We start from the raw sequence: 288,358 nt of genomic DNA on the forward strand, positions 1-288,358 counted from the left end.
CTCCTTAGCAGTCTCATCCGCAAACGCATTACCACGACCAACATCATCCGTCACCTTACGATGCGCACTGCACTTAACAATTGCCACTTGTTTAGGCAACGTAAGTGCATCCAAAAGATCATTCACGAGCTGTCCGTGCTGGATCTTCGTACCATGCGACGTCAAGAAACCTCTCTCTCTCCACAACCGTCCAAAGCTATGCGCGACGCCAAAAGCATATTGGCTGTCAGTAAACACATTCACTCGTTTCCCTTTTGCTAACACACACGCTCTAGTAAGAGCGATCAGCTCTGCAGCTTGGGCAGAGTTCTGATTCAATCTCGCAGTCTCAACAACAGTAGTTAATGTTACAACAGCATAAGCAGTAGTCACATCGCCATTCGGCAACTTAAAACATGACCCATCCACATACAACGTTCCATCTGGGTCTTCCAATGGAGTGTTTTTGAGGTCCACTCGACCTTTTGTTTCCTCCTCAGTCCTTAAGTAGCAATCATGTTCTGCTACTTCATCTGACTCTGTACTAATGGGTAACAAAGTTGCTGGATTCAGGACATTACAACGTTTTATCTGGATGTGGCTTGCCAACAGCGTCAACTCATACCCAGACAACCTCGCACTCGTCAAATGCTGAGTTTTCGTACGATTCAAAAGGGTATCAACTGCATGCGGAACCATCACCGTAAGCGTATTATCCATGACCAATCCTGCTGATTGTCGGATCGAGACCGCGGCTGCCGCTGTTGCTCGTAAACAACTCGGCAATGCTCTAGCTACCGGGTCCAAGGTCGAGGAAAAATACGCGCATGGACGCTGCTTTCCACCAAAAGGTTGCGTCAGAACACTCAACGCGCAACCTTCTCTCTCGTGAACATATAACGTGAACGGCTTGCTGTAGTCAGGAGTACCTAACACAGGAGCCGAACACAATGAATCACGAAGCTCAGAAAAACTTTTCTGACATTCTTCCGTCCATGGTAAAGGAGTCGAAACATCCTTGCACGTAAGAGCCACTAATGGTTTCGCCAGCAATGAAAAATTAGGGATCCATTGCCTGCAGTACGATGTAATACCTAAAAAGGCACGCACATCTCTCTGGGTTGTTGGCACAGCCATTCGCGCAATTGCTGCAATTCTCTCTGGGGTCAACCGTCTTCCCTCCTTTGACAATAAGTGACCTAGGTAGGTTACTTCTTGACAACAATATTGGAGTTTAGAAGGTGACACCTTGTGATTTAACTCACAAAGATGTTGTAGCAACGACACCGTAGCAATTTTGCAAATGTCCTGAGTATCTGCAGCCACCAATAAGTCGTCGACATATTGGATTAAAGCCGCACCAGCCGGCAACGTGAACGCATCCAGCTGACTTTTCAAGGCTTGACTGTAAATCGATGGACTTTCACAGTAGCCCTGAGGAGCGCGTTTAAACCGGAAGCTACGTCCACCGAGAGAGAAACCGAAAAGGTCTCTACTCTCCTCAGCAATCGGGATGCTGAAGAACGCATTCTTCAGGTCAATCACCGAAAACCATGATGCAGAGGCTGGAATCAGAGTCAGTAGCGCCGTGATGTCGGGCACAACAGGAAATTGAGGAACCACAATTTTATTCACCTCCCGTAAATCGATAACCAAACGATAAACAGGTGGTTTCGAAGGATCAGTACGTTTTAAAATGGGCAGTACGGGACTGTTGCACACGTTTCCCCGAGTCTCTTCAATGACATCTTTCTCGATCAAATCATAGATGATCGCCAACAATGCTCGTTCGCCATCAAGAGAAATACGATACTGGGGAATACGTGGCAACCGCACATTAGATTTCAACTGAACAATGTAAGGTGAGATATTAAGCAGGCCCACGTCATTGGGACCTGTTGCCCACAAAGACACAGGAAGAGAACTCAATTCCGGTGGAAGCTTATCGAGAGACAAATACATGGGAGAGACAACTCTCTCTCCCAGCGTAAGCTTTACACCCGCAGGAGAACAATACAGTGTTGCATACAAACGTTTAAGCAAATCCAGGCCCAAGAGATTCTCACCACAACCCGTGGTTAAAATCAGCGGAGCTTCAAGCTCACGAGGCCCAATTGTAAGGGGCAAGGGGCGTGAAACTGGATTGCTAACAGGGGCGCCAGAGAATCCAACGGAAACATTTGTTAAGCCAGACAAAGGTGCGCCAGGGAGTTTCGAATGCTTTATGGAACTTTTCGCTGCACCAGTGTCCAACAGAAAAGGCTCAACGACGCCCGATGTAGCAACTGCGACGTAAGGCCCTCTCTGATCAACCGGAACTGATACCACTCCCTCTCCTTGTCTTCGGCTATCCTAGTAATTACTGTCATCAGTCTCGTGATCGACGTAATAATCGTCCACATTGTACTGCGCAGATCGTCCTTGCGACGATCCACGTTGATCAAAACAATTATCAGAATTCGATGAGTTGTCTGAGCGCTCATTCTAAGTATTACGACCTCTACCGCGCGACGCCTGCTGTGAACCACCACGACCTCTTCTAGATGAATTACCATTATAACGTTCATTTAGGACAGGACAATTGAATTTGATATGTCCCTCCTGTCTACAATAAGCACATTGATTATACCCCAACGAAGATCTTTGGGAAGAGGAGTCATTACGAGGTTGTGATCTGTTCGATTGCTGCTGTGATCTATCCTGCTGCGAAGAATTTTGATTCGAACGGGGAGGAAAAGCCTGTTGTAACAAAATCTTAGTTTTAAGCTCTTTCGTCTTTTTATCAGCACGGTCGGACTCTTCTTTCTCTCTGTTCTCATAGTATTGTGCCGTAGCCAATATCTGAGCAGAGGTAGAAACAGCCCATGCACTTTCCGAATTCTTTAATTTATTGCTTAATTCGGGCAATAAGTTCGAAACAAATTTATCCACAAACAACCTTTGACCACCCTCGGTGCTCATGTCCTGGCCACTATGATCAATGAAAGCCTCCTCGAACCTCGTAAAGAAGTCGGAGACACTCTCATCCTTTTTCTGCTTACAAGCGGACAGTTTGTCCCAATTTACCCTCATAGCTGGCATAAGAGTTTTCATCAACGTTATTATTCGCTGAGGGAGATCAGTAATCACCTGTTCAGGTTTAGCCCCGCCAATTTGTCGCGCATCGGCCGCAGCAAGAGCAGCCCAACCGCCACCTAATTCATTTGCATGATCTTCCTGCCGAATCTTAGCCCATACCGGTTGCGGTACCACATTACCGAACAACATGTCGATATCGGCAAGATTCATTATCGTAGCGTCTACAAGCTGCGATAACTCCTTATAATACCCTGCAGGATTTTTGCGAGGGTCAGGCAAAGATTGCTTTACCTGCAAAACTTCCGAACGTTTCCACGGGAGATGAATCCATACTCTCTGGAAATGCGGCAAGATGATAGGAACAGCATTAGGATTACCTGGCATCCATACTGGTGGAACTTCACGCATAGGATATTGACCAGACCCATCTGGCTGTCCTTCCACATCCTCTACAAACAAAGCGTGAGGTATAGGAGCGGAACGAAGGGACAACAACCGTTCAACAGCACGTCGAACATTGGATTCCACTATCAGTCCTGTTGAGAACTGAAGCTGTAGATCAGACAAAGCGGTCAGCACCTCGTCAGGTGCGTCGGCCGTTAACTGATCACGAAGAACCTTACACATTTCCTCGAACACATATCTTTGGGTTGGTGTACTAAATTGGCAAAACGTCTCGAGTACGACACGTGGTGGATTTCTAAGCGGATTCGTCATCCAACCCATTGCCATATTATAGAGCGCAACGCGTTCCCTGTTACCAGGAAGCTGACTACGTCTTTGAGGACCATCAGAACCAGCGGACCCAAAAACAGGTCCGAGCGAATGGAAGAAGCTAGCCGCAAGAGGAGAATTACAACCACGAGTAGAAGGAGAAGTATAGGACACAGGACTAACAAGCGAAGGAGTAGACACAGAAGCAACAACAGGAGTTAACAGAGCGGGAACAGTAGTAGCAGGAGCAGGAGTATGTGGAAGTGGAGGAGCAGTAGGGATAGAAACAGACGAAGGAGCAGGAACAGGTGGAAGAACGGATGCAGGTTGAGGAACAGGCAAAAGAGGAATAGGTGCAGGAACAGGCACAGGGGGAATCACAGGAGCCACGGTACCCTGTACATACGGAGGTGGCGACTTCATAAGATAGGACATTAAAGGATCCTCAACTGCCTCTTCCTTCTTTTCCGACTCCGTAGGCAAAAAGGGATAACATTTATCTATGCTCATACGCTGTAGTCTATCAAACACTTCCTTTTCCCTAATCTCCTTATCCTGCTGAAATTGCTCTGCTTTCTTCACGATAGTAGCAACATTATCTTTGTGATTTCGTTTAGTCTGTCTGATTTCTTTCTGTCGGGCTTCTTTACGCCACAACCGAAAGGCATCAAACATGGCCGGCCTTGACTTTTTCTCGAACAATTTAACCTCAAGGTTATCTAAAATCGTCGTCTCAAAACTACCATGAGGTGGCCAACTAAGGGCACCGTCTTTTCTAGTGTAACGGATCCAGTAATCATTAAAGGTAATTGGGCCTAGCCCGTGTTTGCTGTACAGCTCATAAATTGGAGTTCCAACCGGAGGTATCGGACACGAGTCCTCCAGTCGGGAATCCATACCACAAGGTCTGAAACAACTGAACAAAGTACTGCGACCAGGCATCTTGCACACTAGCCGAGTTTCACAAACTTCAAGGGTTACGGGATTTACCAAGTCCCAGCAAAAGCAAAAACCCTCGGTTTTTGGCGACTGCAATCGTCAAATAATACAACAAAGTACGCTGGCAAAGTGTCACCGACAAAAACACTCACACAGCATCAACAACAAAAACACTCGCAAGAGTGTCAACAACTAAGGACTCTGGGAGCGACCCACAAATACTTAACTCAAAGATCGATGGCGTCACCAGGAAGGCCCGTCAATCGTCTCGCTATACCAAGGTCTACGCCAGGCGCCAAAAACAGGTCTACAGTCAGGGCAGCAGTCCGTCGCAGCCGTCAGGAGGCGGGAATCTTCGCGGGAAAAGTCTTCGGGCCACTTGTTTCGACAACAGGATCGATGAAGCGGAGTGCACCTTCCCTCGGAGATTTCACACGAAGTTCCTCACGATCGTCGGGCTTGGACCAGTACCACTGATGCAGCCCCACGTTGGGCGCCAACTGAAGGACTGGGTTCTTTAAGACCCAGCGGTGCCAGGGATAACACCTGAAACCTTCGTGGGTTACCTGCTCCGGCGTACGAATGACAGAGACACGGGACACTTCCTTCGGCGTCAAAGATTCAAGGTTTATTTACTGCAGGGAACACAGAAGTCACGACAAGTACAACACGTGCAACTTGGGGAGACTGCTTCAAATTGGTTCTGTAGGTCGCTCCTTTTATACACAATTTACCCATAGGACAACATTATACACAAAGGTTTACAACCCGGTTCCCATAATTATCCCCCAGAGGGGTCGTTTTGGTCGCTTTGATAAGCACAAGGTCCGGAACATAAGTGCGGAAACATTTGGCGGTTCCCAACTGTAAAAGCCCATCTTCCCAACATTAGCGCATTCCGATCGGTAGTAAAACAGATCGAAATAGGAACGAAGACAGGTGCAGAGGAAAATGGAGACAGTGGGGAGATTGGAAAGGGTGTAAAAAGGGGGGTATCGGGAAACACGAGATACAGGCATCAAAGGGACGTGCCTAATGAGATGCACGGCTGAGACAATAAGTCCGTGCAGCAAGATGAGCCTCGAGCGGCGCCATCTGCTTTACAGTAGCATCCCCCTCATCATAAAGACACTTACGAAGAACATGTGTCTTCCGCGAATATCGTGGGAGTCCCAGGGTCGCGAAGCGGACAGCGTCCGTTCGCTGGCTACTTGAGGGCAAGAGACAAAATGGATGCCATATCTAAGATGGAACCCGTGGGTACAGATGAAAAACCCACATAACAAACGAACGGTTTAGGATAGCACATCGAAACTGCGCACACTTACTAAACTCGTCATTTGCGGTTCATAGATATCAGACTCGACCATATTCGTGCGAGTCGAAAACATCACTTACAATTGTCACGGAACCTCAGCCCCCCTCCCCACCCTTCGTCCAGTGCACAGACCTTATCCAAAAAAGACACCAAAGCCACCTCCTACAGGGAAAGCGAGTCTCTCATCAATTCACGGGGCTGGCGCTGCTGGGCTCGTGAGCCGCAGTAGGCGGAGGTATTTGGGACAGGTGAGTTCTTTAAAATCTGTAAGCAGTAAGGAATGAAATGGTTGCCAAAGCTCATTAAACTGCGCTATATCTCCCGCTGCTGTGAGCGACAATTTCTCCATGCCCAACACGTGCCACAATCTTTGGAGCCAGCCCGTGCTAGAGGGTGTTGTGGTAGTACGCCAATGTATCAGGATGTTTTGGACTGCTGAACCTAGTGCGATGGCTATCTGCCTACCTTTACGGGATCTGAGTGGGTACATCAGTCCATTCGGGAGTCCCAGCAGGGTGTAAGCTGGAAAGCGTGGTAGTTCAATGCTAAAATTGGAATCAATTTCATCCAGCCCTTCTTTCCAATAGGTTTCCAGGAGTGGGCAGTCCCATAGAATGTGCGTAAGTGTTCCCCGGTGCCCGCACCCTCGCCAACATGTGTCTTCCTTGCTACGGTCAAATTTGTGAACCCGCTCCGGTGTATAGTACCAATAGGTGGAGACCTTAATCAGTGTGTCAGTGAGACCCATGTGGTATTGAGGAAATAGAAATTTTACATGCCAATGTGTCCCCTGCGTGTACCCCAACGTTTAGTGTATATGCATGTTACCCATGCATTTTCCCTTTCATGTCTGTAATAATGATGCCTCTGCATTTACGTCCCACATTAGGATGTCAGTTACAAAGTCTCCCATGAAAGAAACGTTAATTCTGCACTGAGGCCTATGTTACCCATGTGTTTGCATGTGTTTGCATTGTGCACGTTTAATATATCGAGATTAACCCATTTTGTGGCTCAGCCTGAGCCAGGACCCGAATTAAGGTTTCATGCCTCCAGACACTCTGAGGGCTGCAGCTACGTATCCCTGACCTTTCGCATACTTTTGGCTAAGCCGAGAGGGGCCCAGCCCGGGGTGCCAAGACAGTATTTTGCAAAACAGTTATCTACTTGCTCTACAGAATCACATTCCTGCCTGGTGAAGAAGGTAAACAGAACCCGTCTGCAGAGATAGGGCCTAGCTTTTCTGTCTCCATTTAAGTGATTTGCAGAGCTCACATCCTTAGAAAGCCCACGGCCCCCACACAATGAACGAAGAAATATATGAAATATATGCCCACACCGGCTCTTGGTGATGAGCAACCTTTGCTTGAGCGACCTTTGCTTCAGATAATACATCCCCGGACCTAAGATATCAGATAATACCAGACGTGCAGGTCGTCCTGACACTGAAGGCTTCTCTACTAGACCGAAAGTCAGCTTCCTCCAGTTACACGTCAATTACACGTCATGACCAAGTCACACACACAAGTAGGGTAAAGGTTCCAGCTGGCCATGCAATCCCCCTCCATGCATCCACCCACCCATGACTCATCTATGACTCCTCAAGTGAACGCCCACATGTACGCCCTCATACACGCCCACATGCTCTTATCTCTCTCTTTCTCTTGCTCTGCCTGAAGCGTTCCTCCCTATGTACAAGATGGAATGTATAAATATTGTACTCTGTGAATAAAGTTCAGAAGACCCTTCCTGAACCTTAGTGGTGATGGAACCGATTCTCCCCTAACTCGAGTTATTGAAATAAAGCCCTTTTGAATCGGACACCACGGACTCTGCCTCTCATTTATTGACCCTTTGTTTAAGTATAGAAATTATGACAGGGTAATACTTTATTTACCACATAAATCTGGCGCCCGAATAGGGACAAATCCCCTTCCCCACGCGCCGGAGATGTAGGTCCAGCCCTTGCCCCCTTCTACAGCCGTGACGGACTTCAAAGTGTACACGCCAGTGGGATTTCCTGCTTACTCCCTCAGGCCTACGGAGGAGACGGACTGCGACCAGGCATCCACACGAGGCGGTGAGGATCGTGGATCATCCCAACCAGAGCCCAACCCGTGAGAGAGCAAGGTCCGAGGTTTCCGAAGGCCCACCTGTTCCATGGCGCATGCGCAGTATCAAGTTTCCGAGGCCTTCAAGTTCTGCTTCCCGGTGAGTACCACTATGGGGAACGCATAAAGTTCAAGACGGGTTCATTTGCGTGAGCTCGGTAAAGACGTGTCTCTTCATGAGACCGGTAAAGATGTGTCTCTTCACGAGACCGGTAAAGACGTGTCTCTTCACGAGACCAGTAAAGACGGGTCCATTTCGGTGGGCACGGTAAAGACGGGTTCATTTCGGTGGGCACGGTAAAGACGTGTCTCTTTAAGAGACCGGTATGGTTGTACTGTATTCCAGTGCATAAAGTTAACTGTTTTCAAGTACATGTATCTAGTCAAACTGTATCTGTTTTAGTGTTTTAGCGTTGTAGTGTGAATGATTGTTTCAGTCAGAGTATTTTTGTGTGTATTGTGTTTTCATTAAGTTGGTTTCAACATGCCACTGTTTTCGAAATTACGTCAGATAGGGACTAGGAAAGGCATACTAGAAGAGTCAGTTAACATCCCGCCTAGAGACACACCTGGTCATTTCATGTATAATAAACACGGGCTAGACGCCGTATTGTTTTTAGACTTATGGGTAGATTACACGAAGGATCTAGAGGAGAAGTACAGATGGCCTATCTCGGGAACGTGGGATTCTGAATGCATTATGAAAGTAGAGGAAGCGCTATGGAAAAAGAAAGCAAGACCCTCTCAGAAAGATGCCATTGAATTGTGGCGCAAAGAGTCACATAGGAGAACAGAGAAAGAATTCCACCAAGCAGAGAGAAGTAAACAAGCAGCGGAAAAAGCCAAAGAAAAAGAACTGCGGGAGGAGGGGGAACGGGTCAAGGCAGAACAGGCGGATAGAGAAAGAAATGCCGTAGTTACTGGTATTTATCCCGTCCTCTCAGAAGAACTAGCTAGAGTGACCCCCTCAGAAACACCCCGTAGGTCACGAACGCCACCACCTGTACCCTTTAGAGTACGTAGAATAAAGCCAACAGCATCCAAAGCTTTTATTTCCTCCTATCTAGAGGAGCCCGCACCGGACTATGTAAATGCAGATTTCCCTCCGCCCCCATCAGCAGATCAGCTCCAGCAGCTCGTGAAAGACTACGTCGGACAAGGGGCTGTAGGGGGAGGGGGGCCAGTGCTAACGCCAGGGCCAACGCCAACGCTAAGGCCAATGCCAACGTCAACGCCATATAAGTTTACTGTAGATGTAGCAATCCCTCGCTGTATTTACGATCCAGTACCAGGAAAGGGCTCAATGCTCGTGATTTCACTAAGATTAAGACAAGCTGTCGACTATTTGGTCACACTACCAGACATAAAAGAACACCTAGATAAAATATACCGTTTCATCAGGACGGGGCAGGGTCCCGAGAGTATAGAACAGGCCATGGAACACAGAAAGGTGGGGGTTAAGAACTACATCCTACGTTTTATGATTAACTGCCTGATCAGGGAACAAGACCAAGGAGACGGAGATGTAAAGCATGGTTTGATAGAATGGAGTGATAACATAGATGCCGGTCGGCATGATAAACAGGGACAGACAGATAGCATGTACAAGAAAATACGAAAGGAAATAGTAGCGATACACAGAGCAGGGTCTGACGAGAAGAGTGAGTCATCATCGGAAGAGTTAGAAAATGAGGCAAAGGACAAAATGAATTATGTAGGCAAGGCGCGACAGTTTGCCAGGCCCAAGTGCCTCGACTACCGTAAACAGGGGCCTGCCATTAAAGAAAGATATTCCCTTGAAAATCTATTCCAGGCTACTGAAAAAGCACTGAAACGACAGATAGAGAGCGAACGTTCTCACACCCCACACGAAAAGGAATTGGCCCGGTCAGCCACCCAATGGGTGTCCAATTCTAATATATATAGCAATGATATAGTGGCTCAGACTTTCTTGAGCCTTCCGCCGAACGAACAGCGTTTGGCCGGTATTTACATGGTCCAACATTTAATAACGTTGTATGAAAGTCAATATTCTGATCCCGGTCACTTGTATAAATTACTGGACGACATACTTCTAGAAAGATGGACAGGTCTGGGTACTGACTTAATTAATGTAATCCTAGATCAACGACATAAGTACTTAAATTCTCTGACCACATGTATGCTCCCCACCCCACACCACGACAGAAAGCACCTATACATAGACAGACAGAACCCCCTACGAGAGGTACATCCCGTTAAAAATGAAACAGGTGAACTTCAACGAGTGTATGTTTACACCCCCTTAACGAAATTAGAAATACTGGAAATGAAAAAGATGTTGCCCTGCCATGATAAAGACCCGGGGGGGTTTCACCGAGAATTAAAGGACATTCTCCGCATCGGAGATTATACATATACTGACATTCTGAAACTATTAAAAGTACTGTTGCCTGCAGGTATTTATGAAAAACTTAAGGAAAAAGACTGGGAGGTGGGAGAGAAAAAGTTAAGTTGGACAGAATTGGAAACAGAAGATAAAGCCAGGCTTCCGGGGGTTGGTCTTGGGGACAAAGCTAGAGAACTACCTGAACTCCTAATACAGGTTTTGCCGAGACTATTGATTACTAAAAAGGAAGACTGGGATGCTATCTCAGCCTGTAAACAGAAACCAGACGAGGACACAAGTGATTTCTATTCAAGATTCGAGAAATGCTTTGCCATTAATAGTGGCCTCAAGCCCAGTAGTGAGTCATATCCACATCTTTTCGTGAGCAAATTAGTAGAGAATTCCCTACCCCAGATCAAGAATAGAGTACTGAAGGTTGAGAGTACTTGGCAAGCAAACAGCCCTTCGCAAATGCTACAAATGCTACAATATCACCAGAACAGGATTAGAGAAGAGCAGGATCAGGAAAAGAGACGCATGAAAGAGACAAAAATGAAGGTGCTGGTTGCCCAAACAGTGCCGACAAACATGAAAAAAATGGCAAAAATGCCACGACACCTGTCAAAGGGAATTGTAATTATTGCAAGCAACCAGGTCACTATGTAAATGAATGTGCTGTCCTGAAACACAACATAGCTACAGGCAAGACAAAAGAACGACCACACGTTCCCAGGCAAAATAGCACCCCACAGAGCACACAACAGACAGTAGCGAATTTTGCACCCCCACCACCGCCCGTTCATGCCACACAGCAAATGTATCAGTACACACAGTCAGACTATCCAGAATATCAAGCATACTCATGAAACAGCCTTGAGAGGGAAGTTGGCTTGCCCCTTATTGAGGTTCCTGTAGATCAAGAGGGTCCTTATGTACATAGTCGTGTATTGGGACAAGACAGAAAATTTCTGATTGACACAGGGGCGAGCAGAACTACCATCAGCCATGACGAGGTTCCAGGGGCACCCCTCTCGGGCTCACAGAATGTTTCCCTGGGATTTTCAGGAAAGCCTATTGTTAATGAAGTATCGAAACCAGTCTCCCTAGGAGTTGGTCCATTGTCACGTACCACAGACTTGCTACTTACTAAATCATGTCCAGAAAAATTACTTGGTATAAAGACATTAAAAGAACTAGGAGCAGTTATATGTTGTTCGCCGGAAGGAGTGCGCCTGTTCTTACGTGATTTTAAAGGACATTATGTGTTGACAGATTTTGACCACAGACTCAAGAATGTACCACAGCACCTATGGGCACAAGGTCCGACTGATGTAGGTTACATGAACATAACACCACACCGTGTCACTCTCAAAGCAGGAGTAGTACTACCACGTATACGACAAAACAAGTTACCACATGATGCCGTAGTGGCCTTATTGAAAATTGTTGACGAACTCATTGCACAAGGGGTGGTAGTGGAGACTGACTCGAATGTATGTAATTCACCTGTCATTCCTATCCTTAAACGAACAGACTCTAATGCACCACCAGTTTACAGACTAGTTGTTGACCTTCGAGAATTGAATAAATGTGTAGTTCCACAGTACCCAGTAGTCCCAGACATTTCTTCATTACTGACTGCTATTGATTCTGAAGCAACGTTCTTTACAGTCATTGACTTGAAGAATGCTTTCTTTAGCGTTCCAATTCATCCAGACAGCCAGTATCTCTTCGGATTCAGTTTAAATGGACGCAGCTTTAAATTTACGAGAGCACCACAAGGTTTTACAGAGAGTCCTAGCATTTACAGTCAAGCATTGAAAAGACAGCTGGACAGTATTAATATGCCTACCAACACTGCACTGCTCCAGTACGTAGACGACATCCTAATTACAGCACGATCAGAACCAGACTGCGAAAATGCATCACTGACAGTTTTACACTTTCTGGCAGACAAGGGGCACAAAGTGTCCCCTTCAAAGTTACAATTCTGTGCACAGCAAGTGGTGTACCTTGGACACTTGCTGTCCAAGTGGGGTAGACAGCTGACACAAGAACGTATTCAGTTAATTGCTAACCTTTCACAGCCCAAGACACAAAAGGAAGTACGGGCCTTCATTGGCCTCACTTCATACTGCAGACAATGGATTCCCCAGTATGCCTATCTAGCCAAACCACTCATATAGTTGACAACACAGGAGGCAGCGTCTTCGACTGTCCTCCCTTGGACACAAGAACATACCTTGGCATTTGAAGAATTAAAAAGAGCCTTATGTCAAGCACCAGTTTTAGCGACTCCTTGTTACAGCAAACCCTTTATGCTTTTCGTAACTGAACGAGATGGAACAGCATTATCTGTTCTCACACAAGATCAAGCAGGAAAGCACAAGCCTTGTGCTTATTTTTCTAGTACACTTGACCCAGTGGCACAGGCTCTGCCTGCGTGCCCGAAATCAGTTGCAGCAACAGCCCTAGCCATAAGACAAAGTGATTCTATCGTGCTGGGTCACCCCCTGACAGTCCAGGTACCACATGCAGTGGAAGTTCTCTTGAACAGGACACAGACACAACACTTGACTGTAGCGAGATTGACAGGATATGAACTGACGTTATTTCAGCCACACATAGAAATCAGACAATGTAACATTCTGAACCCTGCTACACTTTTGCCCTCAAGTACAGTAGACACCGCACCACATGACTGTGTGGAAGTAATGAATATAGTGACGAAACCAAGACAAGACCTGACAGATATTACACTGACAGACCCTGACCTGACACTTTATGTAGATGGTTCATGCATGAGAACGAGTGCAGGAGAGTTAGTAGCAGCATATGCCGTGACCACTGCTACTGAAGTCATAGAGACACAAAGAATAGACATACTGTCAGCACAAGCAGCAGAGCTCGTCGCTCTGACACAAGCCTGCATAAGAGCTAAGCACTTGAAAGTGAACATTTATACAGATTCACAATATGCATTCGGTGTAGTTCATGATTTCGGAGTACTGTGGAGGGAGAGAGGTTTCTTGACCGCCCATGGGGCCAAAATTCAGCACGGCCCGCCTATTCAGGCTCTGTTAGAAGCAATACATTTACCTACAGCTATAGCTATCCTGAAATGCAAAGCACACACGAAAGTTACAGATACCATTTCCCAGGGTAATGACCTGGCAGACCTAACTGCTAAACTTACAGCCCAGACACCAACAGACACGACAAAGACAGAGGTACCATTATTGACAAAAAGTATGACAGTCAGGGATCCTTCTCAAGATGTACTCGACATACAGACACATGCCACTTCAGACGAAATAAAGAAATGGACTGAACAAGGAGGGGTCCAGACTGACCAAGGTTGGATGACTAAGGGAAAAGCTACATGGTTTCTTCCTGATGCCATGGTACAAGTGATCATAAACACAGCACATAGTCCAGCACACTTGGGAGAGAAAGCAATGTTAGACAGCTTACAGAATATCTGGTTTAACAAGCACCTGCGTGCAACAGCTAAACAAAAAGTGCGAACTTGCATGATCTGTTGCCAGTTCAATCCAGGTAAAGGCATTCCGGTGGAACAAGGCGGATTTCATCCTCCTGACCATCCTTTTGAGGTCCTCCAGATGGATTATATCCAAATGGACAGATGTAGAGGTTACAAGTATGTCCTGGTAGTTGTGTGTGCACTAACTAGATGGACAGAAGTGTACCCAGTCCCAGATTATACTGCTGTGACAACCGCCAGGAAATTGGTGCGCGAGTTCTTCCCCAGATACGGATTGCCCCGTGTTGTGTACTCAGACAATGGTCAGACTTTTTCTTCTGAATTAATGAAACAAGTGTCACTTCTGTTAGGATATACCTGGAAGTTTCATTGTGTACGGCACCCTGAAGCAGCAGGCCTTGTAGAAAGGCACAATCAGACAATAAAGACGAAACTAGCAAAGATCTGTGCAGAAAAAGACGTGGATTGGATGGTAGCATTGCCGGTTGCTCTCTTTTACATGCGTATGGTAGCCCATTCCAGAACAGGCCTATCTCCGTATGAAGTGGTTTTCGGTAGACCGCCAAATATGTGGGGTACGCCTATGCCTAAGAAAATAACTGATGTTGACAGTAACATGCTGACAGATTACCTGGCTTCCTTGATGTCTGCACTACTCTCTTGTCGTTCACAGGTTGCCGCCGCCTTCTCTGACAACACCCTGGTCAAGGAACATGCCATAGTACCAGGTGATTTTGTCTTCGTGAGGAATTTTGATCGATCAAGCCCCCTTGAGTCGCGTTGGAAGACGCCGAAATTAGTGCTACACACCACGAGGACAGCCATCAAGATCGAAGGAAGAAAAGGATGGCTCCATGCCCACCATTGTAAAAAGTACTTTGGAGATTCTGGAACTTTGATAAAGACAAAAGACATTACAGACTTTAAGCCCCCTTTGCTAGAAAAGACTCCACAGCAAGAGTACAAGTCCAAATTACGATCTAGAAAGTCAGACAGCGTTTAATTGTTTAAGTCCACTAGGTGGTGAATCGGTTAGACAGGTTCCTGACATGTATAAGATCGTAGACCATAACAGCCATAACAGTAAAAAGAGCAAAATGCAAGAAAAATACTGCAAGATATTACGCAGTAGATGTATAGTAACTCTGATTTTTCTATCTTTTTTGTGCATCACTATAATCTGTATCAGCTTAATACTACATGTTTTCTTTCCTCCTATTGCCTCACATATACACTTTTCCATTAATGACACTGTAGAGCATACATTTAGTGATCTGCCACCCCATGAACTGTCATATCGACTAGCACTGCGCAACAATACTTTCATTCGAATGTTGCACCGTTCTCATCAGACCAGCAATGCAACAGATTGCTGGGTATGTGGCCAACTGCCACCTTATCAAAAGACGAAGGGAGTTCTGCCCTTCTTCCCTTTTCCGTTCTCCCACAATGGTTCGTGCGGAGCATGGTTTGCTTTAATGTCATCACTAGACAGAAAGTACACAGTTTACAAGGGTGACTGGATATGGGGAAACTTGAATAATGTAATGAACGAGGCATGTTTTCCAGACGAAGACGGTCTTCCCCAAAGGAAGGGGACCGATCTAGAAAATGAAGAGTACGAGCAAGGAAATGCTTCCCTCAGCTTTATGATTCTGAATGTTCAGCCCATGCAAAATGCGAGTCCACCGTTTATTTCAGTCCTACCAGTAAAAGGTGATTTGTGGGTTAGAAAGAAAGGATCAGTACATATGGGACACAGCGAGTGTAATGCTGTAGTAGAGTTTAATGATAAAGGAAAGTCTTCTTTCAAAGCATCCCGCCATACCTATTTCATTTGCGGTCAGACAGCCTATGTACATCTGCCCTTAGATTGGAGTGGGACGTGTTATATAGCGTTCCTGCTGCCACCCGTCTTTCTGGCCCCATCCCATTATCATCGAGATTCACGACTAGAGCATGTTAGACACAGAAGGGAGACCGATTCCCCAGTGATTGATCAGACTGAGACAGTTTGGGAGCAATATACAGATTTCAATAGAGGATTCTTTTTCTTCATAGGTCCCGTCCAAAACAGTAAACTCATACGCAGGTTGACAAGAACTCTAGAAGCAGTAGTGAATGAGACTGCATGTGCTCTGGCGAACTTGACCCAGGAGCAGTCTGCCATGAGACTTGTTGTTCTTCAGAACCGCCTTGTTCTTGACGTCATCCTGGCAGATAGGGGCGGGGCTTGTAGAGTGATTGGCTCCAGTTGTTGCGTTTTCATTCCGAATAACGCACCATCCGTGTACGCAGCAATAACAAGGCTCCACAAAATTGCTCATGATATACATCAAGACATAGGCACATGGACTTGGTCCAGTTGGCTCTGGAGTGTAATAGCGGCATGGGGATGGAAAGTGTTGTCGTTCCTAGGAATGATACTGCTTATGATATTCGGCTGCTGTCTCTGTCTGCAGTGTGGCCCGGCGATTTGCGGCCTGTGCGCCACTGCCTGTGTTCCCCATCCACGTATACAAAAGATCCAAGATGAACAAATGATGCTGTATGATCAGATATACGGTATCATGAACATAGATGTATCCTGAAGGTACAGTAGGGGACAAGGAGGGAATGAGGAAATAGAAATTTTACATGCCAATGTGTCCCCTGCGTGTACCCCAACGTTTAGTGTATATGCATGTTACCCATGCATTTTCCCTTTCATGTCTGTAATATTGATGCCTCTGCATTTACGTCCCACATTAGATGTCAGTTACAAAGTCTCCCATGAAAGAAACGTTAATTCTGCACTGAGGCCTATGTTACCCATGTGTTTGCATTGTGCACGTTTAATATATCGAGATGAACCCATTTTGTGGCTCAGCCTGAGCCAGGACCCGAATTAAGGTTTCATGCCTCCAGACACTCTGAGGGCTGCAGCTACGTATCCCTGACCTTTCGCATACTTTTGGCTAAGCCGAGAGGGGCCCAGCCCGGGGTGCCAAGACAGTATTTTGCAAAACAGTTATCTACTTGCTCTACAGAATCACATTCCTGCCTGGTGAAGAAGGTAAACAGAACCCGTCTGCAGAGATAGGGCCTAGCTTTTCTGTCTCCGTTTAAGTGATTTGCAGAGCTCACATCCTTAGAAAGCCCACGGCCCCCACACAATGAACGAAGAAATATATGAAATATATGCCCACACCGGCTCTTGGTGATGAGCAACCTTTGCTTGAGCGACCTTTGCTTCAGATAATACATCCCCGGACCTAAGATATCAGATAATACCAGACGTGCAGGTCGTCCTGACACTGAAGGCTTCTCTACTAGACCGAAAGTCAGCTTCCCCCAGTTACACGTCAATTACACGTCATGACCAAGTCAAACACACAAGTAGGGTAAAGGTTCCAGCTGTCCATGCAATCCCCCTCCATGCATCCACCCACCCATGACTCATCTATGACTCCTCAAGTGAACGCCCACATGTACGCCCTCATACACGCCCACATGCTCTTATCTCTCTCTTTCTCTTGCTCTGCCTGAAGCGTTCCTCCCTATGTACAAGATGGAATGTATAAATATTGTACTCTGTGAATAAAGTTCAGAAGACCCTTCCTGAACCTTAGTGGTGATGGAACCGATTCTCCCCTAACTCGAGTTATTCCCCTTGGTATAGTGACAAATTAAGGGCACAAAAACAAATAAATCGCAATAAGGAACGACAATGGAGAAAGAATTATGATATCGACAGTAAAAACACCTACAAAGAAGCATTGGCGCTTTATAAAGCCATGATAACAAAAGCAAAGAAGGACTACTATAGCGACCAAATCAAGAACGCTAAAAACTCCAGTAGGCAACTGTTTCAAATTACCAAGGTACTGTCAGGTAACTCCCCTGATCTTACTCCCCCTCCTTCGCAATCATTGTGTGATGCTCTTGCCTCGTTTTTCTACACCAAAGTAGATGATATTTACCAGGCTTTTGCTTCTAATCCACCCTCGCGCACAGGCAGTCTCCCTATCCCGCCCCCTGCAAACACATTCTCTAGCTTTCAACCAGTTACCCCAGATCACATAAAAGCCATACTGTCCTCTATCAAATCAGGATCTTCCCTGGATCCCTGCCCAATTTCAGTACTCCGGCCGGTACTGGAGGATATCATTCCAGTGGTCACCCAGGTCTGCAACACCATTCTTCTATCAGGCAATTATCCAGACCCCCTCAAAAATACCTTACTGAAACCCTTGTTGAAAAAATCTTCCCTTGATAAAAGTGAGTTAAAAAATTACCGTCCCATTGCAAGCCTCCCTTTCATGGCGAAAGTGCTTGAAAAAGCAATGAATTCCCAGATTTCCGAGTTTATAGAAAAACATCAGCTCTTAGACAATACCCAGTTCGGATTTAGGAAATTCCATGGGACAGAGACAGCCCTGATTAAAGCGGCCGACGATATCAGGGTAATCAGGGATCAGGGGGGCACAGCCATTCTGGTCTTGTTAGACCTATCCGCAGCCTTCGACACGGTCGACCACACCATCTTGGTCGACCGGGTCGAGGGTTTTGGAATCTGTCACACTGCCAAAAATCTTATCGCGTCCTTTCTTGCCAAAAGAACGCAGGCAGTCCTCCTAGGACCCTTTCAATCGGCCCAACTCTCAGCCCCATGCGGTGTCCCTCAAGGCTCATCCCTGAGTCCGACACTATTTAATATCTACGTGTCGGACCTTGCTAAAACCATCAAAACACATGGGATGAGCCTAACCTCTTACGCCGACGATACCCAACTAGTGTTGGCAATCAAAGGGGACGGAGATCAAGTGGCCGAACAATTCAAGAAAGGACTCCTAGATATAGGAGATTGGATGTCAACCAACTGTTTAAAGTTGAACTCTGACAAAACAGAGGTACTCATTTTTGGAACCCTTCTGCCAGCATGGCCTTCGAGTTGGTGGCCTGACACCTTTGGTATGCCTCCTATCCCCGTTACCAAAGTCAGGAACCTTGGCATCATCTTCGATGATGCCTTAAATTTTATGGACCATGCCAATAAAACGGTGTCTTCGGCACATCTAAAGCTTAAGATGATCAGGAAAATACACCCTTTTCTACCTGAATCAGCCATAAAGACACTGGTCACATCTCTTGTTTTGTCCTCCCTGGACTACTGTAATGGTCTCTTTCTAAATGCTCAAGCCAGAGTCATTACCAAATTGCAGACCATTCAAAACGCCGCAGCACGCTTGCTTGCTGGCAAAACCAAATTCGAATCCATCTCCAATAGCATTAAAGACCTTCACTGGCTCACGGTGCAGAAAAGAATCCAATTCAAAGCTTTATGCATTGTGTTCAAGGCACTTAACAACCAAGGCCCCCAGTTTTTAAGAGACCAACTTCAATTGCACAAACCTTCCAGAGCCTTAAGGTCAGCCACCCTAAACCAATTAGTTACCCCCCGTACCAAAACTGTCACCTGGGGCGATCGCCGCTTTCTGGTGGCCGCCCCCAGGCTCTGGAACACTTTGCCTCTTAACATCAAGCGAAGTCCCACCCTCCTTCAATTCCGTAAGCTTGTGAAAACCTGGTTGTTTACTCAATAGTCAATCAGCTCAGAGGCAGTTACAAATAATTGGTTTACAGCGCCAAGACACCCACGGGTATAAGCTGCGCTTTAGAAATGTTAAAAATAAATAAATAAATAAATAAATAAATAGAGCCCTTTTGAATCGGACACCACGGACTCTGCCTCTCATTTAATAACCCTTTGTTTAAGTATAGAAATTATGACAGGGTAATACTTTATTTACCACAGTATGCCGAATGCCTCGCTCTATAGGATATGTGCTCCCATTCTTTAGGGCTCAATGTCCTTCCCAGCTCCCGCTCCCAGCGTTCTCTCCCCGGGTTATAGAGGTGTGTTGAAGGCAGTTGTAGCAATCTATAGAGATCCGTAATCAATTTCGAATCTGATGTACGCGACAGTAGCCATTTTTCATACGGCAGGAGGTGTCTATCGGCCGTCTCTCGCACCTGTGGTTGAAGAGCCCAGTGGCGAGCTTGCATATAGCGGTGCCTCTCGGTCTCAGGGAGTGAAAACTCCTGGCGGAACTGCGGGAAGGGGACAACCCCCTCTGGGCCATACATGTGACACAGGGCTCTACACCCCGCCTGCCTCCAGTGTGTGAATGCTCCCTTCTCCATTCCTGGGGTAAAGTCCGGATTGTCCACCAACGGTGTGAGTGGCGACGGGAACGAGGTGAGGCCATACACAATGCTAGTGGCATCCCAGACTAGCAAGGGCACTCTTGTAACAAAGGAGGCGTACAAGTTTTTGGGTCGGTGAGCCCGGCGTAAAAATGGGATTTCCTGCAGGGGTCTGCCTGCCACCGCCTGGTCCAGGAAGAGCCAGTGCTTGTCGGATTCCCACTTACTCAATTCCACGAGATAACGCAACTGCGCTGCTTGGAAATATTTACAGAAGTCAGGTATTCCCAAACATCCCACCTCAGGGGCCAACAGTGAGAGGGCTCTGCGCATCCTGGGCTTTTTCCCCTGCCATATAAAGCGCAAGACATCCCTCTGTAGTTGCGGGATCCACCCGACCGGTGGTTGGAGCGGTAGGGCCCGGAACAAATAAAGCACCTGAGGCAGAACCGTCATTTTAACGGCGGCTATCCTGCCCAACCAGGAGAGGGTGCCGCCGTTCCATCGGCCTAATTCCTCCCTGATCTTTGCACCCAGGGCTATGTAGTTGGCTGATACCATGGCAGGTAAAGTGGGAGCTATCTGGATCCCCAGATAGGGTACCGCCTCTGATGACCAAAGCATAGGGAATTGGTTCTGTAGGTGGGTCCTAGTGGCCGGTTCAAGGGAGATATCTAGAGCCACCGACTTTCCCATGTTCATTTTAAACCCCGCGACCGCGCCAAAGGAGGCCAGCTCTTCGATGCAGGCCGGCAGGGCCGTTCTAGGCTCGTCAAGCGACAAGATGACATCGTCAGCATAGAGGCTTATAGCGTGTGTGAAACCTCCCATCCGCACCCCTGTCACCGCCGGATTGTCTAAGACCCGTTGGGCGAATGGCTCCATATAAAGCGTGAAGAGTAAGGGCAAGAGCGGGCATCCCTGCCTAGTGCCTCTTTCGATGTTTAAGTCCCTAGAGCTATACCCATTCACGCGAACCACAGCAGTCGGCTGTCTGTAGCAGTTAAGGATCATGGAGCGGAACTTATCCCCTATGCCCGCCTTCACCAGAACTCGTTCCAGGTAAGGCCAGTGCACCCGGTCGAACGCCTTCTCCGCGTCCACCGGCAACATCATTCTTTCCCCCGGAATCCGGGAGGCTTTCTCTAGCAGGTGGACGATCCGTTTCGTGTTGTCAACTGTTTGCCTCCCCGTGACAAAACCAGCCTGATCAGGATCTATGAGACCGGGTAAGTGAGGGGCTAGTCGGACAGCCAGGATTCCTGTGTATAATTTTAAATCGACATTCAGAAGAGATATCGGTCTATAAGATCCACAGTGCTTCGGGTCCTTCCCAGGTTTGGGGATAAATGTAATGGAGGCCCGCAGAAGATCAGGCGGGATGGCCCCCGGTTCAGCAAACGAGTTGAAAAGACGAGTAAGAATAGAGGCCAGCGACGTGCAGAATGTTTTGTAAAAGAGCCGGGTGTATCCATCCGGGCAATGGCCCTTTGCCATGTTTCAGCCTGGCGATGGCAGAAATCACCTCCTCTATCCTGATATCCCGATTTAAGTGCTCTGCCTGCAAGGGGTCAAGGAAGGGCAAGGAGACCGAATCCAAATAAGCGGCCATGGCCGTCTCATCCGGCGGCTCACTAGTGGAGAGATCCGTGTAAAACCTGCGGAATACGGCTGCAATGTCAGCGTCTTCCGTCTCCACCATCCCCGTAGGGTCAGAGATCTCCTTCACCAGCTGACTCTGGTGCGCTACTCGAAGCCTGTTGGCTAGAAATTTGCCACAACGGTCCCCCCCTGTGTAAAAGGTATGGCGCAACCGGAGTGCAGCGTACTCCGCTCGGTCCAGGTCCAGGGCCGCCAGGAGCTTTCTCGCCTCCTTGAGCTGCCGCCAAATTCTGGGGGCCCCTGTCCTTCAATGTATCTGTTCGAGCTCGCGGACTCTATCGGTGAGTTCTTCCCTCTTGGCCTGTCGCTCTTTATTTTCGGCAGAGGAGATCGCCAAAAATTCCCCCCGGAGGACTGCTTTTAAGGCTGCCCACTGTGTGGCCCGGGCGGTGTCAGAGTTGTCGTTGTGAGTTAGATATTCCTGGATCGCGTCCTCAATGCGGTCCACCACCACCTTCCTGTGCAACAGGGTGTCGCGGAGGCGCCATGTTCTGGGAGGGCGAGCAGTCGGAGGCAGACACAACGTAGCATCAACCGGGGCGTGATCCGACAGAGACAGCACGCCCATATCCGACCCCGAGACCAGCGCTTGCACCGGAGACGTGACTAAAAGGTGGTCTAGCCTCGCATACGTCTTGTGTGCGTGGGAATAATACGAATAATCCCTATCCGTGGGGTGCATGTGTCGCCAAAGATCAAGGAGGTCTACCTCCGCCAGCCGCGCCCTACAGCCGGCGGAGAACTCCCCGACCTGCGGGGAGCGCTGCGCCGACCTGTCCGTAGCGGAATCAAAGACCATGTTAAGATCTCCCCCGAGAATGATATGTCTATCTTGCGAGGCAGTAATATCCTCAACCGCCGATTGTAGGAAACGTTCCTGCCGTTCATTAGGGCTGTACAAGGACCCGATCGTAAAAGTAGGACCCCCAATCCTAAACCGGTATGCCAACAGCCTGCCTTTCTGTTCGTTGAACTTGTGGAGGATCTCCCCTTTAAAGTGTCTAGCCACCAGTATCGCCACCCCCGCTGTCTTAGTGGTACAGGAAGAGAAGAATTGTGACGGGAACTTATGGGAGCGCAGTCCGTGTGTATCCTGTGGCAGCAGGTGCGTCTCCTGAAGGAGACATATGTCCGCACGTGTATTCTCCAAGAGAGAGAGCACTGCCCGCCGCTTGACAGGATTATTCAAACCCCTGACGTTCAGGGTCACAACCTTAAAAGTGTCAGGAGGCATCGGGAAAGATGTGAAAGAAGGCGTGAGAACCCCGCTCAGATAAGGCGGAGTGTATGAGCGCCCCTAACGGTACCAGAAGCTGCAAGGCAAAGAAGAAAGTGTAGGTGTTTGCGCAGCTTCCCCGTCCGGGCAGACTAAGGTGTATGAAAATCGCCAGAGTATCTAGTAGCTGCACAGTGCACTGGACGACCCTCCCCCCCCTTCCCAACTTCCAGATCCCTTCCCCATCCCAATCCCCTCCAACTCCCCAGGAACATCCCCCAAACTACCCACCCTGCCCCCTTCCTTCCCCACTCCACCTTCCCCTCCTCCCTCCACCCCAACTCCCCAACTGTCCCCAACCCCGACCCGCATCTGGAACCACCCCAACAACCCCTCCCCCTCCCCCCCTGCTCCCCCAACTGTTCCCAAGATTCCATTGTTCCAGTCCGTTCCTCAGGGGACAAGTCTGCGGAAAGTTACTCAAGTGGACGTCCAGCCACGGCCCGCCCCCCCGCCACTCCCCCACCCCGAACCCCCAAACCTGCATTGTCTGAATGGCTATGTCGATCTCCCACCGGAGAATATTCAGCCCGTCAGAGCGACTTCAGTAGGCGCTGTGTCTCTAGCCACTTCTTGAACTGCATTGGCCATGTCCGCACGGATAGTGGATGAGTGTGGACGGGCAGAAGAAGTAGAAGACCTGCGTGCTGGGATCGATTGCCAACCGTCTCTGGTAGCACGCCGTCGACGAGGAGTGGGAGCCGCATCGTCTGTCGCGGTAATTCCAAGTACCCCGCAGGTGTCCTGGAGGGAGCGAAGCTGATGCAGAGTCCCGTTCCATCGGAAAATCAAACGGAAGGGATGGCCCCATGAGTACTGCGTATTGTGATCCCTCAGGAAGTCCGTAGCAATTTTGAACCCCTTACGCTTCTGGAGAGTTATTATCGAAAGGTCCTGATAGAGAGCAACCTGGTGCCCCCGGAAGCGCAGGGACTGCTGCTGACGTGCTTCACGAATAATCTACTCCTTCAGGGGAAAGTCCGGTAGGAAAGCCAAGATGTCAGGAGGAGGTGCAGAGGCCTTGCGAGCCAGGCCCACCCTGTGAGCCCTGTCTATTCTGAGGACAAAATCATCCGGCTCTCCCAGTATCTCTCTGAAGAGTTCCCTGAGATACCCAGCAACGTCCTTGCCCTCGTCTCTGGATGGAATTCCCCGGACCCGTATGTTGTTGCAATGGGACCGGTTCTCGAGGTCTTCGTTATGCGATTGGTGGTCGAGTTGCTGATCCCGTAGGCGCAGCACCTCCTGCTGCAGCTGTGTAATCTCCTTGTCCCGGGAGTGACCCACTTCTTCCATAGTGGCCACCCGCTCGCCAAGACCATCGACCTCTCTTCGCACCTCGCGGACCTCCCCTGCGACTTCCTGCTTTAGCATTTGGAAATCTTCCCTGAGCGAGCTGAAGAGGGATTCGAGGAAGGATCTAGTCACAGGGGGTTCCCCCCCCTCGCTGCCCCTTGGGAGCTGCTCGAGTGGCCCGGTGATTGTTGCCCCCTTTCTTGTCTCACTGGGCCTCTGTTCAACATTTCAGGCAGTGCCCGGTCCCCCTTCCTGTTACCTCTGTTGCCAGCCATATCGCCGGTGGGGGAGCGCACTGTCACCTTCCGAGCTCCGTAGGTAGCCTTACTCCGGGTACCGGGTGTCTCAAGCCTGGCCCGCTGCAGGTTCCGCTGATCAAACCGGTGGCCGGGTGGAGAACCCTTGCGTCGGAGGAGCCCCGGATCAGGCCCGATAGCACGTGTGGGCTGCTCCAGCGTTCCGAGCCAAAGTCCGTCGAGTCCAAACGGCAGACACACGTACCCCCAACCCATTGTGGAGCCTGCTCTGTTCCTCTGATGGGCCGTCGACGCTGGAGGGGCCGCTGCAATGGTGATCTCCGGTAGGCCTCACCTCCGACCTCTCGTAGCGATCTGCGCCAACACTCCCGGGCCAAGTCTCTTACCCCCAGGTCCTGGCCAGTCGCACTTCCCAAGTCGGCACGGCAGTCAGCCGCTAAAGTTCCGACTCCAGTCTATCGACCAGCTGCCGCCGTCGGGAGGAATCTGCCTCAAAGGAGCCAGCCGCTAGGCCCAAGCCCTGGTCCTGCGTCAGCACTCCGGGTCCCATTTGCACACCTCCGGGCATCCGCACTCAGCCGCTCAGAGCCGTGGCCAGCCACAGGGACTCCAACTCCTTACCCCCAACACGCCTCCGCCACCAGTGAAACTTCACTTCAGGAGAGGTTGCCGCTGGGCCTCATCCCCGGTCTCGCGTGAAGATCCGACACGGGGCCTCGGTTAACAGCCTATCGCCACCAAGCACTGGATATATACACCTCCCCGTGCGGTACTGGGATCCGCCGAGGCGAGTCCTGCTTCAATACTCCAGCCAGCCGTTCCACCGCCAGACGTCCCCGGGCCGATTCGTGACTCGTGGCCACGGCCCGCAATCTTCTCGCTGAGCCGGCTCAACCTCCGCGGACACTCCTCAGACTCTCAGGCAGCGGTCTGAGGGCTACCGGCACCGCTAATGTCCTTGCAGGAAGATCACGCAATCCCTTAACAGATCCCCGGCTTTTTGGGGGGAGATCTGCAAATAAAGGCGGTAAAGGGGCTCGGGTTCACGGGAGCTCGCAGAGGATGCGACCGCTCACTCCGCCATCTTGGCCACGCCCCCGCCTATATTTATTTAGCCAAAAATGATTTAATTTTTAAACTTGGGATAGGACTCCCCGCTACCTGATTCCAACTCTGATACTCCAGCTAAAATAACAACATAAGGAGTAGAAACTGGAGGTAGATCGATACGTGGCGGGGAAGATTTTGTTGCCCTTGGGTTAGGTTGGCGTGCATTCCCATTGTCTCCTTTGCGATCACTAGATAAATTATGATCCACTAACGGACCTATGGTTGTTAGCATATTCCTCGAGCCGTGGGCAATTTCCCCAGCTTGTATTGTCCCCTCTTGAAAGACATCTGGGGCTACAACTTAATGGTTGACAGGAATAGGCCTAGTTGACGGGTTTGAAACAAGTGGTGTAGTAGTGACCGGTGGGACCCCATTTGTGTGTTGATGAACAGGGGCTTGATCCATCAGTTTGTTAATTTCAAAATTATTCAGGACAGTATCTAATTTGCTCCCCCACATATTTACCAACAAGGTCAGTTTCTCTAAATGACTCGTTATGGCTTGTAGCTCAGATTTTATAAGCCTTTCAGAGTGTGATTCCGCTGACCACCTTTCCTGTTTGCCCCTGTGTTAATTTTACTTGAATTTTCGGAAGTTGCATTTTCTTGGGCAAACATTAGGTCAAGGGTGATTGAAAGATTTACTATTTGGGAAGAATCAAAAACTCCTGTTTCAAAGGTTGGTGTAATTCTTGGGATCGTTGGTGTTAGTGAGAGACATCTCTCAGTACGTTCAATCTCACCAGAAACAGCCCCAATTACGTGCCGTAACATTTTATCAATAGCTGAAGGTTTCACAATGGGGGAACGCACAGGCGCCTTCTGTCTAGTATTTGGCCTTGTAAACAGAGTGATACTCTCCCCCATGGTTATGTAACAGCTGGGTCAATTGGGTAGGGCTGACAGACTCCCTAGAGTACTTCAAGGAGTATAATCCAAAATCTTTACTTTGTACAGCCCCCAGATACTCTCCCATGTTCAACAAGTATTGTCAAGTATCCAGTCATTCAACCTTATAACTCACGTTTCGCTAATTTTTAGGGGAGTGGCCCAGCCCAGCCCAGCCTCAGTCAGTCTCAGACGAGCCAGCCATTGGCCCGGGCTTCACCCAGGCTCGCCCGTGCGCGTCCCCCGCTGCAGAAGGGGCGCGCTGGTTATGAGGGTTTCTGGCGCCCTCCGATGGAGTTGGTCGCCTGTGCCGCGCAGGGCCTCCTGGGTGTGGTAGTCCGCCGCCTGGCCGGTCCCCTTACGGCGGTGCGGCAGTGCAGCAGTGCAGCTGGCCCAAGCAAAGCAGAGTATGGGCAGTGTGGAAGGTAGGTGTTGGCCGTTCCCCTCACGGCAGGCTCTGGCAAAATCAGCGGGTCCCGCGCGGCGGAAGGGACGCGCTGGTTATAATGGCTTCTGGTGCCCTCCGATGACGTTGGTCGCCTGCGCCGCGCAGGGCCTCCTGGAGTGGTAGTCCGCCGCCTGGCCTTTCCCCTCACAGCGGTGGGGCAGTGCGGCGGTGCAGCTGGCCCACGCAAAGCAGAGTATGGGCAGTGTGGTAGGTAGGTGCTGGCCGTTACCCTCACGGCATGCTCTGGCAAAATCAGCGGGTCCCCCAAATGAGTATCAAATACTAACGGCTGTCACAGTTATTAATTCAATTTTATCAAAAAACAATGAGTGACCGTGGTGAATATAGTGACATATAGTGAATAAGTGATATAAACAGTACACTTTATACAAAACAAATACATGTGGAATGAATGGGGGGGGGAACAGTCACATGGTTAGGCTTTGCCTTTACACTGTGTTAAGTTAGCATGAGCTTATTAGAAGTTTAAACACCATTTTCCTCTCTGCTGCTTTTGCACACGGCACACTTATTATAGTTGTTTAGAGTATCGCAGAATATTTTGCTTCACACAAGAATAATATGTTTTCAGCTTTGCTCTGTAAGCTATGTCTGAACAGTGAGTGCCGAGGCCTTCAAGGTTATTTCAACACAGTGGTTGTTGTTGTTGGGTCTGATCAGCGCACATTTTAGACATAACACATAGGCAGCTGTGACCAACTCTGGCTTTTGGCGCGTTTTAATAATGCACTGCGTAGAGCATGCAGACACACTTGATGATATTCGCATGCAGAGAGTTGGTGTGGAAGATGATGTGATCCCCTTCTACTAATTCCAGAGGTATGGGGCCGCCCGTCTAAAACCAAAGAGACCTTCTGTAGATATAATAAAATATACTAGCAAGGGGGGGTCAGATTGAATTATCATTCAGTTTTCTTCCTTTTAGCATTTTAACATGCTTTCTCCCTTTGTATTTTATGGAATTGGAACTATGCTGAACGGCGCACGTTTTAGACATAACACATAGGCAGCTGTGACCAACTCTGGCTTTTGGCGCGTTTTAATAATGCACTGCGTAGAGCATGCAGACACACTTGATGATATTCGCATGCAGAGAGTTGGTGCGGAAGATGATGTGATCCCCTTCTACTAATTCCAGAGGTATGGGGCCGCCTGTCTAAACCCAAAGAGACCTTCTGTAGATACAAAATAATATACTAGCAAGGGAGGGTCAGATTGCATTATGATTTAGCTTTCTTCCTTTTCGCATTTTAACATGTTTTCTCCCTTTTATGGAATTGTAACTATGCTGATAGCCTTGTTGCTAATAATATGTTTGCTTGATACTTGCTAAGATACTGCGCTTGAGAACACTGCATTAGAAATAAATATTTCAAAATTGCACGTGTCCTCATTTACTCCTTGTTTTGGATTGTAATGATAGTATAACGAAAGAGTGTTCATGTGTTCCACGTTACCTGAGGTGTTATAAGTACATGATCTGGGTTGTCTAATCATTGGGGGACGGTAGAACCAATGAGACACTGATTGCTAGTCTGGTAGGGGATTTTGGATACTAAGGTGAGTTTTTGGCACACCCTAATTCACTGAGGTTCCAAGTCTCTATGCACAGTTCTGTATAGGAGCAGAAATCCCTGCGACAAAACTATGGAGACGGTTTTGTCCTGTTCCTGCATGCACACTCCAGCAGATACACCACATGTGTGATCTTGCATGTGATCCTCTCTTTGATGGTTTTTTTAAAACCTTGGACAGTTATTATTTCCACCATATTCCACCCATAATTTTAGGCTTTGCACTTATGGTATTTGACAAACCCCTTGTGAGATAACCAGGTGCTTATTTGGGCATTTTTGTTGGTGAAGGAAAATGCTACTTACCAGTATGCATCTGTTCTTGGCATGTAGAGCTGCAGAGTTACACACTAAGCATAGTCTTTGGAAGTCACGAGATAGGTGACTCCTGTGGACCACAGTGTGCATGGGCATCGGCTCCATCTTCAGATTATTTTTTCGCCAGTTAAAGGAAATGATGGAGTTTTGTGAGAAACAGAAAAGATGCCTATGTATGGTGTATCTAAATAAGAGAGTACTGAAACAGATATAGGTAGCCAGGGAGGCGGGTGGGCGTGTGTAACAAGAACAGATGCATACTGGTAAGTAGCAGTTTCCGTTCGAGGCATATGAGCTGCAGATTACACACTATACATAGGTTGTATAGCAGTACTCCACGCTAGCGTCAACCGCCAGTATCTGTTGCAGTTGTTTGAAATAATGTTTTGACTACAGCCTGGCCCACACTAGCTTGTTGCTTTGCTTGCACATCTACACAATAATGTTTTCTGAATGTGTGTGGTGTAGACCATGTAGCTGCTTTGCAGATATCATCTAAGGGAATGTTCCCTAAAAAAGCCATGGAAGCCCCTATTTTTATTGTAGAGTGGGCTTTAGGTGGAATAGTTAAGGTATGTTTTGCTTTTTGATAGCAAATTTGAATACATTTTACTATCCACCTTGCAATTCCAGATTTTGATATAGGATTTCCTTTATGTGGTGGAGAAAAGGATTGGTCAATATAATACAGGAGTGCTCTTTTGACATCCAGGGTGTGAAGAGCTCTTTCTGCAACTGTTTGTGGTTGCGAGAAAAATATTGGCAATTCTAAGGACTGGTTGAGATGAAAAGGAGAAAAGACTTTTGGTAGAAATGTTGGGTTTGTCCTAAGAACCACTTTGTTATGATGTATTTGTAAAAATGGTTCTTGAATGGTAAGTGCTTGAAGCTCACTAACTCTTTTAAGAGAAGTGATGGCTACTAGGAAAGCAACCTTCCATGTATGGAATTGTAATTCACATTTGTGCTTTGGTTCGAACGGAGGACCCATGAGTCTTATGCGGACAATATTTAAGTTCCACACGGGTGAGGGTGGTACTCTGGGTGGAATAATTCTTTTGAGTCCTTCCATGAAGGCTTTGATGGCAGGTACTCTAAGTAATGACAAGTGTTGTTTATTTTGCAAGTAAGCTACTATAGCAGCAAGGTATAAACTAATAGATGTGTATTCTAGGTTAGACCTTTGTAGATGTAGTAGGTAACATATGATGTGTTGGATTGACACATCTAAAGGATTGATGTTGTTATTGTTACAATATATAACCAATCTTTTCCACTTGGCTGCAAAGCACGCTCTAGTGGTTGGGCGTCCAGCTTCTTTGATAATTTTCCTGCAATCAGGAGGAAGGTTAGGTAACCAAACTCTGAGATTTCAGGAGCCAGATCGCTAGGTTGAGTTGTGCTGGATCTGGATCTCTGATCTCTCCTTGGCTCTGGGTTAAGAGGTGTAGTTTTTGATGGGGGACTACTGAGAGTTCCAGTAAAGTGGTGTACCACGGTTGTCTGGCCCATGTTGGAGCAACTAGGATGAGCATCAGTGAGTGTTGCTGTAGCTTGCGCACTACCAATAGAATGAGTGGGAGAGGCGGACAAATGTACGCAAATCTGCCTGACCAATTCATCCATATAGCATTGCCTTTGGACAATGGGGTGGATACCTGGCGAAGGTTGGGCATTTGGCGTTTTCGTGGGTTGCGAAGAGATCTATCTCTGGGTACCCCCACAGTTGGAAGAATGGTTGAAGAAGTTGCTGATGCAGTTCCCATTTGTGAGTCTGTTTTGTTTGATGACTCAGCAGGTCTGCAATGCAGTTTTGCACCCCTGGAACGTGTTGGGCTAGGAGAAAGATGTTTTGAGGAATGGCCCATCTCCATATGCTCTGTGCTAGGTGGGAGAGTAGGAGAGAGTGTGTCCCGCCTTGTTTTCGTATGTAGTATACTGCTTTCATATTGTCTGTGCGAACTAGGACAGCTTTGGCTAGAATGGGTTTCTGGAATGCTTTTAATGCTAAAAAAAAGGCCAGCAATTCCAGATGTTTGATCTGGAGCAACCTTTGTTGAGGTGTCCACGTGCCCTGTATGGTATGATGCAACGGATGAGCTCCCCAGCCGGAGAGCTGTGTCTGCTGTTAGCACTATCTGTGGAACTGGCTCAATGAATGGTTGCCTTTGGAAAGGTTTTTTGTGCTTCCACCACTGCAGAGAGCGATGAGTGTGACCGTCCACCAACACCAGTTCTGGCTTTAAGCCTGGTTCCACTGACGTGCTAGACATTCCTGTAGGGGACGCATCTGGAGTCTTGCGTGAGGGACTATGAAAATGCAAGATGCCATCATCCCTATGAGTTGAATGAACACTCGAGCTGGGAGAGAGTGTTGTGGTTGAAACTTTGTGAGAAGGCTTTGTATGTTTGATATCCTGGCTGGATTTGGATATGCAAGTGCCTTTTGTCAGGTCCTGATACAGTACGCGCCTCCCTAGAATCGGCAACTACCTAATAAAAGTATTCTCTGTGAAAAATAAAATGTTAGAAAAGAGGGTTGGCGCTAGAACGCAGCCCTGCCTCACCCCTTTCTCCACAGGGAAGGGAGCTGTCAGTTCTTCTTTCTTGCCAAATCTTACCCTCGCATAGGTGCCTTCATGTAGGCGCTTCAACAGCTGGCCTAAGTAAACAGGGGCTCCCATGTCGTGAAGCAAGCCCCAAAGCTGATTGCGCTGCACCATATCGAATGCGAACTTAAGACCCACAAAAGTTAGGTAGAGGCTACCACCCTCCAAGGTTACAGTTTTCCGGTGGATCAATTGCAATCTAAATATCTGATCGATGGTCGAGATTTTGGCCCTAAATCCTGCTTGTAAAGGAGTTAAGACATTCATCTTGTCCATCCATGATTGCTAGGACCACCTAGGACCGGCAACTGCCTAATAAAAGTATTCTCTGTGAGAGATAAAATGTTAGATGGACAATAGCCCCAGAGTTCAGCTCCATATAATGAAGCCCCCCTAGCTTTGGTTTAATACATTTCTGCTGGAGGGCCAACCACTTTTTGGGTCCAGCTTTTATGAACTTTCAAGATACCACCTATTGACTGCGCTAATTTTAGGTTGGCTTTCTTTATTTGGGCCCCCTACTCCATCTTATCGTTAAGTGTATTACCCAAATAATCAAAAGTGGACACTCTCTCTAGGGACCTACCCTCCATTTGTGGGTGCGGGCAATTGGTAGTGTTGGCATGAAAAGTCCATATATTGGGTTTTTGGATATTGATTTCCAGATTCCTCTCCCTGAAGAAAGTTTCTCAGAAGGCTGTCCTTCGGGGAAGGCAGTTTACTATTTAGCAACGTTTGACGCAGGACGCTTCATACGTGATTGTGTAGATTCAGGAAGTACCGTAGCGAAGCGGCTGCTCGCTACTCGCTGGATCAGGGAAGCCGGTTACTGAAAGCGCTTCTGTTGCTGTGCCTCCGCCTGAGACACGGATTTCTTGCCTGCAAGTGGGGGCCTGATTCACTCCTGCTGGAAGGTGTGTGTGCTCAGCTGAGCATTTGGATATTCGGACGGTGTTTCTACCACCCGCAGATACAACGGGAGGAATCTGCCCACACCCCCACATTGTCGAGAGTTAGCAAGAATGAGCGCTAACTTCTCTGTGCTGAACTTCATTTCTCGAGCGGCGGCTAGAGGATATTTTTCCTACGGTTACTCCGCAGTCTTTGGAATAGGTTGTTGCGAAGGGTTCCCTAGCAGGTTTGACATGCCTGCGGATCTACAGGGAAATACCTTTGTTCACTCCTGGATACATGCAAACTCACTTCCATGACTGTCTGTGAAAAGTGAGGTACTATTTTCTGTTGGGATTCTGTGACTTTGGAAATCCTCTGGGTATTCAGGAGGATTGTTCTTTTTTGTTCTTCTACTGTTCTATATATTCTTGCTGGATATCAGGTGGTGAAGTTTTCTTCTGTGATTACAACAGGATTGTGCTTCAAGAGTTTTTACATTCTAACCACAAACTATTTTTTACCCAGTGGAAGGGGCTATCATTTTTTCTGCTAATTGAGTGCATGACATAGGGTATGTCCGAGTATGAGTATTTTCTTATAGTTTACCTAGACTTAAAGTAACTGTGGGTTGATGTGCATGTGCTTGATTTCTAGGTGCCTGTCCACATTATTCTAAGGTGCGAGAGAGGCATCTTGCCACAGTGTAACTTCCATTCAGTCAGTAGAGAGTTATATGAGGTATGAGAATACTTATAGCGAGATAATAATGAGTAGTCAGGATGGCAAACATGAATTAATTCTATGTTTATTTTGTTACAGGTATCCCTACTCCCACGCTGCACCTTTCCGTTCCCTATCCCTCTCTTGATCGCCTCAATACTCTGGATATGTTTGTCAGAGTTTAAGATGTCGGGCGTTGGACCCCTTTGAGCAACGCCCAGATCCTGAGGAGTTCTTGTGGTCGCGACACCTTTAAGGTATTTAATGTTGCCCCTAGGTATTGCTGTGTGTGGGATGGTTGCAGGTGAGACTTTGGATGGTTTATGGTAAACTCCAAGTGGTGAAGCAGTTGGATTGTAGCGCGAGTGTGTTGTATGCACTGGTTGTACGAGTTGGCTTTTATGAGCCACTTGTCTAGGTAGAGGTACACATGAATGTGTTGTCTCCTAAGATGAGCTGCAACTACTGCTAGACACTTGGTGAAAACTCTGGGTGCTGTGGTGACTCCAAATGGGAGTACCTTGAACTGGTAGTGCTGACCTTCCACTACAAACCTGAGATACTTTCTGTGAGAGGTGTGAATGGGAATATGAAAGTAGGCGTTCTTGAGATCTAGAGTAGCAAGGAAATCGCCTAGTGCCAGTAATGGGAGAACCTGTTGAAGCGTGACCATGTGAAAGTGGTCCGAATGTATGTATAGGTTTAGGGTTCTGAGGTCTAGGATGGGTCTTAGAGAACCGTCCTTTTTTGGAATGAGGATGTACAGGCAGTACAGCCCTGTGTTTTTTGTTGATGCAGTGGTACTGGTTCTGTTGCACGTTTTTGTAGACGGGAGATGGCTCTTGTTTGAGCAGTGATAAATGATCCACTGACATTTGACGCTGCCTGGGTGGTATGTTTGGGGGGGGTGGAGGTGAGTTCTAGACTGTAGCCTGATTGAATGATTTGTCTCACCCACCTGTCTGTGGTGATGTTGTTCCAGACAGGAAGGAATTGTTGTATTCTGCCCCCGACAGGATTGGAATGTTCCGAGGGGTCTGAGGAAAGTCGTTGGGTAGGGGTGGAGGCAGACCTTGTGTTATTGGTTTTGCCTCTTCCCTTATTGTTATTGCCTCTGTAACCACCTCTTTTGTAGCCTTTGGTAAAGGTAGACTTGGTGGGAGTTTTGTAAGAAGTGGTAGACTTGTCAGAGGAATAGCCTCTGGATGTGCCTCTGTAAAATGAGCGATGAAATGAACGTCTGGGAGCTTGCAATTGCAAGGCTCCCATAGATTTTGCTGTGTCTGTATCTTTCTTCATTTTCTCTAATGAAGAATCCACATTAGCGCCAAACAAATGCTCTTTGTCGAAAAGCTGATTTAAAATCTAATTTTGGACTTCTCGTTTGAATCCTGAGATGCGTAGCCACGCATGCCTACGGGATGAGGGCACTTTAAGGGCCGCTTTGAAGCTGGAAATTTTTTGTAAAATTAAAAGAGAAATCAGCTTTTTTTAGATCATTTGCCCATGCAAACCATTTATTTGGGCTCAATTTAAATTGTGACTCACCCATGCCAAAGCCTGTACTGAAGTATTTTTTAAAGAAGTCTGTAAGCACGATTAGTACAGCAAGAGATATAGCTCTAAGCCATCCTAAAGTTCGTAACGAGGTGATCCGTGTGAGTGCGACGGGGTTCGGACCCCAGCCCTATCTCTCATGTAATGTTCCACATGGCATCAGAAGGTTAATACTTCATTTAAGAACTAACCTGTTGCCCTTGAGAGACGTAACGGGCATTTGGGGAAAAACTCCTAGAGAGGAGAGAATTTGTGAACTGTGCCGCTCCCAAATACAGGATCTCAATCATGTGCTATTTATGTGTCCAGAACTTTTAAGGGCAAGGCGTTTGTTTTTGAGACCCTCTTTTATTAAATTTAATATTCGTTCCGCTGAGGAGGCCTGATCTTTTGTGTTGTCACCTCCTAATGAAATGATCTGCCATAGAATATTTCAATTTTTTAAGACATTTCTGGCTATTTATTAGAATTTCTGATTTTTAGATTCAGTTGGTATGTGAAATGTTTTGCTGATTGCTTAAGGTAGACTTTTGTATTTGTTATAAAGCATGTTTCTTTTATTGTATTGGTGCATTTTTGTGGACCTCCGTTGGAGTTCCGTAACAAATAAATTAATTGACTTGACGCATGCCTACGCAAGAGTACACTTGTATTTACTGCTCTAGAGGCAGTATTGGATACATCCAGAGAGCAACGAATGGAGGGGATAGTAATTAGTTTACCCTCCTGTATGAGGTCATTGGCCCTGTTTTTATATTTATCTGGTAGGTGTTGCAATAGGGACTCTAGTTTGTCATAATGTGCCCTATCATACATGGCCAACAAAGCTTGAGTGTTGGCGATACGCCAAATATTAGCTGCTTTTGATGCTGCTCTTTTGCCTGAGGTAACTAGGAGCTTGGATTCCTTATCAGGGGATGGAGCTTCACCTGATGTTTGGGAGTTTGCTCTTTTTCTGGCATTAGACACTATGGGGCCGATTAGGATGGAGGATTTTCCGCCTCCTCCGGGCCGGCGGAAGCCACCTCCGGCCCGGAGGAGGCGGAAAATCCTCTGCGGACTCACCAAAGACCCACCGCCGCATTACGATGGCTGGTGGGTCTTGGTTTCTGTCCGCTGCTTTTCCGCCGCGGTCGGATTACAACCGCGGTGGAAAAGCTCTCATTTGGCTGGCAGTGTCTATCAGACACCGCCGGCCAAATTAGGAAGCATTTGAAAACATGCTTTTCCGCGGCGGTTTTTCCGCCGTGGAAAAGCATGTGTACTTTTGATTTTGGGGGCCCGTTGCGGGCCCCCAGGGTGTTGGCGGGTGGGGGGTGCACATGGGGGGTACCTATGGTACCCCCCAGCATTTACATGCACAATGCGGCAGGCACCGCGCGGTGCCTGCCGCTTTGTGCATGTAAATGTTACACATGCACTTTTAACATTGCGGCCGGTGCTGCTTGAAGCAGCACCCGCCGCAATGTTAAATATCCAGGATGTGACCGCCAGGGTGGCGGTCACATCCTAATCGCACATGAGGGAACGCCGCAGCCCATGCGGACGTTCCCTCATACTCTGGGGTCGCGGACGGACTCAAGTCCGTCCGCGATCCTAATCGACCCCTATGAGTGAGTCTAATGGGACAGGGCCTTTAATATAGGCAGGGTCTCCAGGTGCAGCTTTATATTTTTTTCGATCCTGGGGTAAATAACTCTAGCCCGCACAGGATCTTAGAATATTTCTGGTGCATGCTTAATTACCACTTTTAGCATTGGTAAAATGGAAGTGGACCCTTGTGAGGTGACAAAAGTGTTCATAAGGAAATCCTCTTCTACAGGGTCTGTGTGTAAGGTAGAGTAACCAAAAATGGAGAGCAAGGGTTTGAAGGGGCGAGTCCTTACCCCTGAGGCATAATCAAATAAACACCGAGGACTAGCCCACTGGGTTGAAGAGATGGGATCTGGTTAGTGTCCCATGTCACCTGTAAATGTGGCTATGTCAGCTAGGCACAAACAGTCTTTGTTTAGAAACCCCTCGCACACCAACCTGGTTGGTGTCATATTTCATCATCGGGGTCCAACCAGGCAGCAAAGTGCCGCCTGGTTGTGCTTCAACGTCTGACTACAGCGGAGCAGGTGTTGTGCAATAGTGTGAAGTGGGTGAAAGTGAATGTTAAAATACACCTCTGGGGATCCTTGCCTGATTATTTATTGGTGGCGGCCCAGGGTGTGGATAAAAAACTATGTGTTGCAGATAGTAGTAAAAAAATTATGATTACTCAGTTGTCTTTTGGTCGCGGTCTACATGTTTCAGTCCCTGTAGGATCTGGACGGGACTTTCTTCAGGACCAGAATAAGTGAGTGGCAAAAAGGAAGGCCACGTGTTTTGATATCCAACACACGCGCTAAGGTGTGTGGAAAAAGGTAGTAGGCGCGACTGCCAATTACAGGCGCCTTAGTTGAAGCGAAAACATCATCGCTAGATATGAAGATCCAGAGAATCGGGGCACAGGGGGGAGTCACTCCTGTCACTATTTGTGTCTAGAGAATGCTCCGCTAGAATCCTATATCGTGTCCCTCCGTGGCCCGGCTGGTGCCACGGAGGGATATCTGGACCTCACATCCAACACATACATGGGACCAATGACATCCAACGCTAATTTGATCCAAGGTTTGTCAGGAACAGGAATAGCTTCAACTGGACTGGGAAAAGTCACCTGAGTATTATCACTGGTGGCGCATGAGATGCAATCCCCTACAAAATACTCTACAGAACGGTCCAAACCAGGCCACCAAAATACCTCTCTAAATCTCCTTTTCATTGCTCTCATACCAATATGGCCTTCGTGAGCAATCTCCAAAATTTTACTCTGAAGAGAAAATGGAACAACTAATAAATCTAGTCTCTTGAGTACAACACGCTCAAAATTCAATTCAGGAAAAACATGTTTGAAAGCATCAGTCTCCTCACGTTTGGATGCCCAACCTTTACTCAGCATTGAAATAATTTCTTTAAACACCACATCCTGATCAACTGCCAACTTCCACTCTTCCGAGATACATGCAAAATCCGAATCCACTAAGGAGGCTACAATACAAACTTCTTCCTCTTCTAACTCATTAGAGTGTTCTGTGGCTAAAGGGAGTCTAGACAGACAATCAGCAAAAATGTTCTTTGCCCCAGGAATATATTCTAATTGAAAATGAAATTCCATTAGTCTATAATGCCACTTAGCTATGCGTGGAGTTGCTTTCCCAGCACCTTTGGTCGAAAACAGATTGACAAGAGGTTTGTGGTCCATTCGTAAGGTAAATTCAGAACCCCATAAATACTGTCTCAAATGATTAACACCCCACCAGCTTCTCGCTCTACAACTGAATAAGTTGATTCAGCACCCCTCAAAGTGTGTGAGGTGAAAGCTACAACCTCTTCTTTACCATCTCTTTTTTGGAGTAATACCGCACCTAGACCCTATTGGCTAGCATCAGTGATAACAATAGAATGGCGTTGTGTGTTGAAATGCTGTAAAGGAATGGCATTACTTAACTCCAGTTTTATAGATTTGACTTCATTCTCAAGATCACACAAAATTTTGATTTTTTTTCATGATTGACCTTAAACCATGAGTTTTACTGCTACAATTAGGTATAACTATGGCATAAAACTCTTACATACCAAAAAATGAGCGAACCAGCTCTGACGCCAACCTCGCCAACTCCGAACACATTCACTTCCAGATCCACATCGACCCCAAGACCACACTCAGAGGCACCCTCCTCTACAGACCACCAGGACCCCGCGCAAAATTCAGTGAAGACATCACGGACTTCATCACTCCACACGCGCTCCCCTCCAAAGATTACATCCTTCTGGGAGACCTCAACTTTCACCTTGAAAAGATCAACGACCGCAACACCGCCACCCTCGTGGACAACCTCGCCAACCTCGGACTTAAACAACTAGTCACTTCCCCCACCCACATCGCAGGTCACACACTCGACCCCATCTTCACCTCCAGCAACCACGTCTCCTTCAGCCACACCACGGACCTCCTCTGGACTGACCACAGCTGCGTTCACTTCACCTACAACAAACCAAAACCCAACATCCACCTCCAACCCACCCTGCAAAGGAACTGGAACAAAATCACCACGGACCAAATCTCCGCATCGCTCCTTCTAAACACCCCAGCCCTCTCTTCTAACGCTAACGAAGCCGCCGCCAACCTCACCCTATGGCTATCCAACACCGCTGACACCTTGGCACCACTGAAAAAACGTCAAAACAAACCTGGCAGCAAGAAGGCCTCATGGTTCAACGATGATCTCAAGAAGTCCAAGAAACTCTGCCGCTCCCTTGAAAAGGCCTGGAAAAAAGACCCAACCACCAGCACCAAGGACGCCTTCAAAAACGCCACCCGCACTCACCACCAACTAATCCGAAAAGCCAAGAAAACAGCATTCAAGGATCGACTTGACGACAACGCTCACAACAGCAAGGAACTTTTCAACATCGTCAAGGAATTTTCCAATCCCTCGGCCAACTCCAACGACATCACCCCCTCTCAAACCCTCTGCGACTCCCTAGCCTCATTTTTCCACAACAAGATTGCAGACATCCACAACAGCTTTGACAACCAACCCGGAAACCAACCCACCCAACCACTTGCTGATCATCTTCCCCCCGTGAACACCCTTAACGACTGGAACCCAATCTCCACTGAGGACACCATCCGCTTGATGAATTCCATCCACTCAGGATCCCCCACAGACCCATGTCCTCACTACATCTTCAACAAAGCAGACTCCGTCATAGCACCGCACCTCCGAGACGTCATCAACTGCTCCTTCAACTCCGCCACCTTCCCGGAAGACTGGAAACACGCTGAACTCACCGCCCTTCTGAAAAAACCCACAGCGGACCCCACCGAACTCAAAAATTACCGCCCCATCTCGCTTCTTCCATTCACGGCCAAAGTCATCGAGAAAGCTGTCAACAACCAGCTCGCCGCCTTCCTCGAAACCAACAAATCCCTCGACCCCTCACAATCTGGCTTCCGAGCAAAACACAGCACTGAGACCGCCCTCATCGCAGCAACGGACGACATTCGAACTCTACTGGACAACGGAGACACAGTCGCCCTCATCCTCCTCGACCTCTCTGCAGCATTCGACACAGTCTGCCACAGCACCCTTTTACAACGCCTCAATAACATCGGAATCCAAGGAAAAGCACTTGAATGGATCACCTCGTTCCTCACCGGAAGAACCCAGAGAGTCCGCCTTCCACCATTCAAATCCGAGGCCTCTGAAGTCATCTGCGGCGTACCACAAGGATCCTCACTCAGTCCCACCCTCTTCAACGTATACATGAGCCCCCTCGCGGCCATAGCACGCCAACACAACCTCAACATCATCTCGTACGCGGATGACACTCAACTGATCCTTTCCCTCACCAATGACCCCAGCACCGCCAAAACTAACCTACACGAAGGAATGAAAGAAGTTGCCGAATGGATGAAACAAAGCCGTCTGAAACTGAACTCAGACAAAACAGAAGTCCTCATCTTAGGTACATCCCCCTCTGCATGGGACGACTCCTGGTGGCCGGAAGCCCTCGGAAAAGCACCCATCCCGACAGACCACGCACGGAACCTAGGCATCATCCTGGATTCTTCACTCTCAATGAACAGACAAGTCAGCGCCGTATCCTCCTCCTGCTTCAACATTCTTCGCATGCTCAGAAAAACATTTCGCTGGATCCCCACCGAAACTAGGAAAACAGTCACCCACGCTCTGGTCACGAGCCGACTCGACTACGGAAACACCCTCTACGCAGGTACCACCGCAAAACTCCAGAAGAAACTCCAACGAATCCAAAACGCCTCAGCAAGACTCATATTAGACATCCCACGCAACGAACACATCTCTGGTCACCTTAAAGACCTCCACTGGCTACCCGTCAATAAGAGGATCACTTTCCGACTGCTTACCCACGCACACAAATCACTTTACGACATCGGTCCAGAATGCCTCAACTCACGACTGTCCTTCTACACCCCCTCCCGCCAACTACGTTCTTCCAGCCAAGCCCTCGCCACTGTACCTCGCATCAACAAGACCACCATGGGAGGCAGATCCTTTTCATACCTGGCTGCTAAAACATGGAACTCACTCCCCGCTAACCTTCGCCTTACCCAGAACCACCTAGCATTCAGAAAGCAACTTAAAACGTGGATATTTGACAAGTAATCCTCCTCCCCCTTACTAAGCGCCTTGAAACCCTCCGGGTACGTAGTGCGCTATATAAATTCTTTGACTTGACTTGACTTGACTTGTTCTGAGGACTAGGAAAACACTTTATGGCAGAAACCAGATCCTCCTTGGGTTCTATCACTTTTACTGATAATTTGTAACCCAATAATTTACTTCCTGAACTGCAAATTTGCACTTCTCAGCTTTTAAAGTTGCACCACGATCTGCTAAAATGGATAGTACATTGGCTAGAGTTTTATCATGTGATTCCATATCTTTACCATAAATTAGCATATCATCCTGAAAACATTTAATATTAGGTACATTGGCAAACAAAGACTCCATAACCCTCTGAAACACCGCTGCACTGGCTACCTATTTCGAGTAGAATTAGGTTCAAAATCCTCACATTGGCATTTAAAGCCCTTCATTCTATTGGCCCCGGCTACATTAGGAAGCGCATTGCTCCCTATGTTCCGCGGAGGATGTTGCGGTCTGCCGATTTGGCAAAAATGGTAGTTCCGGCTGTGAAACGCGTCCGGATGGGAGGCCGGTCCTTCCAATATGTGGCGGCTCGTTTTTGGAATGAGCTCCCCCTCTTCCTCCGCAAAGCCAATAATCTTCTGGCTTTCAGGAAGGAGCTGAAGACCGTGCTTTTCTCTTCATGATCTCCGTGACTGCTGTGTCTCTGCCTTGTGTTTCTGAGTTTTTCAGGCCTCTTTGCTAAAGCGCCGGGACACCCCTTGGGGTAGCTGTGCGCTCTAAAAGTACGGCTATAACATAACATAACAAGGGCATTGTCTTAAAGCGATAAGCACCAGAAGGAGTTACTATGGAGGTAAGCTGACAACTGTCTTTTTTAAGAGAAATTTGGTGATATGCAGATGACATATCTAATGTGGTAAAAACCTTTGCATCCTCGAGAGAGCTTAACATTTCTGTGATGTTCGGAAGGGGATGTCTGTCAACCCAAATTCTATCATTAAGATCTCTCAAATCAATGCACATTCTCAGTGTTCCATTCGGTTTTCTGGCTAAAACAACTGGAGAAAGCCATTCTGAGCTTTCTAAAGGTTCAATTATCTTCTGATTGCACAGGGAATCTAGCTCTAGGGCTAATTCTTTTCTCATGGCTAAAGGAACCATTCTGGATGTGTGTACCACTGGTTGAGCATCATGTTTAAGGATAATTTGATGAGAAAAACCTTTGATCTTACCCAGTGTGTCAGAAAATACACTAGGAAAAGCCGATATCCAATCGTGAGAATTTATGGTGCAAACAGGTGTAACCTGATCTCTGAGAAGAACTTTATTCCTCACTATTAGAATCAAGAATTATACCTACATTTTTCTGTTCTAATCAACCCAGAAGTGAAGAATTATCATCGGCAACATAAACTGTAGTTGGGACAGAACGTTTTTTGGAAGTTAAGGTACAGTCGAACTCACCTAAAACTTCAATTGGTTTACCACCATAAGCTACAGGTTTGATGATCGACTTCCTTAAAGAAACACAGGATGATTTTAATTTCAGCCACTCTTCAGGACCAATTAACGTGAAAAAAGAACCTGAATCGGCCATCATACCAATTTGTTTACCATGAATTTCCACTTGACAGTGAGGACGTTTAATGTTTGACAATTGTACTTTTAGGATCTGTGAAACACTTTCCTCACAAGTGGACGTAGATGGAATGTTCTGAAACTTAGTAACACAAATATTAGACAACATCATAATCTCATTTCCATCATCACTGTCTGAAGTTGAATTAGACTCAGGTTTGTCCTCAATAGCCAGAATTTTCTTAGAAGAAGGTTTAGAATTCGACTTGGAAGTAGTATACATTGGTTTAGATTTACAAAACTTCGGAAAATGACCCTTCTTCTTACACTTTGCACAAAACTTGTCTATGGCAGGACAAAAACGAGCATTGCCCAAATGATTCCTGCTTCCACATCTGTAACATTCAAAAACTCTTTTTGGTTTATCATGCTTAGCTTTTTTTTTTTTAACAGGAGATTTGTCTACAGCTAGAGTAGGTGTCTTAGTGTCCAAAGCCATTTGATCCATATACTCAGCAGTTGACTCAATATTTTTAGCTATTTCAAGTGATTTATCTAAAGTGAGATCTTGAGTAATTAGCAACTTTTCTTGTATTTTTTTGCTTTTATTTTTTTCAACAATTTAATCTATTAACATTTCATCATGAAATGTTTTGTAGTCGCATGTAGCAGCTAAAACCCTCAAATCACTTACAAATGTTTCAATAGATTCACCAGGTAACTGTTTCCTCATATAAAATGAATGCCTCTCCATAATAATGTAACGCTTCTTTTTAAATCTAAGATCTAAAACTTTTAGGGCAGAGGCGTATTCATCAATGACATCACCTTCACCCATGACGACAGCAGGAGGAAGATGTTTTAAAACTTTCCTTCCTTCTGTGCCTAAAGAGTGACGTAATAGTGCAAATTTCTTCTTTTGTGTGAAAACATCCGCTTCTATGGCTTCTAGCTAAGCCTCAAAACCTTCGAACCATAACTGCCACTCAAGAGGAGGATTACCGGGGGTGGAGAGAAATGGAGGAGGTGGTAGAATAGATTGTTGCATTGTAACAATTATTTGTAAATAATATAATAAAGACAAACATATAAGAATTAACTTGAGGAGAATTAAAAATCTAGTTCCTGTAGAATAAAAATAAAGTTATTGCAATTTATAGCAAAGTAAGCATGTGGTTATAAACTGTAATTATGCAAAACAAATATATATATTCATTTTTAAATGAATGTGGCATAATAATACATTTCTTCAAATATGAACAATAAAATTTTTTCACACAAAATGAAGTGTGAACATCACCAAAATGCACATATAACCTCAAGTAAATGCTATAAATGGTTAATGCAGTGGTAAAAATGTTGTAAAGAAAGGAAATTCCGTAAATGCGGCTTAAAACTAAAATGTATTAAAACATTTCTATAGCTGAAGTATGAATTTGAGATGTAAGTCCTTATAAGGCTTGAAACTCGTGGAAATACCAGTGATTAAAACAGTCAAAATGTGGCTTGAAACATGTGGAAACAGCGAATGACAGTTCAACATAAATCAGCCAATTATCGTTGCTCAGTCAAACAATGACATGAGGATGCTATGCTTTATTGGATGATTCACTTTAAGCTGTGATGACGTTTTGTTTGCCTCCAAATACCAACGCGAATCACTGCGTGAAACAGAGAAGCAAGCGCGCTGAAAACTCAAGTTGTTTATTTTCCAATTACCGGGACGAGTCTCTTCACGCTTGGCAGAGAAGCACACGCGCTGAACACACATGATGTTTATTTTTCAATTAGCAGCGCGAGTCCCTTCACGCTTGGCAGGACACAGAAAAAACACATGCGCTGAAAACGAACGTTGAAACACCAGAGAATAAGGTATTTACTTTCCGAAATGCGTGTACACTTCAAGGGGTCGGAGTAGAGTAGATTCCAATTTAATAAAGCATTCCACTCTGCGGTTCGCTCTGCACTTGGTCGCACACAAGCAGTTAATTTTAAAGCTGACAGCTAATTTCCTTCGCGCTTGCTCGAGTTTTGATAATAAAGCATTCCACTTCGCGCTTGGCTGCAGACAGGCTATTTATTTTAAGATTAACAGAAAGCTTTCCATGCGCTTGTTAAAACTTCGGCACAACACAGATTCTTTGTAGATAAAAGGAAATGTCACAGTTACAGTTTATAAGACACAGAGTCACACGAGGAACGTAGATTGCTGAATAATTTAAAATTTGCTAACATTCGTGCCAAGAATTTTCAATTTTATTAAGGACAGGAAGCGAGGATTGTGCTTTCTCATTTCTTTACTGAAATACAGCAGCCAATAAGAACACAGTAAAGAAATAAAACACTACATTTCCCATGAGTACCTAGTGACCATAGAGAGTAGACAGTATAAAAGGTACCATAGAGGACAACACTTCCTCTTTCTTTGTGCAGAACAGTTCAACAATAAATTAAAGTGCCAAGAATCCAAACGATAGATGAAGGAAAACACGAAGCACAGGCCATCGAGATGCAGGACGATGAAACAGAAGTGGAAGATCGGCTGCGCAGAGCAACAATTCCTGGCATGTGGAACACAAGATCAGCAACTCATTTAGGGTCTGAACCTGAAAGGTAAAACAGAGCCGTAATAACCAAAACCCACTTACATAGGAATCATAGTAGACAAAAGGGGTGGGAAAAAAAACAAGGCAAAGAACAGCAGTATGCATAGAAAATTTACATGTACAGTCAATCAGTGAGAAAAACACTATAATAATCCTCGCCTCCTGTCATTAATAGAATTGAAAATTCTTGGCACGAATGTTAGCAAATTTTATATTCTATGGCAGGACGGAGGCTCCGATTATGCTTGTTCAAAGCTTAGCCACCACAACAGAAGCAACATCTACCATAGGTTTGAAATAAAACGTTTTAAATACTGATTCCGAAGAGCAATCAGCGGCCTTCAAGATATCCTGGAGGCCGACCCCCAAGGAAAAAGTCTTAGAAGCCATCGCTCCCCGAGCAGAGTGAGCCCCAAAGACGGAGACGTCAATGCCCGCCTTCAACATGAGCCAGCGCACCCAACGTGCCAAGGTAGCGGGAGTGACAGGCTTAAAAGGCTTCTGTAAAGCTATAAGCAGTTGACCCTGTGAATCATGCCGAAAAGGTGCAGTACTCGCCTCATAATACTTGATGCATTGAACCACACAAAGCTTTGGATTGTGTGGAAAAGAAGGATAAGACACAGAAGACGTGTTACACTTAGTACGGCGAGAAATGGCAAACAAAACACCCTCCGGAGAGAACGTGCGCCCAGCAAGATCCATAGCACGAACATTCGAGACGCGCTTGCAGGACAGCAGGCAGAGCAACATAGTCAACTTGGCAGACAATTGCTTGCGAGAGAGCAAAGTATTAGAAGGCCAAGAATTCAAGAAACGCAAAACCACTGAGACATCCCATAAGGCGACATACTTAGGAGAAGGAGGTTTTACCATCCGAATGCCTCGGAGTAATTTGGAAACCAAAGGATGCTCCCCAATAGGTTTATTATACACAGGAACATGGCCAGCTGAAATTGCAGAACGAAAGTTATTAACCGTTCTGTATGCCAAACCAGAAGAAGCAAGAAATGCAAGAAAATTCAGAACTAAAGGGACATCTGCAAAAGAGGGATCCATTGACCGTTGTGTACACCAATCACACCATCGTTTCCAAGCTGACGCATAACGTTTGTGTGTTGGGGCCCAAGCTTCACCGATAAATCGGGCAGCGTCTGAAGAAAGGCCTGAGATTTGCCAACGTCCCCTGAAATCCGCCACGCCACAAGACGGAGATGACCCGAAAGAATGAGGGGGTGAGGTTCCAGCAGAGGGTCCAGCAACAGGTTCCACCTGCTGGGGAGAAGGAGCGGCGGGGAGCAACTCATCTCCAGAAGAACTGGAAACCACGCCTGAGCTCTCCAAAGAGGAGTGATGAGAACGAGCTCCGAAAGAAAGTGCCTCGTAAGGGCCAGAACTCTGGGAATCATCATGAAGGGAGGAAATGCATAGCACAGGAGAGGAGGCCAAGATTGGAGTAACGCATCCGTGGCCAGAGCCTCCGGATCCGGACGCCAACTGTAAAACAGGGGAAGCTGTTTGTTCAGGCGAGAGCCAAAAAGGTCCATGTGACACTGTCCCCAAATCCGGGACAAAGTCCGAAACACCCGAGGGTGAAGCCGCCAATCGCTGTAATCCCGCAGATGGCGAGAGTTCCAATCCGCTATTCGATTGTCGCGGCCAGGAAGGTATTCAGCAATAACTGTGATCTGACGACAAAGATGCCAAAAGTCCTTCGCAATCTCCGCCAGGAGTTTGGACTTGGTGCCCCCGAGCTTGTTGACATACCTCACTGCTGAGATATTGTCCATGCGGAGGAGAATGCAACAGTTCGACGCCTGAGGTGAAAGACAATGGATCACGAGAGAGCCCGCAAGGAGCTCCAAGCAATTGATGTGAAGGGATAACTCCTCCTGGGACCAACGTCCCCACCAGGTCAGGGAACCGCGCCGGGCTCCCCAACCCCAAAGACTCGCATCCGACTCAATTACCACATCCGGAGTCTTCCCGAACAGCGCTCGACTCCATGTGGTCCAGCCACCACAACATCTCCCAGCGAGCATCCTCCGAAAGAGGAATGAGGTCGGAGTAATGAAGGCCCTTCTGAAGATGCCTGATCTTGAGGCACTGAAGAGCGCGATAGTGTAAGGGACCCGGGAAAATGGCTTGGATTGAAGAGGACAACAGACCCACAATCCGAGCCACCGACCGCAACGAGACCATTTGTTTGAACAACACCATGCGCAACTCCCGTTTGATCGCTCTGATCTTCTGACCGGGAAGAAGGAGCTGGCAGGCCACCGAATCGATGCGGAACCCGAGAAATTCCATCGTCTGCGAGGGCTGAAAGTCTGATTTCAGAGGATTCACAAGAAATCCCAGAGACTGTAAGAGTTCTATAGATCACTGTAAATGAATTTGCAAAAGAAGAGGGCATTGAGTCATCAAAAGAATGTTGTTGAGGTAGATAATCAAGCGGACCCCACTGGCTCGCAAAGATTCCACCACCGGATGCAGCAGCTTCGTGAAGCACCACAGAGCGGAGGAGAGACCGAAAGGGAGGACAGTGTACTCGAACCACTTCCCCAGCCAATGAAACTGGAGGAAGCGACGATGAGAAGCATAGATCGGAACAGACAGGTAAGTGTCCTGCAGGTTGAGACAGACCATTCAGTCCCCCTCCTGAAGCAGATCCCGAAGAAGATGGAAACCCTCCATCTTGAAATGATGGTACACCACTCCGCCGTTGAAGTCCTTCAGATTGAGGACCAGACGGGAACCTCCTCCCTTTTTCTCCACCAGAAAAACGTTGCTGACGAAGCCGTCGGGATGACGGGAAGAAGGAATGATGGCCCCTTTTGCCAGTAGAGATATGATTTCCTCTGAGATGAATGCCTGATCTTGTTGGAAAAAAACATGGGGAAGCGGAAGTCGGTGTTGGAGAGGGCTCTCGTGAAACTCAAGTTTGTAGCTTTGTACCATCTCCAACACCCAAGCATCGCTTGAGATTAGCTGCCAATTGAGGAGAAAATACTTCAATCTGCCCCCCAAAACAACCTCGGAAGCCAGAAGCAAGCTCACCTGAGTTGGAGGAATCCTGACGTCCTCCTTGGGCACCTCCATAACCGCCCTTGTTGTACTGGCCTCTCCCTTTGCGCGAGGGGTAAAACTTGGATTTGCCAGAACCGTAGCTGTCTTGTCCGCCGCCTCTTTGGGACTGACCACCACGTTGGTTAGGTTGATTGCCTCCCCAGCCGGACGAACGTCCCCTTCGTCCGGCCCGTCCGAAAACTGGGCGGAAGGCGCTACGCAGATTGGACTGCGCTCTATCCAGGCCACTGAAAGTAGCTACAAAGTTAGTAAGTTCTTTGAGAAATAGATGTCCAAAAAGTAAACCCTGCGCCATGGAACCTGATTCAGAAGGGGCGAGATCCGTCAATTTTGGATCTAACTTCATGAGAATGGAGCGACGGCGTTCACATAACAGGGCACAATTGGCATTGCCCAGCATGCAGATGGCCCTCTGAGACCATCCCACCAGTTCTTCAGGGTCTATAAGAGCGTCAGAATCCTTTGCACGATATGCCAGGTCCACAATCTTGGTCAGGGGACCCAAAAGGTCCAACATCTTGTTCTGACAGGACCTCCAGGACCTGTCCAGACCCTTTTTCGGGTCTTTGGAATATTTCCTCATGTAGGTCACCATAGTCGGGTCCACCTCGGGCGTATCCGCCAGTTTGTCAGCAAGATCTGGTCGGGGACACTCCGATCGTAAGCGAGCACGAATAGGGCTACGAATGTGCATCTGCACATAACCAGCCACCTCAGGGGAGGGAAGCTAGGCAGAAGAATTTGGATGTACGATATCTGCAGGGTCAAAGGTCAACACCTGGGGATTGGAAGGGGCATCCACGAAGTGCTCCTTGCGAGCCTTCTTCTTGGGTGGCAGAGCCACAGGGTCAGAAGAGGAATCAGTGGCGGAAGAATCATCAGTCGAGGGAGAATCCTGTGGCGTCAGCACAGGCGTGGAAGATTTCTTAGAAGCCCGGGAAGAGGACAGAGTCTTTGTCAATTTGCCAAAATCCGCCATGTGAGGATTTTTGGGAGACTTTTTCGAACGTCCCGACTTAGGCAACCAGCCTTGTTGAGTGGCATACTCAGACAAATGCCTTTTCAGAGGGGAAATAGCATGGAATAATGCTTGACCTACATATTCAGCATCCACAGAGCCTGCGGGTTCTTCCTCGTCATAATAATAATCTTCGTCCTCTTAATAGTCACCCATTGTTTCCTTTAAAAAGGTAATATACCCACTGGAGAAATATATATTGACAACCCAAAGGGCAATGCAGGGGGAGTGTACACCCCAAGGCAAGCCAAGTAATGCAGGAACAAGCCTGTCAAAAATTAAGTGTGGCGGGAGGGCTTGCTAACACACTCTAGGCAAAGCCTATGCAAACATTGTCTTTTTATAAACAGGGGCGTGAGGGGCTGAGACCTGGCAAGTGGGCGTAGGCTGAAAAGCCGTTTCAAAATCACCTCAGAAGAATGCTTGCAATGCGCTTCGGAAGGCTGCCGCCGGAAGAATGTAAACAAGGACAACGCGCATGCGCGGTGACAAGCGTGCCGGTCTTTGAAAGAGAGACGCGCGGCTGGACGCGCGCCTCTCTATGCCCCCGTCTCCCGCTCCACGAAAGGCACAGCAGGCGCGGAGAGCGTGAACCGAGAACCGGGGGGTGAAAGCACACGCCCCCGCAGCAACGCCGCAGAGAGTGCGGCGAATTCCGAACAACCACAAAGGTAGGCGTCAAAAGTGAAACGCGCAGGGAAGTGAAATGAGCAATAAAGCCAAGAAACATACAGGAAGCGCGCCAACCACAAGAGCAACAGCGTTAATTGAAATATCAATAATGCAAGCACAATGGAGAAGTGTGGCTCACTGGTTAGAGCAGGCAGACCCTGAAGCAGAGGTCAGACCCGGGACCAGGGTTCAATTCCCGACGCGGCAGGGTCTTGAGCTCAAATGTCCATGGACTCGATAATTCTCGCTTCGGTGCCTGACCTAATCATGGGTTCACACTCTGCAACTCTGGGCATTAAGCTTGCTTAATCTCCACAACGGCCCCCCGCGGCGGGATGCCTGGCTTTCACCTTGGGGATGCCCTGTAGGGGCTATCTCACAGGGAAAAGCCAGGACGGGTTCCCAAGGCAAGCGCGGAGATACCCCTTCGGGAGTCGATTCTGGCGCTATATAAGAAACATAATAATAATAATAATGACATAGCTATAAGAAAAGTGCACTTAACTGGCTGCGAAGCAGCAAAGAAAGAGGGAGTGTTGTCCTCTATGGTACCTTTTATACTGTCTACTCTCTATGGTCACTAGGCACTCATGGGAAATGTAGTGTTTTATTTCTTTACTGTGTTCTTATTGGCTGCTGTATTTCAGTAAAGAAATGAGAAAGCATAATCGGAGCCTCCGTCCTGCCATAGAATTCCTTTTTAAAGCAATGAAAATATCCTGGAAGCTTGCACGGGAGAAAGTTAATTACACATATGGAAAGAATAAAGTTCTTACCTAAATTCGAGTTTAAATAAACTCTGGAGAAGTAAATGCTGTCCAAACCTTTTAAATAGTTCTCTGCCGGTCCAGGGTTTGCCTAATTGTCGCCAGTGAAAAAGAAGATGTGCAATCCAATTGAATTAAATTCCTTTATTGAAGAAAAATCAGTATCCAATATATCGACCGGCCAGAGAGACAGCAAGATACAACTGCCTTTAACCTCTCCACATCCCACCATTCCAGGATGGAACAGAGGTCATGGTGGCATGTGCTACCTTCATAGGTAAACACATTGTAATTAAAGGAACATGAGACCCAACACTTGGGTGGCATTTTCGCTTTATAAAACACCAAAAATAAAATTAAAAAAACGAAATAGAGAGTTTTCATAGTTGCTGCCAGCAACGGCTCACTCTTGACCTGTAACTTCAGCAGCAGCGCCTGCGCGCAGCTGGGGTAGATAGACTGTTGGACACTTTTGGAGGACTGTGTAATTATCAATACAGCCCATGCTCCATTCACCCATTCATGCACTCAAACATTCATCTAGCCACCCATCTAACCATGACGTCACTGTTAAACTAATGCACTCAGTCACTCACCCATTCACTCTCTTTCTTCCAGTCTGTCCCCTGTGCTTCAGACTTACTCCCCAAAGCATGCCCCTGCAAACTTCCCCTGGCTCTTAAGTCATACATGCAATCACCCATTCATCATGTGAGCTACCCAACTACACAAGCACTCAACAAAGAAGCACTTTGCCTTATAAACCTGACCTATTGGCTTTGCCAATGCTTGTTTGCATTTGCAAGTTACATTTATGACCCTGCTCCCTCCCTCCCCTCCTCTCCTGGCCCTCCCACCACCTCTCCCTCCCCTTATACTGTTCAGTTTACTCTCAGCCTCTTCCCACCCACCCTCTGCTCTCATGTTTTGTACAATCCCTTTCTGTTGACATCTGATCACTTTCTCATGTCACCCTTGTACTTATATGCAACGCTCCTCCTGTTTCACTCAAATTGTTTCCAGTGAGCTACAGATGTTTAATAGCCACTCCTGTTCCCTTCCCTGTATTTAGGACAGTTTATTGCTTAAGGAAATAAAAAGTATTGTCTATATCATAATAACAAATTCAACTGGGTCACTATTGGAAATTGTGACAAAATATCTGAGCATTGCTGGTGATTAGACAGGTGTGAACAAGCAATAAAGAAACCAACCAAAAACAACAGGAGAGAAAGGGCATAAAGGTTCACTCTTATACCCCTAATTCTAGTAACCTGGATCAACAAAAGAGTCAATCAAAAAGACGTATGTAGGAACCTCGTGCTAGAAGTCCGAGATACAAAAGAAAAACATGGGGGGGGGGGGGGGGGGGGGGGACGCAACCAAGTGATTTTTAAGAAGAGGGTTCTTAAAAATCACTTGGTTGCGTCCCACCCCCCCCCCATGTTTTTCTTTTGTATCTCGGACTTCTAGCACGAGGTTCCTACATACGTCTTTTTGATTCACTCTTTTGTTGATCCAAGCAATAAAGAAGACAAATCACAGTTACATGTCAGATACAATAACCTGCAGATTACAATTATATGTCAGATACAATTACATGCCAGATACAATTACATGTCCCATACAGTTTCATGTCAGATTAGAATTACATGCCAGATACAATTACTTCACTGAGAAAAGATGACCCAGGATAGTAGAAGCAAAACTGATAAAGACAACCAGTCGAGAGATTCATGCTTCACACCCAAACTTTTAAGGGCCGAGCAAAACATTAGAAATATCGGTCTGCAACAAGATGTTTTCACCTGGCTTTCCTACCCTGCTCCCTTTTCTTTCCAGATCCTGCATCCCCTCCTTTTCTCTGCATTCCAGATGTCCTTAATGTATCAAGCCAAGGCCTCAATACCGCATGTTGATGTCTTAGAAGCAGGAATCAATAATAAGTGTTCTGTATCCTGGACATATCTTATCTGAAGCTAGACTAACACCCATTCTGTGAAGCCTTTCCTCCAGCGTAAGTAATTACTTCACAGCTGTGACAATAGGCTTTAAAATAAGCAATAAGAAAATTGACAGATTATTAATATCTATGCTGGAAAATACACCATTTATGACTCTTCCTTTATAAAACCTGCTGGGGAGAATTACTTTGGATTAAAAATCTTTCACTACCTTAAACCAGAATTCTTTATTTAGGACTCATCCAACTTGTAATATTGTGAAAGAAACCCCTCCTGGTGTTTTTCTCAGAGCTCGATGGCGCCCGGCCTCTTGGCATTAGTTTCTCTCCCGCAGAGAGTTTGGTAATCAGCTCAGCCCGCTCCCTCACGGCCATCAGTGATTGGATGCGCTCCATGTAGCCCGGGTTGGCTTCCTCTTTCTCTGACTGGATCAGCAGGTCAATGTACTCCGGCGTTGAGAGCGGGTTTGGCTTCAGGGCGATCTCTTCCAGTCTCCGGAGACACCGAGACAACTCGTCAATGAGCTCTGCAACTCTTTCTTCAACGCTTTCAAGCTCCTCGTTCAGCTGCTGAAATATCCCTCCAGTTGTCATCAATTTACCACGTGCCTTCTCATAGTTCTCCTTTAAATTGTGGTAAGTTCTTTTCTCAGTCTTGGTTACATAAATCCATTTGTATTTCTGATTCAAATGCATTTTCCAGCTACAGCGCCCTGGACACACTTTGCACTTTTTATTTGTATCCATTGCAGAACAGTTATGCTTCTCACCATCATCAGCAATCAGACATGGATAGTGACAGGTGTAGTGACACTTCATACAATTAGTTATGATATCAGTTACATCTATTTTCTCTGGTACAATTACAGACATTTTATACTCAAAGTTCTGATTGGCTTTCATCTTGTCCCTGTTCTGCTCCAAGATGGCCTTGGTTTTCCTGATCTCTTCCTGCTTTGCCAGACCAGCATTTATCTGGGGTTGCAGACCTTCAAAGACAACCTCAAGCTGCCTGCGCTCCTTAAGAACTTCCTTGGTTAATTGCAAGCTTTTGGTTTCCAGCTTGTTTAGTGATGTAAAAAACCTCTGGAGGTTGTTCACACCCATCTTCCAGAACATCTTATCAAAGTTTTCATCCTCTTCTGCGTCCTCTGTGAATTCATCGCATCCATTGGAAGCAAACATGGCAGAATTGTTAAATTTGAAATGGACAGGGGCACCGTTGACCATCGGACAAGGGATCTCTGCCACTCTAATTGCTTCAAGCACTGGAGGTTTTTGACCATCGGCGAAGGTGATCAGTACTAGTATGTTATCAGCCACATCCTTCCCAAAAATAGAGAGCATGGAATCAAAGATATATCTCTGTGAATGGGTGAGACGAGCCAATGAGGACTGGACTACAAAGCATACTGCGTCTAGATGAGCAACACCACTGGATGTAGAAAATAATTCTCTGATCTGTTCAACAAGGAACCTGTCTCTGTCGATGCCTCTAGTGTCGCCGAATCCCGGTGTGTCTATGATAGTGAGGCTGTATGGCACCTGGAAACCCTCTTGGCGAATGAGGCGATACGAAGTTATTGAAGAGGTCTGGCTTTCTGCTTGTGATCGACTGGTCTCTTCATTAATTAGTTTAAATCGGAAATCATCCTCCCACTTAACTCCTAAGATGTAGTTAACCATCCCATTGATTAAAGTGGTTTTTCCTGCCCCTGTTGCTCCAAGTAGCATGATCACCTTGTCATCATATGTAGGTTTCTGTGGTCCAAATGTGCACTTCTGAAGATGTCCATCCGCGTCAATCTTCTGTCTGTGAAGCTGAAGTTGGTGAATGGACGGCTTGCTCTTTTCTTTCTCAATCTGAAAGCTTTCAATTAGAAAGTTCTTTGCTGAATGGAGATTACGAGCTGTTGAGAGAAAAGTGTACACACTTTTACATATTTGTTTAAATAATTAAATAATGCCCAGCAGATTATTATGCAGTGTGAATTATCAAAATAATTATTCAGCAAGTGGTTTCCTGCATGCTTCTTCTTATGCTAATAGATTCATTAGGGGTGGTTTCATCTCTGTTTGTTTCTGCATTGGGCACAATTCACAATATTTTTTAGCACCTTAGTTAAATGTAGGGGCACAAAATATGGCATCTGAGGACATAACCCGAATGGTCCTAATTCAGGATTTGCAGCTATTACATCCACTGAACTCACTGCCAAAAAACATGCGTCAATCTGGCTGAATTTGCGTTCTTTATTTTGAAATGGGGTAGGGAGACCATTAGAAAGATATGTAGCATCTACAGAGAGTGGTAATTCATTGGACATTATTCTATTTGTAATCCCAATAGGGTAGGAGGGAGGGCACACATTGGGCATAATTCCACAAAACCATGAAAATATACTCAGTTGTCGAAGGACAGCAATTAAGGGTAGGTTTTTAGACTTTGGCAGACTGCTGAGGTCACTTTTAACTTGAGAGTTCATGGTGCTATCTATCTATCTATCTATCTATCTATCTATCTATCCATCCATCCATCTACCCACCCATCCACTCATCAGAGGTTTTGCTGTGGTTATTACACAAGATGCAGTAGTATAAAAATACACATATAACAAGGAACCACAAAATAAAGATTTCATCACCATAACAACAAACTCCAAATCACCCTTCAGAGCCTTAACACTCCCAGAGCTACTAGGATTGTGTGTCATGGAGGACCAAATTATATTCAAGGTTATCCAATAATGCAGCAAAAAATGCAAAGTATGTGGCACATTTTCTGGCAGTAATATTTTCATCCATTCAGTTAGAAACAATATATATGAAATCTGCAAAATATGTAGCATAAGCAGAATATCTGTAATCGTTCAGCAATCCTGCACCCAAAGGATCACACAAATACACTGACTCGCTTTTGCCCATATTTTCCCAGCAATTTGTTAAAGAACAGTAAAAAAAAACTATAAACATTTTACGTCCAATTGTAGGAAGCTGGCTCTGTATATACTATACCAAATTAAGGTATAGTGTGCACTAAGTCTAGGGAATCCCCCAGAGGTAGGCAGAGGCCAAATTTTGTAAGTACTAACAGCTCTCTTTGCGATAGTTTGGGAGAGGCTTATGGAGAGGGTGTGTTAAGCATTTATTGTATTCACTCAATTAAGACTGACGGCACTGACTCAGAAACTGAATCCAGACCAATTAGATAACTATAAAAAAGGTATACATATGTTTTATTTTTAGAACCAAGCAGGGCTTGGCACAGGCAAGTAAAATATACTCTCAAATGCAAGACTGTACAAGGAAATGCAGTTGTCGTTGAATTTACAATCATTACAGGTTGATATTGGTTCAAAAAACAGTTTAAATTACAGTAATTATGTTGGAATACTTTTGGGTTACATCAAATACACGGGGTGGTATGCCTAAATACCATGGCAGGGATCTCACAATACACGGTAAGTAAGACTTTTCAAGTTTTGCAGTGTAGTTTCTTTTTCTGCGTACAAAACATGAGTTCAATACCTAAAACATTTTAGGAACAAAAACACATAACATTGGTTCTCATGAGAGAAAAATGTGTATTGGTTTCACGGGTAAGAACTAGACTCACGAGTGGGAGTTTTGGGGGCTAGGACCAAGGTTCCCCAAGGTCTAGGTTGGCTCTCAAGTTGCACCACCAAAAGGGGCAGCTGTGTGCAGAGTGCAGGGGCCCAATGTTAGCCAATAGGGCTAAGGGGGCCTTCGGTCAGGGGCTGCTTACGAGCAGACCACAGAGTTGTAGGAGCAAAGCTCCTTGGGTTAAGAGCAGCACTGCAGGGGCCAACAATCATCCCAGGAGCTGCACCACCAGCGACACTGGGTCGGCTGGGTGCAGTGTGCCAAGGTGACGTCGGGGACCCACTGGATATCAAAGGAGATCTTCAGTTCAGTAAGGACACTGCAGACTGGGGCAGGGAGAATTCCTGGAGGAAACCACTGGCTGGAGAGGTAAGGTGGGATGTTGGGGGATGCCTGGACTCTGTTGGTTGGGTCACCCAAGGCCGTGGGCATTTGGTGCAAGGGTGTCTTTTGGCATCAGGCTTTTCTTACCAGCTCGGGTCGCAGTCCGGTTTGACCTGTCCGGTTGAGCTTGCAGGCGTCGTCTTGGAGCTTGAGGGCGGTCAGGGATCATCAGGTCAGGACAAAGTCTGTTAGATGACTGCAGGCAAGTTCTCCCGGCTCTGGGGGTTATTAGCTGCTGGACTCGCCGGGGTTCTCACTGTAGGCAGGTTGAAGTCGGGACAGGCCAGTAGAGCTGAGGTCCAACCAGTAGGCATCCTCTTCTTCCTGGGACAGCATGGCTTTTCGGTCCTTCTTTCTATCTTGAATCTGAGGAGGCAAGTTCAGGGTCGCCCCTAAATACTAAATGTAGGGGCTTTACAGGGGCGTGTAGGTCGAGACCAATAGTTCCCTTCATTGGGGTGAGTACACCCCCTATTATGCCACCGTCCAGTAGGAGAGGGGCATGAGATTCTTCCTAATTGATTGGGTCCCTCATCTCCAAGATGGACGGGACTGAGATGTGTGCTTCACTGAGTGTTGGGGTTGGTAAAGGTGGGCACACCTCTCCTCCTAGCTCAGTTTTTCCACCGATTATTCTGCCCAAAGTGGGGTTCAGAACCGGTGGGAGCCAGATGAAGGGGCAGCAAAAGGCAGGGCCTTTGAAGCTTCCCTTTTCGTGGACCCAACTCATCCTGGGGGGGAGGAATGACACCTCTGCCCAGGATGGGCTTTGTCTCTGGACCCACAGAGCGAAGGCTCTCTACCCAGGTGTCCAGAGACCAGTCTGGTGGTGGCAAATCACATCATTCATGAACCACACCAAGGCTGTCGTTTTTCAGGCATTATCTCTAAGATGCCCTCTGCGTGCATTGTACATTAAATCCCACACTGGCATGGCATCAGTGTGGGTTTAATGTGCTGAGAGGTTTACTACCAAACTTCCCAGATTTTAGTAAAGCCATTTAGGAGCTGTGGAGTTCATAATGACCAACTCCCAGACCATATACTCTTTATGGCTTTACTACACTAACAATGTCTAAGAATGGACTTCGATACTGTAGGGGTACAGGGCTCATGCAACTGTACCCTCAGCTGGGGCTAGTGCACCCTGCTAGAGGGATGACTTATCTGGCCCTGTAGAGTAGTCTCAATAGTACTCTGTCATGCAGGACCTACGACGTTTACGGATAACATATACCATGGGTCTGGTGGCGGATGGACTCCGTACACCCCGCGCATGTTAGCCTATGGTTTGCATTAGCTAGCACACAGTGCCACTAGAATCTCCTATTATCAGAGAGATTCATTTTTAGCAACCTTAGAACACAATAACCTCAGACTCGTGGAAACAATATATTACTTTTCACCCAGACACTAGTGCTTGCATGTTTTGCTCTCAAAGAGATACAGAGAAGAAACAGTCGAACGTGTTTACAATATGAGTTTATTGTTCAGTAGTTCTCATGTAGAATAAGTGCGATGTTACTACTGTAACACAGTAGCAGAGATATAGAACCAGCAGTACAGTGAATAAGAAGGAAAAGTATTGTTCTACCATTTTGCAACAGTCATGAACATATACATGAATATAAAATGCATTTATAAAATAAAGTGCGTATTCCTACGATGCCTGTCTAGATGTACCTAAGTGTACCTAGCATGTGAGTAGGTGCAAAAGAGCCTAAGCCTAAGAGCCCAAAAGCCAAGAATCCCACTAGGCTTTAGTCAAACCCCCATACCTGAATAGTGAGAGTGTGGGGCTTCGTCCTGGACTTGAGCAGGATACGCGCAAGGGATCGTTCGACCACTGTCAGCTGGAGCAATGGCATACCGGAGCTGCAGCGTCTCTGGTCAGTGTGTCGGCCTTGAAGTCTCGGTTCCCTCCTGTATTCTGATAGGAAGAAGTGCTGTATTTATACAGGCTATGTACGTGTGTTACCCATTGTTCAGTACAAGGATGACGTTGGGGATTAAACCTTGTGCATCGATGGGAGAGGTGAAGTGTCCCCCTGGAGAGTGCACTCATCAATTATTCATATTTGATAAGAATGTCGTCTTAGCAATATTGATTGGGAAAAACCCACCCTCTGCATGGAACTGGGTTAAAGGTTTAGTCCATAAAAGTTTGCAGTCCTAATAAGGAGTGATGTCCATATAAGGCATTCTGTCCTTATTTGTAGTTATGTCCTTATAAGGCTCGTTCATACGAAATAACGGAAGCTGAAGTACGGAAAGTGTATGATGTTCCCTGGACCAATATTAGGGTACCGATATGAAATATAATACCCACTCCACATTATACTTACACAGTTTAAAAAACAAGAAAAAAATTATTTGGTAATGTTTGATATTGTAATAAAGTTCCGCAAATCACAGTTCTAAATGAGTTTGTTTACACAAGTTGAACTACTGTAAGCGTACTCAGAAGACCATGCTTTGGGATGGAGAGTGTCAATTTGCAAAAAGTTATTTTAAAAATAGATAGGGAAGGAAAAAGTTCCAAATTCGTTCCCAGCACAAGGTGAGCCAGATTCAGATTACAAGTCCTGGCTGGGAGACATAACATTATCGCTGCCTGCTACAGTAGGGGACAAACATTGCAGTACCTCGTATAGCATGTCAAGTGTGCATAGATGTAACTCCTTGTTGCCAACAGCTGGTAGGCTTCTCTTGCTGAATTCGGAACGTCTGTGTCAATGCTGGAGCTGAAAAGGTAATTCAGTCGTAAATGGCACCCTGGCTCCTCAAGGAAGGCATGCATCAACATGGGAATAGGCTGGGGACAGAGTCGTGCATGGGACCACAATGGTTCCAACCTGGAGTCTAAGTCTGCTGGTGTCTCCATCAGAGGTGTCAGACAGATGTCCAACTCGCATTCGCTTCCGCAGAACAGGCATCAGAAGACAGGTATGATGCAGTCCTCAAAGACTGGTCTGAATAATAAGAACCAAGAAGCACTTAGTTCGCGTAGGCGAGGGGCACCGAAATGCTGTATCATGCGCTCACTGTAATGTCTTTCCACTAGGATGTTTTTTATGACTACATCACTGGTATCCATTCCAAGACCGGCACTATATGGTCGGACGGAATGTTTTAGCAATCCCCGCATGACGTATACTCCACCATGAAGGGTGGTCTGATGGGAATTGCTTAGGTTTTTGTTTAACAATTTCTGTTAAATGTGTTATCAATTATATGTTGACAATAACCTTCACATGCACTATATGTTATCGCAGCAACTGGTATAACCACACAATGTCTCCAGACCTGGTCTGCTCCTTTGTGTATAGTATATTGATATAAGGGGTATGAGCAGACAGGTCGGTAAAGATTCCCCTGGACCCTCCACTAACCTGTTATGTTTTTTCCAGGAGAGCTTTCACAATCTTGCTGGCGGATGGTCCGTCTATTGCGCAGCAGGTAGACGATAATCGGGACTCCAGCTACAGCGAGCAGTATCAGAGGTAGACCCATGAAAATGCTTCCAAACATGGAGTGTATGACGTTAGGAATAACTCTGAGGACTGTCTGCAATGTGCGAAGGAATCCGGACCCTATGGTCTTAAATAGGTGAATAATGTCACTCGCATCATACATGTTAAAGATATGACCCACCATTTCAACGAAATGTAGGGGGCAATTTGTTTGAATTAATGCCTGTATCTCTGTCGAGGTCCTTGCAAACTGAAGTTCAAAGGTTTCTTGAGCCGGAGGTCAGTGGCATGGTTTGCTTTAAAAGCATGGCTTTCATTCTGCTAAAAGTAACAAACTTTATCAACGAATTATTCAGTGAAGGCCATACTAGCGCCTCCCTGACTGTATTTGTAGGAGGAAACAATATTTGCATACAGCAAGTAACCTTGGTATTCACGGTGACCAGATATGCAATGCCTGGAGGCATGCCACAACAACCTTGATCGTCCAGCATCAAGTAACTCCCATTCAAAAGTAACTTGAACACTGGCGATATCACAGCAGCTGGTGTTCCTTTCATGTGGCAAGACAGATTTGAAACTGAACCATTACAGGCTCCATGCAAAACAATATCTTGGCATATGAGAGAACTGCTTGAAGCGTCCTTGCAGTTGGTACCACTAAGAAACACTTCTCGAACCCCACTCCGGCATTGAAACTTATATGGTAAATCTCAGGATTTCTTAATGTATTCTTTACATAATTTTTCATATGTGCCTGCCTGCCGTTGCTCAAGGCAATAGTGAAACTGAACTGTAGTGACCGGGAGAGTGATTTGGCCGTGGATTAGCCACTCAGTTGATGGTAATTCAGCCACTGTAAATGGTAGCCTGTCCAGTTCTTCAATTTGCAGCATTGTATATTTAGCTCCCCTTTCTGCCATTTTTATCTGTGTATCAGTTAGATTGTATTCTGAAGACAGAGACATACCATTTATAAAACGCCAGGGCACAAGGCCTGCATGCAAAGATTGCAGCATCCAGCTCAATAACATGATAGGCCGTGTTGTAATATGGCTAAATCTTGATCCAGTATGCCAATATCAGAAGATACAATGTTGCCCAACGAATATACTCTGGAGGTCAAAGTTGTTAACCCATTGTCCACCACAGCAAAAGGTTTTTCTAAGTTTATACGGTCTATTTCCCGTATTCTCTATGTGGCTTCTTGTTGGAGGAATCTCCTAGATTTCATTATAAGTAGCATAAATGCCTGTAGATACGAAATGTTTTTGACGTTGTTTCCTAGGTCTAGTAAAAAGTCCCTCAGATCCATGTCTTGTGAGAGTAAAGATAAGTGTTTCATTTCTGCAAGTGTTGAGGTCTTTAGCCATTATAGGCACAACTTCTCAACACTATAGGATGTCACTACACCTGGATGTTCTCTATGTACATAACGTGGGTCTGGCCTATGCATACCCACGGTGATGTGCAGGAACTGTTTATGACATGTGTTTGTGTCTAAGGGCCAAACTGCCCTCTCCTTCCAATTGGGGTCTGTTCTGTTGTAATTTAATATGTCATCTACTGTTGCCCCTTCATTTGTAGGAGAATTCTGCCACCCCTGTGTTGGTGTTGGAAACTTAGGAGTGTTTAGGTCCTTTATCTTAGCTATTCCAAGACAGGATGTCTGTTGCACTGTATCATTTAAAAAGATCTGCTGTGGAATAAGGCATGCTCTAAATAGTGCCTCTGTACCCTGGACTTGCCAGTTCCTTGAACCCCAAATCGATGTTGTGTCAATTTTGTCTTGCCATAGGTTAAAACCCTGTTCAGACAATTTGGCCAAAAAGGAAGCAGAGTAAATCTGTTTAGTGATTGTCAACATAATTTTCTGCGCTGAAGTTGGTGCAACCTTATAATAAAATAAGGCTGGATCTGTGGTGTTAAACCCTGAAAAGTATGCACACTTTTGTCCAAATGTTTGTGAACTACTTCTTGGTGGTGTTGGGCAATGTTCCCAATGATTGTATTCAAATACATTCTTAGGTGAAATAGATCTGTGCAGAAAATGATGACCATATTGTTGGTAACAGTGCAGTTTGTCAAAATCTGATGAACCATCTAACATTTTATTATTAGAAAATGCAGCAGTTTTCTCCAAATCAAATATGTTATGAACTGTTTCAGTGTCCCAATCATCGGAAAATGTACTGGAGGTAATAAAATCACTTAATGAGATTTTAAATACATGATTAATTTTTTAAAGTTCAGTTGGTCTGAATAGGTTGAAATCAACCTTGTCCCATACTATTCCATCAGGTATAGGAACAGCTGTGATGTTCACTGATGACAAGTCTCTTTGTTCACAATGTGACGATGTATGTGGCTTCAGGAGGATGTTGATCTTTCGGGCTGTGGAATCTTGTTGAAGATAGTGTCCATTCATTAGCATACTAAAAGTCAATACTAAACCTAGCCATAAAAGAAAAAACATTACCCAAGAAATTACCCAGAGTTCAGTCCAAGGTGATACGAGGTATGTGTTTTGAAGAAAGATAAGAAAGTTCTTTAATTCTTGCTTAAATTGTGTTTTGGCTGGTGTCGTTTCCGGCTTGCTTGGATCCAGTGAAAACGTCTCAAAGTTAATGAAATAGCCAGAAGCTGTTCGATCAATTGTTTGAATTGCAGCGGGATTAGAAGAAAAGTTATTTTCCTCTCGACGAGGCATGTTGATTTAAACATCTGTATTAGGTCTAATTGCAAGTTGTGAATTATTCAGATTTTCATTTTGTATTTGAATGTTTGGCTCAAGTGGAACAAGTTCCATAGCATTGTTACTTAGTCCTTCATTCCTTGCAGGTGGCTCTTCAAACGTGATGAGTCTTTCTGTTTGAACTTCTTAAATTGTAGCTAGAGGAGGACGTCTGCTGCATCGGAGTCTACTGGGCCTACTGTTTAGTACTGGCCACATAGTGTGGTTTGATTAAGTCAATTGAGACAAATCTTTTCCCCTTGTTACCGGCAAGAGGCGGGAACAGCACAGTTCTTGTCCCGTGTACTGTAAGGACTGGGACAGGTTTTCTGCAAGAGTGTCCAAATTCCTTTTTCTCCGCAATTTTCTCTTTGACCAGATCCCCAACTTTTGGGATCAAGGCAGGTCTTGCTGTGACAACCTTGACTTCTTCAGTGGTGGTCTGCTTTAGATGGACATTGCTTTCTTTTGTCCTGGATTCTTTTAGATCCTGTAAAACAGCCAAACAATCTTGGATATCAAATGGTTTTTCATCCACCACTGCGCCTTGACAATCAAGATCAGGTACCCACTTTCGTGTCCCAAAGAGGAACTCATATAGAGTGAATCTCCCTAGAGAGTTTCTTGGCTGGTTATTTAATGCCCGCTGAACCCCATACAGGTGTGTGACCCAACTACCGCCCTTGCCTAATATCCTAGCTGTTAAAGATTGCTTTAAGTCATGTTTTTTTCTCTCCACAACAGAATTTCCTTCAGGATGATACGAAGATGACAACCGCAATGTTACGCCCATTCCTTCCATGGCCTCTTTGTAATCCCGCGAGCTAAATGCAGGGCCGCGGTCAAAGTGTAATGTGCTAACTGCATATGTACAGATGAAGTCGCAAATCTTTTATAACAGTTTGAGCGTCAGCAGAACGCTGAGGCCAAACCCATAGGAATCTCGAGCATGAATCCACTGCTACCATGATATACCTGTAAGCCCTGTCCCTTTGTAAGGGGCCGCAGTGGTCCAAGTATAAATATGTGAGAGGTTTGTCAGGAGTACAGTGGAGTCTTTCATCTGCTGACAGATGTCGCATTTCAAGACATAGTCCTTAGTTTGCTTAGTTAACCCTGGCTACCAATAGCGCTGTTTCAGTAAAGAAATAGTCGCATTTACGCCTGTGTGCGCAGAGCCCCAACCCTCATGTGCAGCTAGTATTAAACCTTGCCTACAATCCATATTTGGTATTACTCTATCCCCCACTCCAGGAATCTGAGAATATGGAATGTTTTGTGCATCTAACTTGTAGGAGTATTTGAGTGGAAATGTTTTAGGTACTGCTGTGCTGCCTTTGCGTGATGAAATGACAGCTACCATTATATTATTTTTTTAATTAATTAATACATTTTTGAGCTTGTAAAGCGCACTGCTACCCGTAGGTTTCCTGGCGCTGTATAACGCTGGGGAACCCGTCCTGGCTTTCCCTGTGGAATGGTCCCTGCTGGGAGTCCCCAAGGTGGAGCCAGGCATCCCCGGCGTTGATGGGGCCGTTGTGGAGATAAGGCAAGCTAATGCCAAGAGCTGCCGAGTGATACCCCTGATTAGAGTAGGCACCGAAGCGAGAATTATCGAGTCCGCTGACCCAAATCTCCATCTATTTTCGTTTTTTAATGAGTCAGCGCAGATACGGAAGCTATGCGTACAGCCCCTTTTGTGGCTTCATCAGCCAATGAATTCCCTTTAGCGTGCACGCCATCACGTTGATGACTCCGTGTATGGATCACGTGAGTCCTTGGTAGTTTGGATTTCAATTCCGCTACCTGTTCCCATAGCATTTTGTGCTTTATTGTGCCACCTTTTGCATCGTTAAACACGTTCTGCTCCTAATGTTGTAAGTATTCATTGTACAACTGTACACAATAAAAAATATCACACATGATTAGTGTGGGGAATTTGTGATCCGTATTTTTAAGTGCAAGTATTAGTGCTTTTAATTCTGCCAACTGAGCCGTGCAATCTCCGAGAGTTTGTGTTTTTATGTAACTAGGATGGAACTTGCCATCATGCATACAACCTTTAATAGCACACGCTGAAAAATATTGCTGCTTTCTTCTTATGGCCGGTTGCGCATATCCGTCAGTGTATATAATATATTCATACTGTTCAAGAGGCAAGATTTCAATTGGTAGAGGATGTTATTGTTCATATTGCAGGAATGCCTGAGTTTTTAAACTGGGATCAAATCTGTATTCAACGTCTGTTGCAGTAAGAGAATTATCCCATTGTATCTACCTGGGATGTAGTGCTTTCACATTTGGGATGCTGGCCTTTGTAACAGCTTCTAAAGCTGGTACTGGAGTCACGACAATGATACATTTCCCCCGAGCCAGTGCTCTTTCTCTTGCTACCCCTGTCTGAACGGCTGTCAGGATTTTCTCTGCTGAAGTGCATTCTGCATTTGTGTACAGGTGTGATTTGTAGGCGATTGGTACAGTTTCTCCCTCATTAAAGGTCAAATATGTGTACCCGCATTGACCCGCTATTATTCGGATCATTAAGTGGCGTACGTTTACACGTGTCTGTAAGTGTTTGGAAGCAATCATGTCTTCTTGGAGTAAACAAAGAATATTAGTATGTTCTTGTGTCCAATCTCTGACGGAAAAGTCAGGTTTAATTAATTCATAGAAAGGTTTTACCCTTTGTGCGTATTCTAAAATGTATGTCCTGCCTAGTATTCATTGTAAATTTTTCAATGATTTTGGAGGCTGGAGCAGCGCACACTTTTCTAAAAAATAAATTGCTGCCAGGACTTTTTCCCTCACTTGATAGCTCATATCCCAAGACTAGGACATTGAGGTGGGCGATTTATGACTTTTTAAAGTTTAACTTGTAGCCCTCTGTGGCAAATCCCATAATATTGGTGCTTAACCTGGTAAAGTGCCTCATCAAGTCGTCGTCTGTCAGATATATATCATCCACATAGGACAACGCTTCTTCATCAAATTTTTGAAGTAACTCTGTTACTCTTGCTGAAAATAAACCTGGGCTGTTTTTATACCCTTGTGCTAGATGACAACATTGTTGCTGGGACCCTAACGCACTGAAGGCGGTCAAATACTTCCTTTCAGGTGCTATATTTTAGCAGAAATATTCATTTGAGATATCAAGTGTGGTTTTGTAATTTTTGCGCACAATGTTATTCAATAATGCGGCACTATGTGCATTTTGGACAGCAAATGTCTTTGTGCATATGTTAAAATGTCTGTAATATAAAAATTAGACAATCGGAATTGTCAAGTTTAGAGACGGGAAACAAAGCATTGTTCATTGGAGAGGTACATTTTTCAATGACCTCCTGGTATTGAAGTTGATCTAAGATCTCCCAGACCTGTTCTTTAGCTTCTTGCTTTATTGAATATGGTCTCTGAGCACTAGGTGAAACTTTTAACGGTATCACGTGGTAGGTTGAGTTCTCATCCCACCCTGCATGATTTTTGAACAATGCTGGAGCTTGGGCTACTGGCCACTCCTGTGCATATGCATGTTTTGAGTAATCGCGAACGTAGTTTGAAAATGCAGGAAAAATCATACTTTCTCCCCTTGGGCACTCAATAACAAATGCAGGCGGCCAATCTTGTTCTGCTAACAGGATGCCATAACCAGATGATAAGTTCTTCCAAAAAAGAGCTTTTGCTTTCGTGGGATTGTCCCCCTCCAGCCGGAGTGTTACCTCATGTAACCTATGTGGGACTCTCACCCTGGTGTCTGGTGTTTCCACCGTGATGTAATCATTCAACTCCGCTGTCACCAGAAATTCCTTCAGGTTCAGGCGAGCTCCTGTTACTTCTGCTGCGCTGTCTAGCATCGTCAGAGCCCATTCCTCGTTCAGAAGTTGTGTCCTCAGAATTCTGGGCATGTCTGATTTTCATATCAGCAACTTTCTTTTAGTTAAACTGAGGTTTTGGATTTTGCTTCTCTTCTTTTTTAGAAGTAAAGTTTTGAGCACGCTGCTTGTCTCTAGACTGTGTGCGCTCCTCGCTGTGTTCTCTCCGTCCTTCTCTTTCGGAGCATTTCTTTGAGCCCTGAAAGGAACGAGAGGAACATGTATCAGTATCCTGATACCTGTCAGGTTTTCTAATATTATCCCTATTCCTAAGGTTGAACCTCTTTTCAGAGGGCCCCTGTTGTGGAGACCTACCTCGGGATTGAGATCTTTTGTCATTAGAGTTTTCTTTTTTGTTATCCCACTTCTTTTCAGTAGAAGTAGGTGTCTGTTTAAAACTGTCCTTTTCAGGACTGCCCTGTGGTTGAGGTTTTAAAGCTTTTCCCCCCCCAAACTATTCCTGCCTAATTCTGCGAATGAAGTTTTAATTATTTTGGGTAGTTCATTCTCCTGTTTTAGTGGAGAGAACTCCCGTAGGCATTGGCAGATTGCCACCGATGCTGCTTCCTCTTTAATGTTAGCTAGTATTATCGCTGAAACCTGGTCGTTGTTATTTAATAACTTCATCCCTACGTTTAGGGCAGGTTCTGCACCTTAGTCGTTTTGAATTTGTCTTAATGCATCTGGTATTACTGCTAATGAAGGAATACCATGAGTTCTGGTATATATGGCAGCAAAGACTGTACCCCAAGAGGTGCAATCCTCCAACTGTGGTGTTATCCCCATGGCGAAACAGATTGTTAACATTCTGTGTTTTTCAAATGGTGTTGTATTTGGGAATACTGCTTCTAACTGGGCTATTTTTTGAGCTATCCAGAAAGGAACTTGTTCACGTTTTGTGGGCACTTTGCTCATTACCGCGTGTAATGTTTGTGGAGTAATTTTAGTACCTGAGCTCTGTGTAGGAGCTGCAGTAGTTGTAATTACTGTAGGTTGGACTGCAAGGGCCCGATTCACAGGACTAACTGAAGACAAAATCCTAAACTTACTACCATTTTGGTATTCACAGAAGGCACTTACTCATTTCGGTATTCACAGAAGTTAGGAGTCCTAACTTTAGGACTCCTAAATGCCTTCTGTGAATACCGAAGGTCTTAAAGTTAGGATTATTCTCAGTTTAAGAGTAGTAAAGATAGGACTCCTAACTTTAGGACTCCTAAATGCCTTCTGTGAATAACAAAAGTCTTAAAGGTAGGATTTTTCTCAGTTTAGGAGTCCTAAAGTTAGGACTTTTTGTGATTGAGATGTAGGGGGCCTATATTTTACAGAATCTGTAAATTTACCGATTCTGTAAATTTACCGATTCTGTAAATTTACCGATTCTGTAAAATACTGAATCGGTATATTTACCGAATGGGTCAATCTATATGTAGGTGGCACTGGAAACAGTGCCACAGGCCCCTAAGAATTCGTTATTTACCATGTAATACTATTGCATGGTAAATAACGAAGTTTTGTGTACATGCACATCTATGCATGTACACCTGTGTCATGTGTCACACATACATGCCCTGGGGGCATGTATGTGTATCACATGGCACACAAGCCTGAATCAGGGGTGCAACAGGGTGTCAAAGTGACACCCTGTCCCCCTTGTAAATTCGGTAATTTTACCAAATCGGTATTTACAGATTCGGTAATTGACATTGGTTCCTATGGGCCTCATGGCCCATAGGAATCAATGGCAATTACCGAATAGGTAAATACCGATTCGGTAATTACCGAATGTTACAGATTCGGTTAAAAATTCGGTAAATATACCTACATTGCATTTACCAATTTGTAAATACCGAATCGGTAAAATTCGGTATTTACGAATCGGTAAATGCCATTTACCTACATCGGGCCCCAAGTCTTGTTCTTGTTATTATGTGGGGTAGGGCGATATTAAACCAGAAAATATGTTCCTGGAAAGCAAGCAGAATCTCAGTCTCCTCGAAAGGAGTGTAGACCGCTGGAATGTCATCATGTATGTAATAATGAAAAGTTGTTGTTACACCATCTGCTGCTGGGAATATAACCCATGAGTAGAATACCTTTGTTCTGAAATCTTTGTGTGCCTCTATCATGAATATTACTACACTTCCTCTGGGTGGGAACCCATGTTTGAGCAGTTTAACTGTTAAAGTATGTCTTACTTTGGCTGCAATTTGTATTGCATTTGCATCTTCCTCACCAGACTGATTAAGTCCTTGGTTTAAGGCTCTCTTCTCGTCAGACATCGTGTTTAAGACACAGAATAACTGTCCAAGGAAATTATGAAAAAGATTTTATGCAAAGGTTGTATGCACAATTTTGGGAATTTATCATTCAAGCTTGATTAACCAACTGCCAAAACATATGATATCTCGCCTACTCAGCAGTAGCGGAATTTTTCCCACCTACTCCAGATATCTCTGGGTTTTGAAAGTAGGGTCTCTGAGAATAAGAATAAGCACGACTGAGCTACTCAGTTTCTACTGTTGAGTAAGTGCGCCTTCAATATACCACGTTGGGCAATATTAGACCACGTTGGGCGCCATGTAGTGTAGTCCCAATAGTACCCTGTTATGCAGGACCTACGACATTTACAGATAACATGTACTGTGGGTCTGGTGGCAGAATGACTCCGTACACCTCCTTCCTCTTATGTTAGCCTATGGTTTGCATTAGCTAGCTCGCAGTGCCACTAGAATCTCCTATTATCAGAGACGGAAAATGCTACTTACCAGTATGCATCTGTTCTTGGCATGTAGAGCTGCAGAGTTACACACTGTGATTAGTTCTCCACCTAGTGTTGGGCTCGTATGTTTCCAGTTTGTTTTTGTCCTGAAAAGTCTTTGGAAGGCACAGGATAGGTGACTCCTCCTTTGGATCATATTGCGCATGGTTATCGGCTCCATCCTTAAATTGTTTTTCGCCATTAGGGAAATGATGGAGCTTTGCAAGAAAAAGGAAGGATGTCCATGTAAGCTGTATGTTATTAAGATAATACTGGAACAGATAAAGGTAGCCGGGGAGGCGGGTGGGTGTGTGTAACTCTGCAGCTCTACATGCAAAGAACAGATGCATACTGGTAAGTAGCATTTTCCATACGAGGCATATGAGTTGCAGAATACACACTGTGCATAGATTGTATAGCAGTACCCACTCTTAGCGGCGACCACCCGTATCTGTTGCAGTAGTTTGAAATAGTGTTTTGAGAACAGCCTGGCTAACATTAGCTTGTTGTTTAGTTTGCACATCTACACAATAGTGTTTTGTGAATGTGTGCGGTGTAGACAATGTAGCTGCTTTGCAGAGGTCATCTAAGGGAATGTTCCCTAAAAATGCCATTGAAGCCCCTATTTTCCTTGTAGAGTGGGCTTTAGGAGGAACAGATAACGTATGTTTTGCTTTATCGTAGCAAATCTGTATGCATTTGACAATCCATCTAGCTAACCCAGATTTTGATATAGGGTTGCCTTTGTGTGGTGGTGAGAAAGACACAAAAAGTTGTTTGGTCCTATGAAAGGGTTGTGTTCTTTCAATGTAGTATAACAATGCTCTTTTGACATCTAATGTATGAAGAGCCCTTTCTGCTACTGTCTGTGGCTGCGAGAAGAAACCGGGCAGTTCCACAGATTGATTGAGGTGGAATGGAGAAATGACTTTCGGAAGGAATTTAGGATTAGTTCGGAGAACGACCTTATTTGATGCATTTGCAGGAAAGGTTCTTGAATGGTTAGTGCTTGTAGTTCACTAACTCTCCGTAGAGAAGTAATAGCTACTAGGAACGCAACCTTCCATGTTAAAAATTGTAGTTCACATGTATGTAATGGTTCGAAGGGAGGTCACATTAGCCTTCTGAGAACAATGTTCAAATTCCACACTGGTGAAGGTGGTACTCTGGGAGGAATTATTCTCTCAAGGCCTTCAATAAAGGCTTTATTAGCAGGCACTCAGAACAGAGATAGATGCTCTCTAATAGACGTGTAGGCTAAGTTACATCTTTGGAGGTGTAATAAGTATTGTATGATGTGTTGAATAGACACATCGAGAGGATAAAAATTGTTGTTTTGACAATATATTACATAGCGTTTCCACTTAGCTGCATAGCATTCTCTAGTGGTTGGACTTCTAGCTTCTTTTATGACGTTCATGCAGTCAGGAGGAAGGTTAAGATATCCGAATTCTAAGATGTCAGGAGCCAGATCAGAGGGTTGAGCTGAGCTGGGTCCGGTTGTCTGATCTCTCCACGTTTCTGGGTTAAAAGACGTGGAGATAGGTATCGTTTTTTGGTGTGGTACTACAGACAGTTGTAGCAGGGTGGTGTACCATGGCCGTCTGAACCATGTTGGAGCAACTAGGATGAGGGTTAGGGAATGCTGCTGTAGTTTGCGTACTACTAGTGGCATGAGTTGTAGAGGCGGAAAAGCGTACGCATATCTGCCTGACCAGTTCATCCATATCACATTGCCTTTGGACCATGGGTGTGGATATCTGGTGGCGAAGCTTGGTCATTTGGCGTTTTTGTGGGTAGCAAAGAGGTCTATCTGAGGTTGTCCCCACATCTGAAAGAATAGTTGAAGAACTTGCGGATGAAGTTCCCACTCATGGATTTGCTGTGTCTGACGAGTTAACAGATCTGCTGTGGTGTTTTGTACTCCCGGACATGCGGAATATGTTTTGACGTATAGCCCACCGCCATATGTCCTGTGCTAGCTGAGAGAGTTGCCGGGAGTGTGCTCTGCCCTGTTTCTGTATGTAATACATGGCTGTCATGTTGTCTGTGCGCACTAACTAACAGCTTTGTTTGATATTTGCTTTTGGAATGCTTTTAATGCTAGAAATACTGCTAGTAACTATAGGTGGTTGATATGGAGTAACTTTTGTTGTAGTGTCCACCTGCCTTGCGTGGTGTTTTGCAGTAGGTGGGCTCCCTAGCTGGAGAGCGATGCGTCCGTTGTCAAGACTATCTGAGGAACTGGCTCTAGAAACGGTCGCCCTTTGGAAAGGTTTTTGGTGTTCCACCACTGCAGAGAGCGGTGAGTCCGACCGTCCACAAACACTAGGTCTGTCAATTGACCTTGAGCCTGGTTCCATTGGCGTGCTAAGCACTCTTGGAGAGGACGCATTTGTAGTCTTGCATGGGGAACAATGAAAATGCAAGAGGACATCATTCCTATGAGCTGATTGAACACTCATGCTGGAAGGGGGTGTTGTGGCTGAAACTTTGTGAGAAGAGCTTGCATGCTTGCTATTCTTTGCGGGGAGGGATAAGCTAGCGCTGTTGAGGTGTTTATTGTGGCACCGAGGTATTGTTGTACTTTGGACGGCTGCAGATGGGACTTGGTGTGGTTTACTGTGAACCCCAAGTCGTAAAGCAGTTGTATAGTGGCATGAGTGTGCTGTACACACTGGTTGTAGGAGCTGGCTTTTATGAGCCAGTCGTCTAGGTATGGGAAGACGTGAATGTGTGGTCTTCTTAAGTGTGCTGCGACTACTGCTAGGCACTTGGTGAATACCCTTGGTGCTGTTGTGACTCCGAATGGGAGTACCTGTAATTGATAGTGCTGACCATCTATTACAAATCGGAGATGCTTCCTGTGAGTCTTGTGAATGGGAATGTGGAAGTATGCGTCCTTGAGATCTAGAGTAGCAAGGAAGTTGTTTTGTAAAAGAAGAGGAAAGACCTGTTGGACTGTGACCATGTGAAAATTGTCTGACTGTTTGTATATGTTTAGGGATCTGGGGTCTAGAATAGGCCTTAGAGAGCCGTCCTTCTTTGGGATAAGAAAGTATGGGGAGTAAACTCCCTTGTTTTGTTTGTGCAGAGGAACTGGTTTTATCAAACTTTTTTCTAGTAGGGATATTACTTCTTGATTTAGCAGTAATAGATGCTCTTGTTACATTCAACGCTGTTTGGGTGGTATGTTTGGGGGGGGTAGATGTTAGTTCTAGACAGTAACCTGGTTGAATACTTTGTCGCACCCACCTGTCTGATGTGATGTTGGTCCATACAGGAAAGAATTGTTGTAGTCTTCCCCCAACGGGAGTGGAATGTGATGGGGGAAGTGGAGGGAAGTCATTGGGCAGGGGTGGAGGCAGGGCGGGAGTTGTTAGTTTTGCCTCTGCCTTTATTGTTGTTGCCCCTGTAACCTCCTCTTTGGTAGCCCCTACTGTAGGTGGATTGGGTAGTGGCTTTGTAAGAAGTAGAGAGAGTGTCTGAGGAGTAGCCTCTATTGGTGCCTCTTTATGATGAGCGTCAAAAAGATCGTCTGGGAGCTTGTGAGTGCAAGGCTCCCATACATTTTGCTGAGTCCGTATCCTTTTTCATTTTTTCAAGGGATATGTCCACATTAGGTCCAAATAAATGTTGCTCATCGAAGGGTTGATTGAGTATGGCACTTTGTACTTCAGGTTAGAAATCTGAAATACGTAGTCAGGCAGGTAAACGCAAAAGTACACTGGTATTAATGGCCCTTGAAGCGGTATCTGCTGCATCTAGGGCACAGCGAATAGAGGTATTTGTGATGGTTTTACCCTCTTGTATAAGTTCATTGGCCCTATTTTGTACTGGTTAGGAAGGTGCTGCATTATGGATTCTAACTCGTCATAATGTGCCCCGTCGTATCTTGCTAATAGTGCTTGAGTATTAGCAGTACGCCAAACGTTTGCCGCCTGTGTCGCTGTTAGTTTACCTGAGGCGTCCAGGAGTTTAGACTCTTAATATGGTGGGGGAGCCTCGCCTGATGTTTGGGAATTGGCCCTTTTACGTGCGTTAGAGACTACAAGGGAGTCTAGTGGTGCAGGCCCTTTAATGTAAACTAGGTCCGAGGGGGCAGCTTTGTATTTTTTTCAATTCGGGGGTTGATGATTCGAGCCCTAACCAGATCTTTGAAGATCTCTGGTGCATGCGTAATGACCCCTTTAAGCATGGGTAAAATTGAACCAGCCCTTTGTGTGGTATCATAGGTATCCATGAGGAAATCCTCCTCTATTGGGTCGGTATGTCGGTCAACCCCATGCTCTATGGACAAGTTGGTAAAGCCCATAGTGTCCTCTGGTGGGGAAGGCCTTGATGGGTATATGTTATCTTGTGGTATGTTAGGGACGTCTGGGGTGCTATAGTCATCCCAAGGGTCAGGTGATCCATGATGAGTAGGATTATCCAGTGGTTCCTTATCTGGGTTACCTCCTGTATCATAAGAACTGTTATCCCCGTTATCATCATCATCTAATGGAATAGGAGATGGTGTAGGGGAGTGATGTGGCAGGGGAGAAGGAGGTAGTGGAGGAGGAGGAGGAAGAGGAGAAGGTATCCTTAGAGGAGAGGTCGCAATATCCTTCTTCTTAGGATGAGGAGCCAGTGTAGGCGTCTCTAATGGTAGTTTTTTAGAAAAGAGTCAATCGACCAGTCTTTTGTGTAGGATCTGGATGGAACAGTTCTTCTGTGGGAGGTAGATCCTTCAGTGCTGAGGCTTTTGGTTCTGTAGGTTTTTTTCGGCACCGAACCGGTAGCATCTTTTGGCTTAGAAACATGTTCTTTTAAAGTGTTTTTGTCTGATGGAACATGTGTTTTTTTCAGCTCCAAAGCTTTTTTCGGTTCCAGTGTTTTTTCTGGCTCTAAAGCATGGGAGTCGGGTTCTTTGGGCAGCAATTTCTTGCTTGGCTCCGAGTGTGGTTTTGGTGCTGAGGAGCCGGTGCCAGTCTTTGGTGCCGAGTGTTTAGATGTGGAAGCAGCTGGCGTGGAGGAGGAAGATCCCTTCTTTTTCAGTGCAGGTGGGTGTGTGCCGTACCGGGGGTAGCCTGACTCGAGCCCGAGTCACCAAAAGGCTTATTAGGCTTCTTTGCAGAGTTCGAAAGCAGTGCAAGGGAAGCAGTCTCTCGTGGGCACCTGGGCCTGAAGGCGAGGGTGTGACCGAAGCCTTTTTGGAGGGTGTCAAGGAAGGGTCGGAGTCGACGTCTGTACTTACGACCCTCTGTGCCGGAGTGATGTCCTCGACGTCTGAGTCGTTGGCCTCGGAGTTGCTGTCAACGCCATGTTCTCGCTGCTGCTCTGGCATGTCGACACCCTTTTGGAAAATGTCGTCCGGGATCGAAGATGACAAGTCAGCCATGGTTCTTCGAGCTCGTCGGTCCCGAAGTCTTTTTGGAGCAGAAGGAGGCACAAGCGGAACAGTCTCTGCCTCTCACCGGAGCCAGAGGTCAAAGGTTGCGCACCTCATGTAGATCGGTGTGGGGACACTATGACCCACATTGAGGACACTTTTTAAATGGTGTCCTTTCCATAAGCTGGAAGATGAGGCCTAGGTAGGCCTGAAGACCTGCGTCAACGACCGGAATTGAAGACTTTTAAATCGTGAAGAGTCGCGTCGATGGGAAGCACGATTGAGACAATACCGTCGAACTGGGTGAGGATTGCGCACCAAAGGAAAAATCGGTTCCAAACCGGAGCGCAGGAAACACATCCGAGCTCGATAGCGGAAAAAAACAATCGAAGAATGGAGGTGATGCCCATGCGCAATATGATCCAAAGGAGGACTCACTTATCCTGTGACTTCCAACGACTTTTCAGGACAAAAACAAACTGCACACATCCGGGCCCAACACTAGGTGGCGATCTATGCACAGTGTGTAATCTACAGCTCATTTGCCTCGAACATTAGGTTTTGATAACCTCAGAACGCAATAACCTCAGACTCGTGAAAACAAAATATTACTTTTCACCTAGTCACTCGTGCTTGCTTGATTTGCTCTCAGAGAGATACAGAGAAGAAACAGTCGAACGTGTTTACAATAAGAATTTATTGTACAGTAGTTTTTCTCATGTAGAATAAGTGCGATGTTACGACTGTAACACAGTAGCAGAGATATAGAACCAGCAGTACAGTGAATAAGAAGGAATACTATTGTTCTACCATTTTGCAACAGTCATGAACCTATACAGGAATATAAATGCATATATAAAATAAGGTGTGTACTCCTAAGATGCCTGTCTAGATGTACCTAAGTGTACCTAGCATGTGAGTAAGTGCTATATAGCCTAAGCTTAAGAGCCCATAAACCAAGACTCCCACTAGGCTTTAGTCAAACCCCCTTAACTGAATAGTGAGAGTGTGGGACGTTGTCCTGGACTTGAGTTGGATACCCTTGTTAGACCACTGTCAGCTGGAGTGCTGGCATGTTGGAGCTGCAGCATCTCTGGTCAGGGTGTTGGCCTTGAAGTCTCGATTCACTCCTGCCTTCTGATAGCACGAGGTGCTGTATGTATACAGTCTATGTATGTGTGTTACCCATTGCTCAGTATGAGGATGAAATTAGGGATTAAACCTTGTGTGTCGATGGAAGAGGTGAAGTGTACTCCCTGGAGAGTGTACTCATCAATTATTCATATGTGCTAAGGATGATGTCTTAGTAATATTGATTGGGAAAAACCCACTCTCGGCATGGAACTAAGCGAAAGGTTTATTCTATAAAAGGTTGCAGTCCTTATAAGGCGTGATGTCCTTAGAAGGCATTCTGTCCTTATTTGGATTTATGTCCTCATAAGGCTCGTTCATATCAAATAACGGGAGTTGATGTAGGGAAAGTGTACGATGTTCCCTGGACCTATATTAGGGTACCGATATGAAATAACAGCGCCCAGACAGTAGTTGCAGACATGGCACACAGGGATGTGTACGATGTCGACTCTTCACTTTTCTCTGCACTAAATCACACAGCTTGCAATGGTAGTGTGTGAGTGTTAAGGTACAGGGCCTCCATGGAGGTGCTGCAGCCCCTAGAGGCCTTCCCCGGTCCCTTGGTAGCCATTGTACCTTTTACATGGGGCTTACCTTTGACCAGAGATGTGCCAATTGTGGGTACACAGGTACAGCTTTGGAAAAGAACACAGGCAGTCGGAACCTGATTGACAGGGACCCAGGGTACACCAAGTCAAATTGTGTATCATGTGTCAGGCAAAAAGTCTGGAGTAACCTTCAAAAAGGGACACTTTCCTACACAACCCCCTCCCAAAAGAAAGAGGATAAGACTAACCTAAAAGATGAGACTAACCAAGAGAGGCTTCATTATCTAAGTGGAAAAATCTGGTACAGACATCTGCAGTGGCATTGGTAGTCTCAGATCTATGTTCCACCTGTGAAGTCCATTCCCTATAGGGAGATGGACCACCTCAAAAGTATTGGATCTTCCCCTTTCATCTGCATTAGCCATTTGAGAGGTCTGTGGTCAGTTTGAACCAGGAAGTGAGTACCAAACACATGCTCAGTTTATTCAGAGCCCAAACCACAGCAAAGGCCTCCCTCTCAATGGCACTCCAACGCTGTTCCCTGGGAGTAGCCGTCTACTTATGAAAGAAACGGGTTGGCCTTGTCCATCATCATTGGTCTGGGATGGGACTACTCCTATCCCTAGCTCAGAGGCATCAGTCTGCAAGGTGTACCAAGTGTACAACTGTTTGTGCCCTAGCTGGCCTTTGGATGCCTTAATAGTTAGACCTGCAGCTTGCAAGACCAGTAAAACCTTCCCTACCTGGAGCAGGTGATCCTGCAAGCAAGAGCTAAACACATCAATATCATCAAGGTAAGCTGCACTTAAGCCTTCCAACCCAGCAAGGATTTGATGTACCAACCTTTGAGAGGTGGCCGGGGCATTGCATTCTTTAGACCAAGGGGCATCACAGTAAACTGGAAGTGCCCACCAGGTGTGGAGAATGCTGTATTTCCTTTTGCTCCAGGGGCCATGCCAATCTGCCAGTACCCTGCAGTTAAGTCAAAAGTACTTAAGTATAGCTCTGAGGGTGGGTGAGCATCTGTCTTAGTGACAGCATTGAGGCCCTTGTAGTCCACACAAAACCTAATTTCTCTCTTTTCACCCAGTGGATGGGGTTTGGGGACTAGGACCACCGAGCTAACCTGGGGACTCAGAGGGCTCAATAACCCGCACCTCCAGCATCTTGCTGACCTCATCTTTGATGCTTTCCTTAATTTTATCAGACTGGTGATAGATCTTGGTTTTGACAGGCAAGTTGTCTCCAGTGTCCACGTCATGGGTACACCAGGGAGGCTGCCCAGGGGTAAGGAAAAGAGCTGTGTATAATTTTGAAGAACCATTCTTCAATCAGCCTGTTGTTGGGTAAAGAGGGTGTCTGTGTAGAGAACTCCATTTATGAACCCAACTTGGGGGCTGTAAGACAGGTCAGGGAGAGGTACATTCTCTGTCTCCTGATCCTCATAACTAACCATCAGCATGGTTACATCAGCCCTGTCACAATGGAGTTTTAGGTGGTTAACATGTATCCCCCTTTTGGGGACATGCTAGGGCCAAGGTCTACCAAGTAGGTGACCTCACTCTTTCTTTAGGCTAGGGTACGGGTCACTCCATTTGTCCTGGACCTTTGGTGCTACTGGCTCCACAACCCACACCTGTTGCTCTGGTTGGAATTCTACCAGTGCAGAATTTTGCTCATACCAGAGGTTCTGGAGCTCCTGGCCGGCCTCAAGATTCTTGGTTGCTTTCTGCATGTAATCTGTCTGTCATCCTGGAACAAAGGCCTTGTACATAGTCCACCACATCTTGTTTTGGAATATGATGGGGTTTCTCCCATCCTTCCCTCACAAGTGCGAGTGTTCCCCTTACAGGGTGGCCAAGCAAAAGTTCAGAGGGTGAAAACCTACTCCCGTCTGTGGCACCTCTCTGTAGGCAAAATCAGGCTGGGCAATAGAAGATCCCATCTCCTTTTGAGCTTTTTAAGGGGTCCCATTATCATGCCTTTCAATGTCTTGCCTTAAACAAGACCATTGGTTTGTGGATGGTAAGGTGTTGTGAACTTGTAGATCACTCCACACTCATCCCACACGTGTTTTAAGCATGCAAACATGACGTTGGAACCTCTTTTTGATACTACCTCCTTAGGAAACCCTATCTTGGTGAAGACACCAATAGGGCCTTGGCTACCACAGGGCCTGTAGTAGTCCTTAGGGGAATGGCTTTAGGATACCTAGTAGCATGATGCACTACTACTAGTATGAACTTGTTTTCTGAGACTGTGGGAGGTTCAAGTTTGCCCACTATATCCACACCTACCCTTACAAAGGGGACCCCAAACACTGGTAGTGGAATTAAGGGGGCCTTTGGGTGTCCTCATGTCTTGCTACTGGCTTGACAGGTAACACAGGAGCTTACAACCCCCTCCACGTAAGTGGGAGACCAATATTTCCCATGTTTTGGCATGGCCCAGGTATGCTGTCAGGGGGATGTCATGGGCTAGAGAGTAAAAAATCTCTATGCAACTGGTGCACTACCACTCTCCTAGTGGAACCAGGCTTGAGGTCTCTGCTCTCAGTGTACTGAAGTGTTTCCTCCCGATGGACTCAATGGGAGCCACTGACATCTCCCTGCTCCTGTGCATTAGCTTGCTGCCTCAGGCCTTCAAGAGAAGGGCAGACCTGCTACCCAAGGCATTCCCTAGAGGGTCCCTCTGAGCCCAAATTCTCCACCTCGTAAAGTTCAAGCTCCATGGGCTCAGTTCCCTCTGGGGCTGAAAAGTGGTCCTGATCTTTTTGCTGTGGGGAAGCTGTTTCACCAGTCTTCCTACCTTTTCTCTTGGGAGGTTAGGCCATCATTTCAGGCTCCAACTCTCCTTTTTCACTCCGGGCTAGGCACCGTGCTCTTGTTTTCACGCACACTATCTCAGGGATTTGCAGCATGGCTGCATATGTCTTTCTTTCTACCTCAGCCCATGCTGAGGTTTCCATATACTTTCCAAGCAGACAGGCGGCTGTGAGCTTTGGACAGACCACTACCTGCTTCAGGCCAGCAACCATCCTCCCCAGTCTAATGCCACCTTAGCCATGGCATGGTTAGTGGTAATATTGACAGCATTGGTAACTGGATACATTTTTTCATAAAGTATTGCTCTGGGCAAACCAGAGTAACCACTTTCATTTGGTCACCCCCAATGGTTGTCTTGGTCAGGCTTGTCTTGACCCTGTGGTCCACCTTCTTTCCCAATTCTTGGGGAGAAATTGAACCTAAATCTACCAGATACTGCAGTTACTTAAAATGTGTTCCTTTCTAAATAAATTATAAAGTCCATCATAATTCTGCACTTTACTACCAGTCAACCAGCAACCTGGTGTCTTTACTGAGTAGTCTACAAACTCCACCCAGGACTTACTCTCGTATGTCTGAGCCCCCTGAATTTAATTCTGTACTTCTCAGTCGTAAATCCAAGTCCCTCCATCAAGATACCCTTCATGAGTTCATCGGACTTTGCTTCTGCCCCAGTAAGGGCTAGTTCACTTCCCCTGGTATACATTATGAATGTGAGGACATTTTGGGACCCTACAGACAGTCAATTATCCTACACTCTTCACACCAGCACTGCACACTCACCTAACATCGTAGCTAGTTCTCATGGATTCATAACCAGTTGGTGATATCATCACCATCCTCATATTTAGAAGCAATCCCTTTAGGGATTTTGAGATCATAGGATCATTCTCTTTCTCGGTTTTTAGGTCGAACATTAGTGCACATGCACTGTCTGCAAGACCTGCTGTTATCACTCATACGGAGTGTAATCCTTCCTGCTGTTACAATTGGTTTACTCTTGTGTACCTTTCATTTCTTGGCTTCGTATGTGATTGCACTCCGATACATCATTTCCAGTTTTATGCGTGGAGCACTGGTAAATTACAGTTTCCCTACACTGATAAGTGTTGTTTGTTCTTTGAGGACTACTTCTCTATTTAATTTCATGCTTCTGTGTGGCACGGCACACTTTCACTTTAAGCATGGTAGCTGCCTCTTGCTTTTGTTTATGCATGGCGCGATTTCAAGTATGGCTTCACATGTTCGTTTTGCTGCTTCTGTTCATATGTTTTTATCACTACCCCAAAAGAAATGTTTTATATTTTTTTCTTTCTGTTATTTTTTGATCGGATACCGATTCCAAGTGCACCGTGACATGCTCTCATGCATTGAGGATCTTTTAATGTATTATCAGAACTGAGGACTTACTACACCTTTACATGCTCTGGCAACTTTATATCCCCTTTTCTTTGCGTGGTTTTACCCAACCAATTGCTCCAGTTTATACATTTATCCCAAATCCCCATTCATAATATATTTTAATTTCTTTATCCATTAAGTTTAGATCGGCCACGAGATCTTGGTCCAATTTTGATGAAACCCGGGATCTTACTGCACCATAACATGCTTTTATGGTTCCACAAGTGCAAAGTCCTTTCATTTATCTGTAAGGTGGGTCTCCATGCCTAGAATGGCCATAGGGTATAAGTAGTTTTGATAAAACCCGGGGACTTACTGCACCATTACACTCTCTTATACATCCCCAAGCGAGTGCAATGTTTTAGTTTGTGTTTATGGTGGGTCTCCATGTCCAACTGTATCATGACACGCTCTCCCGCTTCCATGACATTAAAGGATTTTACTTTATAATTGCCATGACTTTTACAGCAACCTATTTTTATGAAGATAATGGAGACTTTTTTTAGGTGTGTCTGTGCTATACATTTCACCCACACAGGGATGTTAGTGCACCATGACAGCTATATCTATCAGATATACAATGTGATCAAATATATTGCTAATGCAGGTAAAATATATTTGCTCTACAACAGCGGTCACTTTTATATTTCTTGTGGCTTTGCTGCCACTGGGGAGCAACACACTTTCCCGAACCATCTCTTACTGACACGCTGTCCTGTTTCTTTTTACGACCGAATAGGAATGTGTTTTATATTTTCTGTAAATTTACAGCAACCTAGTTAGATGAACATAATTGTTATAATCATTTTAGGGGGGTGTGTGTGTGTGTGATACATTTTTCACCCTCACCTGGACGTTAGTGCAGCATGACATGCTATATGTCTAGGATTTAGAATGGATAAAATATATTGGCAATACAGGTAAAATACATGTGCTCTATTGTAAGACTCCTTTTCTATTTTTGTGGTTTTGCAACTATAACAGAAAAATACTCCCCCAAACTAAAAGTAATTTTTAAAGTCAGATTTGCTTTTCATTCTGAGTTCAAAAAGGCCACTTTTAGAAAGTGGGTATTATTTTGCTCGGCCATCCTGTGTGCCTCTGCTGGAATGAGGATTGCCTGTCTGGGTTTTGGATGACGGAAGGCTCCAGATAGTTTAGGTAGGTCAGGAAGGGGCGGAGTAAACCTGGGCTGCGATGAGGAAGGAGGGAGGAGACTTCCTTACACCTCAAACGGCGTAGTCTGCCTCTGACAATGGCATCTCCACCTCCTGCCAGGAATCACACCTGAGTAGGCCAGACTGGTTCTGGCCAGACACGGGCCCCCTCTGCCTGAAAGATCAAAAGATCTGTGTACAAATACTGGGTCCCAGGCCCCGGAACTTTAGACCTCATCTGGATCAAGAAGACTGCCAAGAAGAAGAGCCGGAGAAGCTGCGAAAAGGAACGACTGCTTTGCTGGGTACTTTGCTGGGCTGACCTGCAGTGGCTGCTTCTGTCTTTGGCAGTCAAAGCCCTGGACTGGACTTTCTGCGACCTGAATTATGAGTCTCTCCAAGGACTTGAGGTAGAGTTTGTCCCCTGTTCACGAAGTCTCAAGAACAAACAAAGACTTCAAGTTCTTATGCCCGCTGCACTGGGGACTGTGTGTTTTGTGCTGCAAACAGAGGAAAAGCAACTCAACGACTTCTATGATGCCACTGCCGATTCCGTGTCCTGAAGGCACCGGAGAGGGCACCGCCGTAATGCCGCACCGCAATCTTGGTCTCACAGACAATGCCTGTTGATGCAGCCACAGAGCCGCTGCTTGCACCGTGACCTGTGGGCACCGCACTCCGCAACGCCTTGCTTCACGCCAATGCTTTGGCCCCGCAGAGAGCACCGCGGCAATGCTGCACCATGACCTTGGTCTCACAGACGACGCCTGTTGACGCCGCCGCTCACACTGCGACCTGTGAGCACAGCACTTTGCACTGCCTGGCTTCACAAGGATGCCTTGGCCTCCCTGATGCCACCGCCCCATGCTGAAGTCTACACCGCTGCATGCAACATGGTTCAAGGGCACCGCTCGTAAATCACACAACGCACTGCTCTCATCCTGCACCGCAGCGTTGGCCTACCGACGCCTGTAGAAAACAAAAATGGGGGTTGGAGGGTCTAAGGGAAGTTTATAGACAAACCCAGGTTGTTATCCCCTATTATACAATATATTAATACACAAGAACCTGGGTGTCTGATACGAAACAAAGATGTTTCAAAAGCCATATATTATGAGTCAACAGGATTGTCTGACTATGTAACCAGAAAGAATCTAAATATAATTATGGCAATCCAACGCATGTGGCCACCAGGAAAAGTAGGCGAGATCCAAGTTCCAGAGATGGATTACCATCAAAATCGTGTTGGTGATCTGATTTTTCTCATCTGGTCATCCACAGGGCTAGGTTGGTGTGTCTCCAGATCAGCAAGACTACTCTCAGACCCGCCTGGTAGGACTAGGGTCAAACCCACAATCGCCCGTTTGACCATGCGTGGAATCACCAAATGGAACATAGAGCAGTGCAAAAAAGTGAAAGTGTAAAAAGAATAAGGTTAAAAAGGAATAGAAATCTCACAGCAATGGAAACTTTAATAACCGTGAGTTTCTTTCTATTTAAAAACCAGAACAGCGCAAAATCGCAGTATACACAAATAACTGCTTAGGGGCCAACATGTTTCTGCCGTACAGGGGAAAACTCCCTAGGCTTTCATCAGGGCCTCTGTTCTTAAAGGACTATTGCTACTGCTAGTGAAATTCACACTTTTGAAAAAATAATAACAGGGACTACTTCAAAGGATATAACTCTTATTCCTCCTAGTCAGCTGGTGTATATATCACCTACAAAAAGAAAAGGTGGTGTAAATACGTTGGATATTAACAGTAATGAATAATGTGGAAGGGAACATAATAGTTCCTTACTCACCCATCTTGACAGGGGAGAATACCTCACCTCACCTGGACCAAACTCAGAGTAAGGGAGGCCACGCTCTAGGAATAAGAAAAGGAAGCCCAAATCAAGAAACATCTAGAATGCTAGACTTTATTGCTTATCTGGAAAACCTATCAATATCTTGTCCAGAGCTATATTGTCTTTCAACCAACCGGTAGTTAAGCTCACTCGAATAGGTCCCTAAGCTGCATCAGCTGGATAGGCAACCAACAAAGGTGGTGTATATAGGGGCTCTCAAAATTACATAGCTACATAGCTATATTGTCTTGCAACCCAAATGTAGTTAAGCTCACTCGAATAGGTCCCTAAAGTGCATCAGCTGAATAGGCAACCAACAATGGTGATATATATTAGGGCTCTCAAAATTTCATAGCTAATGATCACAAGTCACTCTCACCTCTCCGTCGTTGCCCCGAGTAAAATCTGAGGTTGGGGGAGGCAGTGAGTGGAAAGGGTGTGATTGTTTTATAGGAACGTCTTTGCTGAGTATGCACCTATCGCATGCTGCTCTCTAAAGCCACCCCTAATTAGCAAAATCGCTGTGCGCGCGCTAGCAAGCTGTCATGGTTAATTTATTTTAAACAGACTCACATGATCTTGGAAGAGTCCTCGGTGATCTATAGCGGCCATGATCGGGCTTTGTTGATGGTAGCTCCGCACCGGAACGTGTTATCGCGAGATTCCAAAGGAACTACAGAAACAGGGAATTGTAGTTTCCAAAAGATCTCGCGAGAGAAAGAGGCGCCTTTGTAGTTTGTGTGTGTGCGTGCCTAGCTATTGGGCACAATGCTACGGGGTGAAGGGAGTTGTAGTTTCGTATGGAATGTTGTCAGCATCTTAAAGTACTTTGTATGGCTTCCAAGTGCTGAACAATAAACTCTACGTGCATTAAGCGGTAAAATCGATAAGGCCAAAAGGAAATGAACTCCAAAGTGGAGAGAGTTCTAGTCCAGGGTGGAGTCTATTTAAACAGCCAAAGGTGCAATGTTTGCATGTTGTGCATTAGGACATCAATAACTGTATGCCTTGTAATATACTACCGACGCCTGTGCCATTGACTCCTGTTAGTCAGCCGACGACAGCGCTTCAGCAATGACGACGCTGCTGCTTGCACCGCGACCTGCTAGCACCATGACTAGCACTGCCTACATCTCGCACCACGACCCTGGTCTCACCGACAGTGCCATCTGATGCTGCCACTGAGCCGCTGTTCGCACTGTGACTTGAGGGCACCGCATGCCGCACCGCTACATTTCGCACTGCAGCACCCAATGCCTGTCTGTCAGCGCCAGCACTCCTGATTCCATCAGAGAGGAGCCCGACCTGCAACGCGAGTGACTTCAAGGGCCTCAACACCCTGCATTTCTCACAGGTACTGGTGCGGGTCTTCCTGACACCGTAACTGGCCTGCGACCCCATGACCAGCAAGTACTGTTGGATTTGTGTTTCACAACTCCGTGATAGCCCCGGACCGAGCTATCGTCCTCAAGGAACTATGTTTGAAACTTATTTTGATAACTGCCGATTTTTAAATATACTATTGTGGATTTTTATCTTATTTGGTCTTGTCTTAAGGTATATAAAAATATTGGCTATTCTTCTAAACTGGTTTGGTGTCCTATTGGAGTACGTTCGCTGTATTACTGTTGGTTATGTGCAAATGCTTTACACACTGCCTCTAGGATAAGCCTAGCTGCTCGTCCCAAGCTACCAAGGGGGTTAGCAGGGGTTATTTTAGGAGTGTAACTCTCTTATCCTGACTAGAGTGGGGGTTTCTGCCTCGCTTTGGCGCGTCTCAGCTAGCCAGGAATCCCATTTCTAACAGCAACATACCACCTCCCCCACTCCCCCCTCGCAATATCCACCTTACTAAGCAAAACAAGAAGCCCCAGCGCTCTTGGCAGCACCACTATAGCCATTCAACAGGTGTCTGCCGGGGCACTCATCAGCAAAAGGTATTAAAACATGCAAATGTGCGGGTAAAACATATACTATGCCACAGGGCAGTTCATAAATGGGCCCACTGGCACTACACCACCTTTGGTAGCTACATATTTGCATGTTACTAAACACCGTGTTTTAATCAGCAACACACCCACCTCCCCGATCCCCACCCCCTGTACCCTTACACCAGTCCCAGGATTCTTGTTTCCAGTCCAGGGAGGGCCTGGCCTGGCCTGGCAGTTCGGTCTGGACTGTTCCAATGGGGCACAGGGTCAAGACTGATTTGGCTGGGTCCATACTGGGGTGGCGCAGTGGGCAAAAAAACGATGGATTTAACCCAGATCATTTGACTGGGGGACAATGTTTGCATTGTCAGCATTCCGTCCATCATTTGTAGTAACACTTTATGCCCTATTTGGTATGGGTATGCCCAGACGTGGGTCCCTTGCTCACTGTGCCACTGGATTCAAGCTAGCCTGGCTGAAGAAGGGTGACATACCCTGAAACCGGTCCCAGGATGCTTATTTCCTGGCCTGGCAGTTCGGTCTGGACTGATCCCATGGGGCATGGGGTCCTCCAAGGTGAGGTAGGCAAAGGTAAGCTCACCACTCCTCTTAGCTCTGATTTACCACCGATTCTACCACCCAAAGTGGGGGTCAGAACCAGTGGGACACCGTTTCTGGGGGCAACAAAAGGCTGGGACAGCGTACAAAAGAGGCAGGCCTTTGAAGCTTCCCCTTTTGTGGAACTAACCCATCCTGGGGGAAGAGGAATGACACGTCTTCCCAGGATGGGCCTGGTCTCCTGGCTTATGGCGGTAAATGGCGGGTAGTCATTCAGGAACCACACCAGGGCAGGTTGTTTTTCAGGGGGCATCTCTAAGATGTCCTCTGTGTGCATTGTACTTTAAATATAACACTGTCATCAGTGTGGGTGTAATGTGCTGAGAAGATTGCTACCAGGTTTTAGTAAAGCTATTATGGAGCTGTGGGGTTCGTAATGACATACTCGCAGACCATACACTCTTTATGGCTTTACAACACTTACAATGTTTAAGAATGGATGTAGACACTGTAGGGGTACAGGGTTCGTGTCACTGTACCCTCACCCGGGGCAAATTCACCCTGCTAGAGGGGTATCTTACATAGGCCTCAGACAGTGGGTTGCATGCATGCCACATAGGAATGTGTGCCATGTCGACTCTTTACTTTTCTCTGAACCAAAACACGCAGCCTGCAGTAGCAGTACATGGGTATTAAGGTACAGAGCCTCTAAGGGTGGCACAATAGGTGCTGCAGCTCTTAGAGGCCTTCCCTGGTCACAGTGCCCTTAGTTTCCAGAGTACCTTTTACAAGGGGCTTACCTGTGGCCAGAGAGGTGCCAATTGTGGGCACAAAGGTACAACTTTGGGAAAGAACACAGGCCCCGGGAACTTGATTGGCAGGGACCCAGGGCAGACCAAGTCAAAGGTGCATCATGCGTCAGGCATAAAGTGGGGTGGGGTTTAACCGTGCAAAAAGAGGCACTTTCCTACACCAATCGAACATCCATAGTTTCTGTACTTTGAAGAAATGTTTTTTTCAAGCTAACTACCCCAAATAGAACATTTAGGAGCAGATTTATCAACACTTTGAGCCAGTGCAGTCACCCAAAATGATGTGAACTTGAGCTTGAGCTTTCCAGCACAAAACGTTTTGCGCTGGAAAGCTCAAAGTATTGCCTGGTACATTTGCACTACTATGCATTACTTTGCCTCCAGGTGGCGTCTCTTGGGTCGTACATGTGAGCCACACAAACAACCATGGTTTCTGATACAAAGGCCTACGCATTAATATTTGTAGGCATGGTTTTCTGTTCCATGAGGCAAGTATTAACTTGGAAAAATGTATTTATTTGTCTAACATTTCAAACTTTGCACATGTGTGGTGCAGTGTACAGCGCACATACAATGTGCGAAACGTTTTACAGTCTTGACACAGTGGGGCACATTTACAAAACAGTGATGGGGTGCGGCATTAGCCTTCTTGGCTTAACCCCGCACTCCACCACTTTCGAAACGCAAGGCTGCGCCGTATTTACAACAATACGGTGCAGCCCTGTGTTTCCTACTGCTCTGGCACTAATTTCAGCTGCCTAGCGCCAATGAAGGCTCCCTTGCACATTAGTGCAAGGGTGTATGCGTTGGAGGGAATGATTCTTTATGTGCAGAAAGGTGTCCCTTCCTGCACATAAACAATAATAAATGGTGATTTGTAACTTCTATATGTGCTGCTTAGTGCAAAACACACAGAAGTTGCAACTCATCATTTTTAAAATGATGTTTTATGTGCAGGAAGGGACACCTTCCTGCACATAAACAATCATTCATGGCAATGTTGCTCTTTCTATGTATGCTGCACAATGCAGCATACTAGAAACTGCAAAAACGAAGAGCAATTAAGCGTTTCTCCTCGTTGCGCCATTCTAACTCCTACTATTGCATAGCGTTTGTTTTTGGCAGAGCCTCAGATTTACACACGCTTTTAACTTGAGACAGCGTCAAAAAGCAATGGGTATTGCATGCCCCTTTGATGCAGAAAACTGCTTAAAGGATAGCATATTTACAAAGCGGTGTTAAGCCACTTTGTAAATATGGGGAAGGGTATAGTGCCACCAGAACATCGCTAAAAGTGACATTCTAGTGTTGCTATCCCTTTGTAAATATACCCCTTAGCATGATAAATGTGTCCAAGATTTCATATGGATTCCTCAAATGATGACACAGTTTTTAGGATGTTAGCAGTTTTTGCCCTCTTTTAAATGTTTCTTCTTGACAAACTTGTACAAATCTTAAAATAGCAACAGTAAGCTAAATTTCTACGCATATATCCAATATTGTGTACTAATGGAAGTTGAAAAGTGAAATGCCACTTTTTTGATTCTCTCCCTTTTTTTGACCTCCACTTGAAAAACCTTTGCATGCCAAACTCAAGTGGATGAACTTTTGTATTGGGAAGTTTTGGGAAGAAGATACGGTTGATGGACCAGCAGTGGGAGAGTATTGGTTCCTGGTTGATCCTGTGCATTCAGCATTGGACAGCTGTTTTGAATTTGGACAGCTACACCCTGAACATATATAGATGCCACAAAAGGCAACCCCTCTCCTGTGTATTAATTACAGTTTGCGACAAAATGAGAGAAGGGCTTGTTTCACATCCTGATGAGACCCTTCAAATTGTCCCTTCTTGCACATAAACGACGTGCAGCACATTTAGAAGTAACAAATCTCCATTATTGATTGTTTATGTGCAGGAAGGGACACCTTCCTGGACATAAACAATCATTCCCTGCAATGCAGGCACCCTTGCACTTTGGTGTAAGGGAGCTTGCGTTGGTGCAAGGCAGTTCATTTTAGCACCAGTGATAGGGAAAACATAGGGGCACACCATATTGCTGTAAATACGGCACATTCCTGCATTTGGAAATGTTGGAGCAAAGTGCTGCCAAATTTTCTGCAGTTCCGAGTTTCCACATTTCCTGGTGAATATGCCCCTTAGTCTTCTATTGGAATGGCAGACTCATTTTAAGAGGGGCGAAGTTATACAAGTGGTACAACGAGTCCTATAATCTGATAATCTATTGGGTAGTAGTGGTCACTTAGGGCTAGATGTCGGTAATTGAAATTTACAGATTCTAAAATACCGAATTTTACCGATTCGGTATGTTAGAAATCGGTAAATGCAATGTAGGAAAAAAATCGGTAAAAATTACCGAATCGTTAAGACTCGGTATTTACCGAATCAGTATTTACCGATTCGGTAATTGCCATTCATTAATATGGGCCTGGAGGCCCATAGGAATGAATGGCAATTACCGAATCGGTAAATACCAATTCGGTAAAAGGGGGAAAACATTGAAGGGTGGCAGGGTGTCACTTTGACACCCTGTTGCACCCCTCAATTTTGTATGGGTGCACATGTGGCAGACATACATGCCATTAGGGCATGTATGTGTGCCACAAGGCACTGGTGTAAATGCACAGATTTGCATTTACAGAGGTATTCGTTATTTACCACCAACTAATAGCTGGTGGTAAATAACGAATCCTTAAAGCACAGAAGCACTCTTCAAAGTGCTTCCTTCATGTCATTTACTGATTCGGTAAATACCGAATCGGTAAATGATGATTCAGTAAATACCGAATCGGTAAATACCGATTTGGTATTTACCGAATCTCCCCTACATGTCAAATGGCTCAATACCGGTCGGTAAACCCGAAATTCAGTAAATTTTTACCGAATTCGGGTTTACCGACCGGTAATGGGCCACCTACATCTGGCCCTTAATGGTCTATTTAAAAGGGCATAGTTTACCGTTTCAACTTCTATAGGAATCTTTGCTTTCCACTCAGAAAAAAATGCTGACCAGAAATTCACCAAACTTGGCATGAAAGTAGATCTTTACTAAAGAAAGTACCTTTGCTGATTAGGTGCATACACACATAGTTTTTTGAGAAATTACCATCAAGGAGTTAATTTATAGAGCGTTATCTGGATGATTAATCTGAGAAGGTCCACAGATTGAGGTTTGTAGACCATGACGGCAAAATGTTTAAAGAAAACCGGAATTGATTGGGTAACTGAGCTTTTTCTCCTGTTGGTCAATTCAATGTCTTAGAAATGTCTAGCTGCCGCACCGGCTGCACATCGGGTTCCCCCTACAGACATACTGACCCAGGAGAAAGCGATCCAGCTCCTCAAATGGTAAGTGTTTGATTCTGACCGAAGATCCAGCAGCAGATCATGCTTGTAAGGAGACAGGAGGCAGAGTCTATGTTCAGGCCTGGTCGCCCCCACGCTCCTCTGCTGCTCTTTGCCTCCTGCTGCCGCTTCCTGATCCAGATTCCTGCTCGGGCGACCCAGCCGCCGCTGAGCCGCCCGCCCGCACCAGCTTCTTCCCGCCGCTGCCTCCCTGCGGCCCCGCCAGCCCATTCGCCGCCCGCTCCCGCCAACCAGCTGATCCGCCCACCCGGCTCCTTACTTATGATGCCCTCGCGTACGCGCAGCGTTGACGCGCAGCGTTGATGCGCAGCGGGTGCACCGATTGTGCGCCGAAGGCGCGCCAAAGGCAAGCCAGTCTGCGCCCATCTGCGCCTGGACCGCGCCCAGCACCCGGACCCCTGGCCCCCGAGAACGCCAGCCTACACGACGGACTTACGACCCCACAACCCTCTACGCACTCAACGCTGGCCGGAACCCCGCCTCCTACCGAGCCACCCCGAGACGCACCCACGGACCCTTCGCCTGCCAAGCCTGCCAATTCACCTGCCTACGGACCTGCACCACCCCCGCCAAGTCCAGCACCAGCAGCAACCACCTGAAGTGCATCCTGCTCAACACCCGCTCCGTCCACAGGCACGCCATGGAACTCTGGGACCTGCTCGACGGGACAGCACCGGACGTCGCCTTCCTCACCGAAACCTGGATGAACGCCTCCTCAGCGCCTGACATCACCATAGCCATCCCGGACATTTACAAGATCACCCGGAAGGACCGCGTCAACCAGACGGGAGGACGCATCGCCATCGTACACAAGAACACCATCCGCATCTCGACTAACTCCGACGAAACCTTCACCGCCGCCGAACACCTCCACTTCCAGATACACACCGACCCCAAGACCACCCTCCGAGGCACCCTCATCTACAGACCCCCGGGACCACGCACACAATTCAGCGAAGACATCGCAGACTTCATCAGCCCGCACGCCCTTCCCTCCGCCGACTACATCCTCCTAGGGGACCTCAACTTCCACCTGGAGAACAACAATGACAGAAACACCACCGCACTGCTGGACAACCTTACCAACCTCGGACTCAAGCAACTGGTGAACACCCCCACCCACTACGCCGGCCACACGCTTGACCCCGTCTTCTCATCCAGCAAGCACATCTCCTTCAGCCACTCCACCGGACTCCACTGGACCGACCACAGCTGCGTCCACTTCAGCTTCAGAAGAACCACGATCCACCACCACCCGCAACAGGTTCCCCGCCAGAGCTGGAGCAAGATCACCGCCGAGCAGCTCACCACCTCCCTCAGCCAGAACGCTCCCACCAGCACAACGGACCCCAACGTAGCAGCCAGCAATCTCACCAAGTGGCTGACCGCCTGCGCCGATGACCTTGCACCACTAAAGAACCCCCCAGCAGACCCGGCAGCAAGAAAACACCATGGTTCACCGACGAACTCAAGGAATCCAAGAAGAACTGCCGCACCCTCGAGAAAGCCTGGCGGCTCGACCAGACGACAGTCAACAGGACCGCTCTCAAGCACGCCACCCGCAAACACCATCAGCTGATCCGCGCCACCAAGAAGACGGCACTCAAAGAACGACTGGACAACAACGCCCACGACAGCAAGGAACTCTTCAGCATCGTCAAAGAGTTCTCCAACCCCAGCGCCGGAAACAACGACATCACTCCCTTTCAAGACCTCTGCAACTCACTCGCCTCGTTCTTCCACCGCAAGATCGCCGACATACACAACAGCTTCGACGCACAGACCACGCACCCTACCACCAAACCAACGCCCGCCACCACCACCCTCTGCAACTGGACCCCGATCAGCACCGAAGACACCAACCACACGATGAACTCCATCCACTCCAGATCACCAACCGACCCCTGCCCACACCACGTCTTCAACAAAGCCGACGCCATCATCGCACCCCATCTCCGAGACATCATCAACTCCTCCTTCCACACCGCCACCTTCCCGGAGAGCTAGAAGCACGCCGAGCTTACCGCCCTCCTGAAGAAACCAACGGCGGACCCCACCGACCTCAAGAACTACCGTCCCATCTCGCTACTTCCTTTTCCGGCCTAAGTCATTGAGAAGACCGTCAACAGACAGCTCGCCGCCTTCCTCGAGACGAACAGATCCCTCGACTCCTCGCAGTACGGGTTTCGGGCCAACCACAGCACCAAGACCGCCCTAATCGCAGCCACTGATGACATCAGAACCCTGATCGACAACGGAGAAACAGCGGCCCTCATCCTCCTGGACCTCTCTGCGGCGTTCGACACTGTCTGCCACCGCACCCTAGTGAAGCGCCTCAGCAACATCGGAATCCGAGAGAAAGCACTTGAGTGGATCATCTCGTTCCTCGCCGGAAGAACCTAGAGAGTCCGCCTCCCCCCGGTCAGATCCGAGGCCACCGAAGTCATCTGCGGCATACCACAAGGATCTTCACTCAGCCCAACCCTCTTCAACGTCTACATGAGCCCCTTCGCAGCCATCGCACGCCAACACAACCTCAGCATCATCTCCTACGCCGACGACACCCAGCTGATCCTCTCCCTCACCAACGACCCCACCACCGACAGAGCCAGCCTACACGAAGGGATGAAAGACTTCGCCGACTGGATGAAGAACAGCCGCCTTAAACTGAACTCAGACAAGACGGAAGTCCTCATCCTGGGATCATCACCCTCCGCCTGGGATGACTTCTGGTGGACCCCGGCTCTGGGCACTGCTCCCAAACCAACGGACCACGCACGCAACCTGGGCTTCATCCTGGACTCCTCCCTGTCGATGACCAGACAAGTCAACGCTGTCTCATCTTCGTGCTTCAACACCCTGCGCATGCTCCGCAAGATCTTCAGATGGATCCCCACCGAGACCAGGAAGACCGTCACCCAGGCACTCGTCACCAGCCGACTGGACTATGGGAACACCCTCTACGCCGGAACCACAGCCAAACTTAAAAAAAGACTCCAACGCATCCAGAACGCCTCCGCACGACTCATCCTGGACATCCCCCGACACAGCCACATCACCGGACACCTGAGAGACCTGCATTGGCTCCCCGTCAGCAAGAGGATCACGTTCAGACTCCTCACCCACGCACACAAGGCTCTCCACGACCTGGGCCTCAAGTACCTCAACGACCGCATGACCTTCCACACGCCCACCCGCCAGCTACGATCGACCAGCCACGCCCTCGCCACCGTACCACGCATCCGCAGAGCCACCGCCGGAGGAAGATCCTTCTCCTACCTGGTAACCAAGACTTGGAACTCCCTCCCCACCCACCTTCGGCGAACCCAAGACCATCTCTCCTTCAGGAAGCAGCTCAAGACCTGGCTGTTCGAGCAGTAACATACCCCTCCCCCCCAGCGCCTTGAGACCCTCCCGGGTGAGTAGCGCGCTTTACAAATGCTGTGATTGATTGATTGATTGATTGACAGTCCAGATGATATGAAAGCTGTGAGGTAGAAGAACAGCAGGAGAATATCTAGCAACGTGAATGACAAAGCATTCAGTGCTCCAGGAAATAAAGTTTAAAACTACCTGGAGCATAAGTCCCCTGTACACTGTGCTGATGTATATAGCAAGGACACTGTGACCCCTTTTCTATCTCCCTATTAGTACAAAATATGGCAATGATATCACCCACAGAAAAATGAAGATTGTGAGGAATTGTGTGCCGAAGACTGGAGTTTGTTTTATTTTACTTGTCCATTAATTTGCTTCAAGGGCTTATTACGTTTTGAGGTATTATGTGAATGTGGTGAAGTAGGTTTCATTTAACTTCTATGTTTTTGGCTGCAAAGATTGGTGATAGGAAATGATTTGTCAGTATAACTTGAAAATATGCACCATTCAGGGAGCAGATGCTTAGTTAACTGTGTACTTTGGAACTATATCTGCATTGTGAAGGGCATAGTATCTAATGTTTACTGTAGTGCAGGAGGATGTGTAAGTGATGCTTGCTGTGGAAACCATCTCAAGATAGCTAACACTTAATCAACTGTATGGTTTGGAGATGTTTCTGCGCATGATGTTGGTAGGAGTCGTGTCTAATGTGTACTGATGCTGTAGGGTGATGTGTAAATATAGTTTCATCTTGATGTGCTATTGACCAATCAAACATTGAGACCACTGGATGGCTTGTAGCGGATTTATTTGCACAATTGCCCAGAAACTGGGTCTCTTTACCCACTGGCAATGAAGTGGCCGTAAAACAGGAATCTACAATAGTTTTCACCAGCCTGTCACCACTAGACATGTTTCTGACCTCATAGGTTGAGAGCCAGCACTCTCAAAGGACAAGGACAAAACCCTGTTCTGGACGGAGGTGCTTCACACGTCCTCCAGAACAAGATGGCCAACCTGGGCAAGAAGCTTCAAAGGCAATGCGGCCTTTGAAATCCAACCAAGGAAACGCCGGATAGTGGGGAGACCAAGCCCCCTTTCCTAGTCCACTTTTTGTGGGAGGAAAGGCAGGAAAATTATTTAGATTAGGAGGAGGGTCCCCACTTAGTCTGCACCACCTCTAGAGCAGGGCAGGGGATGTGAGCCCCTCTATTGAAATTCTGCCATCTATGAATGGTGAAAAGCCAACCTATCAGGGCTAGGCGGGTGTTCCTTCCCACAGGATTTGGTCACTAGAAGATGTAGACACCCTAAAGATAAAAAGCCCATTGGCAACCCTCCTGTGGTACTTTTAGAAGACTGGGTTGGAGGTAAAGGCGAGGAGGCTCACCCAGTTCCACAATGATGCCTTTTATTCAAATAGGTTTGATAGTTTAATAGACAGGAATTGTAATCAATATAAGATTTCCACGAGTAATGTTTTTTCATTCCTTTCTTCTCTTTTTAGGATGTCCGGCGTGGCTGGTGTTCCCCCAGGATGTTCTCATTATGGAGAGAAACTGAGTGGCGAGTATGGGTTTAAAGGTCCTGTCTATAAATATCAGCCACCAGCACCGGTTTGTGGGAGAAAAAGACAGATTAACTCGGTGAAAGTATATTCCGAGGTACGGAGTTGGTCTTCTTTTTAAGATGTGAAAGGGAAAATTCAATATGTGTGCCCCTTTTTCCTTACATTCTTCCACACATCCTTCCTCTCCAATAGATATAAAGCAATTGTCACAGAAAATACAAAATATAGATATCTATATATCTCTATATAGGGGTTTTCAATTTAAAGCGATTTGGTCCCAAAATCTCCAATATTTGTATTGCCAGCTTCACAAACATTGCATTATGGGACTTGTAGTCCATTGTGTTTGTTTTGTAATGAGGGTAGAGGAAAAGAACAAACTCAGGCGTCCCTCTACCACTGTGACCTGGGTTTCTTCCCCCACCGTCCTCCTTCAACCCTTTCCCCAGTGACGCCCCCTGGCCACGGTTCCTTATGCGCTCAGCCGCAACTCTCCTGAGTTGGGGCAGCTAGACTGCAAGCTCCCGGCCCATCAACCACTCACTTGGTCCCAATTCAGTGTCCTCCATCTCCCGGCAGGGAGTCTCCCACTGTTTCAGGACATAGGCTCTTGTAGTGGCTTCGTTGCCAGGACACATCTTCTCCAGGGGCGTGGTCCACGTCCATCTGCTCCTGGGCACAGGTTCCCATCGCTCCTCCTGGGATCTCCCGATCTCGGTCCTTCTTCCTCTCTTGTCCAGGGTCAGAGCTTCTTTTTTCTCTCTCCCGCAGTGATCTCCCATTGGCCAATCTCACAGGCCCGTTTAAAGAGATAGTCCCTTGTTTTGGTTTTGAATGTATGAGTCACCTTGTTTTCTTTATTCTAGGTACGACTGCCTCAAGGGAAACCACCGGGCTGCCAATCAGAAGCAGGACTGATAGGAGAGGACCCCAGGTAAGTGAGTTATCACAGTCCCTAAATTCAATATTTAGGTGGCACCCTGAGATCTGAACATCAGATTCAAAGGACTAAAGAAATTCAGGACAAAGAAGACCAGCTGCATGAGAACTGAAGCCCTGTTGCTATAAAAAAAAAAAAGAAAAAAGGTGCCAGACCATGCCTGCTCCCTGTAGAACTCGACAGTTACTGGCTGTTGTGCCATCCTGAACGTGAAAGTACTCCAAGAACCCCGGAACATCTCTTACCTTTGTGAAATTACCATGAAGCTCCGTTGGTACCACTGCCTTGCACAACACAGGCACCAATTCTGTGAAGTTTGGTTTGTCGACATGATGGACTATTACTGGCAGTGAAGCGCGTATGCCTCCACTCAGCTTTTTCCCAGATGGAAGGGACTGTGTTCACTGGTCACCTTGCACACCAGACTCTGGTCCTTTTTGTCTTGGACATTTTTGAATAACCATTGATGTTTTATATAATGGTCTATGAATACCAAAGTAACACCCACCCTTTACACCAAGATGTCACACTAGGAGCTGTAGTATCAAGTTTTCTTGAGTACCCTGACTAAGCAGAAATAAATAATTACTTTGATTATTGGGGAAGCTTTGTGCCTTTGGTTGACATAGTATTGCAAGATATATATTCTGTAAACTAACTGGACCTTCTACCATTCTTCAGGAGTAAACTTTTTCCTTCCGACATCTCTACATAGTGAACGTCAAAGTCTTAGGAAAAGGTAGTTGGCAATTCAGTGAGCTTGCAGGAGTATATGTGCAACACAAGGTGCAGGTGCAGTATTTGGTGAAAGGTTTGTTAGTGGCCCTAGAGTACCTGAAGTCCACTTTATCATGAGTCAGAGCAACTTCACGTGTTGCCAATCTTAGCAACATGATTCCTTGTGCGATGCAAACTCATACCCAGTGGAATGATGAGGAGATTACAATTACACATGTGACTGGGATAGAAGTGTGTGACCTACACAGGCTCCCACTACCCCTCTTACCTGCACGACTAATGTGTCCGCTTTCATGATGGTTGCATGCCTGCCCATTGCTCTTTCCATGGTTTGCATTCATTTCATCTTTTGTATTAATTCCATATTTTGTATTCAGTTCATCATTTGTATTCAGTTCATCATTTGTATTCAGTTCATCATTTGTATTCAGTTCATCATTTGTATTCAGTCCATCATTTTCATCCAGTCCATCTTTTGCATTCATTGCTTCTTTTGTATTTATTCCATCTTTTGTACTCTGTCAAGCGTAGAAATTAAGTACAATAATATTTATTAAAAAAATATACAATTGTTCTTTATAACGTAAATTCATAAACACTCTTAAAAAATGATTAAAAACCTAATTATTATACAATATATACTCAAACTATCCACTTGTACGAGTTGGGTGAAAGAAAAGCCCCGTAAGCAAACATCAATGCACCTAGTATTTCGAGAGAGAAGACAGTATACTTTGTCATTTAATCGAACACATTCGTAAGGAAAGAAATGTTGACTAGAACTCCATACGTCCACTCCCATTCGGTATCTATGGTTCCAGTCAAACAAACTAATTGCGTAGAAAAAGCGTCAAAGTTCTCCTCTTGACAGTTATTTGTGTTTACTGCTTGGGCTATATTGTTTATTGCTTTCAATCTTGACATAGTATTGTAAGATATATATTCTGTAAACTAACTGGACCTTCTAGCATTCTACAGGAGTTAAATGTTATGGGTTATGTGTAAACTAAGCTTAGATAATTGTGTAGAAATCAAAGGATAAATTTACTTCTAACCTATTTTATACATACCTGGTCTGTGTTCTTCTACAATGACTGCTTCAGTCCGACCCCTTCGAGGGCAACAGGATAAACAGGGTTTGTTTACTGGGTCTCTTCCAAGGTGGACTTTACCAGTGGTGTCCTGGGGCCTGGCCCACTCTTCTCGCTCTCTGTCTCATCTTTCTCCTTTTCCCTCTTTCGGTCTCCCACTCTCTATCTCTCACCCTATGTCTTTCTTTTCCTATCTGCCTCTCGCTAATTTTCTCTCTCTGTCCTCAGTATGTTGGCCCGGTTCTTTCTGGCTTCACTTTTTCCTCTCTCTTTGGTTTCTTAGTTTCTCCCTTTATCACTCTCTTTTGCCTGGCCCTTCTCACCTTCTTTCACTCGTTCTTCCCTTTCCCCTGCAACTTCTCTCCTATCTTCTGTTTTGCCCCTTTGTTCCTGCAGTCTGCCCTGTGCTCCCAGTTTCAATGGGAATGTCTCCAGACAGTGTCCTCTATCTACATATGGCTTGTAGCCCTTCTTTATGCCTCCCTTGCTTACTTTCAGGGCCAGTGCCACAGGCTTTTTGAATTTTGATTGTAAAAAATGGAAGTAGCCAGTCCCCTCTCTGCTGCACACAGAGAGGTGTGTAGAGTGATGTGATAGTCAATGAACAGCTGCAGGGCGGGAAGGCGCTCTGGTGTCTTGACATCTGTGGCACGCCCACCTCAATATTGACCTCCCTTTTCTCCCACCCATGTCTGTCCTTGTCTGCTTTTGTGCCATTTCCATCTTTGCTCTCATTGTATTCCTCTCACCTGCTAATTCTTTGATATTTTCTGTTTTACTCAATAACTCAACTCTCTCCTTCATCCTCTGTATATCATTTTCTTTTCTGATCGTATTTTTAGGTTTCGCTTGAGCTGTGCTTGTGAAATCTATTGTAATTAATATATCTTAAAAGGGAGCTCTAATCAGTTCCCGTTAACAAAGTACCGTGTTCATTCACTTTTGTGTGGAACTTTTGTTTATGTATTTCAAGAAATCTTCCCATGGCTCCCGGCAGGGCTACATTCTTATTATTTCATCACACATAACCCCCGTCCAGCCTTTTATGATTCAGTGTCACTTGGAGTCAAGGCACCTGCGTGACCAAGAACCCCGCTGGTGCTAGAATGTGGCCACACTGTAGTGTTCTTGGTCTGCAGCGTCAGCAGTCCCCTGACGGCTCATTTGAGCTCAGTAAACTGGAAGAGCTTATTCTACAATGATCATCGCAAAATAACCTTGTCCACAACATGGCAGTACATACAAGGGAATGGATTTAGCAGCCCATAGTAACCTCATTCTTTCACATTTTGGGTCGAGCATAGAACAAGCGCACATGCGCTGCACTGCGAGGCTTATTGGATAGGAGTAGGTAAATAGAAGCTCTGCCCGTATTTGCGATTGGCTTGTGTCATTGTTTGTCCTAAATGCTGGCTTCTGATGTGTCGATAGGCTTGTTAGTCCCTCGTTAGTACCGCCTCCTCTTCATTTGTCACCTCCCTTGGCGACTGACCCCTTTACTTCGAGTGCTACACGGTACTGTTATTTAGACTGGGAGCACTATTTTCATTAATGAGGTTCTCCTACGGCAGGCACGACGTGCTTTGGTGCCTTCTTCCCCCCGACCGCCCTCCCTCACGTTGTACGGGCCTTCTCCCCCTGTATTGTCCGTTCCTGATCACCCCACCCCACCCCACCTCCACCCTTCGTTTGTCCGTGCCTTCAAAATACCCCCACCTATCTCCCTCCCTCCCTCCCCGTTGTCTGTGCCTTCTACCACCCCCCACCCGCCCTCCCGCCCTCCCATTGTCTTGATGCCAATTATTTGCAATGCCATAGGTCTCGGGTAAATGTGAGATCTATTGCATTGCAAATGCTTGTTCTTTCTACTTTCTCCTCGATTTTTTTGTTTGTTTCCTGCTTGTGTTTGAGGTACGACCCTACAATTGAATTCATGTTACAGTCTCTCATGAGCACCCTTAACAAATAGCTCATCTTTTCACTCTTAGTTTAATTGAGGCTATAAGGTAAAAACAAATATGTTTGAGTGCTCTTGAAGTGGTTACGATTTATGTGTTACACATGATTTCACTGCTGTCATGGGAGGGGAGCTATTCTCTCCTCGTCACCATGTCTACTGTCTACTGTTTGGGTGGGTCGGTGGGTTTGGGGTTGGGGTGGGGTCCTTAATGTGTTTTTTTGTCTTTGTTATTCTTATGTTTTATTGCCTGAATTTATCCCTACGGTTTTGCTCGATGTGCTTTACGAACAAACTTCAACTGATATTACTAGTTCTGTGTGTTACTCTAGAAAGTCTCAATTTCACACATGTTCACTTGGGAATGCCTTGAAATTCAACTTTATGCTGGGTCACACATCCAGGGGGAGCGTGTTTTGTTACCCAATACACTATATCCCAGTTTTGTCTCCTTACTGTAACAGAAGCATTTTCTGCTTACACACAGTGTTCCCTGACCACCATTAATTTCTCCTGACACCATGTTACAGTAAAATTATAACCTAGAAATTGTCTCCCTAAATGTAAAAGGCATTAACCATCCGGTTAAAAGGAGGAAGATACTTGATTATCTTTATAAACAGAAAGGAGACATAATCTTACTCCAAGAAACAAAAATTGACTACTCACAATTCAATTCATTCAAGAACAGGACTTACAGCAACGTTGTGGGTTCTGACGCATTAGGGAAAAAGAATGAGTTTCTGCTCTTAGCCAAAAAGTCTAATATCGGCATACTAAGCAGCTCCTCCGACACTAAGGGAAGATAGATTTCCACCAGGCGATCAAAAGACAATGAAGAATTTTATGTCACTAACTTATATACCCCTAACAAAGATGACCCGGTTTTTTGGAAGGAGCTGTCTGATCATATCTATACGATCCCAGGTACTGCGACACACATAATGGCCGGCGATTTCAACCTGCCTATGGACCCAACACTAGATAGAGACTCCCGCTGCCCTTTCCATCCCAACAACTCTCACAAAATCCTCCTTAATCTTTGTTCGCGTTTTAATTTGGTAGACTCTTGGAGACTACAAAACCCCACAGCGAGGGATTATACCTTCTTCTTGACACCTCGCAACACTTACTCACATATAGATTATATTCTCTTATCCGGGAACGCTTCCAACAAATTTGAGGAAACCTCGATTGAACCTAGAGTAATTTCGGATCACTCTTGTATCACGTTGTCACTAGCCTAGTTACATACAATCAAGAAAGAGAACCTTTGGAGATTGAATAATGCAGTTCTTGAGAAAGATATCCACAAACAAACTATAGAAAAGGCAATTCAAAATTACCTTACTTCTAACAAGAGAGGAGAGACATCTGACCTTACGAGGTGGGAGGCCCTTAAAAGCACCATATGAGGTGAAATCATAAAAATTAGAGCGGCTATGGACAGAGACGCAAACAGTAATCTTGCATGCTTGGTACAAGAGATAACCACACTAGAAAAAAGACACGTATTAACTAGAGACCCCCTTGTCATGAATGAAATAGTGAATAAAAAGTACGAATATAATAAGATTGTCAGCGAGAGGGCAGGGATTTGGCTAAAGGCACAGAAGAATTTCAGACTAAGTGAGTCTAATAAAGCAGGTAAGAGCCTGGCTTCTTATCTAAAATTCAAGTTACAACGATTTACAATTAAGTGCTTAACAGACCAGTTGGGACATCTCATTCAAATCCCATGGCGATTGCGGATGTTTTTAAAGACTTTTATTGCAATTTATACGCCAAAAACAAAGATCTTGACGACTCAAAAATAGAACACTACTTGAATATTTGTTCACTACCCTCGCTATCGGCTTAGAACAATTAGAACTTAACTGCCCGATCACTGCCCCGTAAATTGAATGCGCAATTAAATCACTTAAATCAGGGAAAGCTATCGGCCCAGATGGGTTCAATGCAAAGTTTTACAAATGCTTCACCAAACTTCTCACTCAACCTCTACTCGATCTTTACCTTGACTTTAGCAACAGGTCAGGTAGGAGGCACCCTAGCCGAAGCTATTATAACTGTGATTCCCAAGGATGGGAAAGATCCGTCCTCTCCAAAAAATTACAGGCCAATATCGCTAATTAATTTAGATCGTAAAATCTACGCTATGATCCTTGCAAAACGCATACAAAAATTCTTGCCCAAGCTTATCCACCCCTCTCAAGTAGGATATTTAAAGAACAGGCTCTCCAGTGATAACACTTGCATCCTAGCCCATATACTGAAGAAAGCTAAACATACCGATTCCCTTACAGTTGCAATCACCCTAGATGCCAAAAAGGCCTTTGATAAGGTAGACTGGGCTTATTTGGAAGCGACACCACACAAATTCAAATTAGGCGAGGCTTTCGTCCGTATGGTCATGGCACTTTATTCCAACCCCTCAGCCAGAGTTAGAGCAGGTGGTCACCTATCATCGTCGTTCAGCTTAGAGCAAGGCACAAGGCAGGGCAGCCCCCTCTCTATTTCTGCTTGCTATTGAGCCCTTCCTCTACCACCGCAGGAAAAATTATGGTATTAAAGGGATTGGCTTTGGTGAGTGCACGGTTAAAATCACGGCCTATGCGGACAGTATCCTGGTGATATCTGAATACACTGAGGCTGCTATACCGGCCTTAATGTCCTCAATAGCGGACTTCTCCAGTGTGTCTGGTTACAAATTAAACAAAGATAAAACAAGAGGTGAAACTCTTAAATAACATTGGTAACAAAGACATTATGGGTGACTCCGGCTTACTTTGGCAACCGAAATGTTTCAAGTACCTAGGGTTGGAATTTGAAAAAGATCTAATCAGCACCTTAAAAACTAATGAAAACTCCCTCTACAAAAAAATATCCACTTTCCTGGATGGCTGGTCACCAAAATTTCTATCTAGGTGGGGCAGAGCGGAGACTCTGAAATTGATGATAAAGCCACTGGTTAATTACCTTGTATGCATGCTACCAATGTTACTATCGAACGACTTCTTGAAAAAGGTTTATAATCTTTTCAATGTATTCTTGTGGCAGGGTAAGAAACCTAGAATCGCCTTAAATAAGCTTCAATTACCCAAAGAAAAAGGTGGCATAGGCCTTCCAAATTTTAAGAAATACCAGACTGCTTACCTATGTAAACAGGGATCTAACTGGCTTCTCCCACAAACGGACTATATCCCTGTTTGGCTGGACATAGAGAGAGTGATTTGCAATAATATGCCTCTCCCCACCCTCCTAACGACAGATCTTTCTGTCTTTCCTCACTCAAGATACATTCTACTCAATACCAAAAGGGGCCTTGCTGAGCTTAGAGCGGATCACCAAAGTCAAGATCAAGATTAACAAATCCAACTTGGCCTCCCTATGGTATAACCCAAGCCTAAGAGTAGAAGGCAGGTCTCTTTACTGGGACCACTGGTCTAAAAACTGGATAAATCTAATTAAAGATCTATTCACAGGTCTCTTACCCTTACCTATCTCTGTTTTACAGTCAAGACACGGTCTTCAACCTCTAGATTTGTATAGATTTCTAAAACTCAAAGTGCTCATCTCCTCTCGATCTATCACACCACACAACCCTTCTATTATTGGGAAGCTTGCTCAGCTTACAAAAGCTGGACACATTGTTTCCAAAATATATAAACTCCTCTCTCCTAACTCACAAAAATCGCATAGAAAATGTGAAACAGCTTAGGAAAATGAGATAAATTCCTCTCTGATCCCATTTGACTGGGATAAGATTCATCTCACCCCTTTCTCGAACAAAAACTCGCCTACACTTTCACAAACCAAAATAATGTTAATAAACAGAACATATTGGACCCCCGAAAAACTCTTCAAACTTAAAGTCAGCGATAATCCCACTTGTTGGAATTGCAAATCTAATGTAGGTGATTTGGCATATATGCTCTTTTACTGCCCTGCCTCACAAACCTACTGGGACAAGATCTTCAACTACATACACAGAACCTTTCACTATCAACCTCCGAAAGATTTCTCATTCTACTAAGTGCTAAAGATCCTTACCTTGTTAATGTCCAGGATCGACATCTTATGGATCTCATGTTCACTCTGGCATATAAAGTCATTTTAAACAAATGGAAAAACGCCAGTGACGTTGTTTTTAAAACATGGCAGGAATGGTTGTTCTCCTTGAGAGGTGCAGACAACGAGTCATACCTCCCCGTGGCGCAAATCACACAGGAAACTCTGGAGCTCCCTAGACTCCTCATACACATGCTATGACCCCCCATGATTTTACATGTACCGCTTTCCTTAAAGTACCTCTTACTCCTTGCAACCCGAGTATTACCTTCTTTCTTAAATTGTGCGTATTGGTGTTATTGACGATCAGAACTATATGACTTGGCTCCCTGATAGAGTCGCTTGTAGCACTAGAGCACTCCCTACCATTACTGTCATCATTTACATAGTCTTATCATTGTTGTTGTTTCCTTATTGCCTTGTTATTTTAACTTTATTTTGCTCACCATCACCCCTGTATGATTTTACATTATTGTCGTCATGCTAATGCTTTAACCCCTTGGCTGCAGCGGCAATTCCACTGCAGCGCTAGGGGGGAGGGGGGGCCGCGCGGCGCTCCCGTACTCGTGACGGAACCGCTCCGTCACAAGCCTCGGGTGGGCTGTGCTTGTGAAGGAGCGGTTCCGCCATGGCCCCGCCCGTTCAATAGAACGCGCCGGGAGGGGTTAATGGAATATATGATATACTTATTGTCATCATCTTCTTTTCTTTTGCCATAATGTATTGTTTGTCCCTTTGTTTATTTTTAATAAAAATGACTTGAATTTTAAAAAAAAGTGTGCGTTGGTATGTTTTGTACGTTGCCAGACTATGGGATTGTAGTTAAACCAGGTGGATTATGGGAAGTGCAGGTCAACTGTGGCCATGCTTCCACAGCTCACAAGGCGGCGAGCTGTTTTCAAGAAGAAAACGAAGCATAACTCTTGTGATTCTCTCAGTCCCACTCCCTTCACTCAGACTGCAACAAATTGAGCCTCTCACCTAGAGTTTACTCACGTCCCTGACCAGAGTTTTATGTGTAGCACCCTGTCAGGTCAAGGGCTGCACATGTGGCCACAAGGAGCTCCTCCTGTTTCAAGCACGTGGCCTTGGGTTCTGCACGCTTCTTGCTTATGCTGGAACTCTCAGAATAGAAAACATAAAAACCACACTTAGCTTGCTCTTTTCTCATTTATGTCTGCATTATAGATATATCCTTCAACCTTAATATGGAGGTGGACCCCCACCCGGGGTCAATCAATGCCTCGCAAGGCCCCCTCTTAAGGGTTTTTGTTGGTTTATAAAGTGTCAGATAAGATCACTGAGTGCCTTCGCTTTCCAATACTGCACAGAATCACTTATGAAAAAGAACAGGAGACCTTATAGTCCTTTTGTACGTACAGCGAGTAAAAGAGCATGTGATGAGATCAAAAGCAGTTTAGTGACGATAATACTGCTTGTGAGCAATTACTATAGCCCAAGTATCTTCCATAAACTGATGTTTAAAATGTACCTTTATTGAAATATGTAAAAGCAGATATCATTCACGCTGTACATCTACTGCAGTTCAAAATGTTAATAAGCTTGGTGGTAGTCTATAACGTAAAATGTTCAAGCTTCCGTGCAAATGTGAATGGTTTATTAGGTCTCGTAGAGAGACCTATTCCAGTCAAACCACAAAGCTGACTTCACGATGAGGATTTGTAGAAGTGCACGTGCTCGTGAACGCGCTTCTATCCCCCTGCCTTGTTCTTCAAAGGTTCCCCTTACCATTTGCTTGTTCCTGCCTCCCCGCCCACTGCTTCACACTTCACGGCGCCAGGCCGTGACTCGCATTTTTGCCCAGCAGCTTCAAAGGGATCTGCTTCCCCACCCACTGCTTCACACCTCACGGCCTGGCAGCGCTGACTCGCATTTCTCCTTCCCCCTCCCCACAGCAATGCCAAGAGCTTGTTCGGTTTGTAATACTTTTGTTTTATTGGGTGGCTTCCTTGCCTGCTACTCTGCTTAAGAACGGCGTCAGAGGCTAGCCCCCAACAGAGAAGCAACTCAAATGTAAAGCATAAAAACTATGTTTTTGGTATTTTATTGAAAAAAGACGCTTTCACTGCCCTGAACCGTGCGCAATGTAACGCCAGGCTCGCACATTATAAACGCACCGTTTCAAGTTATAAATATCCATTTATTTCTCTGGTTCTTTTATTCAGCGCTATCTGTTCCTAGGCAGCTTCAGAGCGCTGCTCGGTTAATTCGCCAAATATTTCCCTCCCGATAGCAATGCAATTTTAGGTGAGCTGCTGAGATTTGTGGTTTTTTTCTTCTAATGTACATATGTAAGACGATCTCCTGATGTAGGCTTATTTATCATTGGTGGTTATGTTTGATATGTTCTCTAGTTTGTTTCTATCGCACGAGTCCTGCTTCCTTTACAGTGAAGGGACCATGTCTCCTCGGAGGGGGCTCGTACTGAAAACTTGTGTGTTCTTTCATGTCTCCAACATAGCTCACGCTGCCTCTTCTGCGCTGAATAAGTTCATTTAGCGTTGCACCCTGGCCTCGCTTAATTTAAAGTCCAAACAGGTCAACCAACAAACTGTTCTCCTGAAAATCCATGCTCAAAACTGCACAGGGTGCAATCGGCTGTGGTTGGTTGCACCCTCCACCCCCAGCACCTTGGACCCAGCTATTCGGAACAGCTGTGGAGCACTCTCCATACCGGGGCTTGTCTCCTGCTCGAATTCTCATAGCGCCTAGAGGCAGAGCTGATTGTATTACTAGCTAAATAAATAATAAATGCAAACAGACCAAAGAATCGCCTCCTTTCTTGTACTGGGCTTGAATTTAACATGGGTACATAAAAAATAAAAACAAGAACTGGAAGGACCCCGTAATAACATAAGAAATGTGAGCTGTTAGTTTGGGGTCTTCTGGGAGCTGGGTACTGCAGGGAACGACTCCTAGGCCAGCTGCATAGGCGGGGTGCGTCATTGGCAAGCCTCAGAGAAGCAAGAAGCCAGTAAGGGGCTATCCTACCATGTGGGTGTAGCCACATTGGCTTAATAGAGCTGCCTGAATGGAGCGGTTTTGACTGTGCTGCGAATCATGTAATGTAAGTATTGTTGCTATACTGTTTTGTCCCAAGAAGCCATTTTGTGCCTAAGTTGGTTTGTGAGTACAATTTTATTTTATTATGCAGGGCATTCCCTTCATTTATAATTTTATGTTACAGTTTGGAAACTCAAGAAAGGCATTACTTTGATGCATTTAGTGAAATTATTTTAAATTCATAAAATGACCTCTCAAGTGGGCCGATTACAAAGTTGAAGTGCTTAACTTGGCATCATGAATGACATCACAGCTGCGCATGCGTCGCGGGCTGGACTGAAGGTGTTCTAATGGTTGACGCCCAGTCACACTGCAGAGATGCTGATGACACTAGCTGCAGCGATGTAGACATGTATGTACCTTGTGTCTACCGCCCCCAAATAGATCATCCGTGCGAAGAGCAGTGTGTGACCTCCTCACCCAGCACAGGTCACCTGCTATGACTGCAGATGGAATAATACAGTCACTCTCCAGGCAGCCACAACACATCTTCCCCACTACTCTTTTCCTACCATTTGTTTTGTCGCTTTCCAGCCGCTCGACTGGCTTCCAAGAAAATCAAGATTCCCAAGTAAACTGCAGTCTTATTTATTATTCTAAAAAAAAAAAAAAGATAGATAGAAACATATCTTGGAAATCGCAATGGGAATAATTTGAGTTTTAGTAACCTTATTTCTTCTCCCATTCGGTCACGCTTCCTGTCCTCGTCTCTTTCATTGTTGCCTTCTCCCCTAACTCCGCCCTCTTTGTTCTCCCGAGTTTTCTATTGAATCTCCTCCACCCATCCTATCTCTTTCTCTTATTCTTCCCCTCTACCTATTCAGATTACTTCTCTCCTTCTTTTCCCCCTCCTTATTCTGTTCCCGATCTGCATCTCAATCCATTCTCCCTTCTTTGCTCTCTCTTCACTTTCACCCCATCCTTTTTGTCCTGCCTCTTCATTCTGCCCGAACGCCCCTATTCTGTACACTGTTCTACAACTACATCACGGAACTAGGTGCAACCAAACACCAACAACACCTCACACACAAGGGCATGTCAAGGACTGCCTCGGGGAAGTTTCACCTGATGTGTATGTCTGAGAGCATGTACATATTGTTTCTGTGTGCCTGCGAGCCTTCACCAGTGTATGTGTATTTGAATGTGTGTATGTGTGACACTACTTTAGTCCACACACACTGCTCCCTCACACTACTTTAGGACACACACACTGCGCCCACACACTGAGCCCTCACACACTCTGCGACCTCACACACTCTGCGCCCTCACACACTCTGCGCCCTCACACACAATTACACTACTGAATACAACATACACTCCACACAATACCACTCAGTGCCACATAATTATATGCTACGTAATTACACTGCACTCAATGCAACATGCACTCCAAATACCACTCAGTGCCACATAATTACACGCCACATAATTACACTGCAATCCATGCAACATACACTCCAAATACAACTCAGTGCCACATAATTACACTGTACTCAATGCAACATACACTCCAAATACTACTCAGTGCCACATAATTACACGCCACATAATTACACTCTACTGAATGCAACACACACTCCACACAATGCCACTCAGTGCCACATAATTATATGCTACACAATTACACTGCACTCAATGCAACATACACTCCAAACAATACCACTCAGTGCCACATAATTACACGCCACATAATTACACTCTACTGAATACAACATACACTCCAGACAATACCACTGAGTTCCACATCTTTATATGCTACATATTTACACTGTGCTCAATGCAACATACACTCCAAATACCACTCAGTGCCACATAATTACACGCAACATAATTACACTGCACTCAATGCAACATACACTAAAAACAATACCACTCAGTGCCACATAATTACACGCCACATAATTACACTCTACTGAATACAACATACACTCCAGACAATACCACTCAGTTCCACATATGTATATGCTACATATTTACACTGCACTCAATGCAACATACACCCCAAATACCACTCAGTGCCACATAATTACCCGCCACATAATTACACTGCACTCAATGCAACATACACTAAAAACAATACCACTCAGTGCCACATAATTACACGCCACATAATTACACTCTACTGAATACAACATACACTCCAGACAATACCACTCAGTTCCACATATTTATATGATACATATTTACACTGTGCTCAACGCAACATACACTCCAAATACCACTCAGTGCCACATAATTACACACCACAGAATTACACTGCACTCAATGCAACATACACTCCAAATACCTCTCAGTGCCACATAATTACACTGCACTCAATGCAACATACACTTCAAATACCATTCAGTGCCACATAATTACACGCCACATAATTACACTACACTCAATGCAACATACACTCCAAATACCACTCAGTGCCACATAATTACACGCCACATAATTACACTGCACTCAATGCAACATACACTCCAAATACCACTCAGTACCACATAGTTACACGCCACATAATTACACTCCATATATCTATCGCACCACCACAGCATCACTCAGCACCACCACAGCATCACTCAGCACCACCACAGCATCACTCAGGGGCACCACAACATCACTATGCGCTACCACAGCATCACTGAATGCTACAGCATCACTCGTCGCAACCACAACATCACTCAGCGCCACCACAGCATCAATCTGTGCAACCATTCAACAACAACTGGTTCAAATACGGTCTCTCAATGTTTCAAGCTTCATTACATATGTCACAAAAAGATGTTAATATTTCACTTCTGTTCTTTGATTTTCGTCACAATAAAATACACTGAACATAATCTTCACAAAAGTTATTTACAAAAGTTTAAGCTATTGCCATTATAAATTATAATAACTTTTATTTAAGTATTAATTATTAAAAAAATTAAAAGCAATTGTTATCTGTAATATCAATACATCTAAGCCACGTAAATACAACACATATTGCATTACAAATGCTATAGGTGTCACATTTGCGAAAGTTAAAAGTATTGGCATTGTAACTGACAAAGCTATTAATTTCGCTTTTTTCAAAACCAACACATAAATAAAAAATTTGTCATTTACAATACCAATAGCTCAAACTTTCCTAATGCGAGACCTATTGCATTGCAAATGCTTGTTTTCTTAGCAAGCAAAATGAATGTTCCTAGAAACAGAAAAATAATAACAATTGATTTAACCATTTACTCCGTGTAACAGCACACCTCTTAGCTATCCATTTGGTAATTGTGTCCCAGATGGAATTAATATGGTTATTAAAGAAACAGTTATTTGACCATAAAAATAATGGCTTAAATGAAATCAATTCATTTAGGGCGATGTGAACGTCAAGTAACATTACAAAATGGCCACTCGCTTACTGCATTCACTAACTCAAACATGTTCAAGTGTAATGTGTGCAGTGTCAGAAAACAAAGATATTGGGCACTATTAAGGTATGGCTTCGTTAACCTATCCCCACTCCCTCCCTGTTTCTTTTCTCCTCCCACCTGCCCTCCTGTCCCGCTTTCTTCTTCTTATACAAGCTGCCAGTGCCTCTGTGTCTTTGCATAACGCTGCTGTCAGAATGGGTGTTTTTTGGGGAATTGCTTTGTTTCATTCCAGTTCCACAATCCAATGCTCCACCTCAGCATCACTCAGCACCACTTCAATTTGCCCTCAGAATCTGGCATCTGTTGATTCTCCCCTAGTGCCAGTCCGCTGCTTGTGTTTTAATTTAGGTACTGTTTCCTAACTTCCACCCTACTGTTGTTTATGTCCCCATCCCAATAAAAAAAGCTACTACTTCATCCATGTGCTCATTCAGTGCTGCCTGCACTGACACATTCTCTCACTGTTGCACAAACTGATTGAGACGCTCACATTATGCTGCACTCATTCAGTTCCATACTCCCACCTATTCATTCCTGTACTTGCTTGTTCATGTCTGCTCTCATTCAGTCCCACAAGGCGATACATTCACTCCACCACACCTATTAATTGTTGCATGCATTCTCTACACTCACACCATCCTCCCTTCACTCCCTGCCACAATCATTCACCCTGTGCCCTTCTGCACTCAATGATCCCTGCATTTATTCACTCATGCAGACTAGCACATTCGTCCCAGTAGTTACTCAATGTTACATTCACTTCTGCATGACTCTTGGAGACGCCTCATGTCAATTCCTACTCGCCCTACATTGACTTCTTCCATTTCTTGAAAACAAAAGATGCCCCCTGCCCCCTCCATGCCCCCTCCTAGGCAGAAGGGAACATGTACTTTATTGCTGCCAAACAGACATAGAGAGGAGCACCCATCTGCACCAAGGCTCAGACTTTCCTCCTCACTGCTCCAGTTTCAAGCCATTCTTTCTTTCCACTGCTTTCTTTTCTCCTTCCTCCATCTGACCCTTCACGCAATCTGTTCTTTTCTCGTTAATTTCTACTTCCTTCTTCATTTGTTTCTCATTCTGCCATTCTCCCACTTTCTTTATCTTTCTTTAATTATTCCTTCAGGCAAATCTCCCAATTCCTTCCTTCTTTCGCTTTGTTTTCAATCTTTTCTCTCATTTTTCTTCTTTCCGTTGCCATTCAGGGCCATATGTATCATTCCAAACTGCGATCACAAACGCCAAAATTCACAGAATTTCGGCGTTTACGATCACAATTTGGCACAGTGGTATGTATGAAAGAAAAACTGCCTCGCAAAATAAGGAATCGCAAAATTTGTGATTCCCTATTTTGCAATTGCATTTAAGGAATCACAAATTGCGATTCCTTAAATGCAATGTAAGAAGCACAGAAAATGTGCAATTTGGCCTTAAGGAATCACAAATTGGCACCAACTTCAAGTTGGTGGTAATTTGCGATTTCTCTGATAAATGCACTTTTTTGCATTTTTCAAAGTGGCATGTGGCGCACATACATGCCCTTAAGGCATGTTTTTGGGCAACATGTGCACAAATGCACATTTTAGGGGTGCAACAGGGTGTCCTTTTGACACCATGGCACCCTCGAAATTGCATTCTTAATTTGCGATTCTCTAATTGAGAATCGCAAATTGCGAATGTCTTCCCATTCATTCCTATGGGCCTCTAGGCCCATACGAATGAATTGGGAGATATTTCTTAATTGCGAATAGCGATTTGCAATTATCAATTAAGGAATATGTAGGATTCGCAAAACTATTTGCAAATCCTACATACATAGCGTTTTGATATTCTGAAATGGAGATTTGCAAAAAAAAAAAAAAAATCGCAATTTGAGAATCGCAAAATCAGAGTTTGATTCATATGGCCCTCCGTCCTTTTCCCACTTATTTTTAGGTTGAGCCCTGAGCCAGTGCACAAGCGCTGCTCTGGGGTTGACTACGTGATGGAAGCCTTGCCCACTCCCACGCCCATCTTTTTCATAGGCTTGTGTCTTCGTTCTCCCTAAATGTTGCCTTCCGATGGGTTGATAGGCTTGTTAGTCCCTCCTTATGACGGCCATGTCGTCTGTATCCTTCCATGGCTACAGGCCCCTTCACTTCGAGTGTTGCACGGTATGTGTTATTTAGAATGTGTTACAGAAAACAAATCATGGACGCAATGCTGACAATGTGAGCACTTAATTTCTTCTTGTGCCTTCTCCCCCCACCCCTCCCGCGGTCTGTGCTTTCTCGGCCCCCCGGCACACACGCTATTCTTGCTTTCTCACCCCTCTGTCTGGCACCTGCCCGCACTCCCATTTGCAATGCAGTAGGTCTTGCGTAATGAGAGTCCTATTGCATTGCAAATGCTTGTTAAAATGGACATCAGCGATAATTACTGTTCATATCTGGGCTGTGCTGCTAACCACAGACAAAGGGAAGAGCTGTGCCCAGAGACAGGGCCCAGAACCAACATAATTCTCAAAGCACAGACCTGGCACTCTATTCTACGGGCCTTTGGTGCAGAAAGAAGCCCAAACACCAGGAATGAGATTCATTCTCTCTCTTTCTCGCTCGCGCTCTCTCTCTCGCATTTTTTCCTCTCTTTCTCCACTATGTTGAGGTTCCCAAACTGTATACTGAAGAGAAAGGGATCAAATTCCTGGACACACATCACATGAGGCACATGAAGGTTTCAGGTCTGGCTTGGTTTCAGCTACCATTGACCAGTTGTTCAATATGTACCACACACCCACATTTTTCCAAAGGTACATTTTGGATGGTCAAATCGGAAATTACCAGGGGATGAAAAATATGTGGCAAATAACTGGATATGCAGAATTAGGGATGTAAGTACAAAAATACGCGGCATGTTCCATTTTGAGTGGAATAATCATAATAAAGTGCTACTTAATGGACTGATACATTTTGCACCCTGCGGCGCTGGAGCATATTAGGTGTGATAAATATCGCTTCATTTTCGGGCCGAGCGTAATTTAGGCCGAAGTAGGGAGCAGCTTAGCACTGAACAACAAGCAGGCAATGTCCAGGCATGCAATGAATGTCGAGTACTGTGAGAAATGTGACCGCAGGTTCCTGTTCTCTACGGCTGTCGTGCTGTTTGAATACCCGCATTTTCATTTTCTTTCAGAAAATACAGGCGGCCGGAGCAATTCTCATGTCGTATCGGAAGTCGATTTAGAACTTTTGTCCAAAGATGCAGAAGACCTGCCTTCAGTTTTATTTACTTGTATTTCTTCTTCTCCAGGTTGGCAATGTCCTAGCTCATTTGGTGGCTTAATTTGAGACAGTGGTTTCCAGTGTTTGTCAGCAGCACTTAATTGTCATCACCTGGGCCTGGGACAGTCTGCCAAAAGGAGTAGTTTCTGTCCTGTAACTCCAGTTCTGTAGTAGTGATATCTCTGTTATAGTCATAACCTAGTGAATTGTCCTGCCCATGTGCGTGGACCCAGGAGCAATCAAAAATAATCTCTTAAGTTGTCAAAAAATCCTGACCTGCACAGACACTTAAGAGAGAATTTAAAGACAGATAATGCAGCCTATATCCACAGGCTACACTGTCCAGTACTTCAACTAGAAATTCCACCAAAAACCCACAAACAGCACAGCCTGCCAGATTTCTCCACAGAGAAAAACTTTCCTTTACCAGCAAAACCCTATGGAATGATAGAGAGGAAGGAGTGGACAGACAAGCCCCATAGGCTGCCATTATGTGGCTCAGAACAGGATACTGTGCCTTTAAGAGAACTTTCCAGAACTCTCTCAGTATCTCAGAATGCACAGCAGGTCCCTTTTACTTTCAATTCTTTTTGACGGCGTAATACGCCAGACCTGTAGCATTCCTTACATAATATCTTTCTCCACCGGGGAGGAGGGCGGGCGCTTAGGACTATAACAGAGATACCCCTACTACAGAACTGGAGTTACAGGACAGAAACTACTCCTTCTGTAGTAGGGGATCTCTGTGTATAGTCATATTCTAGTGAATAGAATGGCAAGCCCATCCCCACACCAAAACAGCAATGGAGAGAAGAGAAATAACACCACTACTGTGCGAACAGATTTCGCAGAGAAGCCTGCCCAACCTGAGCGTCTGTCCTGGCATCAGTGTCCAGACAGTAATGCTTAGCAAAGGTATGGACCTACTTCCAAGTGGCCGCCTTGCGGATTTCTGCAATTAAAACCTTACGTAGCAAAGCCATCGTGGCAGCTTTGCCCCTGGTGGAATGAGCCTTAGGTTTACCCCTTACGGTCTTATTAGCCTTCTGATAACACAATTGTATACAGGACACAATCCACCTCGAGATGGACTGTTTTGAGGTAGCAAGACCGGTCCTGACTAATCCAGAATTGATAAACAATTGGTCTGACCTACGAATATCTTTGGCTTTATCCAGATAACATTTCAACACCCTCCTAACATCTAGGGAATGCAGAGACCTTTCCGCTGGAGATGAAGGATTCTGAAAAAACGTAGGTAAAGTTATGGCCTGGTTAACATGAAAATCAGATATAACCTTTGGAAGAAATTTAGGATGAGTACGCATAACAACCGTAGCAGCATGAAATCTATACTACTATTATAAAGAGAGAACTGGAAACCTTTGAGGTGGGTAAACTCAAAAAGTACAGCACCAATCACAACACCCAATACAGCGTTGGAAAGGGCAGTTGCAGCAGAAGGACATAGGCTATGCAGACGGGCACCATATACATTTAAAAGGAAAAAGACCCGTGCCAGCAAAGTAGTCCCTTGTGGGTGTCTGCGTTGTGCTGTGGGAGTGTGCTGGGGGCGTGACAAACGCTGGGGGCGTGTGGCGGCCCAAGATCCGGTTTCCCAGATCCCCGCGATGCTGCACTCACCTGCTCTCCGCCCACAGGGGCCCCGGCCTCGTCCGTCACCTTGGGGGACATGGAAGCCCAGAGCAGCACCAGCCCCAGCAACGTGAGTAAGCCCACCTTCAGCCGCATCGCCTGCTGCCTGTCCTCGGCCCCGCTCGCTCCCCCGGCTCTCAGCCACGCTCCTTCCTCCACCCCTCACGGCTCTCAGGATGCTCCTTTCCCGGCTCTGCTGCTCCCGCTGCTGGCCGCTCTGCTGCGCGTCTCCTGCAGCGGTGCTGCCCCCTTACAACCCTGGCCCAACTCACCCACTCTCCGGCGGTACGAGATCCGGTTTCCCAGAGCCCCCTTCTGCCCCGGACAACGTCGGGGCAGGATGCTAGTACAGTATAAGGTTCATGGCAACATAACACCTGAATTTCACTCACCCTGCGGGTCGATGTAATGGCCACGAGGAACGCTGCCTTCCAGGACAGGTGCTGCAACGAAGCCTTATGAATAGGTTCAAAAGGCACCTTCATCAATCTGGACAGCACCACATTCAATTCCCATGAAGGCGAAGGAAGCCGGACAGGAGGGAACACTTTCTTCAAGCCTTCCAAAAAGTCCTTGATCACAGGGATCTGGAAGAAGGAAGTCTGTGAAGGGCATTTCCTGTAGGCAGTCAACGCAGCTAGATGAACCTTAATGGAATGGACATTAAGGCCAGACTGCGCCAAATGTAGAAGATACAGAAGGATGACATCTTCCCTAGATGTCGTTGGGTCATAGTTCTTGGACTTGCACCAGATGCAGAATCTCTTCCACTTGTAAGTATAGGAAGTCATAGTGTAAGGTCGCTTAGCCTCCTTCAGTATGTCCATACAATCCTCTGGTAGATTCAAATGGCCATATTGCACTATCTGAGGAGCCATGCCGCCAAACTCAAAGACGAGAGGTTGGGGTGCACCATCTGCCCCCCAAACTTCGTGAGAAGGTCCGGCCGGCACGGCAGCCGTATGTGAGGAAGGAGAGACCGGTGAAGCAGGTCCGTGAACCACCACTGCCTGGGCCATTCCGGGGCAATCAGGATCATCCGCGCTCTGGACTGGGACAGCTTGATGAGCACTGCCGGAATCAGGGGAATGGGTGGAAAAGCTTACAGAAAGCTGTTTAACCAGTCGATCCATAGTGCATTCCCCAGCTTCCCCTGCTGGTAGTACCTGGAGGCGAGGTCTCGGCATTTTCTGTTTTCGGCGGTGGCGGACAGATCTACTTCTGGAGTCCCCCACCTTGCGAAGACTTCTCCTAGTACTGGGTCATTTATGACCCATTCGTGGTTTTCCTGAATCCGTCTGCTCAGTGCGTCCGCCTGAACATTCTGCACACCTGGTAGATGGGTAGCCGTTATCGTCAGTCCTCTGGCTAGAAGCCAGCGCCAGATCGCCTGCGCCTCCTGCAACAGAGTGCGCCATCTCGAGCCCCCCTGCGTGTTCAGGTAATACTTCGTGGTGGTATTGTCCGTCTGTACAAGCAGAGAATTGGTCTGGAAGGACGGATGAAAGGCCTTTAGTGCCAAGTGAACAGCTCTGAGTTCCAGGAAATTGATGTGATACGTGGACTCCGTCGGGGACCACGGTCCTTGTATCTGTAAGTCTCCGGAGTGCGCCCCCCAGCCGTGGAGAGACGTTTCCGTCACAATAGTCTGTGTGGGAAAGTCCTTGTGGAAGGGAACCCCTCTCAGGAGATTCTCCGCTGAACACCACCACTTCAGAGACTGAAGAACATGCAGAGACAGTCATATCTTGTCGTCCCAAGACCCCTTCCTCTGATCCCACTGATCCTCCAAGCACTACTCCAATGGTCTCATGTGAAGCCGTGCTTGTGGCGTGAGGAAGATACAAGAGGCCATCGACCCCAGTAGAGAAGACACCGTCCTCACTGTTGTAGATGGAGCGGTCATAAGACCCTGAGCCTTCCGAAGGAGTGATAATCGTCTCTCCTCCGAAGGAGACACGCTTGCCGACAGCGTATTGATGGAGGCTCCCAAGTACTGTATGCACTGGACCGGAGTCGGGACAGACTTGGACGTGTTGATGTGCAATTCCAGCTTGTTCAAGAGAACGCACGCCTTCTGGAAGTGCGCTTGAGCTTCTGAGAAGGAGGAGGGCTTGATCAACCAATCGTCCAGGTACGGGTAGACAAAAACCTTGTTCTTCCTCAGGTGTGCAGCTACCACTGCCATGCACTTCGAAAATGTTCTGGGCGCAGACTTCAGCCCGAATGGCAGTACTGTGTACTGATAATGATTGGCGCTGACTTGGAATCGCAGGAACTTCCTGTGTTTGTGTGCAATGGGCACATGGAAGTACACATCCTGTAGGTCTATAGCACATAGCCAGTCTCCCTGTTGCAGCTGAGCATAAATCTGATACGACAGCATGCAAAATTTCTCTCTGCGAATCCACTTGTTTGCTTGTCGCAAATCCAGAATAGGCCTGAACTCGTTCTTGTCCTTCTTGCGAACCAGAAAGAACCGGGAGTACAGACCTCTTCCCCTTTGAGACAGAGGTATGTCTTCTATCGCTATTTTCCTTAACAGGGTATCGGCCTCTGTGAGAAGTTGGCCTGATATATGATGCTCACTAGTTCTAGTGATCACCTTGTATCAATCCAAACAACCCTTATGGTGATTGGTTGTAAGTCAACCTTATAGACCAGCTATCCTAATGGTAGCATGGACAAAGCAGTCTTAGGCTAAACTCTTTTGGCATGTGAAGCCAGCTGTTTTACCATATATAACCCCTTGAATACCAAGTGAAAGGACACCACACAGGTTGTTATGAAAATAAACAAGTATTTATTAACTAACATACACCTCTGAACTCTTTATGAGATCAGAGGGCTAAGCACATGACAATCTCTTAGGAAAAATACGTTTAAGTTGCACAAATTACAATGGTGACCTAGGGGCACGACAAACCATATACTAAGTAAGTGGAATGTGAAAGTCGATAAAAGGAATGGAGCTGTCCAGAGGCTGTAGGATCGCTGGGACCACGCTATACTAACTCTAGGTAGGTAATAGGAGGCCCACGGAACGCGTGTGCAGAGTGTGAACTCACACGCATGCTGCGTAAGAGTGTCTATGGACAGTACAGTTCAAGATAAAGGTGAGTAGGGACAATCCTGACTAGGTAGAACTGAAACGACTGTGGAACTGGACACTAGGAAAGTCAAGCTACCCTTGAGCACCGAAATGCTCGTGTTACCTCACCCACAGGCTGCGGGTGCATAGGTGCCAAGTCGTGTCGGGTTCCGGCGTTGAAGTCTATGGAGCCTGGAAGAAAAAATGCTGCAGGCGATCAGGTGGAAGATGTCCGGTGTGATCCAAGGGTGGATCAGTGAAGAGAAGAACCTGAAAGCAGAGGGGACAATGTTCAAAGTCACTAGCCAGTGACTGGAGTGGAACCAGGAGTGGAACCAGATGTCGTCATCGCGATCAGGTGAAGGTGGACGCTTGTCTCTGCAGCCACGTGGACCAGGTGGTGTCTTCGACAACCAGGATGGAGGCACAAGCTGTTCCACGCAGGCTCTCGCTGTCGGCGGTGTCGGCTTTGGATTCGGAGTCAACAGGCCTTGGCAAAGGCAACCCACGCGGTGAATGGAAACGGCGTCTGGAGTGGACCAGGAGGGTCCGGGGTGCTCCTCTTTTGGAAGGGAGCAAGGGCCAGTCTAGAGCAACCAGACCAGCAGTGAAGATTTTGGAGTTCATCGTCTAGGTGGTCACTAGCCAGCCGGCAAGTGACCAGACAACGCGTCGAGCAGAAAACAGCAAGAAGGGCCCCACACAGATCTCGTGGATGCTGAAGGGCTGGTCTTCGGTGCAGGAGCTGCTCGGGGTCGGAGCTTCTCAGTCCCCAAAGCACTAGGAAGTGGTTACCTCAGAAGTCGTGCTGGAGCAAAGTGCTGCTTCTTTCAAGATGGCCGGTCCCACGTGTCTCGTCGCACCCACTGATCTCAGCTGTGCTGCAGATGTAGGTAGAGGTCGGAGAGGTCTGGGAATCCGGGTCTTGTCGGGCTCTGAAGTCTGGATCCTTGGAGGAAGACGACAAAGGGAAGCTGCTGGACGCTGATGGTGCCCGCTTGTGCAGGGTGGACACTCCTTGCCCACAAGGGAGATTTCTTCAGTCTTCTGTGGAGCAGAACGTCGAAGTCCAGAGTTTCTTCTTGTAAAGTTGTTCAGGATAATCTATTTTGGAATGGGACCAGCTCCTACCTTTATCCGGCTAAAGGGGGCTGTACTACGACTAGGTCCCTCCTCTGGGTGGGACCAGGAAAGGGGGTGGTTACACCCCCTATCCTTTGTCCGGTCTTGCGCCAGCTCTGGGGCTGGAGTGCCCCAGGAACTGGTTCAGACCGGAGTATGCACAGGGACACCTTGTGTGCCCCAGGCATGTCTCATTCCTTTGAGCTCTGTCCTACCTAATACACAAAATCCTGTCTGGGGTGGTGCTAGCACCTCCCAAGGCAGGAAACCCTTTGTCCAAGCCTCCCTCGCTGGAAGGACTCCCAGCAGCAGGATGTCAGACTTGTGTCTGTGGTGGCAGCATCCATTTTCTGATGCTGAGGCTCGAGTTAACTTTAACCGGGGTTCACAGTTACATACATGTCGTGTCCCTCTGGAAGGGTGGAATGCTACCCCCATCACCAGAATTGGCGAGGGGGTAGTATTCCAATTCGTATGACACCTTACTCGACATGTTTTGATAATGTTATACCAAAGTTGGCACTAACCGCAAGGATTATAATGCACTTAAGAGTATATGGTATAGCGTTATCATGGAAACAGCTAAAGGACTTGGTTCTGAAAGCTGCAGACAGGCTCAGCTCATGCTAGAGCACCATCTCACATAATTCCAAGCACTCTGCCTTCAAAATTGATAAGGCCTGCCATAGGAGTGACTGATAGGAGGATATGTGTCCATTTTAGGGTTAGATATAGGGATACTATACCTAAAGCAAAGGGTGATTACACCACCTTGCCCCAGCTGATTGATCCGTCAGTTGCGTCAGATTGGGATGGTCAGCCAGGGGTGGCATTATACATGCTGCAGCCCCTGGTAGGCCATGGGTACACCTATGCCCTGGGTACCTAAGGTACACTGTACAGGGGCTGATAAGGTGACTCAGTATCCAATTAGATATGTACCTAGAGTACATGGAATCCATTTTACAGAGAGAGCAGTGGGCCTGGGGTCCTGAATAGCAGGGCCCCAGGTCAACTAAGTCGAAAAACCAGCAAAACACCAGGCAAAAAGTTGGGGGCAACCATAGTCAGATATCTACCTTCCTACAGCCTCCGCCTGTAGCTCGCGCAGCTGAAACTGCGAGCTGACCGGTGAAATTGCTGGAGGCGGGCTGGTGAACCGAAGACTGTATCCATTGCAAACAATATTCAGCACCCACTAGTCCTGAGTAACTTTTCTCCACTCTGCCAGAAAAAATTGAATGCTTCCCCCCACCGGAGTGGGTAACGGATGCAGGGGAAGTAACCGCTCAGGGCCTAGACCCAGCCGGTCCCCTGTTCGCCGCTGCGGACTGCTGGCCGCCTCTGCCCTTCTGGCGTTTATGGAAGGGCCTCCGGAACTGCTGCTGCTGTTGTTGCTGCTGTCCCGAAGCCTTCCCTTGCCCTCTGCCTTGCGCCCTGAACAGTCTCTGGAACGGGCGGTAGGGTCTTCTTCTCCTTGGGCTTCTCCAACCCGACGGCCGTAAGGGTCTCAGCCTCCGCTTTCATGCGGGCCATCTCATCATCCGCATGCTTGCCAAACAGGGTTTCCCCCGAGAAAGGCAGGTTGGCCACCCGTTGTTGAGCCTCTGGTTTGAGGGATGTAAGGCGAAGCCAAGCGTGGTGCCGTTGGTTGACACCATGGCAATACCCACGCGCCGCCAGAAGAGACACATCAGCAGCAGCGCTGATGACTTGGTGCGACACCAATAGTCCCTCATTCAGAATATCTAGAAAGTCCTCTTTCTTCCCGCGAGGAAGGAGCTCAGCGAATTGCTGGAGGGACTCCCACAGGGCTCGATCGTATCGGCCTAGCAAAGCCGCGGCACTTGCAGCCTTCATTGCAGTAGACGCCGTCCCACAGACCTTCCTGCCTGCCGAGTCTAACCAGCGGCTCTCCTTATCAGGAGGTACCGTAGATGATGGGGTGGTGGTATGCTGCTTCCTAGCAGCCGTCACTATGACCGAGTCCGGTGTCGGATCTATCCTGAGAAAGGCCGGGTCAGAATCCGGAGCCCGGTACTTCTTGAGGAGCCTGGAGGGAGCCGCCTTCGTCACCGCCGGAGTGAGAAACAACTCCTTAGCGGGCTCCACCAATCCTGGTACCAGGGGTAGCAACGGCCGAGACAGGTGCTTTTTATGTAGTGTCTCGAAAATCACGGATGTCGTGGGCGTAGGCACCGCCACCGTGATGCCCAACTTAGCCGCACCCCTCAGCAGAACATCTTGGAATGAGACGATGTCGTCTACTGGCGACAAAGTCGGCGAATAGTCCCTGGCCCCAGAAGAGTCTGTGTGGGATCTCGATCTGCGCCTCCTGTGGCGTCGCCTTGATCTTGTCGACGACAGGTGACGACTCTACGAGCACTCCCTCCGTCCAGAACGAGAGCGCGATCTCCTCGGCTTCGGACGCTCGGCAGGTTTCAAAGGAGCAGGAGACTGCGGCCTGACCGGTACCCTCGGCTGAGGAGTCCCCTTAGGAGGCGTCCGGTATCTTGGTAGCGAATCCATCCTCGGCGGAACTGGAGGCAGTCCCTGGGGGGTAGCAGAGGATGAGTAAGAGGAGGAATCTGCAGTGGAACCGGAGGCGGAGTGGGATTCCGTGGTGGAGATTCCTTGGGCAAGGGAGGAGGAGGAGTAGACGACCTTGGCTTAGAAGGTGTATATACCTCGGAGTACACCAAGCCCGGTGACTCCTTCTTCTTAGGCGGAGGCGATGGAGAGGCAGTGTCTCCTATTGGAGAACATCTCAGACGCGCCCCAGCGGACCCAGAGGGACTCCTGGCGACAGAACTCCTTCTGCGCTTCTTTGGCGTCGAAGAACGCCGTCTCGACGTCGAGGAACGCCGTCTCGACATCAACCGGCGCCATCGCCTCGACGTTGAGCCAAGTCTGGACGGCGGACATCTCCTCCTCGACGGCGATAGTCGTCCTCTCGACGGCGAGCGTCTCCTCCTTGACGTCGAACGCCTTCCCGACGGTGAACGCCATCTGGACGCCGAGCGTCTCCTCGACACTGAATGCCTGCGAGCCTTCGACGTACTACTCGACGTCGAGGATCCCCTCGACAACGACCTCCTCTTCGCCAACGGTGGAGTCGCCTCGACGGCGAGCGCCGACGCCGGGCCGAACTCACTCGACGTCGATGACTCGACGCCGACGCCGATGACACCGTCGACGGCGATCTCGACGGCGGCCTAGTCAGTCCCCTCGACGTCATACCGTCGATGCCGCTTCAACCCAGAGCCCTGGGGAGACGGGGAAAAGACTGCTGTCGATGCTATCGACGTCGGCGGAGAAACAGGAAGTTTGCTGGTCTTCCTGCCTCTGGGGAGCCCCCCAGAGACCTCAGCATGGGCAGATGAAGTATGCCCAGACCCACCTTGTGCCTGCAGCCTTCTATCTTCCAGGCCTTGGAGCCTGATCTTCATCCTCTCTCTCAGGGTCCTGGTGGATAATGTCTGGCAGATGCCACACTCCTCTGGGACATGAGATGAGGGAAGGCAGACGATGCACACCTCATGTGGGTCCAACTTGGCCTTCCTCGGACACTCTGGGCATTTGTCAAACAAAGCAGGCATTCTGACAAATAAGAGTGCACAAAGACACACACAAGGAAGAAAAAAACAAAGTACTTCAATAAAAGCACTCAAATACTTGAAAAAGTGAAAAATCACCAAATAAACCCTTGAAAAGGGAGAGCTCAATGCTCCAGGGTCCTGCTTGCAGGAGCCGGAAAATAGAACTGAAAGTAAAAGGGACCTGCTGTGCATTCTGGGATACTGAGAGAGTTCTGGAAAGTTCTCTTAAAGGCACAGTATCCTGTTCTGAGCAACATAATGGCAGCCTATGGGGCTTGTCTGTCCACTCCTTCCTCTCTATCATTCCAGAGGGTTTTGCTGGTAAAGGAAAGTTTTTCTCTGTGGAGAAATCTGGACAGGCTGTGCTGTGAGGGTTTTTGGTGGAATTTCTAGTTGAAGTACTGGACAGTGTAGCCTGTGGATATAGGCTGCATTATCTGTCTTTAAATTCTCTTAAGTGTCTGTGCAGGTCTGCTTTTTTTTGACAATTTAAGAGAATATTTTTGATTGCTTCGGGGTCCACGCACATGGGCGGGACTATTCACTAGATTAGGACTATACACAGAGATCACCTACTACAGAACTAGTACTATCTGGCTAATTCAGAGATGACCACAGCAACAGTTTATCTTTAACTCAATATACATAAAATTATTATTGCTTGCCGCCTTCGCCATTCTTATAGCTGTGGGGGCCTAAAATACTCTGCATTGTCACGCTTGCAAGAGTTTGATGGTTAGTACTTGGCAGCGTGGCAGGGTCAATATGTGGTACAAGCTGCAGAGGCCTGACGAGAGCCGTGGCACTATTTTTTTAACCAACTTAAGCACTCGAGATATATCTCTCTCAGCGCCATATACAGGGGCGATTTTGCGGCTGGCCTCATTATACAGGATTACTCAGCTGGTCCAGAAGGTGGCGTGGGCTTGAAATGGGATGGGGTGATGTAGTTGAACTGCAACAAGCCCCTGGAGAGACGTATTGCCGCGTGTAGGAAGGCTCTGAGGGCAGCCAATGCTACTGGTGAGGAGAGCACTGTACCCATAGAGGGGAAGTGGCGCAAGGTTTATTATTCTCAAATCGGTCTCAATATGTGGCAACCCCTTTGATCACTGATGACATCATAACCTGCAAGAACTGCAAACAAGAAACAAGTCTTGCTGTTGCCTTCAGGAGCCTTGAGACCCCCTGTTGCCATGGTAACGGCAAGGATGAGAGGGATAGCAGCGTCTGCCAGACTGAGGTCCATGTGTGGAGGTCCCAGGCCCACATATGGAGGCCCGAAAAGCCCCAGCTCAGCCCCAACAGATTGAGGGTCCAAGACAGTGTGAAGGTGCCTGATATAGATGCATAACTACTGACAACCAGACCCTGTGAGGGTCCCGACTCCCAGGTACTCGGGGAGGGATTGAGGTCTGGGTGCAAAGCATTTGAAGGCTTAGACACGGGCAACATAGTTCAGGCACAGACACAAATGGAATTCAGCCCTAAGCGTGAGAACGGAAGGGTGGAGCATAGCAAAACTGGAGTTATCAATGTATTTGTATTTTCGTTGGTTTTAGGGCACAAACTCCATTTCTACAGAAGAAAGTGCACAAGCATCAGCCAGAGGTCAGCCTTGCACTGACACCATAAGAGCAGTCGTTTTACAGAGCAACTTTTGTCATGAATTACAGGGGTAGAAAGCTGGCCGTATATGGGAGGTATACAATAGCAAACAAGATGCTGGTGCATGAGAAGTGGGGATACAGGGCTTCGGCGGCTATAGCACAGGTTTAAAACCAACAAACAATAGATGGGAAAGAGGTTGGAGGTTAGAGCAGCAGTGAGAATAGATGAGTGTAGAAAGGCTGCAAAGGATTTGTTCTAGGGGCAACCCTCTCACTGATGGATGGTGACTTTGAGAAGGGGTCTAACAGCAGCTTTGGTTTTGAAAGAATGATACACAGTCAGACCCTGCTTCATTCCTGCTGTGAGGCGAGAAAATAAACACGGCAACAAAGGTTTTACTCAAGCAAAAATGTTCATAAATTGTAAATAATTTCTTTGGGTGTTACAACTCCACACTTAGAAACTTTTCACTGAAAACCAGTCAATGTTATCCTACGGAATAAAAACGTTTTATTGATTTTATGGTAAGTACTTGGTTGTGGGAGTTGGTGTTCTGAGGTTAGTCTCACGGGTTCCCCAGGGTCAAGGATGCACTCTTGTTACACCTTCAGTGGCACTAGGGTGGCCGGGTACAGAGTGCTGAGGCCAAATATTATCCAAAGGGGGATAGGGGGCCTCAGGTTGGTAGCGGCTGGCGAGTAGGCTACAAGGTTGTGTTAGGCTCGGGGTAAAAACGGATCCAGTTTAGCACAAAAAGTGCTCCCTCAGCAGCCCCGGGGCGGCTGGGTGCAGGGTGCTGGTTTGGCGTCCGGTGCCCTGTTTTCAATGGGGATTTTCAATTTTCAGGTGCAGACTCGGTCCAAGAAGACTTCCAGGAGAAACCAACAGCTGGGCAGGTAAGTTGGGGGGCTCGGGGACGTAGGTGCATCTCGGGTTCTCTTCTCCAGGGTGCAGGGCAGCTGGATGCAGGGGTGTCTTTTGAGGTCGGATTTCACCTTACTGGGCCACTCTCGGTTGGGTGGGTCTCCGTGCAGCGGCTACAGGCGACGTTGGGGAGTCCTGCAGTGCTCAACCCACAGTGCACTCAGACTCTGGAACGCTGGGGACCTCGCTGGGGCTGGTTGTCCACACGAACTCGGGCCATAGGCAACAGGTACAGTGGTGGTTCCAGGAGTCTGGTTTCTTTTTCCTCAGCAAGCTCTGAGTCTTTCTTTGGTGTTTCTTCTGAACAGAGCTGCTGTTCACAGAAGATTTGGTCTTTGTTGAAAGCATTCTGTGCTCCCAGGGGTTCTGGAGTTCGCTGGCTGTAGGACAAGAAGGTTTTTGTCGCAGGACCTCAGGAAACTGCAGACGGACCGGTAGGGCTGGGGCCAAGTCAGTTGTTCTCTGCAGTCATCTCTGCTGGGCATCCTCATTCATCCATTTTGGGTCTCGTGGCAGGCTGCGACATTAATCACCCCTGCGGGTGACTTGAGAATACTGACGTGCTTGGTGAAGTATTTGGGAAAACTTTGTATGGTTTTAATAAAAGTGGTACGAAGTATTGCTCATCTGGGCGTGTGTGCGTGCCATGACCTGCGCGCGCGCGCCTCAGGCAGGGGCTCACAGCTGTTATTATTCACACAGCTCTGATGATGCACCACAGGCAGGGGCTCACAGCTGTTATTATTCACACAGCTCTGATGATGCACCTCAGGCACGGGGCTCACAGCTGTTATTATTCACACAGCTCTGATGATGCACCTCAGGCACGGTGCTCACAGCTGTTATTATTCACACAGCTGTGATGATGCACCTCAGGCACGGCGGGGCTGACGCAGTTATTCACACAGCTCTGATGATGCACCTCAGGCACGGGGCTCACAGCTGTTATTATTCACACAGCTCTGATGATGCAACTCAGGCAGGGGCTCACAGCTGTTATTATTCACACAGCTCTGATGATGCACCTCAGGCAGGGGCTCACAGCTGTTATTATTCACACAGGCACGGGGCTTACAGCTGTTATTATTCACACAGCGGTGATGATGCACCTCAGGCACGGAGGTGACGCAGTTATTCACACAGCTCTGATGATGCACCTGAGGCACGGGGCTCACAGTTGTTATTAGCACAGCTCTGATGATGCGCCTCAGGCAGGAGCTCTGATGATGCAGCTCAGAAAATAAAAATCATGAGCAATGCCAAAATGCCAATAGCTCTACCTTTAATGCTGCTGAGACCATTGCATTGTAAATGCTTGTTCTTCTTAGGTTGCGGGAATCTGCCTTCTTGGCTCAGGGCTGCCCCCTAAATACTGTATTTAAGGGGTGTTTTAGGGTTCATGAGGTCAGTACCCAATGGATACTGAGCTTAAGGTGACTACACCCTTGGTGTGCTCACCCTACTTGGGGGAGTGAGCACAATCCCTAATCCTGATTGGGGAGTGCCTGGCATCAGCAAGATGGCAGGCACTGAAGAGTGGGTTTCACCTCGCCGCCCCCACCTGAGGGTAGGGTTGGCAGAGGTGGGCACATCTTCTGAGCTGGCTAATTGTTCTCGCCTGTGGTCCCGTCGAAAAGGAGGGGAACGGGAAGGGGGCTTGCTTCTGATAGCAGGAGAGGCTGGGGGTCGCATTAGAAATGCTGCAAGGCATTTGAAGCTCCCCTGCCACAGATGGCTCTTTCTGGCCTGGGGGAGGTGTGAACACCTCCAACCAGGACAGGCTTTGTTTCTGGGCTCAGGGAACGAAGGCTCCCACCCCAGGGGACCAGAAACATGCCTTGTGGTGGCAGGCTGGTGTGTACCAGTCAGTGAAGCCACCAGAGGCTGGTTGTTTTTCAGGGGGGCATCGATATGATACCCTCTGAGTTCATGTTTCGTTAAATCCCACACAGGTATTCGTGTGGGTTTAATGTGATGAGAAGTTTGCTACCAAACTTCTCCGTTTTCAGTGTAGCCATTACGGTGCTGTGGAGTTCTTAATGACCAACTCCCAGCACCATATACTCTTAATGGCAGCACTGCACTTAGAATGTCTAAGAATGGACTTCGACACTGTAGAGGTACAGGGCGCACACACCTGTACCCTCACCACTGGTAAAGTGCACACAGCTAGAGGGGTGACTGATCTGTGCCAGGGCAGTGGGTTGTAGATGGGATGTGTACCGTGTCGAATCTTCACATTGTTTTGCACCAAGACACGCAGCCTGAAAAGGCAGCGTGTGTGTAAAGGTACAGGGCCTCTAAGGCTGGCACAATAAGTGCTGCAGCCCTTAGAGGTCTTCCCTGGCCACAGTGCCCTGGGTATCAGAGATACCAATTGGGTTTGGGTTAGTTTTGGGGAAAGAACACAGGCCCCGAGAACCTGATTGACAGGGACCCAGGGCACATGAAGAGAAAGTGCATCAGTAGTCTGGCTAAAAGTGGGGTGGGTGGGGGGGTTACTGTAACAGAAACCCACTTTCCTACACATATCTATTGTTTGAGCTCAGAAAACAAAAAGTAGCAACCTGTGGATTGCAGTATGTGCAGTTCGTGGAACCCGAGACTTGGATATTCTTGACACTACAAGTCCACATGCGTCATATCAGATTGGAAAGGTTAGGTTGACATGTGAGCCAGGGTTACATAAGCTAACATTCAGGCATGAATTTTCTAACCTTTCACATAACACAACGCAGCAAGGCAACTTGCGTTGTTGTGTGAAAGGATGAGAGCAGAAATGTTCCACATCTGCTAAGATATGGCACATATTTGCTCTCTCATTGTGCTGGAGCACTTAAGGTAGCCTAGTGTCATCAAAGGCACCCTGGCAAGAGTGCCTTCATTACGGGGAGGATTGCTTTTGTGCAGGAAGGAATACCATTCACAAAGGCATATTCCCCTTTCAATGTGTGGTGCCAAATGCAGCACACATGGAAAGAGGAAGTAACAGGGATAAAATGACTATTTCTTCTAGTTACGCCTATTGCTTTTGGACTATACCATTTCCTGCTGAAAGGCAATATTTCTCTCCTTGTGTTCTCATACCTGGTGTGTCACGCAGTTTGGTGCTTACTTTCCCTCCATGTTAAAGAACAGTAGATGTTTCAGCACCCAGGCTAATGTGCTGCATAGATAAATACATGTAAGGTCCCAAAAGCGTGACCGATTGCATTGCAAATGCTTGTTATATTTTATTACTAGACAGGAAATCACAAACGCAGTTATCTTGCAGACACTAGGGCCATGAAACCTCTGGGTATACGTGCGCTCTATAAGCATTTGATAACATTAACATTAACTAGGAGCATGCTTTGAATGGTGCAGCAGGTACAGTGGCACCGGGCCCAAATTTGTTAGAACTCCTCTAAACACATAATATTGCTATTATATCGATTGATTCTATTATTTTTCGGTTTCATTTTAAAAAATGATGCTTTTACTTATCCGCACTCTACCACTAGTAACAACACAATATATTGCCTTTTTGCACATAAACAAGTCATACAACTTTAACAGACTTCCTGTAACTTATATTGTACAACTACTCAGCAAGCTACAACTTACAACAAAAACAGCTTATTAATATTCACATAGGATTAACCTAATCCATTTACCAAAGCTTGTTCTGTATCCTTCCTCTCTGACACCATCACTCTTCCTACTTCTCTCTCATGCTATCACTCAGCAGACCTCCTCTCTCATTTCTATCTCTTAGTTCCCTCCTTCTCTAATCTGGCGCTCTATACTCACCTTCTTTCCAGCTCTTTCCCACAGTTCTATTCCTTTTATTCACCCTCTCAGTTTGCTTATTGTCTCCCACCCCATTACTCTGAGCTCTGATCCAATCTCTCTGGCCTCTTCTTCACACCATTACTCTGCAGGCCTTCGGTCTTTCACTTTGTCTCTCAGTTCTCTAACCTTATCCATCTGTACTCCGCTTCTATATCATCTTTTCTCTCAGTTCTTTAAGTCTCCCTCACCCTACAGTTCCCTTCTCATCACTTTGATTTTTTCCTCTCATTCAGACTCATCATCAAACAGATTTATTCACATTTGGTAAATGCATAAAAGTATAGAGAAATATCACAGTGCAAAATAGTCAAAAACATGTTCAAATCACAATTAGTTGTTTGTTAAAAGATTGATATTATCAGACATATCCACCACTAAAACCAACAGCATAAGTTACTAAGCTATAAAAAATAAAAAATAATTTTCAGCTATTAAGATAATAAAAACAAGTTAAGACAGAGAAGTTAAATCAGCACCACTCCTACGCAAGCTCATTCGGAGTCCCACAGCATACTATGGCTAAAATTTTAAAATCCTTACATCAGCTCATTATCACTGAATAAGCAGTTGTAAACAAACTATTGAAGCTGATCCAATAAAACAACATCCCTCTTGGATTAACTTGTTCTAGTCTGCAAAACTGAATTTAAAAGGTTTTCAGTCATAAAACAGACGAAAAGGGTTTCCAATGTATTGATAACGACAAGGGCTACGGAATAAGAGGATAGACTCAGTTTGGTTAACATTTGGATGATTAATTTTTTCCTTTCCATTTTATAAAAAGAGCAGAAAAATAAAATATGCAAAATAGTTTGTGGGGATGGGTCATCACTAGGACATAGCGATAAATGATTTAATGAATATGCTTGAACTGGGTAACCTACCATTAAAGGAAAACAATTCAGTCTCATCCAAGTCAATAAATTCCAACGCCTTGCCAATACTTTGTTTGTTGTCAGAACACGCTAGGAGCAATTTAGAGCTACTGCGTGCAACGTGTTTGTACTTTTAAAAAACGGCGATTTTTATTTCTAAATTGCTGAATTTCCACACTGCTTGCACTCAGCACACCTGGCACCCACTTGGCACCATTTTCGCCTTGTTTTGACAATCCCAGACGACTTTAGGGCTGAAGATCGAGGTGCAGAGTAAACAGATTCTACGGTGGCCATATTGGGTGAGGGGGCGAGAGCGGTGAGAGCGCTCCAGTCTCCTGTACTTAAGGAGCCCCTAGGAGGCAGGCGCGTGATTCCAACGCCTTGCCAATACTTTGTTTGTTGTCAGAACACGCTAGGAGCAATTTAGAGCTACTGCGTGCAACGTGTTTGTACTTTTAAAAAACGCCGATTTTTATTTCTAAATTGCTGAATTTCCACACGGCTTGCACTCAGCACACCTGGCACCCACTTGGCATCATTTTCGCCTTGTTTTGACGATCCCAGCCGACTTTAGGGCTGAAGATCGAGGTGCAGAGTAAACAGATTCTACGGCGGCCATATTGGGTGAGGGGGCGAGAGCGGTGAGAGCGCTCCAGTCTCCTGTACTTAAGGAAACGGTTGTTCTCCGCGCTAGCGGTCGCGTTAGCGGACGCGCCTCCTCAGCGCCGGAGTCACGCCAGAGTCAGCCCGTCTGCGCCCGTCAGCGTTCCGACAGCAGACGGCGCAGGACGGCTGGCTGGCATTTCTATTTGGTTGGTGCCTTACTCTTCTCGACTTTAGCTATGTGTTTCTCTTACTCATCAGAGACCCTCTTAAATCTCCGTCCTCCGGTAGACCGCTGCCACTCTGTTTTTCCTGGTCGCCGTGCCCTTAGAAAAGGTTGCATTGAATGCGGATGGCGTTTTCTTACACACAACAAGCCGCAACTGATTCATCAACCTATCACTACCGCTTGCCTACTCCTGAACACACGTTCCCTAGGCTGTCATGCGCTAGATATTTGGAATTTGCTCGATAACTCTGATATTTCCTGTCTTTTTCTCACAGAGACTTGGCTTAGTGATACCTCGGCCCCTGACTTAGTCAACGCCATCCCACCTAATTATTCCATCATCAGGAGGGACAGAACATCTGGGCGCGGGGGTGGTGTGGCCATTATAGTTAACAACCAGCTGCACTGCACTACCTTCCCGATAGACAATATTCAGGACACCGAGGCGCTCGGCTTCACACTTCATTTGTCTCCCCACCAGGCATGTACCGGCATTCTCGTATATAGAACTCCCGGTCCCTTAGGCTCTTTCCTGGATGATTTACAGGTAGCACTTTCAGTCCCATGTCTTAAATCGGAACATTGTTTACTTCTAGGCGACCTAAACATACACATGGATGAGGCCACAAATCCTGACACAGTGAAACTCATGGAGGTCACAACAGCATTAGGACTCATGCCTTTCATTCATGATCCCACGCATAATAAGGGCCATATTCTGGACCAAGTTTTTTCCACCGTCCCTATTAATGTACTTGCGCCTCAGCCAGTATTATGGTCAGATCATTATTTAATTTCCTTTTTCCTATTAAGTGCCCCTCCCCCTAGACCAAATCCCACTACCTCTGCTAAACGACTTTCCAGGCCTTTTCATTTGCTCTCTAATGAGATGCTACTACAGGCCATGTCATGTTCACCCTGCACCTTGTCAGGTAATGTGGAAATCGATCTTGCTCATTACACTGAATGGCTCACGACTATACTGGCGGATCTCGTGCCCGAGAAAGCCGCTAAACCTGGAAACAAACGTCCTTCTGCCCCCTGGTTCACATCTCAGCTTAGAGAAGCCCGTCTAAACTGCAAGAGAGCAGAAAGAGCCTGGAGGAAAGACTACAATCCTCTTGAGAAAGAAAAATTTAAAAACTTAACTAGATCCTACCACAAGATGATTTGGAGTGGAAAAAAATCCTATCTTGAACGTCGGATAGACGAATCTGAAAACTCCTGTAAGGAAATCTTTAAAATTGTTAAGGATTTTACTTCTCCGTCCCTAGGCATCTCTACGCAGTCTCACTCAGAACCTTGGCTGACTGAACTGGCTCATTTCTTTGTAGATAAAATAACATCTATTCAAGCCTCTCTTGCTATTTACTCTAAACAGCCTCAGGATGCTGCTCTTGGTGTCCTTTCCTCTTCACAACCCACTCTCCTGGAATTCCCTCAGCTGAGCCTTGCTGCTTCATTAGACCATCTGACAGGCTTAAAGTCGGGCTCTCCTTTAGATCCCTGCCCGGTCTCTTGCCTCAACAAAATAGCTCCTGCGATAAATGGCCCCATCAACTCCATTCTCAATTCCTCACTGTCTTCTGGCGTAGTCCCCCCAGGCTTGGAAGAGTGCTCTCATCCTTCCACTCATAAAAAAACCAGCTTTGGATCCCATCATACATGCCAACTACAGGCCTATTTCTCTCCTCCCCGCACTGGCGAAGGTAGCGGAAAGACATGTGCACAGATCCATCTCTGATTTCATCGAGAATAACAATCTGTTGCACACTACTCAATCTGGGTTTCGTGCGAATTACAGCACAGAGACCGCGCTACTTGAAGTCACCACCGCTATCAGAGAGGTCTTGGATACTGGAGGAAAGGCCATGTTGGTCATGTTGGACCTGTCGGCGGCGTTCGACACCGTTCCCCATGATACCCTCCTAACGCGACTCTGGGATTGTGGTCTCCGGGGGACGGTGTGGAACTGGCTCAAATCATTTCTAGCTAGCCGTCGACAAACGATCTGGGCGCCACCTCACTCCGCAGCTATGGCAACTCTGGAAGTGGGGGTCCCTCAGGGGTCTATTCTTAGCCCCCTGCTCTTTAACATCTTTCTGGCCCCCCTTGCAGAGGTTGCGGAGTCGTTTGGCGCTCAGATCGTGTCCTATGCTGACGACACCCAGCTCTTGTTCACATGCAACAAGAATGAGGTGTTCGATGGGATCCGCATCAGAGGCTGCCTAGAAGCAGTCTTTGATTGGTTCAAAAGACACGGCTTAAAATGCAACTCCGACAAATCGGAGCTGCTCTTTTTTGGATGTGTCTCTGAACCAAACTGGAAAAGTTGGTGGCCACAAGATCTGTTTCCACCTGCTAATGCAAGTACCAAGGCTAAAAATCTAGGAATCATTGTTGATAATGAGTTAACCTTTGGGCCTCAAATATCCTGTCTTACGGGGTAATGCTTCGGGATCCTGCGGATGCTCAGAAAATTCCTCCCCTTGATTTCTGTGAACCATCGAAGGGTCATTGTTCAAGCACTTGTCGGGTCGCGTTTAGACTATGCAAATGCCCTCTATCTAGGACTCCCTAAATATCTCGTGAGGAGACTCCAAGTAGTCCAAGATTCAGCTGCCAGGGCTATTTATGGACTCCCTAGACGAGCTAGTGCCTCTGACTTGTTGAAGGAACTGCACTGGCTTCCTATAGCCAAGAGGGTTCTCTTCAAAAGCCTGACGCTGACCTACAAGGCCCTTCATGACTCAGGTCCTAGGTATATTAGGAAGCGCCTTGCTCTTTACAAGCCGAGCAGAGCTTTGCGATCTGCCTCCTTGTCCAAAATGGTCGTTCCGTCCATCAAGCAAACCAGACAAGGGGGGCGTTCTTTTCATTACCTGGCCCCGCGCGCTTGGAATGAGCTTCCTATTTCCCTCAGACAGGCTCCTAGTCTGATGTCCTTCAGAAAGGCATTGAAAACCTGGCTTTTTACTAGTTAAACTTCGCTGTTCCTTTTATTCTGCAGTTATGTTTCCTTTCCTCAAAGGACTTCTTCGCCAAAGCGCCGGGACACTCCTACTGGAGTAGCCGTTGCGCTATAGAAGAACCCAAATAACATAACATAACATAACAAATATCGGTGCATATTATTTGTAACAAAGAAGAGATAGGAATCATGTCCCGTGGGCACTCTAGGAAGGGACTGGTAAGATAAAACCGTAACTTTACTTTGATTATGTTGCCATCTTTCTAGTTCACACTTATTGAAAAAAACTGCTTTTAACTTGGATTTAATAAAAGACAAACATTTTGAGGGTGATGCACACAGGAAAGCTATGCCCAGATCTGTGAGGGACTGCTTAACGTATGTTAGCATGGGATACTGTTGGCTCGGTCAAGATTGATTATATCTTTTATTATCACTTGATTTATCATAATGGAGTCCCTTTTCAGATTCTCAAATTGGAATTAACCCAACCCAATCATGCCACCGATCCTTCGGTAGCTAATAGCAAGTTGTGTTCGTGGATTGAGAACTTGCTCGATATAGTACTTCCCAGAAAACCTATATTAAGAAATGTTGGACATAATAAATCCCCATGGTTCACCCCGAAACCTCGCCAATTGAAACAGTGCAAAAAATTTGAAAGAGCATGGAGGAAAGATTTTTCAATCGATAAAAATGTAGAATATAGGTCATCCATCGCATCCTATAAAGCAGCAATAAAAGCAGCCCAGGCCGCCTATTTTGAGGAAAAAATCCAATCCTCCTCTGATTCCTCCAGAGAAATATTTCGGATTGCAAAAAAAACTCTTGAAAGTCCCTGATCCTCCCGCAGTCCCTGACCCGTCCGGACACCGATGTAATGAATTAGCAGGATTCTTTTCCACTAAAATACAATACAAAACACAAATACAAAACATTCTCAGACATCTCGCACACACTGACAATGAGCACTCACCCAAGCTCTCCGACCCAGAACTTCAGAATAATTCTCACCCATTAGAATCACACTCCACTCACGGAGGAATTACTTCTTCCCATCTCAGACTCAGTAAAAAGTGGGTCACCGCTTGACCCCGCCCCCCTTAACATTTTGCAGCGGGTAGCACCCACGGTCGCCTCCCCCATTACTAATTTAATTAATGCCTCTCTAGCATCGGGTACAGTCCCCTGAGACTGGAAAAAGGCAATGGTGAAGGCTTTATTGAACACACTTGGACCCCGCTGAAATGGGCAACTATCACCCCATTTCATTACTCCCTGGAATCAGCAAGATCGCAGAAAAACATGTCAATCACATACTTTCTAACATCTGGAAACTTTTTAACTGCTCCATTCCTCACAGACTGGTTTTTGCCCTGGTCAGGGCACAGAACCGCACTGTTAGCGGTAGTGGAGGAGTCAAGAAAAATTCTTGACTCCGGAGGATCCTCAGCCATGATCCTACTAGACCTAAGTGCAGCCTTTGGCTCGGTGAACCACTGCATCTTGGTTCACCGTCTCAAAAAGGTGGGAGTGGCAGGTATGGCCTTATCATGGTTGCAGTCATTCCTGGAAGACAGATACTTCCAGGTATTCGATAGAAACGCCCTCTCCCATCCAGTCTCGTAATGTGGAGTTCCCCAGGGCTCATCCCTGAGCACCACACTTTTCAATATATATATGGCCCCCTTAGCACAGATCATAGCCCCTTTTGGAATCCACATAGTTACATACGCAGATGATACCCTGTTAATCGTGGTACTGAACCACCCACGGATCTGTGCTCCTGCCTCAAGGAAGTCCCCAATTGGATGAAATCATCTCACCTGAAGCTCAATGGTGACAAAGCGGAGCTCATGCTGCGGGGTAACCAAGCAAGCTTCAACTCAAACAATATGTGGCCGATTTGTATGGGCCCAACTCCCACGCCAAAAAATGAGATAAAAAGCCTGGGTATCTGGCTTGACCATTATCTCACTCTCAGAGTCCAAGCAAGGAAAACCGCCGCTGCCTGCTACGGACTGCTCAGAAGAACCCGAAAAATACTCCCTCTTTTACCCTGCCACTCAAGAAAGCTTTTGATCCATGCCCTCATCCTCGCCAGGTTGGATTATGGCAACGCTCTCTATTTGGGTGCCCCTAATTCAGTGATTGCCAAATTACAAATTGTACAAAACTCAGCAGCAAGACTTCTTACAGACACAAATAACCACTGCTCAGCAAAGCCTACCTTACGTTCCCTCCACTGGCTCCCGGTACAGGAGAGAATACATTTCAAGGCCCTCTAAAATGCGCATAAGGGCTTGCAAGGTAAAGGCCCACCTATCACCCAAAATTTGGTCAGACCTTATAAGGCTACTCTATGCCTCTTCTCGGACGAGCTTCACTTGGCAGAGGTACCTAGAGTTAAGAAGGCCAGAACAGGCGGCCACCTTTTCTCTTACAATGCTTCTAAGCTCTGGAACTCCTTACCTCTCCCTATCCGCAAGGAAGCCAACCATTTGACATTTCGCAAACATCTGAAAATTTGGCTATTCCCATAACCCTTTCCCCCCACCCCCCAGCTTTGCTGCAGCGCTGGGATGCTTCTGGGTAGCCATGCGCTATACAAGGGCATCAAAAACATTTTTTGAAAAAATGAGCGGGCCAGTTTGATTGAGTCATTAATGAAAGGGAGGCCAAGTTCTTTATGGGCAATCAAGCTCAGGTAAGCCGGGGGGCTGAGAGCAGCTTTTTAACAAATTTAACCTCCGCTCTCTGCACGGCACCCATTTGAGCTTTGCCCCATATTTCAGATTTTTCCAGGTGGATTTCTACCATTTCCCCGCATGGGTTTTTGCCCAAGTTGGAAGCAAATTTCCACAGAGCAGCTATGCTTCTTTTCCATATGTTTGTTATGTTTTCTACCATAGCAGACCAGTTTAGTTTGGAGTCGAAAAATAGACCCAAGTAAATGAAATACTCTACACATTCTAGGGAACCCCAATCTAGGTGGAGTGAAATTGGCTTTATTCTTCCTATCCCGGCTGCCATAACAAAAGTTTTTGATTTGTTGACAAACAAACCCAGTTCAGCCATATAATTTGAATATAGGTCAATTAAATGCTCAGGGGTGTTTTGGTCATCAGGATAGAATCATCTGCGTAGAGAAGAGCAGGCTATGAAAAGTCACCTGCAGAGGGAATGTCCCTAAATTGTGCAGTCAAATCCTTGTGAAGTTTGTTGGTATAAAGAGAGAAAAAAAAGGGGGCGAGGACACACCCCTATCGAACCTTGTCAAGTTTGTTGGTATACAAAGAGAAAAGATAGGGGGGGGAGAACACATCCCTGTTGAACCCTCTTTTCAATTCTCAACAATTTTGTGCATTCCGCCTGCTTTCCAAACCTGATTACAGCCCCTGCCTCTCTATAAAACTCTAATAGAATGGATTATGTAGTTGTCCACGCCCATTGACTCCATAAGAGCCCACAATTTTGTGTGGCTCACGCAGTCAAAGGCTGCGGACAAGTCCATAAAAGCCATATAAAACTGACCCTTTTTTGTAGTTTAAAGAGCTTTATTGAATCAAATAAAGAACAAGGTACAATAATGTAACATCAGAAAAAAGAAGTACCAAAAAGTATCATAATCATATACGAAGAAATAATGGGTAAAACTTAACATAACACATTTTGACATAGAAATCTATAATCAAAGTTATAAGCAATTAAAGAACTATGTACCATAACATTATAAGCAATTAAAGAAATATGTACCATAACATATTAGCATTTTTGGGTTTTATAAGAAAAAAGAAAGAAAAAAGAAAGGGAGAAAGAAAGAGAAAGAGATTGAAAAAGAAAGAAAGAAAGAACGAAAGAAAGAATAGCAAAAGATAGAAAGTCTACATTTTTACACGATATATTAGATGCAACTATCCAATAGGGAATATTGTACACTCACCAATGTCAAAATAATAGCAATCAAATATGAACATTATGAAAGAGGTTTAACACTATACTCATGACGGTTAAAAAACAAAGGTAGTGTCCTTGTTAAGTAATGCAGAAGAGGATAAGTAATTGGTATAGGGAGGCCAGAAGGCTTCTTTTCGGAGGAGTTGTTAAGAGGTGAGTGCAGATGCCCTTTCCAGTCTGTTATCGGAACATAGAAGATTCCACCACGTGGAAACATTGACTTTAGAAGCATCCTTCCAGTTGGAAGTGATAAACTGAAATGCAATGGCAAGTAACAGATCTACAAAAGTGCCCATCCTACGAGCACCAAACCAATGTATGGAATTACTACTCAGAAATATGGAGTAGTTCAAGTTCCAGGAAAACTTTATTCGGCTGCTTTTTAAGACAGACATAAAAGCACATAAAAAAGAACATTATCATTTCATAATATTTACAGCAGTACAACAATAAAAATAAAAACTCAGCTCATCTTATACAAGATACTCCAAGTACAACTCAGTAATTATGTAACATTTCCTGTATTGAAGCACCTTCTTTAAAAACATTGCTAATCTCCACGCTATGTGCTCATTTTCTAGTAGCTGGAGTAAAAACATGGCTGGGCGACACTGCCTAAGCCCCTGATTTCCAAAAAATTGAATAATCCATCCTTTCCTTGGCTCGATATAAAATTTACAGAACAAGACAAGGTGTAGAGTAGATTGTTCAGATATTTTGTCACAGGGACACGGTAACAAATCGTGGGACAAATCATTCATTTTCGGTAATGACACTAACCTATGTATATTTCCCAATCTGAATCTAGTTAAAAGAAATCTGACGAACGTTCCGGGTACGAAAGATAGGTAAGGCTCCATCCCCAGGGTTGTACGTAACAACTGATGTTGCCTCACACTAATCTTAGAAATTTCCCCTACCATTCTGATAGATTCCAGTAATTGGAGGCCCTCTTTTTTTAGTGTCTTTCTAGGAATCTCCAGCATGGAGGCTGGCTTTTAAAAATATTCTGGATGACCTCCTAGATCGTTCATGAAATCGTGGACAAATCTAATCCAGGGAATCATTAAGGCCCCCTCCAACTTCAAGGTGTCTTGCATGATCTACTAGTCTCATCTTTACACCAAACTCTATGCCACAAGAGTATTTGCTCTATTTTTATGAAATGAGCTATATAATAAAGACCCAGCTCCTCATGGCAGACATACGAAGAGGTACTGGGGGGTACAAAAAGAATATACCTTAGAAAGGTGTTTTCAATCGTTTGTAGCAGAATGGTGTGTACAAAACCCCACACCCCTGCCCCATAGGTTGCCATTGTAATACATTTGGCTTTGTATATTTGCAGGAGTTCTAGGGGTGGTTTGCTGCCTATTTTTTGGGCAAAAGTTGCTAGGGCTGATGATGATCTAGTAAATGTCAGTTTTTGTTTAGCAGAAATGGTTTGAACCCATTAAATCAAGGTGAATGAATAAAATACCTAGGTAGGAAAAACTTCTGGTTGAAAGTAGCTTCTTCCCATCTTTGAACATTTCTCATGTCCTCTGTGTCCCTTTCTCATGACGTAGGTCTTAGAGATGTTAGTGTTAAGACCTAAATCCTTCATAAAATTGCTGAAACTATCCAAGGCTCTCTGGAGGCCGTTTTGGATGCGTGCCATTAGCACGGCATCATCCGCCTAGAGAAGTGCGGGTATGAGCCGGCCTCCAGCTTGGGGAAAGTCTTTGCCCTTCAAATATGGAGAATATATCAAAAGGAAAGTTAGAGGAGCAGATGGAGAAAAATAATGTACAAACTTTGTTCCAAAAAAAGAGAAATGTTAGGACACAAGAAAAAAGAGTGTAAATATGTGCCAGGTGTGTTTTTACAGGACCAACAGCTGAAGGATAGGTCAGAACTGAATTTAGAGATATATACAGGGGTCGGAAACAACTTTTGATAGAAATAATAAAGTGTTTGAGTGGTGCTAGCATTGCATGAAGTATGATGACTTTGTAACCAAATCAAGTTCCATGTATGTATAGGAAGAGTTTGTTGCAAATCCGACTCTCATAAAATTTCAGTTTTACTCTTGGGACGAGTGGGAAGAGAGAAATGGAGGTATTGATGCATACGAGAGGCCCGAAAGGGGAGGGAAGTTGATAATGGATCAAATGGTGGGCCAGAAGAAGAAGAGGATGGTCCAGACAGAAGGGAAAGCTGTTGAGTTAGGAGCAATCTTGAAGAGTCGTATTTAAGGGGAAAAGTAACAGGCAAGGCAAATTTAGTTTGCACTTCCTGAGAGGATAGAAACCGCATATCCTGTAATAAGTGTTTAACCTGGAAGATCCATTTAACAGCCCAGACTTTCCAAAAAAGGGTACGATTGGAAAGTTTAATGGATTTATTATGCCATAGGGGAGAATCCAAAAATAGTATTAAAGGCAAAAGTGATTTTTTTAAGGACTGGATTGAAAGTCAATATGAATTGTGAAATGGTTGGGGATTTAAATATTAATACAATAAGGAGGCGTGTAAGGGAGATGTTTATTGACCTTGCATTGTTATAATCCCTTTTCCTTGTTAGCCAATTTCATGCATTTCCCTTGTTTATTTAAATCCCCATGTATAACAACGGGTCAGAAAAAATGAAACCATCTATACAACTATGTGCTGTTGATAGGATACAATCCCTGAATCCAAGGTATTCATGGTGAAAAATATGTTCCCATCAGATACCCATCCTGTACCGCCCTACATCATTTCGGATCTTTCACCCGAAGGAAGTGGAAACAAGTCCACTGTGGATTAGGTAGATTGTGTCCTAATCGTATTTGAAGGATGCAGTGATGTCTAAATGAAAACTATGTGTTGGTATCAGGGGGCAAAAATAGTTAGCAGTGCAAAAAGTGCTATACGTAGCGTGTGATCAAGTGAGTTAATATTGGGTTGTGGGAGTGGAAAGAAGAATTTTAATAAGATCCTACCCGCACCCAAGGTTAGAAAACAGTGCAAAGTAGTGTTAACAAATAACTACTTAGGTCTAATCTAGGTCGACATGTTTCTGCAGTTTTGAAGGCTCCCCACAAAGTGCCTCTCGTCTTTGGGATTTCAATCCTAGTCTCGCTAATCTGTACGTGCACCAATTTGAACAACAGCACGTGCTCGCAGACACCAATCCCCATCTGCTGTGTCTGCGAGCGTGGAAACGCTACATCGATGACATTTTTGTGGTGTGGCGTGGGAATGAAACCTAACTCAAAGAATTCCATGAGTGGCTGAATCAGAAGAATCGTTATCTTAAATTCACCATGGAATATGATGCATGCAGATTGGCTTTCCTAGATCTAATGATCATTGGTACAATCGATGGCCTCAGGTCGGAGCTCTATCTAAAACCCATGGCCCGGAACTCTTTGTTGAATTACCATAGCTGGCACCCAAAGTCCCTTTGGGATAATTTGCCCTATGGGCATTTTCTGCGTATACAGAGAAACTGCACAGACAAGGTATCTTTTGAAACACACGCTAAGAATTTAACACGAGATCTCTTGGACAAAGATTACCCGAAACAACTGGTAAACCGATCCAAAAAAAGAGCAGCAAACAATAATAGAACAAGCCTACTGGAAATAATGCCTCCCAAACAAAAGACAGAACGAATGACCTGTGTAACGACATTTGGTACAAAATCAAACCAAATCACTAGCATTATCAAGAAACACTGGGGCATTCTTAATACGGGAAAAGACAAACTGCCCGTCCCCCTATTTGCCTTCAAAAGGGGACAAAATTTAAGGGACAAATTGGTCCACACAAGACCTAGGATTAAAATCCCAAAGACGAGAGGCACTTTGTGGGATATGCCTGCTGTAATCGGACACCATCCATGTGGTCAATGTGCAGCATGCCCCCAGACTCGTAAATCGACTACGATCAACATTGGGACAGAACATCCGTGGGAACAGCGCAGGTTTACGAACTGTAATAGTTCCAACCTCATATACCTAATCAGTTGTCCCTGCGATAAGAAATACGTGGGGATGACCACGAGAAAAATAAAGACCAGGATCTCAGAGCACAAGAGCTCGATACGCTGTAACAAACAAACAACACGTATGACTAAACACTTTCTAGAGGCCCAACATGCCCCCACCGATCTGCACTGGACAGTGCTAGAACAACCAGTAATCCCTAAACACATTACAGACATAAGCACCTTCCTACATAAAAGAGAACAAAGATGGGTGTACAAACTTCAAACTGATATAACAGGTCTGAATGAAGACATCCCATGGATGTCACTGTAGGCTTCTGGTATATTGTTCATTGCATAAGGTGATGTAGATTTTGCACCTGTGAGCTAGAACGTTGCAAAATATCAGCATGCATTTTTCCACCTCCCACTATGATTATTGTTACCCATTCACTAACATCATGGTAATGGAGATTTGAAAACAATATAAACAATGCATATATAAGATAGCAATTGGCTTCTAAATCAAGATAAAGGTCTACTGGTTTCCTTATTATTTAAACCCAACATGTAGGCTAGTACAGTACATCGAGCAACTACCGAGATCTTAACATATACCTCGGTTTTCAAAGAACTATAGCAAGTTCATGGAACAGGCACTCTTATATTTTTTCAAAGATCCTCTGTAGATCGGGCGTGGTAGCTTAAATCTGCCAACGCACTATATTGCAGATTATATCGACCATGGGCGACAGGATCCAAGCATATAAACTACAAGTCCCATCACCGGTGTAGTCCCGGCGCCCGCGACAAGGAGTGTCACGTGATTTCCCCGCCGGCCAATGAGAAGGAGTTTAAATATTCCGCTTCCTGTCCGCTCCGGTACCTCCCATCGACAGCCTAGATGAAGGCGAGGAGTACCGACGGACAGGTAAGCGGGTGGGGGACAAAGTACCAACACAACGAACGGGCTCCATTGACCCCTCTGCAACAAAGGGATTTCAGGCTTAAGAGGGAGATCCCTTCGTAACTCTGTATTTTTTCGTTGGTTCCCCTTAGCCTAAACACCCGATAAATACACACGGGTACCGTGCTCGATCCTTGTTTACATGTAAGCGATCGTGCTTACATTCATCTAAGCACTAAATCTAGCCGCAATATCAAGGTTTAAAGTGCCAAATTGCAATAATATTGGCTTTCCCGATAGCGGGCTGAAATATAAAACAGCCGAAAAGTGAACAGGTTGGGGAAAGTGTGTGTGTTTTAATTGAGTTCTAAGAGAGCTCTTCCTCTTTCACTATTTTTTTCCTTTCACATCTAATAGAGCGGTGCTCCATTTGTACCTGAGCTGTAGCCGGGTGAGGTGGAGAGCTCATTCCCCAGATTGTGGGTGAGTGTATGTAATCTTTTTTTCACACCAGGATTTGTTTGCCTGACCTTTAGGTTGATTGTTAAACAACCACTGACCAACATCACTTGGCAGAATATGTAACATCACGAGATATTCTCTTTGTGTTTGAAGCTATTGTTATAGACTGTGTATACCTCTTTTTGTGTGTTTGTCTGTCCGTCTTTTGGTGACCATTTGGATCATTTTGACTGGCGATCTCAGGTGATATGATTTTGATCACTTAATACACATTTATCAGCAGTAGCATACCATTGTTAAGGTCCTGATGAAGCAGACAGGTATCTTGTGAGCCTTCAAAACTGCAGAAACATGTCGACCTAGATTAGACCTAAGTAGTTATTTGTTAACACTACTTTGCACTGTTTTTTAACCTTGGGTGCGGGTAGGATCTTATTAAAATTCTTCTTTCCACTCCCACAATCCAATATTAACTCACTTGATCACACGCTACGTATAGCACTTTTTGCACTGCTAACTATTTTTGCCCCCTGATACCAACACATAGTTTTCATTTAGACATCACTGCATCCTTCAAATACGATTAGGACACAATCTACCTAATCCACAGTGGACTTGTTTCCACTTCCTTCGGGTGAAGGATCCCAAATGATGTAGGGCGGTACAGGACGGGTATCTGATGGGAACATATTTTTCACCATGAATACCTTGGATTCAGGGATTGTATCCTATCAACAGCACATAGTTGTATAGATGGTTTCATTTTTTCTGACCCGTTGTTATACATGGGGATTTAAATAAACAAGGGAAATGCATGAAATTGGCTAACAAGGAAAAGGGAAACGGATGAACGACAGACTCCTCCAATTTATAACATAGCGCTGCAGTGGATTCATCCAAAGAAGACATAGAAGGTAAAACCTGATGTATTAAAAAGGAGGAGTGGTATTGACGGAAATTGTGAAAGTTGACACTTTCCCTATCCTTGGGAGCAGAAAAGGAAGATATAGAGATACGGGCTTTCCGGCCGTTCCATAGACATTTACTCAAAATACTATTAAGAGTTGAAAAAAAAATTACGGTGAGCATCACTGGTAGTAGAGACAGGAAACAATTAACAACAGGAAGGCTCATCATTTTGGATGTATACAATCTGTCCCACCAAGACAAAAATAAGGGGGACCATTTTTCTGCCATACCGGATATTCCTGAAATTAAGTTAAGCTGTACCGTTCTAGCAACTGAAGAAGCGTATTTTGCTCCCAAACATTTAATGTAATTGATGTTCCACTTAAAATCTATTCCTTCGAACATACTTTTCAAACGATATTTATTTAATGGCAATACTTCGGATGAAGACAATTTAATTTATATCCGGACAGGGCTGCATATGAAGATAAAAGATCTAAGAAAGCTGGCAAGGAGATAGAACGATCAGAGATGTATAATAGAATATCATCCGTATATGCAGTGAACTTGATCTCAATTGACTGATGTGTAAAACCTCCAAATGCAGAAGAATGACGTAGAGAATGAACAAAGGGTTCAAGGGATAAAATAAAGTGCAAAGGAGAAAGAGGGCAGCCTTGACGAGTCCCTCACTGGAGAGTAAAATAGGGAGATTGAAGTCCATTGACAAAAACTAAGGTGGTGGGAGAGGAATATAACAAATTTATAAAAGATAGAATAACAGGACCAAAACCATGTCACTTAATTGCGCCCATCAAAAAAAGCCAGTGAATGCGATCAAAAGCCTTCTCCGCATCCAAGGAGATGGCTGCAACAGGAGAGAACTCTTAGATGCAAGATTTATAAGTTGATTAAAGAGATGGGCCAATTATTAGCACATGATGAAGGGTCCTTATCCTTCTTTGGGATTAAGCAGATCATGGCTTTGAGAAAGTAATTGCAAGCCTCATTCTGAGAAAAAAAATACTGAAAGAGATAAAAGATAAGGAAGACGAGTTTGTGAAAAACAGGAATAAAATTCTGCAGAAAACCCATCTGGGCCAATGCCTTATCTTTAGGTAACATAGCTATGGCTGCCTTGAGCTCCAAAAGAGACAAATCTTTCTCTAATAAAGAGCAATCAGGAGAGGAAGGAGAACGAGGTGGCAATGATGCAAAAAATGACTCCAAAGCAATATGTGCGCTATATCAAAATACACTAAATAAATAAATATCCGATGGAGAAGATTTAGAAGAGTATAAGGACATATAGAAATCCGTAAAGCATTTTAATATCTCTTCATCTTTGAAATGACTAAGACCGTTATCATCAGTGATAATTATTTTGGGGCGTTGCGACTTGACCTTCAAGCAATTTGCAAGTAATTTACCAGCCCTATTATGGCCACCATAAAATTTAGAGTGGATTTTAAGCAACATCCCAGCAGCCTGTCATGTCGATTTCCTGTTAAAATTCAGTTTGGCTTGGACAAGTTTCTTAAGGGTATCATCAGAGAAATAAGTATGTTCAAGCTGTTTAATAGAGGATAGTAGAGAGGCTGATTCATGGAGAAGTTGTTTTTGTTTGACGGCAACATAATCAATGATAAAACCTCCTGCTGTTGCCTTGAAAGCATCCCAAATGGGGTGGAAATGGATGTCAGGACTAGTCTTGATGAGAAGAAATTCTGACAAAAAGTCTTTGAAGAGCCCAATAAATATGGGGTCTTTGAGCAAGTAATTGTTAAAGCGCCATCTATGAGATTTGGAGGGCTCCGACGTGAGATCTAAATCAATAAAATCAGGAGCATGGTCAGAAATAAGAATAGAGACAATTTCAGCGTGGGTTAGGTTAGGAATGAGATGAGGACTCAAAAATTCTAATCAATTCTGAGTGGGGGAGTAAAAAGTAAATTCCAGGGTGTCCAAATTATATATTCCCCAAGCATCCACCAGCCCTCTCGAGCGAATAGTAATAGTATTAGTAAATGTTGTATGCATTTTATTAGGAATGTATTTTGCATTGGATTTTCTGTCAATGAAGGGATCTAAGACCTGATTGCAATTCCCACCCACCACGAGGTTAGAGTCAGGGTAGGAGTGAAGGATATGGGACATAGACTGCCAAAACTGTGTGTCTAAACCAGTGGGACCATAAATGCTAAGAAGAGAGATAGGGTACCATTTACGGTAATATGCAAAAGAAGCCATCTGCAACTGCATCCCTCTCCTCCTTTTCAACAAGAATAGAGAGGGAGTTGTGAAATAATGTAACCACTCCATTATTCCTGTCTTTAGCTGGAGAACAATACATAAATCCTACCCATTGTTTTTTTGAGAATATTAATTTTCTGCATCATTAAGGCGAGTCTCTTGAAGCATAGCAATTTTACAATGCTATCTAGATAAATGGGTTAGCACCCTTTGTTTCTTGACAGGATTACGCAAACCTTTCATGTTCCAAGATATTATACGAACATTTTCAGTCATAGTAAAATCGAAGAGGTATTAAATAACATCATGAACAATCTTAAATTGATAACATTAAAAATAGAACAAGCAAAAATGTTGAACCAACAAGTAGAACATTATATAATAAAGGCAGATAGAGAAGATGTATAATGAAGGGCAAGAAAAAAAAAAAAGAAAAAAGTGACCAAAAATGCTATACTAAAAAAGTTCAAACGGTATAGGAGAAAATAAAAAAAAAGAAAAAGAAAAGGGAGGAAAAAGCAAAGGAAGAAAGAAGATGTAGAAAGAAAAGTTGACAAGAAGTCCGAAGACAAAGGAGCCAAAGCATATTGCCAGAGTGAAGGAGTTAACAAATAGAGGTGAGGAGCTGCAAAGGGAAGACAGACAAGAGTCAAGGTAGACAGGTAAAAGCGACTGAGACCAATAGATAAGTAGGAAAAAGATAATATAATAAAATCGGGAGCAGCAGCGTAGAGACAGAATATATAAAGTAACCTAAGAAACAAATATAATGTGAACAATTATATGCAACAAACTCATTGTAATGGAGAGGGAAGACTTACCAACAAGTGAAGTACTAGAGACAATAGGACTAGGGCGGGAAGCACACTGAGGAGATAACTGCAAGGAAGGAAGTCCATACTAAACATGGTGAATCTGTGAAGGAAAACCACAGAACTATTAGAAGATGCTAAGTTATGAGGATAAACATGCAACGTTCGCAAAGTAGACAAGCAGGTAAGGACAAAGAAAAACATCTAAACATATAAATTGAAAAAAGTTAAGCTTTTGGGATACAAACATCATGGTATAATGGCAATTATCAGGCTTTCCCAAAGTCCATCTCTTCTCCTTTGTGACGAGAAATAAATAGTCTTAAAACTTCAGGGCGGTCAAAGGAATAGGTCAGTTCCTTGAAAGTAACTTTAAAAAAAACAAGGATGGACAAGGCCATATCGAGCGTTCAAGGAGCGGAGAGCAGGGCGAAATGAAAGGAATTTTTTACGACGAGCCGCAGTGGCACGAGCCACATCCTGTGAGAGAAAAACTCTATGGCCGGACCACAACATCTGCTTCCTTTGCTTCGCTGCAGACAGAACCATCAATAAATCAGTATATTCCAAGAAGAGAACAATTATCTCTCTAGGGCGGTTGGTTGGCGAGGCAGAGAGGGAGCCCCCAGGTTTAGGACCAATTCGATGCGCACGCTGCAGGTTAAGGATAGTACCTTCCTTCAGACCAACTAGCTTGGGAATGTGTTCATGAAAGAGAGGTGGGTGCCACCAGAGTTCACGCACAAATTGACAAGACCCAAATATTGTAATCAGCACACCATAATCAGTGGTTTTCACCCAGAGGCCACCAGAAAAAGGACAATTGTTCATGAAGTGAAAGGGTTTGGGCCCAGATGTAGGTAATAGCACATTACCGAATGGTAAATACCGAATTTTACCGATTCGGTATTTACAATTCTGTAATTGCTATGTAGGTAAATAATTCGGTAAAAATACTGAATCTGTAATATTCATAATTACCGATTCGGTAATAACCAAATTGGTATTTGCCATTGATTCTGGTCATCGAGACTGATCACTGGATCAAGAAAACATTCGCATATTTCCCCTGACTTAAGATCCCTGAACTGGCTGCCTTTCGAAGCCAGAATACAGTTGAAAATTGCCTGCATGACACACATGGCTGTACACCACAGGTCACCCAACTACCTCACCCAAAAGTTGACCGTATCAGGAGGTTCGAGAACCAATAGAAGTTCAAAAAATCTCCTCCTGAAACCTCGAAGATTCCGGAAGGAAAAAACATACAAACGCTCCTTCTCAGGAATGGCACCTAGGATCTGAAATGCACTCCCGCCCGAAAAGAGGCTGATCTCCTCCACTGCATTTTTTAAGAAAGAAGTAAAAGCCATACTTATGGCTAAATTCACCTGACTCTATTTTGGTCCGATCTAAGACCTTACACCGACTCTGTATTAGCTGTTTATTTGATTATCTACATGTATTATGCTTTTATCTGATTGCGATCTTATTTTGTTACTCATGTACTACCTATTGTCATTATTGTAACAAAAGTCTGCTTAATCACCCTCTTGTTTCCCTTACCCCTCCTCTCTGTAAAGCGCTCTGATATCTGCAAAGATCTTGTTCGCGCTATATAAAACTTTGAAAATAAATAAATAAATTCTTATGGGCCTTGAAGCCCATAGGATTCAATAGCAAATACCGATTCGGTAATTACCGAATCGGTAAAATTACCGAATCTGTATGTTTTCAGTGCCCCTACATACCAATGTCCAAATACCGGTCGGAAACGGCCGAAAATCGTTATTTTCGGCCGATACCGACCGGTATTTTGACACCTACATCTGGCCCTTGGTGCCTTTAGAATTTACTCTAATCTCAGGGGTGATGCAATCTCAGACATACTGTTGGTAGTATATATAACAAGACCAAAAGTTATTAGGTTCCTATATTTTATTTATCCTCTCTGGTATGGATGAGAACTACAAACAAGACACGGCCGACACGTGTTTCGCCACAAGGCCTGCTGTCCAAGGCTTTTTCAAGGCAGGTAAGTCATAGTAAGATTCTCCGAATGGTTGTCCAAAATTCCAAGCTAAATGTCGATATGGGTCCTAGGATAAATCCTGTGTCATGAAGGCGGAAGAGAAACAACAAGCTCTGCAGTCTGGCCCCATGTTTAGGACCAATTTGATGCATATGCTGCAGGTTAAGGATAGTACCTTCTTTGAGACCAACTAGCTTGGGAATGTGAAGTTTAAGAAAAACAATCATGTTGGAGCCCCCCTCACCTTCAGGAATAACATAACAACAGAGATTGTTATGCCTATTGCGATTTTCCAAGTCCTCGATTTGCTGTTTGAAAAGAGTTATTTATCTAGACATAGCGTCCACCTTCGGGATCACATCCGGAGTATTACTAATCCTCTGTTCCACCACCGTAACCTTTCACTCTAAATTGATCCATTTGTCTTCCAGTCTCTGAAGGGTAGAGTTGGTTTCAATTAAGAAGGGTTTTAAATTCTTTATCTCCTTCATGAGATCTTCCAATGTTATGGGAAGAGGAGATGTGGAGGGAGAACCCAGCTCTTTCTTTTGGAGTTTCGACATAGCCATGGTGGAGTATAGTAGACATGGAAGCAGAGGCAATCTTTTGATTAGATGAAGGTTTTAATTATATATAGTGATGAAGCAAAAGATATCACCAATGTAAAGTAAAGGAGCAGAGCTGATATTGTGCAGCAGGAGAAAGTCGCATAGAAGATCTTTAATTCTGCATGTATTTACTCTCCTTCGTTGACAGCAAACAAGCAGGTGAGAAGAATGTGAAAAAAACCCACAACCTGCTCTCCCACATTAGCGCTCTGCCTTTTCATGTTGTCGGGGAATAAACGCTGGTGTTCCGCATTGGGAAATGACTCAGCCGATGCGCGGAGCCTCAGTGAATTGTGGCAATCCTGTGGCAGATCAAGGCAAGGCCCAAAAAAAACCCGACCTTTTTTCACCTGGACATATTTCGCTGCGAACAAAGCTAGATTTAAGCCTTGATCGATTGCGCCCGTCCCCTTTCTGAACCCATATTGGGTCTTGGCTAAAACATTATTTTCATATGCCCAATCCTCCAATCTATTTGAAAGCAATCTCCCCATTAGCTTGGCAATGCTGTCTAACAAGGAGATTGGAAGTTAATTAGCAGGGTTAGAGGGATCACCCTTCTTATATATAGGAATAATCACCGATTGTTTCCAGGATTCCAGGGGACCACTTTGATAACAGCGTTGAAAACTTGGGTCAGGAGTGGGGACCACATATTTTTATGTACAAGGAAAATATCTAGTGGGACCCCATCCAGCAGCCCTGCCTTTAAGGCAGGTGATTGGGAGAGTACAAACTCAATTCTCTCTAAGTAAAATTCCATCCCCAGTTGGGCCACCATCAGATCATCAGGTTATTTATAGTACTGTCCCTCTGTAGATGAAAAATGTTCTGGAAATGAAACAGCCAGGTGTATTCATCTATGTCGAGATCAAGAGAGGGACCACCCTGATCCTGCAAAAAAAGGGGCATTTGCCACCGTCCAAAAGGCCTTATTGTCTTTAATCCTAGAGCCCTCCTACAAATTTTGCAATGCTTCTTTCTCTTCTCCTTAACTGTCTTATAGTCAGCTTCCTTATCACATCTTTATTTCTGGGATATATTTTAAGAGCAGTGCGAAGATGTTTGGAAGCCTTCAAGCAATTTGTCTCAAACCATCTAGTCACCGATGGGGTGTTACTTGTAGCTTGGCATGAGAGTTTAGAACTGATAGATGATAAAATTCCTCTAAACTCTGTTACTACTTGGTAGCTGCAAGCTTGGGTATCTAAATAGGATTGGATCTCAGGTAGCACCTCCTTAACAACCTTTGGGAGAAAAGAAGTTGGATCTATTTCCCGTTTTTTCTACTCAGGATAAGTTTTGGGGCAACGATAAGGATTGTCTTAGCAGAGAGAGGCCAGACAAGGTAAAAGAGGAGGAAAGCATGATCACTAAATTCTGTCAGCTCAGCCATCTCTCAAAGTTAGCTTAAATCATTGTAAAATCAATTGTCGAAATAACCCTCGTTCGTTGGAAGGTGAGGAAAAGTTGACCCGTAGAGGGGTGACACAGGCTTATTATGACTAGGACCCAGGTTAATAACATACTGTTTAAGACATTTTCGTAGTTATGATGATTAAAATAGACGAGCGGCAATCATTAGTGTCAGTTATCCCACAGATACGTTGGTCTAATTTGGTGCAGCAATGCACATAAAAATCACCAGTCCAGATAAAAAAAATTGAGCGTGGGTCGTGAGGTAGAAGGGCTTCCAGTCTTCCTCCAACTCGTCTGTGACTTGTGTGGGATTTAAAAAATCATTATTTTAGAAATTAATCAATAATAAATACATTTTCCCAGATTCTTCTGCTAGGATAATATGAAAGTAAGGAGAGTTATTTGTAAAATCAACATTAACATGGGGAATCGTGTTTGCTATAAGTGTAAGTAAGCCCTCTTTAGATCTGCCTGATGCTGATGGATGTGCTGGCGTAGCAAAGGAACAGTAGCCATTTACATAGAACGACTGCTCTGCCCACGTTTCCTAGAAGCAGATAATATCAGCATTCATTAACACTTTATACCAATATTAGTTTTCTTTTTTGTTTTTATAACCCGCTATGTTCCATGAGAGAAACGTTATATCACTTGAGAACTCCTGAGAGCGGTCCATCACCGGTTCGGGTAAAGAAGATATAGGGCTGATCGGTAGAGGTGTGTTACTACTCTGGGAGTCTAGAACAGCATTCTGTGCCCTCTCAACTGGTACCAGGGAGGAGGTCCGTTTGGTTTTCATGATGTAAAATAGACCGAGGAGGCGAATGATTTAACCACTTGGCTGCTAAGGTACAATTACTCTTGTGCTGCACTTTCCATTGAAATCAATGGAAAGTCCATGACGAGTTACCCTTGTCATTAGCGGCGAAGAGGTTAAAGGAAAAATTAGTCATTCGCAAGCCTACATATCTTCCAACGGTGAGTACCTATTTGAGAGGGGAAGAGTATTGAAGGCCAACTGGTCTGGCTTGTGGCCAATTCTCATCGAAGGATGGCCCTGGAGGTGCGTGATGGAACTACGTACGAATGCAGGGCTGTAAAAGAAACCCAAAGGGACTGTATAAATCTGGGATTGAGATAAGAGGGAAGACGGTAAACTCTCCAATCGGTTTCTCACTCGCCATTTATTGTCAACGTTTAAGATGACACAATCATTATTGGTTGTTTTTACATCTGACCCAATCCAGGGCATTCTTCTGGCCATTATCATGTGATCATGAATAAGATTGCCTCTATTTGAATTTAGTGTCATTCAGTGCTGAGCCTTGGCCATAAGCTGGAGTGTGGACTCTCTATGGTTGGATCGGAGTACAGGTACATTGACTAGAATTAGAACATAGCGGCAAACTGCAGGGGGAAGATTAATAAATTGCTGATTAGGTCTGCTATGGAATGGGAAATGAGAGGATTTGAGTTAGCCTGTGACCTTGAAGAATGTTGTAATTGCCCCTTACCCATTATATCTTGGATGGTCACCTGTGGTGGGCAGTACCTAAGATCCAAACCTACATGGTCTAAACCATTAGGATCCAAACTAGGGACCATCTGATTTGACTTCTGATTTGAAATTCGAGGGAGACCAGTGAAAGTTTGTCTGGCTCATAACCGAGGTGACTCTTTTTACAATTCCAACATAAATTATGACAGTACAAATTAAGATTTTTACAAATTTTAAAAAGGCAACAGAGGAGCTGTCCATAGCTTGAGGTCCGGGACTAGAATTAGCAGAGCTACTATTAGAGACCACCGCCGTGTGTTGCACTAGATTGTTCGTTAACAAACATTGTACAGTGCGATCTATAGATTCTAAATGGGCATAGATCGGTTGCAGAAGTTGTTTAAAGTTGTAAAGAAGGTCGCACCAATTTGGGGAGGTGTATCTGAGGGAGGAGCTGGCCAATCCAAAATGTGGATGACGTTGACGGGCTTCCATTCTGGGCTTCTTAGCGGGGCAATTAGGAGGCAGTATCACAGGACCCCTTCTCCTTTTCCCATTTGTGGTATATAGGACTGTTGATTTCCCACTGGATGTATAGGCAACCTGTGAGGTTTTGAGGAAGCAGCGGAGTGACCACAGACGGTTCGGGAAGAGCATCCCCATGTCATGCCGTTCCTTCACTTGACTGTGTTAGATTCCTTCCTTGCCCCCACCCCCAAAGAAAGTCTCTTTTCAGTGAGGGTGATTTATTTCTCTAGGGCCGATGTTGCCAATGGCCATAAAGGTATGTAATGAATGAATGGACCTTGTAAAGCATAAAGCTATTCCCGGGAACGGCCTGCGATCGTCCCGTGCAGTGGGGCCTCTCGGCTTCATTTAATCATATCTGGGCGTGGGAAGGGTAGTGTGGCGTGCGGTGGAGCCTGAGGGTTGTAGTCTATGGCCTCGCTCAGCTTGTCTGTGTTCCCCACAAAGGGGCCTCTCAACATCCTTTTAGCGCCTCCGGTTGCGGGAAAGGTGACGCGGCGTGTGGTGGAGCCTGTAGACTATGCCTCGCTTCAGCTCGTCTGTGTCTGACTCAGTTCTTGCCTTCTCACATACCACACCACCCGCTCTTGACACTCTCTTGCACCCTTAACACTCTACTCCACTCTTCTATTTTAGGCTATTGTGCATTTCTTTGTTTTTTCTCCCACTCTGTGCTCCTTCTTTCCTTTCCTTGTCTATTTGGTCCCTCCTTCTCGCTGTCCCTTCCTTTTCATGCCATCACTCTATTCTCTCACTCAATCAGTCTGTCTCATCCGTATAGTTGCCACATTGCTGTTGCATTGCTGTTACACTCTATCCTGATGTTCTCACCCTCACCTGCTCTTTTTGTGAGCCTACTTCTACATACTCTACTTCCTACCATATACCAACACTTTCTTCCCTCGTCTAGTTTCCCATTTAAGTTCTCTCCATCTCTCTCCCCAGTTCTCCTCTACTAACTTTGGCTCATAACTAGTTCCTTTTCTATCCCTCCTTCCTCCTTTGGCCTTCTGCAGAGATGTTTGAAGATGGGCGCTCCTAGGGACAGAGCTTTGCAGAGATGGAAAGAGTGGGAGTTCTTGGTGCCCACTTGAGGTTTAGCTTAACGTGGATTATTGGCTGAGGCATGTACTTCTGCAAAGTGTGAACATAGTTTCATGTTTGATTGAGAACACAAAGGACCCCCTGATAATAATCAACGCTCCCAGGGCAGGGAACATATATTGTAAGTTAAGACCGTAAGCATCCTACTCTTTGGCTGTGAAGTTCGGTAATATAAAGAGAGCAAAGCAAAGCAAATAACATTCCCCATTCCTTTTTATTACCAAAAATATTAATTTTAAAATCAACACAGAATATTGATGACTCCATTGTATCAGCCATGTTCAACAATTGTTGTCGCACGAGAAGAACACGGTGCAGGACAAATTTTATCGCATCAGATAATAAAGACTTTTAAATACCTGCCAATAACAATGAACATGTAAACCTAGATATCCATGACACGATCCAAGAACAAAAAGAAAAGAGAGGAATCAAGAAGATTATATTAGGGCTGCTGTCTCCTAAGCAGTCCCACTAACTGTATTTAAGGAAACACACTGTGTATACACAGTCGACTACTTATTAGTTTGGACTGGTATCCATACCTCATCGTGGTTTTGCCCTAACTTTTGGATGACTATTCTTTCCTTATTATCTATTTTCATAATACCTGTGGGAAGGCGGTGGTGTTGCCGAAACACGTGTTGATACGATTCTACCAAGAATTAGCCAAGACCTAAGCCAAATATACTGCATTGTACTTGTGAAGAAAGAGTATATTTATATAGCCTATTACGATATGATTATCAGACAACTTTATCTAGTTTTCTCATAGAACAGGTCTGATTCAATGGAGTCACCAATATTCTGTGTTGATTTTAAATTGTATATTTTTTATAAGGCTGCCTAAGGTCTTTAGTTACAACATAGTTTCATAGTTTACACTTCTAAAATACTCAACTTAAGCTAACATAACTAAAGATACACTGTCTTCCATCTTGAAATAGTGCTGCACCACACCCCGTGATCATTGTTGCTGTTATTTCTCAGCTCTAAATAAACAATTACATGCTTCTCACTAGGAGATGGTGGGTGCTCCAAGGACATCCCAACTGTCTCAGGCTATCGGTTATGCAATGTGTGGATTATAGTGCTTGAATAAATGTGAGAGCAACCGAATTCAATGCAATAGTATTATGAGAGAATCCTGAAATGTATTCTGTAGTAAAATGTTTCTCATTAGTGCATATCCTGAGAACCACGTACCTGCCTAGTAATGTATGAAAACCTTTGTCGGAAGACCTGTAGAAGGACGTACTTTTCCTCGGTATCTAGGAACCCGATTCCCTACTTTTGAAAGGTGAATCTTTGCTGGATTTTGTATTGAACTTTACTGAGTTCTTTGTACTTATGATCTGTATTGTTTGTGTAAATTCTTTTGATAAACTCCTTAAAATCTTGACCCATAGCTCTCATTCTAACTGTGAATGTCATAATTCTTATTATTAATTTGAGTTCATCAGAAATAGAGATGGGTCCACTTGGGGAGCAACAAAGTCCATAGAGGGACTACACCGCTACCAATCCAAACTGTTAGCGTGTGCTGGGTGTGGTTATGAGAAACTGGATCACATGCTGACAAAAGCAGTAACAGCCATGCCTGTAGTCAGGCCAGGGACTACATGCAGACATATTTGCATATGCCTGGCATTTGAAGGCACCTCACCCTCACAGTGCCTGAAGATAGTAAGGAGGATGCATCAAGTCCTCAGACTAGGAAGAAGCATATCCATCAGAATAAGTGGTGAGTTAGGCTGCTAAAGCTTGGTTAAATCAGGGAAGGCGTTTGAACCAGCAATTGTGCTGTCCTTCCTCTGAACTACTAAAGTGTAATCGCTGCATCACTGCACTCTTCCTGGAGCCTGACCTGGGTCTGATTGACACCTCCTTGTCACCCCCACCAACTCCCAAAAACTGGGATAGGGCCCCAAGCAGACACTCAAGAAAAAGTTGGAACAAGCATCATATCAAAATAATAACTTCAGCCTGTGTAAGGTAAGATGGCCCCCTTCCCTTCTAGGCTCCGGTGACACTGCACCAGCTACACCAATAATTGACTTATTTTCGGTACCCACAGTTATGTATCACCTCCTTACCCATGCACTGCTAATACCATTTCCTATTAGATCACTTCTATCACATTAAATTATAGCTGTTATAACTAGGGGTGGGCGGACAACTCTGCTCCGCCCACGGAATGTGTGGAGATTTGCCTGTTCGGCATTCCGCAAAGTAGGCAGAGCAGGCAAATCTCCACCCACTCACGGCGGAGCAGAGTTGGTCTCCCACCCGCGCTATCAACAATGTTGAAGTTAAAAAAAAGCGATTTAAAGATTATAAAAACTCCTTACCTTATCTGCGGCCTCCCTCTTTCTCCAACCCGACTTCTTCATGAAAATTTCACATGCGTGGTTGCCCCCGCATTCGCATTTCTCGCTAGGAATGCGCATACACGGGCGCCCGCACAGTTCTCAAGAAAAAGTTGCAACAGAGGAAGAGGGACGGTGCAGATAAGGTAAGGAGTTTTTATAATCTTTAAATTGCTTTTTTAAACTTAAACAACTTTGTAAATAGCATAGGTGGGAGGCGGGTGGTGCGTAGCGGGGCTACATGGAGTGTGCAGAGATTATTTTCGTTGCCGTGGCACTCTGCATAGCCCTGCTACGCCCACCCCCAGTTATAACAAGACTCATCACATCTGAAATAACGTCATTTATGAGAACATTGTGTATTGTAGCAGAGACAGTTATACTTCATGTAGTGTGGATAGAGAGTCGACAACACTGTCTGAAGGTGTGTGAGTTTTAGTACTTTTTGACAGGGGCATTCATTATAATTGGAAGGTATAACTGTAGAATTTCAAATGTTTTGAGAAGTTTAAGTTGGTTTAAAATAAAAATTACAGTTTTCCTAACTAGAAGTTATCATTAACATTTCTTTTTTCATTGAATGACAATGGATTTAATTTTTTTATAAAAATGTGTTTCAAATGATAGAGTGCTGTTGAGTCAAGTGTCATAGAGTAGAGTGTCGTAAAGTGGCATAGAGTGCAGTATAGTGTTGTAGAGTGGTGTGACAAAGAGTGGAGTAGAGTGTAGGAGTGTCGCAGACTGAAGTGTCATCAAGTGGGCTGCTGTACATTGAAGTGGAGGAGAGTGTCAAACAGTGGAGTGTAGTAGAGTTGTAAAGAGAGAAGGGGCACACAGTGGGGTAGAGTGTTCTATAGTGGAGTGGCATATCGTAGAGTGGAGTGCATAGAGTGGAGTGTCTTAGAGTGAAGTATCATAGATTGAAGTGTCATGGATTGTAGTGTCCTGGGGTGGAGTTTCGTTGATTTGCATAGCGTGGAGTACAGAGGAGTAACGTGTTGGAGAGTGGAGTGTTGTCGAGTGGCGTATTGTACAGTAGACAGGTGAGGTGAGGTGGTGTGTTGTACAGTGGAGTGTCATGCAGTGGAGTGGAGTGTCATTGATTGGCTTAGAGTGGAGGGGCATAATTTTGAGGTGCGTATTCTAGAGTAGAGTGGCATAGGGTGAAGTGGCGTGTTGTAGAGTACAGTAGAGTGGGGTAGAGTGGAGAAGTGAGCAGAGATGAGTACTGTGTCAGAGTACAGTGGAATAAAGTGGTTTGGAGTGGCATAGAGAAAGTTACGTAGAGTGTCGTAGTGTGAAATAGTGTCGTACAGTGAGTAGAGTGCTGTATAGTGTCATAAACTGGAGTAGAGTGAAGTGCTATAGAATGGATTAGAGCAATAGAGTGTGGTAGAGTGGAGAGGCAATGCATGTTGTAGAGTAAATTAGAGTGTTGTAGATTGGAGATGAATGGCGTGGCATACAGTGGAGGGCCGTAGAGTGGTATGTTGTATAGTGTGGTGTCATAGAATGTTGGATCGTAGAGTATTGTGATGTACAATGCCATGGAGCAGCGTGTAGTGGCATTGAGTTGGGTAGAATGGAGAAGCACAGACTGGGGTGGTGTGTCATACAGTAGAGTGTCCTCTTATAGAATGATGTGTTGTACAGTGTCTTACAATAAAGGGGCGTACAGAGCAGTGGTGTAGAGTGGAGTGGCATTGAGTGTATTGGCAAAAATTCAAGTGCTGTAGAGTGGAGTGGCGCAGAGTGGAGTGGTGTACAGTGGAGTTGGAGTGGCGTAGAGTGGAATGGTGTGTTGTGGCGTGGTGTAGACTGGAGTGGCATGTTGTAGAGTAGGGTGGAATGTTGTAGAAGAGTGGTGTGCAGCACAGTGTCTTACAATAGAGGGACGTGGAGTGGCATAGAGTGGAGTGGCATTGAGTCGAATAGTGTAAAGTGGTGTAGAGTTGAATAGGGTGTTGTAGGGTACAATGGAAAGGTGTAGGGTGGACTGGCATGTCACAGAGTGATGTGTCCTACAGTGTCTTACAATGGAGGGGCATAGAGTGGAGTAGATAGAGTGGAGTGGCGTAGAGTGGAATATTGTAGAGTGGAGTAGCATAGAGGGGATTAGCATAGAGTGGAGTGGTGTGGAGAAGAACAGTGTAGAGTAGATTGGTGTACTGAGTAGTGGCATGCAGTGGAGTGTGGTAGAGTGTAAAGTGAAATAGTGTAGAGTGGAGTGGCATGGAGTGGCGTGTTGTGAAGTAGAGCGTAGCGTATTAGATTGGAGTTGTGTTGTGTTGGAGTTGTGTCATGTACAGTAGAGTGACATCACGTTAAAGAGTGGCGTGCCCTACAGTGTCTTGCCATAGAGAGGCGTGCAGTGCAGTGGCGTAGAGTGCAGTGGGATGGAATGGCGTAGAGTGAATTGGCATAGAGTGGCGTACAGTGGCATAGGGGAGAGTAGATGGCCCACTAGGGTATTCGACCTCGGACCTGGGGAACTGGGTTCGAGTCTCTGTAATGACGCTGAACATCCTGTGATTCTGGGCAAATCACTTAATCTCCCCGTGCCTAACAAAAATGAATGTGTGTCCTCATGTAACGTAACTGGTGCTATGTAAAGAGCTCTGATACCCGATTCGGTTGCGGGTCAAGTTTGCACTATATAAAACTCAGCAAAAAAAAAAAAAATAGCATAGAGCGGAGTGGCATAGCGTGAAGTAGAGTGGCGTAGAAAGCGGAAGAGTAGATTGGAGTAGTGTTGTGCGATAGAGTAGCGTGTTGTACAGTGTCTTACAGTGGAGGGCATAGAGAGGAGTGGCATCAAGTGGAGTGGTGTGCAGTGGAGTGGGGCTTTGTAGAATAAAGTGAAGTGGCGTGTCTTAGAGTAGAGTGGAGTGGAGTATCATATAGGGATGTCATATAATGTCTTACAATGGGTGGGCGCCGAGTGGAGTAGCACAGAGTTAAATAGGGTAGAGAGTAAAGGGGCGTACAGTGGAGGGGTGTAAAATGGAGTGACAGAGTAGAGTGAACTGTGGTCGAGTGGAGTGGTGTGGTGTATAGTGGAGTGCTGTAGAGTGGAGTGGTGTGGCATACAGTAGAGTGGAGTGTTGTGTCATGTTGTACAGTAGAGCGGAGTGGCGTGTCATGAAGTGGCGTGTGATACTGTGTCTTAAGTGGAGGGCCATAGAGTGGAGTGGCAAAAAGTGAAATGGTATATCGTAGAGTCGAGGGGCATGTCGTAGAGTGGAATGGTACGGAGTGGAGTACAGTGGTGTGTCATAGCGTGACATGGACTGTCGTAGAGTGGAGTTTCGTAGATTGCAGTGACTTGTGATAGAGTCGAATGGCATGTCGTACAGTGGAGTAGAATGGCGTGTTGTGTCATAGAGTGTTGTTTAAACGAACGTAGGGGTAAAATTACTGATCGGATTTAGATTAAATCTGGCAGGAATATAGATTATGGAGTGGAAAGGGCCCGATTTCATGGTTTATCTAAAAGGGTTCAGTAGTTTACAAGGCACAAACAGTTATTGATGTTTTGGTTCACAGTATACTATGGTTATTTCATGGTATATGGTGGGACATTGCAATCACAAAACAGCATAGGATTGGGTAATAAAGCCATTACAAAATTAAATTGTAGCCATATTGTTTAGACCACACTAAGGTTCTTTTTATGAGTAAGGTGGTCCATGAACTGCCAGACTCTTATGGCTGTGGAGGTGGTGGTCCAGCCACTGTTGCACCAGCGGTTGGACCCCCGTATTATAAGTTTGGCGGTCAGACTGCCATTTGATTGCTACAACTGCCAGGGAACCACGTTACCTGGTGGTGGCGCGGCGGTCAAGTGCTCAGAATATGCTGGCAGTGTTGCTGCAGCACCGCCATGCATACTTTGATTTTCCCTACTGCCAGCTTTACATGGTGGTCAGCACCCATTTATAGCTGGCAGTGGGGAAACAAAAGGGGTCCTTTAGGGCCCCCTTCTCCCCATGCAGGTGGGCACATGTTGCACCCCCCTCCCCCTGGGGGCAGGCACCCCTCAGTTCCAGCGAGGCATGGACTTTACAGTCCATGTAGTGCTGGGACATGCTGTGGTGGTCTATGGCATGGCTGTATTAAAGGCTCATTGAGAATTTTTAATGCGCCAATGTGGGACCGCCACACTGCGTGTCCACCAGCCAGCAATGTGTATTGTAATCTGGCAGGAGGGCAGTGTTTGGGTTTGCAGTGCGGTAGCTGGGCAGTTGTGAACCGCCCGCTCCCCACCGCCAAACTCGTAATAATGCCCTAAGTCTGCATTCTAGGTTTTAAGGAGAAATATAGTAATGTAATGTAATGATGTCTTGTAAAGCGCATGAATCACCCCACATGGGGTATCTCCGCGCTGTAGACCGCTGGGGAACCCGTCCTGGCTTTCCCTGTGAGATGGACCCTACTGGGTATCTCCAGGGTGAAACCAGGCATCCCCGGCGTATGTGGGGGTCCGTTGTGGAGATGAGGCAAGCTAATGCCCAGAGTTGCAGAGTGTGATCCCTGGTTAGAGTAGGCACCGATGCGAGAATTATCGAGTCCGCTGACCCTGGTCCACAACCCTGCCGCGTCGGGAATTGAACCCTGGTCCCGGGCCGTCCTCTGCTTCCGGGTCTGCTGCCTCTAACCAGTGAGCCACACCACTCCACTAGTAGTACTGTTTTAGAAAAGTATAGGAAGGAATGAGGCAGTGTAGCTAAGTCTATAAAAAGGTAGAGAAAACTGGTTTTATTACTTTTAAAAAGTGCACCATTTTACTTACAAATATTCTTTTTTAATTAAGTATATTAAAAATGAAAAAATAACCTGTACCGCACTATATTTACCCTGGTCTAAAAAATATTTTGCTCTTACAATATAAAAACAAGCCATATTGTTTAGACCACACTTTTTAAAGGAGAAATATAGTGTAGTACAGTGGATTTAAAAAAAATACATTTTTAATTACTGCAGTACTTTCTATGTAGCACTGTGGTACTCTGGGATATTTTTTAAATATATAAAGTAATAAAGCTACTTTTCCCTACCTTGACAGACATAGCTAAAGTGCATTATTGCTTCCAATGCACTTCTAAAACAATGGTACACTATATTTCCCCTTACAACCCAGACTGCAGATAAAGGGCCCGATTACAATGTCGGTCGGACCACCACCGACAGGCTGTCGGAAGTGGTCCGACCGACAGACAGCCCTTCGGTCTGATTGCCACATTATCATGCAGGTGGTCAAACCCATGTCAGATCTACTGATCCGGATGGGGAGGCGGTCGGAATCGCAATCTCTAATGATGACGATGCCGAGGCAGGCACTGCCATCGGGATTACGACGTCGCTTTCTGACAGCCTTTTCATGGCGGTCCTACTACCACGAAAAAGGCTGCCAGAAATGAACTTTGGTGTCCCTAAACAGGGCTCCCATCACTCGTGGACCACTGTAAAGTGGCCCTGTGGCGTATGTAGTGCTCCCACTCACATCCATGCACCTTGTATATTAACAAAAAGGACCCTATCTACACTATAATTGAGATTTCTTCCAATTTCTAAGAAAATCCGTCCGGTCATTTTGCTGGTCCGTCCCTAAAAAGTCTGAGGAAAATGCATAGGAGAAAAAATGCACTCTAGGGCCCCCCTTTTTACTTTGCACCCCCTTAACTATTCACCACAAAACTTTGCATCATCAGTCAATGCAGAAAAATGAATACCTTTGCAAGGTTTCGGAGAGATTCGTCAATCAGTGGCAAAGTTATTACAGAGCAAAAATCAGGGGGAAATTCCTATATTTTGGAATCATTATCTACAGTTGCTACGGCCTCTCTATCTCTATATATATATATATATATAGAGAGAGATATATATATATTCACTGAAAAAACCATAGGTTTTAGGCCATATATAGTTAGGGATTAGCATTTACAAAACCTTAATTTACTCGCACAAAACCATAGAAATTCGCATATATAGTTAGATGCAATAACTATATATCGCGCACCCGCAATCCACTGCTGATGATGTCACATATTACATCATTCATGACATGGTCAGTGACATCACTGATGACATCATCCAGTGACTGTATGTTTCTGTAAAGTTAAAATATGTATTTGAATTTTGAATTTTAAAATATTTGTAGAGCGCTCTTATACCAGAATCGGTTTCATGGCGCTAGATGGCAGAAGACCAGTGGGTGCGGAGGAAAGGGTTATACAGCTACAGATCTGGAGAACAAGAAGGTTTTAAGATGTTTGCGAAATTCCAAGTAGGAAGATGACGACCTAAGAGTAAATGGAAGTGAGTTCCAGAAAGAAGGAGCCAGCACTGCAAATCTGGCCCCACCGGACTTCTGTTTTCTGAAACGAGGGACTGACAGAAGGGCCAAGTGAGTGGAACGGAGTTCTCGGGAGGGAAGGTAAGGGGAAATGGCTTCACACAGGAAAACGGGAGCGGTCCCTGATCTGGCCTGGTAGGTGATACATCCAAGCTTAAAAAGGGCCCTCTCCCTCACTGGGAGCCAATGGAGAGATTGCAACAGAGGGGTCGTATGATTGAACCTGGGGAGACCGTAGACCAGGCGAGCCGCCTGATTCTGAATCTGTTGAAGCCGGCGGAGCAGATAAGCCGGCGCACCATTATAGATGACGTTCCCATAGTCAAGGCGCGAAAGCACCATGGCCATGAGGATGAGCTTGAGTGCAGCAGTTGAGAAGAAGCGGGCAACCCTTCGAATAATCCGCAGAGAGAAAAAACAAGCAGATACAACTGCATTGATCTGCGTATGAAGGGTAAGCATGGGATTAATGAAAATACCCAAGGTTTTAACCTTGGAAACAGGAAGAGGGGAAGGACCAAGGGCAGAGGGCCAGAAGGAAGGAGACCAGGGACTGCAACCACCCCCCGTCAGGACCAATTCGGTCTTGTCCGGGTTCAGTTTGAGGTGGTTGCAGTTCATCCACCCTTGGATAAAAAGCATAACCTTCTGGAAATTAGAAGCCGAGGAAGGAGAAGAGGAGAGGTTGAAAACAAGTTGGAGGTCGTCGGCGTAGTTAAACACCGAGACCTCCATCTGCTGTAAGGTAAAAATGAGGGGTGAAATGTATAGATTGAAAAGCAAAGGGGACAGGGAAGAGCCTTGGGGGACTCCACAAGTCACCCTCCTAGGAGGAGTGGTGAAGTTGGCAAGATGGACCGCCTGTTCCCTGTCCGTCAAAAAGGAACGGAGCCAAGCATAGGCCGAGCCCCCAATGCCCGCCGCCTCGACACGGGACAACAAGATGTCATGGTCCACCGTGTCGAACGCGGCGGACAGGTCTAACAGGACTAGAGCCTGTGGCCGGCCGGTATCAATACCCTCTCTTAATTGATCCATCACCGACACGACTACCTTCTCGGTAGAGTGTAGCGGGCGAAAGCCCGCTTGGCGGGCGGCCAGGCAGCCTGTGGATTCCACAAAGGAGCTCAGGGACCTGGTGATATGAGCCTCTGAGACCTTTGCGAGGTATGGGAGGAGAGAGATCGGGCGGTAATTGGCGGGCGCAGAGGGATCGATGCCAGGCTTTTTCAAAATAGGAATGATGACTGCTGATTTGTGGGCAAGGGGAACAATGCCCGAGTTGAGGGAATGATTGATGAAAGTAAGTGGTGTAGAATAGCAGTTAGAAAAGAGCTCTTTTAGGACAAAAGCAGGACCAATGTCCCGAGGGGAGCCTGATTTGATCCGAGCTAGAAGAGGAAGCAAGGAGTCACGGGTGAGGGGAGGAAACTGAGTGAAGGAGGGGGGAGGGAGGGGTGGAGGGATAGCAGAGGGTACCGTGGGTGGGGGAGGAATGTTGGCCCTAATGAGGGCAATCTTCTCAAAGAAAAAAAAGTTAAGGGAGTTACAGAGTGTTTGGGACGGGGGAATTTTAGAGACCGCCCTGTCGGAGGCCGCCAACTCATGAATGGTGTTGAATATCTCTTTCGGTTGGTTTTCTGCTGCCAAGATTCTGCCAGAGAAATACTCCGTTTTGGCTTTTAAAATGTCACGTTTGTAATCTTTTAGGGACAGGCAGTAATTAGCCTTAAGGAGAGGGCAGTAGGTGCGCCGCCAGGCGCGTTCCGCTCTGCGGGTCGCAAGTTTTTTCCCCCTGAGGGCAGGAGTAAACCATCGGTTGGCCCCATGGGCACGTTTGACAGTCACTCTCTTAAGGGGAACGATGGAATTACACGCCTTTAGCAGCCAGTTGTTAATGGCTGAGAGCATATTGAAGAATGAGTGGATGTATAAGTGTCTGGATGAAGGATTTAGTAGGTGCATGACTGACTGTATGAGAGAGTGATTAAATGTGTCTCACTGAGTGCATGGGTTAGTGACTAAACTGTCTTAATTTGTGCATCATTATATCTGTTGTTCTATGAACTGCTGCATGTGTTGATCAGTAGCTATATGAGTAACTACATAGGTTATTGATTGGTTGCCCAAGTATTTGTATGGGAGAGTGAGTGTGTGTTTGTGGGGGGGGGGCTGGGAGGTGTGTGACTCTGTGCATACATGTGTGAACAGTTGATTCACTAGATCTATGGGTTCAAAACTGCATGTGGAAACAGCTCTATGGGTGGTTGACTGTGTACGAGTGTATTGGTGAGTGAATGGATATCTCAGTGCTACATGTCAAAGTAAGTACATATGTAAAACACAGTACATGTGAGAGTTCACATATATAAATTACTGTGTATAAGAGCCAGTGAATGTGTGAGTGGCTGAATGGATCATTGAAAACTTGTATCAGGAATTGTATAAGAGAGTAAATATGTGTTAGTATATGTTTGAATAAGTAAGGTGTGTATAACTGTATAGTTGATGAAATGGAGGTGTGATTGATTCAGTGCATGACTGACTAGGTGTGTGAGTAACTCCATGGATGAGTGACAGTCTGTGAGTGTCTGTTTACAATGAGTGTATCTAAGGTTATATTGGAGTCTGAAGAGGTTGATCGTATTATCACATGATTGATGTCATCAGTGATGTTGTCAGTGATGTCATTTGAGTTGTCATCAGTGATGTCATTTGAGTTGTCATCAGTGATGTCATCAGTGATGTCACTGACCATGTCATGAATGATGTAATATGTGACATCATCAGCAGTGGATTGCGGGTGCGCGATTTATAGTTATTGCATCTAACTATATATGCAAATTTCTATGGTTTTGTGAGAATAAATTAAGGTTTTGTAAATGCTAATCCCTAACTATATATGGCCTAAAACCTATGGTTTTTTCAGTGAATTTCAATGGTTTTTTAATAGCAAATATCTATAGCTGTAACATATATTCTTATTCTAATTCACAAATATATTTTATATATATTTTTTTTAAGCAAAGGACCCAGATGCATTTACAGTTTATCACTAACAATGTTCCAGGCTAATGTATTTTCACCGGAAATTAACAACTGTCCTGCAAGTAAAATATTCCTATTTCGTGAAAAAGGGCGTTTCTTCGTCCCATGAGGGAGTCGTTGAGCAAAAGAGACTCGGCCTGCTGTCTTAGTCGCTGATAGGCCTGATTATCGGATTTTTATTGATCACTTTATGTTGCAACAGTGGAAAACAAAACAGCTCTTGCCCATTTATTTTTACAGCATTCCTGCGTATTATACCCTACCCCCAAACAGTATTTTGCCTGTTACCATAGTAGTAGTTTATGTAACACTTACGTCAGCACATAGGTTAAAATTTCACCACAATATGTTGCTAATGAGTGAGCTTTAGAATTATACTTCAAATTATAAATATCATTTCTATTGATGACTGCTACCCCCACAAAAAAACAGAAGTATGTACTTTTTTAATTAACTTTTATTAAAACAATAACCGGAACTATAACTAAAAGATAACACTACAATAAATAACTAGAACTATAAGTAACAAAACAATATAAAAAAACAACAAATAAAATGGAGTCCAAAATAAGTATTGTAGTTAATCTGCAAAAAAAAAAAGAAAAATTCGTGTTTAAAATTAGATTGAAGTGACTAAATGAGATCAAACATCACAAGTCAAAGTATGCCATCCTAATATCTAATTATCCATAGTTATACAGAGATCCGCCCTGTATCAGACTCATATGTACAAGTGTATATTGTAGATTATCTGCCACCGAAAACCTCTCAAGTACCTATATCCGTTACTTTTTAACTTCGTTGAGTAGTCATATTGTGAGTATTTACCTTAAAGTTGTTAATTTTTTATTGATTATTGCTATTTGAGGTATTCCCTGTCTACATACAGAGAAGAATAGGAATATTCTGTCTCCCTTTGCAGATAGTGAAGGATAGGTAATGCGGACTTTTGTCCCCCGTTGTAATCAGTCATGCCTGTTTTTCTCCCCACTGATTGATTGATTGGCTGGACATTTATTGTTCAAGGAATAGTTCTAACAAGGTATTCTCTGTTTGCAAATAACGTGGAATAGAAATATTCTGTCTAGTCTTTGCAAGTAGTGAAGGGTGGGTAATGCGGACCTTTGTCCCCTGTTGTAATCTGTCATGCCCATCTACTCCCCACTGATTGAGAAACTAGTTCCACCCGGACCATTTATTAGAGGTACATCATCTGGCTCAACCGGAGAGTACCCCTAATAAAGAAGACATGTAAAATACGAAGTAAAAACTGTATCCTGTTAAACAGAAACTTTACAATGAAACACGAAGGGAAAGAAATCGAACAAAATCAGTAGGCCACTGATGAGTTTTTGACTTCGCTAGAAATAAGAAACATGGAAGTGGTGAGAGAAGCCAAGCTTGACGTTACGGCAGCCACGAGGTAGCTAACCTCCGCCACCCCCCACTGCTCCAAGCATGTCTGTCCCACCGCCCGCCACGCCCAATAACGGTAACATGAAATAGATACAAATCAGCAGATACCTACCCCCATTCCGGAAACTCCCGAAGTGCAACAGGTCCACGGTTACGCCCATCCGGAAGATGAGGCCTCGACACGTGCAGGGCGGGGCGCGACTAGCCGCCATCAGCCGGAGAAGTCGTGGGATGGTCGGCCCGGAATGTGCTGGTCTTCCCATTCTCTTCTGGCGCCCTGCAGGCCACGGGGGGATGTCTTGCCTCTGCCTCCGACCCCCCCCCTCTTATCGCCTGGTCCGGACATCAACGCCAGGTGTCGGCGTGGGGTGCGCTGTGAGGGAGAGGCGGCGCGAATGAGCCTCTCCCACCCCCCCAGCTGGGGGCCCCTCAGCTGCACCCCCAACGCTCCACTCACCCAACAAAAGGGTCGTCATGTAAGGTGCACCAGGATAGGAGCCAAGGCCGACGGGATCTTCTTCTTTCTTCAATTATGGCTGTAACAACACTGGGGGGGGATGTCTTGCACATGCCACCGACCCCCCCCCCTCCTGGACCAGGAGAGGAGCCGAGGCAGACGGGAACTCTAGCTAAGACAACACTGGAGAGGAATGTCTTGCAAATGCCACCGACCCTCCCCTCGTATCTCCTGGTCTGGCCCCGGCTTGGTATGAGCTCCCCGTTCGGTCCTGAAGCGGTGCCCTGCAGGCCACGGGGGGGGGGGATGTCTTGCCTCTGCCTCCAACCCCCCCCCCTCTTATCGCCTAGTCCGGACATCACGGATATCAACGCCAGGTGTCGGCGTGGGGTGCGCTGGGAGGGAGAGGCGGCGCAAACGAGCCTCTCCCACCCCCCCAGGTGGGGGCCCCTCAGCTGCACCCCCAACGCTCCACTCATCCAACAAAAGGGTTCCTCCACTCTTGCGATGCAGCGGCGCTGCACTCACCCGACAGTCTTGGTTACTTTTGCGGTACAACGGCGCTTTTCAGTTCAGCCAGAAAATGAGTCCTGCGTCCAGAAACGTTCTCCTCAACTTTGAAGATTCTATAAGAGCCACGGGGGCCCCCGACCCCCAATGAGAAATGCCTGCCATGATCACCCACGGAACGACCACAACGTAGCCGAGGGACGTCGGCGCGCTCATGCTGGCGCCGGCCTCAGTCTTGAAATGATCAAAATCCTGCAAGACTACCAACTTGATCAGTTCCGGTGGGACACCAGTATGACCCGGTAGGAGAGATTGTTTCCTCCCACCCCACTTTCACTGATGGTTCATGTCACCAGTCCCCTCTGCTACCCTTCAACAAAAACTTTTGGACTGCCGAAAGAGGTCCCGGTCCAACCACGAGTTGGTGGAGACATTTTGACTATACTTGGACCTTCCTGACCTCACCCAAAATGGCGCCGGTACAAATGAAACTCTCAACTCCTTGTTGTGCCCAGATTGCTCACCCTTGATATCATGAGATATATATGCAGTTTTTACCACATGAATTGATATGGGATAAGACTGATTACACGTTCGAACAATGAATTGATATTAAGTTCTAATGCATCATTGATTACTGTATTTATTATTGAAGGTTGGAATTGTCGACACTAATGGTACTTGCTCACAATGAATTATCGATATGATTTTGTTGCACTTGTCGCACTTTTTACTATGAAATCAACGACCACTGACTCTGTTATGTTTTCCACAAAAAAATACCACCCCCCCCCATTTACAGTTCCAGCCTGCTCCGTGGCCGGCCCACGGGGTTGTAGGCCCGTATTTGGGCACCAACATTTTTATTAAAGGTTTTTGAAAAAGCAAACGTAGTTGTAACGCGTACATTGGTAAGTTTCGAAGAAATGGCCACTGTTTCCGATTTTTTATTTTTTTTTAAAAAGCAGGTGAAATGAAGCAGCTCAATTAGTTAAGGGTTAAAAAGTATAGAACGCAGAAATATTGAAAATATGAATGGTCCAGGTTTGTTGTATGTGTTTTTCATTTTTGTACAGCATAAAGCAATCAATAAAGATCCTGGTATTTAGCCTCTACTTTATATGCTACCTGTATCAGGGAAGTTGTTTTAAATGCCCCTAAGCCACCCCGAAGGAATGTCACCTGGCCCCCCTAGTACGAACGAAAACGACCCCGTACCACTGTAGGTTATCTCTCTTCCTCAAAAATTACTTTCTAGGACGTTTTGGACATTGATGATTTTCATATGATCTATTTATTAAAGTAATACTCACCTCTCCGTATGAAATTAATTTTCCACATGCTACACAAGTCAATCTCATCTGCCCAAAGTTCTTTTGCAGATTTGGGACCGTTTCCCTTGTCTCTGACTCACTTATTGCTAAGTCATTGATGGATGTTTTTGCCGGTCGGGGGTTATCCACCAAATCTCGAAGTTGTGCTTTAGAATAAATAGGAGGGTGCCACCTCTCCATGTGCCGATGCATGGTATGATTACCATAGCTATATTTTTTTTCGGTCCCTCTCGAGAGTTTTTTTTTTTGCAGATGAAGCAGGTAACGAACCTGGCATTAACTTCCTTTTCATGAGAAGGAAAAGAAAAAAATTGCCAGATAAAATTCACTTTCACATGGGACGTTCTTGGCATTTCTTTCAGAAACTTTTACATCACTGTGTCATTTCTTTGTCTATCCTGGTTAAAGCAATGTCATATAAATAGTTGTTTAAAAAGTTTTTTTTAACGTGTTTACTTTGTTGGAGCGTTGTATATATTTATAAGTTATTAAAGTGTTATAATCCTACAACTTTGTTGGAGTGCTATATATTTTTAATGTGACACATAATTGTGAAAACTTTGATGTACAAAAAGGCATCCCTGGAATCTTCCGCTTCAGGCTCGGTCCCACACACCCTTACAGTGAGAATCCCCTCCCCAATCACAATACAGGATCGTTATCAGATAGTAGGAACGCGTGTGGTGTAACAGATCTCATGAGGTGGCGACCTTGATCTACTGTAACTCCTTTGAACAGGGGTGATTCTTTACAGTTGGGGCCATAAACTACATCCGCAGGGCTAGGTGATAGCCTGGGACCGGCCTGAACAATCAGACACAGATGAAGGAGTGTCAGAGGGTGCGGTAGTGAATAGGGTGAAAGGGAGGTGTCGGGCGGGCACAGGGTGTGATACTCAGGGAAGAGCAGCGCAGATGGGGGGGAAGTTTATGGCCCATGCATGAGAGAGAGAGCAGGGGTGACCAGTGCGTGGGGGAGATGCTTGCGAGGGTGGGGAGCCATGCTGAGGATCGGCGTCGTGCAGAGAGTGGGTCTGGTCAAGGCATCTAAAATGGCTGCCGTGCACGACAAAAGTGTGGCATTGGAAAAAAAGCAAGATGGCGCAGACAATGTTTATCAATACGGATTAATTTATAACAATTATTTTTAACAATATATTTACTCGCAGTGTCAAAATGGCGATCAACACTTCCTAATTTCCTTCGAATCGAACGTTAACAGAAGTCAAGCGGCAAAAAAAAAAAAAAAAAACGCTCACGCGCAACCGCTGGAAGACAAGTATCAACATATATGAGCCTCCTCAACCACCCTCAGAAAACATAGGGGGTCAGGATACGTCTCCCGTACCCCCTTATACCCAATACTCACATAGTTTTTCCTCCATCTAGTAATTTAATTAAATCGAAACACAAAATGGCGAATTCCCGTTTCGCTACCAGTTTGCGACCCGGTTCGCGAACCGGGAAGCGCTTCTACCGCGAAAAATGTATTTCTTTTTATTTTCCCCACGGGACCCTTTAATAACCCCAACATCATTCCTAGGGGGTCAAGAGGGGTCTACCTTGCCCCCTTTCATTAAATTCCTCCTTCGTTTTTCTCCTCCTCTTGTCTCTTGATCCTACCGAGAGACAAGATGGCGGCCGCACCGGACTGTTTAGAATGTTGACAGACACCGGAGAGCCAATCAGCTTCGCTTTGCAAAGCTCCGTTACGCGAAAAGTACGCGATCTGGAGCGCTACCCGGGACGCTGTCACAGATATATCTGTTTTTTTAAACGTTAATTTCTCGAAATCCACTGGAGCACATATATTGAGACCCAGCAAAGGCACATCGGGCTAACAGTCCCTACAATTTTGCCAAGTTTCGTGCAAATCCATTCAGCCGTTCGAGCTATAAGTGAGGCCAAAGGCCCTATGGAAAAATGAATGGGAAAAATGCGTTTTGGGACCCCCCTTTTTTCTCGGCCCCCCTTGACGGAACCCCCCAAATTTTCAGGGGCTGCTCAGAAACAAAATGTGCAATTTTCCTGAAAATTTCAGCCGATTCCGTCCACAAACGCCAAAGTTATTAGACATAGAATTTTCAAAAGTTCCATAGAGAAAAAATCCTAACTATATATACCTACTGGCTATCGCCAGTAGGTAATATAGAAGGGAATTTCAATGAGGTCCCAAATTGTCAAAAGTAGCCCTGAAATTCACTGGAAAAAAATGTGGGTACAGACAAGAGAGGGGGATCTAGAAATGCTCAACATGCAGATTCAGAGAAAATACTACGATCTATATGACCCCTTTTAGTCCCACTGTAATCACGATTAAAGGCAGCTACAACTGTAGAACTGAGTAGGTGGTGTATGTTCTGACATGCACCTGTGGCTTAAGATACGTGGACAGCACAAAGCTACAGATGCATGTCAGAATATTACAACACCTGAAAGCAATCGTAAATACCGACACAGTGTACCCAGTTGCCAGGCATTTCAGGCTTGAACATGATAATGACTTAAAGTGCTTAAAATATTTTGTAATTGCAGCTGTTCCCATCCCCTGTAGAGGAGGGAATAGAGAACGGTCATTGCGCCAACTATGATCTTAGAGCTAAATAGCAGATCCCCTAGAGGGCCTAACACAGAAGATTTGCACAATTTTCTGTAGCTTTTAAATAGTAGATATGAGATCCAATAGCGAACATGCGGATAAAAAATGCCTATGTCCACAATAGATGTAATAGTTCGAAAACTAATGGACACATAAGACCAAACTAAGATGGGCATTTTGACGCATGAGTATATGCACTAACTGTTCTTCAGCTGCTAATTCGTTGTTTTTAAACCCACTCTCCTTTTCCACCGGATACATTTAGTTGCAATAGCACTTTATAGCTTGGTCAGGGCGGCTGCCCTCCCAAGACAACAGCACTTGATTTGCACTAAGGTATGCACTTTACTCATAAATCGATCTATGCACTAGCACTCATCAGAAGACATCCCCAATATATGTAGATGCTATAATATTCTGGATGGTTGACCATCAAGAACAAATGGGGCTACAATAAGTTACAGCATTAAGGTAGTAATAGGAGGAGCACTCCAGATATGTCCGATTGGTTTTAACTACTGCGATATTAGGAGGGTCTTTGCCCAGTTCAGTTGTCAAATTAATTTATTTATTTATTTTATTTTGAAAGTTTTATATAGCGCGAACAAGATCTTCGCAGATATCAGAGCGCTTTATATAGGTGAATAGCAGAATATACACAGAAACATCTATAGTGTTAAAAGTACAGTGAAATGATATCATAAACAATCAAGTAGTCAATTTCAAAGTCATACAGAAAAGCAAAGGGTTCGAACAAGTAGTACAGATGAGCACTGAGTCTTTGAAGTTGATCCCCAGTAGTGTTTCAGGTGCATTTAGCCATGAGGATCGCTTTTACTTCTTTCTTGAAAAGAATGGTAGATGGGATGAGTCTGATTTCAGGGGGGAGTGAGTTCCAAATCCTGGGAGCCATTCCTGAGAAAGAGCGTTTGTAGGTTTTTTCTTTGCGGAATCTTTTAGGCTTTAGCAAAAGATTGTTTGTGCCTCTAGTGTTTCTGGATCCTCCAGAAATCGTCAGCTTCTGAGCGAGGTATCTAGGTGAGCTAAGGTGGACAGCCTTGTGTTTCAGACAAGCGATTTTCAGGTGTATCCTGGCTTCAAAAGGCAGCCAGTTCAGGGATTTGAAGTCAGGGGAGATGTGTGAGTGTTTTTTTGATCCAGTGATAAGTCTCGCTGCGGCGTTTAAAGAGGCTCTTATGGGTGCCGTAGTAGCTTGGGGGAGACCGCAGAGGGCGGTGCTGCCGTATTCTATTCGAGGAATGACAAGTGATTGTACCGCAGTTTGGAAATCTTTGGCTGGAAGGAAGGGTTTAAGTTTCCTAAGGGTGTTGATTTGGAAATGTGCTCCCTTAGTTGCTTTGTTGATGTGTTCCTGCATGCTGAGATTGGTGTCGAGTGTTATGCCCAAGGATTTTGCTGAGTCCACGATGGTGGGTTGAACATTGAGTGCCGTTAGGTGTTTAAGCCATATTTGTGCGGTAGTGATCTTCGCGGGAGGTGAGATCAAAAGGAACTCTGTTTTGAGGGCATTAAGTTTGAGATGATTAGCGGCCAACCAGGATTGGGTGCTACTGATCGTTGAATTCAAGAGCGTGATGTCATTGGGTGATTGAAGTTTGAGATAAAGTTGGGTGTCATCAGCATACATGTGGAAGTGCACATTGGATTCTTGTAGCAAGGTGGTGAGAGGTTCCATAACTAGGTTGAACAGAGTTGGGGATAGGGAGGATCCTTGTGGTACGCCTAGCGATACAGGTCTTGGCGCGGACATCAAGTTGTTGCTCTTGAATTTCTGCGACCTGTTATGCAGAAAGGACGTGAACCATTTGAGCACAGTTCCAGATAGGCCCATTCTTGTGTTTAATAGGTCGAGTAGATTCTCATGTTTGACGGTGTCAAATGCGGAGGAGAGATCAAGGAGGATTAGGAGGCAGGTATCGTTGTTATCTAGGATTTGGAGGGCGTCATCGATTATGTGAGTCATAGCAGTTTCAGTACTGTGATTTGCTCTGAAGCCTGATTGATGAGAGTTGAGAAGATCAAACTGAGTAATGTGTTTAGACAATTGTATTTGTACGCATTTTTCCAGCAGTTTGGCAAGAGTCGGAATGTTGGTGATGGGGCGGTAGTTGTTGAGGTCTGAGGGGTCGGCTGTAGGTTTCTTTAGCAAGGGCGTGACTTGTCCCACTTTGAGGGAGTCGGGAATGGACCCTTGTTGAAGTGAGCTGTTAATGATTTTAGTCCAGAGTGGAAGGAGCGACGGGGTAAGGACTTTGACAGCGTTAGCAGGAAGGGGGTCCGTGAGGTGGTTGGAAGGTTTCAGTGTGCTGAGCAGTTTGCCAATTTCTTCTTCCGTGTAGGTGACAAAGGTTGACCAGATGGCATTGTTTTTTGGTTTAGTTGGTGCTATGTAGAGGGGTTTGGGGTAGCGGCTTGCATCCATGAGAAGGTCATTCTTTATGTTGTCAGTTTTTTGGATAAAGAAAGAGGCGAAGTCTTCACAGGAGGGAGCTTCACCCATAGTGTTGAGAGGTTGGGGGTGTTCTTTGGATTGCGTTCGGATAAGCTCAAACAGCTTTCTCGGACGATTTTTGGCTAGGTCAAGCTGACGGCTGAAGAAGACTGATTTTGAGCGTTTTATGTTCCTGAAGTAGGCATTTCTCTTTTTCTTCAGGGTTTTTAGGTTCAGTGCAGAGGGAGCTGATCTCCAGGTGCGCTCTGCCATTCGCATGGCGCGTCTGTCGTCATTGAGACTCCCGTCGTACCAGGGATTGGAGATTTTTGCGGAGGCTTTTTTTAGCTGCAAGGGTGCGACTTCATTAATTATTGAGGACATAGTATTAAGATAGTGATCAGTCAAGGATTGGACGTCCTTAACGCCAGTGGGAGGAAGTAGTGAATTGCAGCTGTTGGGGGGCAGAGGGTTTGAGTTTAGTTTTTTCATGTCTCTTTTCCAGATTTTGGGCCTGGCGGATTGAACAGGGTTAAATTTAACTTTTACATTGATGAAGAATGTGATAATATGATGGTCTGACCAGTCACAGGGTTGGATAGATTCGAGTTGGATAGAGGCTTCTTTGGAGATGATAAGGTCGAGGATAGAGCCTTTCTTGTGAGTTGGACTATTGCAGATTTGAGTGAGGTCAAGGGCGTTAAGGAAATTCTTCAGACCTTTTACCACCGCATCATTGTGATCGTTCCAGTGGAGGTTGAAGTCACCAAGGTATATTTGTGTGAGTTGTCGCCCGGAGTTGGTTGAGATCATATCCATGATTTGCTGGGAGAAGGTAAGGTTGTCGCCGGGTGGGTGATACACGCCGTGAAGAGTGCAAATCGGTTTGCCCTCACTGATAATATTGATTCATTTTAATATCGTCAGTGACCATGTCATGAGTGATGTGTTATGTGAGGGCATAAGCAGTGCATTGCGGGGGCGTGAGTTATAGTTCGCTCAGGTAACTGTAACTGCTGAAAAGGTTTTGTACGAGTGAAATCTGAGCCTAACTAGCACGTCCCTGTAATCTTGGTGTTTTTTCAGTGTATTTCTAACGGTATTTAAATTCTTTCTCTAATATTAAATCATTTTAAATTGCATTCATACAACAATGTAGAAAGCTTTTTGTAATATATATTCGTTATTTATCATGAAATTGAATAAATAAATACATATATAATTAAATATCATGCAATCACAATAAATCTGAATATTGCGACTGAACCAATGCTTCAGTAATGTAACAATATATCTGCATTATGCAGTTATTAAGAAGCATGTACACTTTTAAATTTTGTTAGACTCTAGGCAGTCACCTACTGAAACATTTACAGCGCAATAAAGAGAGCTAAATATACAATTGCCTGATGTATAGAGCACACTGATTGGAAGACAGACTATATTAGACAATGCAACAAGCTATGTTGTTTATTCATCACATGACACGGGGGAAAGCAATACACAAAAGTATAAAAACATAGGAGGACTGCGTTTCCGCATGTGAACAAGGACACTCTGATGTCCGAAACGCATCATATTGCTATGTGAGATTAAATAAAGACCTGATTTTGCCACGCTATACCGGAGTCCATGACTATCTCTTCGCTGGCTAGAAGTGGGGAGAGCCAGTATCCTGTTTTAAATGTATGTATAATTTTTTTGACTGAGAAAACCAAAGGCTACAGGGATGTTATAGTTAAGACACAGATTTCACTCATTCAAAACCATTCAAATTCAGCCGTTATAGTTACGTGAGCTAACTATAACTTTGTAATACCGGTTTAACACTCAGAAACTTTTAGAAAACACTCAATCCCTGGATGACGTCAACAGTGATGTCATCAGTGGGGTCATTCGAAATATCGTCAGTGACCATGTCATGAGTGATGTGTTATGTGAGGGCATAAGCAGTGCATTGCGGGGGCGTGAGTTATAGTTCGCTCAGATAACTGTAACTGCTGAAAAGGTTTTGTACGAGTGAAATCTGAGCCTAACTAGCACGTCCCTGTAATCTTGGTGTTTTTTCAGTGTATTTCTAACGGTATTTAAATTCTTTTCTCTAACTATAATGTCCTTGTAACCTTTGGTTTTCTCAGTGAATTTCTTCAATTTTTTATGTTAATTGCAAACTATAACATCCCTGTTACCTTTGTTTTTTTGTGAAATTCTACTTTTTTAATGTTATATCCTAACTATAACATTCCTGTAACCTTTGGTTTTCTAAGTAAATTCTTAAGATTTTTAAATTTTTATATCCTACCTGTAACCTGTAACCTTTGAGAGTTAGCGAGTGCATGAGTGTCTCAGGGTGTGTCTGTGTGAGTGTCTCAATAGCTGTGTGAGTGTCTGAGTGGGTCTCAGAGTGGCTCCATAAGTATCTCAATAGGTGTGTGAGTGGGTCCATACATGTCTGAATGGGTGTTTGAGTGTGTGTAGGAGTGTCTGAGAGGGTTTGTGAGTGGGTGTCAGAATGTCTGAGTAGGTTTGGAAGTGCCTCCATGAGTGTGCGTCAGTCTGTGAGTGAGTGCCTGAGTGAGTGGGTGGGTGCGTGTATGTGTGTCGAGTGTGTCTGTGAGTAGGTATGCAAGACTCTGAGTGGGTCTGTGAGTGAATGATGCATCATATGCATGCAATCACTCAGAGATATGAGTGGGTCTGTGATTGGGTCGTGAGTCTTTGAGTGTGTCTGTGAGTGGATGTGAGAGTATCTGAGTTGGATCATGGGTCTCTGAGAGGGTTTGTGAGTGGGTGCATGAACAGCTCACTCAGTCTGTTAGTGGATGTGTGATTCTGAGTAGATCTGTGAGTGGGTGTGTGAGTGTCCGAATATGATCTGTTTTACCCTCTTCTGCTCTGTTTTGCCTTTCTGCTCTTTTTTTCTGCACAGTTTTGACTTTCCTGGTTGCCTTTCTGCCATCTGTTTTGCCTTTTCTGCTCATTTTTCTGCCCTCCATTTTGCCTTTTATGCTCTTTTTTTGCTCCCTTCTGCTCGGTTTTGCCTTTTCTGCCCTTCGGTTTGCCTTTTGTGCTCGTTTTTCTGTGGCGCACTCCCCGGGCCTATATCAGCTCCGGGACCTGGCCAAAAATCAATGGAGGTGCCATGTGGGTGATTTTGGCCTCGTGGACACAATCCCCTGGGGACCAGTCACAGCTACCTGGTTGCCCTGCCCCCACCCAGGACATCCAGTGTGTATCATTGGGGACTACGGGGGGTGGGGGGGTTGAGTCTCAAGGCTCCCGCGTTTCCAGCCTGCTCCTTCCCTTCTGTGGAAGCCAACATTGCTTCTGCATGGAAGGAGTGTTCATTTGTTTCCCTTACCGCATGGCAGGAAAAGAGATAACAACTGTGCTCCTAGCAAGCCGGATCAGTTTGACAGCTCCTGATTGCTGAGAGCAAAGTTAGTGTTTGCTCTCACTTAGCAGGAGCGGTCAAAACTCCTGCCAAGCAAACAGCTAACTCCAGAGGGTGGGCACATCTGGAGACAGCATGAGCCGCCCAGGGGGTGGCGATCCCCAGGGCCATTAATGGCTTCAGAAAGGGGGGGGGCGCTCATTACCCCTTCTATTTACCATGCATGGACCGGCCCTGGGGAGGTGGTGGTCCCCAGGGGTGCCTATGGCCCAAGAGGGGGCCACGTGGCCTCCCTCCCATTTTTATATGAATTTGGCCCCGGGGATGTGGTGGTCCCCAGGGTCCATGGGGATCCATTAGTATTTATTTTGCTCTGGGGTGGTGATGGTCCCCAGGCATGTGTGCACCCAGGAGGGGTGGGTCCCAGGGCTCTTAGAGTCCAATGTCGAGGGGTCAGACAGCCCCCTCCTTAATTTCAATAAAGCCCCAGGCAGGTGGTGGTCCCCAGTGTAGGAGAGTAGGGTCTGCAATCCTATGATCACCCCAGATTTTTACTTTTTGCTTCACTGGTTTACGACTTTCCCTGGCTGTGGGCCTGCTAATCAGACCCACAGCCTAGCTGTTCTCTCCATTCCAAATTGTACCTAGGTACTGAATTGGCACTGGGCCCTCTCTCGAGTCCCTGTAACCAGGGCAGAGGTGCACCCAGAGGTCTCCCAGGGGCTGCAGCATGTATTATGCCACCCCTGGGTTGACTAACTAAAACAGACACAACTGGCTGCTTGACACACCCTTTGCTTTAGATATAGTATTCCTATATCTAACCCTAAAATGGACACATGTATTCCTATCAGTCACTCCTATGGCAGGCCTTAACAATCCTGAAGGCAGAGTGCTTGGAATCATGTGAACTGGTGCTCTGGCATGAGCTGAGCCCGGTTGCAGCTTGCGGAACAAAGTCCTAATAGCTGTTCCATGATAACGCTATACCATATACTCTTAAGTGCATTATGTACCTCGCGGTCATATGCTAACTTTGGTATAGCATTATCAAAACATGTCGAGTAAGGTGTCATACGAATTGGAATACTAACCCCTCGCCAATTCTGGCGACGGGGTTAGCATTCCACCCTTCTAGAGGGACACGACATGTATGTAACTGTGAACCCCGGTTAATGTTAACTCAAGCCTCAGCTCCACAAAATGGACGCTGCCACCACAGACACAAGTCTGATCTCCTGCTGCTGGGAGTCCTTCCAGCGAGGAGTGCTTGGACAAAGGGTTTCCTGTCAGGGGCGGTGCTAGCACCATCCCAGACAGGGTTTTGTGTATCCCAGGTAGGCAGGGCTTTAGAGGAAGGTGACTGCCAGTGGCACCCCGGTGCTCACTGTGCATATGCCGGTTTGAACCAGTTCCAGGGGCACACCAGCCCCTGAGCTGGGGAAAGTCCGGCAGGAGAGAGGGGTGTAACTACCACCCTTCCTGGTCCCACCCATGGGCAGGACCTAGTCGCGTGCCAGCCTCTTTTCTTAGTATAAAGATAGGAGCGGGCCCCCTTCCCAAATTAGATAATTCTGAATCTTGACTACTTTCCACGAAAGAACTCTTGAACTACTTCTGAAGACTCTCCCTTGTGGCTAAGGAGTAGCCACCCTGCACCCGCAGGCACCACCCAAGCATCGCGGTTTGCTGTAAGTCTCTCCTCCGGATCAAGACTGCCCAGCTCGACGAGAACCGGCTTCCCTGGCACCTCTGACCTCTACCTGCATCATCAGCCCAGCTGAGATTCGTGGGTGTGACGAGACCTCGAGGGACCGGCCATCTTCAAGACTGCACGACGCTTGCCCAGCACGACCGCCGAGGGATCCTCGAGTGAGTGCTTTGAGGTTTGAGAAGCCCTAACCCTGAGCAGCTCCAGCACCGAAGTCCAGCCCCCCAGCATCCACGAGATCTGCGCGGGGCCCTTCTGCTCTTTGCTGCATACCGCGTTGTCCGGCTACTTGCCTGCTGGCTTGTGGCCCTCCTGACGACGCACGCCGACGACAACACCGCTGGTCTGGTTGCTCCAGACTGGCCCTTGCTCCCCTCCAACAGAGGAGCACCCCGGACCCTCCTGGTCTACTCCAGACGCCATTTTGAGTCCACCGCGTGGGCTTGCATTTGCCAAGAGTTGTTGCCCCAATCCTGGGTCCAGCGACGTCGACAGCAGATATCTTCGTGGGACAGCTCGCACCTCCATCCTGGTCACCGACAACGCCTCCTGGTCCGAGAGACTGCAGAGCCCAGCATCGCCCACTCACCTGGTCGAGGTGACTTTGTCCGGTGCCATCCTGGTACCCACCTAATCACTGGCTAGTGATTCAGAACTGAATACTCTGCTTACAGGTATCCATCTTCATCGATCCAGGCTTGGGTCACATCGAACTTCATCACTGGTCGCCTGCCAGCAACTTCTTCTTTCAGGCTACATAGACTGCAACGAGGATTCCCGACGTCTTTTCAGACCTATGCAGCCGCAGCCCCTGGGCTAGGTAACCTGAGCATTTCGGTGCTCCAGCATAGCTTAACTATCTAAGTGTCCAGATCCTTTTTCGTTTCAGCTCTACCTAGTCGGATTCGTCCGATAACACTAACTTTACGAAATCTAGCATCCATAGACTTTGATCCCGCGTGAGAGTGCACACTCTGCACCCGATCCCCCTAGGCCTCCTGCTAGTAATCTGAAGGTTCAGTAGTCCAGTCCTAGTGATCCCAAAGCCTCTGAGATTAGTTACTTACCTGCTAGTATTTCGCATTCCACTTTTGTAGTATATGGTTTTTCGTGCCCCTTGGGCATTTGTGTAAATTGTGCGACTTTTAGTATTTCTTTAAGAGCTTTGTATTGTGCTTAGCACCCTGTCCTCATAAAGAGTCCAGGGTTGTTGTGTTCTAAATAAATATCCTTTTATTTTCATAACAACTTGTGTGGTGTCCTTTCACTTGGTGTTCAAGGGGTATATGTGATGGTAAAACAGCTGGCTTAACACGCCCTCTAGAGTTTAGCCTTAGACTGCTCTTGTCCATGCTACTAGGATAGCTGGTCTATAAGGTTGACTTACAACCAATCAATAAGGGTTAGTTGGACTGATACAAAGTGCTCACTAGAATAGTGAACATTATATATCAGGCCAACTTCTCACACCCAGGGTTCATAAGGGTCTCAGAAGGAGGGTCCGTGCTCCTTCCTTTATTTTTTAAATTTATGTGCATGCCCCCTGTAGAAAATTTAGAATTCCACAAGCAAAAGGCTTGAAATCCAGGAAAGAATAAACTCTAGTTTTAGTAAGATGAGCACAGTACTGCAGTTGCAGAAGTTCAAGCAAAGAATGGCAGATAAACCATTCTAAGTGATGTAACAATAACTGCAATGCATGTGCCATAATTAAAAATGCACTACAATTAAAAGGGCAATGAACAATTAAAAGGGAATTAGAAGACTGCTATACATAGAATGTAACACATTTCCCCCCTTAGAAACATTAAGAATGAATCATAGCACATTTAGATACACGCCTTACATTCCAAACTTGTCCATCTTGAGTGACTACACTATTACGATTGACTGACAATTTCTCTTCTACTTTTTTCTGTACCGCTCCTGCTTCTCTTTGTACCTCTGTTGGTTCTTTCTACACCTCTGTTGCTTCTTTCAGCAATGCTCTTTCTGCACTTCTCTTCCTTCTTTTTGCACCCCTCCTGCCTCTTTGTGTACCTCTCTTGCCTCTTTGTGCCCCTCGCCTACCTCTTTCGGCACTCCTCTTGCCTCTTTTTGCACCACTGTTGGTTCTTTCTGCACTGCTTTTGCTTCTTTCTGCACCTCACTTGCCCTTTTTGCACTTCTCTTGCTTCTTTCTACACCTCTGTTGCTTCTTTCAGCAATTCTCTTGCGTTTTTCTGTACCTCTCTTGCCTGTTTTGGCACCTCTGTTGCTTGTTTCTGCAATTCTCTTGCCTCTTTTTGACCTTTGACTTAAGAGGTAGTTTTAATCTCCCTGCCCTATTATGTAATAGGGCCTTAAAGGGGATGTCATGCTAATTACTGGGGTATCCCAACCCATAGTGTACCCTAGTGTATGTAGGTGTTTTCACTGTATTCTAAGTGTCTTTCAGCATAGCACTGGCTCCGGTACTGGTTAGTCAGAGTGAGTTACCACCAGTACCAGTCAGCAAAACGTTAGGGGCACAGAATTACTTCACAACAAGGCCTCTTTCTGCACTTCTGTTTGTTCTCTCTGCATATTTCTTGCTTCTTTCTGCACCTTTCTACCTGTTTCCGGACTTCTGTTGCCTCTATCTGCATTTTTCTTGCACTTTCTTCCTCTTTCTCCTCATGTCCTACCTCTTTAAGCATACTTAGAAATTAGCCTATCAACCAGAATCACTCATATCTCTATAAAGGGCCCTCACTCACCAACCTAGTTGGTGACATGCTTCATCATTGGGCCCCCACCAGAGAGGCCGAATGCCTCTCGGCGTGCTTCAACGCCTGATTTCAGCGGAGCAGGATTTTTTGTGATTAGTGCAAGTGATGGTGCAGCAGGTGGAGATAAAATAGTCTTTACTATTCCTGAAGAATTTTTAATGGTGGGATAGTAAGGCTAGATTTAAAATGTGTGGTGGATGTTGCAACTGAGTAAATTGGTCAGTCATATCCTAAATTAAAATGTTAGGTCTACATGTTGCAGCCTCTGTTTGCCAGTTGCGAGGCTTTCTTCAGGACCAGGGACCAGGGACCATGGCGGTATACCCTCGGTAAGGTGCACCCTAACCAATGGCCTCGTAGGGAACCGGATTACTCAGCGTTCATAATTTCACGCCTTCAGGACTTCTGAATGCGTTGATAAATGTTCAAAATGAAGAGGTACTACAGCATGGGTCCTGGTAGGGGGCGGTGACTTGTAGTCACATGTGCTCCAAAGTCTGCCGCCAGACTTTGGAGCACGTGACAGCCTATTGGCCTTTGTGTGCGCCTTTCTTTGAAAGTCAGCACACAATTGGGCAAAGGCGGGCTTTTGTCACACCTTTTCTTAGAATGTTGATGCCTACGGCCTAGACCTTGCGGTTACGTGCAGAGGCACGCAGTCTGTCATTTGCTTCGAGTCACATTTCAAAGCTTGGTTTTCGTCACTTTTGCGGCCGCATTCTTACAGCGCGCACACCTCTACCTCTTGCCGGCACTGCAGTTCCATTCCTTGCATTCCACCCCGTTTTGCATGCCCGAGCGAGCAGGTGCAGTGCCTCCTTGTTTAAGGGTTGTTAACCCTTGCCAGCTACAATGTGCTCACATGCCCAAATCTAGCTCTTGCATATCTCTAATTCTGCATGACTCCTTCCTGTCCTCCACACTCTGCACTTTTCCTGCACAGTACACCCCGTGTGCTGCAGCATGCACATGTGCCCCACTACAGCCCTCTGCTACCTCTTTGTTCCTTCATGGGCCCTTCTATAGTCCTCCATGCCCTGCAATGCTCCCACACAGCCAAGTATCTCCTCTGGTGCCGCAGCGTCCCTATAACCCTGCTCAGTACAATCCATTGCATGCTGCAGTATGCTGGGGAGTCTTCATTTTACAGCCTTAGCTCCATTAAATATAATCGTCTCTGCATTCATACCCATTAAGATTCTTAATACTTTGCTGTGTATATCAGGCGGCACCTAGAGATGACAAATTTTTCGGGGGGAGGGCAAATTCCTCCAGCCATAGGCAGAGTGGCTCTCAGAAGGGGAAAAAACACAACAAAAGCCTCATTAACAAGTACTCAGGTATGGCTGCAATTAGACGGAGGCCAGCCCACTAAGCTGTCTCAGCCCAGGCTGACACACACAACGAGGGGGGGGGTGAGCCCAATGGGTGTTGCACGCCTGGCGTATATGCATGCTGCGTTAAAGCAATCTTCAAACCCCATTCAATCAATTAAAGCAGTTGTAAAGCGCACTACATACCCGTGAGGATCTCAAGGCGCTAGGGGGGGTGCTGCTACTGTTCGAAGAGCCAGGTCTTGAGGAGTCTCCTGAAGGTTAGAAGGTCTTAGGTCTGCCGTAGGCGGATGTGGAGGGTGTTCCACATCTTGGCGGCGAGGTGGGAGAATGATTTGCCGCCGGCGGTCATTCTTCGGATGCCGGGGACAGTGGCGAGGGCGTGGTCTGCTGGCGGGCAGGGGAGTAGAGGCTGAGTCGTCTGTTGAGGTATGCTGGGCCGGTGTTGTGGAGTGCCTTTTGTGCGCGGGTGAGGAGCTTGAAGGTTATCCTCCTACATCAGCGTAGAAATCTCCCCGGGACAGTTACTGTGATCTCTATACATGTAAAGTACCTTACCGTGGAAAAGGATCCAAAACTAGAGCAGATAGTCAAAACAGGAAAAAGTGTTCAGATTTATGCAAAAGTATGAAAAGTGTTCAGATCTGCAAAAGTATAGAACAGCGGCAGAGAGTCTAGAGACCTGAGTGACTATAGAGAGTCCAGAGTCTGAGAACCTTGAACAGGGACCAACGTCCCACACCCTGTTCAATCTTCAACTATGAGCGGGAAGCCACGTCGGACAAGGACTATTTGGAGAAAATACACGGTCTCTGTTCCTGTTTTTGCTGGTCAATGATGGATTGCAGAGAGTAGACGGTCTCTTCCTGTTTTGTCAAAGGGGAGTAGGTGGTCATGATGATAATCCTGTTTCTTTCTTCACCCTTGAAACAAAATGCTTCTTCGCCTTCTTCATATGAAAGTCCATGAGGTCGCTGACCTCCTATTTGTATTGATGTTAATTGTTGATGTCGCTCATGCTTTCTGCTTGTGTTTTGTTAGTTTATTTTCCATGTAAAGGAAGATGTGTAGTAAATTTATACTCCTCGCAACATGGCCACCTTTGGGCATTAGACCTTTCTCTATGTGCATACCTCTTAAGCCTCCCAGTATACCTATGTGTATTCTACTTTGAACTTGAAGGTTCCACACTTGTCAGTTGATGGTCTGGTCAGCTGGCGAGGTGAACTGCTCTGCTGTAGCTTAATAAACCAATCCTGTAATTTATTCAGAAGTATCCTGTGATCCATCTACATTTATTTACATCACAAGACAGATCACCCCTTTGGCTCCCCGGTCCTGATTTAAGCACAAGCACATCCTCTGGGCAACGCCTGGGTCTGGTGACATAAAGAATACAAATATATATCCTCGGCCCCCATGTCAGACCCTCTGCCATGGACAGTTCTGTGAACAGGGCAATTCTTAGCCTCCCCCATGGATAGTGACCTCAATAAGATCCTTTTAGGCCCCCCTCAGACCCAGGCCCGGTAAGACATTCAGGCCGCTGGAGGTGGGTGATAGGGCTGCCCTAGACATCTGTCCTGTAGGTCCGTGCGGTTCAGGCACCTCTGGCTGACACTGGCAGGTAATTGGAAGCAGACGCAGGCGCTGAGCACAGGGTGATTTTAGGTGGAGAGGACAAGACTCTAAGAGGAGGTTGGTAAACCACCGTCATTCCCCCATCGGCCCACAAGACCCTTTGTCAGTAGAGATGGCGTCCGTTACACGTCAGAGGGGGAAGAGGGGACTTGGTGCAGTTGACGTTAGGGAAACATGCTATTTATTTCTCATGGGATGAACACTCAAGGTTAACGCAGAGTTGCCCCATCGTGAGTTCCTGGTTTGGCCACAAACCCCGAGGCTGGGAGCCGAGTCTGGTGCGTGCCAGCAGCAGAGCAGGCAGGGCAGAGAGGTTAAAGTGGGGGCGAACAAGAATCCCAGTATACGAGGGGCTATAATGGCTGCCATGGACCCACTTGACTACAGCACATGCAGGGGCACTGCAGACATTTACAGTGCAGTGCGTTTGTGGAAGGAATGAAGGCCGTCGCCGACTGAATGAGGAACAGTCGACTGAAGCTGTACTTGGACAAGACGGAGGTCCTCATCCTTGGCTCCACCCCCTCGGCCTGGGACAACTCCTGGTGGCCGAAGGCACTAGGAGCACCCCCTATACCCACCAACCATGCACAAAACCTAGAAGTCATCCTCGACTCCACACTATCCATGACAAAGCAGGTCAACGCTGTCTCTTCCTCCCGCTTCAACACCCTCTGCATGCTTCGCAGGATCTTCAAGTGGATCCCCACCGAGACTAAAAGGACGGTCACCCAGGCCCTCGTCAGCAGAAGACTGGACTATGGCAACACACTCTACGCAGGAGCCCCGTCCAAACTCCTGAAACGACTCCAATGTATCCAGAACGACTCAGCACACCTGATCCTCGACATCTCCCGCCACAGCCACTTCACACCCCACCTGAAAGACCTGCACTGGCTCCCCATCAACAAGAGGCAATAGAAATACAGAAACAGGCAAGTGAAGTGCAGAAAGAACCAAGAGCAGTGCAGAAAGAATCAACAGAGGTGCAAAAAGAGGCAAGAGGGGTGCAGAAAAAGGCACTCGGCTACAGAAAGAAGCAAGAGATGAACAGAAAAAAGGAACAGAGGTGCAGAAAGAGGCAACAGGGGTGCAGAATGAGGCAACAGGGGTGCAGAAAGAGGGAAGAGTGGTGGAGAAAGAGGAAAGAGTGGTGGAGAAAGAGGCAAGGGGTGTAGAGAGAGGCAAGGGGTGTAGAAAGTAGCAAGAGAGATGTAGAAAGAAACAGAAGTGTAGAAAGAAGGGACAGAGCTGCAGAGAGAGGCATGAAAGGTACAGAAAGAGGGCAAAGGGGTGCCGAAAGAGGCACAAGGGGTGCAGAAAGAAGCAAGAGAAGTACAGAAAGAAGCAACAGAGGAGCTGAAGGAGGCGCAAATGGTGCAGAAAGAGCAAGAGAAGTGCAAAAACAAAGCAACAGATGTACAGAAAGAAACAAGAGAGGTACAGAAACAGGCAGGATATAGGGAACAGGGGTTCAGAAAGAGGGAGTAGAGGTGCAGGAAGAGGGGAGAAGGATGCATAAATAGGCAAGAGGGGTACAGAAAGAGGCGCAAGAGGTGCAGAAAGAGGCACGAGAATTGCAGAACGAGGCAAGAAAATTACAGAAAAAAGCAACAGAGGTGTACACAGAAGCAAGAGAAGTACAGAAAGAGGCAAGAGAACTGCAGAAAGGAGCTGCAGAGGTGTACAAAGAAGCAAGATAATTGCAGAAAGAGGCAAGTGAGGTGCAGAAAGAACCAACAGCAGAAAGAGGCAAAAAGGGAAGCAAAAAAAAGAGAAGAAGGGGGCAGAAAGAAGCAAGAGAGGTGCAGAGAGAAGGACCAGAGATGCTGAAAGAGGGGTGAAAGGTGCAGAAAGAGCAAGGGAAGTGCAGAAATAACCAACAAAGGTACAGAAGGAGGCAAAAGAGGTGCTGACACAGGCAGGTAAGGTGCAGAAAGAGGGAAAAAGGGTGTAGAAAGAGGCAAGAGAGGTGCAGAAAGAAGCAAAAGACATGCAGAAAGAGGCAAGAGAATTGCTGAAAGAAGCTACAAAAGTGTGGAAAGAAGCATGAAAAGTGCAGAAAATGGCAAGAGAACCTCAGAAAGAGGCAAAATTGATGCAAAAAAGGGAAGAAGGGTGCAGAAAGAAGCAAGAGATGTACAGAAAGAAGCAAGAGCAGTACAGTAAGAACCAACAGAGGTCAAAAGAGAGTGAAGGGGGTGCACAAAAAGGTAGGAGAGGTGCACAAAGAGGTAACAGTGGTACATAAAGAAACTGGACTGGTGCAGAAAGAAGGAAGAGAAGTGCAGAAAGAGTCAAGAGAATTGTTGAAAGACATAACAGAGGTGTACAATGAAGCAAAATATATACAGAAACAGGTAAGTGAGGTGCAGAAAGAACCAAGAGCAGTGCAGAAAAAATCAACAGAGGTGCAAAAATAAGCAAGAGCTGTACAGAAAAAAGGTAGAAAATGTGCACAAAGTGGCAAGAGAGGTACAGAAAGAGGCAGGAGGGGTGCAGAAAGAAGTAAGAGAAGTACAGAAAGAAGCAAAAGAGGTGCAAAAGGTACAGAAAGAACAAGAGACGTAGGAAAGAATGAAAAGAGGTACAGAAAGAAGCAAGAGAGGTGCAGAAACAGGCAGGAAGGGTACAGAAAGAGGTAACGGGTGGAGAAAGATGCAAGAGATGTGCAGAAAGGAAGGGTACAGAAAGTGGCAAGACGGGTGCAAAAATAAGCCAGAGCAGTGCAGAAAGAGGCAGGAGGGGTGCAGAAAGAAGGAAGAGAAGTAAAGAAAGGCAAAAGAATTGCTGAAAGATGCGCGAAGGGTGCAGAAAAAGCTAGAGAAGTGCAGAAAGAATTAACAGAGGTACAGAAAGAGGCAAGAGCGGTGCAGAAAGAGAAAGGAAGGGTACAGAAAGAGACAAGAGGGGTGCAGAAAGAGGAAGGAGAGATGCACAAAGATGTAAGAGAGGTACAGAAAGAGACAGGCGGGGTGCAGAAAGAAGGAATAGAAGTGCAAAAAGAGGCAAGAGAATTGCTGAAAGAAGCAACAGATGTGTGGAAAGAAGCAAGAGCAAGACAAAAAGAGGCAAGTGGGGTGCAAAAAGAAGCGAGAGCAGTGCAGAAAGAACCAACAGAGGTGCAAAAAAGAGTTAGGAGGGGGGAAGAAAAATATAGGAGTGGTGCACAAAGAGGTAAGAGAAGTACAGAAAGAGGCAGGTGGGGTGGGGAAAGAGTAAGAGAAGTGCAGAAAAAAACAACAGAGGTACAGAAAAAGGCAAGAGAGGTGCAGAAACAGGCAGGAAAGGTGCAGAAACAGGCAGGAAAGGTGCAGAAAGAGGCAAGATGGGTGCAGAAAGAACTAACAGAGGTGAAAAAAGAGGCAAGAGTGCAGAAAGAGTTAGGAGAGGTACAAAAAGAGGCAAGAGAGGTACAGAAAGAAACAAGAGAAGTAAAGAAAGAAGCCCAGCATTGCTGAAAGAAGCAACAGGTGTAGAAAGAAGCAAGAGAAGTGCAGAAAGAGGCAAGTGAGGTGCAGAAAGAAGCAAGAGTATTACCACAGAGGTGCAAAAAGAAGCAAGAGTGGTACAGAAAAAGGTAAAAGAGCTGCAGAAAGAGGCAAGAGGGGTAAAGAAATGTGTAAGAGAGGTGCAGAAAGAAGCAAGAGTATTGCAAAAAAAGAGGCAAGTTAGGTGCAGGCAAGAGAACTGCAGAGAGGAAAGAGTTGCAGAAACTAAAAGGGGTGCAAAAAGAGGGAACAGGCAGGCAGACTGAGGCAAGAGAGACGCAGAAAGAGGCAAGAGGGATGCACAAAACTAAAGAAGGGTGCAGAAAGAAATCAAAAGAAGTACAAAACAGAGGTTCCAAAAGAGGGTAGAGGGGTGCAGAAAGAGGCATGAGAGGTGCAAAAAGAAGCAGGAGATGTGCAGAAAGAAACAAAAGTACAGAAAAATGGAAGAGGTTCAGAAAGAGGCAACAGGGGTGCAAAAAGAGGCAACAGGAGTGCAGAAGGAGGGAATAGGGGTGGAGAAAGAGTCAAGGGGTGGAGAAAAAAGCAAGAGAACTGTAGAAAGAAACAAAACAAGTACAGAAAGAAGGAACAGACCTGCAGAGAGAGGCAAGAAAGGTACAGAAAGAGGCTCCAAAAGAGCAGACAGAGGGAAGAAGGGTGAGTAGAGGCACAAGGTTTGCAGAAAGAAAGCACAGAGGTGCAGAAAGAAACAAGAAAAGTACAGAAAGAAGCAGTAGAGGTGCAGACAGAGGGATGCGGGGTGGAAAAAGAGGCAAGAGAATAAAAGTGACCCTTTTGAGCTAGAAACAACGCTTTTCTGTTCAAATCTGCAGATTAGGCAGCACATGATGCATTATGTGGCTAATGCGGAAAATGTATAATTGTGCGAAAGTTGGTTTAGCCACACAGTCACATAATTAGTGGCCCTGCTCATACCTCTGACTAGGTCCAAAAGTGTTCCTCAGTGATTCCTTCTTGTTTTTCTCATTGAGTTCATAGTTTAAATTCTATGGAAATGAGGAAGACTAAACCTGAGGTTTCCACTCCACAACACAGACCACCATACCACATAATTGCTCTCCATAACACATAATCCCATTCTACATAATTCCTGTACACTAAATACCACATACTTTCTATCCACATAATTTCACTGCACAACGTACTGTATACAAAAAGTGGTACGAAGTTCCTCTAAGATCATAGGTAAGGAAAGGCGAGATCCTGTAGTACGGGGTGGGGTAATAATGACCCCACTAGTGTAAAAAAGAAGGGGGTGGGAGGGAGTCCCCTTGTCGGAACTAGGGCTTTCACACACCCAGCAAGCTAGGTGCCATGCTTCATCATATGCAAAAACCACAGTTGATGGACAGAATGCAGAACAATGTCATACATTCACCGCAGTACAGAGATCTGGGCCTAAATCCATCGTTTTTTTGCACTCCACACCACCCCAGTTCAGACACGGCCATATGCAAATCAGTCTGACCCTGTGCCTCATGGGAACAGTCCAGCCATGTCTGAACTGGGGTGGTGTGGAGTGCAAAAAAACGATGGATTTAGGCCCAGATCTCTGTACTGGGGTGAATGTATGACATTGTTCTGCATTCTGTCCATCAACTGTGGTTTTTGCATTTGTCACCCGAGTGGGATGGGTATGCTCAGATGTGAGTCCCATGCTCTCCACACCACTGGAGTCAAGCTATCCTGGCTGAAGACGGCTGATAGCCAGAAACCGGTCCTAGGATGCTTGATTCCAGTCCAGGAAAGACATGGCTTGGCAGTTCGGGCTGGACGGTTCACATGTGGCACAGGGTCATGGCTGATTTGCATATGGCCATGTCTGAACTGGGGTGGTGTGGAGTGCAAAAAAACGATGGATTTAGGCCCAGATCTCTGTACTGGGGTGAATGTATGACATTGTTCTGCATTCTGTCCACCAACTGTGGTTTTTGGATGCTTCATCATATGAGCCTGCCCCTCGTCAGGTCAGCACTGCAGTAACTGACGGGCCCCCGTGCCGGGGCTCTTTATGGGGGATCTTTTGATCCTGCCAGTGGGTGCAGTGGGGGTGAGAGGCCTAGTGTGTTTAGATGTGAATGGGGGTTAAGTGAATCTAAAACAGGTCAGTCAGTCCTAACAACTAGTTCATTATAAAGGTAAACTGCCTGATTAAAAGGAGCGAGAGGGGTAAAAAGACTAGGAGCAATGTGTCTAGCTGTGTGTTCCCTGCTCTCGAGTGATAGACATGTTTCGTGCCCTAAATTTCATAAAGATCTGGGTACTTCTTCAGGATCGACAAAAAGCACTATCTACAGTGAATGGATAAGTGAAAATCTACATACCACGTTGTCAGGTTGGTAACCTACACTGTTGTCAAGTATTTATTTGCAACAGTTGTCGGCAGGTGAGATGGACTCCAATTGGGACCAGCGTTACAGAACGCGTCAAGCCCACGACCTACCCTGCTGCTGGAACCGGGATGAGATACTGCACAAAGTACCACATAATTCCACTACACACAATGTACATCCACTCCAAAAAACATTAGTAAAAAACATTTACATTTACAATGCCAATAGCTATAACTCTTGCAAATGTGAGACCTATAAATTGCAAATACTTTTTAGGTCAAGCATTCAAGACCTCTGGTATATACTTTAGTATATACATATTATATACTTATATTTGTATGTACTTTGTGGGCTCTGGATATCAGACTTAGGATTTGTCTTCTTCCGCTTAGGGACTTTTTTTCTGTTCAACTGCCTCTATTTAACTGTCTTGATAGAAAATGACCAATAGAGGTCAGTAAAATTCCAGAATTGCTTTTTGTTGAAAGACTTTCTTTTTTTAAATTTTTCTGGTAACTACCTCTAATTAACTTTCTTGATAGAAAATGACCAGCAGAAGTCATTAAAATTCCAGAATCCCTTCAGCATTCCCTAGATTCCAGTCCGTAGAAATGGTCTTCCACAAGCACTAGTCGACAATTTTTTTTCATATTTTGTATTTTCAGTAATATGACCACCGAACGCCCTGATTTTATAATAAAAACAGAGCTTTGAACTATGCCATTTCCTTCTGAAAGGTAATATTTCTTTCCATGTGTTTCCATACCTGGCGTGTCACGCACTTTGGTGCTTACTTCCCCTCCATGTTAAAGAACAGATGTTTCAGCGCCCTAATGTGCTGCATAGCTAAATACATATAAGGTCCCGAAGGTGAGATCGATTGCATTGCAAATACTTGTTTAACTGGTAGTCACGTTTGCAGTGTGGTGGAGAAAGGGGGCTGGACCTCCAACCAGCACTCAGGTATTCCACTGCGTATGACTTACAGGACGTACCAGGAGAGCTTCTTGGTCCCTAAAGATCCTCAGGAGTAAAGTGGACTGTGCAAGGAGTCATGGTTACAGAATGGTGAAAAAAGGAGGGATGTGGCCTCTGAAGACCCTGTGTTGGACTTAGTGGTGGTAACAGGAGGGGTTATTGGCCGCCAAGGACATCCTTGGGGGCCAACTACTCCTCCTATTACCTCCAGTAAGTCCCACACAGAAGCTTTGCTAAGTTCTCATAGCAGGCCACGCCCCCTTACTCCACCACTCTGCAAACGCGCCTCCTGGAAGACTATGGGATGGGATTAAGTCCACTTCACTCCTGAGGGACATTGGGGGGACAAGATGTCCTCCTGGTACCCCCTGTAAATTCCACACAACGGAATTCCTGAGCACTGGTCGGAGGCCCAGCACCCTTTCTCTACCACTCTGCAAATGTGTCTAGTTAAAAAGGCATCTTTCTGCGCCTCTGACTTAAAGGTAGTTTTAATCCCCCTGCCCTATTATGTACAAGGGCATTACAGGGGAGGTGATGCCAATCACAGGGGTACCCCAACCCATAGTGTACCCTTGTTTCTGTAAGTGTATTTTAGCACAGGACTGGCTCTGGGCCTGGTTAGTAAGACTCAGTTACCACCTGTATCCGTCAGCAAAAAGTTGGGGGCACAGGATGACTTTGCAACAAGGCCTCGTTCTGCCCCTCTGTTGGTTCTTTTTGCATATGGCTTGCTTCTTTCTGCACCTTTCTTTGTCTTTCTTTGTCTTTTTGGACTTCTGTTGCCTCTTTCTGCATTTCTATTGCTTCTTTCTGCGCCTTTCTTCCTCTTTCTGCATATGTCCTACCTATGTACACATAGTTTAAAATTAGCATTTAAAAGCCCTTTGAAATTCACTGAAAAAAAACATAGGTTTTAGGGTTGTTATAGTTAGGAATTAGCATTTAAAAAACCTTTGAAATTCACTGAAAAAAACATGTTTTAGGGTTGTTATAGTTAGGAATTAGCATTTAAAACAACTTTGAAATTCACTGAAAAAAACATGTTTTAGAGTTGTTATAGTTCGTTGGACATTTCACTTGTACAAAACAAGAGACATTCGGCCGTTATAGTTAGTTGAGCTAACTATAACTCGCGCACCCCGCAATGCACTGCTGATGACGTCACCTTTTACATCACTCATGATATGGTCAGTGACATCACTGATGACATTTCAAATGACATCACTGATGATATCATCCAGTGACTGTGTTTCTGTAAAGTTTAACTATATATATATATATATAACCTACTGGCGGTCGCCAGTAGGTATATATAGTTAGGACTTAGTTACCATAGGAAATTCCGAACATTCTATTGGGAATAACTTTAGCGCCGATTGAGGGATCTGCCTGTAATTTTCCTTAAATTTGCCTCGCTCCTTCCCTGAAAGTTTCGGGGGGGATTAGTCAAGTGGGGGCCGAGAAAAAAGGGGGGTCCCAAAACGTGTTTTCCCCATGTTAATTTCCATAGGGACCTTTAGACACGGCTACAGCCCGAATGACTGAATGGAATTACACCAAACTTGGCAAATGGTAGGGCCTGGTATGCAGATGTGCCTTTGCTATGTTTGGTGAAAATCCCTCCAGTAGTTCTTGAGAAAATTGAATTTGAAATTTTTCAAATGGCATTTTCTATGGGACCTTTAGACACGGCTACAGCCCTAACGGCTGAACGGAATTACACCAAACTTGGCAAAATGGTAGGGACAGGTATGCAGTAGTGCCTTTTCTATATTTGGTGAAAATCCTTCCAGTAGTGGTTGAGAAAATTGAATTTAAGCAAATTATATATCTATATGCGCTCACCGTACGCGTACGTGCGCGTACCCTTACGTGCGCGAGCGAGTTTCTGATTGGCTGGCAGTCGACTGTCAACATTCTAAACGGTCTACACCAGGAAGTGTTGGCCACCATCTTATTTTTCAGGAGAACTGAGGTACAAGAGAGCCCAAAACAAGAGTGGAAAACACAAAAAGGGGGCAGGGTAGAGACCTCCTAACCCTCTAGCCCTTCTCAGGGGGTCCCAAAAGGACCCCCAAGGGCAAAAAAACCCCAAAAATAATATTTTTTTAAAAAATCACGGGGTACACGCACCGTACACATACGGTACGCATACCTTGCGATTTAAAAGAAATAAAAATAATTTTTTTGCACTTGGTGGTCCTTCTGGGACCCCCTGAGAAGGGCTATGGGCTCAGGGGGTCTCAACCCTGCCCCCTTTTCGCATTCTCCACTCTTGTTTTGTGCTCTCTTCTGCCTCGCTTCTCCTGAGAAACAAGATGGCTGCTCAGGTGGTCCCAGAAGGATAATAACATATATAAACGTTATCCGCTAATAGAATTAGCATTTACAATACCTTTGAAATTCACTGAAAAAAAATATTGGTTTCACGCCCGATATAGTTAGGAATTAGCATTTAAAAAACCTTGCAAAGTCACTGAAAAAAACATAGATTTCAAGCCTTACATAGTTAGGAATTAGCATTTAAAAAAACCTTGCAAATTCACTTAAAAAACATAGGTTTCAGGCCTTATATAGTTAGGAATTAGCCTTTAAAAAACCTTGCAAATTCACTTAAAAAACCATAGGTTTAAGGCCTTATATAGTTAGGAATTAGCATTTAAAAAACCATTGAAATTGCTCCTATATAGTTAGTTGTACTAACTATATTTCGCGCACCTGCAATTCACTGCTGATGATGTCACATATTACATCATTCATGACATGGTCAGTGACATCACTGATGACATCACTGATGACATCTCATTTGACATCACTGATCACATCACTGATGATCTCATTCATGTGATAATACGATGCACCTCCTCACACTCTAATATAACCTTTGATACACCCAGTGTTAAATACAGACTACCATTCCTGAAACCATTGACACACCAATACCAGTTACTACATACGCACTCACTGATTGCTAGGTCTACACACACATTCACTCATTCACCCATAGAATCACTCATACATACAGTCACTCATCAATACAACACTATCATATGCACTCATACACCTATACAGACACTCACACACTGCCACTCATCCATGGAGTTACTCACACACCTAGTCAGTCATGCAAAGAATCAATCACACTTCCATTTCCTCAACTATACAGTTATACACACAACACCTTACTTATTCAAACATATACTAACACATACTTACTCTCTTATACAATCACTGATGCAAGTACACAATGATCCAAACAGCCACTCGCACATTCACTGGCTCTCATGTATAGTCATTTATATATGCCAACTTTCACATGCACTGTGTTTTACATATGTACTTACTTGGACATGTAGCACTGAGATATCCATTCACTCACCAACACACCAATGCACACAGTCAACCGCCCATATAGCTTTTTCCACATGCACTCTTGAACTCATACACCTAGTGAAGCAACTGCTCACACATCTATGCACAGAGTCACACACCTCCCAGCCATCCACACACACACAGTCTCCCATTCAAATACTTGGGCAACCAATCAATAACCCATATAGCCACTCATATAGCTACTGATCAACACATGCAGCAGCTTACACAACAGACATACTGATGCACACATTCAGACAGTTTAGTCACTAACCGATGCATTTAGTAAGACACATTTAATCACTCACTCATACAGTCAGTCACACGCCTACTAAATCCTTCATCCAGACAATTATACATCCACTCATTCTTCAATATGTAATACATATTTAAACTTTACAGAAACACACAGTCACTGGATGATGTCATCAGTGATGTCAAATGAGATGTCATCAGTGACGTCACTGACCATGTCATGAATGATGTAATATGTGACATCATCAGCAGCGGATTGTGGGTGCGCGAAATATAGTTAGTACAACTAACTATATAGGAGCAATTTCAATGGTTTTTTAATGAATATGCTACTTACCAGTATGCATCTGTTCTTGGCATGTAGGGCTGCTAACATTCATATCTAGTGCATAGATCGCCGCCTAGTGTTGGGTCCGGATGATTGCACCTTGTTGTCCTGGAAGAGTCTTCGAAGTATCACGAGATAGGTGGCTCCTCCCCTGGACTACAGTGCGCATGGGCATCGACTCCATCCCCAGATTGTTTTTAGCCATTGTGTCAGAGATGGAGTGAAATAGTGTAAATGATGTCCATGCTAATGATTGAATGCAAGAAATAATCTGCAGCCGCTACGGGCGCCGGGGAGGAGGGCGGGCGATATGAATGTTAGCAGCCCTACATGCCAAGAACAGATGCATACTGGTAAGTAGCATATTCAGTTCGAGGCATGTGGGCTGCTAAATTCATATCTAGTGCATAGAATACATAGCAGTCCCTCCATTAACGGCGGCCGCCCGTGCCAGCTGCAGAAGTCTGAAAAAGAGTTTTAAGAACAGCCTGACCTACAGCTGCCTGCTGTTTGGAATGCACATCTACACAATAATGTTTAGTAAACGTATGTGGTGTAATCCATGTGGCTGCTCTACAAATATCCTCCAAAGGAATATTACCTAGGAAAGTCATGGAGGCCCCCAACTTGCGTGTGGAGTGGGCCCTGGGGGGGACCATTAAAGTGCGCTTAGCCTTGTGGTAGCAAATCTGAATACACTTAACGATCCACCTGGCTATTCCTGCCTTGGAAATGGGGTTGCCTTTGTGCTGGGCTGAGAAGGCAACAAATAGCTGTTGTGTCTTCCTAAAGTTTTTGGTCCTGTCAATGTAGTACATTAACGCTCGTTTGACATCAAGCATGTGGAGCATTCTTTCTGCTACTGTTTCAGGGTTCTGAAAAAATGTGGGTAGTTCGATGGTTTGATTGACATGAAACTGCGACACCACCTTAGGAAGAAACTTAGGGTTAGTGCGCAGCACTACCCTGTTAGGATGAATTTGAATAAATGGCTCTTGTACAGGGGGTGCTTGTAGCTCACTAACACGTCGTAGAGACGTGATGGCAATGAGAAAAGCCACTTTCCATGTCAAGAACTGAATCTCACAGGAGTGTAGAGGCTCAAACGGTGGTCCCATCAATCTGGTGAGGACCACATTGAGGTTCCACACAGGAGCCGGTGGGGTGCTGGGGGGTATGACCCGTTTCAGCCCTTCTAGGAATGCTTTAATGGCAGGCACCCTGAAAACAGAGAGGTGCTGCCTGTTTTGGAGATAAGCCGCTATGGTGGATAAGTGTATCCGAATGGAAGCATACGATAGATTACATTTGTAAAGATGTAACAAATAGCAGATGATATTAGGAATGGATGCATCTAGCGGGTTGATATGATGTTCTGTACAGTAAATGACAAACCGCTTCCATTTCGCTGCATAGCAAGCTCTGGTAGTGGGCCTTCTTGCCTCCCGGATGATGTCCATGCATTCCGGGGGCAAATCAAGGTAGCCAAACTCTAAGATCTCAGGAGCCAGACCGCCAGGTTGAGCTGTTGCGGATCTGGGTGCTGAATGTCGCCATGGTTCTGCGTCAAGAGCCTGGGTGTGAGGCGCAGCCTTTGATGCGGTACCACGGAGAGTTCTAGAAACGTGGTGTACCATGGTTGGCGTGCCCACGTTGGAGCAACCAGGATGAGTGTCATCAAGTGTTGCATCAGCTTTCTTGCCACCAGCGGTATGAGAGGTGCTGGGGGAAAAGCGTACGCAAATTTGGCTGACCAGTTCATCCATATTGCGTTGCCCTGCGACTGTGGGAACCTGGCGGCGAAGCTCGGGCATTTTGCGTTTTCCCATGTGGCAAACAGGTCTATCTCTGGATGACCCCACTGCTGGAAGTACGGGTGGAGTACTGATGGATGTAACTCCCACTCGTGCATTTGGTGGCTGTACCTGCTGAGCAGATCCGCCATCTGATTGTCCTCGCCCGGGAGGTGTTCCGCCATGAGGAAGATGTTCCTCTGAATGGCCCACTTCCACATGCTCTGAGCAAGATGAGACAACTGTGGAGAGTGTGTGCCTCCCTGCTTTTGGATATAGTACATTGCCGTCATGTTGTCCGTCCGGATCAACACGACCTTGTTGCACAGATGTACTTTGAAGGACTTCAGTGCCATGAAGATTGCCATCAGTTCTAAGTAGTTGATGTGCATCTTCTTCTGCTGTGTCGACCATAGTCCCTGCACCACGTAGTGGAGGACATGCGCTCCCCATCCCTGGAGAGATGCGTCCGTCATCAGGATAATTTGTGGCACAGGCTCCTGGAACGGTCGGCCCTTGCAAAGGTTGTGTGGAGTCCACCAATGCAGAGAGTTGTATGCCCGACCGGTTACCAACACTAGGTCTTTCAACTGTCCTTGAGCCTGAGTCCACTGGTGTGCCAAGCATTCCTGGAGCGGACGCATATGCAACCTCGCGTGCGGGACTATGAAGATGCAGGAGGCCATCATGCCTATCAACTGCATAAACACTCTCGCTGGGAGTGAGTGTTGCGGTCTGAACCTCTGGATTAGCGACTGGATGTTGTTGATCCTCGCTGGGTTTGGCTGAGCTGTAGCAGCCAGAGTATTTATCGTTGCGCCCAAATACTGCCGCACATAGGCTGGCTGAAGGTGCGACTTTGGATAGTATAGCGAAAACCCCAGACTGTGAAGAAGGTGAATGGTGCGGGACATGTCTGCGGCGGACTGCTGTGCCGACTTGGCTTGAACGAGCCAGTCGTCCAAGTAAGGGTAGACATGTATGTTCTGTCTCCTGAGGTGCGCCGCTACCGTTGCCAGACACTTTGTGAACACTCTGGGGGCAGTGGTCACTCCGAAGGGTAGGACCTTGAACTGGTAATGCCTCTTTAGAATGGTGAACCTGAGGTATTTTTTGTGGGATGAATGGAGTGGTATGTGAAAATAAGCATCCTTGAGGTCCAAGGTTGCGAGGAAGTCTCCCTGGTCTAACAGTGGAAGAACCTGCTGCAGTGTTAACATGTGGAAGTGTTCTGAAAGAATATACAGGTTGAGGGGGCGTAGGTCCAGAATGGGTCTGAGTGAGCCGTCCTTCTTTGGGATTAAGAAGTACAGGGAATAAACCCCTGTGCCTTGTTCCTCCACAGGCACGAGCTCTATTGCGCCTTTTTGCAGCATCACAAGAACCTCTTGCTGCAATAAGTGCAAGTGCTCTGCTGACATAGGACGTTGTCTTGGGGGTATGTTGGGTGGAGTGGACGTTAACTCCAAACAATAGCCGAACTGGATAAGTTTCCTTACCCACCTGTCTGTGGTGATGGACTTCCAGACTGGCAGGAACTGTTGGAGTCTCCCCCCGACAGGTGTTGGATGGTCGGGGGGCAGTGACAGGAAGTCACTGTTTGTTGGCAGCAGAGGAACGGGAACTGTTGTTGCCTCTGCCCCTGCCCTTGGCGTTGTTTCCTCTGTAACCTCCTCTACCCTGTTTGGGGTACGAGGATTGCGCCCCACTTTTACTGAATTGCGCCTGTTGTTCCAAGTGTCCTCTGGTAACACCCCGATTGCCTGAGCGACGAAAAGTGTTCCCTCTGAATTGCTGAGACTGAAGTGCACCCATGGATTTAGCTGTCTCAGTATCTTTTGAAATTTTTTCGAGTGTGGTGTCCACCTCAGGGCCAAATAGTCTGTCTGGATTAACGGGCTGGTTGAGGATAGTAGTCTGTATCTCTGGCTTGAACCCTGAGATGCGGAGCCATGCTTGACGCCTTAACATTACACTAGTGTTTATTGCTCTCGCTGCTGTATCCGCAACGTCGAGCGCACATTTAATTGCAGCGTTGGAGATGAGCTTGCCCTCCTGGATAAGCATCTCAGCTCCCTCCTTAAACTCGTCTGGAAGGTGTTGTAAAAGCTGCTCTAAGGTGTCATAGTGTGCCCTGTCGTATCTGGCCAACAAAGCTTGTGTGTTAGATATGCGCCAGATGTTGGCTGCCTGTGCTGCCACCCTTTTCCCCGATGCTTCCAGCACTTTAGACTCTTTGTCCGGGGGAGGAGCTTCACCCGTTGTTTGTGAGTTCGCCCTCTTGCGTGCATTAGAGACCACCAAAGAGTCCAGAGGCAACTGGCCCCGTATATAAGTTGGGTCCCCAGGTGCCGGTCTGTATTTTTTCTCTATTCTAGGGTTTACAACCCTTGCCCTTGTAGTTTCCTTGAAAATGTCTGTGGCATGCTTAAGAACTCCCTTGAGCATTGGAAGTGTTTTTACAGTTCTCGGCAGCAGAGAAAGTGTCAAATAAAAAGTCAACGTCAACGTCCACAGGGTCAGCATGCATTTCTACCTTATGGTTTGCAGCCGCCCTCTCAATTAAGGCATTGAATGCCGCAGAATCTTCGGTCGGAGAAGTCTTTGCGCCATATGCCTGTGGGTCATGGACAGCCTGTTGGTCCCCCTGATCACCTGAGGCTAACGACGAGTCTAACCACGAGTCCTGTTGCTCATCAGGGTCTGTGGTTTCTGCCATCCTGTTCACTCTGATCTCCATCTGAGCAAGTGGGTGAAGGTGTTGGGCTTCTCCCAGGTTGTGCTCAACAAGTTCTGGCGTCTCTGGCGCTGGTCTTTTCTTTTTAAGAGGGATTACAATGTTAATGTAGGCTACATTTATAAAGCGCACTAACACCGGAGGTTTCCTGGCGCATAGATTGAAATTGGGGTAGGAAAGAGAGCTAGTGGGAGCTCGAGAAGAGCCAGGTCTTTAGGCTTTTTCTGAAACTCAGCAGGGTGTCAAAGGTTTTGATGTGTAGGGGGATGGAGTTCCACAGCTTGGGTGCCAGGAAGCTGAATCTCCGGCCACCCAGTTTTTTTAACTTGATCGCTGGGGAGGTGAGAAGGTGAAGATGGGCAGAACAGAGGTTGCGGGTCGGGCAGTGTGGATTAATGAGGGATTTCAGGAAGGCCGGGCATTTGGTATGCCGGGCTCTGTAGATTAGGCATCCAATTTTGAAGGCAGTCCTTTGTTCAATGGGCAGCCAGTGCAGCTTGGCCAGAAGGGGTCTAGCAGATTGCCATTTGGGGACTGTACAAATGAGTCTTGCTGCCTGGTTCTGCACCATCTGGAGGCGGTGGAGCAGGGACCTGGGTAGGCCCCAGTAAAGGGAGTTGGAGAAGTCAAGGCGGGAGAGGACAAGGGAAATAACAATTTGCACCAAGGCCTCGTGGCCCCAAACGACTCCAAAGGCTGTGATGTAATCTTCCTTTTGTAGAGCGTCAATTTTCCCGTGTCGGCGTCGATATACTGTTCCGACTGCTCTTCCAATAAGGGTTGTCGACCAAAACTTCCACGCAGTTGAGTTTGCCTCACCCCTTCTGAGTCCTTCGGCACCGACCGAGGTGCAAAAGCCTTCGGCACCACCTTCGGTGGTAGAGTAAAAAGGATCGGCATCGAGGTCTTCTTCGGTGGTGCTACCGGAGTAGGTACCGAGGGTGCCTTTGGCACCGACGTCAACTCTTTCTCCCGAATCCGTTTGAGGGAGTCCACAACTTGCTTTGTAAAAGAAGCGGACGGCTTCGTCGACCCGACCGATGACCTCGATCCACCCCTAGGGGAAGACTGGAGCGTTGATGACTTCATTTTTGCCGCCGGAGGCGCAGACGTACCTTCGACAACTGCGCTGCTGCCACCATCAACGGCCCCATGCGTCGACGCCGATGGTTTCGGATCGGCAGACTTTCCCTTTGGCGTTGGGGCTCCAGACTTCGGCTCGGTGCCCTTCGCCGATTTGGCCTCGACGGCTCGTTTGCCTGTTGATGCGGTAGGCTTGACTGTAGTCGGTTCGACGGTCGACTTTGACTTCGACTCGACCACCTTACTTGACTGCCGGACGACCTTATTCGAGCCCGGCTCCTTGACCACCTTAGGCACTGTAGCCTGTTCGACAGCCTTCTTCGGCTTCGAGGGCTTCGACGCCGACAATGGTGGAGCAGACGTCTTCAGTTTCGGTGGTGTGTCGGCCATCTTTGATTTGGTCGATCCCGAAGGTTTCACTTTCGGGTTTGATTTAGGTAATGGCGGCTCCGCAGAGGTGTCCGTAGCCGGGCCAGTAGGCGGGGCCGAGGATCGAGGTGTAGGGTCGTGGGTAAGGCCTTGTGGCGATCCCGTGACCTGAGCCTTTGTAATAGTTTGTACGGGGCATAGCTCATCCTCCGAGCTATCTTCCATGGCCCCAAAAGGTTCTTCGACGTCCCCTACCTCCTCGACGTCTTCTTCTAGGTCCTCGACGGCTTCTCCGTAGTCGGCCTCGACCTCCGCCGATGCAGGTGAAATTTGCAGGTGAAGCTCCTGCTCGTCTCCTTCGGGGCTGTCGAAGATGTCCACTGGCGCCGGGGCCGATCGCTGGGCCTCGAGGCGCGCCACGCGCCGAAGCTTGATCGTCTTCTTCGATCGAAATCTTGAACAGGCCATACAGTTGGCCTCGTCGTGGTCCGGCGACAGCCACTTGTTGCACACAGGGTGCACGTCGATGTGTGGGTACTTCGAACCACACACGGGGCAGTACTTAAACGGACTCCGTTCCATCGTAGTATCGTCAGGGTCTTGCTGCGTCGACAGGGCCTCGATGACCGAAGAGTCACCCGACTCCTCCGATAGCCGACTCGACGAGTTGGAGTATACTCGAGACCGAACGCGAACAATACCTTTTGGCCTTGAAAAACTTGTTTTATCGATTCCGAACAGGAGACATCGAAATCACATCCGAACCAAATGGCGGAAAAAAACAATCTGGGGATGGAGTCGATGCCCATGCGCACTGTAGTCCAGGGGAGGAGCCACCTATCTCGTGATACTTCGAAGACTCTTCCAGGACAACAAGGTGCAATCATCCGGACCCAACACTAGGCGGCGATCTATGCACTAGATATGAATTTAGCAGCCCACATGCCTCGAACATGCTAATTCCTAACTATATAAGGCCTGAAACCTATGTTTTCATAAGTGAATATATATGATTGCCTGATAAGGGGACAAACGCAAAGGCTGAACTTTTGCAGGCAATGGTGGCTGCTCTTGGGGAACTGAATCCGATGGAAATTGGGGCATCACATGATGTCAGACAAGCCTATCACTGCATAAGGCCTCTAATTTGGACTCCCTTGACCAGCATGCACCTGCAAGATGGGCTAGCGCAAGGCTAGTTTCAATCATGAAGTGGAGGAGGAGCAAGTGACCACCTGACTAGGAGTGGTCTCGATACCAACAAAACATCGCTCCATTCTCAGGAACATCGAGAAGCCCATGGAACCGGCACTGATGAGGCCAAATGGATGGCTGAAACGCGTCTGCCCAAGCGTTTCGTGACTTCACTCATCTTGCGCTTTGAAAGGAATAAAGCCTTGTTTGTCCCCGGAGCTGTGTCGCGTTTTTTTCCTGCTTCGGGAGAGAGCATTGGACTGTATGTTTAACCAGCAAGCAGGCGCTGGTAAACGACACACCCTCTCGTTCTGGTGCACCGCGTTATACCTGCAACAAAACTTGGACTGTGTATAAACTACAAACGCGGCGCCCCCCCCCCTCCGACGGTTCTGTTGCATTAGAGACTGAAGGGGAGAGAGTAGGCAACACTGATTGCCTGATAAGGGGACAAACGCAAAGGCTGAACTTTTCCAGGCAATGGTGGCTGCTCTTGGGGAACTTAATCCAATGGAAATTGGGGCATCACATGATGTCAGACAAGCCTATCACTGCATAAGGCCTCTAATTTGGACTCCCTTGACCAGCATGCACCTGCAAGATGGGCTAGCGCAAGGCTAGTTTCAATCATGAAGTGGAGGAGGAGCAAGTGACCACCTGACTGGGAGTGTTCTCGGTACCAACAAAACATCGCTCCATTCTCAGTAACATCGAGAAGCCCATGGAACCGGCACTGATGAGGCCAAATGGATGGCTGAAACGCGTCTGCCCAAGCGTTTCGTGACTTCACTCACCTTGCGCTTTGAAAGGAATAAAGCCTTGTTTGTCCCCGGAGCTGTGTCGCGCTTTTTTCCTGCTTTGGGATAGAGCATTGGACTGTATATATATATATATATATCTCCAAGAAAGAAGTGACTCAAACCGATAGATTCACCAAAGAACAAAAATATATTTCCACTACAACGTTTCAGCTTCCGCCTTCCTCGGGTAGTTTCAAGATGGAAAGCTCAGTGGCTGCACAGATGACACAGCTGAATTTTCAAAAAGCATCATGACTGAAAATTCCATTTGGAATGTGGAATCAACACAGTCCTGAGAGTTCTTGCGATATGCAGTAATCAGGTTGTATTGTCAGTAATGTTCAGTCCATCTGGATGCAATGATTTTAAACTGTACTTCCAGAAGTTTTCCCTGGAGTCCAGTAGTTCTTCCTTTGAGACATGTTCCACGGGGAAAATCTTCAAATCGGATAGTGAATGATCCACAAGTTAAAATGATGGGCTACAGGCTGGTCAATTTTCTTATTAATTATTGCTGATTTGTGGTTCCGGAATCGTGTGCGGAGGTCATTCACTGTATATATATATATATATATATATATATATATATATATATATATATATTACCTACTGGCGGTCGCCAGTAGGTAGTTATAGTTAGGACCTAGTTTCCATAGGAAATCCGCAAAATTCTATTGGGAATAACTTTGGCGCCGGTTGATGAATCTTTGTGAATTTCTCAAAGAAGATGGCCCGCTCCGCTCTGCTCCTTCCCTGAAAGTTTTGGGGGGATTCGTGAAGAGGGGGCTGAGAAAAAAGGGGGGTCCCAAAACGTGTTTTCCCCATGGTATTTTCCATAGGACAATTAGACACGGCTACAGCCCGAACGGCTGAACGGAATTACAAGAAATTTGGCAAAATGGTAGAGTCTGATTCGCAGATCGCCCTTTTGTTTAAATGATGTAAATCCCTCCAGTAGTTGTTGAGAAAATCGAATTTGAAAAAATGTACTTATCTATAAGCGCTCACCGTGCGCCCACCCCACCTTGCACGCACCGTGCGATTTTTCAGAAAAAAATATTTTTTTTTGGGCCTTGGGGTCCTTGTGGGACCCCCTGAGCAGGCCTAGAAGTTCAGGTTGCTTCTACCCTGCCCCCTTTTTGAGTTCTACACATTTGTTTTTCTGCTTTCCTGTACCTCAGTCTACAGAGGCACAAGATGGCTGCCAACAATTTCTGTTTTGGAGTGTTGACAGACAGTGGCAGCCAATCAGCATGCCTTCCCGAGAAAGCTGCATGCTCATTGGCTTTCAACACTTCAAACCAGGAAGTGTTGGCATCCATCTTGTGCTCGGTAGACCGAGGCACAAGAAAGCAGAAAAACAAATGTGTAGAACACAAAAAGGGGGCAGGGTAGACACACCCTGACCCCCTAGGCCTGCCCAGGTGGTCCCACAAGGACCCCCAAGACCCAAACATTTTTTTTTTAAAACCCGGTCTGTTTTTTTTCAAATTACCCCCCGGGGCGACTAAATCGCGGGGGCATAGTGATAAAGAAGTGTGGGGGTCCCCAATCCCCCCCACACTGCCCCGGGGACCGCCACCCCCGGGGCAAAGCAACACAGACCCCTGTCGCATACTGGAGGCTCCTGGTGGGCTAGTTGGCCCCCAGGGACCCCCAGTATGCAAGGGGAATTAGTTCCCCCTCTGCAAACGCGCTAGGGGGCTGCGTTGCAGAGAGGTGTAAAAAGGGGCATAGCCTCATTACACCTCTCTGCAATGCAGCCCCCTGGTGCATACTGGAGGTTCCAGGTGGGCTAGTTGGCCCCCAGGGACTCCCAGTATGCAAGGGAAATTAGTTCCCCCTCTGCAAACACGCCCCTGCGTTGCAGAGAGGTGTAAAAAAGGGTGTGGCCTCATTACACCTCTCTGCAATGCAGCCCCCTGGCGCATACTGGAGGTCCAGGTGGGCTAGTTGGCCACCAGGGACCCACAGTATGCAAGGGGAATTAGTTTCCCCTCTGCAAACGCGCCAGGGGCTGCGTTGCAGAGAGGTGTGAAAACGTTTTTTTTTAATTTATATTAAAAATATGTAATGTAATTTAAAAAATAAAATATCTAAAAATAAATAGTTTAACATAATGTAGTAAATCAGTATAAAAAAATAAAACAATTAATACATCTAAAAATTATCATTTACAAAACCATTGAAATTCACTGAAAAAACCATAGGTTTCAGCCACGTTATAGTTCGGAATTACCATTTTAAAAACCTTTGAAATTCACTGAAAAAACCATAGGTTTCAGCCACGTTATAGTTCAGAATTACCATTTTAAAAACCTTTGAAATTCACTGAAAAAACCATAGGTTTCACACCAGTTATAGTTAGCTGGTCATTTTACTCATACAAAACCTTTGAAATTCCACCGTTATAGTTAGCTCAGCTAACTATAACTCGCGTGCCCGCAATGCACTGCTTATGACCAGGGACCGACCCCTGGTTCGGACCCTTTGTGTTTGAAAATGGCACGAAAGGGAATCGCGGAGGTAACCAGTCTGCTGAATTACACAGGCATCGCCCACTGAAGGGAAAAAGCATGAGGCGGACAAACGGACTACAAGAACCATAAGGCTCTTCATTACAACCCATTGTGACGCCCACCAGAGGGTAATTACTGAAACACATAAAAGCAGTGATTTGGTTCCAGTGTGTTTGTTACAGCCCCTAGATGCCTGAATAGCTCCTCCTCAGAAGAAGAAGAAGGTCAAAGGTTGGCCGAAATGCATCAGGAACAAGAAACACCGGAGCGTGCAAAAGTGAAATAAAACCTCTTTGATCGTACCGCGATGAGTGCAGCTCATTCTTTCCGGCGTGGAGAGGTTGTGATGATTTAATGCGGTTTGGTCTAACCGCGGAGCAACGCACCACCATTAAAAGCGCGCCAATACCTGCCCGAAATAGACCCTCTTGTGACTCTGCTGTAAAGCATTAGGGCAATGGCAGCCACCAGGGACCGATCCCTGGTTCGGACCCTTTGTGTTTGAAAATGGCACAAAAGGGAATCGCGGAGGTAACCAGTCTGCTGAATTACACAGGCATCGCCCACTGAAGGGAAAAAGCATGAGGCGGACAAACGGACTACAAGAACCATAAGGCTCTTCATTACAACCCATTGTGACGCCCACCAGAGGGTAATTACTGAAACACATAAAAGCAATGATTTGGTTCCAGTGTGCTTGTTACAGCCCCCAGATGCCTGAATAGCTCCTCCTCCTCAGAAGAAGGCCAAAGGTTGGTCGAAATGCATCAGGAACAAGAAACACCGGAGCGTGCAAAAGTGAAATAAAACCTTTGATCTTACCGTGATGAGTGCAGCTCATTCCTTCCGGCGTGGAGAGGTTGTGATATATATATATATATATATATATATATATATTCACTGAAAAAACCATATGTTTCAGGCACGTTATAGTTAGGAATTAGCATTTAAAAAACCTTAGAAATTCACTCAAAAAACCATTGGTTTCACCCATGTTATAGTTAGCTGGACATTTCTCTCATACAAAACCATTGAAATTCCACTGTTATAGTTAGTTCAGCTAACTATAACTCACGCTCCCACAATGCACTGCTGATAACGTCACATACTACATCACTCATGACATGCTCAGTGACATCACTGATGGCATCTCAAATGACATCACTGATGACATCATCCAGTGAATGTGTGTCTTTCTGAAAAATAAATATTTTTTATATATGTATATATAAAGGTCGATGGAAGAATAAATGGGTGTCTAAATGGTTGTTTTTTTGTAAAATTGATTGTATAACTGACTTATTAAGTGTATCTTAGTCAATACATGTATTAGCAAGTAAATGTTTGAATATGTAAATATCTGTATCATTGTCTCACTTTGTGTATAAGTGGCTGCATGGGTTGGTGAGTAGCCACATGAGTGTCTATATGGGTTATTAGTTGTTTTTTTGATTATCAGTATGAGTGTGTGTATGGTTTGGTGGGCGGTATTACTTACCACATAGATGCATGAATGTGTGACTCACTGTTTGTATGTGTTTTGAAGACAGCATGTGTGCAGGACTATATGGGTGGATGAGAGTGCGTATGGGTGTGTTAGTGAGAGAATGACTGTCTCAATATTATCTTTATGAGTAACTACATATGTTTCAAACTAGTATATGTGAGTATTGATGTATATAAGTGGGTATATGTGACAGCGAGAGATTAATAGAGTTCCTGTATAAATAAGTATGTGTTCCTGTAAGTGATTGTTTAAGAGAGTAAGTATGTGTACGATTCTGTAGAAGTAAGTGTAGTGGTGGGTGTATACCTGTATATGCAAGTAAATGGATGTTTGATAGTTTATTTGCATGTGTGAGTATGTCTGTGAGTAACTCTATAGATGAGGGTCGGTGTGTAAGAAGATGTATAGGTGTGTGAGTACATATGATGAGTGAATACATGTATGAGTGCCTATATAGAACTGTTAGTGAATTACTGGATGTGTATGTAGATTTTGGAATTACTGAATAGGCTGTTCTAACTCCCTTTTTTTAAACATTTTAGTTTCTAATTTTGAATGTGTGTATCAAGGGTTATATTACGCTGAGAGGAGGTCTGCCACTTTTTCACAAGGATGATGTCATCAGTGATGTCATTTGAGATGTCATCAGTGATGTCATCAGTGATGTCATCAGTGATGTCATCAGTGATGTCACTGAGCATGTCATGAGTGATGTAGTATGTGACGTCATCAGTAGTGCATTGTGGGCGCGCGCGAGTTATAGTTCGCTGAACTAACTATAACGGAGGAATTTCAATGGTTTTGTATGAGAGAAATGTCCAGCTAACTATAACATGGGTGAAACCTATGTTTTTTTTCAGTGAAATATATATATATATATATATATATATATATATATATATATATATATATATATATATATATATATATATATATATATGCACATGGTGTATTGAAGAGTGAGTGGGTGTGTAAGTGTGTCTAATGGATGATTTAGTAGGTGCGTGACGGACTCTTTAAGTGAGTGATTAAACCGGTCTTCCTGAATGCGTGCATTAGTGACTAATCTGTGTGAATGTCTGTTTCAGTCTTTCAGTTGGTGTGTAAGCGGCTGCCTGGCTACATGAGTGTCTATATGACTTATTGATTGGTTGTCTGAGTATCTGTAGGGGTGCCTGCATGTCTGTGTGTGTGGGTGGTGGGGTGTTGCTGTGCATAGATGTGTGAGTTAGTGATTCACTGGGTGTATGGGTTCAAGAGTGTATCTGTGCAGGGCGGTATGGGTGGGTGACAGGTGTGTGTTGTGAGTAAATGGATGTGTTATACATGTTGATGGTGGTGACCATCAGAAAACACAACATCATAGTGAAACAAGTGACTATACTGCTAAGGTGGATTCTTACCTTTATCTGCGGACAGGACAGCTGGTGAGCCCCAGCCCAAGTTGAGCAAGATCTGGTTAGCATCTTGCCTACTTTGGATATGCAATTCATCTACTAAGCAATCTGTAACACAATGAATTTTGAAGGTTGGCTAAAGATTCAAGCAAATATTGCTCTTTTCAAGTAAACCTGGGAAGACTCAGACAATCTAAACAAGAACATTTTATATTGGAAACAGTACTAGGGCTGCAGCCATATCGGACTGACCGTCTCAAGGGATTCACACAAAATTCACAAAGTTCTGTTTACACCGATTGCTTACCTAAGAGGCGGCTGGCTGAGGGATACCAAACTTTCCTCCTGTTGTTGAAGACTCTGTAGGGACAAATTGGAATCTGTATCACACTTGACATCTGCACCCAACCAGTAAAAGATGATAAACGTTCACAGAAACCAGGGCTTCACAGACTGAAGGACGCTACTATGACACAGTCCATGAGTGAGTGCCTAAAAGGAGATGGCAACAGATTAGCAGTGAGTGACGCAAAGTGTTGTTGGACATCCTATTCCATGTGCTGTTGTTACCCGGACTTCTGGACTCAAAATTATCCTGTCCATGTGTTATCGGTCACAGTGTCCTTTTGGTCCATACTCCATGTGTCGTATAGTCAATGGGATTCTGGCACCTGAATGGCACCCTGTCTCACTGACTGAACACCCAGGCACTTGGGTCCTGTAGAACCCCCCCCCCCCCCCGCCCCTCTTGCCGTGTAGAATACAGCCACCTTCTCCCATGTGCTCTTAGCTAGCCTGTGCAATGGTCCCGGAGGGCACACTGATAAATATGTAACATTGCCAATCTCTCCCATGTTTCTTATGGTTACTCAAGTCCAGGCAACCCTCCTGACCCTTGTGTCCTAAGGTTACCTTGCCCCTTGTGCCCTAAGGTCTGCTTCCTCTACTAACAGTATGGCCAAAATATACATATGTTGGGTATTCACCCTGCTCCATACGTATTTGATGTGGTTTGAGACGTTAAACCTTCTTCAAGAGGTCAAGCACCCAGAGATCTGTCAACAGACACAGGTAGAATATTGCCAAGCATCAGTACACCTGTCTACAGACATGGGTAGAATATTGCCAAGCATCTGTAGACTTGTGTACAGACACAAGTAGATTACTCCCAGGCATCTGTAGATCTGTCCACAGACACAGGTAGAATATTGCGACATCCAGAAATCGGTCTACAGACACGGGTAGAATATTGCCAAGCATCCATAGATATGTCTACAGAGACCGGTAGAATATTGTTTTCTCCTTGTGGTGTGCAGACAGAATATCGACTTGGAAATGTCGAACTACAGAAATATCAAGTCCTATATATTGTGAGTCAGAAATATCTACAGCAAGAATACTGTGGTTAGGAATATCGATTTTAAAAAGGTAACAAATATCATTTAAAAAAATATAGAAACCAATAATATTATTAGCAAAAATAGAATTGTTTAAATATCGATGTTTTAATTCGTGTATTTTAGTAAATATTTTAAATGTATGAGATGTATCATTTTTGCAGAAGAATTGTTTATGTATTTTAATATAGGGGTTACATTTTTAGTAGTTATCAATTTTATTTTAATTAAATTTGTGTTTTTTAGTTCCCTAGCGGGTTGTGGGTTTATGGGGGAATAAGTTGAGAAGTAATTTAATTATAATAAATTAATGCTTATTTTTTATTTATTCATTTAATTGGGATTTTATATTATTAATTGTGGGAAGTAAATTATTTACTAATTATTAATTGGTTGTTATACAATATCAATTAATTTCTAATTAATTATGGTAATTGTGTATTTTTTTAGGTGTGGGTTTATAGGGCTAAAGGGTGAGAAGTAATTTATTTTTAATAATTAGTTGTTAATTAGTATTAATTAATTAACTGAAAATTAAACATTTAAATTGTGTAATTAATTTTAGGTGCGGGTTGTGGTGTTTATAGGGGCAAAGGGTGGGAAGTAATTTATGTTTAATTAACAATTAGTCGTTAATAAATATTAATTATTTGTAAATTAATTATGGAAATTGTGTAATTCATTTTAGGTGAAGTGTGTGGGATTTATAGGGGACAGGGCGGAAAGTAATTTATGTTGCAGTAATTAATAATTAGTTCTTAAGTAATATTTATTAATTAAACGAAGATTGAATATAGAAATTGTGTAATTGATTTTAGGTGTGGGTTTGGGGGTTTATGGGTAAAGGTTGGGAAGTAGTTTATGATAAAACTAATTAATAATTACTTGACCATTAATATGAAATAATTAATTGATATTTCAGTTTCAGTTTTAACGTCTTTATTTCAAAGTTTTTCTTCATAAAAGACAAGCATATAAAATATTTACAAAAATACACAACAGGTATATACAACCTTCTACATGCGATTTAAACTATCATAAATCTTATTTAAAAAGTCAATTAAATAACATAGAAAGACGATTTTTCAAGATTAATACAGATTTAAAAAGAATTCAAAAATACATTCCAAGAAGCATAGGTTTAGTACATCTCCTTTGACATTCAGCTATTAGCACCTTGTAAACCCCTTGCTCTAATTGTCCGGGCCCATCCAAGAAATTTCGCCACCCCTATGGACAGCCATTCTGCTGTGTTAAATCTTAGTATTGACAGTGCTTCATCACACACCCGGGTGTTTAACCTTTTACATATGGGTTTTAGCCATTTCTGGCGTGGTGCACAATAAGCTGGGCAGGCAAACAGGAAGTGCCCCAAGGATTCCTTTTGCTCGCAACACCAGGGACAATACAAGGTAGGGTGGTTATGCCACTTGTTAGTAAATTCTCTTATTGGCAGCGTCCCTACACGAAACTGATGATACAATTTCCTATCAGTACTTTTGAGGATAGTGTCCCAATAAGTCTCGGTGTGTGGAACCACTTTATGGATTAGAAATATACTTGTCAGATTAGATTTTTGTGCGAGCACAACCGGTTCCTCTTTTACTATGGCCCAGAATAAAAGTTTAAAGTCTTTTTTTGACGGAAAGATGTGATCTCCCGGCTCTGTCCATTGCATATGGAGACCCATTCTAAATAGAGTGGCCTTAATAGATTTAAACCAAGGTATATTCCCTGCCCCTTGTATCGATCTCACATCCAGAATCTCTTTGGCAAACATGGATAGTTCCGTAGTGGACCAAATACGTCTCCATAACGCAACCATCCTATATTGGGCTTGATGTTTAATAGAATGGAAGCCCATTTCTAACATAAGTGGGAGTGATGGCGTCGATGGTGGAAGACTTACTAAACTACGAAAGAATTTGTTCTGGATTTTGTCCAAAGCAGCCAGATCTACGTTCCCCCATAAATCTGCTCCATAGAGTATGGCAGATCTAATTTTGGCGCTATAGATTAAGTGCCGGTAATACTCTTTTAGTCGGGGAACAGTGCTGTTCTTTCACAAGACACACTGATAAACGTGCAAATTTTAGACTGAGTGCCTCAATTTGTTCCTTCCAACATAACCTGTAATCGATAACTACTCCTAAGTACGTCATTACCTCTACTTGTTCCAAACTAGTCCCGTTCATGGTTACATGACCCCGCTGGGGTTTATTCTTTGTCAGAACCATAAATTTTGTTTTTGAGACATTAATTTCGAGGTCATTTTGGCTACAAAAGTCCACAAACTTATTTATTGCTGTCTGGAGGCCCACCTGCGTTTTTGCCAAAATTAGGGTGTCATCAGCAAAAATTAAAAGGGGAAATTTAGTCCAACCCAAGGTTGGCGCATCTGTCGGTGTTGCTGAGAGAAACTGGACAACTTGATTAATAAAAAGTAAGAATAGGGTAGGGGCCAGAACACAGCCCTGTCTCACTCCACGGGTCACTGGGAAAGTTTCAGTCACCTGTCCCTGGCGACCCCACCTTACTCTGGCAAAGTTTTCCTCATGCAGCCTAATTGTAAACTCGAGAAGATCAGATGGTATACCCATTCTCCTTAATGCTGCCCACATCTTTCCTCTTGGGACCAGATCGAACGCAGATTTAAGATCCACGAACGCTGCGTATATTGTCCTGGACCTGCCTTTCCCTGCCTGAGCGTAGGGGCATTTTAATACTGTACACCAAAGTACCCTTTCGCACCCCTCAGAATGCAAAGCGGTATTGAGCACAACCCAAGTTATAATCAGACTTTAACCAACAGTATGTCAAGGCTAGAAAAACCAGTTATAGCAATAGATATACAGATAAGCACTAGTAACAATAATCAGGAAGTCAGATGAAAGGGGGGTGGCCCGACCCGACCTCTACCGGCCCCAGACGGTCCCGCCCTTGTCCCGGGCTTCTCCCGAGCGCTCCCGCGCAGCGGGACCGGACTGTTGGATTTGTATGGTCAGAGTAAAGGGGAGGAGCCTGCAGGGAGAGCGTCCAGGTGCTGACAATGGAGGCGGGCGGGCGCTCCTGGGACTTGTAGTCCTGCGCCCACCCTCGCTTGCAGCCCTGCTCCAGCAACAGCCCCTAAGTGTCCAAACAAACGTGTTCCTCAGGCAGTCTACGCCGATGGTGCAGTAACAGCAGCCCCACACGAAGCGGGACCCGCGAGGAGTGAAGGGAAGAGCACAGTGAAATGCCGCAGCCCGCAGTCCCAACCGCAAGGAGAGTTCTAACGAGTAGTCAGTTCCACACGACTTTTCTAATCGCAATAGATGGGGAGGAGCCTGCAGGGAGAGCGTCCAGGTGCTGACAATGGAGGCGGGCGGGCGCTCCTGGGACTTGTAGTCCTGCGCCCACCCTCGCTCGCAGCCCTGCTCCAGCAACAGCCCCTAAGTGTCCAAACAAACGTGTTCCTCAGGCAGTCTACGCTGATGGTGCAGCAACAGCAGCCCCACACGAAGCGGGACCCGCGAGGAGTGAAGGGAAGAGCACAGTGAAATGCCGCAGCCCGCAGTCCCAACCGCAAGGACTATTATTAGATTTTGGATAATTAGGGTAATTGTTTTATTGTTTGTTTTAGTTTCATAGGGAGAATGCTGGGGAGTAAATTAATGTTACTTCAAAATTAGTTGTTAAATAATATTAAAGTTTTATCGAAAATAAGTTTTAATTTTGTAATTAATTTTTAACTGTTTAATTTTAGCTGTGGTTTGTGGGGATTACAGGGGTACATTTTGGGAAGTTTATTATTTTTTATGAGTTTTAATTTGTTTTTAATTGATAATATTACTTTAATTGGTAATTAATTATGTAAGTACATTTTGTTTTTAATTTAGCTGTAGGTTGTGAATTGTGTGATATAGAGTAGGATAAAAAGTACATTTATATAATTATTATTTTTTTGTTTCTAAATAATTTCTAAAAAATATTTCATGGTTTGAAAATTATATTTTATTTTTTATATATAATATTTGTAGGTATGTGATATATTCATTTAACAATATATGTTTGTTAGTTTTGTAATGTTAAATATATTTGTATTTTAATGTCTATATATTTTTTATAATTTTAGTTTTTTAAATATTTTTGTTGTTGTTAATATTTTGTTTGTTTTTCATTTTGAACTGACTAGAGTGAGAATATTAATTGTTATCCCTCCGCAACCCAACACTTTCCCTACTGTTGCACTCACTGGAGTTGAAATAGTAATTTTTACCCCTACACTATCCAACACTTTCCCTACTGTTACAATTATTGTAGTGGGAATATTAAATGTTCTCTCTCGGCAATCCAAAAATGTCTCTATTGTTGCGCTCATTGGAGTGGGAATGGTAATTTTTACCCCTCCTTTATCTAACACTGTTCCTACTGTTGCACTGACTGGAGTGGAAAAAGTGCATTTAACCCCTCTGCCATCCAACACTTTCCACACTGTTGCACTCACTGGAGTGGGAATAGTAAATTGAATTCCCCTGCTATCCAAAACTTTCCCTATTGTTGCACTCATTCGAATGGGAATAGGAATTTTTACCCCTCCTCTATCTAACACTTTCCCTACAATTGCACTGACTGGAGTGGAAATAGTAAATTTTATTTGTCCACTATCCAACTCTTTCCCATACTGTTGCACTAATTGGAGTGGGAATAGTAATTTTTACCCCTCCGCTATCCAACACTTTCCATATTGTTGCACTCAGAGGAGTGGTAATAGTAATGTTTACACCTACGCTATCCAACACTTTCCCCAACTGTTGAACTGACTGTAGTGGTAAATTTAAGTTTAAAGATTTTTAAATAGTTTAATGTTTAAATTTCTAATAGAATGTTTAACAGATTTTATGTTATTGGTATATGTATATATATATATATATATATATATATATATATATATATATATATATATATATATATATATATATATATATATTCACTTAGGTAGTTCAGGTCTCCTTCCGAGTTAGGCGCTACTAGCAAGTGCGTGGCTTCTTGCGGTGGAACTAAACCGCTCTATATCCAAACTGCGTTTCACCCAGGGATCCCCGATCACCCGGTCCAAAACAAACAGAAGCCGCCACTCCAGTCACTCAATTCGTATGAGACAAGTTGATTTATTTACAGATCCTCTGCAGCATAATTCACAGCGCAAACCAACGCGTTTCGTTAGCTCCCCACTAACTTGATCACGGTTGTTACAAACACTGTTTGCTGGATGTATTTAAAAAGGGAGTCCCTCCCACCTTGGTCACATGATTTCAACCATTTGTTAACTTTCACAATGGCATTCTGGGAATTGTAGTCTTCAATTCCGATTTATATAAACATAAATGCATTTCACACTAACTTAGTGTTTTATAATCCAGTACCCTCTCCCTGCTATATACAGATTTTAACTTAAGATAAGGTATTTCTTCCAAAGTTTATAGTAAAATGATTTTTAGATAAAAAACGTAAAACATTTTATGGAAAGCAGGGTAATTTTGCAAGTCTTATTTCATCAGACATGTTTGGTGCCCTCTAGTGGGCTGACATTACTGAGGGTTCAAATAGTTTTAGGAAAGAAATTTATAAGTCTATATGTTTTTATATTATCCCAGATTCTCATATTTTTGCATACTGTGCCGTGGATTTACGGATGGAAAAAGTTATTATGGAGTTCATTTGGAGAGGCTCTCTTTGTTTTTCAGATATGCACATAAAGTTCTTCAGACTGATTCAGTCCATAAGGGGTCATTGTTCGAAAGTTCCAAATGTGGCGTGACTCTTTTTGACGTAGAAGTTTTTCACGATGTCCACCTCTTTCTGATGGGGCCAATGTTTCCAAACCCAGAAATTTTAGCAGTCGCCAGTTTCCGTTATGATGTGTCTCCATGTGTTTGGCCACCGCATTCGCTCTGTCCTTGTTTGTGGTAGCTCTTGTGTGTTCTAGAATTTGCTTTTTCAGCTCACAAATTGTACTTCCAATGTATCGTAATTGGCAAGGACATTCAATCATATAAACCGTGTACTGGCTTTTGCAGGTGATTAGTTCTTTAATCCTCCAGATTTTACAATTTGCCATCTTGATTTGTTTGGTTGGTTTGGCTATCTCGCAAACTTTGCAATTGTAGCATTTATTGAACCCAATTGTTTTGAGCCATGGTGTTTTTTTCCGGTTTATAAAATGACTGTGGATCAGTTGATCTTTCAGGTTTTTTGATCTTCTATATGTGACCACCGGGTGGTCCCCCATCTTTTGACTGATCGTTGGATCCAGTTTTAACAATTTCCAATTTTTTTTGAGGATTTGGATTACTTGTTTAGATTCCTTGCTGTAATCCATTATGAGTCTTATTGGTTCATCCACTGTACTTTCTTTAGTCTGTGGCTTGAGTCAAAAGCATCTATATATTTATTTATTTTATTATTTATTTATTTAACTTATATAGCGCGTTATAACCACCGGGGTCTCTAAGCGCTATATATATATTCACACACACATATATATATATATATTATATATATATATACACACATACATATACATATACATATCCTTGTACTCGTCTCACACCACAGAACTTTGTTTCCAAAAGAGACGAGGCGAACCCAATTGCGTGCTGAATATTTTATTATTTTCGCTCGCCCAGCACCGCCGCCATGACGCTTTCGGGCCCACTCGGACCTTGATCACATGACACGTTACATGGGACAGGCCACAAATTTAAAGTGACAGTGCAACAATGTGAAATAAACATGGACAAAAGACTTTCAACCTGCCATGTTTCAAAGTAGCTGTAAAATACATTATGTATTTTTGCATAGCAATGCAAATCCTCTGTGCAAATCATCAATAAATATTTATAATAAATATCCATGATAAAAGCAAATTGATCCATTAGCCGTTTGAAAGAAATCATATTTGTCAAACACGATTAATTAAAATCTGTGTAAAAATTTCCAATTGGCAAAATTAGATCATATCTCAAAATACCGACAATGAGATAAAACCATACTATACACAGTGGATAATAGTAGCTTCAATTATAATCATGGCAGTATATATATAAGAATCCACAATCCTGAGTGCCAGCAACAGCGCACAGACACGAACCAGGCACAGACCACAAGACGAGGATTAAAGGTGAATGAAGTGCTTTATTCCATTGATGGGGATGGCAACATTACGTGTTTCGTCCGGGGAAGCCGGACTTGATCTTGATCACATGACAAAACCCAGAGATTCATGTGGTTTAAGTACTGGTTACACTAACACTAGGCTCCTCCCATATTGCAAACAACATAGAAAAAATACTATTAATCACAATTTAGGCTGATAAAATACAAAAAGTGTATAAAGTGTAAAAAATTATTTACAAATTAAACATTAAAACAAATCTTTGTTAATAAAGGGCAAGTGCCCAATTCTGTATATCGCCAATGCAAACTACAAAAAAGATAAAATGGTATGTAATATAGTTATGGAGCCATAGTATAATACCAGTTAAAAAAAGTTAAAACCACATGGTAAAATTAGTGCAAAAAGATAGTGCAAAAATACATTATCCCAAACATTTGGGAGAGAGCAATATAATGTTCAGGCATATAACCTGTGACAAGATGTATCTTAAAGTGAAGAAAGTGCAAAGTGCAAAATACAGCAATTTAGTAGACATTTTGAGGGAAGGAGTCATATTGTTATAAACAATAGGATAAAGTGCAGAGTTACTGTAAGAATAAAGTGACGAATGACATTCAGAAGTAAGAATAGGACGAGACCTTAAGAACATCCTATCTAAACAATTTACAGACAATATGTATCTAAATATAATATATCCATAAGACCAAAATCGGCCCTGTGACGAAATCTGACAAAAACCAGCCCTGGCAAAGATCTCAGCAGTACCCCCAACCCCCCGTGGGTGGGGGGCAGAGGCAGCCGAGCACTTTGCCAGGGCCGGTTTTGGTTCTCAGTCCGGCCCTGCCTAAAATCAAGGTTCAAGCCGTGGTACCATGCAGGTGGACGGCATCCCCCGACTTATTTTACCGGGAACTTGATAACTATAAACAGCAACTGAGTGCAAGCCACCTTTCGTGGCGTCACTTCCTGTTGTGACATCAGCGTCCCCCCCACTTCTTTTTAGGTCTCGCCTATTAATCCCGCAAGGGATAATAGGACAAGAGTATAGAGGCTAAACCAAGGTCTGAAACCATCACAGATTTCCTACAGTTCGTGTGGTGCACTCGTGCGGAAAGCGCGTCCACATCAAAGCCATCAGCCTCCCTCCCACAGGCATCTGAAGCTTCCCCCAGCATGCGCTCAGCCTCAGGCTGTTTCACTTTCACGGCCGCGAGGCCGTGCTTCAAGGGGATCCGCTCCCCTGTCCCCTACTTCACACTTTAAAGGAATGCTCTTCCCCGCCCCCCACAGCAATGCCAAGAGCTTGTTTTTCTTTTGCTCTTACATTCTCTTTCTGCTCAATATTGAGTCCTTTGACCTTAATGCAGCTTTCTGTGATATCCTGTCATTCTTGCTTTCGTTACCATGGTTCCTATGTTACTGCCAACCCATGGCGGTTGTCTCCTTTCTCGTCTTCCCCTCTTTCTAGACCTGCTACCCCTCACATGCACTGCTCACCTCCCCTTCTCTCTGATTCTCGCCTTCCCCTAGTCCGTGCTTTCCCCTCTATCCTGGCTCACCCACACTTTCTTTCTCATGCACTTACTGTGAATCCATCCGCACACCCTAGCCCACCTTTCTCGGGCCTTTATCTCTCTGGCCCTCTCTGTCCAGCACCGGTTCCTCGCTCTAATTCTGATCGAAAATGCCCAGCCTTCTTTGTCACTGGTTCCTCTTTCTCTCATGAGCGCGCAGACACACTTTGTCACTGCCTCCGCCTTGCTCGCTCTCCAATATTCCGTAGCTTCTCGTTCTTTCTTATCAAGGTGAAAAAAGGCATCACCTGGAGACGATTCAGTTCGCGACACGTACTTAAAGAGCAAGCATCAACAACAACACGCACGGAGGCCGCACAATATCTTGTGCTTCCCAGTTCCACGGTCGTCATCTTGCGGCCGTCTCCTCTGTGCAGCCATTCTTGCTATCTGTACTGTTGAATGTCTGTCAGACCACAGGCATGTTCATGCCCTCTGAGCAAGGGCTGGGCCTGTTGCTTCTCTGCCTGGCGGCTGCCCATACTGTCTATTAATGTGATATGCTTTCTGAGCAATAATCCCCTGGCCCAGGCGTCACCCTTTTTTGCACCTTTTTTTATGCGGGTTCTCACACACCCATGTCTTTTAAAAGCATTGAAACTATTTGTGCATCCTATTTTCATGCTTTCGTTAAGACTCCCCTTACCAGATCTAACGTTATAACACTGTACAAAATGGAGGCCTCCTCGTTTTTTGTTTTTTCGATTGAGTTGTGCACGTTTAGGTGCAGTCGAGTTCTTTTATTGTTCCACGCTGGGTCAGGTGCTACATCTTACCTCATAACCGGTCTGTTCTCAATTTCAGGTAGCGTTAGCTTTTCACATGAAAACAATATGGTGTTAGGTGCCCACATGGTCATCCCGAATGCTTTTGTAACATGGTGTGCAAACTAGAATCCTGCAGCAGTAAAGGGCTCGAGGTATGTGGCAATATTCACTAAATTATTCGCCATGGAAGGCCATATTATGCAATTAAGCTATGCGCCAGTTTGTGTGTCACTAATGTTGGGTGTTTTTTTGACATTTTAGCACACTTGTACAAAAATTATAGTATTATGAAATATGTAAAAGAAAGGACTAGTTTAAATTTCAAAATCAACATGACATGTGCACACAACAATGGCGCCCGCAGCCCTGTCCCGCCCTCAGAAATGCTTTCAGTCTGAATCAGCCTGTTTCATTATCCTGTTAAAGTTGTAAACGTGATTACTTTTTCTCCCCAATTTCTGTTCTTAGTCATAAAGTGAAAAACACGCGCTTGTTGGCTGCTAGTAGCCTGACTCCCTTGGCAACAGCTTTACTAATGCCATGAGTCATGCTGTAGCTATAATACATGTGTGACTTGGAGATTTTATTTTCGGTTGCTGCTATTTAAAGAGGTGGCTTTTTAAATGGACCTAATTGGTGGAAAGAACATGTTGTCTCGAAGCCCCCTCTAACTCCCCTGCACACCAATCACAACCAACCCCGTCCATCTTCTGTGCATCTTGCTGGTACCAATGCGTTTTGCACCAGTAAAGATATGCAAAAGGTCTCGCATTTACACGAGTCTCACCCTCATACTCACACCCCCTCACGCTCACACCCACTCACCCCCACACACCCCCTCACACCCCCACACCCCCCCTCACACACACCCTCACCCTCACACCCCCTCACAACTCACACCCCCTCACCCTCACAACCCTCTTACCCTCACACACCCTCACCCTCACACCCTCACCCTCACAACCCTCTCAACATAGCTTAGCATAACAAAACACAGCATAGCATAACAAAACAAAGCATAGGATAGCAAAACAAAACATAGCATAACAAAACACAACAAAACATAGCATAGCATAACAAAACAAAGCATAGGATAGCAAAACAAAACATAGCATAACAAAACACAACAAAACATAGCATAGCAAAACACAACAAAGCATAGCAAAACACAACAAAGCGTAGCAAAACACAACAAAGCGTAGCAAAACACAACAAAGCGTAGCAAAACACAACAAAGCGTAGCAAAACACAACAAAGCGTAGCAAAACACAACAAAGCGTAGCAAAACACAACCAAGCATAGCAAAACACAACAAAGCATAGCAAAACACAACAAAGCATAGCAAAACACAACAAAGCATACCAAAACACAACAAAGCATACCAAAACACAACAAAGCATACCAAAACACAACAAAGCATACCAAAACACAACAAAGCATAGCAAAACAAAACACAAAAAACATAGCATAGTATAATAAAACATAGCATAACAAAACAAAGCATAGCATACAGCATCACTCACCACCACCCCAGCATCACTCAGCACCACCCCAGCATCACTCAGCACCACACCCGCATCACTCAGCACCACACCCGCATCACTCAGCACCACACCCGCATCACTCAGCACCACACCCGCATCACTCAGCACCACACCCGCATCACTCAGCACCACACCCGCATCACTCAGCACCACACCAGCACCACTCATCATCACTCCAGCACCACTCAGCACCACCACAGCACCACCACAGCACCACCACAGCACCACCACAGCACCACCACAGCATCACCACAGCATCACCACAGCATCACTCAACACCACCACAGCATCACTCAGCACCACCACAGCATCACTCAGCACCACCACAGCATCACTCAGCACCACCACAGCATCACTCAGCACCACCACAGCATCACTCAGCACCACCACAGCATCACTCAGCACTACTACAGCATCACTCAGCACCACCACAGCATCACTCAGCACCACCACAGCATCATTCAGCACCACCACAGCATCACTCAGCACCACCACAGCATCGCTCAGCACCACCACAGCACCACCACAGCACCACTCAGCACCACCACAGCACCACCACAGCATCACTCAGCACCACCACAGCATGGCTCAGCACCACCACAGCATGGCTCAGCACCACCACAGCATGGCTCAGCACCACCACAGCATGGCTCAGCACCACCACAGCATGGCTCAGCACCACCACAGCATGGCTCAGCACCACCACAGCATCGCTCAGCACCACCACAGCATCGCTCAGCATCACCACAGCACCACCACAGCACCACCACAGCGCCACTCAGCACCACCACAGCGCCACTCAGCACCACCACATTATCACTCAACACCACCACAGCACCACTCAGCACCACCACAGCTTCACTCAGCACAACCACATTATCACTCAGCACAACCACATTATCACTCAGCACAACCACATTATCACTCAGCACCACCACATTATCCCTCAGCACCACCACATTATCACTCAGCACCACCACATTATCACTCAGTACCACCACATTATCACTCAGCACCACCACAGAACCACTCAGCACCACCACAGCACCATTCAGCACCACCACATTATCACTCAGCACCACCACATTATCCCTCAGCACCACCACATTATCCCTCAGCACCACCACAGCACCACTCAGCACCACCACAACAGCACCACCACTCAGCACCACCACAGCATCATTCAGCACCACCACAGCACCACTCAGCAGCACCACATTATCACTCAGCACCACCACATTATCGCTCAGCACCACCACAACACCACTCAGCACCACCGCAGCACCGCCACAGCACCACTCAGCACCGCCACAGCATCACTCAGCACCACTCAGCACTACCACAGCATCACTTGCGGCCTCCAGAGCATCACTCACAGCCTCCAGAGCATCACTCACAGCCTCCACAGCATCACTCACAGCCTCCACAGCATCACTCACAGCCTCCACAGCATCACTCACAGCCTCCACAGCATCACTCACAGCCTCCACAGCATCACTCACAGCCTCCACAGCATCACTCACAGCCTCCACAGCACCACTCACAGCCTCCACAGCATCACTCACAGCCTCCACAGCATCACTCACAGCATCACTCAAGGCCTCCAGAGCATCACTCACGGCCTCCAGAGCATCACTCACGGCCTCCAGAGCATCACTCACGGCCTCCAGAGCATCACTCACGGCCTCCAGAGCATCACTCACGGCCTCCACAGCATCACTCACGGCCTCCACAGCATCACTCACGGCCTCCACAGCATCACTCACGGCCTCCACAGCATCACTCACGGCCTCCACAGCATCACTCAGGGCCACCACAGCATCACTCAGGCGCACCACAACATCACTATGAGCTACCACAGCATCACTGAACGCCACAGCATCACTCGTCGCCATCACAGCATCAATCTGTGCAACAATTCAACAACTGGGTCAAATATGCTCTCTCAATGTTTCAAGCTTTATTACAAATGTCACAAAAAGATGTTAATATTTCACTTCTGTTCTTGGATTTTCATCACAATAAAATACACTAAACATAACCTTCACAAAAGTTATTTACAAAAGTTTAAGCTATTGCCATTATAAATTACAATCACTTTTATTTAAGTATTAATTATTTAAAAAAATTAAAAGCCATCGTTATTTGTAATATCAATACATCTAAGTCACGTAAATACAAAACATGTTGCATTACAAATGCTATAGGTGTCACATTTGCGAAAGTTATAACTATTGGCATTGTGAATGATAAAGCTATTCATTTCGCTATTTTCAAAACCAACACATAAATAAAAATATTGTCATTTACAAGACCAATAGCTCAAACTTTCATAATGCGAGACCTATTGCATTGCAAATGCTTGTTTAGGACTTGTGCCCTGCCTAAAGTCACTGTACCCCAAACACACTCTTCCCTTTCTGCACCATAGGAGCCCTGCCCCATGGTTTTCTACCTTTTTGCCCTTCTGTAACCCTGTCCATGCCCTCATGGTGCCCCATCTTTGCTGTGCCACCCTGTGCCAGGTGCCTGGGCTGGTAGTCACCGGTCCCTTTGCTTTTGAACAACCTGGCCCATGCATTGTTACCCTCCCTGTCCTAGCACCACCGCCGTGCACTCACTGTTCACCATTAACAATGTGTGAGTGAACATGGCGGACAGCCTCACCCGTGAGGTGGGTGCACCGGGCAGCCCTGTGCATTCAGTATTTCAGCCTTGCTTTGGTGTCTTCGCTCCTTCCGGTTCTCTATTCTACAACCCCTGCACGTGCTTCTCTCTCAGGTCCGAGGCTTATACAACGTGTCACGTGCACTCTACAGCATAACGCACCAGACACTGGGACATCAGAACAAGGTCGGATCCAGGAAGTCATGTGAACGTCGTGCTTGTGCTTTAAATGGGCCGGTGCTGTCCGGTATTGCGTGCCTGCACATCTTAACCTAGATAGGGCGAGGGCCAGTACTTCTTGGCACTGGTGCAAAGCACTGATGGAAGAGCACCGGCAGTCCTCGGTAGCAAACAGTACTCTGGACACTGGGTACCTGCACTTCCATTTAATGCACCCTAACTCGAACTGGGTAACTGGGATTTATTTTAAATCGGACACCCATCACCTCGACTATGAAGCCCATATAAACCTCAGCTATAAAATAAAGACTGGCATCTTTGGTGACTTGAAACTAGCCCGTCCCTTCACCGCCCCCCGCCCCCGCCGCAGCGTCACAAGTGGACACCCTAAGCCTAAGGCCTCGTATATTCTTTTGTTACCTCAAGGGGATACCCTGGCCGTCTGCCAATGTTGTGTCCAGCAGTGGGCGGGGGTTGAGGGATGGGCGTCACCAACAAACCTCGCGTGGGGTCTGGTGGGTCATGAACAGTAGCCTACGACTGCAGACCACAAGCGCTCTGTCGCATTTCTAAGCGCTATAAGGCGTATAGCGCCTAGAAAACCGCCATACCTGCCGACTCATGCGGTGCCACCGTGTGACAGACGACATCGGCTCCCATCACACGTCTCAAGGGAGGAGCCGAGATCACACGGTGGCAGGGGAATCGAGCTGACAAACCACTGTAAATAGTGGATTTCCAGCTCGCTTTCTGAGGCTTTGAACTGCCGACGTCCATTAGGCGGTGTGAAAACACCCCCGGACATCGGTACCAGCCTCAGACAGATTTTATTTTGTTTGGGAGGAGGGGGTTGGGGCCGGGGTGGGGTTCAAAAGTGCCTCCTCGGTACTTCTTGGCTCGAGGCCCCTCCCCTTTCTATCGAGGGCACGCCCTCCTTACACTGTGAGATTGTTCTGCAAGTCGGCAGGTATGCTACAACTTAAAACAGAATCAGAGCACCACCCCACTCTGGTAACTCGCACACAAAACCACAAAGATTTCATAGCAAATAACCTTCAAACCAAGCACTAGCCAACCCACGGTATAGCGCTTTGGAGCCTGGCAAGGGGTATGAAGCGCTACACAAACGCAGTTACAGTAACTCCCAAAGTAATCTGTACGTTGTTTCTATGGTTTGTTTGAACTCCTCGAGTCTACTCCAAACATTCTTACCCATCCCGCCCCCCTCCTCCAAGCCCCCCCACGCGGCCTTGCCATTAATCTTTATTTTACTTCGCATTGACCACTCTTTCATTCCTGTAACCTACAGCCTCGGACTAACATATATACCACAGGAGGACTGGGACTAAAACCCCCAGAATGCACCGAGTCGACTCGCTAATTAAACCCCAGGACTGGCACAGGTGAGTCCGTGACCGTCTTGTCATGAAACGTCACCGCATAAATAGCAAGTGAAGTAAACAAGTCATGCATCTTACATCTCGTCTTTCGCTCGTTTTCTCTCCTCTTCGTTGCTGCCTCGGGTTTCTCTCGAGTGTCCCAGATAAAGCCCCGCAGCGCCTCTTTATAGCTCTAAACTTGGAATAAAGCTAAATTCGTGCCTTCCTCTGATTGGCGGATGAAAGCGGGGCAGTTATGAGACCCCTTCATCCGAACAGCGGAGGGGCGGCTCCAAAGATGCTTTCACTTTTTGTGCCTGCCCCGCCCCGCCCTCGGGATCCCCCTTCACTTCATGGAAAGCCGAGATTTACAGGAAAAAGAAACTTGAGGGATAACAAGCACTGGAAAAGGCAATTGGTCACGCTTTTGCGAAAGCTATTGACTTTGCCTGTTTGACAAGATCTTAAGGCTAAATTGTAGAGCAGCGTGACTGTGCAGCATGTTACAAGTAAAGGTAGTAAAAAGGCACAATGATGGGGCCAGCGTTTTTTTTAAATCCAGGTGGACAACGCAGGGGTGAGAATAAAGAGAGGGTGAGAGTTGACAGCCAATGTGGCAGCAATATAAAAGTGCCGTAACGCGGCTGGCGCTGGCCGCCTCACAGCACTAGTTAAACATGGACAACAGCGGGGGTCGGGAGCATGGGCGTAGGAAGTGTGGGGGACGCGGGGGACAAAATAATTTCCCCTCTCCCTTTGAAAGCGCTACTTAATGGTCCTGCACTTAACTTGCCTGGAGTCAAAGAGGCCAGCCGCCACCGCCCTCCACCTTTTGTTATGCTGCAGGAAGGCTCAGCGTTCCGGGAATAGCAGAGAAGGAAAACAAAACTCTGTCTCTCTTCCTTTCTGCCCAGAGAAGGCAAGGACTGTGTCCACTTCTCCTGATCTGCCTCTGGCAGCTGCCCTCCACCCCTCTCTCTCTCTCTCTCTCTCTCTTTATTCCTACATCTCTTTCTGTCTCTGTCTCGCTCCTCCTTACGTGCTGCTTTCAAGAGACAGCTCTTACCTACTCTCTCTTGCCTCTCCGTTTCTTTATTTGTTCCCCTGTGAAATGGATCCAAAAGGCGGAACACTTTGTCTGGAAATGTCCTCATTTTATGACCGTTTTCTATTTTAAAGAAAAACCTTAGGATGGAGAGAAAAAATAATTAAATACCTAAATAAAGCAATACAGAGTGGTCAGCAGACAGCCCAGATTGTTATTTACACCCATACATATTAGCACAGTTTGCCCGTGAAAGCGCTACTTTCTTTTTATCTTCTTTCTTTGAACAACATTGTTTTCCCAGGGTGAGGAAGTGCACCATTCATAAAGGGACTGCAATACCTGGCTGATGGGTGAAGGGATCATTTTCAATTGTTTTCATTATTTTCGCTTATGAAATGCAGCTCTGTGTTTGGGGATGTCCTCTTTTGTAAACCAAACTGCTTACATTTTGGAAGGATATAAGCAATAGACATTGACATGCACCCGTTACCCCATGGCTCATCCTTGGTGCCTTTGTGCCAATTCCACGACCTGCCTGCAAATTCTTTTTTTGGGGTAAAGGACGCTACCTCGAACACTCCCGCTCAAAGCCCATCCCGCTGGTCTGGACGCGGGCGCTCAGGGAGAGGGACTGCATTTCCCAGCAGCCTTCATCGGCAGGCACAATCTACGTCATCCAAAAGCGCAAGGAGGTGCTTAAATTTGTCCAGAGCCTCCCACTGCGCGGGAAGCGCGTGGGCATGCCTGGGCGGGCCCGTCCGTGGCCGAAAGAGGCCGGGCAGGGCCACCCCTCTTGGCTACTGCATCCACAGTGCTGAACCACAAGTGGGTAAGATCTACGCCAAATATTATTCTAAACCAGACTGTTACACTGCCTACTACTAATTGGCCTCCCCTGTGACTTTTTTGGTTCCTGTTAAAAACTTGTTGTGAATTGGCCTAGAGAGACAAAAAGTACTGTGGACTCTGGATTGTATTGCATTGTACTGTTACTCATATTAAATAAACTTCGGGAGGCTATGTCAAGGCGGGAGTGAATGGGGCTTTGCGGGGGTGGCCGACCGGAGGGAGGCTCGCCCCCCCCCGGGGAATTTGGGGCCCCGGGAGGAAGGGTGGGGGGAAGGATTAGGCTGGGGGACAGGAAGCGAGATTGGGCTGGTCAGGGGGATTTGGGCTGCCTTGCTGGGGACTATAAGATCGGCCATTTTGGGTCACTGTGCACCATTTCGTGGGACAGTGACCCAGCAGCAGAGTGGCAGGAAAATTGTTGTGAATAATTAGTATAATTGTTGCTAGCCAGGTTACTTGTGGAGTTTTTGTAGCAGCATAGGAGATTGGGGCGGTAGTAGCGAGCGTCGGGAGTTTACAGGACCTGGTGTGCGCAGTGTTGAGCGGCTATATCCAGCTGAGGAAGACTTATCATACCAACATAAAAACTGCCAAGAAAGATTTCTATAACAATGCCATCAAAGAATCTAAACAAAAACAAAAAACCCTGTTTTCAATAGTTAAGTCTTTTATGCATCCTAGAGCGTTACAGCCCGAAATACCCCCATCCCAAGATTTCTGCAATCAAATAGCGGACTTCTTTGAGGAGAAAATTGACTCCATACAGAAAAATTTTCCCACACAACAAGTCTCTCATTCTGCTACCCTCTCCAATCAGGGAGAAATTACCATTGGAAGTCTGAAAACCTTCACTCCTGTCAGTCTATTCCTAACTCGTGAAGTAATCCTAGCCTGTAAATCAGGAGCCCCCTCAGACCCCTGCCCCCCTAGAATCCTACATCAGTTAATTGATGTGGTGAATCCAATTATAAATAAGATCGTAAACTCCTCCCTTAATACAGGCATTGTTCCACGAGAATGGAAACAAGGAATTGCTAAACCTTTGATGAGAAAACACAATAAATCACCTTCAGACCTCTCCAATCTACGCCCAATATCTCTTCTCCCAGTTTTGGGAAAAATCACGGAACAACTGGTCTACAGAGAACTAAAAAGCCACATAGAAACATACAACGTCCTCCACCCCCAACAATCAGGATTTCGCCCTCACCACTCCACTGAAACAGCACTAATTGAACTAACAGACTCCATAAAGCTGCTTCAGGATCAAAGAAAGAACGCCGTGCTGATTCTACTGGACCTCACAGCGGCGTTCGATACCAACTCCCACTCTATACTGCTGGGCAGATTAAAAGACATTGGTATTTCAGACACGGCTCTCGCATGGATAACATCCTTCCTAACAGACAGATCCCAAACCATAACCCTGGGCCCTTTCCTTTCCAATGAGAAGAAAGTTCGCTCTGGAGTCCCTCAGGGATCCATCCTGAGTCCTCTACTTTTTAACGTCTACCTAATCCCACTCATCTCTCTGATTGAATCATTCGGCATACTCGTAACTTCGTATGCCGACGACACCCAACTCATCGTGCCACTAGAGGAAAACTCTACTAAAGCCGAACTCAATCTTAAAAACTGTCTAACGGAAGTTTTCCACTGGATGGAAGTTAATCACCTTAAATGTAACGCCAGCAAAACTGAAATCCTCCCAATGGGAAAAAATGTCAATTTCTGTCCCAGCCTATGGGGGCCAGAGTGCTCCACCGCTCCTCCCCAGACCGTAGCGACAGCAAGGAATCTCGGAGTCCTGTTCGACACCGAGCTATCCTTTGACCGACACGTCAGGACAGTAGCTGGATGCTGCTTTGGCATCATTAAATCTCTTAAAAAATGTTTCGACTTCCTGCCCACTGACTCAAGAAAGACTGTAGCAGTGGCTCTTATTCTCGCCCGCCTAGACTACTGCAATAGTCTGATGGCAGGAGTTAAAAAATCTACACTAAAAAAACTGCAAAGTGTACAATACTCAGCAGCCAGACTAGTTCTAAAATTACCCAGGAAATCCTCAGCATCTGCTGCCTTAAAAACTCTTCATTGGCTGCCGCTGCATAAAAGAATACTCTTTAAAATTCTAATCACTGCATTTCGGGCATTCCACTGCACAGGCCCTAAATATCTCACCAGGCGCTACCCCCACTACAACCCTCCCAGGACTCTACGATCCTCTAACGACAATCAAATAAAGATAGCTAGGTATAACCTCAAAACCAAAGGGGGCAAAACCTTGACTTATCTGTCCGCCAGAGCCTGGAACTCCATGCCTAAAAACCTCAGGTCCCTAACTCTAGAATCCCAGTTCAGGAAGCAACTGAAATCCTGGATTGTCAATCTTCCTGACGCCTATGTCATGGCCGCCATCTAACTCGGCTTACGTAACTGACTGCATACCTCCAAAACAGCGCCAGGATGCTCCTTCCGAAGCGACCATTGCGCTCTACAAATACAATTACAAAATTACAAAATTACAAATTACAGAACAGAGGTTTTGGTGGCGGCGGTGCGGACGGTTGCTTTCACTGGTTGCGGCATGGCGGCAGAGGCGATGGCGGACCCCCGTGTGAGAGAGGCTCTACGCCTCTTGGGGGAAGCGAGCAGGATGGATTTGATCCGAGGAGATGTGCGGGTAAGGCCACCGCGGCCCGCTGCCGATGGCGCCGTGGCGGCTTGCGAGCCGCCGCGCTCTCGTGCGAGGATGGAGGAGGGGGCGAGTAGAGGAGCGGCGCGCGGTGGCGGCCAGCGGGTGGCTGGGGCGCCGAAGCGGGGAGGGGGATCGGGGAAGAAGCGCGGTGGTTCGAGGAAGGCGCCGCTGCAGTTTGTGGAGGGGGCGGGGGGGGCAGGGAGGGGTGGGCGGAGTCGGGGAGGCGGGCGGGATGCCAGCAGGAGGCGCAGTGGGGGAGAAGGGGCCTGCCAAGGGGAAGAGGGTTGGGGGGTGCCCAGAAGTCGAGGAGGAGTGCCAGGCTGGGGGGGTTGGCAGGGGGAGAAGGGTCCAAGTGCCGGTAGAGCAGGAAGGGGGGTGCCCGGGGGGGGAAGGGGTAACGCAGGGTTGCCTATATGCCAGGAGGTGGGAAGTGGAGGGGTGGGGGGGACGGCCCAGGGTGCGGACAGGGAGGGGGGACCAGGGGGTCTACGGGGAGGAGAAGGGGGCTCGCCGTTGCTGATTGAAAAATCGGAGGAGGAGGAGGGGGCAGGGGGGGAGCGTGCTGGATTGGGGGTCATCGTCGGAGGGGGACATGGTGGGTCCTAGCAGGCTGATGTCGCCGCGGGGAGTGAGGGGGGTGCGGGGCAGGGGGGGGGTCCGGCAGGAGTGGGAGGGGGGCGGGGCAGGGGGGAGGAGATGCCACGGGGTTGGGGGCGGACGGGGGTGGGGGAGTAGGGGAGGGAGGGGGTGGTTCGGAGAGTGGAGTCACGAGGAAGGAGGGATGGCGGGGGGTAGCGGGGTGGGTCGCGGGGTTGCCAGGCTTGTGGGGGTTTGGGGGTGGGCGCGAGGGGCGGCCGGGGAGGCGCGGGGGTTTGGGGTTGGGGGGACGACCGGCGCGGCGGGGAGGGCATTCGGTGGCGTGGGGGAGAGGCGCGCCAGGAGTTTGGGGGGCGAAGGGGGTGAATTTTCCTCTGCATGCTGGACTTCCCCGCTTTTTTCTTGGCAGGAGCAGTTGGCACGGGGCTCGGGTGAGCAGCATGCGGCTCTAACCCGCCGAGAGGATGGGCCGGGTCTGCCTAGTACGGGCGGTCGCGCTCCAACGAGGGTCCATGTACGTGATGAAAGCGGATGGCAGGGCCATAGGTCTCCAACGCACCCCTCCCGATGGGTCGAGCCGGCCGCCGGGGGACGGGGATGGAGTAAAAATGTGGCAGGCTACACAGATTACCAAGCGGAGTGTGGGAGGAGGGGGAGCGTGGATTTGGGGGCGCTGATGAAGGCGTGCAGGGACAAGGCAGGATTGAGCAGGGTGAACACAGGAGGGGTCCAGGCAGGGCGGTGGGGGGATGGAGATGGAGGTGGAGGGATGGAGTCGGAGGAGGAAGGGGAGCTTCAGGAGGGGGAGGGGGAAACGAGTAATGCTGTTGGCAGTGTTTTACAGGTACACCCCCGGCAGACGGTGCCGCGAGTGACGGCCCCCCCAGCGGAACTGGTTAGGCGGCGGGATCCGGTGCGGACGCCAGCCTTGACGCCAGGTAAGGCCAGTGCACGGTTGGGGAGTGGCTTGGGCGGGCCTCATGGAGGCCAGGCGTCTGGAGGTGCGGATGGCGGATGCCAGGTGTCTGTGGGAACGGATGCTGAGGGAGGGGATGTAGTGAGATTGGTGAACAGCAGGTATGTGATGGATGCCGGGGTGTGTACGGAGACAGCAGGCGACGCGGCGTCGGTGAGCACGGGGACGGCAGAGGCGGCGAAGTCCGGAGGGTCGGCGGCGTCCAGCTTCGGGGCGAAGGAGAGTTGTGAGGTGCCGGTCAGGAAGCTGCCTTATATGGGGGTAGCGAAGCCGCTGAGGGCTCATCTGTCACTGGCAACTAAAGAGAAGATCTGGAAACGGGAGTATGTGGAGATTTTGAAGTTGCTTCACAGGGAATTGATGGCCAAAGAGGGTTCGAAGGAGGAGGAGCAGGAGTTAGCCAGGCGACCTAAGGTGCCGGTTACCATTGAGAATTGGTCGGCTGCCTTCCTGATATACGCCAGTGTGTACTGCAAAAAGTACCCCAACAGGTCGGTCGCGCTGTTCAAATATATGGATGTGGTGCGGCGGGTGCAAGTGACGTACGGAGGTTATGCTTGGTCGCATTACGACGAAGAGTTTCGGGCGCGCATGGCGTCGGATCCGGAGGCTAAGTGGGGAGAGTTGGATGCGGACTTGTACCAGCAGACGATGAGTGGGGCAAAGTTTGGCCGCACCATCTACACGGCCAGTGGTTTGCCGCTGGCGCTGCCCCCCTTTACAGCCCACCCCACCCATGGGGGGGTGGGGTCAGCGGACGCCGGGAGTACACACAGCGTCGGGGCCTGCTAGGACTTCAACAGGGGTTCCTGTCTCAGGCAGGTGTGCCGTTTTCGGCACGAATGCTCCAAGTGCGGGAAAAGACACCCGGTGGTGGGCTGCTGGGGGCTCCTGGGAAGCCCCCCGCAGGGTCAGCAGCCGGCGGCAGTGCAAGGTGGGGGGAGAGGGGGCGGCAGAGGGGGGGAGTGCCCTGGGAAAAGGCTCGTACACCGGTTAGGCTAGACAGACTCGAACCTCTTTTGGCAGCTTATCCACGGGCGGACGATGCGGTCGTGCTGCGTCGGGGTTTCAGGGAGGGTTTTCGGTTGGGCTACGAGGGTCCGCGGATCGCTCAGTGGGCAGAGAACCTGAAGTCCGTGAACTCGCACAGAGGTATCGTCCGGCAGAAGCTTTTCAAGGAGGTGAAGGAAGAGAGGATGGTGGGGCCTTTTCAGGAGCCGCCATTGCCGGACATGATCATTTCACCGATTGGGGTGGTCCCGAAAAAGGAGCCGGGTCAATTTCGGCTAATTCAGCATCTGTTATGGCCGGAGGGCACGTCGGTGAACGACTATATCTCAGCGGAGTGGGCGTCGGTGTCGTACTCGTCCGTGTACGTCGCGAGGAGGTTGGTGACGACGGCAGGTCGGGGTGCACTCATGGCGGATCATCAGTTGCTGGGGATCCAGTTTGACAGCTTCATTTTCGTGGATAGAGCGCTTCCCATGGGGTGCTCCGTGTCGTGTGCATTGTTTGAGAGATTCAGCTCCTTCTTGCAGTGGGCTTTTTCCTGGCGCACAGGCTCTGAGGCGATGACGCATTACCATGGAAGCACGCCTACCGGAGGAAAAGCGAGTGGTGATGATGGACCTGGTGAAGGGCATTTGGCCAGGTGGGAGGTGACGGTGCGAGAGGTGCAGGTGTTGCTGGGACATTTGAACTTTGAGTGCCGCGTGGTGCGGGCGGGGCGGACCTTTTGTCGTCGGCTGGGGTTGGCTTTGTCCGGGTTGCCGTTGCCGCATCACCACGTATGCCTATCGGCGGGCTCGAGAGAGGACCTGAGCATGTGGCTGGCTTTTCTGGGGCGTTTCAATCGAGTGCCCATGGCGCCCCCGGAGGACTGGGAGTGGGACGTTACAATGTCATCGGACGCGGCGGGAGTCGGAGGTTTCGGCCTGTACTGGGCAGGCAGATGGTGTGCGGAGCAATGGCCGGATCATTGGCAGGCGGGGGGCAGGAGCATTGCGTTCCTGGAGCTGTTCCCGTTGGTGGTGGCTGTGACAGTGTGGGCGCAGGATTTGGTGCACAAGCGTGTTTTGTTCAAGGTGGACAATATGTCGGTGGTGCAGGTGGTGAATTGGCAGTCCGCAAGGCAGCCTCAGGTACTGAAGTTGATGCGCGTTTTCGTCTTGAAGTGTTTGGAACATGATATTTTGTTCCAGGCTCAACATGTTCCGGGAGTGGACAATGACATTGCGGATGCTTTGTCTCGTTCACAGTGGCAGAGGTTCCATGGGCTAGCCACGGAGGCGGCTGTGGTCAAGACACAGGTGCCGGAGGAGCTTTGGTTGGTGGGAGAGCGCGGGTCGTTCAGTTGGTGAAGGCGTCCCAGGCAGCGTCCACGTGGAGGACTTATGAGCAGGCTTGGCTGGAGTTTCTACGTTTTGGAGCGGTAAGGCAGCGCGACAAGTGGCGTCGGGAGGAGCAGGTGGTGCGGTTCATGCTTGGTTTGATGGACAAAGAGCTGGCGAGGGTGACGATTGCGGGAAAATTGGCAGGGGTGGCCTTCATGGGCAAGCTCTGGTGGGGTTATGCACCTTCGGCGGGAGAGTTGGGGGGCGTCTTCTGGAGGGTTGGGAGAGGGAGAAGGGGGCACGGGTGCGGCAGAGACAGCCAATTACGGAGGCGATGTTGGAGGGCTTGGTGCGACGCTTACCGGGGGTGTGCAGGGACCAGACGGAGACGGTGTTGTTTTCCATGCTGATGTCGTGGATGTTTTTTGGAGCCTTCTTGGTGTCGGAGTTGGTGGGGTTGAAAGGACGTCCGGGTTTGACATGGGGGGAGGTGGAGTTGCGTGGCCGGGAGGTTGCGGTGCTGCTGCGACGTTCAAAGACAGATCAGCGTGGGGAGGGTACTTGGGTGGTGTTGGGTCCCGGGGGATCGGCGGCGGTGTGTCCGCCGGAATGGGGAAGAAGGCTGGCGGACGGACAGGTGCAGGATGGTGCGGAGGTCTTCGGCAGGAGAGAGGTCGGTCGGGTGACGGCTGCTCAGTTGTTGTGGGTCCTGCGGCACGCCCTACGGTCTATGGGTGAGGACCCAAAGGAATTCGGGACGCATTCCTTTCGCATTGGGGCGGCGACGGAGGCGGCGCGAAAGGGTTGGGGGAAGGAGGAGATTAAGAGGCTGGGACGCTGGAAATCGGATTGCTATAAGACATACGTCAGGATGCGGGGGGTAGGTGTGGGGTAGACTTGACATGTTGGGACCGTTGCTTACATATGTATTTTTGCAGGTGCGGTGGCGGGGCCTACTGCGACAGCGATGAGCATATACGTGGTGGGCCATTCCTTTGTTAAGAGAGCGGAGAGGGCCGAATGGGAGAAACACAGGAACCTCAATTTGGAATTGGACGAGCAGTTGTTTAGGTGTCATTGGAGAGGAAAAGGGGGCATGCGTTGGCACGAGTTGGTGCCGGTTTTGAACAATGTTGTGCGGGGGGGAGGGGGGGGGTCTGTCCGGATGTGGTAGTCATCCATTTGGGTGAAAATGATTTGGTGCAGTGTAAGGGACTGGCACTGGTGAAACAAATGAAGAGGGATTTGCTGGAGATTAGGAGAAAGTGGGCAGGATGTTATGTCATTTGGTCCGAATTCATCCCCAGGAGGTGCTGGAGAGGGGCGGAGAGGCCAGGGGCCATTGACAGGACGCGGAGGAAAATTAACAGGGAGATGCGGGCCTTTTGTGAGAAGGAAGGTTTGGGTAGAATGGAGCACCCGGAGCTGAGGTATGGGGTGATATACTTTTTCATGGAAGATGGAGTGCATTTATCAAGATATGGGATGGAGCTCTATATTGTGCAGCTGAAGGAGGCAGTAGATCGGGCTGTGGGGGTGCGCAGGTATCCAAAGGTGCAGTGTCCCTAGGGGGGGGGTCGAAAGCCGTATGGGGCTTTCGAGTGGTGCTTTTTCCTAGTTAAAGTGGGGGTAGGATAGGAGGAATGAGTTTTCCTGGATAGAGGGGGAGGGAGTGTACATATGGCAGGTGTTTAAACAGTTGAGGCAGGCGTTTGGGTACTTGGTACTTATGTTTATGTTGTTGGCGGAGGAACTGTTTAGGGGTGGGGGTTTTGGTCAGGTATTTGTATATTTAGTTAGGCCTAGTTTTGTACGGCAAAGGCCAAGGATGTGGTATGTTTTCAGGATGCACCTGTTTCCCAATAAAGCGGCCTTTATCACACCTTATATTGTCTCCGGTCTGTCTTTCCCCTCCCCGTCTCCCGATGGGCCCCAATGGGGCTTTGCGGGGGGGGGGGGGCCGACCGGAGGGAGGCTCGCCCCCTCTGGGAATTTGGGGCCCCAGGAGGAAGGGTGGGGGGAAGGATTAGGCTGGGGGACAGGAAGCGAGATTGGGCTGGTTGGGCTGGTCAGGGGGATTTGGGCTGCCTTGGGCTCTTTTTGGGCTGGGGACTATAAGATCGGCCATTTTGGGTCACTGTGCACCATTTCCTGGGACAGTGACCCAGCAGCTGAGTGGCAGGAAAATTGTTTTCCCGCCCGCCCTCCCTTTAAGACATGTTGTGGGATGGTTTGGAAAGGGGGGTCTGTTCATGGGTCCTGAGGGTTTTTGGTGGTTGAAGGGGTTTTGTTGGGAGCAGGTGCTTCCTTTGGTTTAGGTTGGCTGGATTTGATGTCGCTGGGAGCAGGTGCTGGAAAGTTGTTACTAGAGTGGCGCTTTTGACTAGTTAAAGGGGGGGTAGGATAGGAGGAATGAGTTTTCCTGGATAGAGGGGGAGGGAGTGTACATATGGCAGGTGTTTAAACAGTTGAGGCAGGCGTTTGGGTACTTGGTACTTATGTTTATGTTATTGGCGGGGGAACTGTTTAGGGGTGGGGGTGGGGGTTTTGGGCAGGTATGTGTATATTTAGTTAGGCCTAGTTTTGTATGGCAAAGGCCAAGGATGTGGTATGTTTTCAGGATGCACCTGAATCCCAATAAAGCGGCCTTTATCACACCTTATATGGCCTCCGGTCGGTCTTTCCCCTCCCCGTCTCCCGATGGGCCCCAATGGGGCTTTGCGGGGGGGGGCCGACCGATGGAGGCTCGCCCCCTCCGGGAATTTGGGGCCCCAGGAGGAAGGGTGGGGGGAAGGATTAGGCTGGGGGACAGGAAGCGAGATTGGGCTGGTTGGGCTGGTCAGGGGGATTTGGGCTGCCTTGGACTCTTTTTCGGCTGGGGACTATAAGATCGGCCATTTTGGGTCACTGTGCACCATTTCCTGGGACAGTGACCCAGCAGCTGAGTGGCAGGAAAATTGTTTTCCCGCCCGCCCTCCCTTTAAGACATGTTGTGGGATGGTTTGGAAAGGGGGGTCTGTTCATGGGTCCTGAGGGTTTTTGGTGGGTGAAGGGGTTTTGTTGGGAGCAGGTGCTTCCTTTCTTTTAGGTTGGCTGGATTTGATGTCGCTGGGAGCAGGTGCTGGAAAGTTGTTACTAGAGTGGCGCTTTTTACTAGTTAAAGGGGGGGTAGGATTAAGCATGAGCGGATTTTGCGGATTGGCAATCCGCGAATTTGCGGATTTGCAAACTCGCAATCCGCAAAATCCGCGAATTCCCGCGAATTTGCGGATTTTTTTTTTTTTTGTGTTCGCCCGTGTTTCTGCCAGTTCGCGAGGGGTTTTTACAATTTCGCAATTTGCGAACTTACCTGTCGGGTCGCAAGTTTTGCGAACTTGTTGTTTCTACGTGTCCAACCTGTTTGGGACACTCTTCTTCATCACTGCCACTCTCTGTCACCACTGCCACTCTCTGACTACTCATGCCACCCTCTGGCCCACCCATGCCACCCTCTGTTTCATCACCACACCCTCTGGTTGTCCAGTGTACATTATTTTTGGCAAAGCAAAGCACACCTTCCCTGCCTCAAGTGACCTGAATTAATTTGGGGCTGATTAATGTGTCACAGAATATTTTTTTAGCTGGCACCTGCTTCCTTAGTGCGCCCTGATTAGTGATCTTTTGCACTTGCTAAGTGCTTTCATTGTTGCAAAATTAGTTACAACACCTGCCCTGCCCCAACTGACAATAATGAATTAGGGGCTGATTAATGGATTTTAACTTCCAGCCTGGCTCCTGCTTGTCTCCCTTAGCTGTAATTCAGGACCTTTGTGGCATATGTGTAACTATTCTGAGGTTCAGAGCAGGGTCACATAATAGTTGCAACTGGCAACTGAACTCTGGAGGGGCCCCTCAGGAAGCACTACAGGAAATGGCTACTAATGATGAGCCTGAACTTTTGAACCTGGTAAGTAGTTACTTTCAGTTTTGCTAAAATCGTATTTCTGCAATTTCGCACTTATTCGCGGGGCGCGAACTCACGCGAACAGTGCGAGCAGTGCGAGCAAAATCCGCTGCTCGCGGATTTGCGGATTTTTCAGGAAATTCGCAAATCTCGCGGATTGCGGATTTCCCGAAAATCCGCAAAATCCGCGAGCGGAACGGATTTTCCGCCCACCCCTAGGTAGGATAGGAGGAATGAGTTTTCCTGGATAGAGGGGGAGGGAGTGTACATATGGCAGCTGTTTAAACAGTTGAGGCAGGCGTTTGGGTACTTGGTACTTATGTTTATGTTGTTGGCGGGGGAACTGTTTAGGGGTGGGGGTGGGGGTTTTGGTCAGGTATGTGTATATTTAGTTAGGCCTAGTTTTGTACGGCAAAGGCCAAGGATGTGGTATGTTTTCAGGATGCACCTGTTTCCCAATAAAGCCGCCTTTATCACACCTTATATTGTCTCCGGTCGGTCTTTCCCCTCCCCGTCTCCCGATGGGCCCCAAAATAGAAATGTGAAAACCAGATTACAGACTAGTGTTATTGAACACTTGAGTGTAATAGGTTTTTATCAGACAATAGTTAACTGGTGGTTAAATAAGTGGTACCGGGCGGTGACTGTTATAACAAGCTGCTGGGTTTGTTTACTTGTGCTTGAAGTGGTGTTGAGGGACAAAGATTAAGTTTTGTTTGCCATCCTGCATTGTGTTTATACTAGCCAACATCTATTATCACTATTGTGGGGGTGGTCGAGTACATTCATTCAGTACAATAAGAGCAAATCCCAATCATGAGCAAACGGAAGGGTGCCGTTGGCACACTTGACGCCTTTATAATAAGAGTGGAATCGCTTTTAACTCATGAAATTGAATTAGCTGAAAGAAGGTTGTCACTTAATCCATCAAAGTTACCAACACATAGGCAACCTAGCTTACAAACACCACCCAATGTAAGACAACTAAACACGAGTAGTTGCATTGTAACCCCAACTCCTGGTTCCAATAACCCTGTCACAAATTTAATGCCAAGTTCTCAGGGGTCCCCAAAGGTGGATGAAACCACGACTCCCGGAATATCATCAAGGCTTCGAGCCCTAAAACAGGCGGGAGCAATAAAAGAAAAACCTAAGAATGCACAAAGGGGGAAAATAATTTGTGAAAAGAAAGGGAAACACGGGGGGATTAGGGAGAACACATAAAGGAAACACAAAAGAGTTAGAACATGAGGAGATCCTATGTAGGACTGTTGGAACACAGACCGAGATAGACTACTCTTCCTGTTCAGGCCAAGAAAATGAAGTGGTCGAGGCAGTAGAGCAAACTGTGGTCGACCTTCTTAAAACCACTTTAAACTCCATGCAGACTCAAATTAACGATTGTATGGGTACTAAAATGAGGGCCATGGATAGTAAAATTGACCGGCTAAATTTGCCCATAGACCATCTAAGCACCATAATTGGAGATGGAAATAGAACTGTTGGAGAAGGGGCAAAATTATTAGCCGACTTTAGGACCGTACACATGGAAAGCAAGGAAGTCAGTCGCGATGAACAAATCCCAAGACAAATGATAATTGAAACCGTAAAAAGTGGTGGGATTGCGGGTGGGAGAGTGGTGGCTAATGGGGACAGGGAGGTACATAGAGTTACTGACATCCGGATTGAGGATAGAATAGACCATTCCTAGAAGGACAGCTCTAGGACGACAGTGTATAGCCCAAAAGGGACTGACCTAATTCCTAATTCTGATGTTTTAAATTTATCCCCTGCTGCGTGTCCCTAAGTCCTAATATTAGCTGGCGTACCAGCCCTGAGAAGGGAACAAAATGAAACCTGGCATAATCTCAGAAATAAAGCTACAGATTGGCTTTCAAATTCAAAAAGTTTAACCCTCAAAAAACGAATGAAATCTTAATGGTACGTAGGGTAGGGTGGGTGGGGGGCGTTCCAAAGGACATACATGGTGACTGTATTGTCATAAACTTTAGACGTCGCCATATGGTTCGTAACTTGCTGAGAGCACACAAGAAACATCGATACAGAGCACTCGTATCCACGCACTACCCTTGGGTTATTTTTGTAGACCTGGCAGTATGGAAAAAAATCACAACCCGATGATATTTTATTTGCCTCACTCTCAACAGCTACCAAGAATTATCTTCCTTGGAGGCTGTTGATTGACTACAATCTATAGATGTCACGGCGGTGGAAATTTCGGTAATATTCATGGAAAGGGGGTTAAAGGAGAAAATGAACGCACCAATTACTGTGCCCAACGATGAGCTGGAAGAAGAAAAAGAGCAGGATGCGGGTGGGAATGCATTAATGACTTAAACACCAATATCAAGTGAGGTAGGAGTGCTCCCATTTGTAAAGGAGACTATTAACACAAGTTATATGCCGACAGACGAACCCATGATAGCCAAAAGGGTTAACAATTCACTGGGATTAAATTTGATTTCATTGAACATAGCGGGACTTGGAAGGAATGCTAGTGATCCTGAGTGGAACGAGTACATTGAAATAAATGAGATTTGCCTCCTACAGGAGACCTGGGCGCTAAAGGTCCCACACAGAGTAGGGTATAAAATATTTCATGTAGACGCAGTCCCATCGGCAAGAGGGAGACCCTCGGGGGCCTTGTAATAAGGGTGAAAGTAACCCTTGATAGCAGAGTTACCCAATTGAATATAAATTCATGCGATATACTCGGATTAAAAATAACAACAAAGAATAGAAGGGTGCTGAACCTATATAATGTTTATAATAGACCAGGCCCAGCTTCAAAAGAGTCTCTGATAATAGAACAAATGGACTCAATTCTAAATTCACTAGATATAAAGACAAGTATAATATTAGGTGGTGATTTAAATTGTAACTACAAACCTATTATAGGGCTTGAAAACATTTTTGAGGATGAAGACAGCGCCAACAATATCCCTACTCTGTATAATACTAATCCGGTTCTGTGCACTGTGTTAGCGGTCCAAATTATGAGGCTAGCAGCAGGGCACGGGCTGAGAGCATGTAAAGGTCGGTTACCATCAGACATACCAAAGGCCCACACTGTCATGAAAACTGAACATTGATGCATGAAAACTGAACATTGATTTGTTACATTGACTAATTCTACTAGAATACACTCAGGTTAACATTCGAAAGAACGATTGGTTTTAGAAATGCTTGTTGGGGTTTCAGCGTTTGTTGCCTGCTTGGAAACTGTTGTCAGGTTATGAATATTCATGAGGGACACGAGGGACACGTTGAGCAGGTGCACTGAACTGACGCTGCCTCACACGTGCAATGAAGCCTATAAAAGGCTTACAGACTGGAGGTTAAGCGCTTCGCTTCAGAGCAGACAGAGCGTCACGTCAAGAGCTCCGGATTCCTCTCTCGCCCAGCCCCGCCCTTCGGCTTCCATTCGGAGCTTCAGCCTGGGAGTCTCCGTCCACCTACTCCTCACCTGCTTCACGTTCACGGATCCTGCGAGCCTCGGGGGACAACGACCGGAGACTTTTTTTCTTCCTTGCCTTCCGGCTTGCTCCGAGCCTCTTCCACAGTGAGTCCCCTGACTTCCGGTTTCCGACGGAACGTTTTTCTCGTCGGACCAATCGGTCCCACGCCCTTTCCGGTCCCCGTATCTTAGCGTCTTCGCCCAGGACCAAGTAAGACTATTTATTATTGACTTCGGCAGGTGAAAACAAACCATGTCAAAAACAATTGAAGTGAATGCATAATATTGTTGAAGATTTCTTTTAATGCCAAAACGAAATACAATTGTGAACTCATTTGATTATAATCAAGGAATAGCAGTGACTAAAACTGCAGGGTCTGTTAAATATAAGTTATTTACGGATTTACAAGTACAAGTGCCTAGGAGAGTAGATTGGGTTCTTGTTGTGTTTTTTCTTCTTCTCATTTAAGTCTACAGAACCCAGTGTACAGATTCAAGTTTAACTAAGCAAGGTAAGGCAGAAGTTCTGCATGCAAGTTTTAGTTGAGTGATACTAACCAGTTGAAATCAGTTAAAGAAGTAAGAACCAGAGTTCCGAGAAGTGAATTGCTTAATTTGATTTCTTATTTAATTAGGATGTTCAGAGGCACAGTACACCAAGAAGTGTCATAATCCTTGCACATAGAAGTATAGGAGCGGGCTTAGCTCTTTGTTGGTATGTATATTCATAATCCAGTGGTGACTTAATAGGAAGTCTGATAACCAGGTGCCTACAACCAGGATATTTATGATTGTTGTTGTATTTTCTGAATACTGTTTAGCCTTTCACTGAGACTTCGCAACTCATCATAAAGCCCAGAATACTTCAGGAGAAACAGACAAGCATCTCAAGAAGAGATCCAGTGTTGTGTTTCTCTCTCACTTTCCTACCCCAATCCACTACCCTTTCCCTTCCCCACTTCCCTGTCCCTTTGGGGGCCAATTGGTTGTGTCAAGTGTCCTAATTCCTTGCCACGCTAGTTGGGTCTCAGAGGTATTGGGATTAGTCATCGTCAAGAAGGAAACTCCTGGACTCTTGCTGTGGCACTCCTGACAGAAAGCGAAGTCAATACAACTGTCCAAGTTTCCTCTTGTAGTTGACTAAACCCATGGAGGACATGGATGCTGCGCAGTTGGTAGATCTAGTGCGTAAAATGAATGATGAGATTCAAGACCTGCGTCTAGAAAACCAATCCCTTAGACAAGAGCTAGATCACACCAGGGGGGAACTGGAAAGCACTAGGGAGGGGTTTACGTCTTGGAGAGACTCCAAAAAACCTATTCTATCTCCACCTAAATTTGGGGCTCCATTTCAAACTCAGAGCTCAACATCGGGTTTAGGTCAAGGTCAGTCTGCACAAATCACTGTTGTTTCTCCACAACCAGTCCCTTTAGCCAATCCAAAACGCTTTACCGGTGACAGTTCTCACTTTCAAACCTTCATGAGTCAGTGTCAGTTACATTCTTATGCAAACCTCATGTGTTTACTTCAGACACTACTAAAGTAGCCTTTATCATCTCCTACTTAGGAGGTGTAGCGGCTAATTGGGCCATGCCTTTGGTTGATAAAAATGATCCGTTATTGCACAACCTCACTCGTTTCAAGAATGCTATGTCTAGTTTATTTGCTAAGCATGTTTTCTTGCAAGCCTCAGATAATGAGTTATTAGGTTTACGTCAAGGCGCTAAGGATTTAATTTCTTATGTGACTACCTTTAATCGATTGTTAGCAGAGACACAGTGGCCTGAAGATAAAAGGATTTCCCTGTTTTATCGAGGGCTTAGGGGTGAGTTGAAAGACTCTTTAGCACACATAGTAAACTTACCTGATGACTTTACTGAGTTCCAAGATCTAGTGATCAAGTTAGATCATAGGTTAGGAGAAAGAAGGTCAGAGAAGCCTAAGTCAGATTTCAGAACCTTACATTTTAAGACAGAAAAGAAAAATTATGAAGATAAAAACTCTCAGGTTGAGCCCATGCAGATTGGAGGCATCAAAGGACCTTTGTCCCAAGACGAAAAAGATAGGAGGAGAAAAGCTAATTTGTGTCTCTACTGTGGAAAGGCAGGCCATTTTGCTAAAGAGTGTCCTTCTAGACCTGCTAAAAAGAAACTCATGGCCACCTTGCAAGACATACCTCAGGAATCGGAAAACTAAATTTCTCGAGGAAAGGAGAGATCGTTTCCTCGGGAGATACCAAGATCAAGATCTCACAGTATCTAACTAGTATTGTTAATCATGTGCCACGACATTTCACCATTAGAGTGGTTTTAATACTTACTAACCAAAAACATAGTATTCCGGTACTGATTGACTCAGGGGCTACTGGGAATTTCTTTGACCTAGAATTCGCTAGAAAATTAAATCTCACAAAAGTTCCCAAGAAAGAACCGGAACCAGTACGAGCAGTAGATGGATCAGCACTGTCTTCTGGTCTTATCAGATTTCATACACAACCTCTGCTTCTACTTTCAGAAAACGGTCATACTGAATTGACTGTTTTTGATCTCATTGACACACCGGCTTTTGGGGTCATTCTGGGTATTCCTTGGTTAGAACTCCACAACCCTTGTAATAAGGGTGAAAGTAACCCTTGATAGCAGAGTTACCCAATTGAATATAAATTCATGCGATATACTCGGATTAAAAATAACAACAAAGAATAGAAGGGTGCTGAACCTATATAATGTTTATAATAGACCAGGCCCAGCTTCAAAAGAGTCTCTGATAATAGAACAAATGGACTCAATTCTAAATTCACTAGATATAAAGACAAGTATAATATTAGGTGGTGATTTAAATTGTAACTACAAACCTATTATAGGGCTTGAAAACATTTTTGAGGATGAAGACAGCGCCAACAATATCCCTACTCTGTATAATACTAATCCGGTTCTGTGCACTGTGTTAGCGGTCCAAATTATGAGGCTAGCAGCAGTGCACGGGCTGAGAGCATGTAAAGGTCGGTTACCATCAGACATACCAAAGGCCCACACTGTCATGAAAACTGAACATTGATGCATGAAAACTGAACATTGATTTGTTACATTGACTAATTCTACTAGAATACACTCAGGTTAACATTCGAAAGAACGATTGGTTTTAGAAATGCTTGTTGGGGTTTCAGCGTTTGTTGCCTGCTTGGAAACTGTTGTCAGGTTATGAATATTCATGAGGGACACGAGGGACACGTTGAGCAGGTGCACTGAACTGACGCTGCCTCACACGTGCAATGAAGCCTATAAAAGGCTTACAGACTGGAGGTTAAGCGCTTCGCTTCAGAGCAGACAGAGCGTCACGTCAAGAGCTCCGGATTCCTCTCTCGCCCAGCCCCGCCCTTCGGCTTCCATTCGGAGCTTCAGCCTGGGAGTCTCCGTCCACCTACTCCTCACCTGCTTCACGTTCACGGATCCTGCGAGCCTCGGGGGACAACGACCGGAGACTTTTTTTCTTCCTTGCCTTCCGGCTTGCTCCGAGCCTCTTCCACAGTGAGTCCCCTGACTTCCGGTTTCCGACGGAACGTTTTTCTCGTCGGACCAATCGGTCCCACGCCCTTTCCGGTCCCCGTATCTTAGCGTCTTCGCCCAGGACCAAGTAAGACTATTTATTATTGACTTCGGCAGGTGAAAACAAACCATGTCAAAAACAATTGAAGTGAATGCATAATATTGTTGAAGATTTCTTTTAATGCCAAAACGAAATACAATTGTGAACTCATTTGATTATAATCAAGGAATAGCAGTGACTAAAACTGCAGGGTCTGTTAAATATAAGTTATTTACGGATTTACAAGTACAAGTGCCTAGGAGAGTAGATTGGGTTCTTGTTGTGTTTTTTCTTCTTCTCATTTAAGTCTACAGAACCCAGTGTACAGATTCAAGTTTAACTAAGCAAGGTAAGGCAGAAGTTCTGCATGCAAGTTTTAGTTGAGTGATACTAACCAGTTGAAATCAGTTAAAGAAGTAAGAACCAGAGTTCCGAGAAGTGAATTGCTTAATTTGATTTCTTATTTAATTAGGATGTTCAGAGGCACAGTACACCAAGAAGTGTCATAATCCTTGCACATAGAAGTATAGGAGCGGGCTTAGCTCTTTGTTGGTATGTATATTCATAATCCAGTGGTGACTTAATAGGAAGTCTGATAACCAGGTGCCTACAACCAGGATATTTATGATTGTTGTTGTATTTTCTGAATACTGTTTAGCCTTTCACTGAGACTTCGCAACTCATCATAAAGCCCAGAATACTTCAGGAGAAACAGACAAGCATCTCAAGAAGAGATCCAGTGTTGTGTTTCTCTCTCACTTTCCTACCCCAATCCACTACCCTTTCCCTTCCCCACTTCCCTGTCCCTTTGGGGGCCAATTGGTTGTGTCAAGTGTCCTAATTCCTTGCCACGCTAGTTGGGTCTCAGAGGTATTGGGATTAGTCATCGTCAAGAAGGAAACTCCTGGACTCTTGCTGTGGCACTCCTGACAGAAAGCGAAGCCAATACAACTGTCCAAGTTTCCTCTTGTAGTTGACTAAACCCATGGAGGACATGGATGCTGCGCAGTTGGTAGATCTAGTGCGTAAAATGAATGATGAGATTCAAGACCTGCGTCTAGAAAACCAATCCCTTAGACAAGAGCTAGATCACACCAGGGGGGAACTGGAAAGCACTAGGGAGGGGTTTACGTCTTGGAGAGACTCCAAAAAACCTATTCTATCTCCACCTAAATTTGGGGCTCCATTTCAAACTCAGAGCTCAACATCGGGTTTAGGTCAAGGTCAGTCTGCACAAATCACTGTTGTTTCTCCACAACCAGTCCCTTTAGCCAATCCAAAACGCTTTACCGGTGACAGTTCTCACTTTCAAACCTTCATGAGTCAGTGTCAGTTACATTCTTATGCAAACCTCATGTGTTTACTTCAGACACTACTAAAGTAGCCTTTATCATCTCCTACTTAGGAGGTGTAGCGGCTAATTGGGCCATGCCTTTGGTTGATAAAAATGATCCGTTATTGCACAACCTCACTCGTTTCAAGAATGCTATGTCTAGTTTATTTGCTAAGCATGTTTTCTTGCAAGCCTCAGATAATGAGTTATTAGGTTTACGTCAAGGCGCTAAGGATTTAATTTCTTATGTGACTACCTTTAATCGATTGTTAGCAGAGACACAGTGGCCTGAAGATAAAAGGATTTCCCTGTTTTATCGAGGGCTTAGGGGTGAGTTGAAAGACTCTTTAGCACACATAGTAAACTTACCTGATGACTTTACTGAGTTCCAAGATCTAGTGATCAAGTTAGATCATAGGTTAGGAGAAAGAAGGTCAGAGAAGCCTAAGTCAGATTTCAGAACCTTACATTTTAAGACAGAAAAGAAAAATTATGAAGATAAAAACTCTCAGGTTGAGCCCATGCAGATTGGAGGCATCAAAGGACCTTTGTCCCAAGACGAAAAAGATAGGAGGAGAAAAGCTAATTTGTGTCTCTACTGTGGAAAGGCAGGCCATTTTGCTAAAGAGTGTCCTTCTAGACCTGCTAAAAAGAAACTCATGGCCACCTTGCAAGACATACCTCAGGAATCGGAAAACTAAATTTCTCGAGGAAAGGAGAGATCGTTTCCTCGGGAGATACCAAGATCAAGATCTCACAGTATCTAACTAGTATTGTTAATCATGTGCCACGACATTTCACCATTAGAGTGGTTTTAATACTTACTAACCAAAAACATAGTATTCCGGTACTGATTGACTCAGGGGCTACTGGGAATTTCTTTGACCTAGAATTCGCTAGAAAATTAAATCTCACAAAAGTTCCCAAGAAAGAACCGGAACCAGTACGAGCAGTAGATGGATCAGCACTGTCTTCTGGTCTTATCAGATTTCATACACAACCTCTGCTTCTACTTTCAGAAAACGGTCATACTGAATTGACTGTTTTTGATCTCATTGACACACCGGCTTTTGGGGTCATTCTGGGTATTCCTTGGTTAGAACTCCACAACCCAAAAATAGATTGGGTAAAACGCACAGTAACTCTAGACTCAACATTTTGCAAAACACATTGCTACCAAGAGCACAGAGACCCCAAGCAACCGCTGTTCTGTGCTGCCTCTCAGTCTGTACCAATAGACTTGCCACAGGAATTTCAAGAATTTGCAGATGTGTTTGACCCTGTAAAAGCCACCAAGTTACCACCCCACAGGGTTTATGATTGCAGGATTGATTTAATTCCGGGAGCGGTCCTACCCTGCAGTCGTATATATGCGTTGACTGAACCTGAAAATCAGTATCTACGAACATATCTAGATGAGCTTTTGGAATTGGGTTTTATTCGTCATTCCACTTCTCCAGTCTCATCTCCATTTTTTTTTGTGGCAAAAAAGACAGGAGATTTGAGAGCTTGCATCGACTATCGTGCAGTAAATAAGGCTACCATTAAGAACCGATATCCACTACCATTAATACCGGTGCTTTTAAACCAGGTAAAAGGGTCGACCATTTACACCAAACTAGATCTCCGTGGAGCATATCACTTAATTCGGGTAAAGGAGGGCGATGAATGGAAGACTGCCTTCCGCACTAAATTTGGACTCTTCGAGTACACAGTGATGCCCTTCGGCCTTTGCAATGCTCCAGCAGCATTTCAATATTTTATTAATGAAGTGTTGCACGATCTCTTAGACATCTGTGTCATTGTATATATAGATGACATTTTGATTTTTTCTAAAACTCCAGAGGAACATGTGTTGCATGTCAAATCAGTCCTACAAAAACTTTGGGATAACTCTCTATTTGTCAAACTGGAGAAATGTGTGTTTAACACTTCCAAGGTCGAGTTTTTAGGTTATTGGTTATCCCCAGAAGGTATTGTTATGGACCCAAAAAAGGTCAAGGCAATTTTGGACTGGCCAACTCCTACAACTATCAAAGAGGTACAGAGAATACTAGGATTTGCCAACTTCTACAGGAGGTTTATTTCCAGATTCTCAGAAATCGTTGTACCTATTACCATCCTTTTACAAAAAGGAAAAAGGTTTCAGTGGAATGCAGAAGCAGAGGGTGCGTTTGACATTCTAAAAAAGGCTTTCACCTCTGCGCCCATATTGAAACACCCAGATCCAGATAGGCCATTCTTTGTAGAGGCAGATGCATCACAGACAGCGATTGGAGGAGTGCTATTGCAAAAAGATGTAGACTCTGGAAATTTCCATCCATTGGCCTTTTATTCTAGGAAGCTATTACCTGCAGAACAGAACTACACAATTGCTGAACGTGAACTTCTGGCTATCAAGGCGGTGTTCCAGGAGTGGAGACACCATCTTCTGGGAGCAAAACATACAATTACAATCTTTTCAGATCATAAAAATCTGCAGTTCTACTCCACAGTAAAAGCTTTCACACCCCGACAAATGCGATGGTTACAATTCTTTAGTGAATTTGACTTTGTTATCACTTACCGACCTGGAACGAAACAATTATTATCTGATACTCTTTCACGTTTGGTTTGTGATAAACACCAAGAATTGGGTAGAGGTGAACAGAGTATTATTCCTGAGGGAAAAATATCCGCTGAAATTTCTCAGGGAGATTTTTTATCCGTTCTCAAGGATCAGACAAAAGACTTGGATCATAATGAATGGCTAGCTCGAAAACACACTACGATCTCTGATGGATTGTTTTACCTTAAAGGTAAATTATTCATTCCAACAGAAGATTTGAGAAAACAAGTCATTAAATGGAATCACGATCTGGTTATTGCAGCCCACCCAGGCATTACTAAGACAGTAGAATTATGTCAAAGGTATTTTTGGTGGCAGGGTATGAATTCAGACATTCAACAATATGTTCAAGCTTGTCCCGTATGTGCTCGACAAAAGTCTTCCCATTCCTCCCCTATGGGGTTGTTGCAACCTTTGGAAGTACCTCCAACGCCTTGGCACACTATCAGCCTAGATTTCATAACTGATTTACCAAAATCTTCTGGAATGACTACAATTTTAGTGGTGGTAGATCTCTTATCAAAAATGGGGCATTTCATTCCTTTACCAAAACTTCCTTCAGCAGTAGATTTCAGCAACATATTTTTGGCCAACGTAGTTAAATTACATGGTTTACCACAGAAAATCATCTCAGACAGGGGTCCACAATTTCTGTCTAAATTCTGGAAACAATTGAGTGGGTTGTTGGGAATTGATTTGGCCCTATCATCGGCCTTTCACCCTCAAACAGATGGTCAAACGGAAAAGGTTAACCAGTATCTGGAACAAAGTTTGCGCTGTTTGACCACAACTCTATCCTCAGAATGGATAGAAGCCTTGCCCTTAGCTGAATTTACTTACAACAACACTGTACACTCAGCCTTAGGCTGTTCTCCATTCTATTTCCTCACTGGCCAACACCCCAGAACTCTACCGGTAATTTTCCCCGAAAAAAGGTAAATGCCAGCAGTATCTGAAAGATTGGCTAGTTTACAGAAATTCCAAGAAAACGTCAAAAAGACTTTGATAAAACAAAAAGCTAGAATGAAAGGTTTTGCAGATCAGCGTAGGAAACCAGCACCCGATTATAAACCAGGAGATCGGGTTTGGTTGTCAACCAGGAACATACAATTAGAGGGACCAAGGAAATTGAAACCTCGTTTCATTGGCCCCTTTTTCATAGACAAAATCATAAATCCAGTCTCTGTGAAGTTACATCTTCCTCAAGAATATAAAATCCATCCAGTCTTCCATGTATCCCTACTCAAACCTGTACATCCAGACACTCGTCCTGATACACCACCCCCTCCAATTATAATAGGGGATCATGTAGAGTATGAAGTAAGGAAAATCCTAGATTCTAAGCGAATTAGGGGACGTTTGCATTATTTGATTGATTGGAAGGGTTATGATAGCTCAGAAAGATCTTGGGAGCCAGAAACCAATGTACATGCTCCCCGGTTAATTCGTTCCTTCCATGCCTTACATCCTGATAAGCCAAGGCCCCTGAGAAGACCTTTGGGGGGGGGGGGGACTGTCATGAAAACTGAACATTGATGCATGAAAACTGAACATTGATTTGTTACATTGACTAATTCTACTAGAACACACTCAGGTTAACATTCGAAAGAACGATTGGTTTTAGAAATGCTTGTTGGGGTTTCAGCGTTTGTTGCCTGCTTGGGAACTGTTGTCAGGTTATGAATATTCATGAGGGACACGAGGGACACGTTGAGCAGGTGCACTGAACTGACGCGGCCTCACACGTGCAATGAAGCCTATAAAAGGCTTACAGACTGGAGGTTAAGCGCTTCGCTTCAGAGCAGACAGAGCGTCACGTCAAGAGCTCCGGATTCCTCTCTCGCCCAGCCCCGCCCTTCGGCTTCCATTCGGAGCTTCAGCCTGGGAGTCTCCGTCCACCTACTCCTCAGCTGCTTCACGTTCACGGATCCTGCGAGCCTCGGGGGACAACGACCGGAGACCTTTTTTCTTCCTTGCCTTCCGGCTTGCTCCGAGCCTCTTCCACAGTAAGTCCCCTGACTTCCGGTTTCCGACGGAACGTTTTTCTCGTCGGACCAATCGGTCCCACGCCCTTTCCGGTCCCCGTATCTTAGCGTCTTCGCCCAGGACCAACTAAGACTATTTATTATTGACTTCGGCAGGTGAAAACAAACCTTTTCAAAAACAATTGAAGTGAATGCATAATATTGTTGAAGATTTCTTTTAATGCCAAAACGAAATACAATTGTGAACTCGTTTGATTATAATCAAGGAATAGCAGTGACTAAAACTGCAGGGTCTGTTAAATATATGTTATTTACGGATTTACAAGTACAAGTGCCTAGGAGAGTAGATTGGGTTCTTGTTGTGTTTTCTCTTCTTCTCATTTAAGTCTACAGAACCCAGTGTACAGATTCAAGTTTAACTAAGCAAGGTAAGGCAGAAGTTCTGCATGCAAGTTTTAGTTGAGTGATACTAACCAGTTGAAATCAGTTAAAGAAGTAAGAACCAGAGTTCTGAGAAGTGAATTGCTTAATTTGATTTCCTATTTAATTAGGATGTTCAGAGGCACAGTACACCAAGAAGTGTCATAATCCTTGCACATAGAAGTATAGGAGCGGGCTTAGCTCTTTGTTGGTATGTATATTCATAATCCAGTGGTGACTTAATAGGAAGTCTGATAACCAGGTGCCTACAACCAGGATATTTATGATTGTTGTTGTATTTTCTGAATACTGTTTAGCCTTTCACTGAGACTTCGCAACTCATCATAAAGCTCAGAATACTTCAGGAGAAACAGACAAGCATCTCAAGAAGAGATCCAGTGTTGTGTTTCTCTCTCACTTTCCTACCCCAATCCACTACCCTTTCCCTTCCCCGCTTCCCTGTCCCTTTGGGGGCCAATTGGTTGTGTCAAGTGTTCTAATTCCTTGCCACGCTAGTTGGGTCTCAGAGGTATTGGGATTAGTCATCGTCAAGAAGGAAACTCCTGGACTCTTGCTGTGGCACTCCTGACACACACATTCCGCAGAGGTAATTCCCATAGCAAAATTGATTATATAATGGTATCTCTTGATATTTGGACATATGTAGTAGATCTAAAGATTATGCCAAGAATAAAGAGTGACCATCGTCCGCTCCAGTTGTGTCTCCATAATCAATTACTTCCTAGTACAACTAAGAGCAACGAGATAGCTCATGTAAGCGCTGATGATGCCTTAGTTAGTAACAACCGTCGCTCCCTAAAATGGGCACATCTGTTGGAGCATGGCGAAGTATTGGCAAGTATCTATAATACATTTGCCAATACCTTTGATAGATATATGACTACACCACTGGAGGAAAATACATTTTTAGATTTACATAAGCGGTTCCTTACAGCACTGTTTCCGTTGGTAACTAAAATGCCAAAAAAGATTGGTGAAGATACAAAAATTCCGACAAAAGGGAACCCATGGTTTAATAAAGACTGTCGCAAAGCTAAGGCTGAATTACTACAAGCCACAAAAAATGATAATATGCTTAAAATAAAAGATGCTAGATTCAAATATAGGAAAACACAAGAGAAGGCCAAAACATCATGGAATGATGAAAACTGGTCAGAATTGCTAATTGCTGCTAAGAATAAGGACCAAATAGGCTTTTGGAGACTTGTAGCTAAAGGAAATAAAATAGGAAAAGTAACAAAGGATGTGTACCTTGATGAAGCTACTTGGGTTGAGCACTTGACCAAACTATATGGAGCACCGGAGAATGGTAGGTTCCATCAACCCCTCCCATGCTCGTGACGGAACCGTTCCATCACGAGCCTCGGGTGGGCTGTGCTGGTGACGGAACGGTTCCGTTACGGCCCCGCGGCGCGAATTCCGCGCCTGCGCTGACGTTCTGAAGAGCGGGCGGGGCCGTGATGGAACCGTTCCATCACAAGCACAGCTCACCCGCGGGCCATGACGGAGCGGTTCCGTCACGAGCACGGGACCGCCGCGCAGCCCCGCCTCCCCCTTAGCGCTGCGGCGGAATAGCCGCAGCAGCGAAGGGTTTAAAGGATGGGTTATTACCAAGTCCAAGTGAAGACAAACTAGATTTTGATGAAAGAATATTGGCTATCAACTCAGTTAAAAATAGGAAAGCGCCCGGACTGGACAAAATTCTGGGAGATTTATACAAGCATGAAATTAGTGTCTGGGGCCCCTATATTAACTATTTATGTAACGCTGCAGCAGCGGGTGTAGATTTTCCTGAAACATGGAGGGGGGCAGAAATCGTTACAATTTTTAAAAAGGGTATAGGTGCGATCCAGCAAACTATTGCCCAATTAGTTTAATTGATATTTTACAAAAGATCTATGCAAGGCACATTTTAAATCGTGTGAACATATGGATCGAGGAACGCACAATCCTTTCAAAGTATCAGGCAGGGTTTAGACCCAAAATAAGAACTATTGATCAGGTCTTTAGATTTTGTTGCTTATGTTGGAAGTACGTAAATATAAGAAAGGGGCTCTTATATGTAGCCTTTGTAGATCTAAAGGCTGCGTTTGATCTTATTCCACGAGATTTGTTATGGGAGTCATTGAGTTGTCAAGGGCTGCCAGTCAATCTTTTGGAATAGATCATGAGATTACATGAAAACAACTATGCAAAGGTTAGGTGGGGCCCGAGGCGCGAACTAACAGGACCAATCCCCATAAAGAGGGGGCTTCGCCAAGGCTGCGTATTGGCACCCATGTTATTTTCACTATTCATGAACGACATTACATCCTTTTTGGAGGGCTATAAAAATGATGCACCAAAACTAAAGGGAGAAAGGATACCAGCTCTCCTTTTCGCTGATGATACCATATTAATATCCCAAAAGCCCAAGGGACTACAATGTTTAATACATTTGTCCCAAACATATTGCAACAATAAAGGCCTTCAGATCAATACTAACAAGACCAAATATATGGCGATAAATCCACCTAAAACATTTTGGGAACATTTGGCCTTAAATGGCCAGAAGTTGGAATACCTACAGAGTTTCAGTTATTTGGGTGTCTCACTGGATACCAAATTATCATGGAAAACCCAAATAGAGAAAAGTAAAATGACTAATACAAAACACGCTACCAATTATGAAAAGACATGGGAACAGTCTCAGTGTTGTAAATTGGCAGCAATGGGTTAGCATTACCAGAAGCCATCTTGTAATTAGAAGTTATCTTATCCGCTTTGTGAAAGCCATTTTGTATTTCTGGCAGTCATTTTGTTTGCCATGTGCTCTGTCCTACCTTTATGTTAACTGCTCTTGAAATCTGCCTATTGACAAACTATGTTTAGCATCTTCCACCTTCGCACATGCCCAGAAGGCCCTAGCTAGTAGAATGCACCTTCTTCTCTAGTATAACTGTCAGGCTATTTTTGTTGCTGTATGGAGAAGTAACTGTCCTCCCACTTTGTTGAGCAAGCAGATCTTGTATGCCCATCTTAGTCATTTTTGCATGCTTACATGTGCCAGGACTGCCCCTTAGTTTTATGCTTACTATGTAACCCTAAGCATATATAAAGCCCACGTTTTCTGTACTCCTTAGACCAATCAATCAATCAATCAGTGACACTTATAAAGCGCGCTACATACCCGTAGGGTCTCAAGGCGCTGGGGGGGGGGGGGGGGGGGGGGGGAGCTGCTACTGCTCGAACAGCCAGGTCTTCAGCTTCTTCCTGAAGGAGAGGTGGTCTTGGGTCAGGAGCAGGTCGGGAGGGAGGGAGTTCCAGGTCTTGGCGGCCAGGTAGGAGAAGGACCTTCCTCCTGTAGTCGCTCTTCGGATGCGGGGGACGGCGGCGAGGGCGTGGTTGACTGATCGGAGGTGGCGTTTGGGAGCGTAGAAGTTGACTCGGCTGTTGAGGTAGCTCGGGCCTTGGTCGTGTAGGGCTTTGTGTGCGTGGGTGAGGAGGCGGAAGGTGATTCTTTTGTTGACGGGGAGCCAGTGAAGGTCTCTCAGATGTCCGGAGATGTGGCTGGTTCGTGGGATGTCGACGACTGCCTCATTCAGTTGCTAAGGCTTCTGTGTGACATAGTCTCACTCATTTGAGGTTATTAAAATGTTCTTTTATATTTCAGCTTCTGTGCCAATTTCTTCTTTGTGAGTTTAAAGGACTAAGTATCAGTGGGACCCCTGTTTAAGGTTTCAATGTTCTTCATCAGTAAGGCAGTTTCCCCAGCACTAGAGGTATTTAAGTATAAAGCCCAATCTGCAGCACTATACGGAGTTGAATTATGGGGAACCTCGAGCAAAAAGGTCTGAGGTTGGCGAAAATACATTTTATAGAGCATTGCTAAGATTGCCCGTACATACACCATTAATACCAATTAATCTCGATTTGAACATGAAACGCACTGATCATCATGCGATTCTGAGACCATTGACATTTTGGGTAAGACTTTGGTCGACACCGGAGTTGCTAGACTATGAGGCTGGCTTAAAAGAAATAATGGAATTGGACCAGAATAAGAGCATCATTTATTTATATCATTTATAGAGCACGCTGTTACCAACCGGTGTCCTGGCGCTGTAGTGATAGCTCCCACGGCTTCAAACCTCCTACCTAGTGAGTGAATAGCCACGTTTTAAGACTTTTCCGAAAAGCCAGCAGATCCGTGCTCGGTCTCAATGCCGTTGGTAGGGCGTTCCTGGCATTAGCAGCACCTCGGAAAAAACTTTTGCCCCCCCCAGCGTGCTTTCTTAATGCGTGGTGTCCTGATCAGCCCCATACTGGCCAACCTAAGCTGTCTACCCGGCTTGTACCACTGGAAATGCTGTTGCAAAAACGATGGGCTAAATCCATGGACCGCCTTTAAGACTATGCACAATGATTTAAAAGTTATCCGTTTACGCACTGGGAGCCAGTGTAGCTTCACTAGTTCCCGGGAAACGGAGGCGAACAGAGCATCATATGGCTAAGACATGTTTGCTTATGGCTGAAAAGGATTGGCCTATCGCAGTTTTGGGATGATCCATCAACACTAACCCAAGACTCGAAAAAGGTATTGAAATCTTCATTTTGGGCATATATTGAACATAGTGTGTTAAATGAATCGAGTGTGTGGAACTTTAACAAATAATTTTCTTGTGTTCAAAGAGAGTGCTTACTTTGAGCAGTTTATTGGACAAGCTATATATCCCCCACTTGCTAAAACATTCTACATGAAAGACAGATATGGTGTATTGAATATAAACACTATTGTAGCAAGGTTCGCATATAATCACACAGAAAAGATATATGATTTATGCACCTTATGCTCAGGTAAAGCCAAAGAAGATGTGTCACATATCCTTTTCTTTTGTCCAACCTATGTCGTAGCTTGGAAAAGATGGCTCAAACCGCTCTGTTTACATTTAGGAGTGAGATCATACAAAGAGGAAGAAAGGATTCTAAAAACTGATACTAGACAGGTTATTGTCTTTGGTATTGGCAGATTTTTGCACGAACTAATTTTGTACGAGCAAAAGTGGGCCTGAAACTTTAGAAAATTATTTGTATTGCAATGCAATTGCTCAAAATAATACAGTAGCCCCAATGAGATGATATTGTTAATTGTATTGCTTCATGAATTATTAAGTGTACATATATTAATTGGTAATGTTTTAATAATATTGGGATTTCTTGTTTAGTTATGGATTTTAACCTCGAATATCATATGTACTTCTTTTTTTTTTACTCTTGATGCCTTTTTAACCTATTTAAATTAATGTTTTAAGATGTACGGATTAGATACCCCCATCTGTGCTTCTTTTGTATAAACTGCTCACTTGTATCTCTACTTGGACTTTCTGACAATATTAGTTGATGTTTTTATGTATCTTTTATGGTTCTAATGTACCGAAATAATCAGAATTGATTTCTATCCTAATTAACTCATTTTCCAACATTAGGATAAGGAAAGACTGGGGAAAAAACATAACGTCCTAACCTATACCTTGAAGTTTTCATGCAGCTCTTTGATGACCGTTAATAGCTCACTGTTAGGATTTTAACTTATGAACTGTAAATACCAAAAGATTCTCTCAGACAAAAGCAAAAGCAGTAACTCTCTGACCTATTTACATGGTATGCATGATATGTGACCTACGTGGTACACGTTCTTTGCTGCAGGCATATTTCCCCACTGTGGCTACCTTACCATGAGTTAAAACTTCCACTAGACAAACCTACGATCTCTCTCAATAAAGAACATTAATCACATTTTTATTGCTGCCTGAAAATTGCTGGAGACCAGGAATGCAGCAGCAGGTACTTTTCAAGCCATAAGGCACTTGCAAACATAAGGCCCCCCCCCCCTAAGTCAGCGACCTTTGTTTGCTTGGTGCATGAAGATACAAGATTCATATACATGTTTTTTAACATTTGGCCTGATTACTATATGAATGTAAATAACAATAAAGCATACATGCAAACTGTGACTACATGCCTGTTTTTCTGATTATTCCACTTCGTAAATATGCGTATTTGTTTAACGGGCGGTGATTTGTATAGGGTCACTGGAAAGTCCACAAGGTTGTCTCTGTCCCCGCCAGAATCTTAGTATCTCCTACGCCCCTGCACCCCACGCTCCCCTCTCTCTGCATCGCCTGATATGGACTATCTCTCCCCCCTCACACATTATCCAAGCAGTAACCAACATGAAACAAGAAAGAAGTAGAAAGAACAGGACAGAAAACAGGGCGATCAGGACAGAAGACAGAGCGAACAGGACAGAAGACAGAGTGAACAGGAAAGAAGACAGAGCGAACAGGACAGAGGAGCAGAGCGAACAGGACAGAAGACAGAGCGGACAGGACAGAAGATAGAGTGAACAGGAAAGAAGACAGAGCGAACAGGACAGAGGAGCAGAGCGAACAGGACAGAAGACAGAACAAACAGGACAGAGGAGCAGAGCAAACAGAACGAAAGACAGAGCGAACAGGACAGAAGACAGAGCGAACAGGACAGAGGAGCAGAGCAAACAGGACAGAGGAGCAGAGCGAACAGGACAGAGGAGCAGAGCGAACAGGACAGAGGAGCAGAGCGGACAGGACAGAGGAGCAGATCGAACAGGACAGAGGAGCAGAGCGAACAGGACAGAAGACAGAGCGAACAGGACAGAAGACAGAGCGAACAGGACAAAGGAGCAGAGCGAACAGGACAGAAGACAGAGCGAACAGGACAGAAGACAGAGCGAACAGGACAGAGGAGCAGAGCGAACAGGACAGAATACAGAGCGAACAGGACAGAGGAGCAGAGCGAACAGGACAGAGGAGCAGAGCAAACAGGACAGAGGAGCAGAGCAAACAGGATAGAGGAGCAGAGCGAACAGAGCGAACAGGACAGAGGAGCAGAGCGAACAGGACAGAGGAGCAGAGCGAACAGGACAGAAGAGCAGAGCGAACAGGACAGGGGAGCAGAGCGAACAGGACAGGGGAGCAGAGCAAACAGGACAGAGGAGCAGAGCGAACAGGACAGAGGAGCAGAGCGAAAAGGACAGAGGACGGATAGAGGTAAGGGGATGTAAGGTTAATTTGAAAGTTCAGTAGTGGGTAGAGGTAAAGAATAATTGGGGTGATTGTATTGTTTGGGGTGGGAAGACGCAACGGAATGTAAGAGTGATTTTAGTGTTTGGTGGTAGATAGAGCCAAAGGAAAGTAAAGAGGAATATAGGTTTCAGATGAGTAGAGGTGAAGGAAAGTAAAGGTGAATTTAGTGTTCCGGTGGGCAGGGGTAAAGGGAGGTAAGGGGGAATTGAGATTTTTGTGAGGATAGCGGTAAAGGGAGGAACTGGTGGTTTTAGCATTCTGGGGTGGGTTGAGGTAAAGGTAGGTAGCGGTGATTTTATGGTTTTGGGTGAGTAGAGATAGAGGTAAATTTGGATAAGTATAGGTAAAGGAAGGTAAAGATAAATGTAGGGTGGGTAGTGGGTAGAGGGAAATGGAGGAAATTGTGATTTTGGGGTTTGGGTAGGTAGAGGTGAGGGTAGAGGTAAGGGGATGAAAGGGTGATTGTAGGATTTTGTGTTGGGTTGAGGAAAAGGAAGGCAAGGGTAATTTTAGGATTTGAGGTGGGTAGAGGTAAAGGGAGGTAAGGGGAATTTAGTGTTCGGTAGGTAGAGGAAAAGGAAAATACGGGTGGTTTTAGGGTTTGGAGATGGGTAGAGGTAAGGGTAGAGTTAACAGAAGATAAAGGTGGTTTGAGCATTTAGTTGTGTTTTTATTTTTGTAGCAGTGGTGGCATGCTGCGCTTTAGATGAATATGTTTGAAAGTAAAGTGCGCCATACTGCGATTGCTACAATAGTTATTTGTGGATGCGTTAACAATTGATGTGTGCACTGATGGCTGGTGGTGTGTGTGCCTGCAGAAATTGTACACTGAAGGCTGGTGGTGTGTGTGCCTGGTGGAAGTGTGCACTGCCGGCTGGTGGTGTGTGTGCCTGTTGGAAGCGTGTACTGACGGTTGGTGGTGTGTGTACCTGGTTAAAGTGTGCACTGACGGCTGGTGGTGTGTGTCTGATGAAAGCGTGCACTGACAGCTGGTGGTGTTTGGGCCTGGTAAAAGCGTGCACTGACGTCTGGTGGTGTTTGTGCCCAGTGAAAGCGTGCACTGACGACTGATGGTGCCTGTGCCTGGTGAAAGTGTGCACTGACAGTGTGGTTGTGTGTGTGGTTGTGTGTGTGTGTGTGTGTGTGGTGCGTGTGGTGGTGTGTGTGTGCGGCTGTGTGTGTGTGTGTGGCTGTGTGTATGTGGCTGTGTGTGGTTGTGGCTGTGTGTGTGTGTGTGTGGTTGTGTTTGTGTGTGGTTGTGTGTGTGGTTGTGTGTGTGTGTGGCTGTGTGTATGTGGCTGTGTGTATGTGTGTGGTTGTGGCTGTGTGTGTGTGTGGTTGTGTGTGTGTGGCTGTGTGTGTGTGTGTGTGGCTGAATGGGTGTGTGTGTGTGTAATTATCAAGGCTCCTGCTCCCCTTGCTGCCATGCTATACCGGTCTCCTGTGTGTGTATGTGTGGGCATGCATGTGTGAATGTGTGTGTGTGTAATTATCAAGGCTCCTACTCCCCTTGCTGCCATGCTATACCGGTCTCCTGTGTGTGTGTGTGGGTGGGTGTCATGGTCAAGGCTCCTGCTCCCTCCCAGAAGCGCCGGCACTTTCTCCATGCATGTCTGTGAGGGCAGTATCCTGGCTGCTGCTGGCCTAAACTCTGACCTCCACTCCAGTGTTGCTCAGGGCGTGTTCTGATTCCGCTGCCATCGAAGCATACCTGTTTCTTATGTGAGAAAGGTTTGCACCACACTGCCCATGTTATGGAGGTGGTGTGTGAGGGGATCTTGCTTTGATGCTTCCCTTGCTCTCACTGTGTGTGTGTGTGTGGGTGCTGGATATTGCTACCTGTTCTGAGTGTCAGCAAAGCTGAGGTACAGGACACTTACGCACATCAGCCATGAGTGTGTCTGGGTTGGAAGGGTGTGGCAATGTCAGTGTGGCCCATGTGGGAGGTGTTGTGGTGCCTTGTGTGAACGGCAGTTGTGATCCTATAGTGTTAATGGTTCACATACCTACACTGATGCTTGGAGAACTACAAAGGTAACAACCTGCCATCTTTATGAAAGAAGTTATTCATAAGCTGCTAGTTATAAATTGTGCACCACTGAACTCCCTATTTTGTGCAGACGACCTGGTTATTTTGGACTATTGCCTGCCTTGGAAATGTATTGTAAAATAAACAAACTGGTTATTGATGTAACTAAAAGCAATCAAATGCAGCTAGGGACGAAACAGCCTCTCTGCTCATGGAGCATTTTCAATTCAAAGTGGGAGGAGAGTCAATCGCACTGTCTTTGCTATGCTTGATCCTTGAGTGAGGGGGCGTTGCCCTTCTGTTTGGAGAAGGGAGCCTCAGCTTTCATGGCTGACATTCATGCTGTGGAAATAATGTATCTTTAAAAACAATGAAGGAGAATCACGAAACATTATTAATACCTTTGTAACCGTGAATCTGGTGTGTTATAAAGTGGAATTCATAGAAAAGTGTGAGGTTACTTCTGCAACAGGAGAGCCTGGCACCGACCTCAGAACTGAGGAGCCAAGAGTTTGTGTTCAGATCTATTTTTATCCCTTAATTTCACTTTCCCAAAACTCATGTTTTTCCAGGAAACAGGCTGCGTAAAAACGAAACTGAAACCAAGTTTGCAGCAGCCTGTCTGCTAACAAGTGAGGCATGTTGAGCATTGGGCGCTTGGCACAGGGTGGCATTGTGCAGATGGGGCACAATGAGTGCATGGGACAGAGTGACCCTAGGGCAAATGGGATAGAAATAGAAAAGGGAGCACAGGGCAGGACATGTTTAGGGCACATATGGAAGAGAATGTTTGGCGTACAGTGACTGTAGGGCACAGATGGAAAGGTCCATTGGGAGTACCTGGGGAAAGGGAGGCAGGATGACTGTTCAGAGTGCACAGGCGACCGGTTTAGCATGCAGCAATGGGCACAGGAGATTTGACAGCTTCATACACACACTCACTCACATTAACAGGCACACACAGGCACGCACCCAAACACACATACACACACTCACAGACACACAGTGAGAGCAAGGGAAGCATCAATGCAGGATCCCCTCACACACCACTCCTGTAACATGGACGTTGTGGTGGAAACCTTTCTCACTCAGGTATGCTATGATAGCAGCAGGAACCAGAACACGCCCCGAGCAGCACTGGCGTAGAGGTCACAGTTATAGCCCAGCAGCAGCCAAGCAACTGCCACTCACTCACAAAGATGCAACAAGTATGGAGAAAGTGCCATCTCTTCTGGCAGCATTGTGGAGGGGCAGCAAGGGGAGCAGGAGCCTTGACCATTACACACACACACACACACAACCACACACACACACAACCACACACATAACCACACACACAACTACACAGAAACAAAACCACACACGCAACCACACCCACACACGGAACCACAACCACACATAGAACCACAACCACACATAAAACCACACCCACAACAGCACACACACACAACCACACACAACCACACACACACACACAACCACACACACACACAATAATACACATACAACTACACACACACAACCACACACACACATAACACACAACCACACATACACAACCACACAAACACACAACCACAAACACAACCACACACACAACCACACGCACACAACCAACCACAACCAAGACACAATCGCACACACAACCACTCACACAGAACCACAACCACACACAACCACACCTACACACAACCACACACACAAACACACACAACCACGCGACCACACTAAACCACCCGATCACACACACAACCACACCGACAACCAGACTTACAACCACACACACAACCACACACACACACACGACCACACACACACACACAATGACACACACCCAACCACATACATAACCACACACACAACCACACACACAACCACAATCAAGCAAACAACCACACACTCAACCACACACAATCCCACACACCCACAACCACACACACAACCACAATCAAGCAAACAACCACACACACAACCACACATACACACACAAGTACACACACAAACACACACAACCACACACCCAACCACACACAACCAAACAACCACACACACCACACATACACACACAAGCACACACACAAGCACACACACAAACACACACACACAACCACAACCACACACACAACTACGACCACACACAACACCACACACACACAACCACACACACAACCACAACCACACACACAGACACAACCACACACACAACTACACACACAACCACTCACGCAAACACACAACCACATACACAACCACACACACAACCACACACACACAACCACACACACAACCACACACACACACACCCACACACACACATAACACACACACTGAAACACACACACAACCACACAAACACAACCACACATGCACAACCAAACAACCACACACACCACACATACACACACAAGCACACACACAAACACACACACACAACCACAACCACACACACAACTACGACCACACACAACACCACACACACACAACCACAACCACACACACAGACACAACCACACACACAACTACACACACAACCACTCACGCAAACACAGAACCACATACACAACCACACACACAACCACACACACACAACCACACACACACACCCACACACACACATAACACACACACTGAAACACACACACAACCACACAAACACAACCACACATGCACAACCACACACACACACACAACCACACACACACAACCAACCACAAACAATGACACAACCACACACACAACCACACCTACACACAACAGCACACAACCACACATACAAACACAACCATGCACACACACAAATACACAACCAGACACAACCACACACACAACCACAACCATATACACAACCACACACACGCACACACACAAACACACACACAACCTCCCAACCACACAACCACACCCAACCATACACACAACCACACCCACAACTCACCCACAACCACACACAACCACACATACAACCACACACACTGTCATGTAGATTGGCTTTGCCTTCACACTGTGTTACGTTAGCATGAGCTTGTTAGAAGTTTAAACGCCATTTTCCCTCTCTGCTGCCTCGGAACACTGCACATATTGTTATTAAAGCTTTTAGCCTAGTAGAATATTTTGCTTCACACAAGAATAATATGTTTGCCTATAATATCAGCTTTGCTTGGGAACCTATGTCTGAACAGTGAGTGCCGAGGCTTCAAGGTTATTTCAACACAGTGCTTGTTGTTTGGTCTGATCAGCGCACGGTCTAGACATAATACATATGCAGCTGTGGCCAACTCTGGCTTTTGGCGCGTTTAATAATGCACTGCGCAGAGCATGCAGACACACTTGATGAACATTCGCATGCGGACAGTTGGTGTATTGAAGATGATGTGATCCCTTTCTACTAAGACCAGAGGTATGGAGCCGCCCTTCTAAAACCCAAAGAGACCTTCTGTAGATATGAAATGAAATGAAATGAAAATAAATTTGTTAAGCGCGGTTGCTGCCCACGGGCGTCCAAGCGCTGAGTTGAAGCAGAGAAGTGACGGAGCAGGGGAGATTAGAACTCGGGGGGGTTGGCGAACAGTAGTATTTTCAGCTTTTTCCGGAATGAGAGCAGGTCGGGGTTGGACCGAAGTGAGAGGGGGAGATCTTTCCAGAGCTTGGCGGTGTTCAACGAGAACAGCCTACCCCCGGTCCTGGCTCTCTTCACTCCAGGAACAACTGCTAGGAAAGCCTCCGTAGACCGGAGGTTCCTGTTTGGGTGGTAGAGGATGACAAGGTTGTTGTTGATTGCTGATCCCGTCTTCCAAAAGGCCCGATGCGCAATGCACAGCGCCTTAAATGCCACTCTTTGCCTCACTGGCAGCCAGTGCAGACTTTTCAGTCCAGGTCTGGCTGACTGGGTTAGCGGAATTTGGAGTAAGGTACGTGCAGCACAGTTTTGTACCACCTGCAGCTTCCGGAGAGTCATCTCAGGGGCCCCTACGTATAGGGCATTGTTTGAGTCCAGGCGGGACTGGATGAGGCCTTGTACTGCCACCTTTTTGGCCTCTAGAGGCAAAAGCAGGAGGACCTTCCTCAAGGTTCTGAGTAGGCCAAAACAGGTGGCGGACAGCTTGGTGGCCTGGGTGGAGAAGGAGAGCTTTTTGTCCAGCCATACTCCCAGGCTCTTGACACTTTCCTTGGGGGTGGAGGGAGCGCCCAGACCGCGGGGCCACAAGGAAGTGAAAGGTACTGGCGAGGCTGGGCCAAGGAGCATGAGCTCTGTTTTTTCTCCATTCAACTTGAGGGAGGAGTTGGTCATCCACTCCTTGACGTCCTCTAGGCATTTCAGCAGACCTACCGGGGTTTGCCTGTTGTTCTCTTGGGCCAATGAAACCACTAGCTGAGTGTCGTCGGCGTACGACACGATTTTAATGCCGTACGGTTCGACTACCCCAGCCAGCGGTTTCATGTATACATTAAAGAGTACAGGGCTCAGGGAAGAGCCCTGCGGTACTCCGCAGCTAAGAGGTCTGCTGGATGACACTGTATCACCGTCGAAGATCTGGAAAGATCTATCAGACAGGAAAGAGTCGAACCACCTTAAAGCGTCACCTGAAACTCCGATGTCATAGAGACGGTTGAAGCAAGGTGGAATAGCTGACCGTATCGAAGGCGGCACTTAGATCAAGGAGGATCACTGCCACTGATCCTCCCCGATCCAGTACCCTTCGAGATTCTTCGGTGACCGCTAATAAGGCGGTTTCAGTGCCATGCTTCGGTCTGAAGCCTGTCTGGGACGTATGTAATAGGGAGTGGTTCTCTAGGAACTGGACCAACTGGGCATTTATATACTTCTCCAGCACCTTGCTAGCCCAAGGGAGGAGTGATATGGGGCGGTAGCTGGAGTGATCGTCAGGGTCCAGGTTGGGTTTTTTCAACAGCGCCCGCACCATGGCTTGCTTCCAAGCTGTGGGGACTGAGCATGCGGATATGGACGAGTTTAGAAGTTCCAAGATTACCGGCAAGGTAACTTCACATGCCTGCATCAGGACTTCTGGAGGGGCTGGGTCACGTGGAGAGCCCGACTTAACTTGGCGTGCCACTTTGCCAATGGTGTCAAGGTCCAGAGGGGGGAAGTGATCAAGAGTTGGCTGGTCTGGGGAAAGAGGGAATCTAGGGGGGAGTAGATCAGTCGCATCCGGGATTGTGGCTATTGTTGGGAAGGTGGAGTAAATTTTCAAAACTTTATTATGGAAGAATTCCGCAAGCTCATTGCATTGGTCCTGAGTTTTGATCGGAGGGGGGGCAGTGTTGACACTGGTGCATTGTTTTATTATGTGAAAAATTTCCTTGGGCTTTGATTTAGCTTCCAGGATTTTGTCAGAGTAGTAGGTTGCCTGGGCCGTCCTGACCCCTTCTCTGTAAGGTTTGGTCGCCTCTTTGTAGGATGCCTTTTTTTCCGGGAGAAAGTCTAATCTCCAGGCTCTCTCTCGTTGCCTACAAAGGCGTTTTAGCTCTCTTAGAGAGTCAGAGAACCAGGGAGCTGATTTCTGCGTTCTCTTAGAGGAGGATCTGCGAAGAGGGAGGATCGTATCTAGTGAGTTCGTGATCCAACCTACATAGTTTCCGTTTGCCACGTTGGGGTCAGGGCAGGGTGGCGGACGGGTGGAGTCCAGGTTGTGCATCCAGGATTCCAAGGGGAGTTTTGTCCAGTTTCTCCTAGTTGTAACTTGAGGGGATAACTGGGGGGCTTTGTGAGTAGCCCAGGTGAACGGGACCAAAAAATGGTCCGACCATGGGAGGGGGGTGGGTTGGTCAACAATCAGATCAATGCAGTTGCTAAAAATAGGGTCGAGTAAGTTGCCTTTTTCATGGGTCGGGGCTGTGACCAGCTGGGCCAGTTGAAGAGCTCCAAGGTCATCTATTAGCTCCTTGGCAATGTGGTCTGAAGGGGAGTTAAAATGGAGATTTAGGTCCCCTAAGACCGTATGATTGGCAGAAGATAGAATTCTTTTCGCTATAATCTCTGGGAGAGACCTATGGAACAACTTTGCAGGGTCAGGGGGGCGATAGATCAATGTGCCGGAGAATGAACTATTAGCGTTGAACTCTAAGCAGAATTCTACACTCTCGCACTCAGGGATAGTTTCTGCTGTAGTACGGCAGCGGTACTGGTCCTTTAGTATGATGGCCAGACCTCCGCCTCTCCCTTCCGGTCTGTCTAATCTGATGATATGGTAACCAGCGGGTAAGGCTGAGACTATATCTGGCTTCGATTGAGCAGTGAGCCAGGTCTCTGTCAATAAAAACGCGTCTGGCTTGTGCACCTCGAGCAGCATGGCAATTTGTGTGCTGTGCTTTGGCAGTGATCGGCAATTTAACGCATACATGCAATATTTCTGTGCCGTGGCCAACGGGGGGGAGTTACGAAAAGAGTGTTTGCAGTCTGGGCAGCGGGGGGGAGCTCTGTAGGAGCATAGATATGCGTGCACTGGACAGCGGCTGTGCTTCCTATGCTATGTAAGGCTGTCGAGCTGTATGTCCTGCCCCGGAGAGTGGGGGGACCAGGGTTTATGGCCCCTGGTCCCGTCTGGTCGTGGACGGGCGCAGACGGGCTTGCCTTTGGCTGCGCCCGTCCGCTGCGCCTCCGAAACCAGCACATCCTTATATGACGGAATAAGGGGGTGTGGCCTGTTTCAATGGGCGTGGCCCTGGTGTCCCGGCGATTCGCCTGCGACCCGCTGCAGCGCCTGACTCGGCTGCGCGGGTAGGGAGTCACGTGGGAGCCAAGAGGTAGACTGTAGTTGTTTTGTTTAAAAAACACAGTATCACAATAACAATTTAAAAGTAATCTTTAAAAGTCCTGCTCTCGGCTTTCCGCCTCAAGAGCTCTACTTACAACAAGCGCTGGCGAGGAGGGCGCGCTTTTGTAGTGAAAGGGGGCGTGGCCTGTTTCAATGGGCGTGGCCCTGGTGTCCCGGCGATTTGCCTGCGACCCGCTGCAGCGCCTGACTCGGCTGCGCGGGGAGGGAGTCACGTGGGAGCCAAGAGGTAGACTGTAGTTGTTTTGTTTAAAAAACACAGTATCACAATAACAATTTAAAAGTAATCTTTACAAGTCCAGCTCTCGGCTTTCCGCCTCATGAGCTCTCCTTACAACAAGCGCTGGCGAGGAGGGCGCGCTTTTGTAGTGAAAGGGGGCGTGGCCTGTTTCAATGGGCGTGGCCCTGGTGTCCCGGCGATTCGCCTGCGACCCGCTGCAGCGCCTGACTCGGCTGCGCGGGGAGGGAGTCACGTGGGAGCCAAGAGGTAGACTGTAGTTGTTTTGTTTAAAAAACACAGTATCACAATAACAATTTAAAAGTAATCTTTAAAAGTCCTGCTCTCGGCTTTCCGCCTCAAGAGCTCTACTTACAACAAGCGCTGGCGAGGAGGGCGCGCTTTTGTAGTGAAAGGGGGCGTGGCCCTGGTGTCCCGGCGATTCTCCTGCGACCCGCTGCAGCGCCTGACTCGGCTGCGCGGGGAGGGAGTCACGTGGGAGCCAAGAGGTAGACTGTAGTTGTTTATAATATAATATACTAGTAAGGGAGGATAAACTGAGGTTCTATTTAGACCTTTTCCCTTTAGCATTTTAACATGCTTTTACCCTTTGTATTTTATGGAATAGTAACTATGCTGATAACCTTGTTTCTTATAATATGTTTGCTTGTATTAGCTAAGATACTGCGCTTGAAAACACTGCATTAGAAATAAATATTTCAAACTTGCACGTGTCTTCATTTACTCCTCGTTTTGGACTGGTATGATAGTATAACGAAAGAGTGTTCATGTGTTCCACGTTACCTGAGGTGTTCTAAGTCCATGTTCTGGGTTGTCTAATCAAATCAAATTATCTTTATTCGGTTTCCATTGTTTTTGAAATACCATAAAAGTTCATAAAATACATCAATTTCATATTCATATATAAAAACCCAATAAAAGCATAAAAAAAATTCACATTTTGAGTTTCAAATATTAAAAGCTATTTTTTGCCAGTGTTCGTATTAAGGTAAAACAATTTGAACCATTTGTCACAGATTGGTACGATGTCTAATCCAAAATTTAAGAAAGTGCACTATGGATTTTGTCATAAATTCAGTTTCCAAAAACTGTAAGGCCAGATAGGCTGGGCGACACTGACGCAACCTCAGGACCTTCAAGAGTGGTACTATCCACCGCCTGCGTGGTGGGATGTAAAATTTACAGAAAAAAGTACATGAATAGTAGATTGTAAAGAAATAGAATCACAGGGGCAGGGGGAGAGATTTGTAGACCAATCATTTTGGGAAGGGAAGGAAATCATACGGTGGAACACATTAAACCTAAAACGGGTCAACAAAAATTTACCATACTGATTTAAATTGAACTGCAAGTATGGTTGGATAGTAGGAACAAGTTGTATTAGCAAACATTGCTGTACAGAAGGTTTCCCTATCTCGTTTAACAAACGCATTCGGGACAGATGCGACAAACAGGCTGTTTTTAGATCTTTTGAGAGGTCCAATACTGATGGAGGGTCGTCAAAAAATTTTGCAAGTCCAATGTCAGTAAGGAATGATTTGACATAAACCAGCCACCTGATCTTCCCCATATTGTCAAGTTTCATGCAGTCTTGGACAATTGTTCTCGTGAGATGGCATTGTTCCGTTGCCCAAATCCTTTGCCACAACATGACTGGTTGGATTTTAATGATATCCGAGATATAGTCCAAACCAAGTTCTAGATGACAACCATGTTGTGGTACTTTTTGGGACTGCCAACAAAAACCTTAGAAATGAGTTTTCGATTTTTTGGAGCTGATCTACGTTCGCCCCTCCCCAGACCCCTGCTCCATAGATCGCAATGCTAAGACATTTTGCATTATATATTTTGAGCATTTCAGTCGGGGGTCTCTTGCCCAACCGAAGTGCAAAAGCCTTCAGTGCAGCAACGGTCCTTAAAAAAGCCAATTTGCGGGAATTGACGGCTTCCCTCCATTTAAAAGCCTCGTCAATTAAAATACCTAGATAGGGATATGTTTCTGTTCTTTCAAGGGGGGATTTGTCCACATACATTTTCTTGGGTTTTTTACACTTTATGCCAGCATGCATCACGTAAGTCTTTTTTATGTTTACTCTAAGATTCAAGCTGGCCATAAACGAGCAGTACTTGTTCAGAACCCGTTGGAGCTGGACTGGGGTTCTGGCAAGGATCACCGCATCGTCGGCGTATAATAAAGCTGGTATCTGCAGACGACCGGCTGCTGGGAGATCTTCTGCACCCTCTAACATAGCAACCTCTAACCCATTGGTGTACAAGGTAAATAGGAAAGGGGCCAGCACACACCCTTGTCTGACCCCCTTCTCTATCAAGAAGCTATCAGTTAGTTGGCCTCCAGTCCCAAATCTCACTCTTCCCGTTGCCCCTGAGTATAGTTCACGGAGGATATTGGGGGGTCAATTCCCATTTGCAGCATAATTGTCCACAACCTTGAGTGGACAACGCAATCGAACGCTGCTGTTAAATCCACATACACCATATGTAGAGAAGTGCCTTTTGCCTCTACATACTTTCCGGCCAGTAATGTCAGATTTAGGGCCTGATCCACCGTACTCAACCCTGCCCTGAACCCGTATTGCAGATCAGAGATTGCCTCCTGGTCATTCGTCCACTCCTGGAGACGGTCGAGAAGAATGCGCCCAGCCATCTTCCCGAGCGAATCCAGGAGTGAAATGGGACGGTAACAGGCAGGACTGTCTCTGTCTCCCTTTTTAAAGATGGGAACCAGTATCGAGGACGACCAGGGATCAATCAAGCCAACCTCTTCTAGCCGCATTCAGTACGTTGGTGAGTAACGGGGACCACAGGTCTGGATTATGTTTAAAAAGGTCCACAGGGACCGAATCCGGTCCTGGTGCCTTTCCGGATTTAGCAGTTTTTATTGCCTTCTCTATCTCATTTATTGTGAAGTGGAGGGCTAGTGGATATTTCACTGGAATCAAAGATTCGAGATGTTCTAATTTAGTGGCTTCTTTCCCGCTAAAAACCTTTGAGAAGTATTGCACCCATTCTCCTGGATCGATAGCGACGATAGCGACGTCTAAAGATGGTGCGTCCACTTTATCTATTAGAAAAGGAGACTTCACTATCTGCCAAAAGGCTGTGCTATCCTTCAGGATGCTACTTCTCTGAAGTTGGGCCCATAAGTTAGCTTGTATTTCCTTTTTCCTGGTTCGTAATACGTGAAGCTTTATTGGTGGACACTAATACATAATCTATCAGGCTTTTAAGGCCCCTGCCATGAAAGGTTGACATGAATTCAGTTACAGGTGTTTTTAATTTATTGGCGAACCCCATATCTAATTCGACCATCATCATCTGCATTTTATTACCCTCAGGTGTATGTGTGAAGTGGGTTAGACAGTTTCCGTCTTCATCGATGATCCCACAGTTAGGGGTATTGCTCTTGTTGCATAAGTGCAGATTAAAATCTCCTCCCCAAACTACTGTGTGGGATTCCTTTGCATATTTTATTGCAAGATCGTGTACCAGATGGGAAATCTCGCTTAGGACCCTAGTTAACTCAGATAGAGTCAGGTTATTGTAAAAATTGATGATCGTATAGACCTCTTGTCTATTTCTACGAAAGATGATAAGCTGATAGTTCTGCTCTAGCTTTAAGGGGATTATTTCGCAGCAGGGCCAGAGGTTTGAGACATATGTTACTAGCCCTCCCTTGCTCCTACCTGTATTAGATCTTATGGCTGCGGAAAAATATGTTTTATAGCCCAGGAGGTGAATAGGGTCGTTAAGCCAAGTTTCCTGGAGGCAAATTAGGTTACTTAAATTTGCCAACTAGAGGAAACTATTTTCAGAATGTTTGGAGGCTAAACCCGCCACATTCCAAAATAGTAACCTTACTTGAGAGTTGGGGCTTGTGGCAATTGATACCCTATATTGACCCTGCGGGGTACTCTGGGTGCTGTTTTCTCCAGGGTAACTTAACTGTGCTCCGCATTCCGATTTTAGGGTACTTTCCAGCGCCTCTAGATTATTTTTTATGGGAAAAACATTATCGGTGGAATCCTCGGGAGGGGCGAAGAGCTCATGTGTTGGATGTGCCATGTTTGAATGAGCAGTTAAATTATTTAGTCCAATTGGTCTTTGAGCCGGTGTACAGCATCCCTCATGCGGACAATTATTTGTAGGGCTTTCTAATGTGTTTATAATTATATCTCCAGTATTTGTTAGACTGATCATATCATGCTGCCTTTGTGATGGTGGTCAATCGACCATCTCTAGACAGCTGTAGCTATTAAAGGTTGGTATTCCACCCCAAGGTTCCCTTTGTAGTTGTTCTCTCCTGTCATGACCTTTCCAATCAGCCCAATCCCTACTTTCATGCCCCCATCCTCCCTGGTTCCAACCCCTTTGCCAGTTATCTGGCTGATTCCAGGACCAATTTGAGGACCAATTTGAGCCTTCAAGGTAGTGGGATATCGGAGGATAGAAAAAAGATAGACGTTTGGTGTTTATACCACCGTTCTTGTCCACTGTATCCCAGGAGCAGATATGGTCCACTGCCCGAGGGTTTTCAAAATTAACTATGACACAGTCACCTGGGATTGTTTTTTGTTGATGTCCTATCCATGGGACCCTTCGTGCTGTGATGATTCTGGTAACATAGTTTTGAGGGTTTGGTCTGTTGACATTCAACCAATGCCGAACTTTATTTAGTAGGGACCAAGTTGGTTCCTCTGTGTCATAGCTCAGTTCAGGCACCCCTGTCAGAATAACTACAAACGGGGTTGCATCAGGGGGGAGGTTTATGGGCTTAGTCCATCCTTTCTTAGTCCGTTCTCCCTGAGTGTTGTGTCTCTGTAGATGTTCATGATGTGGAGTATTTATTGGGAGTGGCTTCGGAGGAATGAGTGTTGAGGGTGGATTTTTCTGTAAATCTGGAACTTTCTTGGGGAGCTTTTGTAGGGACTTGATTTTTGGAGTTGCGGGGCCCTTAGTTGAGTTTTTGGCCGTTTCTCCTGTCTTAGTAGTAGGAGTGTTACTTGTAATAATGACATTTTTGGAAGGTTGTCCTGGGATGGTGTTAGCAGTTTGATTTTTTGGTCCTCCCATGTTTGTCAGCCCTAGATTCTTTACATTTGTTGGATTTTTTAGAGTGGCGGCTAATACTGCTATTTGCTTCTCTATGACTGCCAGGCTCCTTTGGATGGGCTGTAACTGGTGTTTTATTAGTTCAGCTATCCGAGCCATCAGATGTGGATCTGTCTCGCATGTTTTACAGCCTTCATCCAAGTCAGGGCCTGGGTCTTTATTGTGAGCGCTGTCATCGTCGCCTTCATTCGCCCTCAGATCCACAACAGTGAGATGGGTATTAATAGTACCGTTGTCTACTTTGGATTCGTTAGAGATATTGTTTTTCTGCCTTTGCTCTTTTGTTTTATTTCCTGCCCTCTGATTCTTGGGACGTGACGTGTGCTGTAACTTACTTATGTTTGGGGCTTTAATATCTTTCAGATTTTTTTTGCTTGTACTTTTCTGTTTCGAAATTGCTCCCTCCCTTAGCCCCCTTTGTTCGTTCTGGTCGAGGTCGAGGTCCTGCGGAGGGGGACTCGAAAACATATCGGGCGTTTTTTCAAGCGCCTGAGTCAATTGCGAGTCCAGCAATGACAAAGACGCGGACCGATCAACCAGATTTGGGATGCCATGGATATCAGCGCGTGTTTCCGGAGCAGCTACCTTCTCCGATTGAGTTAGAGGTGTTTGCGCTAGTATCAGGGGTCCCAGCGAAGATCGTCTTGCTTGTGCCAGATCATATGATACTCGGCGATCTAGTAGTATTATGCCCTCATCAATAGTTTGACTGGCTTTGGTGATAAATTGGTCAATTGGACCAACGGTTTTAGCCATATTTTGGAGTGTTTTGCTTCTACTACCTCTAGGCGACATTTATTGTGGGGGAAGATGATCTAGCAGTAATTGTAAGACAGGGGATGGCCAACTTTAGTCTCGTGTATTTTGTATTATAATAGTAGTCTGTCTGAACAAGATGGATATAGTATCAATGTACCAGCCAGCATAAGGGGGTTACCTTGTATGGACTGTTAGAGGGAGAGCCCAGTCCAGTCTTGTCCGGTCTGTGACGGGATAGGACGGGCCCACCCTTGGCCCGGGCTTCGCCCGGCGTCCCGCGAGACGGTGCTGATGTCGTTTATAAGCGCCTCCTGTTGGGTTGTCTAATCATTGGGAGTATGGAAGAACCAATGAGACACTGATTGCTAGTCTGGTAGGGGATTTTGGCTACAAAGGTGAGTTTTGGTACACCCTAATTCACTGAGGTTCAAGTTGCACAGTTCTGTGTAGGAGCAGAATCCCTGCAACATGGCGCCCAACTGTTGTTGGTCTTATTACATGACAATTGAGTAGTACTTCATTCAGTCCTTAACCCCTTCACTTTTGTTTCCAGATAACAGTGGTGTCGGACAAACCTACCTATAGTTAAATAGGTCTTTTCAAGCTTGAATCTTTTGAATCGGTTTCCGTGAATTACTACCCAGTTGTGCTACGTAGTTTTTGTTGTACCTCTTCCTTTCTGTGTCGTTATGGCTGAGGTTGACATCCCACAGCATAGTCGCATTGTGGTACGCAATCATTTGCAGACTTATAAAGTCCCAGTAGATGGCATGGCAGTAATCATGGTTGTGAGTGCGGAAGTAACTTACCCTTTCGAAATTTTCTAATTGTGGGTGACCTTCCCTGCTATGAACGCAAATACTAATGTGTTCGTCACGTACACTCCCACTGCCGTGCCACAGGAATATGTTCCGTATCGAACACAGGAAGTACCGATTAATGCTTAGCAGCACCGAGTCTTGTTTAATGGTGCCCTACCCTACTCTTTGTTAACACCAAGATTAGGTCCTTTGTCCATTCCAGGCGCTACTTGGCCTGTTTTGGCTGGATTTACACCGAATCCTCAAGCAGGAGCATGTGCCCTTGCAGATGTAAGATGACTACATGCAGTCGCAATTAGCGTTATTAGGTCGTTAGTCCAATACATTACCCACAATCTCCAGGGCGGGACCCTGGTGTTGAGGCGCTTCCAGCCGGACAGGGCGGAATGAAGCTTAGTCCTGTAATGGTCAACGCAGTGATGGGCAAGCACCCCCAGAATAAGGATGATTTTCCTTTCTGGCTTGCCAAAAAGTTTGACCAGCTGGAAGCTGTATTTCCCAACATGACTCCTGTTTAAAAACACAGGATTCTGAGAATTAGTATGCCTAAAGGCTTGATCCCAGAAGCTGGTGACTGTGAATCTTGGGGTAAGATCTCTGCGGCAGTGTATACGAGGTGCTTCGGCACTCCGTCAATGACTGTCCTTCCAACGGTCATTAAGCGTGTTCAAGATGAGCACGGACTTGAGGCAGTGGTTGAATTGGGTATGCGCCTATGCAGCAGTTTTGACGTAGTTTCCGATCTCGTACTTGCGAATGTCAAGGGAGATGCGGTGAGCTTTCAGGTGTCTAATGCTTTGCAGGCTGTTCCCGATGCCGATAAATCCCGACAGTTACCGAGAATTATTGTGGCGGCTTATGAGACCATGGGCCGCAATAGTTTGGGTGTCAAGCCTTTCTCTGCAAAAGAGAAAAAGCAACCCCAAGGGCAGAAGTCAGAAACTGACGAGCAGCCCAAGGCTAAAAAGCAAAATTGGCCAAAAAAACAGAAACAGGGTAAACAACAACAGCAGAAACAGGAGTCTCGTCCTGCATCTCCAGTGCCTGCACCAACAGAACGTGTTTATGACTTGCGCGATCGCGCGACAATAAGATCACCTGATCATTTTCAGGTTTCTGAACAACGCTCTCCTCGTTCTTTTCAGGAATCATCGACCGGTGGTGGAGGAGGCGGCAGAGGTCAGGGTGGCCAGCTGGAACGTGACCAGCCCCTCCCGAAAGACCGTAAAGGCAAGCAGGACGATTCAACGTCGAAAAGACCCCAGTTTCAGAAAAAGAAAGTTGCCGCTTTAACAGCAAGATATGCCACAGATAGTGAGAACGCAGCTTCGGAATCAGACATGGGCTCTGACCTTGCTGGACAGCCCAGCGGAGATTACCATAGTGCGAGAGGCCCTGCGTCCGCTACTGAAGGTGACAGCGACTGACCAATATGTTGTTGTGGAGACAGCTGATACCAGAGTAGCTCCCTCTGATAGACTTTATAATATAGTCCTTTTAATTGAAGTTGACATACTGCGTACCATAAAAGGGATATTTTGGGAAAATCTTATAACTACCTATGATATTTTGTTAGCGGAGACTGACTGGCCCCCACCTTTTGTCCTCGCAGCTCCGAGAGAGGAGGAGGTAATCCTCCCTAGTTTCGTGCACACGGTCTCGAAAGAGCATGCGCTGAATTTTGCAGAAGAGTGGGCTAAGGTCCTTGCACCGGCTCTGTACCATACACTTTGTGGGTGGGATACATTTTCCCCACACCACGAGATTCCTTTACGGTCTATGCCCCAGCCTCAACTTCAATATCCCATCCGACGTGAAGCTAAGGCTTCCGTAGCAGAAATCCTTGAACAATTGGAATATCAAGGTGTGATTGAAACTTGTGTGTCACCGATGAATAATCCTCTTTTTACTGTGACTGCACCTCACAATTGGCAGAGCTCCGTGCTCTGAAGCTTGCATTGGAGTACGCTGATCCTAGTGTGACAACTCTTATTGTGAGTGATTCTTACTACTATGTCCAGTCTTACAATGAAACCCTGTTCTTTTGGATTCAGAATGATTTTTGTGATTCCAAGGGTAGCACAATAAAACATAAAATGATCTGGGTCTGAGTGGCTGAGCTTAAAGAGCAGTTGCCACTCGTGTTTGTGATTCACACTCTCGGTCATCAGCGCGTTAGAGTCCACGCTGTTGGCAATTCGTTGGCCGATGAGGCCGCCATATCAGCAGTATCGACATATTTGGTTGCAGCAGTTACACGTTCCAAAAGTGAGATCGATGATGATATCTTGGCAGCTGTTGCTGCGACTGAGAAGGGAAGCAAATATCCTATGGGATTCCCTTCAAAGTATTCATACCACTTAAGTCCTGATAAAGTTCCTTATGTGAAAATAGCGGACGTTGGTGAGAGGTTGATTCCCAACGCGGACCGCAGGCCCACACTGATTACAGTGGCCCATGAAGGAGTTGCGTCTGCGCATGCGGGCGTTTCGGCTACTGTGGCTCAGTTACAACAACGTTTCTGGTGACGGGGACTGTACAAACAGACGTGTGATTATGTCCGTCAATGTGACATTTGCCAGCAGATTAAGCCTTCGACCGCTGCGCGTCCGCCCCAGACACAGTTGTACATTTCTAATAAACCACTTGGGTGTGTTTATTTGGATCACTGCGGTCCTTTTTCTTCTGATACTGCGTATAAGTACATCTTAGTAGCAGTTGATTCATGCACACGCTTTGTGTGGGTGTGGCGACACCGCAGCGCTGATTCACGGACTGTCATAAGAGACTTGCGTGTCTTTGTAGGGATTTTTGCCTCCGGTACCTTCCATTCGGATCAGGGTCCGGCTTTCACCTCTAAGGCGTATAAGGATGCCATGACTTCGTTGGGGGTCCAAGTCAAGTTTTCATCTCCATACAGACCTGAGGGTAATAGTGTTGTGGAACGGATGAACCAAGATTTAAAGCTTTCTTTGACAGCTCGAGTTATAGGCACTGGCAGGAACTGGCTGGCCCACCTCAATAGCATGCAGCATGCTCTTAATAATCTCCCTAGAAGGTCTCTGGGTGGGCGGACCCCATGCGAGATGCTCTTTGGTATCAAGATGTTTGTACCGGACCTTGACGGTCTAGACCAGGCGGCTGTTGCTGCCTCCTTTAACGTAGATGAACATTGCAATGTTTTACAGGATCTACAAAAGACAATAGATAGTCCTGCAAAGGAACATTTGCCCTCCACCTCTGATGATGTGTTGCAGATCCCGGTAGTTGGCTGGCTACCCCAAGTTGGAGAACTGATTCGAGAGAAGATCGAGAACAAGAAAGAATTTGGTCCCTCTTATGGTACTCCAGTTCCAGTGCTTGGTGTGAAGGGCACAAGAACAGTCATTTTACCTCCACTTCCAGGTCGTAAGAAAAACAGGTATATCTCCATTGACAATGTCAAAATACACAGAGTGGCCGATTCTTCTTAGTATGACACCGGCGGTCTCATGTCCTTCGATTTTGAGAAATTCTGTTTTGGCCCCGGCTTCTAATCCAATGCCTGATGTTGCCCTTGAGATGCCTGCAATTTCGAGTCCTTTATTGAGTACACTGCCTGGTGCTCAACTTGTTGAAACTGACTACACTTACCCAACTGACTTATTGATGCCTGATTTGCAAACTCGCTTGGCTACAGAGTCCAGATTTTTATTTGACACTGATTCGCACACATCAAGAAAGCCTTCAAGGATTTCTGTTTATGTAAGACTGTTTAAGAAACATTTTTTAATACCCCCTTGGACCTATATTTGGCTGGTGCTTTTTTCGATGTATCTTTTTATGACAATTGGTTTTGTGTTTTATTTTTTCCATCTCGTCAATGGACACTATTTTGAGGAGAGAACATGCATTCGACATATCAATGGAACATTGGCTCCCCATTCCTCATCACACAGAGTTGAAGAGAGACTTGGCTTTTGTTAACACCACTGTTTGGCCTGTATTAGATGGGATTGTGTGGGATTCTGTTAGATTTCAAATCCATGGGCCCACTGAGGTTATAAATGTCCCTAATGTGCTTAGAGTTTCTATGGGGGATGTAGTTAAACAACATATACATTCTGATGATTGGGATGTTCAGGCCGTAGACGCTTTGCTTTCTGATTTGAAATATTATGCTGCTTTTGATGCTGAAGATTTGTATTTAGAATCTGCAAATTACGGTGATTTATATTGTTACCAACATTTTGGCAATCATTACCTGCATAAGGCTAATACCAGGAGGAACACTGTGAATTATACGCAATGGGAACATTGTCCAGCTCCTATACAAGGCAGTTCTGCTTCCTTTTTGAAAAGGTTCACTTACTTTACCGATTTTAATCAGTCGAATCCCAATGCATTTTATTTTAAAATGACTGAAAAGGCCACATCCAAAGTTAGACTTACCGATACTAAATTATTGGATTCAAAGTCCTTTCTAGACCAGTTAGCTGTTGGGGGCTACGAATTGTGAAAGGATACCATTGACCTTAAATCAGTTTGGGGTTCTAAAAGCTGGCAAGTGCAAGGCACTGAGGCGTTGCACCGTGCATGCCTCATCCCGAACCATATGTTGTTTTTGAATTCTACAATTTCACAGACAACTTGGTTTGGTTTGGCTACTACAAAAAGATTAAATGCTCCCTCTTTACCAGAATTAGAAGAATATTCTGGTTGGGGTAATACTACAACATTTTCTATCAGAGAATTACAAACTCTGTTGTTAAATTCTTCCTTTAACATATCCAGTTTGGATCCCAAGGGCTGGTTGCTCTGGCACAGAAATGCTGACTCATGCCAGCATCGTTTTCTGGGTTTAGCTCATGGCTTTACACTGGTCAGGGTGGATCCCCGTTTTGAAAGTGGCCATTCTGTGACTACCTATTCTGTAGGCAAATTGTGTCAGAATTGGCTCAAACATTCTACCTTGGCGTCAGTTAAACTGCATTTATCTAAACTGACTGACGATGTTGATCTGAATGATTTTATAAAAGGCCCGGCTAACGGCAGATCTAAAAGATGAATATATGCTATTTACAACAAAGTCTGGAAAACGTCCCAGATTGAGCCGGCTACCCTCATTAGGGCTATTGACCAGGCGAATTTAGAGAAGGTACTAGCTGTTGTAGATAATAGCATTAACACACTTTCTTCCCGCATTTACACATTAGACAATATTGTGTCATCTGTTGTTGATATTGTGCAAGATGAAATGTCTGTTTTGTACCATGGTCAAAATCAATTGCGTTCTATTATGCAGTTTGCATGGACCCTGCAGACTCTTAAGGCAGGAAAAGTGCCTTGGCATTGCATGAATACCTCTTCCTTGTTTGCCCCATTTAATTTGACTGACAAGCAGCGTTTGCTTTCAATGAAAGATGCATCTTTTTCTGTTACACATTGAGAGGTTGGAGCCTTTACCGTTTTCTGTGGCAGAGGCCAATACTGCAACGTGGCTTATCCACGGGTTAATAACTCTCCCGTTCCCGCTGTTCAAGTTCAAGGGCTGTATGAAGTACTTTGCCATTGGTAGATACGAGCCTCTTGGTAGTGCTTATCTCCATGAAGCTTGGTCGCTTCCTTTAACATATAGATGCCTTAGGGAGGAAAAAGAAGTTTATTTGAATGGTGAAGATTGCACAGAAACACCGGATCACTCGTTGAAGTGTAGACATATCCAATTACAAGGCTCCTGTAATCAGAACGAGCCAAATTTAGCCTGTATTTTGAAAGGTATGCCTGTTCCTGCTATTGTTCCCACATTCACATTACTGGCAAATGGGAATTATTTACTTTTAAACACACACACAACCACGCACGCACACACACAACCACACACACACAACCGCAACCACATCCAACCAAAACCACACGCACAACCACACACATAACCACATACAACCATACACACAACCACACACACAATGCCACAAACACACCCAACTACCCATCTGCACAACCACACACACATACACACCCACAACCACACACACAACACACACAACCACTCACACACAATTTATCACAACCACACACACACAACCACACACACACAACCATGCACACACACAACCAAACACATCCACAACCACAACCACAGCCACACACACAACCACACACACAACCACATACACAACCACACACAACCACACACACAACCATACACTCAAACACATACACAACCACACCCAACCAAACACACGACACACACACACACAAACACACAACCACACACACACAATCCCACACACACAACCACAACCACACACAACCAAACACACACAACCACAACCAATTATACAACCACACACACGCAAATACACAACCACACACACCCACATACACATCCACAACCACACACACTACACACACAACCACTCACACACACATTACCACACCCACAACCACACACACACACCACACACAACCATGCACACACACACAACCACACACACCCACAACCACACACACAACCACAGACACACACACAACCACAACCACACACACAACCCCACACACACAAACACACACACAAACACATACACAACCACACACAACCACACACACACGACACACGGACACAACCACACACACACAATCACACACCACACACACACACAACCACACACAAACACACAACCACACAAACACAACCACACACACACAACACACAACCACACACACACAACCACACAACCACACACAACCAAACACACCCACAACCACACACACAACTACAACCACACCCAGCCACACAACCACACAAACAGCCACACACACAATCACACACACAACCACACACACAACCACAACCACACTCACACAATGCCACACACGCACACAAACCACACACACATAACCACACACACAAACACAACTCACACTCAACCACACACAACCATACACAACCTGCACACACCCACAACCACACACACAACCACACACACACATCCAGAACCACACACACATCCAGAACCACACAAACAACCACAACCACACACACAACCACACAACCACACACACACTACCACACACACAACCACCCATACAACCACACACACACAACCACAAGTACAACCACACACAAACACACAAACACACACCACACACACAACCACACACAGACAACCACACACACAATCACACATACACACACAACCCCACACACAACCACAGACACATTCCCAACCACACCCAACCACACACACACACCACACACAACTACAACCACACACACAACGACACACACAATTGCAAACACACACAACCACACACACACAACTACACACAAAACCACACACACAACCACACACACACACACGTGGAGAAGTGTGGCTCAGGGGTTAGAGGAGGCAGACCCGGAAGCTGAGATCGGCCCTGAACCAGGGTTCAATTCCCCGCCTCGGCGGATCTTGGGCTCAAAAATTCCACGGACTTGATAATTCTCGCTCTGGTGCCTACTTGACTCACGGGTTCACACTCTGCGACTCTGGGCAATAGCTTGCTTAATCTCCACAACGGCCCCTCGCAACGGGATGCCTGGCTTTCACCTTGTGGATACCCTGCCGGGGTTATCTCACAGGGGAATACCAGGACGGGTTCCCTAAGCAAGCGCTTAGATACTGGGTCGGTGATTTGCGCTATATAAATACATGTACATGTACACACAACCCCACTCACACACACACAACCACAACTACACACACAACCACACCCACAACCACACACACACCCACAACAACACACACCCACAACCACACACAATCACACACACAGAACCACACACACAACAACAACCAAACACAGAATCACAACCATACACACAACCACACACAAACCCGCCCCCGGCCACTCACTCCCTATCAGCATTCTCTCAGCCAGGTAGCGCAATCAGTTTCACTTTCACACGATCATGATCAGTTTCACTTTCACGGCCGCGTTCGCCATGAAAGTGTTCGTGTTTCTCGTTTTATTCAGCATTCACTCTTGTTTCTTAGTGCTTGACAATCCAATCTCTACAATATTTAAGAAGCCTGCATGTCTCCTGTGAACCATACCACTCCATGCATTTTATCCGATCCACATAGATATCAGTGGTACAGACGAAGGTAACCAAGTTTCTTATCCTTTCTTTAAGCAATAACCAGAATACTAAACTGCATTCGAGCCCCACTTAGTTTTAAACAGCAAACAGTTATTCTAATCGGTTTGTTTCACAGAGGTTGTGTCTTAGGATAAGGACAGTGGCACTCGCATGACACTATACGCTAGTGTGCTCAAAGGAGTTGTTTAAAAAAAATAGTTTTATGAAAAATTGACTCTTTTAAAAATTCTGATTCCACCAGAATCCGAGTCCTCCACAACACCCTGTTTTTTTGACAGTCAGCTGTGAAAAGGAGACTAATATTGCCCCCATTTTTATTATTCTGTATCCTTGGTTCAATTCTGGGGTGTTTTTTCAACTTGTTGCTAGTTCATTGCGGTATGCGACGTTTACGACGCAACCATTACAACGCCGTTCCATTATGACGCGGTCATAACAACGAAAGTTGTTACAACGAATTGCGCTGGGGGGCGCTCAAGGATAGTAAATCATTTAATTTACTATTCCAACACCTTCCCTACTATCCACGGGGACTGGTGTTGGAATAGTAAATTAAAATTTTTTTATTTGCGCCCCCCCCCAACGCAAGTTGTTGTAACGACTTGCGTTGTTACAACCGCGTTGTAATGGAACGCGTTGTAAAAGTGTGCGTCGTAATGACGTACATCCGTTCATTGCGAATCTTACTGTTACTAATTCAAATTGTGTTAGCTTTTGCTTATTTGCAATGCAAACTTTATCTCAATAAGTTGCTGTAACAAGCTGCAAGTTCGCTACGTAAGCCCATTCATTTGCTAATTATTTTCCACATAAGGTTGCAAGTCAATAAAGTGGAGTTTTCAGGATTTTGAATAGTTTCTTGTTTGAAGATGTTACTCTCTCCTGCACACCCCGCTCCTGTACTAAAGTTACGAGTGACTTGGCACCCGCCTTTCAGAGGTTCTTGCATCCACCCAAGTCTGGCCTGGCACTGGTGCGTCCCAGCCTGGCACACAACGGGTGATGATCTACGCACCACCTTCTAGACCCCAGCTCACTACTGTCTGCAGTCTGTCACTCACCCCTCACCTCCCTGGCACTCACCCTTCACCCCTCAGGCCTGGCAGTCACTCCTCGCAACTGGCACTCACCCTTCTCCCTCTCTGGCACTCAGCATTGACTCTCCATGACACTCAACTGTCACCTCCCTGACACTCACCCTCGACCCTCCTGGAACTCATACTTACCCTCCCTGGCGCATATCCTTCACCTCCCTGACACTCACCCATGTCCCTCCTGGCATTCACTACTCATCCCCTTGGCACTCACCCTTCACCTCCATGGCACTAGCCCTTCACCCCCCTGGCCTGGCAGCTACCCTTCACCCCTTGCACTCACCCTTCCCCTCCCTGGCACTCACCTTTGACCCTCCTGACTCTTACATCCCACCTCCATGGCACTCAACCTTCATCTCCCTGGCACTCACCCTTCACCCCCCTGACCTGGCACTCAACCTTACCTCCGTGGCACTAGCCCTTCACCCCCCTGGCCGGGCAGCTACCCCTCACCCCTGGCACTCATACTTCCCCTTCTCGGCACTGACCCTTCCCCTCCCTGGCACACACCCTTGACCCTCCTGACTATTACGTCTCATCTCCCTGGCACAGACTCCTCACCTCTCTGGCACTCACCCTTCACCCCCATGCCCTGATAGTCACCCTTGTCCCTCCTGGCATTCACTCCTCACCTCGCTGCCACTCACCCTGGACCCTCCTGGCACTAGCCCAGTTTCCTCCAGAACAAAAAATAACAAGCATTGGCATAGCCAAGAGGTCTGGCCTTTGGGACCTTATAAGTGTTTAGCCACGCAACAGTTGATGTTGTTGCATAACTAAATACTTATAAGGGCCCAAATGCGAGACCTATTGGCCATTCCAATGCTTGTTAATCTCCTTACCCTATTGTCTTCTGGGGATTTATAGAGTAGGTCATGCCAATTTTAGGTGTAACTCAATGCATGTGCGTGTGTTTAACATAGCACAGGCTTCTGGGCCTCACTAGCAGGGCTCAGAGCACAGTCAGAGTCAGCTACCATCAGTACCAGTCAGCGCACAAAAAGGGGGGTGGGATTGAAAGGTCAAAAGTGTGACTTTCTAATACCTAGCATAAGGGGCTTTGCAGTGGCGTAACGAAACTTGAGGGCGCCCCCCTGCAAACTGCATGGAGGGGGCCCCCCTCCCATCCTTCGTGCCAGTCTAGAGCACTCAGGCCAGTGACCAGCCATACTGCAGGGGATGCGGGCTATTGTTACGCCACTGTCACCAATACAGCCGTTATAAGTAACACTGGATGGCGGAAATAAAGGTTGGGCGTAGTCTGCCAGCAGGCTATCATAGGTGGTGGTCCATTCATTACAGGGTCCCTGCCATCAGTACGCCGGGGAAGTTTGCCCAATTTTAGGTGGGTTTCCTGATGCAGACTCCTGTCATGATATACAACATCGGGCCCACGCATCGTTCAGTTTTGACAAAAGCGCATCCACTGCTCCTTCTCCTTTCCGTTTTAAAACTTAGACAATGCGACAATGCAGTATTTCAAAAGCAGATGTAACTACAAAGAGCACATTTTGATAATACATTTTTATTAGTAGACAATAGCAATCTTAAGAGGCATTGCATAGCTTCATACACACTTTGACCCCAATTCCATCACAGTCTCTCTCTCTCAGTCTGTCAGTCTCTCTCTCAGTCAATCAGTCTCTCTCTCTCAGTCAGTCAGTCTTTCTCTCTCTGTCATTCAGTCTCTCTCAGTCAGTCTGTCAGTCAGTCAGTCTGTCAGTCTCTCTCTCTCTCTCTGTCAGTCAGTCGGTCGGTCTCTCTCTGTCAGTCTCTCTATCTCTCTCAGTCTGTCAGTCAGTCAGTCTCTCTCAGTCAGTCTCTCTCTCTCTCTGTCAGTTTCTCAGCCAGTCAGTCTCTCCGTCAGTCAGTATTCAGTCTCTGAGTCAATCAGTCTCTACTCACACACACATCCAGAACCACACACACTTCCAGAACCACACACACATCCAGAACCACACACACAACCACACCTAACCACACAACCACACACACACTACCACACACACAACCACCCATACAACCACACACACACAACCACAAGTACAACCCCACACACACACACACACACAAACACACACCACACACAGACAACCACACACACAATCACACATACACACACAACCCCACACAAAACCACAGACACATTCCCAACCACACCCAACCACACACACACACCACACACAACTACAACCACACACACAACGACACACACAATTGCAAACACACACAACCACACACACAATTGCAAACACACACAACCACACACACACAACTACACACACACAACTACACACACAACCACACATATTATTATTATTATTGCATTTATTGAGCGCACAGCTACCCGGAGGTTTCCCGGCGCTTGCCTTCGGAAACCCGTCCTGGCTTTTCCCTGTGAGATAGCCCCTACAGGGCAACCCCAAGGTGAAAGCCAGGCATCCCGCCGCAGGGGGGCCGTTGTGGAGATTAAGCAAGCTTAATGCCCAGAGTTGCAGAGTGAGAACCCATGATTAGAGCAGGCACCGAAGCGAGAATTATCGAGTCCGTGGACATTTGAGCTCAAGACCCTGCTGCGTCGGGAATTGAACCCTGGTCCCGGGTCTGACCTCAGCTTCCGGGTCTGCCTGCTCTACACCGTGAGCCACACTTCTCCACATACAACCACACACACAAACAACCACACACATAAACACACACAACCACGCACACACAGCCGCACACACAAAACCACACACACACACAACAATACACACACAAACATGCACATTACCACACACACAACCAACCACACACACACACAACCACAATCACACACACAACCACACACACACAAACAACCACACACACAACCATACACACAACCATACACACAACCACACACACAACCACACACACAACCACAGCCAAACACACACAACCACACACACAATGAACCACAAAACCATACACACAAACACACGTACAACACACACACAAACACACACAACCACACACACAACCACACACATCCACACACAACCACAACACACACACAACCACACACACAACCATGCACACCCACACAACCACACACAACCACACACACCCACAACTACACAAACAACCACACACACAACCATACATACAATCACACACAACCATACATA

At 45.9% G+C, this 288,358-nt stretch overlaps 1 protein-coding gene across 1 annotated transcript; it reads right to left on the bottom strand.

The window, feature by feature from the left end:
- Positions 1 to 52,847: 52,847 nt before the first annotated feature.
- LOC147725637 (uncharacterized) lies at positions 52,848 to 227,389 on the bottom strand. Its single transcript, XM_086964326.1, has 4 exons — positions 227,341 to 227,389; positions 147,843 to 147,936; positions 97,462 to 97,711; positions 52,848 to 54,659 (listed from the first exon to the last, which is right to left on the bottom strand). Exons 2-4 carry the CDS (start codon positions 147,927 to 147,929, stop codon positions 52,978 to 52,980), a joined length of 2,019 nt encoding a protein of 672 aa, XP_086820452.1. The 5' UTR covers positions 147,930 to 147,936; positions 227,341 to 227,389; the 3' UTR covers positions 52,848 to 52,977.
- Positions 227,390 to 288,358: the final 60,969 nt, after the last annotated feature.

The sequence above is a fragment of the Lissotriton vulgaris genome, chromosome 3_2, assembly GCF_964263255.1.
Source record: "Lissotriton vulgaris chromosome 3_2, aLisVul1.2, whole genome shotgun sequence".
NCBI classification, from domain to species: domain Eukaryota; kingdom Metazoa; phylum Chordata; class Amphibia; order Caudata; family Salamandridae; genus Lissotriton; species Lissotriton vulgaris.

Bases quoted from the DNA above. Each gene is read 5' to 3' on its own strand.
- LOC147725637 (XM_086964326.1), bottom strand. From the start codon at position 147,929: ATGTTTAGTATGGACTTCCTTCCTTGCAGTTATCTCCTCAGTGTGCTT. The intron at 97,712-147,842 runs GTAAGTCTTCCC...TACGCTTGACAG, and splicing joins CTCTAGTACTTCACTTGTTG to AGTACAAAAGATGGAATAAA. The intron at 54,660-97,461 runs GTAAGAGGGGTA...TTCTCTCAACAG, and splicing joins CGGACACATTAGTCGTGCAG to CTCGTAATCTCCATTCAGCA.